Source organism: Symphalangus syndactylus, chromosome 7 (genome assembly GCF_028878055.3).
Source record: "Symphalangus syndactylus isolate Jambi chromosome 7, NHGRI_mSymSyn1-v2.1_pri, whole genome shotgun sequence".
In the NCBI taxonomy this organism is placed as follows: Eukaryota; Metazoa; Chordata; class Mammalia; order Primates; family Hylobatidae; genus Symphalangus; species Symphalangus syndactylus.
In genome coordinates, this window is record NC_072429.2 from 24,755,313 (window position 1) to 25,043,670 (window position 288,358).

The window sequence follows — 288,358 nt, forward strand, 5'->3', positions numbered from 1 at the left end:
CCTCTCCCTCATGGATCTATTCCCTTGGGAGTCTCCCAGAGCAACAAACTTGGTACATCTGAAACTTAGATTCTTATAAAATCTTTCCCAAAAAACTTCATTTCCACCTTCTCTGTGGACAAATTCTTCCTGTGTCCACATGAAATCCTGGGCATATCTCTCACAGTTTTTCTGGCCATGTCAGCTATTAATGAATGGGTATTTAGGAGGCATTAAGAAATGCAATTCAATTTACCACAAAACTCGAAATGCTTCCCAATTGAAAACATGTCTTGCTGCAATGGAAGGGTTTACTCCAGGAGAAGAAAGCTGAGCAGAGGAGGGAGAATTAACACTTCTGCTTTGTCTTGGTATATCTTCCTCCATTCCATCCCTGAGAAGTACACACACCCCACACAGGCAAGCACGCACGTGCACGCTCTGAAGCTGCTTTTTAACAAGAAAGCAGAAAAGATTTCACTTAATAAATACATTATAATCTGGTGTCAGGACCTTGGATATACAATTACTGTCTCTTTTATAAAACACTTTTGAGAGTTCATTGGCTATCTCCACCAAGAACCATTAAAAGATTTCTGTTGCAGAGAGTGTATCTGGGTGGTGACGATGATCTCTCTCAGTTTGAGATGTCAGTCTCTGCCCTGATCAGAAGTCCTTTACAGTGACCCACAGCCAACTTCCTTTCCTGGAAATCACATCTAACTCAGAAAACACGTAACTATGTTGCCAATCTCTGAAAGCGCAGGATATTTCGCATGCACTCTGTGTCTTCCTCTCTTACCAGAAAGCTCTAGTCCTAGTCTCTTGCCTTCAGACTGTTCCAATTCTCAATCATGCACATATCATAAGTCCTGCAAACCTTCCAAGGAACAGATTACTCTTTTGAACTCCAAACACAGCTTAAAATGAGAAGAAGCAGTCCCCTTCCTGGCTTCCTTCCCATAGTTGTAGTTTTCTAAACAGATCTAACTGCATACTGAAAATTCCCCAGTGAAGTTCTCTCTGCTTGTTGTTTAATATTTGTTAATGAATTTACCATTTTCATTTTCATGCCCTGCGGTTAGGTGATCGATATGGATATGGTTCTCAACTGTATCAAACCTAATCACCTTTTTTGTTAACTAATTTTTTAAATTAATCTATGGACTATCTTATAATACAATTCAAAACCACCCCAACCTAGCCAATAATTTAAAAATACTTTCCTAAGAGTAATATAATGTAAAATAAAAGTAAAGTAATATATAATACAAATATATTTCCAACTTGTAAACACCAAGGAATGACTATCATGAAAGATATAAAGAAGTCAATATTTTTTAAAAATTATAGGTTTATGCTTTACAGCAGTCTTTTGTTCACTGTAAAATTGACCAGCAAGTACATAGTTCCCACATACCCCTTTTTCTTTCTTTCTCTTTCACAGGTAGCCTCCTCCACCATCAAGGGTCTGCACCTGTGTGATACATTTGTTACAACTGAGGAACCAACATTGACATATCATTATTTATTTATGTATTTATTTAGAGACAGAGTCTCGCTCTGCCACCCAGGCTGGAGGGCAGTGGTGCGATCTCTGCTCACTACAATCTCCACCTCCTGGGTTTGAGCAATTCTCCTGCCTCGGCCTCCCAAGTAGCTAGGATTACACGTGCCTGTCACCACACCCGACAAATGTTTGTATTTTTAGAGAGACCAGGTTTCGCCATGTTGGCCAGGCTGGTCTCGAACTCCTGACCTCAAGTGATTTGCCCCCCTCAGCCTTGGAAAGTGTTGGGATTACAGGCGTGAGCCACTGCACCCAGCCGACATATTATTATTACTATTATTATTATTATTATTATTTGAGACTGAGTCTCGCTCCATTGCCTAGGCTGGAGTGTGGTGGCTGAAATCGGCTCACTGCAACCTCTGCCGCAAGGCTAATTTTTATATTTTTAGTAGAGATGGGGTTTCACCGTGTTTTCCAGGTTGGTCTTGAACTTTTGACCTCAGGTGATCTGCCCGCCTCAGCCTCCCAAAGTGCTGGGATTACGAGTGTGAGCCACTGTGCCCAGCCCGTATCATTATTTACCAAAGTCCATAGTTTACATTAGGGTTCGCTCTTTATGTTGTATGTTCTACGGATTTTGACAAATGTATAATGGCATATAGTCAATGTTACAGTATCATAAGAGGTGTTTCACTGTCATAAAAATCCCTTGTGCTCTACTTATTCATTCCTTTCTCCCCCCAAAACTCCCGCAGTCCCTGATCTTTCACTGTCTCCGTAGTTTTGCCTTTTCCAGAAAGTCATATAGTTGGAATCCTACAGATGGGCTTCTTTTTCTTAGTAAAATGTGTTTCCTCCATGCCTTTTTGCTGTATGATAGCTCATTTCTTTTTAGCACTGAATACTATTTCATCATATGGATGTACTGCAGGTTACTTTTCCATTCACATACTGAAGAATATTTTGTTTTTTCCAAGTTTTGGCAATTATGAATAAAGTTAGTTTAAAAATGATGTGCAGGTTTGTGTGGACATAAATTTCAACTCATTTGGGTAAATGCTGAGGAACAGTTTCTGGATGATATACTAACAGTACGTTTTGTTGTATAAGAATCTGTCAAACTCTCTTCCAAAGTTTCTGTGCCAATTTTCATTCCCACCTGCAAAGAATGAATTCTTGCAGCTCCACGTCCTTACCAGCCTTTCTTTGTGTTGTCAGGGTTTTGGATTTGGATTTTCACCATTCTAATAGGAGTGAGAGTATCTTATTGTGTTTTTAGTTTGCACATTCCTAATAGCGTTGAGCATCTTTTCAAATGCTTACTTGGAATTTGTACACCTTCACTGGTGAGGTGTCTATTAAGTTTTTTGTCCATTTTTTTCAGTCTGATTGAAAAGGGAAAAGAGAAACGAAAAGAACAGAAAAGACAAGATTGACAAGAAAAGAACTTAAGACACTATATAAGAATTGTGTGGAAGACAGTGTGGCAATTCCTCAAGGATCTAGAACTAGAAATACCGTTTGACCCAGTCATCCCATTACTGGGTATATACCCAAAGGATTTATAAATCATGCTGCTATAAAGACACATGCACACGTATGTTTATTGTGGCACTATTCACAATAACAAAGACTTGAAACCAACCCAAATGTCCATCAATGATAGACTGGATTAAGAAAATGTGGCACATATACACCATGGAATACTATGCAGCCATAAAAAAGGATGAGTTCATGTCCTTTGCAGTGACATGGATGAGGCTGGAAACCATCATTCTCAGCAAGCTATCTCAAGGACAAAAAAAACAAACACTGCATGTTCTCACTTATAGGTGAGAATTGAACAATGAGAACACTTGGACACAGGAAGGGGAACATCACACACCAGGGCCTGTCCTGGGGTGGGGGGAAGGGGGAGGGATAGTATTAGGAAATATAACTAATGTAAATGACAAGTTAATGGGTGCAGCACACGAATATGGCACATGTATACATAGGTAACAAACCTGCACGTTGTGCACATGTACCCTAGAACTTAAAGTATAATAAAAAAAAGAAAGAAACATAAAACATAAAAAATAAAAAAGTAAGCAAAAACCAACAACAAAATTATATTTAAATAGAATTTTAGCATGTAACTTTAGTGATGCATATCTTTTGTTTTTGGGGGGTCCACAAAAATTAACTGTGTGAGAAAGTATAAAACAATTTTAAGACAAAAAATACTGCTAAAATCTAATAAGATTGAAATGTATTTGTCACTACTAATTTAATAATTTGGTCTAATTTTCTTTTAGGGGATCTATATCATATTTGCAACGATGCAATTAGTTTTCTTTTTCAGTTATTGCACTATTGTGCTGCAATATTGCCAAGTAGATATGGACTTAGAAATGTTATATTGTAAATTGTCTTCAGCATTAAGAATATGCCCCATGAACAAATTTTCTACATCATATCTTCTTTCCATTAAGTTTCCATCTCAATAATTTTTTTTGTTGTTTGTTTGTTTAATAGCTAGCTTTTCATGTAACATAAAAGATTGTAGTTTTTTGCTTTTTTAGAGACAAGGTCTCACTCTGTTGCCCAGGCTGTAGCTGGAGTGCAGTGGTGCGATCATGGTTCACTGCAGCCTTGACATCCCAGGCTCAAACAATCCTCCCTCCTGACCTCCCAAGTAGCTAGGACTACAGGCATGTGCCACCACACTGTGCTAATTTTTAATTTTTTTTCTGGAGAGGAGGTATCCCTATGTTGCCCAGGCTGTTCTCAAACTTCTGGTCTCAAGTAATCCTCTCGTCTTGCCCTCCCAATGTTCTAGGATCACAAACATGAGCCACCATGCCCAGATGAGATTCTAGTATTAATATTAAGAAATATGATTTATATTGTTAAAGCAAAGTAAACATGGCCTGAGAAGGACTCTATACTTCCATATTTGAGTCCTTGTGGATGAACTGTGTAACCTAGTTTAATAGTCAGATAAAATTGAAAACCTGACTTAATAGTGTGCACCTGTAACAATAGTCCAGTGTTGGGCAATCCCAGCAGCCATACCTCAACCACTCATAGTCTTCTGAGCGTTCAGACTGCATTCAAATATGGCAAACACTGAGCTGTAACCAGTCTTGCTGTTTCTGTACCTCATGTTGATTCCTGTACGTCACTTTACCTTTTTTGTCTATAAATATGTTCTGACCACTAGGCACCCCTGGAGTCTCTGTGAATCTGCTGTGATTCTGGGGGCTGCCGGATTCACAAATCATTCATTGCTCTTTAAACTCCTTTGAACTTAATTCGACTGAAGTTTTTCTTTTATCAACATATATAGTAATTTAGTTTTATGGGATGAAGAATGACTCTTCATAAGATTGTATCATTTAGCACACAGCAGCATATGTAGAGGTATTCAAATGGTTGTAATAGCCAGAATCATCCCACACATTTCCAAAATTGCCCCTTTGAAAAATACTCGCTGAGGATTATAATATCAGTTTTCCTCCTTTTTTTTTTTCCAGTATATTCTGCAAAGGAGGTCTGAAACTCTTTCTATGTTATCAGCTTTGGGACCTCAGCCAGTTTCAAGGCAGATGATTGCTCATATAATATTAACTAGCAAATCAAGGCATAAACCTGGAGGCATCTTTGATAACTCTTTCCTTCATCCTTCACACCCAAACACAGTCTTCTCAATTATTGTTTTTAAATTTAACTTTAATCCATACTACTCTCCTTCCCTCTGCAAATCCCCTAATATGGATCCTCGTCATTTTTTCACCCATTATTGTTCAATATCCTTATATATTGACCACATATCCACTGCTGCTCTTAGAATACTTAGTGTGATCTTGTAAAAACACAAATTGTATGAAATCACATACTTTGCTAAACCAATTTAATACATCTCCTCTGCCATAGTAAGATAAAATTAAGGACTCTTAACATGCCCAAGTCCCGAATGAGCTAACCCTACACATCTGTCTATTTTTAGACCTCTTTTGTAATGGCTTTCTCAGACCAATTTTGAAATGGCTTTCTAACCACACTGATACTTTACAGTACAAAAGGCTTTTCTAGCTCTTGGACCTTGGCTCATGCTGTTGTGTCTGCATTATAATGTTTCTCTATTTGCCTGGTTATCTCCTACACACTATGCAGATGTCGTCTTAAACATATTTTCTTCAGTGCGGCCTTCCCTCACCCACAAATTAGGTTATGTCTCCATTAAACATGTTTCATATCATCCTGGATTTATCATCAGTTCAAATATAAATGATTATAATTCCATACTTAATTAAATGTTTACTTAATGCTTGTCTCTCCAATTAAACCATACGTTCTGCAAAGATGGTCTAGTACTGTTTCATTGGTGGCCTAATAGTTAAATGACTGCGTGACTCACGTCCAAACCTCACTGCTTGTGTTTTCTCCAGTTTCTTGATTTTCTGCTCTTCTTTGCACATTAAATAAGTTTCAAGTTGATTGCGTTTAAAAGATAATGGCAAAATATTGTACTATTTATGTGTAGTTATATATAATAATCTTAAAACATGGAACATTTTAAACCAAGGAACATTATATATCATAGGGTTATTATAAGTTTTGTAACAAAATAGTAGAAACTATTTTAATATTCAATTTCTAATAGAAAAACTTTTCAAACCCAGTTCTCCAAAAAGCTAGGCAAACCAGTCTGCTTTCAAGTCAGGTTATCATTCATTCATTCATTTATTCATTCATTTAACAATTACTGTTAATTGTCATTAAGGTGTCAGACACTGCCAGGTGCTGGAGAATGCAGAGGTGAGTAAGTCATGATATTTGCCTTCAAGTCCCTTATAATTACATGAGAAAAGCAGTGTGGTGACAAATTTTTTAGGGTACTGCATTTTATAAAAATGATTTAAGAAGATGAAATATTTATTGGCATTCTAAGAGATTATTCATGGCAGATTGTGGGGATTAGATATTAAATAGAATTGCAACTAAAACTTTTTTAAAAATTTCTGGAGTCCATTAATATAATTCCTATAGAATTTGATAGTTTATCAACTTTCTTACTTTCTGCTCATTTTCCTTAATCAGTATCAAATGGATTACTCAGTGAGAAAGTTATCAAATGTAATTCCAGACCTGAACGTGACCTTAGGAAAATGCCTGACCAAAGTTTCTCTGTGAATAAAAAATATATAAATTTGGCCCAGAGAGGATAAATGACTGATTGAAAATTACCCAGATGACTAATAACAGAATTAAGATAGGAAATGCAAATTCACTACCAGGCCTCATTTTGTCTTCACATCCATGTAAACAACTTCAATTTATAGTTTAAGACAAAGGTAAATATTATGGTCATAAAGTATTTGTGATTCAATTCTTCTTACTAAATACTCTGAAATACATAAAATTGTTTGTTTATTTAATTCAGTCTTTAAAGGATGATATGCTTTTAGTAAAGTCATGATATTTAATTATTCAATGTAACAATATTCCATTTATCATTTTACAGTATTGGGGATGAAGAACAAAGGATTGCTTATTAGTGCAATGCATAGGGTGGGGCTTTCAGTTTGGGAGTTTTGCTTGGCTAAGAATTAAGTTTAATGATGGAATTGGTTTGAACCATTGAGCTGTTGGCATTCTTTTACTCATCTCTTCAGAAAGATAGTCTTCATTTTATTTCCTTTCTTGGAATGTTGATTGCATTTCTTGGAATCTTACTCAGGTGACAACCATTTTATTTTAGCCACATTTTAAACAGTACTTTATATACCTGAAGTGTGTGAAAATATAAGTGGTGATTATAAGTTTAATTTTCATTTGAGAAAAATATGCTTGTTTCAACTAGGCTGGCATAAAGCATTTAGTATGAGCAAAAAAAAAAAAAAAAAAAAACTAAAAAAAAAGAAAGAAAAACAAAACGTTCCCTTTTAACACAAAAATTCATTTTTCCAAATATTTTTCATTTTCATTAGACCATATTAGCCTTGTCATCTCCAGTTGCCTTAGGGAGAACTCATTTAGTCATTTAGCATTTTATTTTAGAATTTTGGCTTCAGACTTTAAATGAATAAAAAATTGCTGGAGAATTCAAACTCCAATGTGATATGTAGCTAATTGAATAGACTTTTTAAATAATAATTAACTCATGAGTACATAATTAAATTCAGGGACACATTTGACTTATTTTATGAAATATTCTTGAGTAAAATGCCATTTTTCTAGGGTATTTTTAGGAAGCTAAAAGCTTAAGTTGTGTTAAGATATAGATTAAGTAGCAAGGAAATAAAGATCTCTTTTTAAAGAAGGAGGTAGATAGTGTTAAAAACAGAGGGAAATATATGTGTCATTAAGACAATATTAAAATATTTAATGATGTAAAATATGTTGGTGATATATTGCTAAATAAGTAAGCAGGATTTAGAAGATATACCTTATATGATTTTAAATTACAGATTATAGATAAATGGACTGATGCAGACATAAAGAATAGATGGATGGATGGGTGGATGGATAGATGGATGGATGGTAGACAGACTGATACTTAGAATAAATTGTAGCTACTAGAATTACACTGATTGTTTGAATATTGACAAAATTTACTAGTTCTAGGTTAATTAATTGTGTATTGCAATTACATAAAGTCTCTCTGAGCCTTATTTTTCCCATTTGTAAAATGTAGGTAATACCAATAACTAGTTCATGGGCTATTACGAATAAAATAAGGTAATTCTAGTCAAGTGCTTAGCATACTGGCAGGTACATAACTAGCCATATCATAGCAGTAAGTGTTCACTTGTGTGTTATTATTACCATCTATATGTATACATGTATAGACATTTTATTTAATATTATTTATATATACATTTTTATATTACATTTTAATTGAGCCTCATTGTAAACATAAAATTTTAAATTTTAAATTTGATTGTTGTTTCAATAGACATTTATTAATCCCCAACTATGTGTAGGTTTGTGAGACAGATACAGACATCTGCATGTATTGTGATACTTGTAAAGTTACAGAGGAAGGCAAGTTTAATTACAGTGGGTGAAAAGTGCAAACCAGAGAAGGTGAGTACAAATTCAAGAGCTAGACAGTGAAAGATCAAAGAGAGAAGTTAGAGTCCAGGAGATTTTTCCCTTAATCTCTGCCATTGATTCCAAGAGGAAGCAGAGAATGAAGTGAATTGTTTACTGCCTTATTTATCTTCATTTCCCACATGCTGCTCACAATGTGAGCATTCTACCTAGTTTAATGTCAGCATATATATTTAAATTTCATGGGCAATTTTGTTAGTTTTAAAGTTATTTTAACCATTCTTAAAATTTAACTTACATGCAAAATTGAAACCCTATTATCCCCACAATTAAATAAAATGAATTGTAAAATGTATACTTTTTTCTCGAATACAGCGATACACAATTGTTTAAGGAATCCTAGTGACGGATAATTCAATTCAATCTTTTTTATTTTACTAAGAAACAACTTGAATTCTGAAAATGCTAAATGATTTGCCAAAGACTACACAATAAAAGCGTGATAGAAGCAAACAACAGCCTTCTGATTTTTCTCAATACCATGCTTTGGGTACCTCTTCTTTGAAGCCATGCCTACTTTCTTCTCATAATTTTAAATTTTCCCTCTTCTGGGACTATACTGCCTCATGGCAGATCTCATTCAGATCCCTTTGTCTGTCTATCTCTCTCATATTAACCTATACATGGAAGTGAAAAATAAGTATCTCTGAACTCTACAGAAAATTATATTTTATGCATATTTAAATACCTCAGTCTGTAAATCTTCAAGCAGTAATATCAAAGATAACTTTAAAATGTTAGTAATATTAAAAAATAATGTGCCAGTCATGGTGGTTCACACCTATAATCCCAGGACTTTGAGAGGCCAAGGTGGGTGGATCACTTGAGGTTAGGAGTTCGAGACCAGCCTGACCAACATGGTGAAACCCTGTCTCTACTAAATATACAAAATTAGCTGGGTTTGGTGGCACATGCCTGTAATTCCAGCTACTTGGGAGCCTGAGGCAGAAGAATCACTTGAACCCAGGGGGTGGAGGTTGCAGTGAGCTGAGATCGTGCCATTACACTCCAGCCTGGGCAACAAGAACGAAACTTTGCCTCAAAATAATAATAATAATAATAATAATGTTTCTGTGACTAGAGAGTGGTGTGTGTGTACATCTGTGTACACATGTGCATGTGTCTGTGAAACCTGAATACCCTGTTAAAATTATTTTTTAAGAAATACTACTGCATCGATATAGTTTCTCATCTTACTAAGGAAACTTTAAGCTCCTTAAAAATAGGGATTGTACCTTATAGTTTTTAACAATTTTTCATTGTGATAAGAATAGAATTCTCCTTCCTGTATTCAATATATTTTATCTGAGGTGGCCACATTGCCAGTTATGAGCAAACAGTTCAATATGATACCTTGTTTGTGACCTCAACTATTTGCAAGCAATTGTTGCCTTTTACTTAAGAGTATTAAGCCAAAAAAACACTAAAAATAGCCGGGCGCGGTGGCTCAGGCTTGTAATCCCAGCACTTTGGGAGGCTGAGGCGGGCGGATCACGAGGTCAGGAGATCGAGACCACGGTGAAACCCCGTCTCTACTAAAAATACAAAAAAAAAAAAAATTAGCCGGGCGTGGTGGTGGGAGCCTGTAGTCCCAGCTACTCCGAGAGGCTGAGGCAGGAGCATGACGTGAACCTGGGAGGCGGAGCTTGCAGTGAGCCGAGATCGCGCCACTGCGCTCCAGTCTGGGTGAAAGAGCGAGACTCCAACTCAAAAAGAAAAAAAAAAGCAAGAATCAGAATGACTCTATATTATACTTACACATTTTTCGGAAAAAAATAATATTATGTAATATTATGAAAACGGTTGCTCCTAGTGTTGCTGGACAAAATGATGGCAGAAAAACATGAGCTCAGCGATTCAGTTTCCCAGCGTGAGTGCTACATAACTAACCTGAAAGATTCTCTGAGTGTTCTAGAGGAGATCCTCATCTTCTACAGCCACAAGTCTGAGATGACTGAAAATTACATGCAGCATCTCATACTGTGGCTGGCACAGTTACAACCCTTAAGAATCTACTAACCCTCCAGCCCTATGTCCTAATTATTTCACAGAGATGTGGGTCACCTTTTCCTTCTGCAAGATATCACACTTGTCCCTTATATTGATAATATATGCTGATTGGACCTAGAGTGCAAGAAGTAGCAACTATTCTGGACTTATTAGTAAGACATCTGCATGTAAAGAGTAGAAAATAAATCAGACAAAAATTCAGGGGCCTTCTACCTCAGCAAAATTTCTTGGGGTCCAATGATATAGGGCATGCTGAGATACAAAAAAAAAAAAAAGGAACAATGCCTAGGGACCTATTTGAATTTTTGAACATATTCTACATTTGGGTGTGTTACTCTGGTCAATTTACTAAGTAATCCAAAAAGGCGCTAGTTTTGAGTGGGACCCAGAACAAGAAAAAGCTCTGCTAGAGGTTCAGGCTGCTGTGAAAGACGTGTTACTGCTTCGACCTTATGATCTAGCAAATCCAGTAATGTTTGAAGTGTCAATGGCGATAGGGAGGCTGTTTTTTAGCAGGCCATTTGAGGCAAATTGCTGTGCATGCCCTTGGGGTTTTGGAAACAGGAAACTAATTTGGTTTCACAGGTTCATAGATGAAGAGGATCTTTGTCTCTGGAAGAATGACATGAATTATACTTGGAGTCTCACCTATATCTGATTTAGATAGTATTTACAAGAGACTTTAGACTTTAGAGTTGAGCTGAAATGAGTTAAGACTTTTGGGGTTGTTGAGATGAAATGAGGGTATTTTGCATGTGAGAAGGAGAGGGCTTGTAAGGGCCAGTGGTAAAATGTGATAAACCAAATGCAAGTGTCCTCTCAAAATTCATATGTTAAAGTTTGAATCCCCAGTGTGATGGTATTAGGAGGTGGAACGCTTTTCTTAATTTTTTTATATAAAGTTTTGATTATATTATACATATTGTTTTGTAGTTTTTTTATTTTTTTTTGCCTTGAAAGCACTATCTCTTCATGACAAAATATAAATTTATCTTGTTCTAGGTAAGTGCAGAATAATATCCCAAGGAATGGATGTATCATAATTTATTTAACTCCTCTTCCCCTAGGTTGTTTTCCATTTTTCACTATAGCAAACCTCTACAACACGGATATTTGAGTGTTGTCATACAAATATGCAAAGAAAAAAAATTGCAAGTAGTTGTTATTTGCAATCTTTCCAAAGATATTTTTTTCTATAATCAGAGATAAGGAATAAAGAAATTAAAATACATTTAAAAAGAGGTAACAAGAGGTTAATAATAGTGCAGTAATTCTCAAATAATTTTTCTAAGTTATAAAGTTACAAAAGCATTTAAACTTTTATTTAAAAAGAATCATTTTTTTCCTGTAGCTGCCAATTTGTTATAAATCCTCTAAGGTGAAAGGAATAAAAGTTTAAAAATAGCCATTTTGTATGTTATTTATTATTTATCCTTTACAAAGGAAAGAAAAGTGAAGGAAAAACATGCAATAGGAAATTAGCTGGAGGACACATGTAGTCAATTCTCCAACTTCTGAGATGTTGCTCTTCCTGAATTTTATTTTCTTCCTCTTTCTTTCTCATGTCTCACTTCACAATATCATGTTCTTTAAAACATTAATTTTGTTTGCCACTCTAGACAAAAATAGAAATTTGAATATGCACATGAGAACTGGAACATTTTCTTAGTCTTGTACTACTAGTTGAGGTTCTTTTAGTTACAAGCTACAATAACTAGCATGTACAGCAGTTTTATACTATTAATAATTGAGCCTCTTTGAGTTACAAACTCTTGTTATCTTACTTAAAACAGAATATTAGAAGATCTTTTCTTTTTTAAGATTTGGGGTCTCTTTCTGTTGCTCAGGCTGGTGTACAATAGTGTGATAGTAGCTCACTACAACCTCAAACTTCTGGGTTCAAGTGATCCTCCCACCTCAGCCTCCTGAATAGCTGGCACTACAGGTACGCACCACCACACCTGGCCAATACATTTATTTATTTATTTATTTTTTTGTAGAGATGGGGGTTTTGTTATTTTCCCTAGGCTGTTATTGAACTCTTGCCTTAAGCAATCCTCCCACCTCAGCCTGCCAAAGTGCTGGGGTTACAAGCGTGAGTCACCATGCTCAGCAGAAGACTCTTAATACATCTTAGATATAAAGACGTGAATAACTAACAGCTAGAAAGAAAGGAAAACAGATCAGTTCTGGAAACCTCATAATGCTTGCTAGATCCCACTTTAATGTGATACTTTCTATGGCTCTGTGTCACTGTGTTTCTATTCTAAAAATCGAATTTCTGAAATGTGAAATACATAAGACAATATGTCTAAGATATATGTCCTCGTGAAATCAAGGCATTTGACCAAATGACTGGGTCGTAAGATACAGAAATAGTCACAGGCATAGACTTTTAATATCACCTGCCTCAGAGAAGGAATTGGAGAATGCTTTGTGCCAATCACTTGGTTAGCTGTGGTTAGCTGATTCATATGCACTATTTCATTTAAGCATCACAACTCAATGAAGTAGGGAGTAGTGTTATACTTAATTTAATAGTGAATAGAAAACTGAGGTTTAGAGAGATTATATTGCCAAGACAGTAGTAGAGGTCAGCCGAGAAACTAAATCTTCATGATGTCAGACTATGTCCCTCACCACTACTCCGTATTGTTAGAAGAAATTATTTCAGATCCTTTGCCACACACGCTATTACTCCTTTCCCTCTCCCTCTTCTGCCCTTTAAGTTGTTTCTAGGGCTAGATCCTGAAGAAAAAACACTAGCCAAAAAACTGCCTGCATTTCTAATTCAATCCATTCACACCATCTATGCATTAATAAACAAAAGTTGTAAGATTAAGTAAAATCATCAAGGTGTGGATTTTTTTGTTTTGTTTTTGTTTTTGTTTGTTTGTTGTTTGTTTGTTTGTTTTTTGAGACAGAGTCTTGCTCTGTCACCCAGGCTGGAGTGCAGTGGCATGATCTCTGTTCATTGAAACCTCCACCTCCCGGAATCAAGGAATTCTCTGCCTCAGCCTCCTGAGTAGCTGGGACTACAGGTGCCTGCCACCACGCCCACCTAATTTTTTTGTATTTTTAGTAGAGATGGGGTTTCACCATCTTGGCCAGGCTTGCCTTGAATTCCTGACCTCGTGATCCACCTGCTTCAGCTTCCCAAAGTGCTGGAGTTACAGACGTGAGCCACTGTGCCTGGCCTTATCAAGGTATTTTTTTACTGCTAAGTATATTTAGTACTTTAGATGCTTTGCTAGAAATTCTAGAAATACTCTTTAGAAAGATACTTATGTGCAAAAGCGTTCAGTTTGATACTTAAGGGGTACCACATATTTTAATAGGGTATTATAATTTAACTCTCCAATCCATATAACTGGAAGACTGGTACACTTAAGATCTTTTACGTTTTGAGTAATTTTTTTTATAAAATTGTATATTTCATTATTCTTTGACTTTGTGTCCTTTTGGATAGGTCTATATTTGTATAACTACCTTCTCAGAATGCTTATCTTTATATAAAGATTAACAAGTGGCAAATATCATTGCTGCTTTACGTTGTTAGAGAATAGAAATAAGTACTAGAAAGATACATTTCAGAAGTGAAAACAAAAGGAAGTTGGTCCAGTTCTGATAAGAGGCTTATCCCTATGAGGGCCTTCCTTTGTGTTTGGTATAATATTCACAAATCTTTTAAAATCTAACTAGTTGTTTCTTATCTTTATTTTATGCATCAAAGGTGAGAAAAAATGGAGACTTAAATATAATACATATTTTAATTTCCCAGAACTATGGGGAATATCTTGGAGAAAATTAATTGAGTGAAATATTCTACTTGCTTCATGTGCCTGCATTTAGACAGAGGTCTTCATAGGTCTCTCTCTCTCTCCTTTTCCTTTATTAAATACAGTTATTGAAAGTAGGGTGATAAAAAATCTATACTAAATATCTATCAGAATGTGAGAAACAATACCACTCACTGGTAGGAGACTAGGGAGATTCGAGTGAACTGGATGTAGTTGAATGGGTGGGCAGGAGTGGAAAACAATTATATATAATTCCCTGCTTTAGAAAAACCTGGCTATGCCAGTGTTATTTCTGCGAAATGTGTCTTCATACATTTTATAATATTTACTTTTTACTGATTACAAAAGGAACCCATGATCCAGGTGGAATATTTGGGAAATATAAGGAAAATGAAATTTAAAAATTTTATTATATGCAAACCTTTGATTGTCACTCTACTCATTCCCATAGGATAATTTATTGTTACCAAATTATTGAGTCAAAGGACAAAAGCATTTTTATAATTCTCCATTTTTAAGCTGTATTGTCAAATTGCAACAATTTGGCAACTAGGTCTTAGAAAAGGCCTCTCCCAGGAGATTGGCGTGAACCTGGGAAGCAGAGCTTGCAGTGATCCGAGATCGCGCCACTGCACTCCAGTCTGGCGAGAGTGCGAGACTCCGTCTCAAAAAAAAAAAAAGAAAAGAAAAATAAAAGACCTCTCCGCAGTAGTATCTCCACTATTGCATTTGCTTGCAATGCAAGGTTCACTGTCCTTTCTTACCTTTCCTTACTTAATTTTGTTTCAATTAATTCATTTCATCACACTATTGAATATTTACTATGCATTAGGCAACAATCCCTAGGTATCCCGAAGACTGAGCAATGAATAAAGCAAGGTGGTCATTTTCTTCTTTGGGCTAATTTTCTAATTTGGGAGATAGATATTAAACAGAAAAACACACAGTAGTAAATAAATATGAACTAATGAATAATTGTAAGAACTGTAAATAAACTAAGTTGTAATGAAAACTAGTAACGTGGTAGAAGACATGTTGACATTGAGGTTGGGCTCAGGGAAGGCCTTATTAAATCCTGAACAAATCCTGCTTTCTAATCCTTTATATATCTTGATAAATAATTGCCTAATGCAACTTCCCTCAAATTTATCATAATACTTTTATGTCAAAAGAGATGAAGATCAAAAAATGAATAGCTTAGATTTTACTTGCCCGGTCACAGGAAAATATTTTTGTAACTTATGGTTTCTTAAGCAGGACACAAATCCGAAATCCATAAAGGAAAGTGATGAGATAGAAATGTTTTTCACGAAAAAAAGATGTAAAAGAAACCAAAGTCTAACTACAGACTATGAATTTTTTGTAAAATATTTGACACAAAAAGACTTAAAATATTATTCTTCAAAGAGCCCCTATTAATTGACAAGTTTTTCTTTTTAATATAATGATAAAGGGATACAAAAAGACTTTTAACTGAGAAGAATTGATACAGGTCAATAAATATATGAAAAAAGGCTTAACTAACTAGTAACCAAGGATACGCGTATTAAAACATCATACCATTATATCCATCATATAGTTATATATCCTCTCCTCAAGACCAAAAATATCTGTTGCAGACATTGTTTGCCTAACCACAACCAACTACATCACTGTTTTAAAAAACAACCAATTTTGTTCAGTTTTTTTCTCCTCTTAGTATACCCATACACTTTAGAATATGATGGCCATAGATCCGAATCTGGGTTAAATCCTCATGAGTCATTTGCTTTCCCAGTAATTGGTTTAAGCATGGATTTTTGACATAATTCAGGGAAATGAGAGAGGAGAAATCTGCTAAAAAAATTCTGCAGAAGATTTGCAGACTCTTAAAAAATAGGTCAAGAGGCCCATTTCTGTCTCTGAATGGTGTCAGGTCTAGCATGGACACCAGGAAGAGCTGCACCTGTCATCTTGAAATCACCTTGGAGAGCTCTATGAGAATAGAATAACAGGAAGAAAAATAGGCCACAGCACAGCCCTCTTCATCCTCTGAACTTTGTTACATGACAAAGTGAATTTTCTCATTTAAATAAACTTAAATTGACATTTTCTTTTATTTGAAACCCAAAGTAACCTGATACAATACCTCAAACACTGGATGGTAATGTAAATTATTGCAACATTTTTGGATAATTATCAGCAAATAAATGTAAGTAAATTAAAGTGTTCATCTCTTTTGACCCAGCTACTAATACTAGGAATCTTAGGAATCTATCCAAATTACATAGCGCCTATAAATAGATAGATGAATATATCTATGTCATATATTTGATATATATATATATTGCATATCTATGGGCTAATTTCACACAACACATGCACACATCAGTCTTATTTGTAAAAGCAAAAAGAAAAAAAAACAGAAATAAAACACTGGAAATAATTATATAAATACCCATGTATGGAAGTATATCTAAATAAACTTGAGGCACTGTGGAATACCATAAAATTTTATGGAGCACTATAATATGTTTAAAGTAGATAAGACAGATCTATAATATATAATTTGGAAAGACTTATTTTAATGTCAATGCAAATTTATTTATTTATTCATAGTATGATTCCATTTTACCAAAGAATTATGTATTAGAAGAGTTCTAAAATCATATTCTTAGACATAAAGGAAAAATGATGATGGTATTTTGAACAGTGCTTAATATAAAAGCGACCTTAAAGATCATAGTTCCTGCCCTTTTATTTTATTAAGGCGAGTATGTGACTTGGCCAGTTCTCACAGATAGAAAAGAATCCAGCATTCTGAATTTTACATCTATATATTGACAAGTTGCTCTGCACGGTGAGATATGTGAGATAAAATGGGAGTGACACACAATTGTCTTTTCAGTTAGTACAGATTAGAATAATATAATTTCAGAGTTTCAGAAAAGTCCTCCTCTACATTATGTGAGGCTTCTCATTTATTTAGGGGCAATAACCTTAGCACTTAAGACACTGAGGTTGCAGCAATGTTCAAAATACTCAAAATTTGAAAGTAACCTGGTCCATCAGCAGATGAATGAATAAAGAAAATGTAGTGCTTATACACAATAGAGTACCATTCAGCCATAAAAAAGAATAAAATCCAGTCACCTGCAACAATATGAATGGAACTGGAGGGCTTATGCTAAGTGAAATAAACCAGGCACAGAAAGACAAACATCACATATTTTCACTTATTTGTGGGATCTAAAATTCAAAACAATTCAACTCATGAAGATAGAAAGTAACAGGATGGTTACTAGGGAGGGTAGTAGGAGGTGGGGGAGAGGTAGGTATAGTTAATGGGTACAAGAAGTAGCTAGAAAGAATGAATAAGACCTACTATTTAATCACACAACATGGTAACTATAATCAATAATAACTTAATTGTGCATTTAAAAATAACTTAAAGAGTGTGATTGGATTGTTTGTAACTCAAAGGATAAATGCTTGAGGGGATGGATACCTCATTCTTCATGACGTGCTTATTTCACTGTGAATGCCCATATCAAAATTTCATGTATCCCATAAATATATATATCTGCTATGTACCCATACAAATTAAAAAAAAAGGTAGCGGGTCTTGTAGTAAGAAATATTTGAATTAGAATTCTGGATTTGCCATTTTTGGTTTGTAAATCCTGGATAGTTTACTTAACCTGTCTTAGATTTGGCTTCCTGTACTATACAATGGGAATAATAGCTTAGAACTGTTTTAAAGGCCTAAAAAACATAAACATATGAAAATATTGGAATGTATTGTCGTCCATTTTTATTTTGGCAAAATCTACCCAATCTTTTTAAGAAACGCACTTTGTAACCAAAGACTTGCTTCCAGTGTTCACTCTGCAGAGCAGTTTCTGAACAAGCTAAGGAATGGAGACATATCAGTCCCCTATATTTTTATACTTTTCTCATCTTGACACCTGATTATCTGGTGCTCATCTGTACAGACAATTCAAGCAGAAACTGCAATAGACATTATCAAATATCCATACCAACTGAGGTTAACAGGTGCCTGACATTACCACCAAACTTCATTTACACAAGACTTTAGAGCACATATTTGGTCTGATGGTGGATAAGTGGCAAGGAGCCATTTTGAGTGTTAGTTTTCCAGTTCTACAAAGCTATCGTCTTTCCCAATTGATATTCCAGGAATTATTGAACCACACATTCCAATTATTGAACCAAATAAACCAAAAATATTTGCTTGTTTTACATATTGTGTATTTATTTAATCTATTAAGCACCTGCATGCCGTTTAATTTCATTCATGCACTGGTAACAGGCAGAATTCTACAGACCACTACTGTAGACCAGCAGTGCTATGCCATCTACCTGTGTGCAGGCAAGTAGGGCAGAAGCAATGGACTCCAGCTCAGCCACTCCATACTACCATATTTGACCCAAAGATGAATGATTGATTTAGAAATTAATCAAGGTCTTAAGTGTGGTTGGTATTGAGACTATTCATGAGAAATAAGCTTGATGTGTTTGCTGTTGTCATCCTCCTTGATGTTGCTGAAAGCAAGTTGTGACTGGAAGAAATATCAGCACATTACAGAATCCAATAGTGTTAGATCTTGATCAGCTCCTGATATACATCTAATCCAACTCTCTCACTTTATGAATGTCATAGTATTCCTTGTGCCTTTATACAGGTAATCTAAATTTTTTGTGTTTTGACATTTATCATCCTTATGTGGGAAAAAATTATAATCCCATAAGTATACGTACAACTTAGACAAAGTTTTGGAGGAAAGTGGTATGTGTGAATTAGCGTTGAAACTTCTGAAATCCTGTAGGGAATCATAACAACATTATATGTTATTTTTCTCTCATTTTCACACTTAAGGAAAACTTAGTTCCATATGGAGTGTTAGATTCTTTTTATTAAATTCCATTCAGAACATTCACCTGACTTTTCTCACCTTTTGGTCTTGTTCTTTTATGGAGACTAAGAATCTAAAAACAACCAAGTAGGATGTGGGTCACATGATATTTGTAGAGAAACTTGAGTGAGACCTTCTTCTATAATTAAGGTGAAAATTATTTGGCCTGATTAAAGAGAAGTTGAATCTAGCTAGAATGCCATTTTTTTTAACCATTAGATGCCAGATTAATTTTGGGTGATTTAGAACAGGGGAAAAAAGCTACAAGTAAATATTAAAGGCAAAGGCTGTCTTTAATAGTATCCTCAGAGATCATGGGGAAAATTATATTTTATAAAATACTTTTTAAAATATTTTATATGCTACATATATTGAAAGTTTTATATATTTTATAGACTATATATATTTATATATTCAAAGTTTAAATATATATATTGAAACTTTTGCTTCAGCTTACTTCTGCTTACTTCTGTCTAAGTCTGTTTTGTCCTGCTATAACAGAATACTTGACACTGGGTAATTCATAATAAACACAAATTTGTTGGTTTATACTTCAGGAGTCTGGGAAGTTCAAGATCAAGACATTTGCACCTGGCTAAGACTTTCATGATGTGCCATCACATGATGAAGGGCTGAAGGGCAAAAGCCCAGGAGGGTGTTGAACTTGTTTTTTTATAATGACATTAATCTATTTCATGAGAGTTCTGCCCTCATGACCTAAACACCTCCTTTTAGGCCTCACTTTCCAACACTATTACATTAGGGATTCAGTTTCCAACACATGCTTATCTGTGGGACACATTAAAACAATAGCAGCTTCTGTGCCCATTCTGCTACTCCATGATATATGCTAATATTCTATTAATACATCCTGGATTTTCTAATTACTATACCTTTTTGGAGAAAGGTACAGAATAGAATAGAATAACTAGTAGCAGCATTTCCCAAAGTCCATTCCACAAAATCACTAGTCCTATGAGGTAGATGTTCGAGGGAGGGGAATAACCATCATAATCAAATGAATTTGAAAAACAATGTGTATAATGTTCCCTATTTAATGAAGAATCAAAATATGGTTTATTGTTTTACATCCTCTAAATCAGTAGTAAAGGAACCTATTACCCGTGGTTGACAAGGTATTTCCAAAATTTGTTTGCCCCTGAAAACATTTTGCAGAATTTGTGTTAGGTGAAATCAATCAGTTAATGAACTAAGCTTGGTTAAATCTCTAGCCTAGGCTAGACACGGCGTGTTGAAGAAGTAGTGAGGTGGACCTTGGTCATATGACATGTAATACAGAAAGGAGAAACATGAGGGTTTTTTACTTTAATGTTTTCTACTTCCCACAGCTCTATTTTGGGGGCCTGATGGCTTGACTCTTCTTGTGATTGATAATTTACAATGCAATGGTAGTGATATATTATCAAGTAATATGGTTATAATTTATCAAACACATTTCACAGCTTCTGAAGGAAAAAGTGATAGCTCAAATGGATAAAAGTATTGAGCCAATTTCAATGTTATTTCAAGTCCTTGGATGGTACCAGTATGCAGGTCACAGGTGTACATGCATACACACACACACACACACACAGAGAGATGTGCATCTACTAACAGTGAAACACAGTCTTAGATTTGGCTGGGGATCTAGCTATGTGAGAATCAAAATGGCAGCAATTCTGCTTCTGAACAGGTATTTAAATGCAGTATATGCCAGAAATAAAATCCAGAGTTAGCCAAATTTTTCTTCATGTCAACTACCGTATAGGTGATAAATAGGTCATCATAGTAGCTAATGCCAGGAGTCCAAAATTATTCTCTTTTTTATTACTTCTAAAATTTTGTTTGGGGTTTAATTTTTTGATTTATTTTCTTTCTTTTTTATTTCTTCTTCAATGCTTAAGGAGCAATAATATGTTTTAATTTAATTATTATAAATACCTATTTAAAACACAAGTATTACACAATCACCCATCATTTTTCATTAAATATTGAGTAGATACAAAAGGAAATTTATAAAATATGTGTAAAGGATTAAGAATAAAGATATTGTGATCTTTTGTGGGCACAACACTCAGTTTAATTAAAAAATTGTTGGCTTAAAATTCTTTGTGTGCCCAATCCCTTTCCCATCTTTTTCTCTCCACCTTCAGGGTACTCATCATATTGAGTTATTTATTGTTCCTTTGCTTCTATTTACTTGTATATATTTGTATCTCTAAAAGTTTCCTGTTTTATTTGAAATATGCATCAATAGAATTAAGCTGTATATTCTTCAAGTTTTCTTTTCGCTTGATTTACATCTTGCAGCTCATCCATGTCATTTCATGTAGCTATTATTCAGTTGTTTTCTCTGCTGTAGAATAGTCTGTGGAATTAATATATCAAACATTACTTACCTCTTCTAATGTTGGTGGTCATGCACTATTTATTTAATTACAAGCTGTTCTTTTATATATAATTTTAAATATCTTAGGTTCTCTAGAGGGACAGAACAAATAGAATATATATATATATATATATATATATATATATATATATATATATATATATACATACATACATACATATATATACATGTATATAAAGGGGAGTTTATTTAGTATTAACTCATACTATCACAAGGTCCCACAATAGGCTGTCTGCAAGATGAGGAGCAAGGAAAGCCAGTTCAAGTTTCAAAGCCAAAGAACATGGAGTCTGATGTTTGAGGGCAGGAAGCATTCAGCATGGGAGAAAGATGCAGGCTAGGACAGTCTAGCCTTGTCATGCTTTTCTGCCTGCCTTATAGTCTAGCCATGCTAGCAGCTGATTAGATGGTGTCCACCCAGATTAAGGGTGGATCTTCCTTTCCCAGACCACTGACTCAAATGTTAATCTCTTTTAGCAAGACCCTCACAGGCACACCTAGGATCAATACTTTGCATCCTTCAATCAAATAAAGTTGACATTCAGTATTAACCATCACAAGTCCACCCCTTGTGAATTTGAACCCATACGCATCTCCTGAGATCATACATAATCTTCAAATAAAGACAACAATAAGGTCATAATTACGCCTAACATCATACAACTATCCTTTGTACAACCAGAAATGAACCAATCCCCAACCCAAATACTATCACATAAAGTTAACAATACTTAAATGCTGATATGAAGTCAATAAATCTTACATCACACGATAAAGGAGAAAGGAAATAAAATAAACATATTTTCTTAGTACAAGTGTATACATGCACAAACACGTATTTAAAAAAACAATGAGGAAATACTCATCACAATTACAGTCCTCATTTCTGCAGCTGGTCACGTGGTCATAGCTTGTATTGATGACTACCTTCTTCTACTACCCATTCTGTATTCCCTTTGCCTTCAGCAAGCACCTCATCAGATTGTGTTTTGTTTTCTTTTGTTTTTTATTCCTGGTGGAGTGACCCAAGCCTTTATTCCTGAAGGATCTGGACCATTTGTAGTCCTGCCTGGATTGAGCTGTTGTAGTTTCCCATTGACCTTAATCTCAGGGCATGGTAATAATAAAAGACAACCTAATAGATCTCCTATATTCCATGTATATTCTTCCTTACCTCTGTTGTGTACTAGTAGACTGATTTCATCTTAATAGTCAAGGTCAATCACTCCAGCCAACACTGTAACTTCTTCTTAGCCTGTTAACTTAAAGGTAGGAGGAGCCCAAAGTGTCCAGGTGACAATCTTAACTTCCTGTTTAATGGGATCATTGTGGTGTCTCCTGGTGGCAGCATTCCTCCCTCTGAAGCTAAGACCTCTAGGCAATCAGCACGTAATGTTATGGGAACATATCTCTTCTAGAAGATTTGAGGATATATATTCATATGCTTAAGAATGAAATTGCTGGGCCGTAAGCTGTGTGCAAATTCAACACTATCAGGTCATACTAAATTATTTTTTGAAGTCATTTTACCAATGTACTCTTTCAACCAGAAATATATTTCAGTAACTCCACACCATTCCTGACATTTGATATTACCTACTTAGGAATTTTTAAAAGACATAGTAAGATTACCTCACTAGAGTCTCAAATAATTATTTAAGTATATAATATTTATAATTTCTGATTTATGATTAAGTACATAATCCTACCTACCATCATTTAGAAAATATTTACATTTGTCCATTTACATTCCTCACAAATGATTCAAACATAAATAGTTGTGAGTGCAAGGGAGCTAGTTTCCTATAATATATGTATAACCTTTGTTAAATTAATCAATGCATTTATCACATATAATTGATAGCCATTCAGTTATCAATCACTAAATATTACTTGACAATCAAAAGACATAAAATGATGAGTGAAAATGCAAGATCAACCAGTATGTATAGTTCGCACAGAAAAATCACAATCCATGAATATTTCTATTTGCTGTTAAAACCTCTGCATTCAAATATATTGAAAATTATAATTAAAAAGAAAATACTTATCAAGTTTCAGCCAAAGATATGTTTTTAAATGAATTCATGATTCAACTGTGGCTTGTATACTTCGTGAATTATTACATGTTAACGGCCTCCCTCCCTTCCTTCCTTCCTTGCTTCCTTCCTCCCATTTTTCTTTCCTTACTTTGGTTAGGATTGCTTTTGCTTTTTTGGTTCCATAAATATTTTAGTTTTTTTTTTCTAATTCTGTGAAAATGACATTGGTATTTTGATAGAGATTGCATTGAATCTATAGATTAACTTGGACAGTATGTTCATTTTAACAATATTAATTCTTCCAATTCATGAACATGGAATGTCTTTCCATTTATTTACATCCTCTTCAATTTCTTACAACAGTGTTTCGTAGTTTTCCTTGTAGAGATCTTTTATCTCCTTGGTTAAATTTATTCCTAGGTATTTTTTTAATAACTATTGTAAATAGGTTTGTCTTCTTTGTTTCTCTTCAGCTATTTCATTATTGATGTATGAAATGCAACTGATGTTTGTGTGTTGATTTTATGTTCTGCAACTTTGCTGAATTTGTTCATCAGTCCTAAAAGTTTTTTTGTGAAGTCATTTGTTTATTCCCAGATATTAGAAAAAAACTGCAGTTATGTTTGCACCAACCTAATATAAGATTATGCCATTTGAGAAGATGGACGATTTGACTTCTGCTTCTCCAATTTGACTGGTTTTATTTCTTTTTATTGCCTAATTGCTCTTACTAGACTCTCTGTACTATGTTGAATAGGAGTGGCGAAAGTGGGCATCCTGTATTGTTCCAGTTTTTAGATGAAAGGTTTTCAACCTTCCCCTATTCAGTATGGTGTTTGTCATATATGGCCTTTATTACTTTGAGGTATGATTCTTCTATGCTGAGTTTCTTGAGAGTTTTTGTCATAAAGGGATTTTTATTCCTGTCAAATGCTTTCTCTGCATCTATTGATGGTCATGTGTTTTTTCCTTTGTTCTGTTAATGTGATGCATCACGTTTATTGATTTGCAAATATTGAGCCATCCTTGCAACCCTAAGATAAATGTCACTTTATCATGGTGTATTATCTTTTCTTAACCTGTTGTTGGATTTGGTATGCTAGTATTTGTTGAGGATTTTCACTTCAGTGTTCATCAGGGATATCAGCCTGTAGTTTTCTTTTCGTTGTGTCCTTCTCTCATCTTGGTATTAGAGTCATGCCATCCTCATAGAATGAGTTATAGAGAATTCCCTCCACTTCTGTTTTTTGGAATAGTTTGAGAAAGTTTGATGTTGGTTCTTTTTTATATCTTTAGGAGAATTCAGCAGTGAATTCATCCGGTCCTGGGTTTTTCTTTGTTGGCAGACTTTATTACTGCTTCAATCTTGATACTTGTTATTGGTCTGCTCAGGTTTTCTATTTCTTGCTGATGCAATCTTGGTAGGTTGTATGTTTCCAGGAAAACTTAATTATTAGAACATTCTCAGGAGGAAAAGCATCACTATTCAACAACATTTCAAAGAGACAGCAAGTAAGGAAAACAGGAAACATTTATTCTTTAAACAACCTTCCCTAATGGAGCTTACAAAGAAAGTCCTAGAGAAAGAGGACTGAACATCTGTGGAACAAAAATTTAGAAAGACATATTGATTGTTCAGACAAGATAACAATAAAAAGTTAACAAAATAAGAGTTTTGATAACAGACTCTTGCCTTCAACAAGAGTCTATCGAGTAGGACATCAGTTGTATCATGCCTCTTTTACAGATTCTGAGCTTTCTTTTGGAAATTAGCCCATTGAAAAACCATGCACACACGCCATAGGGCACTCAGATTTTGCCTAGGACCTAGGCTCCAGTGCAGTGAAATTGTTTGCAATAAATCTCCAGTAACACCTTGTCAAAGCCAACACAAACTAATTAAAGGAAGAAGAAAGAGCAGATGGCTGTATTCTCGCCTTTAGAGATTATATAGCTTCAATTAATAGGAGGCAAAATAAAAAAAAAATGTGCTGTACCTTTTTGGTAACAAGAATATAAATATTATTTTAATCATAGTTTGGCCATAGTGAAACAATATATAATTACAATTTACAATGCTATTTCAGAATTTTAATAGCTGTTGGCTATCTTGTCCTCTAAAAGAAGAATATTATTAAAGTCTTTCTCCTTGGTGATACATTTTCCCCAGTGAAAGTTAAGTTTCTAACTGCCTCTATATACAGAGGTTTTATTTCAGGCTTTCAGATGCTATCAGGAAATATTACAAACAAAAATTTAATTCAGAGATTGTCTTAGTAAAGTGAACAAGCAATAAATATTGCGGTGTATTATGAAAGTGATAAGAATTTTGCAGCCGGGCGCGGTGGCTCACGCCTGTAATCCCAGCACTTTGGGAGGCCCAGGCGGGGGGATCGTGAGGTCAGGAGATCAAGACCATCGTGGCTAACGGAGTGAAACCCCATCTCTACTAAAAATACAAAAAATTAGCCGGGCGTGGTGGAGGGCGCCTGTAGTCCCAGCTACTCGGGAAGCTGAGGCAGGAGAATGGCGTGAACATGGGAGGCGGAACTTGGAGTGAGCCGAGATTGCGCCACTGCATTCCAGCCTGGGCGACAGAGCGAGACTCCGTCTCAAAAAAAAAAAAAAGAAAGTGATAAGAATTTTGTGATTAAAAAAAATTTAGCCTGAATTCCTTTTTGTTATATTTCAAGGTAAACATGAGGGAAGTATTTGGTTCATACGAGTAGTGACGGTTATTCAATTTGGGAAACTAAAAAAAGATAGTGCCCAAATGACTATTGGATATTATCACTACGTTTCCCTTATTCGCTTAGTTGGTTAATACTTTTTCTAACATTAGAAAAGAAAGAAACTCACTACTATCTCATGAATTGATATGCCTCGTTTACTAAAGCAGATTATTCTTCGCTCTCTTATTAGAGCCATCTGCAACAAGACTAACAATGGCAAAAGAGGCCCTTTGAATTGTTAAGTGACAAGCAATGGGAAAAATAATCACCTTTTCCTCAAAGTTATACTATTACAGAAGCTCATTCTTTTCAAAAAAATGTTCTTACTTTGAAGCAGTAAGTGTGATTAAAAAGAAGAATGTTAGCAACAGAAGGAGACATTTCCATCTAAGGAGCTCTGTGACTTTTCATCTAAAGTAATTTTAAAGAAATGGAGAGAAAAAATTGAATTTGAATTAATCAAAATTAAGACGACAGATGTGAAATCTTGTCTTCAAAATGCTAATGGAGAGTTGTGCATTTATAAACTCCAATGTTTCTTCTGCAAAAATGGTTTCACATTACCACTCTAGCTAAATTTGACCCATTTCTATCACATTTTATAATTTTCATAGAACTTAGCACTAACAGAAATTATCTTATTTATTTTTCTTACTATGCTTCAGTCTTCCTAACTAGAATATAATTTTCATGATACAGGGATTATTTTCTGTCTTGTTTTAAATTTCTAATGCCCAGGGGATCTTCATTAAATAAACATTTGTTAAATGAATTAACAAATGAGTGAATAAAATAATCAACAGAAGTGCTCTCAGCCTTTCTGAGCTTATAGTTTAATTGACTAAAACCCAAAAGAACTAATTTTTCATAACTGTCATGTTAGCTCAGAGGCAAAATGTCAAAGGCATTGAGAGCCACGGCTTTTAACGGCGAGACCTAGGGTGACACTGCTTTGACACTGACTAGTTTGCAGAATTGCGAGTCACTTGACCATCTTGGGCCCCTAGTTATTTGTACATAATGGACATAATAATTTATAATGTAGTGGGAAAGCTAAAAATATAACTTATGTGTAGTGTTTGACACTGTTTTAAGTGTTCAGTAAGTGTTAGTTAGTTCTTAGGATTTTTAGAAATAATTCTTGGGGTTCTTGCTGTACAAAGTGAGTCTATCTGTCCATAGGTCATCAGTTGCAATAAATGTCAAATAGAGCTTTCCTTAACGCCCTTTAATTTTTAATTCCACATGTTAAAATTTATATTTAGAAGATGGGCAAGGTTGCTTGTGCTTGTAGTCTCAGCTACTCAGGAGGCTGAGGCAGGAGGATCATTAGAGGCTTGAGGCCAGGAGTTTGAGACAAGCCTGGGTAACACAGTGAGACCATCTCTCTAAAAAATATATTAAAATATTTTAAAAGTTCATATTTAGAGTGAGAACATTAGCTATATGATAAGTAAGGAGTTAACACCATACTTAAAGAGATTTTAGGTACTTTCTGTGGGCAATTTAACCCCACTATATTTTGGAATTATTTCAAATCTTTCTTCTACATGCATATATACCTTGAGTAGTTACAGCAAAGAATGTGTCTTTGTAACAATTTAGAATTCTTTACTTCATGTTGGATTTAGCTAACTTGAGGTAAATATAAATCAAGGACATTTCTATGCAATGGCTTTGTGATTTTACAAATGCAATGCTGGTCAATACAAACGACTTGGTGTTATTTTTAGTATTTGCAAACCTCACTTCAGGTGGAGTGAAGGATGTGAGCTGAATTATGCTTAGAGTTTGAATACCTACACTACTTGAGACATACGTATTGCCTCTAAATAAGTTTTCTGGAGTTTTTTCCCCAACTTTTCCTAGCTACTTAGGAAAAAGTATCACTTATTTTCATTTCTTTGGATTTGAAAAATGTCTTCCTTGAAGAATTTAATTAATATTCAAGAAATTTGAGCCTCAGGTTAAAAACTTTATTAGGTAACTTTTCTTATTAAGTAATATTATTATTTAAGCTCTAGAACACAACTTTCCCTGAAGGCATTTTGTAATGTATTCCCTTTCACTGTTTTTATTTTTAATTTTTGTGGGTACATAGTAGGTATATATGTTTATGAGATACATGAAACGTTTTAATAGACATGCAAAGTGAAATAAGCACATCATGGAGGATGGGGTATCCATCTTCTCAAGCATTTATCCTTTGAGTTACAAACAATCCAATTACACTCTTTAAGTTATCTTAAAAAGCACAATTAAATCATTATTAATCACAGTTATCCTGTTGTGTGATCAAATAGTAAGTCTTATTAATTCTTTCTAGTTATTTTTTGTTCCCATTAACTATACCTACCTCACCGCCACTTTCCACTACCATTCTCAGCCTCTGGTAATTAGCCTTCTATTGTCTTTGTCCATGAGTTCAATTGTTTTGATTTTTAAATCCCACAGATAAGTGAGAACATGCAACGTCTGTCTTTCTGTGCCTGGCTAACTTCACTTAACATAATGATCTCCAGTTCCATCCATGTTGTTGCAAATTACTAAATCTCATCCCTTTTTATGGCTGAACTCCTTTGTGTACTTCACTGTGTACATGTACCAGATTTTCTTTATCAGTTCATATGTTGATGGACACGTAGCGTGCTTCCAAATCTTAGCTATTGTAAACAGTGCTGCAACAAACACAGGAGTGCAGATATCTCTTCGATATACTGATTTCCTTTATTTTGGGTAGATATCCAGCAATGGGATTGCTGATTCATATGATAGTTCAGATTTTAGTTTATTGAGGAACCTCCTGACTGTTCTTCATAGTGGTTGTACTAATTTGCATTTCTACCAAATGTAGAAAAGGGTTCCCTTTTCTCCATATCCTCGCAAATATTTGTCATGGCTTGTCTTTTGTATATAAGTCATTTTACCTGCATGATATGATATATCTCATTGCAGTTTTCGTTTGCATTTCCCTGATGATCAGTGATGCTGAGTACCTTTTCATATGGCTGTTTGCTATTTGTATGTCTTCCTTTTGAGACATGTCTATTCAAATCTTTTGCCCCCGTTTTGATAGAGTATTAGGTTTTTTTTTTTTTTTTTTTTTTTTTCCTGTAGGGTGGTTAGAGCTCGTTATATTCTCGTTATTAATCCCTTGTCAGATGGGTAGTTTGCAAATACTTTCTCCCATTCTGTGGGTTTTCCCTTCGCTTTGTTTATTGTATCCTTTGTTGTGTAGAAGCTTTTTAACTTCATGTGATCTCATTTGTCCCCATTTTTGCTTCAGTTGTCTGTATTTGCGGGGTATTGCTGTAGAATTCTTGCCCAGACAACTGTCCTGTAGATTTTCCTCAATATTTTCTTTTCATAGTTTCATAGTTTAAGGTCTTAAATTTAAGTCTTTAATCCATTTTGATTTGATTTTTGTATATGGTGATACATAAAAGTCTAGTTTAATTCTTCTGCCTATGAATCTCAAGTTTCCCCAGCACAATTTATTAAAGAGACTGTCTCTTCCCCAGTGTATTTTTTGGTAGCTTTGTCAAAAATGAGTTCACTGTGGATGTGGGTATTAGTTTCTGAGTTCTCTATTCTGTTCCATTCATCTATGTGTTTGTTTTTTTTTTTCTTTTTTTTTTGAGACAGAGTCTCACTGTCGCCCAGGCTGGAGTTCAGTGGCGTGATCTCGGCTCACTGCAGGCTCCGCGCCCCGGGGTTCATGCCATTCTCCTGCCTCAGCCTCCCCAGTAGCTGGCACTACAGGCACCCGCCACCTCGCCCGGCTAATTTTTTGTATTTTTAGTAGAGATGGGGTTTCACTGTGTTAGCCAGGATGGTCTCGATCTCCTGACCTCGTGATCTGCCCGCCTTGGCCTCCCAAAGTGCTGGGATTACAGGCATGAGCCACCGTGCCCGGCCCTATGTGTTTGTTTTTTATGTCACTACCATGCTGTTTTGATTACTATAGCTCTGTAATATAACTTGAGGAAAAGTAATGTTATGTTTCCAGTATGTTTTTGCTTTTTGCTTAGAATAACTTCGGCCATTCTGGGTCTTTTGTGATTCCATATAAATTTTGGTATTTGTTTCTTTTTCTCTGAAGAATATGATAGGTATTTTGATAGGGATTGCATCAAATCTGTAGATTGCTTTGGGTAGTGTGAACATGTTAACAATATTGATTCTGAAAATCCATGAACATGAAATATATTTCCATTTTTTGGTGTTTTCTTCAATTTCTTTCATCAGTGTTTTATATGGTTAAGTTAACTCCTAGGTATTTAATTTTATGTGTGGCTATCATAAATGGGATTACTTTTTAAACTTCTTTTTCACATTGTTCATTGTTGGAATATAGTGATGCTACTGACTCTTGCAAGTTGATTTTGTATCCTGCAACTTTACTAAATGAATCAGTTCTAAGAGTTTCCTTGTGGAGTCTTTAGGTTTTTCCAAATATAAGATCATTTCTTTTGCAAACAAGATAGTTTGACTTCTTCCTTTCCAATTTGGATGGCCTTTATTTATTTCTCTTGTCTGATTGCTCTAGTTAGGGCTTCCAGTACTATGTTGAATAACAATGGTGACACTGGGCATCCTTGTCGTGTTCCAGATCTTAGAGGAAAGGCTTTCAGATTTTTCTCATTCAGTATGATACTAGCTGAATGGTCTGTCATATATGGTTTTTATTAAGTTGAGGTATGTTCTTCCATCCCAGTTTTTTGAGGGCTTTTATCATGAAGGGATGTTGAATTCATGAAGGGATGTTGAATATGATGAAGGATGTTTATCATGAAGTAATGTTGATGTCCTGGAATCAGGGACCCCAAGAGCCTGCTTGGTGTTCTACCCACTATAGGTCTCCTGATACCTAAGGTGCAAGACAAAGTCCCCTTTACTTTACCCTCTGCTTTTCTTAAAAAGAAGGAGTTTTGCACCATAACTACTACAGCTGAGAATGTGCTGAGTCTCACCTGAAGCCAGCAAATCTCAAAGGCTCTTTCAAGGACCTTGATGTAATACCTAGGTATTGTTGCTGATTATTCAGGGCCCAAGAGCTCTCCAGTTAGCAACTGATGAATCCTTCCAGGACTGGGTCCTTCCCTTCAAGGCAGAGAGTTCCCTTCTGGCCGAGAGTGTGTCTAAAAATGTCATCTGCTAGCTAGGGTCTGGAATGGGAGACTCATGACTCTGATCATTGCCCTATCCTACTATTGCTGAGCTGGTATCCAAGATGCAAGATTAAGTCCTCTCCACATTTGCCTCTCCTCTCCTCTCCTGTCCTCTCCTCTCCTCTCCAAGTAGAAGGAAAGGGATTGTTTTGGAGCCATGTGAGCTGTGCAGCCTGGGTTTAGGGAGGGGCAATGCCAGCACTTTCTCAGTTGCCCCAACTGGTGTCTCAGTATGTTGCATGTCACCCAGGTCCACTGTCTCTGGGCGTACTTCAGCCCTAGGACTCATCTAGGTTTTGCCGTCCTTGTGGTCTAGAATGCCTTTCAAATTAACTTGAAAACACAGAACACAGTAGCCCTAGGTGGCAAGGTTTGTTGGCACTCAAGTTTGAATCTCTATAATCAGCTATTCCCCTATGGCTAGGGCTGGTTTAAATGCTCCCTCTGTGGGCAGGCATCACCTCAGCTTGGTCTAGTTTTTCTTTCAGCTCTAACAGGACAGCACTGAGTTCAATCCCTCAAAATTGCTGTATTTTCCATCTCTCAGCACGCAGAGAAGCTCTCTGACCACACAAGTGATGCTGGGGGTCGGGGAGTTATGGTGTTGAGATTCAAGACGGTTTTTTCTACCTTCTCAGTGCCTCTTTCAGTGATATGAAGTTAAAACCTAATAGTATGAGTACTCACTTGATTTTTGCTTTTTATGAAAGTCGTGTGGGTGTGTGTGTGTAAATACTTGTTAAATTTGTGTTTTTCTAGGGGTGGAGGTAGGTGATCAGTGGAGAGTTCTATTCCTCCATTTTGCTCTGCCTCACTCTCTAATGTATTCTTAATGCAGACATTCTTTTATAAAAAAAGATGAGAAGATTCTAACAGCCTCTATCAGTTATATATGTTAATGGAAATGGGAAATAGTTAAGAGAATTTCAAACTTCAAGCAAGCTTCATATTATTCACATATTGCTCTGAGATATTTATGTTTAGCTCTGATCAGAGTATGTGTAAGATTGATGCTAATTAAATGAGAAAGGATTCAAAACAAATAAAAGAGCTCTAAGAAAAAGGACATGGTACTTGCTTATATCTTCATCTTTTGAGGCAGGGGGACAGAACTGTACAACTTCTCTGGTTGATCAATACAATGTATGAAAAAGAGCTCACCCCACCCTCCCATTGTTTTATTTTGCCTTCATCCTTACCTTCTACCCTCTCTAAACTTTATGCCTTACATCTATCTTCCTTTGAAGTAATCAGAGAACATGTAGAATTACAGCAAGAGTCATATTTATCTTTTCTTATAATTTAACTACAAACTTTATGTGAAAATAATAAGACCACACAACTGGTTCTATAAAAGATGGCATAAGATGACATCAGACCAAATCACTGTAAAACACATACACACACACACATACACTGAAAAAAACTATAAAATCTGGGCAGAATATTTCCAAGCAATCAGGTGTTTCTTTTCTATTTTCTGGATAATATGAAAAATTATTGAAATAAGGGAGGTACAAGAGTTGAACTTCACTTTTACTGTGGCTTTTGTCCTGAGAACCCATGAAAACAGGGATCAGCAAACTACATTCCCTACTAAAATATTGGTCAATCCCTGCTCTAAAATGTGGTGTAGGGAAATAGGTTGTTAAGCAGAGAACGGTGGTCTCTGCAGGCGGGGAATGTAGATTTAGTACTGAGAACTGGCCAGACAGTTGGGATTTGGGAAACCTGGTCCTAGAGAGAAGGAAGCACAGAAGAGGCTCCAAAAATCTTTGTAAACAACCCTTGTTAATGTCTTTACCAACTCCTACACATCTACAAGGGAAAACTTCAGGAGGTCTGGAAGGCAGAACCACTGGGAAGCTGGAGATCCAGGCAAATAATTCAGAGCTTATACAGTATTGGGGAGATAGAGCTTAAGTTGTTTTTTCTATTTATATGCCTCCATTTTGGATGCGAGAGCTTAAGTTCTGTGCCCAACTAAAGAGACATTGATAGACACTCTGGGGTTCGGCTGAAACTCCAATGAAGGCATAATCTAGGATTAGGATCATGTCATATTTTTAAGAAAAAAAGATATTCAACAAAGCCTAAAACCAAAGTTTGATACAAAGTGATTCACTTATAATCGTATTGCCTGACCAATCACTGTCCGACAGATCCCTTTTGGAGCCATGTGAGCTGTGCAGCCTGGGTTTAGGGATGGGTGATGCCACCGCTTCCTTGGCTGCCCCAGCTGGTGTCTCAGTATGTCGCATGTCCCCCAGGTCCACTGTCTCTGGGCGTACTTCAGAATGCTCCTTAAATAAAGGTTATATAATATATACCCACCACATATCTTCCATGATATCCAATGCAATCAAAAAAACACGAAAGAAAGAAAAAGCAGCAGGGAATAAAGAGGAAAAAAAGACAGTAAAATTATAACCAAAGATATTCAAAACACTGGGTATTGTAGACAAAGGCATCAGCATAACTATAATCCTATGTTAGAGACAACTGAGAATCCATTTAAAAAGTCATATGGACATTTTTGGGATGGAAAAATACAATACCTGAACTTAAGAACTTGGGTGTTTTAAGAGGAGAGTGGAGAGAGAAGAAAAAACTACTTGAAAGGTAAAAGACAAATTAATGGAAGAGATCTAGAGTAGACAGAAAAGAACAAAAAATAGTTTCTAAGAAATGTGAGGTATGGTCAAATATATGATATACATTTATTTTTGAGTTCCTAAAATAAAGAAGGTTAGCACTGAGCATAAATAACATTTGAAAAAATATTGTTCAGTAATTTTCCTAATATGATGAAAACCCACAGATTCAAAAAATTTAGCAAGCCCTGTGCAGAATAAATAAATACAAAGAAACCATACCTAAGCATATGATAGTCAAAAAGCTGACATCTTAAATGTAGCCAGATTAAAAAATTTTTAAAACATTTAAAAGGAAGTAATAATAGACAAATGATAAACCTTTTAAAAAATCTAAAAAAATTCAGATAATCTTGAATGAGATAAAAGAAAAAAATGCTGCCAACTCAGAATTATATGCAGATAAAATATTCTTCAGTAATTAAAATTTTTTGAAAGGAATTTTGTTTTTTATTAAAAAGCTCATATTTTTCAATAGTTTCTTGCCAGCAAGATGAAATTATTTATATTAGTTAAAGGGAAAATTATCACAAATGAAAGCACAAAACGCTAAGAAAAAAACACACGAAAAGACTAGAAAGTTAAGTAGAGTGATAAATATAATTGAATATTAGCTATTTATTAAAAGAAAAATAATAATATCCTATGAAGTTTATAATATATTAAAATTATATTTAGCACAAAGATTAGGAAGTGGTAAATGAAGTTATGATGTTGTAAGTTTCTTACATTCTCTGGGAAGCAGCAAATAAACGAATTTAATCAATAGTGTGAATAAACCTAGGACACATAATTTAATCTATAGAGTAACAATTAAAAGAATAAAATGAGTAACAAAATAAAATGTGATTAAAGAGCTAATAAAGAAATAAAATGAAACAAAATACTTAATCTCAAAGAATGTGACAAAAACGAAAGAAATGAAAACATACATGGAAAAAAGAAAAAAAGAAAAAATAGTAGACTTGATTGCAGCTTGAATAGTTGTCATATTATATGTACCTGGTAGAGAATTTCCAGTTTCAGTTCCAATATATAGAGTTGAAAGTTGTCACTGCTATCCTGAGAACAAGAAAAATCAAGAGAAACATTTAGCAATAATTTTCTTATGGCTATCACAGAACTAAGTTCACAGAGCAGACTGCCACCTCAAATCAGAGAAGAACAGCTGAGGTATGCTCTCCTGGAGTCATAAATTTGTAATCACCTAAGTAGCAATTTTGATAAATTTCTGAAGGTTGAGTGTGAACAAGCTATACGGTGTGAAACTCCCATTGCAGTCTTAAGGGACGTCCTACATTAAGGTGAGTTCTATCATCAGGATTCCCACCAAGTTCTCATAGTGAAAAGCCAGAGATCCCCTCATATCTCTAGCAGGGAAGGTGACAAATAAACACTGTAAAATATATCTAGGTAGCCTAACTCATTACTCACGTTCAACGTCGTACTGGAAGTACTAACTAATGCGAGCTTAAAGAGGAACCAAGTTGGAAAAGTTACACCATTAGATTTCTGGACTTTACATAAACCTACAGTAATTAAGGCAGTATAAGATTAGGGTAAGGTAGCACAATTAGACCAATGGAATTAAGTAGAAATCCCGGAAATATACCTACATATATGCATGCTTGATATTTCACAAATGAGACATTATTAAATGTAAAGGGAAAATAACTGGATATCCAATAAATGTTGCTGGGGTAAATGAACAAAATGGGAAAAATTAACTGATGCCTATCTTATACCGTATACAAAAATAATCCAATATGAATTGAAAATATATATGTGAAAGCTAAAATCATAAATCTTCTAGGCAAAAACGTTAGAGAATATCATCCCTACTTTGCAAATACAAATATTTTTATTACACATAACATTAAAAATAATAACTGTACTAAAGAAGAGAGAAAAATGACAAAGCACTTGTAGCCAGAGATAAAAACACAAAAAAACCCCAAAACACATTGCTTACAAAGAACAAACAACTCATTTTAAAAAAATTGCCAAAGCCACAAATGGGTTATCATATCAAGTTCATCAGCTGAACAACAAATAAAAAATGAGCAGCATTAATCACCAGAGATACGAATCATTAACAGAAAGCCATACAACTATGCATCAACAGAGTAACTAATATTGAAAAGATTGACAATACCAAGGGTTACCAATGTGGTGTCAATTACATCACTAGTACATTCATACCGTCACTTTGGAAAACAATTGGAAAATTTCTAAGAAAGCTAAAATATGTATACTCTATACTGTATGACTTCGTTAATATGGATTTTATACAGGGCAAACTAAGCTGTTGTGTTAGTGGCCAGAATAGTGATTACATTTAAAAAGGGGATAATGTTTCGAAGAGGAATAATAGATCCTTTTTGGTCTTGAAAGATGTTCAAAATCTTAATCAAAATAGTAGTTACAGGTACTAATCATACGTAAAAGTTTATAAAGCTATACATCTAAGGTATACACACATTATATGTTATTTCTTAATTTAAAAACAATAAGAAAAACAGATAGTAGCAATTGTAATATAGGTAAGCTGTGTAGGTGATGATAAAAATTGAAATGTGAATTAATGTATATAAATATCAATGTATATAAGTCAGCTGCTAATGATTCTTTCTATACCTAGGTCTCTGCTTTTATCTCTCATAATTAACTTTTCACTATAGATACACAGAAGAAAAATAAGGTGAAATGATAAGCATATAGTCACATAAGTAAATTTCTAATTTTGTTCCTTTTATTTTTAGGTGACACGTAATAATTGTACACATTTACGGGATACAGTGATGTGTTGATAGATGCATACAGTGTATAATGATGAAATCAGGGTAAGTAGCATATCCATCACCTCAAATATTTATCAATCCTTTGTGTTGTGAACATTCAATAGCCTCTCTTCTAACTTTTGAACATATACATTATTGTTCACTATATTCACCATGCAGTTCTGTAGAGCACTAGAAATTATTCCTTCCATCTAGCTATAATTTTGTTCCTATTAACCAACCTTTGTGTCTACTCATCATTTTTATGCTTCCCAGCCTATAGTAACCACAATTCTAATCTCCACTTCTATAAGCTCAAGTTTTTTTTAGTTCTCACATATGAATTACTATTTGCAGTATTTTTCTTTTTGTGCTTGACTTCTTTCCTTTAACACAATGTGCTTCAGGGTTATCCATGTTGCCATGAATGACAACATTTTATTTTTATTATGACTCAATAGTATTCAATTGTGTATGTATACCACATTTTTTATCTATTCATCTGTTGATGAACTTTTAGGTTTATTTCATATATTAACTATTGTGAATAGTGTTGCAATAAACACGGGGTTGCAGATATTGCATCAATAAACTGATTTTCTTTCCTTTGAAAAAATACCTAGCAGTGGGATTGCTGCATCGTTTGCTAGTCTGAGTTTTTCAAGAAATCTCCATAGTGTTTTCCATACTGGTTGTACTAACTTACATTCCCACCAACAGTCTGTAAGAGTTCCCTTTTCTCTACATCCTTGCCAGCATTTGTTATTTTTGTCTTCTTGATAATAGCCAGTCTAACTGGAGTGATATAAGATTTCCTGGTTTTGATTTGCATTTATCTGATGATTAATTATGGTGATGATTATTTCATAAATGTGTTGGCCATTTCCATATCTTTGAGAAATTCTGTGCAAATTCTTTGCTCACTTTTAAATCAGATTATTCATTTTTTTCCTGTTAAGTTGTTGGAATTTCTCGCACATTTTGGATATTAGTCTCTTGTCGAATGTACCGCCTGCAAACATTTTCTCTTATTCTGTGGGCTGTCTCTTTACTCTGTTGATTGCTTCCTTTGCTATGCAGAAGCGTCTTAGCTTAATATAGTCCCATTTGTTTGTTTTTGCTTTTGTTGCCTGTACTTCTGAAATCATAGCCATAAAATCTTTGCCTAGACCTATGTCTTGAAGAGTTTTTTTTTAGTTTCCTTCTTGTAGTTTCATAGTTTTAAGTTTGACATTTAAGTCTTTAATTCATGTTGACTTTTGTATATGATGAGAGGTAGGTTCAGTTTTATTCTTCAGCATATGGTTATTCAGTTTTCTCAGCACCATTTATTAAAGAAGCTGCTCTTTCCTTAATGTAGGTTCTCGGCAGCTTTGTCAAAAATAATAGGCTGTAAATATGTGGATTTATTTCTGGACTTTTTATTCTGTTCCACGTATCTATGTGTCTACTTTTATAGTAATACCACTCTTTTCTGGTTACTATTGCCTTGTAATAAGTTTTGAAGTCAGGAGTGTGATGCCTCCAGCTTTGTTCTTTTTGCTCAGTATTGCTTTGACTATTTGGGGTCTTATGTGGTTCCATACAAATTTTAGGGTTATTTTTTCTAATTCTGGGAAGACCATCATTGATATTTTAATAAGTATTTCAAGGAATTGGTAGATTACTTTGGGTAGACTAGTCATTTTCATGGTATTAATTCTTCCAGTCCATTAACATGAGATGTTTTTTCATTATTTTTGTGTGTCTTCTTCAATTTCTTTCATCAGTATTTTACACTTTTCCTTTTAAAGATGTTTCAACTCCTTGTTTGAATATTTTATTTTATTTGTCTGTAACTACTGTAAATGGAGTTGCTTTCTTGATATCTTTTTCAGTTGGTTTTTTATCTGCACATTGAAATGCTGCTGATTTTTTTAATTTTGATTTAATATCATGCAAATTTACTGTATTAGTCTATTCTCAAGCTGCTAATAAAGACATACCCAAGACTGGGTAATTTATAAAGGAAAGATGTTTAATTGACTCACTGTTCAGCATGACTGGGGAAGCTTCGGGAAACTTACAATCATGGCAGAAGGGGAAGCAAACACATCTTTCTTCACATGACAACAGCAAGGGGAAATGTTGATGAAAAGGGAGAAAGCCTGTTATAAAACCATCAGCTCTTTTGAGAACTCACTCACTATCATGAGAACAGCATGAGGGTAATTGCTCCATAATTGCCTTCCACTGGGTCCATCCCACAACACGTGGGGATTATGAGAACTACAATTCAAGATGAGATTTGAGTGGGGACACAGCCAAACCATGTCATTTACTGAAATGGTTTTATCAGTTCCGAGGGTTTGTTGATGGAGTCTTTAGGTTTCTCTATGTATAAGATCATGTCCCTGCGAAGAGAAACAACATTAATGTAGTTTTTCCAATTTGGATGCCCTTTTTTTCTTTATCTTCCCTTATTGCTCTGGATAGAACTTTCAGTACTGTATTGAATAAGAGTGTTGAAAGCGAGCATTCTTGTCTTGTTCCAATTTAGTATGATGTTAGCCATACATTTGTCTTATATGGCCTTTATTATAATGAAGTATGTTCTTTCATTACCTAATTGGCTGAAAATTTTCTTCATGAAGGGATGTTGAATAATAATTTCCGCTATTTACTGCTATGATCATATGGGTTTTGTTCTTCATTTTGTTAATGTTATGTATCACATTTATTGATTTGCTTATGTTGAACCATCCTTACATCCCTGTGGTTAATCCCACTTGATCATGGTGTATTATCTTTTTGATGTGTTTTTGAATTTGGTAAACTTCTTTTTGGGATCTAGTATCAGAATGTCAGAATTCAAATAAAAGTTCTGCTTGATTTTGGATGAGTGATTTTCTAAGCTGCAGTTTTTCCTATACCTGTTAAATAGCAATAACAGAGGATAGCCTTCCCAAAAATTACTGAAACATTTGTTTAGCTTAGACCTGTAACATGTTTGACAAATAGTAAAGTTCCAGGCAGATTAACTGTAATTATAATTTGCTAAAAAGAGAGCACAATTATCATACTTTTGATTTGGATAGTAATTTGTTAAATGAATCGTTGCTTTTATTTTTTTCTCTGAACAAAGCAACAAATTGAGTAGAAAACTTGATGTCTCAAGTAATTTTCCATTTGATTTGGCTTATCACAAATGCAGAAAAGGGACAATTTTTTCCTACCCTTACATCCATCTTTATTCAAAGGATTCTTATATTTCTATTTTATGAATGTTGGTGTATTTATTTATTTATTTATTTGAGACAAAGTCTTACTCTTTCTCCCAGGCTGGAGTACAGTGAGTGGTGCAATCTAAGCTCACTGCAACCTCTGTTTCCCCAGTTCAAGTAATTCTCTTGTTTCAGCTCCCCCAGTAGCTGGGATTGAAGACATGTGCCACACCTGGCTAATTTTTGTATTTGTATTAGACACAGGGTTTCACCATGTTGGCCAGGCCAGTCTTGAACTCCTGACCTCAGGTGATCTGCCAGCCTTGGCCCCCCAAAGTGCTGGGATTATAGGCATGAGCCAATGTTCCTGGCCAGTATATTCATTATTAATGAATGTTTTGCTAAGTTATGCTTTGTCTTATTCCCTTATTTTGGTAAAAATAAGTGGTAAGCAGATTTGATCAAAATATCAATATAACATGTCCTGTTTTGTAGCAATTTTACTTTTAGTTAATTATTATGTGGAAATTAATAAACAGAGATGTAAGCTAATATTTATATATGATAATCATTGCAGAAAATTTTATAATAACATAAATTGGAAAACTATAACTTAACTATGTAAAAGTATAAGACTGTTTAAGTCATTTCCCTGTAACTTAATATTATGCAACTGTTAGAAATCAGAATGTATGAGAATATTTACCACTCAATAAGATGATTTACGATGTTTAATTAAGAGGGATAAAAAGCAGGCTGGAAAACAGAATTTGCAATATGAATAGATAGATAGATAGATAACTTGTATATATACACATACATCTGAAAGTGAAAACATCAAAATGTGAATGGTGGCTTATGAATGATTTATGAAAATTAAATTTCAGTATTTTTTCTGTGTTTCTTAAGTTTTCTACAATGAGCAAGTATTACTCTTTAAAATTTGAAAGACACATAAAATCCAAAAGATGCCGTTAAAAACAAACAAAAACAATGAAGTTATGTTTTCCTTAGCAATCACTTGACTTGATCGGTTTTCAGAAGAAGACTTTAGGACACAAGAAATGACACCAAAAAAATCACACTTACCCATACCTATTAAGACATACAATTGCTGTTTAGCTTTGGACAAAATAAAAGACCTGAAAAAATTTTAATACAGATCCTTTCTTTCCTGAAGATTGAAATCCTCAAACCCATTGAATGCTGAGGTATTGATGTCAAGGTATAGTCACCCTAGGTTAGTTTAGACCCATTATTAATCGATAACTACCAAAATTAGAATCTTTCCTTTGGAGATGACACAGTGACAGCCTGACATGATTTGGCTGTGCTCCCACCCAAATCTTACCTTGAACTGTAGCTCCCATAATTCCCATGTGTCATGAGAGGGACCCAGAGGGAGGTAATTGAATCATGGGGCAGGTCTTTCTGTGTTGTTCACATGGTAGTGAATAAGTCTCATGAGATCTGGTGGTTTTATAAAGGGGAGTTCCCCTGCACACATTCTTTCTTGCCTTCTGCCATGTAAGACATGCCTTTGCCTCCCCTTTGCCTTCCACCAAGATTTTGAGGCCTCCCCACCCACGAGGAACTGTGAGTTCATTAAACCTCTTTTAGTTATAAATTACCCAGTTTTGGGGTATGTCTTTCTAGTAGTGTGAGAACAGACTAATACACAGCTTAAGTAAATTTTCCTCCTTCTTGAGAATATTCTGGGCACAAGGTACCATCTGGTAAGCGTGTATACACACGTCAATGTAGAAGATTTCATCATGTCCTTTTGAGAACAATTAAGTGGCTGCAAAATCAAAAGTTCAAGTTTTAAACAATGTCTTTCACATGTCTAATGACTTTACACCAAATGCTCTTAATGCTTTCTGGAATTAGCATTAGTCCAACAGGAAGATATTATAATCCTAAATTTCTATGCACTTAACACTGGAGCTCCCAAACTTATAAAACATATACAAATAATTATAAACATATAAAAATTATTATAAAATTACTACTAGACCTAAGTAATGAGATAGCTACACTCTAATAGTCGGAAACTTTAATACCCCACTGACAACACTAGGCAGATCATCAAGACAGAACGTCAACAAAGAAACAATGGACTTAAACTATACCCTAGAACAAATGAACTTAACAGATATTTACAGAACATTCTTTCCAACAAGTGCAGAATGTACATTCTTCTCATCAGCCCCATAGAACATTCTGCAAGGTATACTACATTATGGGCCACAAAACAAGTCTCAATCAATTTAAGAAAACTGAAATCAGATCGAGTATCTTCTCAGACCACAGTGGAACAAAACTGGAAATCAACTCCAGAAGAAACCCTCAAAACTGTACAAATACATGAAAATTAAATAATCTGCTCTTGAATGATTTTTGGGTTAACCATGAAATCAAGATGGGAATTTAAAGTTTTTGAAATGAATGATAATAGTGACACAACCTATTAAAATCTCTGGGATACAGCAAAAGGAGTGCTAAGAGGAAAGTTCATAGCATTAAATGCCTACATCAAGAAGTCTGAAAGAGCACAAATAGACACATAAACAGAATTTAAAACAAAAATCATATGATCATCTCAATAGATGCAGAAAAAGCATTTGATAAAATCAAGCATCCTTTTATGATAAAAACCCTCAACTAAACAGGCATAGAAAGGACATACCTCAATGTAATAAAAGTCATGGCCAAGTGCGGTGGCTCACGTAGTTGTAATCCCAGCACTTTGGTAGGCCGAGGCGAGTGGATCACGAGGTCAGGAGTTCAAGACCAGCCTGGCCAAGATGGTGAAACCCCGTCTCTATTAAAAATACAAAAATTAGCCAGGCATGGTAGTGGGTGCCTGTAATCCCAGCTACTCGGGAGGCTGAGGCAGAGAATTGCTTGAACCCTGGAGGCGGAGGCTGCAGTGAGTTGAGATCACACACTGTACTCCAGCCTGGGCAACAGAGTGAGAATCTGTCTCAAAATAATAATAATAATAAAACAGAAAATAAAAGTCAAACCCACAGCCAACATCCTACTGAATGGGGAAAAGTTGAAAGCATTCCCTGTGAGAGCTGGTATGAGACAAGAAATGCTCACTTTTACCACTTTGATTCAACATAGTACTGGAAGTCCTGGCCAGAGTAATCAGACAAGATAAGGAAATAAAGTGCATCCAAATTGGAAAAGAAGTCAAATTGTCGCTGTTCACAGATCACATCAGTGCTATACACCCACAATGACCAAGCTGATAATCAAATCAAGAACTCAATCCCTTTTATAACAGCTGTGAAAAGAAAAAAGTACTTAGAAATATAACTAACCAAGGTGGTAAAAAATCTCTACAAGGAAAATGACAAAACACTACTGTTCGATATTATAGACAACACAGACAAATGGAAACACATCCCATGCTCATGGATGGGTAGAATCGATATTGTGAGAATGACCATACTGCCCAAAGCAATCCTCAGATTCAATGAAATTCCCATCAAAATACCATCATTATTCTTCACAAAACTATAAGAAACAATCCTAAAATTCATATGGAACCAAAAAAGAACTTGCATTGCCAAAGCAATACTAAGCAAAAAGAACAAATCTGGAGGCATCACATTACCCAACTTCAAATTATGCTACAAGGCTGTAAGTTACCCAAACAGCATAGTACTGGAAAAAAAATAGGCATGTAGACTATTGGAGCAGAATAGAGAATCCAGAAATAAAGCCAAGTACTTATAGCCAACTGATCTTTGACGAAGCATACAAAAAGATAAAGTGGGGAAAGGACATACTATTCAATAAATGGTGCTGGGATACTTGGGAAGCCCCGTGTAGAAAAATGAAACTGGATCCTCATTTCTCACCTTATACAAAAATCAACTCAAGTTGGATAAAATACTTAAATCTAAGACCTGCAATCCTAAAAATTCTAGAAGATAACATCGGAAAATCTCTTCTAGACGTTGGCTTAGGGAAATAATTCATGACTAAGACCTCAAAAGCAAATGCAACAAAAACAAAAGTAAATAAATGGGACCAAATTAAACTAAAGAGCTTCCACACAAAGAAATAAATCATCAGAAAAGTAAACAGACAACCCACAAAGTGGGAGAAAATATTTGTAAACTATGCATCCAGCAGAGGAATAATATCAAGAATCTACAAGGAACTAACTCCAACAATGCAGCAAGAAAAAAACAAAGAATCCCATCAAAACATGGGCTAAGGACATGAATAAACATTTCTTTTTTTTTTTTTTTTTTTTTGAGACGGAGTCTCGCTCTGTCGCCCAGGCTGGAGTGCGGTGGTGCAATCTCGGCTCACTGCAAGCTCCGCCTCCCGGGTTCACGCCATTCTCCTGCCTCAGCCTCTCCGAGTAGCTGGGACTACAGGCGCCCGCCACCATGCCCGGCTAATTTTTTGTATTTTTAGTAGAGACGGGGTTTCACCGTGGTCTCGATCTCCTGACCTCGTGATCTGCCCGCCTCGGCCTCCCAAATTGCTGGGATTACAAGCGTGAGCCACCGCGCCTGGCCTCATGAATAAACATTTCTTAAAAGAAGATATACAAACAGCCAACAAACATACAAAAAATGCTCAGCATCACTAATTATCAGGGAAATGCAAGTTAAAACCACAGGGAGATACCACCTTACTCCTGCAAGAATGGCCATAATTAAAAAGTAATGATAAATGTTGGCACCGATGTGGTGAAAGGCAAACACTTTTATACTGATGTTGGGAATGTAAACTAGTACAGCCACTATGGAAAACAGAATGGAGATTTGAAGAACTACCATTCGATCTGGCAATCTCACTACTGGGTTATCTACCCAAAGAAAAAGAAATCATTTATGAAAAAGACACATACACACGCATGTTTATAACAGCACGATGTGCAATTGCAAAAAAATATGGAACTAACCTAAATGCCCTTCAACCAACAAGTAGATAAAGAAAATGTAGTATATATACACCATGGAATACTAATTAGCCATAAAAAAGAACAAAATAGTGTCTTCTGCAGCAACTTGGTTGGAGTTGGAGGCCATTATTCTAAGTGAAGTAACTTAGAAATGGAAAATGCAAATATTGTATGTTCTCACTTATAAGTGGGAGCCAAACTCTGAGGACACAAAGGCATAAAAATGATATAATGGAGGCCAAGGAGGGTGGATCAATTGAGCCCAGGAGTTTGAGACCAGCCTGGCCAAAATAGCAAAACCTTGTCTTTACTAAAAATACAAAATATTAGCAGGGTGTGGTGGCTCACACCTGTAATCTCACCTAGTCAGGAGGCTGAAGCACGAGAATCACTTGAACCTGGGAGGTGGAGGTTGCAGTGGGCCGAGATCATGTTACTACACTCCAGCCTGAGAGACGAGCAAGATTCTGTCTGTTAATAATAATAATAATAATAATAATAATAATAATAATAATGAAATTTGCCAACTCAGATGGTAAGGGTTGGGAATGAGTGAGGGATGAAAGACTACATATTGGGTACAGTGTACACTGCTTAAGTGACTGATGCTCCAAAATCTCAGAAATCACCACTAAAGAATTTATCCCTGTAACCAAAAACCTCTGTACCCCCAAAAGTATTGAAATTAAAATAAAATTTTAAAAAGACAATAGGCTATAGAATATATTTTACAACATTCTGATCAACTATCATGGTGAATTTGAGTGAAAGTTATCCACATCTTAGTTAAATATTAAATGGAGTTTCTTTATATGGGTAGCTGCACAAACTTCCCAAAAATGTTTAATTGACACTTTGTATAGCAAGGTGATAAAGAGTGACATATGAGTTTTAAAATTATTTATGTTCCATAGAAAAGTAAGAAAAATGTTTACTTTTATATGGAGATAATTTAGATAGTATTTGGCTACATCTATTTTTTCAACTTGTTCTCCAAGGTACTCGTAAAAATCACTTGCTGTTATACTTTTGCTTTTTGAAGCAGGACAGCTTGGATTGCTGTTCAGGATGTCCTTATTAAGTATATAGAGGAGAAAAGATAAAAGAAGAAATTTACAGCCTGCTTGATACCTGTCTTTCGAATATCTTTAGAGTTACGCTACCCGGAATATCTTGCAAATTTTCATAGAGAACTCTTTGGATAGAGTATGAAATATTGGCCTGAGCTGAAATGAGCTCATTTGTTTTAAGAAAAGATATATAAACCACAAGGAATTTAAAAGAATATTATCTCATGCCAAATCAAGTTTTAGTTTTCTTTCTTCCTACTATTATTGTTAATGTTTTATGTAAATATCTGTGTTTACCTGGAAAACATATAGTAGTATTAGAAAAGAAACAAGTAAAACATTGCATAACATGTTTTTTTAAATTTTAAAGTTACGAAAATATAGAAAAGGTTTATAATTCCTGATAGTTTGATGGCATTTGCTTATCTTGAGATATGAGATTGTTTTGTTTTTTGTCAATGCAGTTTTGAAAAGAAAAGCAATTGGTAAGAAACCCCTAAGGTGCCCCTCAATGTTTGCTGCCTCTTGTTACATATTCCCCTTTTTCTCAGGATGGGCTGGATTTAGGAATGCTCTTATGCAATAGCATATGATAAAAGTGATGGATTTTTACATCAAAGATTGGGCTACCAAGTACACTTGCAGCTTACACAAGTTTCATATTTGCTGGCTCACCTCCTTGGCATGGGCTGCAATCAGCCTGCAGCTGCCTCTTCTAATCATTCCCCCTTCACCATTTTCCTTCAGCTATTCCAACAACTGGGAAAAATGCATGTTTAACTCCATGATGCAGGGTGTTGGTTTGTCTTGCAGGACATCCATATCTGCTGAAGTTAAAGGAGGTGAAAGGCAGAAAGATTGAAACATCTTAGTGCATCCTCATTGGGTCCACCTTCTATTTATGGGTTTCAGCTTATCCTCATTGTTTCTGATCTTACATCAATCTTTCCTTCCTGATTTCCTACCCTGCAATTTAAAGCTCTACTGCAAGACACAAATACAGCATCCTTACAGAAACTGTTTGTTTAATCAACTCATATGATTGCATAACATCAAATCCATATAATCACACACACACATACGCACACACACAAAGTAAACAACTTAAAATAATAGATAATAAGCAAGTTATGGAAATCCTAGGAAGGCCAGGGGGGTGGACTAACATTAAACAAACATATATGTTTAATATGTCTAATGTTCATGTTTTATGAGTGGACTCTGGCTAATATAAATGAAAAAAATAAATAATAAATGAAAAATAATCAAAAATAAAATTCATAAACTGCAAAAGAGAAAAACACTTGAGAAAAATAGAAGCCCAAATAGTTAATGACAAGAATTAAAACAAGACACACTACAGAAATTGCAGGTTTTAAAAATATAAAATAACAGGACACAATTTAGGCACGTAAATTTGGAATTTAAAGAATATAGACAAAATATTTTAAAGTATATGTTAGCAAATATTATTCAGAATAAATATAATAGAAAAAAATGAATAAGATCTACTATTTGATAGCAGAGCAGGGTAACTATAGTCAGTAATAATTTAATTGTACATTTTAAAATACTAGAAGAGCATAATTAGATTGTTTTAACACAAAGAATAAATGCTCAATGGGATGGATGCTCCATTTTCCATGATGTGGTTATTACACATTGCATGCCCGTATCAAAACATCTCATGTACCTTATAAACATATGTACCTACAATGTACCCACAAAAATAAAATAAAAAAGTAAAAAAAAGAAGAAATAGGTAAACCTAAATTATCACATAACCATCAATAAAATTGAGTAAGTAGTGAAACATCTTCCCACAAAGTAAACTCCTGGCTCAAGTGGCTTCACTCCTAGCTTCTACCGAGTGTTAAAAAAAAAAAAAAAAAAAAAATTTCAGTAAAACAAAAATGCTTCTAGATAATATAAAAAGAAGAAAAAAAACCTTAGCTTATTTTATAAAGCTAGCATATTTGTGATTCAAACCTCCAAACTGAACAGCATGAAAAAGAAAAAAATATATATACACACACATATATATGTACACATAAGAATACAGATAACTATATATATATATATATACTATGTATGTGTATATATATGTATATATATTTCTTTCTTTTTCATGCTGCCCTATTTTGAATTTTTGTACCAAGCATATTCTAGCTTCATACATATATTCATTCCAAGTTCCTTTATGAATGTAGCTGTATCCTAACAAAATAGTAGCAAACTAAAACTACTTTAAAATGGATAACAAGGAAGTTACAGGCATCACAGAAGGCAAGGGATGTTGTTTAACACTACAAAAATTAATTCATGTAATCTGCCAAATTTAGAGATTAAAATACAAAAATCCCCTGATGTAACAGATTCAGAACAACAATTTGACAAAATTCAGCATATTTTGTGATTATTTTTTAATAAAGTTGTAAATGAGGAAAGTCCTGATACAATCTATTTACAAAATTTTCATCAAATTGTTGCATCCAGGGAGAATGTAATTGCTATAGGCCAGAGCTCTTGCTGTATCAGGAAGATATAGCCAAATATTATACAAATACAATGTTTTTAAAGGCACTAGATGGCAGATGCAATGAACTAAAGATGGGGATGTAATGAGAGCAAGTAAAACAAATAAATACTAATTTTTAAAAAGTAAAAATAAAACAATGTAGGTTATAATAAAAATTAGAAATATAATCAGTCTTAAGTCACTTACATAACAATTTCAGATAACTTACAGATAACAGGAAATAATGTTAAGATTTATGTGAATTCTTAGAATTTTACAGATAAAAACTCAAATTTGTGGTTTTGCAATACTCTGACTTACATTTTCTCTTCCAAAATTACTTTCAAAGAATAACACAAACTAAGAACCATACTGTAATAGCACTTAATTATATACTAGAAAAAATAAATATAAAATTAACATTCAGAAGAGGTAGTTTCTAATTGTTATCAGCCTAACTGTGCCTTTTCTAAGTAGCCTAAGGTTACTTGGTATTAGCAAGTGTATTAGTCTGTTCAGGCTGCCATAACCAAATACCACAGCCTGGGTAGCTTAGGCAACAGAATTTTCTTTTCACAGTTGTGGAGGCTGGAAGTCACAGATCAAGATCTGGACACTGATTTTTGTTGAGAGCTCTCTTCCTGGCTTGCAGATGGCCAATCTCTTCTCATATGATAAGAGAGCTCTCTGGTCTCTTGTTTCTTTTTTTTTTTTTTTTTTTTTTGAGAAGAAGTCTCGCTCTGTCACCCAGGCTGGAGTGCAGTAGTGTGATTTCGGTTCACTGCAACCTCCACCTCTCAGGTTCAAGAGATTCTCCTGCCTCAGCCTCCTGAGTAGCTGGGATTACAGGTGCATGCCACCAAGCCCGGCTAATTTTTTTCTGTTTTTAATACAGACGGAGTTTCACCATGTTGGTCAGGCTGGTCTCAAACTCCTGACCTCGTGATCCACCGGCCTCAACCTTCCAAAGTGCTGAGTGCTGAGATTACAGGCATGAGCCACCACGCCCAGCCTGGTGTCTCTTTTTATAGGGACACTAATTCTATCAGATCAAGGTCCTACCTTTATTACCTTATTTAACCTAAATTAATTCTTAGAGACCCTATCTACAAACACAGCCACACTGGAGGTCAAGTCTTCAACCTATGAATTCTATAAGAGACACAACATTCAGTGCATAACAGCAAGATATATATTTTTTCTTTAAGAAAATTAGTACACAAATAAAAGATGAAAACAGTCCTTAAACCAAAGCATTGGTCTATACTTTTGAACAACTAGATGCATGTCTGTCTTGAGGAAAGATGAGTGATATTCTTCCTTTGGTTAGAATTATGCCTGTCTTGTGCTTTTAGTACATATATCTCCATAAATATATTAGGGAGATAGTCCATGGGGATTTAAAATACTATAAAAAAGAAACTGTAATTGGATTTCATTATGGAGTCATAGTTCAAACAATGGGATTGCAGTGCAGTAGAACCTGCCAGTCTCAGATGAGAGGCTTTGGCAAACTGTTCTTCCCATGCACAAATGCAGTGCACCTGTGAGGTTCTTAATCTTCCAGAAAATTGAAGCTGTCCACCTTCAAGTAGAGATTTAAAACCTATAACAGTAATCAGTGGAAATAAAGTGGGCATTGCAATTCATAAGGTGTGGGAGTCACATAAACCTTTTGTCCACTCTGTCATATGGAGTCCTAAAATTTCTGTCTCTCTGTGATTAAAATGAATGATCAATGTATGATCTAATTTAGAGCAAGGAGACCTCCTCATTATTAAATTATCTCAATAATAAAAGTGAATTCCGAATGTTTTCCTGGGATTTAGTGTTAATCTTTTATTTTTAAAATTTCCATGCTTCTTTTTACTGTTCAAGATGAATGAAGAGGAAGATTATAAATTTCGTGTAATACTAAAATGGTTTTATTTCATATCTTGTGGTTTTTTTTTCTGTGGGAGAAAGAGGGGGAGTAGATTGTGACTTTATGATGAAATGAGCAGTCGACCCCCTTAAAAAATCATTTTTCCCCTCCAAACTTTCAACTACTTTGGAATTTCCAATTCCGTTTTTAAAATGTGAAAAATGCTTTAGGTAATTTCGTTCGAGTCAACAAAACTCTGGCATTTTCTTTCTTTCTTTCTTTTTTTTTTTTTTTTTGAGATGGAGTTTCACTCTTGTGGTCCAGGATGGAGTGCAATGGTGCAATGGTGTCATCTCTGCTCACTGCATCCCCTGCCTCCCAGGTTCAAGAGATTCTCCTGCCTCAGCCTCCCAAGTAGCTGGGATTACAGGCACCCGCCACCACGCCCAGCTAATTTTTGTATTTTTAGTAGAGACGAGGTTTCACCAAGTTTGCCAGGCAGGTCTCGAACTCCTGGCCTCAAGAGATCCACCCACCTCGGCCTCCCAAAGTGCTGGGATTACAGGCGTGAGCCACTGTGCCGGGCCAACACTGGCATTTTCAAATGATGTTTAGAAGCCTTGATAGCTTGTGACTTTAAAAATGAACCATCCGTTTTAGTCTTGTTTTTTCAGAGCTGCAGTTAAACATGCCATATGTTGACTAATCTGCAAATAATACATCTGTGATCTTTTGTGGAATTTCCCTCCCCCAGACTTCTATTCCAAGCTCCACATGAGTTAAGAAGTATCTTGTGAGTTATAGTTCCTGTGCTTTCCTTCTATGGGCAGAAGATTTTGAAGACCTCTCTGTAGCCACATGTGATTCACATTTTGCATACAGGAATTAGGTTCAGCAACAGGCAAAAAAATAACCTTTGTTAAGTATCTACAATCTATTAAATTGCTTTCTTCGGAATAATAAGTAAATGTAATACACAATTTTACCTTCAAGAAATGTGTAATGTAAGGGAAGAGACTGTGTACACTCAGACACCACACACAAACACAAGTTGTCATAAATAATAGTTGCATGGGAGATAAGTCAGGGTTACAAGAGTGAAGAGAAGCAAAAAGTCAAGAGTGGTGGCTCATGCCTATAGTCTGTACTTTGGGAGTCCAAGGCAGCAGGATCGCTTGAGGCCAAGATTTAGAGTCCAGCTAGGGTAACATAGTGAGACTCCATCTCTACAGAAATAAATAAATAAATAAATATTACCCCGCTGTGGTAGTGTGGAGCTGTATTCCCAGCTACTCAGAAGGGAGAGGTAGGAGGATCACTTGAGCCCAGAAGTTCAAGGCTGCAGTGAACTATGATCATGCCACTGCACTCCCGCCTGGGTGACAGAGTAAGATCCTGTCTCAGAGAAAGAGAGAGAGAGATTGAGAAGAGAGAAGTGCGAGATCACACTTTTTCAGCTCTTTTTTTCTCCTTCTGGCACATTTTTCATTTTCAAGACCCCACGTCCTCCATATACGCTTTCCTGGCCCACCCATTTCCCTCCTCCCCTTACACAGATGGAGAACTTCCTTTCTGGTGTTCTCTCAGCACTCAGCACAGATTGCTAGTGCTTTTATGTGCTGAGCCTTTCCCTTCAACCTGGACCGAAAGAGGATGGCAATCTCGCTGAAGCTGTTTCTTTTTCTTCACAACATATAGGAAAGTGTTGCCCCTTTTTGGAGGTAAGCCCTTTGGTTCTTAAAAATTCTGTAAGAAAGAATGAGGGGAAAAGGACAAGAAGTTATTAAACCAAATTGAGGAAGGGATATGTATCTCTCTCCATGCTTGAAAATTAAAAGGAGATATTAGAAAATTTGTTAGACAGTTAATGATTTGGACCATCTGTAGTGGTCTCTGTAACATAGAAAAGAATAGAATCTCCTTTTAATTAATTTTCGGTTATAAATCATGCTGCAAAATAACAACCATCCTTAGAGACTAAATCTTATGAGTCATGGCTTCATAATAATGTGACTCAGGTTTCACAGACGTACAATACTGAAATATTATATTTTTTCCAATACTTTGAAATAATCTATTTAAATTTGTAGCGAGGGAATATTTTGATATCCTAACTACCGGGGATTTATTTCCCTGTTAACTACTACCACTTACTTTACATTGCTATTCACATTGAAATAGATCAGAGAGATAAATCATATGCACAGAACAGAAGTAAAAATAAAAACAAACTTCTTTAACTTTTTGGAGAGAATTTAAGCCTGAAAGCATAAGGTTTTGGCTTGTACAAGCTTGTTAACTCATGGCTAAGCCCCAAAAGGAGAAGCTTATATTAGAAAGAATACATTTGAAAGAAAATAAAAACAGATAAATCTGACTCCACTACTATAGACTAGAAACAGTTCCCAAAAGATTAGAAAGTTTTGTGAGACCCTGGGGAAAACAAACAAACAAACAACAAAAAAAAACATACACACAACACACACACACACACACACACACACACACATATAGACTGTCCACGACCATGATCAGCAATGATTGATTGCCTCAAAGAGTGAGTGGGAGCTATGGCACAATCACAGACATAACAGTGAGTGCTACCTTTGTGGAGGTTATAGTCCATCTCTGGCTGACATTAACAGGTTCAGCAGGAAGGATGTGCCATCTGCCAAGGACATCACTCAACCCTGTTCAAATTATTGCTTGCAAATAAAATCCCTCTTTTTGCCCATAATCCAGGACATTAAAACATTAAACAGGTGCAATTTTGTCTGCTCCTCTTGGAAACATTTGACCACTTCTGGAGACAATTTTGGTTGTCAGACCTTGGAGGGAGGGATGGTGTTGATATCTAGTGTGTAAACGCCAGCATTGCTGCTAAATATCCTACAATCCACCATACAACTCTCCTACAACAAATAATTAGCCAATTTTCTGGCCTAAAATGTCAGTAGTGTTGAGGTTAAAAATTCTGACCTAAAGCATGGCCCATAGTGAAGCAACTTTTGTTATGCTACTCTATATTAAGACCACAATACACTAACATAAGTCTTACAAAAAAGATAAATAAGACATTTTAGTAGTCTTTATCTAGAAATTAAAGTGGAAAGAAGAGTATGCTCTGCAAATGAGAGATAAAATTCCCAGAAAAAATTTTCTGTTAATTATTTTTAATAAAAACATTTTTGTTTCTTTTTCTTTTTATATATGTATTTTTTAAGAGGGAGGATCTCACTCTGTCGTCCAGCCTGGAGTGTAGTGGTACAATCTTGGCTCACTGCCGCCTTGAATACCTGGGTTCAATAAATAAATACCTATGAGGAGATACTTATACCTCTGTGTAATAAAATTAAACTACGTTTTGCTGAATAACAAATTACTCCAAAACTTAATGACTGAAAACAACCAAGATTTATATTCTCACATTTTCTGTGGTCAGAAATTTGGAAGTGGTTTGCCTGGATTTCTGTGACTCAAGGTCTCTAATGAGGTTTCACACAAGCTGTTAGCGAGAGCTGCAGGCATATCAAGACTTAAGTGAGTCCAAAGGATCCACTAAGGTCACACACGTGATTATTAGGCTTCAGTTTTTTTACTGGCTGCTGAACTGACAGCTTCAGATCTCAGCCATGAAGTATGGGCTTCTCCACAGGGCTGCTCAGGATATAGCAGCTGGTTTCTTCATGGCAACGGAGCCAAGGAGAATGAGGGAGGGAGGGAAAGAGAGAAAGAGCGAGAGAGAAAGAGCAAGCAAGTGAAAGATGGAAATGATGGTCTTTTATAACCTAATATCAGAAGTTGATCTTACTTAGGTGATTGTTGCTGTAGTTGTTGCTTGTTGTATATTCCTAAACCTAACAAAAGCTCATTTCTTAGATTTTGGCTTCTCTACATATACAAATGCAGATATAAATTAGAACAGAATAGAAACAATAATTTCAGTCTGTACTCAAGGGGAGGAATACACAAGAGAACGAAGGCCAGGAGATAGAGATCAGTGTGGGAACTGCACACCCTATTATATTGAATAAGACACTGAGATTCAATAGATGCAGTAAATTCATACTTCTGTGAAAGGTGGATTTGACATTGGAAGCTAGGAGTCCCAGGACTGAATAATTAGCTCTTTCTTCTTACAAATAACTTATGTAAATCGTTTGTGTGCTGATTTATGTGATCATAAATTGTATTGCTTTAAATTATTAACAACATTATGAAGATTTATTTTTTACCTCCCTGCATTAGTTAGGTTTAGGCTTCTCTGCATATACAACAAGCAATAACTAGAGCAATGATCACCTAAACAAGGTCAACATTTTTTTCCATCTCTGGAAAAAGAGAAGTCTGGAGGTAGATAAGCCAAAGCAGATAAGAAGGCTCCATGCTGTGATTCAGGGCCCCAGGCTCCTATTATTCTGCTCCATCACTCTCTTTAGTGCTTCCATTTTCAAGTTCACTTCATAATCCAAAATGTTTGTGGGAATTCTAAAATATCATTACTTGACAAGGAAAGATGGAAGATAGAAGAAAAAGGTCCCTTTTTTTCCAGCCCATTTTAGCTCCAAATGATCCAACTTTCTCAAGATTGTATATACTATTTCCCTTTACATCTCATTGGCCATAACTAAGTCACATGGCCATATCTAACTGTAAAGCAAATGGGAAAACACGATTATTTATTCTGTGCAGCAACATGTTCAAATATTTTTAAAAATTCCAACACTAAGATGGAAGAGAGTAGATAGCAAAGTAAGAAAATGGCTGTTTTTTCTTTTCTGTGTTATAAAAGAAATGCTTTCCCACTAAAAACTGTAAACAGTAGAGAAAAGTAGAAAAATGATATAAAATGATACCTATACTCCCATTTTCCCCAAGATAAGCATTTTTTCTTTCCTTTTGTAAAAATTTCTATTTTCGATTTTTGTGGGTTCATAGGAGGTGTATGTATTTATGGAGTAAATGAGATATTTTGATACAGTTATACAATGTGTAATAATTATATCAGGGTGAATGTGGCATTCATCACCTCAAGCATTTATATTTTGTGTTACTAACCATCCAATTATACTCTTTCAGTTATTTTGAAATTCACAATTAAATTATTATTGACTGTTGTGCTTTCAAATACTAGATTGTATTAATTCTATATAACTACTTTTTGTACCCGTTAACCATCCCCACTTTCCCTGTAAACCTCCAACTACCTTTCCCAGCGTCTGGTAACCATTGTCCTCAGATCCTCATGAGTTCAATTGTTTTAATTTTTAGTTCCCGCAAATCAGTAAGAACATGTGAAGTTTGTCTTTCTGTGCCTGGCTTATTTAAGTTAACATAATGGCCAGAATTTCCATCCATGTTTTTGTAAATAACAGTATCTCAAATATTTTATGGATAAATAGTGCACCATTGTGTATATGTGCCACATTTTCTTTGTCCATTCATTTGTTGATGGACACTTAGGTTGCTTCCAAATCTTAGCTATTGTGTACAGAGCTGCAATGAATATGGGAGTGCAGATATCTCTTCGATATACTGATTTCCTTTTTTGGGGATATATACCCAGCAGTGGGATTGCTGGATCGTAGGGTAGCTCTTTTTAGTTTTTCGAGGAAGCTCAAAAGTGTTCTGCCTAGTAGTTTTACTAATTTACATTTTCATCAACAGTGTATAAGGGTTCCCTTTGCTCCATATCCTTACCAGCATGTATTATTGCCTGTCTTTTGGATACAAGCCATTTTAACTGTAGTGAGATCATATCACATTGTAATTTTGATTTGCATTTCTCAGATTGTTGTATCAATGATGTCGAGCACTTTCTCATACCTGTTTGCCATTTATATGTCCTATTTTGAGAAATGTCTATTCAGATATTGGAGAAAGGACAATCTCTTCAATAAATGGTGCTGGGAAAATGATATCCACACGCAGAAGAATGAAACTGGATACCTATGTCTTGCCATATACAAAATAAACTCGAAATGGATTAAAGACTTAAATCTAAGACCTCAGGCTGAAACTACAAAAAGGAAACATTTGGGAAATTCCCCAGGACATTGCTCTGGGAAAAGATTTCTTGAGTAATACCCCACAAGCACAGGCAACCAAAGCAAAAATAGATAGAATAACATCAAATTGAAAAGCTCTGCTCAGCAAAAGAAACAATCAACAAAGTGAAGAGACAACCCACAGAATGGGAGAAAATATATGCAAACTATTCATCTGACAAGGGATTGATAGCCAGAACACATAAAGAGCTCAAACAACTCTAGAGGAAAAAATTTAACTTGTGAGTTAAAGACAGGTAAAATATCTGAATAGGCATTTCTCAAAAGAAAACATACAAATGGCAAACAGGTATAGGAAAAGGTGCTCAACATCACTGATGATCAGATAAATGAAAATCAAAACTACAATAAGAGATCATCTCACTGCAGTTAAAAGAACTTTTATCCAAAACATGGGCAATAGCAAATGTTGGCAAGGATGTTTAGAAAAGGGAATCCTCTTTATTATTATTATTATACTTTAAGTTTTAGGGTACATTCACTGTTAGTGGGAATGTAAATTAGTACAATGACTGTGGAAAACAGTTTAGAAGCTCCTCATTAAACGATAAATAGAGCTACCATATAAGTCAGCAATCCCACTGCTAGGTATACACCCACAGGAAAGGAAATCAGTATATTGAAGAGGTATCTGCACTCCCATGTTTATTGCAGCACTATTCTGAAGTTAAGCACTTTGTAACTTCACTATGTATTTTCTTCCATCACTTTCCTCAATACAAAGCTTGAGGGTTATTTCTTTTTATATTTAACATGAGGGGATGCTCTGGATTTACAAAAAAAAAAAAAAAATGAGAATAAAATAAAAAAGTGTGGACCAAAGACAGGAAAGCTAGACTCATTTTGAGGATTTATATGAGAACAAAGACAGCCAATTATGTCCTAGAATAAAGGAACTTGAAAGTAAATAGGATTGTTTATTGCAGTCAGCAGGGTGTTTTAGGACTTCATAACAATATATACATTATGATATATCCCAGGAATTTCATTTAGATTATTAGAATATTCTACAAAAAGAGAAGACTAAAATAAAGTTTGATGACAGACTAATGTTGACTATCCAGTCATGAGATAACAACATCTTAGAGAATGGTGGGTAAAGTGAAATGGAAGGAAAGGATGCAACAAGGTAACTTTGCAAAAGTTGGAAATGATGGGATGTGTGTAAGCTGGATAAATAATTGACTATAAGATTTGTTTTCCTTATTTGAGGGTATGAATAAAATCAAATGATAAGTAGTAAAGTAGGGATGAGAGAGTAAGCTATAAATAATATTTAAGGAGATTTGAGGTTCATATAGATGAGAGTCAGGATCCCCACTAGAGATGGGTATGCACTGGAGCCATGTTTGTTTGCTTGAGTGGTTTTGTTTTGGTTTTTGCTCTGAGCTTCAACTTTATTGTTGCTTCAGTACTCTTTGTCTAGGAAAGGACTAGTTCCATGATGAAGACCACTTGAAAAGTGACTGCAGCAATTTTGATAGTAAGAGAATTGGTGTCAGTTGCTGGTAGGATCCAGGGTGAGAAACTGAGTTAGCAGGTATATTATTTCAACTATGCAGAATACTGGCTTCGTGGTTTGTAATGTTCTTCAGATTCCTAACATTTCCCAAGAGTTATGTGAATGAATTTTTCTTCTCTTGCCAAATGCCAAATGGTCAGTGCCTTATGTGGAATTAAAAATAATTGAGTAAATTACACTCAGATTGTTTGGCCCATCTCTTAACTCAGAAGTTGTTCCAGGTGGTGATGTTGGTTTCTTTTTTCCCCCTCCAACAATGGATAGATAAACAAATGCTAAACTTTTTTTTTAATATGTTGAAACTTATTATTGTTATTATTATTATACTTTAAGTTTTAGGGTACATGTGCACAACATGCAGGTTTGTCACATATGTATACATGTGCCATGTTGGTGTGCTGCACCCATTAACTCGTCATTTAACATTAGGTATATCTCCTAATGCTATCCCTTCCCCCTCCCCCCACCCCACAACAGTCTCCGGTGTGTGATGTTCCCCTTCCTGTGTCCATGTGTTCTCATTGTTCAAGTCCCACCTATGAGTGAGAACATGCGGTGTTTGGTTTTTTGTCCTTGGGATAGTTGGCTGAGAATGATGGTTTCCAGTTTCATCCATGTCCCTACAAAGGACATGAACTCATCATTTTTTATGACTGCATAGTATTCCATGGTGTGTATGTGCCACATTTTCTTAATCCAGTCTATCATTGTTGGACATTTGGGTTGGTTCCAAGTCTTCGCTATTGTGAATAGTGCCACAATAAACATACGTGTGCATGTGTCTTTATAGCAGCATGATTTATAGTCCTTTGGGTATATACTCAGTAATGGGATGGCTGGGTCAAATGGTATTTCTAGTTCTAGATCCCTGAGGAATCGCCACACTGACTTCCACAATGGTTGAACTAGTTTACAGTCCCACCAACAGTGTAAAAGTGTTCCTATTTCTCCACATCCTCTCCAGCACCTGTTGTTTCCTGACTTTTTAATGATGGCCATTCTAACTGGTGTGAGATGGTATCTCGTTGTGGTTTTGATTTGCATTTCTCTGATGGCCAGTGATGATGAGCATTTTTTCATGTTTTTTTTGGCTCCATAAATGTCTTCTTTTGAGAAGTGTCTGCTCATATCCTTCGCCCACTTTTTGATGGGGTTGTTTTTTTCTTGTTAATTTATTTGAGTTCATTGTAGATTCTGGATATTAGCCTTTTTTCAGATGAGTAGGTTGCAAAAATTTTCTCCCATTCTGTCAGTTGGCTATTCACTCTGATGGTGGTTTCTTTTGCTGTGCAGAAGGTCTTTAGTTTAATTAGATCCCATTTGTCAATTTTGGCTTTTGTTGCCATTGCTTTTGGTGTTTTAGATATGAAGTTCTTGCCCATGCCTATGTCCTGAATGGTATTGCCTAGGTTTTCTTCTAGTGTTTTTATGATTTTAGGTCTAACATGTAAGTCTTTAATCCATCTTGAATTAATTTTTGTATAAGGTGTAAGGAAGGGATCCAGTTTCAGCTTTCTACACATGGCTAGCTCTCAAAATGTTGCCCAGGCATGTGGCATGTGCAGTGGCCCAATCTCAGCTCACTTCGACCTGCACTTCTGGGGTTCAATCCATTCTCCTGCCTCAACCCCACGAGCTGGAATTACAGGCATGCACCACCACCCCCAGCTGATATTTGTATTTTTAGTAGAGACTGGGTTTCGCCGTGTTGCCCATGCTAATCTTGAACTCCTGACCTCAGGTGATCTGCCCACCTCACTCTCCCAAAATGTTGAGATTACAGGTATGAGCAATCATGCCCAACCACAAATGCTGAAGTTTTGCCTGTCCTTGTTAAAACTCCAGAACTCAAATTCATCCTGCAATTGGAATTTGCAAGTTTTCCAAAAAGTCACTAAACGGCTGCCATAGATCTGGTCTTCTCCAATACTACAGGGGGTGAGGGACCACAGTATGATTATTTCACTATTAGAGGTGTAACTCTTTTAAAGTTGTATATTCTAGAAGTCTGAAAAAAACTTAGTTTGAGTCCCAATTCTCAAATAGAAAATTATATTGCTGTCTAACACTTGGAGCTTTGGGAAGAATTAAAGAACAACATGTATGAATAACCCACATATCTTTTACATCTGGAGGGAGATATACATACAGATATTCATTGCAAGATTATTTACAATAGAAAAAAATATGGTAAAATTCTAAATTTCAATAGAAAGGCAAAGGGTAATTATGTTTGATTAATGCTCTTGAATAGTTTGGAGCAGTTACAAAGATGAGGAAGATTTATACAGAAAAAATGCTAAGATATTGTTGAGATAAGGAAGTCTCAGAAAATGTATTCTACCAACATTTGTTTGAAAAACAGAGTATTGTATTTTAACATCCCCTGTTTGCAAAAGAGGAAACTATCTGCATAGGGAGGTTAAGTAAATTTCCAAGGGTCACACAGATACTTGAATTCAAACTTAGATCTATCTGATAACTACAGACTATACTTCACTAAAAAGAATCAGATTTATTAGAAATGCAAAGAATATTAGACATTGTTTAGTTCAATGGCTTGTTCCCTGTACATCTAAGGGCCTGAGAAGGAGTTCCTTTGGTTTTTGCCCTTTCCCTCACAACCTCTTTCTACTTTAAACAGAGAAGTTGCAAATTTTTATTGCTTTTTATTTAAGAGTTTGATGAAAAAAATGTTCCAAGTGTTCTATTGCTAACTGAAATCCAGTACTTCAAATTAAAAATAAGGGCCTTGAAGCCCAGAGAGAGTGAAACAAATTTCCCAGAGTTATAAAACGAAGAACTAGAAATCAGAACTTTGTCCTCCAAAGCCAGGGTGACTTCTAGGGTACACTGCTGACTCTATACATTCTTAGATCTTAGCCTAGGTGCCTCTGTGAACAATAAGAAGAAAATTACTACTAGAAAAAAACAAAGACATGCAGGGAATTATCTTAGGGAGGCATCGGGGACCAAACAAGGGGAAGCTGGGCCTAAACAGGGAAAACTGAAATGCTAGATGGTTAAGAAAGGGTGAGGAGACTTTCTTCAAAACATTTTTGGTTTCAACATCCATTTTCAGAGGTTCTGCTATTCTCTTGGAGCAGGAATAAATTTTCAAAGGGGACTAATTGCACTCTCTTAGGGGGAAAAAAGTAAGTGCGTCATAGTTTAACTGAATATAGATAAATTAGTTTCTGTCCACGGTTTATTTGTTTTCTTTTAGTAGTGGAGACTCACGGAAAATGAGCAGCCAAAGAGCAGAGGAAACTGGCTCTTAGATCCCAAACTGATGGGTCCTTGGAATGTAAACACTGGTCTCATGTCCCCTATTACAATTTCAGGACATATCTGTTTTCTTTCATTGATGCCTCATTATTAGTTCCTGTGGCCTTTGCTGGCCACCAATAAGTTACAAATTCAGAAATACTTTATTACAGTGTTGTATGAAAATACTGGACTAGAAAACAGGACACCTGCTTTAAATCTGGGGGAAAATCTCTTTTAACCCCACAGCATCTCCATTTTGTCATTTGTAATGAGTTCACAAAAAAAGAATATTTATTGATTCGTATTTAGGAGATAGGACTACTTTCTCTCTTGAGACACTTCTTTCCAGGTGAAAGGAGGTCAGGTAATGTACCTATTGGCTTCTCTCCACCTCTTGACATAGTGAGCCTCTAGGACAGCAGAGTGATCTCATCTGATACCAGAAGAATAAACTGGTCAGTCTCAGTATAGCTCCTTCTTTTTTCATTGTAAGTCATGAATTCTCATTTGATCCTCCGGCAGTATATTTTTCTGCATCAGGCCTGACCCAGCTGATATTGACTGAGACAGGGAGAGTCAGCCTAATTATCTTGTTAATTGGTTGACCTATTTGTTTCTCAAACTATACTACAGCCAGTGATGAGATAATACTTTGACCTTCATCTGCCCCTCCTTTTTTCTCTTTTTTTTCTCCCTCTCTGTTTCTTGAACACTTACGGAGAAGATGTAAAGATGTGGACCTTTGCACCACCAATGTGTCAGTCACTCTTCTATATTTGGGGATGCTATTGTGCCATTGACAGAAAAGAACTTTTCAAATAGGGCTTTCCATCTTGTGGAAGAGACAAACAAGAAAAGCAATAAATCTATAAGATGATTGTTTTAAGATAATATTAGGGACAGAATCTTTGACTGGACTTCAGATTGAATAGTAATGGGCATTTGAGCTGGTGTCTGAATAGGGAGAAATAGTCCTGTGAAATTTTGAGAAAAGTACATTTCAGGCAGTAAAAGGAGCAAGTGAAAAATAATTTGGCATGTTCCAGGAACAAAAAGAGAAAGGCTAATATGACTCTGACAAAAGTGATGTGTGGGAGAAAATGTAGGGAAATTGAAACCAAGTTGTAGGCAAAATCCTCCTACTCAAATGAAAGAAATGAAAAATAAATTATTTGAGAAAATATTACAGGCATGCTCCTGTCTTTTAGGTGATCAAAGAAAGGGAGGGAGGTAGAGAGATAGAAAGATGGACCGATAGACAGGCATTCAGATCTTTTTCCTTAAAGTACTTTTGGAATGTTTAGAAGAACAATGAATTTTATTACTGAAAGAATGATATCTATTCTTTTTGGTTTTGTTTTACCTATGTTTTATGCTCAACATCAATTCTCCTTTCCACATTTTAATATTTTCATATGATCAGGCACAAATATAAGCAGCATGTCTCTATCTGTTTGTCACCTCACTGTGTAATATACACACACATTCATAGAGAGAGAGAAAGAGTGAGAGAGAGAGAGACTAAAAGAGAGAGAGAGAACCTGAGTATCTCTGGGGATTTGAAAGAGATAGACAACTGATAGCTAGAAGTCACAACAATGTCTGGGTTGTTCTAGGTACATCTCTGTCTTCAATCAGGGATTTAAACAAGCCCTCCTGACCTTAATATTTTTATGAAGTAAAAACCAGGGAAATCCCTGTGATATGGTTTGGCTGTGGCCCTACCCAAATCTGATCTTGAATTCCCATGTGTTGTGACAGGGACCCAGTAAGAGATAATTGAATCATTGGGGCAGATCTTTCCCATGCTATTCTCATGAGAGTGGGTGAGTCTCACAAATCTGATGGTTATTGTAAGGGGGAGTTTTCCTTGCACAAGGTCTCTTTGCCTGCCACCAACCATGTAAGCTGTGACTCGCTCCTCCTTGCCTTCCGCCATGATTGTGAGGCTTCCCCAGCCATATGGAACCGTAAGACCAATTAAACCTCTTTGTTTTGTAAATTGCCCAGTCTTGGGTATGTCTTTATCAGCAGCGTGAAAATGGACTAATACAGTAAATTGGTACCAGTAGAGTGGGGTGCTGCTGAAAAGATAAGCAAAAATGTGGAAGCAACTTTGGAACTAGCTAACAGGCAGGGGTTGGAACAGTTTGGAGGATTCAGAAAGACAGGATGATATGGGAAAGTTTGGAACCTCCTAGATACTTATTGAATGGCTTTGCCCAAAATGCTAATAGTGATATGCAAAATAAAGTCTAGGCTGAGGTGGTCTCAGATGGAAATGAGGAAGTTTTTGGGAACTGGAGCAAAGGTGACTCTTGTTATATTTTAGCAAAGAGACTGGTGACATTTTCCCCCTGCCCTAGAGATTTTTGGAACTTTGAACTTGAGTGAGATGATTTAGGATATCTAGTGGAAGAATTTTCTAAGCAGCAAAGCATTCAAGAGGTGACTTGGATGCTGTTAAAGGCACTCAGTTTTGTAAGGGAATCAGAACATAAACGTTCAGAAAATTTGCAGCCTGACAATGTGATAGAAAAGAAAATTCCATTTTCTGAGGAGAAGGTCAAGCTGGTTGCAGAAATTTGTACAAGTAATGAGAAGCAGAATGTTAATCTCCAAAACAACAGGGAAAATATCCCCAGGGCATGTCAGAGGTCTTCAAAGCAGGCCTCCCATCACAAGCCTGGAGGCCTAGGAGAAAATGGTTTCTTGGACCTGGCCCAGGGTCCCCATGCTGTGTGCAGTCTAGGAACTTGGTGCCCTGCATCCCAGCCACTCCAGTCATGACTAAAAGGGGCCAAGGTACAGCTTGGGCTATTGCTTCAGAGGATGGAAGCCCCAAAGTTCAGCAGCTTCCATGTGGTGTTGAGCCTGTGAGTTCACAGAAGTCAAGAAATGGGGTTTGGTAACCTCCACCTAGATTTCACCTGATAAAGACATACCCGAGACTGGGCAATACGGAAATGCATGGATGCCCAGGCAGAAGTTTGCTGCAGGGGCAGGGTCTTCTGGAGAACCTCTGTGAGGGCAGTGTGGAAGGGAAATGTGGGGTGGGAGCCCCAACACAGAGTCCCTACTGGGGCACTGACTAGTGCAGCTGTGAGAAGAGGGCCACAGTCCTCTCTAGACACCAGAATGGTAGATTCACTGATAGCTTGCACTCTGCTCCTGGAAAAGCCACAGACCTCAATGCCAGCTATGAAAGCAGCCAGGAGGGGGGCTATAACCTGCAAAGCCACAGGGAGCTGCCCACAACCATGGGAGCCTACCTGTTGCATCACTGTGATGTGGATATGAGACATGGAGTCAAAGGAGGTCATTTTGGATCTTTAAGATTTGATTGTCCCACTGAATTTCAGACTTGTGTAGGGCCTGTAGCCCCTTTGTTTTGTACAATGGCTCCCATTTGGAATGGCTGTATTTACTCAATGCCTGTACCTCCATTGTATCTAGGAAGTAACTAACTTGTTTTTGATTTTACAGGCTCATAGGCAGAAGGGACTTGCCTTGTCTCAGATGAGACTTTGGACTTGTGGACTTTAGAATTAATGCTGAAATGAGTTAAGACTTTGGGGGACTTTTGGGAAGGCATGATTCATTTTTAAATGTGAGTACATGAGATTTGAGAGGGCCAGGGCAGAATGATATGGTTTGGCTGTGTCCCCACTTTAATCTCATCTTGAATTCCCACATCTTGTGGCAGAGATCCGGTGGGAGGTAATTGAATCATATGGGCAGGTCTTTCCCATGTTGTTCTCATAATACAGAGTAAGTCTCATGACATCTGATGGTTACTATAAGGGGGGAATTTCCTGTACAAGCTCTCTTTTCCTGCTGCCAGCCACGTAAGATGTGACTTGCTCCTCCTTGCCTTCCACTATGATTGTGAGGCCTCCTCATCCTTGTGGAACCATAAGTCCAATTAAACCTCTTTTTTTTCTTGTAAATTGCCCAGTCTCAGCTATGTCTTTATCAGCAGTGTGAAAATAGACAAATACACCCTACTGTTCCTTTCTCTTAACTATCCAAAGGACTTAAATACTTTTGATTCTATGTCTGAAACTTTTTAATTCAAATTATTGCCCTATTTTATCTCCATATTAACTAGATGGAATCTTTCTGATCATCTTCCTAATTTTTTCTATACTCTCTGCCTCTTCTTCCACTTTACCCCACAATTTTTGGAGATATAATAACAATGCAGCAAAGAAAGTGGAGGACAAAGAAAAACGATCAAGAACAAGATTAATGTATGCAACTCATTTAGCCAATAAACAGTACAATGCTCCTGTGAATTTATTCATTCTCAGAACAGTGGGTTGAGAAAGGTGGAGTAAACATACTTAATTCTGCAGTGTTGACATTGAGTGGGAGCCAGAGTCTTGAGCTATTGCAAATAGCAGGCTATATATGGATGGCATGCGAAATGTTTTTTTGTGGCCCACAGAGTTGCATTTTGTTTTTTAATAAATTAGATTTTGAGTTATAAACACGAGGATATTTCACACAACCATCAGACAGTCAGCCTCTTTTTAAAAAATGAGAAGATCAGGCATACATGGCCTGAATTTTTGCATGATAACAACTATTTGGCAGTGAGTAGAAGCTGTCCCCTTTGGAGAAGATATGCAGACTCATGACTTTGTTCATCACTACCCTGCTCACTCCATGAATTTATATTATCTTTCTTGCTCTTATAGGACATGGACTTCATGGCTCATGACTTAAGAGAATGCTGAATGATTTCATTAAAATGGTAAGGTCATTATATTAGGTAGACATGGCTTTGTATACTTTTTCCTCATTCTATTTGCCCTATAGCCATTCACAAACCCCAGATACGCTCCAGTTTCCTCATCTGCAATATGAAGATTATAATATTGACCTAAGTAGTTTAAAGTATTGAAAGCTCACTGGAAAGCAATTTAGAGTTTAGTTACTAAGTAGCTGTTGCTGAAGAAGATTTGACTGAAATTATTGGAATAGTACTAGGGTTTCTACGATAAGAATTGGTAATTTGAAGTCAAACCTGCCTTCATCAGTATAATGGGCATCTGTTTTGGAAGATTCCAGGCATCTATATAATCTTTTTTTGATAAGATAGTGGGAGAAACCTTTCCTTCATAAAAATTCACTTGGTTTATTTGTGGTGGTGCTGAATTCACCTCTAGAATTAGGAGTATCAGAGTTGACCAATTTAAGGCATTGTAACCCTCTCTCATTTCCCTCCCTCATACACACAGTGTGCTTACTTCAGGCATGGTCATGTAGGTACACAAACCTGAACTAATGATGCAGACAACGTACTCATGGGATTTTTGTTGAGATGGTTAAAAAATCATTTGTCTCTGATTCCTGTTTGTCCTTGAGGTAGTGAGGATGTAACTTTGGACTGCCAAGAGCCACCTCATAGAGAAAGCCTGAAAGAAAGTGCATCTAACACAAGTCAGGGAAAGCCAGCTGAATGATGGATGGGTATAAAGAAAAGAGGGAGAAACCCACCATATTGTTCGAACACGGATTAAGCTGTTTCTGAATTTAGTGCTTACCCTGCACATTCCAGTATCAATCCTTCTCTCCCACTCCCCACTTTGCTTGATGAATATATTTAAAATTTGTTTCTGCAAATTGTAGATTGCAGATTAATCCTTATCTATGCTGATGTCTTTCTATCTGTCTATCTATCTATCTATCTATCTATCTATCATCTATCTATCATCTATCTGTCTATGCATTTATCTGTCCATCTATCTGCAGGGTCCAAATTTAGTCATTTCAACATTATTGTCTATTAAACTGGGTCATTTGAAGAACCCACATTTTATCTATTTCTGAATATGTTTTGTTTCCCCAAAATAAGATGTAGGAATTTCCTTGTAATTTTATTATTCATCTGAACTATTGGAGAAAGGAATAATTCATAGGTATTAAATAGTCTAGGTCATTCTAAGAACTTTCAATGCCTTTAATTCAGAGAATAACACAAAATGACACAAGTCTTTGAAGACATCTCAGTCTTCACCACCTCAACCTCAGTAAACTTCATCACAAATCAGCCCATTTTCTGAATACTTGAGAAAATTTCAATATGAGCTCTGTATTAGATGATATGGAATTATTACTAATATGTTAGATTTGGTAACAGAATGTAGAGTAGAAAATGATTTTTATTATTAGGTAATGCACACTGAAGCATTTAAAGAAGAAGTGCCATGATGTTTGCCAATTATTTTCAAGTTTGTTTGTTTAAAGTACATATATATGCACAGATATTAGCACAAAAATTTTGTTTTCGAAAATGCCTCCTCCACCATGATAAATGCTTATGTTCAGTTCTTCAGTTCTAGAAGGGCGTGGAAGAGACCTGATGATGTACCATTATCTCCTTGTCCACAGTGATTATTTCAGGATTGGCATGAGGCTTGAGATCAATGAGATACATTTTGACTTTTACTTGCTATATTTTGAGTCTGTGAGTCAAGGGAGGGCAATAATTTTGCCAGTTTACAATGAGGACCTCCATGAAAACGAAGTTAGCAAAAAAGAAAATGGAATGGAGAAATAGAAAGAAACTGATAACTGATGAAATTGTTTGACTCCCAGGAACCAGCCAGGTCTAAAATTTGCCCGGAATCTTTAATTTGTATAAGCTAATACTTTCACGTTTCTGTTTCATCTAATTTGAGTTGATGTCACTTGCAGTTGGAGAAATTCTTGCCAATACACTACCACATCAACACTTTTGCTATGATATTTAACCTTTGAGTTGATAGTCCATTATGTTGTGTATGAATGACCTATAGGAATTAGTCTTCTTTAATTCAGCCAAAATAAAAATTATTTAAGAACATAGACCATCCATTCCTTATACTCCTAAAATGTTACCCACTGGCTCTTTATATATTATCCAGTAGATACTATATAGATGACAGTTGCTAATCAATAGTTGTATATTAACAGGAAATAATTGTGGATGGTTGCATGTTGTTGAATTGTATTTGATGAATGAACTAGTGACACAAGAGGAGAAAGCTGTCCTCCACCCCCAACACACACGTATACCTGCTATCTGTACCAGTAGTATTCAGAAGTCCAATTTGTTTATCTTTGTGGTAATCACTAACATTCATAACAACTGCCTGCGTGTAATAATAATACCAGTAATAGCTAACAAATGTTAATGAACACTTTCTATACACCAGGTACTGTGCTGGGTACTTTATGTGCATCATCTCATAACTACCTATGAGATAGTCAAATAACTACCCTTTAATCAAATAACTACCCTATGATGTATATAATGTATTATTGTCCTCGTTTTGCAGATGAGAAATCCTGAGGCTAATTGTAATTAAAGGATTTTCCCAGTAATTTAGAGTGGTGATATTGGGACTCAAACCCAGGTCAAACTCTATATTCCAAAGACTGTGTTTTGAAACAAGTCCATGAATAATTTTACAATAAACGTAAAGTCAACCACCAAAGATTTCATACTTTATCAAATAAGATATGCATTTAAGTCAGACTATTCCATTGTTCTTCCAACTTTGACAATATATCTAATATTTTATGCCTAATCTAGTAACAAGGAAATACTAAAATTTAATTTTTATTTATGTAGATTTGTTTCTTTAAAAGTCTGAAAACTAAATCTCTCTGGTTTTGGATTCTGTTTTTGTAAGAATTAGAAAGACAGTGTTTTATGAAACAGTGTCTTGGTTAAATTATCCAGAGTAACTGATCTTAATTTCTTCAGAGGTCCACATTAGCTCTAAGTCTTTTACAGTTTATGAAATTATCTAACATGAGAGTCCTTTATTTTTGAAATAAATTAGAAATATCCATGAGGGTGATAGAATGCTCATCTAGAAAGGACAAAATAAAACAGCGCTGATTTTTTTATAAAGGAAAAGGAAGTATTAACAATCCCAGAAAAACAGACGTATTTATTGACCTAAGAGATGACTTATGTTCACCAAATGCATTGAATGCTATTTCTTATGTGATATTTACATTACGGCTCTATGATTGACTTTTTAAACATAAAACAAATATTTTGTTTCATTTATTAACCACTAAGTATACATTCTTTTTATGGGAATTCTAGTTCATTTTCAACTATTAGGCAGTGTGTATCAGCTTTCTGACCTTAAGGAATGAATATATATAACGATTACACTGAAATGAAAAGTATTTTGAAATACCTAAAAGAAAAAAAAGTAAAAATAAATAGAGTTTTAAACCCAGGAAAGTTTACTCTGAAATATTTTAAGAGTTAAATCTTATTTTCCATTTTTTAAAGAACAGTTGGTTCCTGAAACAGAGAAATAAAAAGATGCCATAAAACCCCTATGAATATTAAAAGGTCAAACTCGATTGTATGAAGTTATTTTTAGCCATGGTTTGAAATATCTTTAGCAATCAAGAAGACAGGAGATTTATGCTTCTACTTTTATCTCAGATGATACAAAACCAAAAACTGGCATTAAGTTTTTGTTATTAATTACAGTGTAATGTGCGGCCGGGCGCGGTGGCTCACGCTTGTAATCCCAGCACTTTGGGAGGCTGAGGCGGGCGGATCACAAGGTCAGGAGATCGAGACCACGGTGAAACCCCGTCTCTACTAAAAAATACAAAAAATTAGCCAGGCACGGTGGCGGGCGCCTGTAGTCCCAGCTACTCGGAGGCTGAGGCAGGAGAATGGCATGAACCCGGGAGGCGGAGCTTGCAGTGAGCCGAGATTGCGCCACTGCACTCCAGCCCGGGCGACAGAGCGAGACTCTGTCTCAAAAAAAAAAAAAAAAAAAAAAAAAAAATTACAGTGTAATGTGTATTTATAAGGTTCTTCTCTAAGAATTATCCATAATGAAAATAATTTCCAGAGCCCAATAAAAAAGTAGAAAGTGAAAAATTATAGAATAAATGGTTCTATAATCTGTTTAGCTTGTTATCATAAATTGACTTTCTTGTTTTAATACCAAAGCAGAGAATTTCTCTGCAAAGTTTAGGCAGATTATGGATTCTTTAACTATGTAATTAAATCAATTTCATAGTCTGAAGTTTGAATGACAAAGCTAGACTCTAGTACAATGTAAAGCGGCCAACATTTTTGTAAGGACAAAGGCCATAGAAAGTCTGATTAAAGGAGGCTTTTAAATATTGATTTTAAAACTTTATGGGGCATGAAGCAAATGCCAAAAGAAAATGAGTCCTGTGAGCGTAAGCCTTGGACGAAAGGATTATGACTTACATGTCATCTGTATTTATGATTTGGGTAGGTGTTTATGAACATAATAGAACAATATTATTTCTTTACAGGAATATGGATTACAAAGAGAGCCATGTTCTTTCAAAAGGCCTTGTGAATATCTTCTTGAGATGACTATGCCCCAGATTCATTATCTCCGTTGTAAATATAAGAAAACCTTATTCAAAGCAGGACCAAAAAAAGAGAAGGAGGCTGTCAGAGATCCATGCTGAGAATATGTATGAGAGAAGGTGTAGAAATTGTTCAGAGGCAGACAAGAAAAATCAGTGACCAACCAGTGGATCACGTGAATCCTGCAGGATTTAAATTATGAAATTTTTAGGTGCACATTTCTTTTATTTAAGATGGATATTTGAAATCTAATATTTGAAACAAAGAGTGATAAAGAAATAGATGCAAAGCACTTGCTTTATAGAATTATTTAATAGTTAATTTTCTTAATATCACAACATAGACTGCAATTAACACATAAACATGTATACAATTTTCAAAACCAAGTCTACTTTACTAGCTAATCAAAATTGCTAGTACGGAGTAATTCACATGCAAAATGCACTGTTTGAAGCATGCAACATGCATTAAGTAATATAATCATTATCCTCTCAAGTGGTCACTATTATTTCCCCAGTTTATAGGTTTAGACACTGTGAGATTAACTGTACCAAACATTCAGTTCATAAGTGGCAGGAATGAGTTTTCAACTCAGGCATGTTCCAGAGCCTGTGTTGTTTTCTTTTCTTTTCTTTTTTTTTTTTTTTTTTTTTTTTTTTTTTGAGACAGTGTCTCACTCTGTCACCCAGGATGGAGTGCAGTGGCGCAATCTTGGCTCACTGCAAGCTCCACTTCCTGGGTTCATGCCATTCTTCTGCCTCCGCCTCCTGAGTAGCTGGGACTACAGGCACCCACCACCATGGCCAGCTAATTTTTTTGTATTTTTTTTTTAAATTAAACTTTTTACTTTGACATAATAATAGATTCACAAATAATACAGATACAGAAAAATCCTGTGTACCCTTTACCCAATTTCCTCCAATGGTAACATAATATAATGTCACAACAAGCATATTGACACTGATACAGTCAAGATACAGAGCAGTTCTGTCACTAACAGGCTCTCGTTTCCCGTTACATGTTCACCCCTGACCCTCTACCTTGCGTCATTCCTTACCCCTGGCAACCACTAATCTCCATCTTTACAATTGTGTTATTTGAAGAAAGTTACATAAATGAAATCATACAGTATGTAACCTTTTAGACTGGCTGTTTCATTCTCTATAAATTCTTGGGAATTCATCTGAGCTGTTGCTTGTATCAATAGTTTGTTCTTTTTAATTGCTGAGTAGTATTTCATGGCAATCATTAAAAAATCAGGGAACAACAGATGCTGGAGAGGATGTGGAGAAAGGGGAATGCTTTTACACTGTTGGTGGGACTGTAAATTAGTTCAACTATTGTGGAAGACAGTGTGGTGATTCCTCAAGGATCTAGAACCAGAAATACCATTTGACCCAGCAATCCCATTAATGGGTATATACCCAAAGGATTATAAATCATTCTACTACAAAGACACATGAACACCTATGTTTATTGCAGCAGTATTCACAATAGTAAAGGCTTGGAACCAACCCAAATGCCCATCAATGATAGACTGGATAAACAAAATGTGGCACATATACACCATGGAATACTATGCAGGCATAAAAAAGAATGAGTTCCTGTCCTTTGCAGGGACATGGATGAAGCCGGAAACCATCATTCTCAGCAAACTAACACAAGAATAGAAAACCAAACACTGCATGTTCTCACTCATAAATAGGAGTTGAACAATGAGAACACATGGGCATGGGGAGGGGAACATCACACACTGAGGGCTGTCAGGGGGTGGGGGGCTAGGGGAAGGATAGCATTAGGAAAAATACCTAGTGTAGATGACAGATTGAAGGGTGCAGCAAATCACCATGGCACATGTACACCTATGCAACAAACCTGCACGTTCTGCACATGTATCCTAGAACTTAAAGTATAATTTTTTTAAAAAAGTAAAGCGCTTTTCCTAGCGCTTCTGGATACTACTTCAAGTTGGGAGCAATTTTGCAACCCTAATCTGACATTACACTTGTCTTGCCTATTCTCTCACTTCACTTCAGTTGACCTTAAGGTCACTGTGGCATAATTAAAGCTTATAAAATCTTTTTCAAAAGAAGGATTCTAAACAGCAAATTTAAGATAACTTTAAGCCAGGTTTGAATGTTAGGTAATAGTATTGCGTACTTACGATACAGATCTCCTCATTCTTAGTCCAGGGAAGATTTTATTATCTCCTATGTACTTCTAATTTTACTGAAACAAAAGTAAATAAGCATTATTAAAACTTTGTCAAGAAGACAGAAAGAGCAATGTCTTCAGTAAAAATTATGTATTTAGCTAACCAAAAGCTTATACTCACCATGCTTTGAATCCTTACTCTGATGTATAATTTAATTTCTGCTGTCAATGGCTTTTTGTTAATGCAATGAGCATTTAATTTATCAACACCTAACAATTCATATATTAACAGGGGTTTAGTTCATTTCTATTCTAATATGTAACAGTTGGGTAGCCTGGAAAAATAATGGTGCCCTACACCTTAAAAGGTCAAACTTGATGGTAAGAAGTAATTTTTGTCAAAGAAAACAAAACAAAACAAAATGAGAGAAAAATTATGTATCTTAAAATGATATAAATTAATATTTAAAATAAAAAAGTAACATATAATGAACCTAATGGAAAAAAAGTATTGTGAGTAGTTTCAACAAGTGAAATCATGATTCCATTGACTATCAAATGTTCAAGCAGTTTCATTAAAATGACCTATCAGAGCAGAATTAAAAGACTTAAATTTGTAGAGTTATATAATATAGATAAGTATTATATGTATACATAACTTATTATACATATAATAAATGATATTATAAACAATATTTAGGATTTGGGGCCATTCAAATTAGGGGCTTTCCAATATCTACATCAATAAAATTGAATATTTTACTGATATTTTAAAGTTTCTAAAGAGATGCACTCATTCACCATAAAGTGTTAAAATGACACATGGAAGTCACTGAAATAGTTAAGTGTATCTGACATTTTCATCACCATTGAAATAATATGTTGCTCCTTTATTATTGAAGAAACTTTAAAAGATGTGAATACCATGGATTTTTCCAGTCATTTTCTCAAATTTTCTTCCTCCATGTTAAGCTTATCTCAGTTTTATTTAAGTTAGATAGACATCTTTTCTTTTTTAAGAAATTGATATTTAATATAATTGAATAAAAATAATTTGCCTTAATCATAAAAGTTTAGATTTTTATAACAAGTACATCTAGAAAATTCCATCCAGATGAAGACAAAGATTATTTCTAGCATGACGAGAGCCTTCCTTATCCCCTATCAAAATCAATACACCTCAACCACTGCCCCAAAAAGGCAGCACAATTCTGAATGTTTAAATTAAATATTAATATCACTGGATTAAAATTTTACATTAATGGTATCATATAAATCTTTTATATCTAGCTATTAATAGTCAATTTTTATCAATTTCCAAAAAGAAAATCTATTTGCCTAATGATTATGATTTTATATGAATGTGGTGTATCTCTCTACTTATTTTGATTTCTTTAAATTTTAAGAATAAAATTCAATATTTTAGATTAAATTTATTTCTACAGATTTACTGTTTTGATATTACTACAACTAAAACATTTTAATATTTGTTAATACATACAAATATACACTATTATCCAGGTAACTATTTGATACTGACTTAGTTCTAAAAGTTTTTCATTAGATTCCTATAGAACTTTTTCCAGCCCCAATATGATATGTGAATAAATGACAATTTTATTTCTACTTTTCAAATCCTCTACGCAGGTAATTTTTCTTATGTTATTGCTTTGCCTAGGGTTTCATCATGTTGAATTCAGTAGAGACTGAGTACTGAACTCAGTAAAAATGTTCTCAACAATGTGTCAATGTATATGATGGCTACAATAGGCATTTTATAAATATTCCTTATTAGATAATTTTTGTTTCCTATATTTCTAGTTTTCTGAGTTGTGAGATACTATTTTGTCTATATGGCTAGATTCAATTAGCAAATATTTAGTTTTGCACTCTTAGGTCTGTATTTATAAGACAGATTAACATGTAATTATCTTTTCTTATAACGTCCCGGCCTCATAAAACGAGATAACATATATACTTACTGTTTCCATTGTGTGAAAACATTTTTTAAAGATGGTTTTTGGCCAAGAGCGGTGGCTCACGCTTGTAATCCCAGCACTTTGGGAGGCCGAGGCGGGTGGATCATGAGGTCAGGAGATCGAGACCATGGTGAAACCCTGTCTCTACTAAAAATACAAAAAACTTAGCCAGGTGTGGTGGCGGGCGCCTGTAGTCCCAGCTACTAGGAGAGGCTGAGGTAGGAGAATGACGTGAACCCGGGAGGCGGAGCTTGCAGTGAGCCGAGATTGCGCCACTGCACTCCAGCCTGGGTGACAGAGTGAGACTCCGTCTCAAAAAAAAAAAAAAAAAAAAAAAAGATGGTTTTGTTTTTCTCTAAAACATTTAGAACAATTCACCAATGAAACCATTTGTGCCTGGAGGTGCCTTTCTAAATGCTTTTGATTAAAAATTTACTTTTGTTAACACTTATGGAATTGACAGAATTTTTTTTCTTCCAAGTTTGGTAAATTTTCTTTTTCAAGAAAGGTATGCATTTTAGTTATTAATCAGGTTTTGGGGCTTTACGTTGTTCATCATATGCTTTTATTATTTTTCTATTATGTGTAAGATTTATAGTGACATCACTCTTTTCATTCCTAATACTGGCATTTGTGTTTTCTCTCTTTTTTCTTGATGAGTGTTTCGAAATATGCAAATATTTAATATCTTCAAAGTAATTAAGACTGTTTGATTTTCTATAATGTATTTGTGTTATTTCATTGATATTTTTGCTTTTATTCATATGTACACGGCTTATAAATTTCTTTATGGTTTCCTGAAATAGATATTTAAATAATTGATCTTCAGACTTTTAAATTTTTTTCTAATTTGACAGATATAAGGCTATACATTTTCATTAAATATTGCTTTGATTCTATTCCAAGCATTTTAATATATAGTATTTACATTATGATTTAGCTTAAAATATTTTCTAATTTCCCATGTGACTTCTTTAATGCTTGGCTTACATAATTTGGTATTGCCTATTTCCCAAACATTTAATGGAATTTTTTAGTTATCTTTCTGTTGCATATTTTTACCTACATTTCTCTACGGATAGAGAATATACTCTGCACAATTACTAATCATAATTATTTTGAGAATTTGAGAATTCTTTATTGTCTAGCATATGGTATATTTTATCAAGTATTTTATAGACACTAAAATTGTATTTATTCTGCATTGGGCAGGTACAGCACTCTATATTTGTCATATAGATCAAGTTTTCAAATCACGTTGTGTAGATAATCTATTCTTGCTGCTTTTTAATGCCTCCTTGATTTTTATTTGCTTGTTTTTTAGTTGCTGAGAGAAATGAGTTGACATCTCCAATTGTGATTGTGTATTGATCTATCTTTCATTTTAGTTCTAATGAACTTTACTTCATATATTTTGAAACTGCATTGTCAGGTGCTTTGAAAGTACATTGTCAGGTGCATAAACATTTGGCATTTTTGCATTTCTCTGTTGAATTTAGTCCCATTTTAGTAAGAAAAAGTCCTTATGCTTTTAATACTAACTTGTCTTAAATTCTATTTTTAATAATATTGTAATAGTTGAGCAACTTTCCAGTTTGCATACGTTGAGAATGTTGTCACACCATCCTCTCTCCTCTGCCTTCCATCCTTTCAGAGTGCCACCATGGTAGTCCCTTTGAAGGTTATATGTCCTTTACTTTCCTTCTATCTACTTAAAATGTATCTTTCCTTTTAGATCTCAAAAATGTTAACGTAATATGACCCAGGTGCTTTTTCGTTATTCTTTCTTATATTGTTTTGTTTTTTCACATAGGGTTATTTAGAGATAAATTATGTGGGCTATATCTCACCAGTTTTAGAAAATATTTAGCCAGTAGCTCTTCAAATTGTCTGGACTAATGCTCTCTCTTCTCACTTTATGGGATTCCTACATAAATCACGGAATTTTATGCAGCCGTAAAAAAGAACAAGGTCATGTCCTTTACAGGGACATGTATGGAGCTGGAGACCATAATCCTTAGCAACTAACGCAGGAACAGAAAACCAAATGCCACATATTCTCACTTAGAAGAGGGAGCTAAATGATGAGAACACAGGATATATAGAGGGGAACAAAACACACTGGGAGTTTTCTGAGGGTAAAGGGTGGGAGGAGGAAGAGGATCAGGAAAAATAATAATGGGTACTAGGCTTAATACCTGGGTGATGAAATAATCTGTACAACAAACCCTGATGCCACAATTTTACCTATGTAACAAACCTGCACTTGTACACCTAAACTTAAAATAAAAAGGATTAAAGGCATATGGAATCCATAATTATTTCAAAGTTTAAAAAGTACATGATATATTTTCACCACTTTACAAAACACATTTCATTTATTTTTTGTATTTTCCATTTTTATATTTTTCTCTCAGCCTCAATCTGGATACTTTCTATATGCTTAACTTCCAGACAGTTTGTTCTTTTTCTACCATGTCCAAATAACTATTTAATTTCATGATAACTATTCTTTAAGAATTTTCTTCTAACTATTTTATAATAGTGGGTGTTTACCTAGATATTTAACAGTTTTGGCTTCCAAAGCTTTCATCCTCATAAAATGAAAGTAAAAAATATTTTATTTTAAGCTATCAGTTCTAAAAACCTAGTTATTAAGAAAACTGAATTAATATAAGTAGATTTGTGACCATTTCATTATCAACAGAATACATTTCCTTTAAATTCTAGCTGGAATTTTACATAATTCTAGTGTATACATGGATAAAAGGTAAGCTTCTCTTACTGATGAATGTAAGCTCCGGCGGGTAGGGATATCTCTTTTGCTTTTTACAGCTGTATTTTCAGCACCAGGAACAGAGACTGGCACAGACTATGTCTCCTTTATTGAATGAATTAAATAAATTAGCGAATCAAGGTGGATGTGAAGAAGCAACTCATTTTTTTGTATCCTCTCACAACATTAAATCTCACAATATATTAATTTCTAGGAGCCACTAATCTTATAAAATAGCAACATTTAAAAAATAGTGTAATATATGAGTGGTCTTAATTATAAAGTAATATCAATAACAATGTTTTCAAGATACATTTTATGATAAAAAATATTACTGAAAATTAAAATGTCATTTCATAATGATAAAAAGAATCAATTCATCTAAAAGACATAAGGTTGAATATATATACATACTAGAACAGATGAAAATATATGATTTGAAAACTGAAAAAACTAAAGGAGAATATAGAAAAATAGGGAATCATAGCTAGAAATTTTAATACCATTTCTTAGTATTTGATAAAATAAACATACAAAAATCCAAAAGAATTGAAGATTTGAAAACCAGCATCAATGACTTTTTCTAATCCACATTTTAGAACATGACATCCAACAGCTGCTTGATAGGTGTTCTATTCAAAAGCATGGGGTAATACTTATGAATGTCGGCTATATAGTAGGCAATAAAAATGTCTTAATATATTTCAAAGGGTTAAAATATAGTATATTCTCTGGCCAAAATAATATTAAATTAGAAATCAATAACAGTTAGATATCTTTAAAAGTCTCCATATATTTAAACATCATGTTTCTGAATAACCTATGGTTATGTGAAGAAATCACAAAGACCATTGATAATTGTTATTTATTTATTGTTGCTCCAGATATTACAGAGCCCTAGTATTGAACTGCTATCAGTGTGGAACTCTGTGTGTATGTTCCTTTCATGTCTTTTACTATTAAATAAATACAGCCACCTCCTCAGGTACGTAATAAAAAAAAATACAGAAAGAATGATGTGAAAAAAAAAAAGCATTGCACAGTTATTTTTTTTTAAAGAACCAGGGTGTCACATGAATAGGATGAAGCCCAAATGAGGGAAGTTGCTGTATGACTATCACATATCCTGGCAGAAAGGGGTCATGACTACTCAGTTCCAGCCAAAATACATTTACCTTTTAGGAAACTTTATTTTGTTATTATTATTATTATTATTATTATTATTATTTTGAGACAGTGTCTTGCTCTGTTGCCCAGGCAGTGGGGCAATCTTTGGCTCACTGCAACTCCTCCACCTCCCAGGTTCAAGCGATTCTCCTGCCTCAGCCTCCCGAGTAGCTGGGACTACAGGTGTCCACCACCATGCCCAGCTAATTTTTGTATTTTTAGTAGAGACGGGGTTTCATCATGCTAGCCGGGCTGGTCTCGAACTCCTGATCTCAGGCAATCCGCCTGCTTCCCAAAGTGCTGGGATTACAGGCATGAACCACCACGCACGGCCCTTTTAGGAAACTTTGATAGAAACTTTCCAATTGCACTGCTAAGAATACTGTGGAGAGTAAACCATACACATAGGGTGGCTTTGCAGACTGTGATTTGTAATAAGAGCACTTCATCATCATTCATCTACATAAAAATTTTCACAAAATGCATTGATATTAAATTAATGCATTGATAGTAAATAAATGCATTGATATTAAATACTTTTTTTTTACTTTAATCTGTATTATTGGAAGCTTACAAGAGTGCCTTATGGGCTAAAGATATTTTTAACTGAGGTTAATACGTAATTATTTTCAAGATGATTAGTTTTTTTTTCCTTCAATTAAATCAGTGGATTTCACTTCTGTCCCACCTGCTTCATTAACCTGGCCATTGTTTTCTGGTAGTCCAAGGTTATTTAAACTACCACCTTTTTATAAGCTCCTTCCTGACTTCACTGATAGTATTGGTGGTTACTTCTCGTAGTTTAATAAATGCTTTTCTCTAATATACTTCATTTCACTAAATACTAAATACAAGTCTCTGTTAAAAACATTAGCTGAATTTTCACTTAATCCTCCCAATAACCCACATGATAGGTAGTGTTATAGTATTAGCACTCTTATCTTCCCAAGAAGAAAAAGTGAATCACATTGAGATTAAATTACCTCTGAATTTCCAATGAACAATAAGTACCACAGGGAGGATTTCAAACCAGACGGACTGAGTTCAGAGCTGATGTTCTTGTTCACCCTACACATACCATCTACTCATCTATAGTTAGAAAAAATATACAAATAGTTACACTAATTATAAAACACAAAAATAAAAAGTATATACTTCCTCCTATCACACACACCCATCCAAACTATCTCCAAATTCTCCCTGTGTTTAACATCCAATCTTCTAAACCTCTAACCTTAATAGTGTAGGTCAAAATACCATCAAGTCTCACCAAGAGAACCTCTGGCAATATTCCCCTGAATGATACCCTTGCTTTCAATCTTGCTCACAGATAATCCACACAGCAGCAGAAAAGGATCTTCTAAAATGTAAATTATATCATGTCATCCCAAGTTGAAGAATTTCAGTGAGCTTTCCACTGCATGTAGTGTAAGATCTGACCTGGTTTTCCCTTCCAACCTCATTCTATGCCACTTTAACCCACATTGACTATTGTCTTGGAATACCAGCCTCCTTTCTTTTCCTCAGAGTTTCCAAGATCCCCCCATCCCTTAACTTACTGCTGGTTTTTTCTGCCTGAAACATTCTCACATTCAAACTGATGTACTCCTCTAACTCACAATCATATCCAAACCCACACATGATTTTCTTTCTCAGCTTTCAGATCTCAAATCAAATGTCTCTTCTAAGAAGCCTTTATTGTTTTTCCCTATCACACTACTCTTCTCCTTTCCTCTCTATAATTTTCTTATTTTACAATTATAAATTTACTTGTTTCTGTCTGCCTTCTACATTGATCCACACTTTTATGAAAACAAGTATCCACGTAGTAACATATTGGTAAATGTTTGTAAGTCCTGATAAATGTTTTACAATTGGCCTCAAAAATTTTTGATTTGTGGTGTGTATTAGTCCCATGTTGCATTGCTATAAAAACATACATGAGACTGGGTAATTTATAAATAAAAGAGATTTGATTGGTTCAGGGTCCTGTAAGCTGTACAGGAAGCATGAGGCTGACATCTGTGTGGCTTCTGGGGAGGCCTTTGGAAACTTAGAATCATGACGGAAAGCCATGATGGAGAAGCCAGCATGTCTTAACCGGCAGGAGTTGGAGCAAGAGAGAGATGGGGGAGGTGCCACACGCTTTTAAACAACCAGATCTCATGATAACTCACTCACTAGAACAGCACCAAGGAGACCAAGGGGATGGTGTTAAATCATTCATGAAAGCCCACCCCCAAGATCCAATCACCTCTCACCAGGCTCCATATCCAACACTGGGAATAACAACTGGACATGAGATTCGGGCAGGGACACAGATCCAAACCATATCATGGTGCTTGCCAATTTACATGCTATTAATACTGTCATCTTGGCTAAAACGAAGCTACTAACATGATGTCAGCTGCCTCGCAAAATGTTTGAAAGGGTAGTAATCAATTCTCACAAGCACATATTAGCTAGCTTACCACTTGGCCCATGTCTATTCCATTCACCACGGTGGTAGCAATACTTAGCATGATAAAGTATATTACCTTATACTTAATGGTGAAAGACTGAATGCTTCTGCCCTCAGATTAACGTTTAGGGATGCCCACTTTCACCACTGCTATTCAACATAGTACTAGAAGTTCTAGTCCATGTATTCAGATCATAAAAACGAAAGAAAACAGTCCCTAATTCCCAATGGTCTGCATACAATAACCAAAAAAATCTAAAAACAGCAACAGAAAACCCTCTTAAAATTAAAAACTCAGTTCAGCAAGGTGGCAGGATACACGATTACTATAGAAAAATCATGTACTAGCAATGAAAATGAGGACATATAGATTATAACTATAATACCATTTAAAATTACTCAAAAATGAAATAATTAGGTGTACATCTAACAAACATGTAGAGGATTACATGTTGAAGACTACAAAATGCTGATCAAAAGAACCACAGAAGATATAAAACCGCAGAAGATATAAATAAAAGATAATCCATGCTCATTGTTTCAAAGATTCAACATAGCTAAGAAGCAAAATCTCCTTACATTGATATATAGATTTATCACAGTTCCTTCCAACATCTCAGGGAAATTTGTGTAGATATAGAAAAGATTCTGCTAAAATTTATTTGAAATAAAAAATGACATCACTGAAACATTTCTAAGATAAAAGAAAATCAAATGAATCAGTCTATCCCATTTCCAGACTTATTATATAGCTGGAGTAATCAAGACTATACAATACTGTCAGAGATGAACACATTGAACCAAACAACAAAGTAGAGAACCCAGAAGTATTTTCACACACATACAACCAACTGAATGTTTTACAAAGTTGCAAAAGCAATTCAGTGAAACAATATGTTTTCAACAAATTGCGCCTGGCTAATTGTATATCCATAGGCAAGAAAAAAAAAAAAAAAATGAGGGCCGGGCGCGGTGGCTCACGCCTGTAATCCCAGCTCTTTGGGAGGCTGAGGTGGGTGGATCACCTGAGGTCAGAAGTCTGAGACCAGCCTGGCCAACATGGCGAAACCCCGTCTCTACTAAAATTACAAAAATTAGCCGGGCCTGATGGTGCACACCTGTAATCCCAGCTACTCAGGAGCCTGAGGCAGCAGAATTGCTTGAACCCACTAGGCGGATGTTGCAATGAGCCGAGATCACTCCACTGTACTCCAGCCTGGGTGACAAGAGTGCGACTCCATCTCAAATAAATAAATGAATAATAAAAATGAAAATCAAAAACTATAAAAGTTTAAAAGATTGTGCTGCAGAAAAACTTTGGGACATAGGGCTTAATTAGGCTTAACTTAGGGACATAGGGCGTAATGATGACACTGAAAACATTATTTCTAAAAGAAGAAATCAATAAGTTGGAAGTATCAAAATTAAAACCTTTTGCTGTGCAAAAAAAATTCTTATCACTGGATAAAAGGATAAATTACAGACTGAAAGAAGATATTTGCAAACCAGATGTCTGGCAAAGGACTAGAAACCAAAGTATATAAAATACTCTTAAGACTCAATAATTAAAAAAAAAATCCCATTACAAAATGAGCAAAAGACATGAAAAGGCATTTCACTGAAGAGGATATAGAGACGTCAAAAATGCACATAAGATGTTCAACATCACTAGCTATTAGGATAATGCAAATTAAAAATACAAAGTGGTATTACTGAAAGATACGGACAGCAAAAAATAAAGCATAATGAAAATACCAAATGCTGGATAGGTTACAAAGAAAATAGATACGACATACATTGCTGTGGGAATGTAAAATGGTACGGTCACTCTAGGAAATAATTTGGGAGTTTCTTATAAAAACAAACATACTTACCATAAAACCCAAGAACAGCACTCTTGGGCATTTAACCTAGAAAAATAAAAACTAGGATAAATGCCCTAGAAGATACAAAGCAGATTAAAAAAATTACATAAACTCAAAATTCTGTAGAAACCTATCAAAGCAGCTTTATTTGTAATGGTAAAAACCTGAAAATAACCAAAATGCCTCTCAATGGGCAAATGTTTAGACAAACTTTGATGAATCCATACTTTGAAAACTGTTGAGCAAGAAAAAAGAACAAACTTGATTCAAACAAGTTGATAGATCTCAAGGGCATCATGCTGATGAAAAAAAAAAAGACACTCTCAAAAGGTCAAGTACTCTATAATTTCATTACATAACATTCTCAGAATAACAATATAGAGGGAAGCTGATTAGCAATTGCCATAGTTCAGGGATGGGGTAGGGGGAGGGCTTGAGTGTGTACAAAATGGTAGTACCAGAGACATCTTTGTGGTGATGAAATAGCTTTGTGTCTGGATTGTAGTGATGGCTACACAAATTGCAAATGATAAAATAATAACTGTATATACAAATTATACAAATGTTAACTTCCTTATTTTTATATGACATAAGATGTATCCATCCGGTGAAACTGGGTGAAAGGTATGTAAGAATTTTCTGTGCTTTATTTCAATTATTTATGAATCTATAGTTATTTAAATAAAATGTTCAAAAATAATTTGAGTACATATAGTAGATGAAAAATGCTGAAACATTTAAAATGCAAGTTGAAAATATTTGGGGGTACAGGGTCATGGTGTTATGACTAATATGATTTTCATAACTAAGAAATACTATGGTGTCTTTTAGCAAACACTTTCTACCAAAAGCAACCTAGAGTTGCTTAAATTTATCGTATATTTCAATCAAACATTCCCTGAGAATTTGAAACATGGGATTCTTTGTACTTGACATTCATTGATAAATCTTTACAGTTACTAACTTAAGACATAATTAATTTCTTCTAACAATATTTAGTGTTCCTAAAAAAAAGCAATCTAGAGTTGCTTTTTACAAAATCATGGTGGTCGTGTTATATTTACATGTATTGAGTAGAAGTGTTGGAATTTGAATGCTATTTTCTTTGCAAGTATACTTCAATTTAGTAAGTTCAAAAGGCCTACATTGTTTCTCCTACATGTTTGATTTTTTAATGAAACCTAGAGGCTCATGTCTATTGAAATTTCGAGTCAATGATACAGTAATCCCTCCTTATCCATGGTTTCATCTTCCACAGTTTCAGATTCCTACAGTCATCTGTGATCCAAAAAATAAGTGAGTATGGTTAGTAAGTTCTTTTGAGAGAGAGAAAAAAAGACCACATTCACATAACTTTGATCACATTATGTTGTTATAATTGTTCTATTTTATTGTTATTGTTGTTAATCTCTTGCTGTGCCTAATATATAAACTAAATTTTATCATAGGTATGTATGTATAAGACAAAAAAAAAAATAGTATGACATTACCTGTCCTTTCAGGCACCCACTGGGGGCCTTGGACGGTATCCTCCATAAATGAGAGGACTACTGTACTTAAAGATCTTCAGTAACATAAACTTGTTAAATTTGAAATTAACACCACAAGATGCATTTTAAGTTATTATGTTGTAGTTAATAGGTCACATGAAATTTTGGTGAAAAAAAAAGGTGAGAGAAGAAGACAAATTAGGTTATTATCAGACGAGGAAAACAAAACCTAATTAAAGTTAAAATCTATTGTACCAGAAAGTAGTTTAATTAATACTAACTTATCTACTGGGTTGTTTTTAGCTCCAAGTAAATTTCCAACGATATGGAACAAATTTTTTAATGCACCGTTTTTCTAGCAAAGTAACTCTTCCATGTGTGCTTACATTTATCATATACTTTGATCAAACCTTCTCTGGGAATTTGAAACATGAGATTCTTTGTACTTGATATTCATTGACGAATCTTTACACTTTACTAATTTAGGACATCATTAGTTTTTTCAAACAATATTTAGTGTGCCTACCAGGCACTGGGGCCAAAATCAGTAAATAAGAAAGTTGTGGCTCCTGCACTCAAGGATCTTACAGCCTAATGGGGAAAGAGAGAGGGGTAAAAAGACAGTTGCAATGTAGGGTGGCAAGAACGTGGATGGGAAAATATAGACTACCACAGGATCGCATAGAAAGTCATATAAAATTTCGCAGCAGAGGAAGAAAGGAAATGATACTCAGGCTAATATAAAAAGATAAGTAAAGTTTTCCATCTGGAAGCAATTGCAGAAAGTGTTTCAGGCTGATAGAACACACATGATAGTCCAGAGTAAAAACACTATCAATGGCAATTTGTTGTAGTTGTTCTAAAGAAAGTAAAGGGTAATTCACTAAGTTCCCAATTTCAGAACTGCCTTCATCAGCTATACAGTGAAGTGCAGTATCTTTAATAGGCAGTGTTCATTTTAGTAGAGGATATTAGGTATGTTGTTCAATTTTTTGATTTTTTTCTTTTGTTTTGTGGCAACTTTAATTTCTTTTTTTCTTTTTAATAGAGATGGGGTTGTGCCATGTTGCCCATGCTGGTCTGGAACTCCTGGACTCAAGCAGTCCACCCGCCTCAGCCTCCGAAACCCTGTGATTACAGATGTTAGCCACTGCGCCCAGCCCTAGGGAACTTTAATTTCTACTATCTGTTTTATTCACTCCCTTTGCCTCCTAGTTTCCAAGGTATGCCTGGTCCTCCTTTAGAAGCAGTCCTCTCTCAAGACTGTCACTTCTTGTACTGAACAATTTCAAATCTCTTTCTGTCAATTTCCCTGCAGCCAGTGTTCTGATCCCCCAGGTTTTGGACCAATTATTATGTCTTCACTCATGTGAGACTTTTTTTACTTAACTTTCTGAATTTTAGGAACATCATAAATTACTTAGAAATAAGTAAGTTATGGCAAATTCTTAGAACAGTTTCACTACATGATGAGTTTAAAATATGGTATTAATTATTGCATTATATGAAAATCAGAACTAAATTTTAAAACGTATTTGCATACAATTATTGTAAGTTGTCCCCTGCTTAGCTTGCTTCTTAGATTTCTCCTGCTTCTTTTTAAGCTGTGATTTTCCAACACCATCTCTAAGTGCTCTTGAAAAGTAGACTTAGTACTTTGTTCAGCTGAATGTGCTTGAAGAAGCCCTCTTTGCATGTTTCAACAGAACCAAAGAAGTGTGTAGACTCTGACATAAACACTTTGCAGTTACATGGAGAAAGAAATGACAGAAAATGTGTGTGTTCTGGGTTTTAAAATCAGTATGTTTTGCAGCACTGTGAAAATGAGTAGCTTCTAACGCTTGCCAAGTTAAACCCAGCTAGGCCAAATATTGTTAGAGCTCCTCCTAATGGAGGCAACTGATGCAGGAGGGACATGTTTGCCAGCATATTCTCCTTCTCTGAGTAATAAATAGTAGAAACTTACTCTACCTATTTGCAGTTAGTGCAGTGGTTCAGAGCAAGATAAACATTTCTTTTGTAACATTAGAGAAAACAGTTCCAGTTCTCATGATGAGGAAAATTGCCCTGTTATTTCTCTGGATGTAGAAACACAAATGCTTTTTGTTGAAAGAGAGCTGACACAATTGAATGCCATGTTAAGATAATCATGGACATTTTTCTCAACTGTCTAAATCATCCCATAGCAATTGATGCATAAGCTATTCATTTGCACTGTCATAAAAGAAAAAAAATGCCTGTATTCAAAAAGCATTCAAATCTCATTTACGCCATGCACGACTGTCCTGTTAAATTCAATATGGGCTTATAATAAAATTTTTGGGTTTCCTGTCCTACTTCATCTCTAATGTAGCACATGTGTCTCTACCTGTCTCTATAAGAGGGGCAAACATAATCTTAAATTGATGAGCAATTTCCTTTCCAGACAAATCACAGAGACATAATTTACAGTGAATGAAATGGCATATCTAAATCTCCATTTTTGTAGATAATGATTATGTAGCCCTCTAATTCATTCAGATGCTTTTGAGTTTCTCCTTTTGAAAAGAAGAGCCATCTTGAAATATTTTCTAAAATAAATTCCTTTAAGGAAATGAAAAGAAGGGTTAATTACAATTCTCTAAAATATTCTTAAATGGCTATTCCTGTCAGATGAGTGCAAAAGGACATTTTAAAAAGGTGACACTTATAGATGATGACAACAGGAGTATTTTACCCAGCATATCATATTAACTGCTGTTTTCTTTTATATGCATAAGGAGAAAATGTTGGCTTCAGTGTAGAAGCCAAAAGAACATTGTAATTTAGGAGCAAGGACTTTATCTAGAAAGTTCTATTGAGCAGTTTGTAATGCTAATGCATGCATTTAGTCATACTTCACCTTGGAAATGACTTATCTAATAGCTTCTAATTGAGAATAAGGTTTTCTTCTAAAGGGAAAAACAACTACCCATACAAAAAGGAGACACTCAATTCATTTCCCCATTAGCCAAGAATTATATAATTAACTGGTAATAACTCCTGATTCTGGACACAAGGAAGGTCAAACTACTGATACCAAGTTTTTAAGCGTCTATTTGTTAACCTGAAAGAGGGATAATTTTATTAAAAAGTCAACGGATTTAACTGTATATAATCTTTTTTAAAGAAGAATAAATATAATTTAAAGTTTAACTGATATCAACCAATAAATACTTTGATTATTGCTAGTTGAATTAAGTATAATTGGATATTACGTAAAGTGATCATTTGAATTTTAGATTTATAAAATAGTGGAAATATAATTGTTACTTCAGGGCAGGGGCTATTTTTTTTATTATTCTGTGTATTGCTAGTGTCCAACATACACCTGACACATAATAAATGTTACATAAAGATTTTTTTGTTTGAGTGGGAGGATATATAGATGAGCAGATTCAAGTTAGATGTGCTCAATTTCTTTTTAATTTTTTCTTTTCTTTTCTTTTTTTTTTTTTTTTTTTTTTTTTGAGTGGGAGTCTCAATCTCTCGCCCCAGCTGGAGTGCAGTGGCACGATCTTGGCTCACTGCAACCTCTGCCTCCTGGGTTCCAGCGATTCTCCTGCCTCAGCCTCCCGAGTAGCTGGATCTACAGGCACGTGCCACCAGGCCTGGCTAATTTTTGTATTTTTTAGTAGAGATGGGGTTTCACCATACTGGACAGGCTGGTCTCGCACTCCTGATCTGTAAGAAAGGCTATCACTATATTCTTTCCTCGTTATTAAAAACATGTTAACTGTTAGTGTACTTCTTGAATTATTTTTATTTCTTCCCAGCAAACTGGGAATGCATCTTTTGCCCATTGTGTATGGCATTCACATCCACTGTCAGGCACTTGGTAAGCCAACATTGACAATATTTCATAAAATTTAATTACATTTGAAATGTACTAGGCTTGATAGTTCTTAGAGTTTTAAGCAATACATAACATAATTCATCTAGCTTCTGTGATACTTGATAAACCCCAGGCTTTACCTGCCTTCTAAATTAAACTGTAGGAAAAAAAAATAGAGAGGCAATCAATCCATAAATCTGTGGATATTGATATAATGTGTGAAAGACAGGTTTATGAGGTTATAGGGTGGCTTAGAAAATAAATTATACCTAATAATGTTGATATAAAATTTAGTGAAGTTTAAGATTTTATTTGCATGGTAAGTAATTTACTTTATTTTTTCTCATCAAATTTCAGCTGACTTTTTTTGTTGCATTGAATTCGTTAAGGAGTCTTAAAATAAGGGAGAAAAGAAAAAGTGACAACAAATCAGTTGAGAACATCTTATTGCTGAAATCAGCAAATGGTTCATTTGTCTGACACGTCATCTTGTTCTAACTGGAGACTCTGGTTTCTTCTTGAAAAGTAAGCCACATCTTTGAAAGCTATAAGCAACAGAGACAGGGCATCACTTAAAATTCCCCTTTAGCTAAAACTAATATCTGAATATCTTAAATCTAAACAATGAAACACAGAAAGAAAAAATAACAAAACACATAAATTAATGATTTAATTTTAAAACTTAATATTCAAATTGATCTGTAGCCAGTCAAATGATCAGTTTGTTCTTTTAATGTATTCAGGAGTGATTTTATATTAAAAAAATGGTTTCTTTGATCATACATCTGTGAAAGTGTACATAACCACAATGAATGATTGCAGAGCCTGCTGTTCTTCAGGAAGCAGTGTAAAATAATATTGTAATAAATACTCTTACTGGGCATTATTAATCGTTCTAGGCATTCTTCTAAAGTATCTTAAAAAGTAACTTATTTATGCATAAAACAACCCTACACATCAAGTGTTTTACTATTGATTTTTTTGTAGATGAAGAAATTGATTCATAGGAGGGCTGAGGAATTTTACAGCCTGGCACAGTTAATAAGTAGTCGAGTTGAGATGTGAACACTGCCAGTCTGGCTTCAGAATGTTCAGAGCTACTTTCTCATAGTTTTAGAACACAGAAGTTGAGTTATCGTGGGCTTTTAACTGAACCTATTAATCCTGGGCTTTTAACTGAGTTTCTAAATTTTAGAACTTTCTGTACTTCATAATGTTGGGCTTTTAATTGAGTTCTTAAATCTTAGAATGCAGATACTATGTATTTCTTATGGCCTAATGTGATGTTTGAGAGCTGAGATTCTACAACATGACTGGGTTTCAACCCAGGTTCTACCATTTACCAGCTGTATCATTTGAAGGAGTTAGTAGCAACTTTCTATCTTTGGGCCTTGGTTTTGCCATAAAAACACACATACTTTATAGATATTCTGAAAATTAAGTGAGTTTCTGTCTCTCTCTCACAAGATAGACTGCTGTTTTACAAGTTCTTAACTATAATAAAAGTGTAAGAATGAAATTAATTTAAATGAAAAATGGCTGTACTGCCATGTAGAAACTAAATACAAAGTACGCATTGTTATCTTCAGCAAATTCAGTCATGTCTCTATTCTCACATCTCATCAATCCTATTCCGGGATTCTGTGCTTTATAATAAACTAGGTTACTGTAAAATTCCAATGTATTTCTCAGTCCTTGGTCTCACTACCTGTTACCAATATCTGAACAATATTTTCTTCTCTGCATCTTTTCCTTCCTTCCTGATTGCTGTTGTCATCATAATCATAGTCATTATTGTCATCATAACTTAGCTTTTAACTTGGCCCTCACTTTATCTGGGAACCCTTCTCTCAATCCTTTAATCAAAATGGTAGTCCTTACTCTCTGCTTATAGCACCCTATTTGACACTGACATAGACTTAACATTATTCTGTATTGCAATTGATTTTCAGTTTGCCTGTCTGTTACTTCTCCCCAGCTAAGCATATCTTATCAAAATCTCCATCCCTCTAGCACCTATCACAATTCCTGACACAGCAGTTTTTCAGAATGTGTTTTGAGCAAATGGAATGTTCCTTTTTCAGTTGACTGACAACAAAGTCTAGATCAGTAATTGCCAAAAAATGGTTTGGAAATATTTTCTTGAGTCAATGAAAAATAAATAAACAAATGTGATTAGTTTTCATAAAGGTAAATTTGTGTATGTTTTCATGTTCTGAGATTGTTTTTCTATTTTTTAATAAAAAATATTTCTTTCATTAAATGAAAGCAATCATAATTGAGTTGATTTATTTTTATTCTCTTAAAAAATACAAAGCTGGCAACTGATTGTTATTGCAATCTCTATTGTTTTTAAATTTAATTAGTTTATGAGATCCAAAATTCTGGCATAAAGTAAACAAGGAATAGAAATTTGAACATAAGTAGATGATGCAAAAAAGGAGGATGGTAAAGAGGCCTGGAACAGGATATGTGGTAGTATTATTTTCTTATAATTTTGCTTAGAATTAGTGAAAACGTTATCATGACAAAATAATGGATGTTAAGCTATTTATTGTCATCTAAATGTTAATTACAATAACACATTGATTATTATTAATTACAATAATCTATTTATTTATTGCACCTATCCCCAAACAGATTTCATAGATTAGAAGCCATAGTGCTTCTGTATATCAGGAAGTTATTTGACAGAGTGCCCAGAAATGTTATTGAACCAGGCATAGAAATATTTCCTAGTAGAGATGGATGCAATCACAGTCTACAAGTGTTGGATATATGTTAATGTTAACTTTGGAATATGATGGCTTTTTATTTGGCTCTGGCACATCAAAAAACTTATTAATGACTCAGATGAAGACACTGATAGCTTGTCTATCTAATTTCAAGGTGACGAATATTGTAAATAAATGAAGATGGAATACAATATCAAATGCAAAAAAAGTTTGAGAGGTTGAGATAATTTTCCATTTTAAGAAGATAAAATATCAGGTAATAATACAAAGTTTTATGCTGGCTTGCCAAAAGGAAATAACAGGAACAATAAGTTAATTATATATTTAAGTAAAGATAGGAGAGATATAGGAATTTTAGTTCAACATGAGCTAACTGTAGAAAATGCCTAAAAAATTGTTGTGATCTCCTTTTGAATTAACAAATGAAAGGATAGAGTCAGCACAAAGGAGAATAATGCTTTGCTTCTTAGTAGTATATACCACATTCCAAGATGGTTTGACGAGAACAATGCACATGTAAATGAGTTACTTCATATGAAAGGAGAGAAGATTCAGATTTTTGTCTATATTTCAAATACTTATTCGATCTGACCATTTCATTCGAGGGAGTGTGTCCCTGTGTGTGTGTATATTGCCCAAACTTAGAGTTTCTAGATAGATATCTATGAAGGAAAAGTGTTTGTATTTCTTTGTAAAAATGTTTCAGATTATGTAATGTCAAAGTACAGACTGTAGGAAACAAAGGAAAGTAGTAATATAAAGTCATTTTTTTCCTGCAGTTAGAGATCAGAAGAAACAATATTTTATTTCCTCCCAAGGGACTGTTGAAAAATACAATTACTGTTCAAACTTATTTAAACATTGGGAGCTGCAAAATATATGTCTATTGTAATAAGCTTGCATTTGATTTTTGCATATAAGTAATGTCATAAGTGAAGGTGTGGACCATACTCAGAATACAAGAATTCAGACTTGAATACCTTTTATACATTTCTGCCTTTAAAATACATTTTGTTCGTGATAAGTAAATAAAGCAAATAATAGGGAGGTGAGAAAATGTCTTTATAATGCATGTTTGCATTTTGTTAATGTAGATCAGAAATTAGTCTGGAGAGTGAAGTGGGGTGGCGTTGGAGTCTGAAATTCACTTGCCATTCTAGATGCTGTCCTTACCCCAAATATTGCTCTTACACCTTGTTCCCATTTATTGTATCAGGCTCATGGGAAGAAACAGGTATACTGGTAAATTTGGAGTTACTGGGAAAGAGGTATCCTCTTAACTTGAATAACTGGATTTTTCTTTTTTTGTTTTCTTTTACTACTTCTCTTTTATAATGAATGCCAAACTACAATAGTCTAGCCTAAGGGTAATATATCATCATGATGAATGCTACTCACTTCTCTCAGACAATGTAGTCTAGTAAAATGAGGGCTCCATTATGAGCCGTAGTTCATTTCTGATTTTAACACAGACTGGCTGAGTGACCTTGAATAAATTGGGTCATGTCAGCATATTGAAGCTTTTTGGCTGCGTCTTTGTCTGTCTCATGTATAATGCATGTATTACATATGGTAACTTTTCAATATGAATATTCAAAATTATCAATAAGACAGCTCCAATTCTGCACTTTAACTAGCATCGCTAATTTCCCACCTTCATCTCAAGAGCTAGTTTCTTTTTTTTTTGAGACGGAGTCTCGCTCTGTCGCCCAGGCCGGAGTGCAGTGGCTCAATCTCGGCTCACTGCAAGCTCCGCCTCCCGGGTTCACGCCATTCTCCTGCCTCAGCCTCTCCGAGTAGCTGGGACTACAGGCGCCCACCACCACGCCCGGCTAATTTTTTTTTGTATTTTTAGTAGAGACGTGATTTCACCGTGGTCTCGATCTCCTGACCTCGTGATCCACCCGCCTCGGCCTCCCAAAGTGCTAGGATTACAAGCGTGAGCCACTGCGCCCGGCCAAGAGCTAGTTTCTTTAGCAAGATTATAGAAATGTTTTTCTTTCTGTCTGCATATTATTTATCTTTTCTGTTGTTTCAGTAGAAGTTTTTTGAGACGTTCATCTTAGGAAGTTCTTCTAAATATCATTTTCAGAAATAACTTTTGCTGTTTAGATAGTATAGTTCCCCACAGGGCTTACATACATATGTTTGTTTTTAGCCAGATATTCTCTCTCTAAAAAGAATACATATTTACTCTGTGTAAAGATAAAAAATTAAAAGTTACAAAAGTACACAAAGTGAAAAAAAGTTTCCTGCCCCCCGCCACCAACCCCTCTTCTTAGAGAAATTCTTTTACCATATATTAATATCCAATGTCTCTACAAATGTGTATGTATACTCCTTTATTAATTTCAATGGTATTTTGCTCTACTGCAGATGTACAACTTGCTTACTATTACTTAATAATATATGTTTAGATTGTTTCACCTCACAATCATGTAGAGATGCTTTATTCTATTAATGGCTATATAATCTGTCATTATAATTATGTGTCATAATTTATTTACTCAATTCCATATTGGTGGACATTCAGATTTTTCCAATATTTTATGATTACAAACTATGGCGCAAATAATATGCTTGTATATATCCTATTTTAAGAAACTTTTCTAGTAGTGGGATTCCTCAATCAATATGTTCTCTGTCCATAGTAATACCCTAAAGCAATATTATATTGTGAAAAATATTGCAAATTGTTTTCTAAAGAGATATATATAAATTCATCTCCTATCAATAGCTTCGAAAGATGCCTATTTCTCTTACCCTCGCTAATAGATATTAAAGATGCAAATTCAAGACATATGATTTTATCAAAAAATCTTACTGAGCAATTGTCTCTTCACTTTACTGTACAAAACAAATTTTGTTTGAAAAATAAATAATACTGATAATATCAAGAACTGTAAAAATAGTTTATAATTTTGTTTCAATTATGTAATATCAAAATTGTGAAGAGAGAATAAAGAAATGAAAATTATATTAGAGTCTTTAGCATTTGAGGTTGAATACATTCCATCAAAAGGAAAATTTAACAGCAATAGTGGTTATTTCAGTATTTTGCAGAGCAAAGTAACCACTCTTCTGATGTTGTAACTCTAAGTGTAGCTGCAAAATAATAAACTGAAATAATTCATTTTTAGATTTTCAAGGCCCTCATTGCATTTAGAGAAAAATATGCTGGGAGAAAAGAGTGTTTTATCTGCATCTAGCTACCTTACAGAATGTCAATAAAAGATACTTCCAGGGTTTTTATGTAGTCAGGTGAGAATCTCTGGCCTTTGAGCAATTGGTAGCACTGCCATTATGCCCTGTTGAAGATTAGAAAAGGGGAAATGTATATTGCCTAGTTCATTTCATCATCAATCATTTATTTAGTTATTTATTTATTCATTCATTAATTTTGTCTACTTGTTTGTTTGCTTCTTTCTCATTTTGCGTCAACATCCAGGACTAATATCACCAAGTATATTTTTGAAATCTCCTCTAAATATATTTTAGAAATATTGAATTAAAAAATTATTATATGTGCATACAAAAATGATTGAGAGACAATTATAAGTTAAATTTAATATGAGACTCTGACCTCTGGAGTAACTTTTGCCACATCATTTAACCCTCAGAATGTCTACCTTCTCTTTTGTAAAAATTGACAGGGAGGAACAAATGAGATAACAAACATAAAGTAATTAACATATTCCTACTACATGGCATCACTAACCCATTTTACAGATGAAATGAAGGCCCAGGGATATAAAACCGAACTCATTGATAGTAGGGCAGATAGTTTACTATTGTTGACGGGGAAATCTAGTTATAAACTGAAAAAAAAAAAAAGAATAGAAATAATAACTGAAAATAATGTGAAAAATAATTTTAACATTGTGTTTATTTCTAAAGCATTTCTGTCTACTTTGTTTTAATTTTTTGGTACTTATTTTGTTGCATAACAGGGACTTAGATTCAGGTCTATTTGACTCTGGATTCCATGCATTTTGTCATTATCCTGTCTGCTATATATCCTGGAAAATAAATATTAAGATTTGGAATATTAGAGGGAAAATTATTGAATAAAACATTCTTCTTCAGAAGTCTAACTAAATAAAAAGTTGTAAAAGTAAAAAATGGTGATTTTCACAGAATGAAACAAAACACCATGAGAAATGTTAGAACTTAAATAGAGCCTTAGAAATAGAATTGGAATTATTTGCAAGGCAATAAGGCACAATATCATGCTTTCAATGAAATAGGTGTACTGCAGATTAGACGTGACATACAAAAGGCACAATGCATGATAATAGCATGCAGTAAATGGCAATATCATTAGTCCTAGAAAATATCATTAGTCCTAGAAAAAACACTGGTGATCGAAAATTTTATAATAATCTCTGGTAGAACCTGCAAAAATGCTGGCTATTTAATTATGCAAGAATTTCCTGTAAAAAGAGAGAAATGAATATCCATGTTTAAAGAATGTTATAAAAATGGTGTCTCTAGATTTTTCACTGGAGTTATTGAATTTCTCTAAAGAAAAGTTTACAATCCACTATCTGAAGTGGCCTGGAAGTAGGGGTTTAGGGTGCTGCTCCATGCTGGATGCCAGCCTGGTGGGAAATGAACAGCAGAAAGAGGCTGAGTGTATCTCCTGTTCAGTACTTTTCCTTCTACGTAATCTGCCTTTGTTGTGGGTGGATTTCCCTGGAAAGGAGTGTTTTATGGCTTCTCTCCCCACTGCTACCTAATGAATAAGTATATCAAAGGGAACTGGGTATGCTCAGCACCACTCCTTCTTCCCATTGTTTGATGAGCCAGCCTGACCAAATGCAACGTGAGGTTCTCTGTGCCATACTTTTCCAGTGGAGAAGTCTACAGAGGAAGCCTAAAGTTTCACATTTCTGACTAACGGAGTTGATAAGTCAATGTGATTCTTAGGAGAATTAGCAAGCCTCTTTATATTTCGAATATAAAGGCACATCTTACCAATGTGTTGTGACTCTTGCACAACACCAGTTTGAACTTAGCAGGTCCACTTATACATGGATATTTTTATCAATAAATATATTAAAAATTTTTAGAGATTTGAAAAAACTTTTATATGAACCCAGTATCCTAGAAACATTGAAAGAATTAAGGAAAAATTAATTATTTACAAATGCATAAAATATATGTTGATACTATCTAATCATTTACTACCATAAAATATATATACATCTATTATAAACAGTTAAAATGTATTAAAACTTACACAAATACAGACCATACATGGCACCATTCACAGTCAAGAGAAATGTAAACAAACATAAGGATGCGGTGTTAAATTATAACTTTGTAATATTTACTGTAGTCTATACTGTAGTATTAATTTCATAGCTACCTACTGTTGTTATGGCAGTGAACATAAGTGTTGCGAGTGTCCACTTAAAATGATGTAGATTGCTAATCATCTCTGTGTGAGCATTTCGCCTCTCCAGTAAATTGCATATAGCAGCATAAAGTGATCTGTAGCGGTGCGTATTTTTCATTGTATTTTGGGCAATACCACAAACCTTGACTAACACCATGGTACCCATGTTGAGTGCCACTAGTGATACTGGGAGTGCTCCCAAGATGCAGAGAAAAGTCATGACATTACAAGAAAAAAGTTGAATTGCTTCATATGTATCTTAGATTGAGATCTGCAGCTGTGATTGCCCACCATTTCAGACAGGATTCATCTTGTAAACAGATGAGGTAAACTTATGGTATCGATCAAGACAGTACAGAACTGTTAATGTATTTTCTTTTCCTGGCAATTTCCTTAATAACATTTCCTTTTACTAGCTTTCTTTATTGTAACATAAATAATATATAAAACATACAAAATATGTTTTAATCGACTGTATGTTATTATTAAGGCCTCCAGACATCAATAGGTTATTAATAGTTAAGTTTTCAGGGAGTCAAAAGTTATACATGTATTTACAACTGTGTGGAAGGTCAGAACCCCAGCCATTATGTTGTTCAAGGATCACCTGTAGTCTGGGTTCATCTATACTCATCATAAAGCTTGCATTTTAATTTCTATCTGTCTATATCTCAGATGGTTCTAAAATCAGACAGGAAAGGCAGTTGGTTTTTATTAGGACTACTCATATCCCCAAAACACTGTTGTTAGAATGTAGCCACACCTCTTCCTTTGTGCCCTAGCCTGTAGCTTACCAAGTTCAGTTTATCTAGAGAATAAAATTGCTATCTTCCATTTGTTTGGAGAGCTGACTTCCAACTGCACATGTGTCAGGATATATTTTATTAAATAGATTTTCATGAATTTCTAATCTTCGTGCTTATTCCTCAAGTCCTACTGTCATAAGTGTATGTATCTCCAATTCATGGAACTTTTGTTCCTTGTGCGTACTTGATTGCTTCTTGTAAAAGTCATAGCATATGAACTCAGCTTTATCTGCTCCCTTACGTTAGTTATTCTCTCTTCTCTATCTTCCAAAATTCTGTTGGCATGGGTAGTCAATAGCTGTCTTCTCTCCCATTCATTTGTCTTTGTGAATATGTGCCTATACTATTTGTTGATTGACATTTTAATAAGAGTGTGGAGAGGTAGTAGTGTGGCTAACCCAGTGCTGAATCTGCCATATTTTCTGGGCAGTCCCAAAGTGTCATCACCAAGTGGTTAGTCAACTAGAAATACTTCTATAAATGAAGATTAATTAATAATAAATAATATCGATCAATTGAAGCATTTTATATTTGCAGAATTGGTGCTCGTATGAATTATTGGTCATTTACTGCTCTAAAATACATTCTTAGAAGGGTGTTGTGATCTATGACACATTAAAAAAAGAATCTAAAGACAAATAAGAGAAGTTTTGTGGAAAGAATGCTGATCCTGGGATAAGAATCTCAGATTGCATCCTGGCCTATTCACTGACTTTTTGTGTAGCTGTGAAATGTTGGACCATAACTGTGTTGTAATTGTAAAATGAATGTAGCGAGGTGGTGAAAATAAATTGTTTCCATGTTTTCAGTTTTAAATTTTTTAGTTTCCCTCCCCATTTAACATTTTAGTAAATGTGCTTAAATAAAACTTTTGAATGCAAGTTACATGTTTATCAATGAAAAATCTAAATAATATAAAGTAATATTTACTTAGCAATTACTAACTTCGTATTAGTTTACTATGCTTGTTACATTGGTTAATTTATTAGTTCTCATACCAAACCCATGGGAGTAAGTAAAAACTTTAAAAATCTCCCATTAGAAGACAGAGAAATTGATGCACAGAAAGGCATAGTAATTTGCTTTAGATCACTCAGCTAGGATACTTGGTACCGAGAAATGCAAACTATAAAACCCATATTCTTAACCACTGTGTTGTACAATTGTGATTGAATGTACTTTGTAACTATTCAGCCAAATACATTAAATCTGTATATTTAACATGGAAGTTATCCACGATGTATTCTTTATAGAATATAAAAGAACTCTTACTATTTTATTCCTTCCAACAACTGGCAAGTTTTAGGAACTAGAAAGACCTGTTTTTTATTTTTGAGTTGAGTATACCGTAAAAATGGAATCTGATTTTATTCTAAACTTTGTGTTATTTTAAGATATTAGGTACATTTTAACAATAAAATTTTCCAAGAGTACTGTATGCTATTGTTAGATCTAAAGCTCAAAAATTATAAACCTCACCAATAATGCTACCATCTAGAAAAAAACAGAAAAAAAAATACTATATATGTGGGTGAAATGGTACTTTGAAGAAAGTAACTTTCGGGTAGCTTAACAAAATTCCATCTGAGTTTACAGTGTAGGAAATGTCAATAGATATATTTTCATTTTAAATCTATTTAGCAACTATTTGTTCTTATTTCTTGCTGCATCCATTCTCATTTCAGTGATAGATTTAAATGCTCTAAAGCTCAACTTCATTAAAGAGTTTACACCAGAAAAATCTCTCCTTTTTTTGGTAAACTAATATTTTATTAGTTCCGACCTACTCTCTTTCTCTCTCTCTCAAAACTACTTTCCATTTTGAATTCCTAGATCATTTAGTATGACAACTCAATTTACCTTTAAGAAAAATGTTGAAATTATATGATTTCGTCCATTGATTTTTGGAAAATGTTTCAGAAGTGATTTATGATATAATGATAAAATGCTTTTTCAAAACATTATAACAAATAATGGAATCTGGGACACAAAAGTAAGAAGGAAAATATATAGAAATTGATGAGAATATAAATAATGAGCATAATCAACATTTAAACTCTTATAAAAGAAGCAACTTATCTCCAGATTCTTGAGTCTAGGCTATTCACCCTTAACCCTGGCTAAAACACCGGGTAATTAAGCAAAACAAAAAAGTCTACAAAAAATAATGAAGGCAAAATTCTTGTAAAATAAATTGATGCTAAATACTATCAAAGAACTAAACATTTTATATTAATGTTTAAGTAATGTAAATTTGGTTTTAATATTCACAGGTGATAAAAATAAGATATGCACATGTATGTAAACTAACTCTGTTCTTGTGAAATATGCTTTAAACCTATGCTGAAATTGCTTTATTCTTTTAGAGGTGGGACAATATATACAAGTAGTACCAGGGTCAGAAGAAAAAAAAGTAAACGGATTAGGACTAGCATAGAAAAACTGCAGTTTATATATTAAACCATTCAAATAAAACAACATGAACACTTGTGATGCAACACATGCTTGACAAAATTTAACATGATCCTATTTAATTCAGATATTGTTCAAAGAAACAAAGCAAAAATAAAATGTTATAAAAAGTGGAATCTCCTGTGTAACCTTCCTTGATTAAACCAGGCATTGTATTAAGCATTTTACAGATACTACATATATTAGCTAACCTAGTGCCCATAAGATTGTTATGAAATAGCTTTTATGATTATCTTCAGTTTGCAAATAAAGAAATTAAGGCAAGCGCTTATATTAAGTAAGTGAATGGGGTTTGAACCCAGCAGGTTGACTGCATGTGACCTTGTGTGTGTAGCTTGTCCAAATCCTACCAACTATTGCCCACAGCTATTGAACCAATTAACTTCCCCATGAGCCAAGTATGTGAGTTTATGATCTCCACATTCATGTGCACAATTGCTATTTTCAGACATTTTAATCTTTGCCAATTTGGTTATGGTACACTACTGTATTTTTCTAAATATGAATAATATACTTTGGATATTTGTCCTCTCCAAATCTCATGTTGAAATCGCTCCAGTGTTGGAGGTGGAGCCCAGTGGGAGGTGTTCGGGTCATGGGGGTGGATCCCTCATGAGTGGCTTGGTGCCCTGCCTGCAGTAATGAGTTCACAGGAGATCTGATTGTTAAAAAGACTGGGACTTCCCTCCTCTCTCTTAGCTCGCTCTCTCACCATATGACTAGTTGACTACTATTCCCTTTCTCCATGACTAAAAGTTTATTGAGGCCTTATCACAAGCAGATCCTTGTGATATATTCGGAAGAACCAAAAGACAAAACAAATCTCATTTCTTATAAATTACTCACTCTCTGGTATTTCTTTATAGCAACGCAAAACAGACTAACACACCGAGTAAAGTGGAGTATCTTTTCATATGCCTAATATCTATGTAATGTTCCTTTAGACTTTTCATTATCACATTTTATTTAGCTATATCATGGTATAATTTACAAATAACAAAATGCCCAAAATGTGAGTATATAGTTTCAATGAACTGTGGGAGATTACTGTCTTGTATAACCTCAATAAAGCCCCTTTTCTGTCAATCCTTGCATTCACGATCCCAGGCAAACACTGATCCGCTTTCTGGTACTACCAACTAGAATCTCAGACAAATGAATCCATAAAGTATGTAGTCTATTCTGCCTGGCTTCTTTCACCCAGGATATTTTTTAGTTTCATTTATAATTATATATGTATATATATATATATATATATACACACACATATATACAGTAAACTTTATCAATAGGTAAACAATAGATTAATGTTACATTGAGGAAATAAAACTTAAAAGGCATAAAGGCATTATCAGACAGCTAGCTTTGAGGTAAGATTCATCTAATTCAAACTCTATCTGTATTATCTCAGACCTGTGAGACCTTACTTAAATAATGTAAACTTTGTATGGCTTTTCTTCTCACCTGAAAATTAAGGATGCTGTTAACATCTTTCAGAACTGCTGTGTGGACTTAGTAAGGCGCTGAATGCAAAGTTCTTATTACAAAAGCAGGCACATAGAAACCAATCCATTAATATTCTTTAACTGTTATTTTTAATATTTATATAATTGAACTTTATACCCTTAATTGGAGTTTGAGAAATGATGATGAAAGTCAATAAGGGTGTTAGCTAAGTCAGAATATTTCCCCTTTTATTAAAAGAAACGCTTTATTATGATGGAAATTATGGCATTTAATTTAAGCCATCAAAACCACTTGCTTTATTTAGATTTCCCTTAAAAAGAGTAATCATTGTCTGTCAAAATTCTAGATTCTTGATTTTTGCAGGGCTTGGAAGTCATCACTCCCCTGTTACAACAAGAAAAAAAATCTAAACACACCGAAAAGGAACAACTATTCTTAGATTCGTCAGAGAATTGGAGTGTCAGTGCAAACTGATGACCTGAAAAATTGAAAAAGAAGCAGAAATAGAGAATCACACCTTGCCAGGAGCAGAAGCCCAATGCTAGAACCAATACAACCATGAACACCAACACCCTAACTAATGAGTTGCTGGAGGCTCACTATGAACTAACTTGAGAGTTAAAAACTATGGAGGGTACAGTCCTAGGTAGTTCCCACACGTTCATGAGTTTTACTATCAGGACCCCCATCAGGTTCTCACTGTGATTATGTGAGAAAAATCTGATCACACTTTTTGTAAGAAGATGGGAAAAGGTAACCATTGTAACATAGGCAAAGAAGAAAAGTCATCGTTTTGAAATACATGCAGAGCATCTGTTCTTTTTATTTATTTATTTTTTTAATAAAGGCTAACTCTCAAAGAACTACATTTAGAGTGCCATATTTAACCTGGAAAAGATCAATTAGTGAACTTTTATCTCTCCTGTTTTATACAAGGAGAAGGGGAAAAAAAAAAAAAAAACTAAGAAACTATTATGAAAGTCACAGCACAAAAACTGTGACTCACCAGTAATAAATAAATAGCACAGATTACAGAATGTTTTCCATTCCTGGTATCTTACCACCACATCAACAGAGCTTCGTATACTGAGTAAGTAACAGTAAATAACAACTTAGAGAGCTGCCAGACACACATTCCATTTAAGGAGTTTCTAGGGGAGCCCAAAGTCAATAGCAGAAACAAAGCAAGGACAGTAGAAGAAGTGGAAGCCCTTGACACCTACAGCTGATGCACACATTGAACTAGGCCTAAATTCCATCCAAATAAATAAATTAAAAAATTTCACAGTAAAGACCTATGGACTTCAAGTTCCTCTTACCCAAAATGTCATGTCCAGCATTCCAAAAAGTTATGCTAAAAGGCAGGAAAAAAACCACCATCTAAATAAACAAAGTAAATATAAAATTAGACTTGCATATGGCAAAAATATTGGAGTAATCAGGTAGAAATTTAAAATGACTATAATTGGCTGGCCATGGAGACTCAAGCCTGTAATCCCAGCACTTTGGGAGGCCAAGGTGGGCAGATCATTTGAGGTCAGGAGTTCGAGACCGGCCTGACCAACATGGGGAAACTCCTTCTCTACTAAAAATACAAAAAAACTGGCTGGGCATAGTGGTGCGTGACTGTAATCCCAGCTACTCAGGAGGCTGAAGCACAAGAATCGCATGAACCCAGGAGAAGGAGGTAGCAGTGAGCCAAGATCACGCCACTGCACCCCAGCCTGGGAGACACAGCAAGACTCTGTCTCAAAAAAATTTAAAAAATAAGATATCTATGATTAATATGCTTAGGTCTGTCATGGAAAAGGTAGACAACATGCAAGAACACATGGGTAATCTAATAAGTGGAAGAAAAACACTAATAAATAATCAAAGCAAATTGAAAAAATAGAAATAATGTATCAAAAATGAAGAATGTTTTTGATCAGCTTACCAGTAGATTGCACATGGACAAGGAAAGAATCAGTAAGCTTGCAGATATGTCAATAGAATCATTGCAAACTGAAATGTAAAAAGGAAAATAACAAGAGCAAAAAACAACAACAACATAATATCCAAGAACTATGGAACAATTATAAAAGATATAACATGTGTAATGGAACTACCAAAAGAAGGAGGAAACAGAAAGAAGTAGTAAAGCAATATGAATGAAAATTTCTCTAAATTGATAGACTCTATGCCACAGATAAAACAAAGTCAGAAAACACCAAGCAGGATAAATACCAAAAAATCCACACCTGAGTAGATCATACTCAAAATGCAGGTAATTAAAAACAGAGAGAAAATGTTGAAAGATTTTAAAGGAAAAAACAAATTTTACCTACAGAACATAAGAAGAAGAATTACATCAGAATTTTTCATAAAACATTCAAGCAAGGCAAAGGGTGGAATAAAATATTTATAGTGCTAAAGGAAACAAACTACCAGCCTGCAATTCCATATCCAACAGTCATTCTTCAGAAGTGAAAGTAAAGTAAGAATTTTCTCAGACAAATAAAAACTGAGAATTTGTTACCAATAGACCTGCTTTGCAAAAAAATGGTAGAGAAATTCTTCAGAGAGAAGGAAAATAATACGTGTCATAAAGTCGGATTTACATAAAAACAAAATCATTAGATAAGGCATAAATAAAAGCAAAATAGAACATTTACTTTCTCTTACTCAACAAATTGAATAAATAACTGTTCAAAATAGTAATGGCACGATATGTGGGGTAATTACAGCTTATGAGTACATAAAATAAATAGTAGTAATGTTATAAGGAAAAAGGTAGAATTGGAGATAGTCTGTTATAAGTTACTTGTATTATCTGTTAAGTAGTATAATGTTATTTGAAAGTGAGCTTAAAATAGTCTTAAATGCATACTTCAAACCTAGGATAGTCAATAAAGGAAAATAAAAAGGAAACACAATTACCTGTTAAGAGAAAAGTAGCCTGGACAATACAGTAAGAATCTATCTATAAATAATTTTTTTCTAAACAAAAAATTAGCTGGGTATGGTGGCCTGTAGTCCCAGCCACTTGAGAGGCTGAGGTGCAAGAATCACTTGGGGCCAAGAGTTCAAGACAAGCCTAGGGAACATAGTGAGACTATATATATATATACACACACACACACATATATATATACATATATATAGATATATATATAATATTAATTTAAAACAAAAATAAAGACAAAAATGAAATGATATAAATGATGTAAGACAAAAATAAAATGATATATAAAGCTCAATTAAATCCAAAGAAGGCAGAAAAAGAGGACAAGATTTAGAAAGTAAGCAAATATTAAGTGCAATCAATTGAAGAGTTACAAATATAGTAGATATTATTCAATTATATATATATCAATAATCACATTAGAAGTGAATGTTCTAAACACACTAATTAAAAGACAGACTGACAGAATGGATAAAAAAAGAGGACCCAATTTTATGTTGTCTATAAGAAATCTATTTTAAATATAAAGATACAAATTAAAAGAACATTTATGGCAAAGGGTATACCATATTAACACAAAAGTAGAGAAAGCTGGAGTAGCTTATTAATTTCAGATACATTGACTGGCCTCTCTATCTGAAATTTACAGAGAGAATTAGAAATAGTTACAAAGAATTGCAAAATATTACAAAGATAATTATCGGGATATAGAGGTGGATTGCATAAAAGAGTTGATTTTCCAAGGTGACATACTAATCATTAATTTGCATTCATCTAAGATGGAGCATCAAAATACATGAAGGAAAAACTGTTATAATTCCAAAGAGAAGTAAATAAATGCATTTTTATAGTTGGAGATTTCACTACCTATTAGTAATTGAAAGATTCAACAGGTAGTAAATGAACAAATACATAGTTTAAATAAATAGTATCATCAAACAATGATATCTAATTGATGTACATAAAATACAGCAACAAACAGAATATATATTATGCTCAAGCTCAAACAAAACTTCATCAAAACAGATCATATTCTCAGCATAAAACTTACCTACAAATTTAAAAGAACAAAAATCATACAAAGTATGCTCTGGGACTGCAATGAAATTAATCTAGAAATCAATAACAAAAAGATAGGAATTTCCAAAATACGTAGAGACTAAATCACAAATTCTAATATCAAATGTGTCACAGACAAAGTCACAAGAGACATTTTTAAAAATTGAACTGAAGGAAAATTTAAAAAATAATATTTGAAAATGTATGGATACAATAAGAACAGCACTTAGGGAAACATTTGTGGCATTGAACGCATATTATGGAAAATTTAAAAAAATCTAAAATCAATGCTTAAGCTTCTACCACAGGAAACTAGAGAAAGAAAGAATGATATAAACATAGATCAAGTGGGAAAATACATTTTTTAAAGTAGCAGAAATCAGTGAAATTTATAACAGAAAAGCAAAAGAGATTTTTTCTTTGAAAACTTTTTTCGAAAAGATTAATAAAATTGATTAAATGCATACAAGGAGAAAAAGACCATCTAAATATAACTATATTATTAAAAAAGGAATCATTAACTCTTATTGTTGCAGAATAGAAACTACTAGGACCTGTTGTTTTTATTGGTGAATTCCACAAACAAGACACAAGTCATATTTCTGCAATTATGTCAAAAAAATAGAAGGAGAGGAAACTTATAACTAACTCTTTCTTCCTAACTCACTTGATGAAGCCAACGTTACCTTAATACAATAGCAAAACCAGGTAAAAACATTCGAGAAACAAAACTACAGACCAATATCCCTCATGAGCCTAGATGCAACAATTCTCAATAAAACATTAACAAACCAAATAAAAATGTATAAAAAGAATTATACTCCACAACTAAGTGAGATTTATTTCATGTATGCAAGGCTGGTTCAACATTCAAAAATCAAGTAATATAATCCATAACATCAGTCACTAAAGAAGAAAACTTATATGATCATATCAATAGATGCAGAAAAAGCACTTGACAAAATACAGCATTTCACAATAAAAATTGTCAGCAACCTAGGAACAGAGAGAAAGTTACTCAACTTCATAAAGAACACCTTCATAAAACCTGCAGCTGGCATCATACCTAAAGGTTAGAAACTGAATGTTTTTCCCTTAAGATCAGGAACAGGACAAGGAAGTCACCTCTGACCACTCCTATTCACATCATATTGGAAATTGTAGCCAATACTAAGACAACATCAACAAAAAAAAGTAAAATAAAATGTTTAAAAGGGGAAAGAAAGATAGACAGATTGGGAAAGTAGAAATAAAACTGTCTTTGTTCACAAATGACATGATGGTTGTCTATGTAGAATATCCCAAAGAATTAACAGAAGAAAACTCTTGGATTTAATAAGTGATTATAGCATGGTTGAAGAATAAAGATTAATATAAGAAAATTGGAAGTCCTATCCAGAGCAATCAGGCAAAAGAAAGAAATAAAAGATATCCAAATGGAAAAATAAGTCAAACTAACTTTCCTCACTGACAGTATGATTCTGTACCTAGAAAACCCTAAAGATTCTGCCAAAGGTTCCTGGAACTGATAAATGACTTCAGTAAAGTTTCAGGACACAAAAGTCAACGTGCAAAAATAAGTAGTATTTCTATACAATAACATTCAAGCTGAGAGCCAAATCAAGAATGCAATCCTATGTACAATAGCAACAAAAAAATAAAATACTTACGAATGCATCTAATAAAGGAGGTGAAAGAGCCCTATAAGGAGAACTACAAAACCCTACTCAAAGATATCAGAGATTACACAAATGAATAAATATTCCATGCTTGTAAATTGGAAGAATCATTATCATTAAAATGGCCATACTGCCCAGAGCAATTTACAGATTCAGGGCTATTCTTATCAGCTGCCAATGTCATTTTTCTCAAAACTAAAAGAAACTATTCTAAAACTCATATGGAACCAAAAAAAAGAGCCAGAATAGCCCAAGCAATTCTAAGGAAAAAGAACGAGCCAGAGGCATCACGTGATCTGACTTCAAACTATATTGTAATACTACAATAACAAAAACAGCATGGTACTAGTACAGAAACATGACACCAACCAATGGAACAGAATAGAGAACCTAGAAATAAAGTCACATACCTATAGCCACTTGATCTTTCACAACATCCACAAAAATAAGCAATGAGGAAAAGACTCCCTAGTTAACAAATTGTGCTGGGATAGCTGACTACCAATATGCAGAAGAATGAAACTAGACCACTATCTTTCACAGACTTCATGCTATAAGAATCCTAGAAGAAAACCCAGGAAACACCATTCTGGAGATCATCTTTGGGAAATATTTTATGACTAAGTCCTCAGAAGAAAACACAAAAAGACAAACGGGACATAATAAATAAAAGAGCTTACACACAGCAAAAGAAACTATCAACAGAATAAACAGACTATCCTACAGAATGGGAGAAAATATTTGCAAACTATGCATCTGACAAAGGACTAATATCCAGAATCTATAAGATACATAACAAGTGAACAGGCAAAAAACAAATAACTTCATTTTAATAAAGGGCAAAAGACACCAGAAAGACACATGCATGCGTTATGTTAATCGCAGCACTATTCACAATGGCAAAGACATGGAGTCAACATAAATGCCCATCAATAGTGGATTGGATAAAGAAAATTTGGCACATATACACCATGGAATACTATGCCACTATAAAAAAAGAATGAGATTGTATCCTTTGCAGCAACATGGGTGGAGCTGGAGGCCATTAGACTTAGTGAACTAATGCAGGAACAGAAAACCAAATACCTTATGTTCTCACTTATAAGTGAGAACTAAACACTGAGTACACATGGAGGCAAAAAAGAGAAAAATAGACACCAGGGCCTACTTGAAGAACGTAGAGGGGAGGGTGAGGATTGTAAAACTACCTATGAGGTACCATGTTTATTACCTGGCAATGAAATAATCTGAAATAATCTGTACACTAAACCCATGAGTCATGAAATTGACCTACATAACAAACCTGCACAGGTACCCCTGAAACTAAAAGTCTTTTTTTTTTTTTCTTTTTGTAACATCAATCAGTACTTTATTCCTTTTTGTGGCCAAATAATATTCCATTGTGTGAATGTGCCATATTATTTTATCCATTTATCAGCTGATGGACATTTGGGTTGTTTCCAACTTTTGGTTATTGTATATAATGCTCCTCTGAACAGTGGTGTACAGATATTTGTTTGAGTCCCTCCTTTGAATTCCTTTGGGTATATTCCCAGAAGTAGAATCACTGGGTTATCTTATAACTATGTGTTTAACTATTTAAGGAACTGCCAGTCTGCTTTCCACAATGTCTGCACCGTTTTACATTGTCACCAAAAATATCTGGGAGTTTCAATTGCTCCACACCCTTGATAACACTTGTTATTGTCTGACATTGTGGTTATAGCTATCCTGATGGGAATGAGGTGGTGTCTCACTGTGGTTTTGATTTTCCTTTCCCTGATGACTAATGACGTTGAGCATCATTTCATGTTCTTGTTAGCCATTTGTGTATCTTCCTTGGGAAAATGTCTATTCAAATTCTTTGTACATTTTAAAATTGTTCTGTTTGTCTTTTTATTATTGAGTTCTAAGAGTTCTTATATATTCTAGATACAGTTTCCTTATCAGATATATGATTTGCAAATATTGATCAGCAAGCATCTTTCAATAAAGGAATTCTAAAATTTCAAAAAAAAGAGCAAAAGACATGAACATACATTTCTCAAAAGAAGATATACAAGTGGCCAAAAAACATGAAAAAAAGCTCCACATGACTAATCATCAGAGAAATGCAAATCAAAACGACAGTGAGATACCATCTCAAACCAGTCAGAATGGCTATTATTAAACAGTTTTTTTAAAAAAAGATGCTGGTGAAGCTGCAGAGAAAAGGGAACACTTATACACTGTTGGTGGGAATGTGAATCCATTCAGCCACAGTAGAAAGCAGTTTGGAGGTTTCTCAAAGAACTTAAAACAGAACAACAATTTGACCTGCCATCCCATTACTGAGTATATATAAAAAATAATATACATTGCTCTACAGAAAAGACATATCCAATTGTATGTTCATCACAGCATTATTCATGATAGCAAAGACATTGAATCAAAATAGGTGCCTATCAATGGTATATTAAATAAAGAAAATGTAGTTCAGATATAGCATGGAATACTACACCACCCTAAAAAAGGATGAAATAATGTCTTTTGCAGCAGCATGGTTGCAGTCGGAAACTATTATTCTAAGCAAATTAATGTGGGAGCAAAAAACCACATGCCACATATTCTCACTTATAAGTGGGAGCTAAACATTGGGCACTCATGGACATAAAGATGACAACAATAGACACTGGAGACTACTAGACAGGAGAGGTAGGGAAAGGGTGATTCAAGGGTTGAAAACTAACTATTGGGTAATATGCTCAGTACCTTGTGATCAGATCAATCATACCCCAAACCTCAGCATCATGCAAATATACCCATGTAATAAATCTGCACGTGTATCCCCTGAATCTAAAATAAAAGCTTAAATTATTAAAGAAAACAACAAACAAAAGGTCAGCTACTTTCCAGCACTGAGCAATTTTCATTAGAAATTAAGACACACTACTATTAAATGAGCTCCACCCAGTGCTTTGGGAGGCCAAGGCAAGAGGATTGCCTGAGGCCAGGATCTTGAGACAAGAATGACAACATAGCAAGACTTCATCTCTAGAAAAAAATTTGAAAATTAGCCAGACATGGTGGCGCATGCCTGTAGTCCTAGCTAACTGGGAGGCTGAGATGGGAGAATCACTTGAGCCCAAGATTTCCAGGTTACAGTGAGCTATAATCATGCCACTGTACTCCAGCCTGGGTGACCAAGCTAGACTTACCTCTGTAATAATAATAATCATAATAATAATAATAAACTCCAAATTCAATATTTATTTGAGAAAATCTACAAAACACCAATGACAGAAATCAAAGAACTAAATAAATGGAGAGGCATTTTATGTTCATTGATAGGAAATCTCAATGCCAGATCTTTCCAAACTCATCTATAAATTCAATGCAGTCCTGACCAAATCACAGCAAGTTAATTTATGAATATAGACGAATTGATTCTGAAATTTTTATAGAAAGGCAAAAGTACCAGAAGAGGTGATACAATACTGAAGAAGAATAAGAAAGTCAGCCCGACACTACCTAACTTCAAGAATCATTATTAACTTACGATTATTATAGTGTGATATTAGATAAGGAGAAAAATAAATCATGCATCGTGGAATAGAGAGCCTAAAAACAGATCCCCACAAATAATAGTCAACTGATCTTTGACAAAGAAGAAGGATATTCAATGGCAAAAAGATGTTATTTTTAATAAATTTCTTTTAAATAGACAACTAAACATCACATGCCTCCGCTCAAAAAAATTGTACTCCCTTCAAAAGAAACATTTAGCATTGGCCTTACTCCTTTCTCAAAAATTAACTCAAAATGAATCTAAGACCTAAATGTGAGATATGAGACTCAAAAACTTCTGAAATATAATATAGGAGAAATTCTAGATGACCTCGGCTTGGTGATGAATTTTAGTTGCAAAACTAGAAGCACCATACATGAAAGAAAAAAAAGATACTTTTGACTTCGTTAAAATTATTATTATTATTTGCTTTGTGAAAGATACTGTTAAGAGATAGAAAAGACAAGCCACAAATTTGGAGAAAATAATATTCTAATAGTGGATACTGTCATAATTCATTTTTCAAAACCCACAGACTGTACAAAACAAAAAGTGAATCTTAATGTAAAATATAAGCTTTAGATAATAACAGCGTATCAATATTTGGTCTATCATTAATTGTTACAAATATACTACACCCACACAAGATGTTAATTATATGGGAAACTCTGAGGAAGGGGGAGGAAATATAAAGGAACTCTGGATCTCAATTTTCAATATGCCTAAAAGTACTCTAAAAATAACATCCATTAATTAATTATTTCAGACAAAAATTTTAAGTTTTTGATATACATCAGCATTTTCAATTATATGTGATAGTAGAATCCTATCTAAACTAGTGACTCGGTCATTCATTAGAGGATTCTATTTTAATTCACTGCAGAACATGTTTTTTCAGTTATTTTCTTATTTTTATTTTATTTTATTTTTGAGACAGGGTCACCCAGGCTGGAGTGCAGTGGGACAATCACAGCTCACTGCAGCTTTGACCTCCTGGGCCCATGCAATCCACCCACCTCAGCCTCCCAAGCAGCTGAGACCACAGGTGCACACCACCATGCCTGCCTAATTTTTTCATTGTTTGTAGAGATGGGCTCTTACTATGTTGCGCAGACTGATCTCAAACTCCTGAGCTCAAGCAGTCCTTCCACCTTGACCTCCCAAAGTGCTGAGATTACAGTTGTGAGCCACTGTGGTGGGCTATTTTTTTGTATATTTGTTGATATGGGTTGTTTCTTTTTTTATCCCCACAAGTATTTAAGATCTCTATATTTACATAATATAAAATGGTGCTTGTAGTAGTGTATACCAGGGATTGAAGGCATCTTAAGGGTCTCAGTAATTTTTTCAGAGCACTCTTAAGCAAAAAATGTGTGTGTTTGTGTGTTTGTGTGTGTGTGCATATACACATATATATGAGTAAAATAAAGGCATACCTTTGAGATATTGGGGTATGCTTCCAGACCACTGCAATGAAGTGAATATTGCAATAAAGTGAGTAATAATTTTTTTGTATCCCAGTGCATATAAAATTATGTTTATGCTATACTGTAGTCTATTAAGTGTGTTATAGCATTATGTCTAAAACAACAATGTACACACCTTAATTAAAAATACTTTATTGCTAAACAATGTTAACAATCATCTGAGCCTACAGAGGCAGGCAGGCCTCCTTGAGCTGTGGTGGACTCCACCCAGTTCGAGCTTCCTGGCTGCTTTGTTTACCTAAGCAAGCCTGGGCAATGGCGGGCGCCCCTCCCCCAGCCTCGCTGCCGCCTTGCAGCTTTATCTCAGACTGCTGTGCTAGCAATCAGCGAGACTCCGTGGGCATAGGACCCTCCGAGCCAGGCGCGGGACACAATCTCCTAGTGTGCCGTTTTCCAGGCCCGTTGGAAAAGCGCGGTATGAGGGTGAGACTGACCCGATTTTCCAGGTGCCGTCTGTTACCCCTTTCTTTGACTAGGAAAGGGAACTCCCTCACCCCTTGCGCTTCCCGAGTGAGGCAATGCCTCGCCCTGCTTCGGCTCGCGCACAGTGCGCTTCACCGACTGTCCTGCACCCACTGTTTGGCACTCCCTAGTGAGATGAAACCCGTACCTCAAACAGAAATGCAGAAATCACCCGTCTTCTGTGTCGCTCAGGCTGGGAGCTGTAGACCGGAGCTGTTCCTTTTCGGCCATCTTGGCTCCACCCCCACAATAGCAGAGAGTTGGAACCAACCCAAATGTCCAACAACGATACATTGGATTAAGAAAATGTGGCACATATACACCATGGAATACTATGCAGCCATAAAAAATGATGAGTTCATGTCCTTTGTAGGGACATGGATGAAACTGGAAAACATCATTCTCAGTAAACTATCGCAAGGACAAAAAAACCAAACACTGCATGTTCTCACTCACAGGTGGGAACTGAACAATGAGAACTCATGGACACAGGAAGGGGAACATCACACTCTGGGGACTGTTGTGGGGTGGGGGGAGGGGGGAGGGACAGCATTAGGAGATATACCTAATGCTAAATGACGAGTTAATGGGCACAGCAAAACAACATGGCACATGGATACATATGTAACAAACCTGCACATTGTGCACATGTACCCTAAAACCTAAAGTATAATAATAAAAAAATTAAAAAATTAAAAAAATAAAAAAAAACAATCATCTGAGCTTTCAATGAGTCGTAATATTTTTGTTGGTGGAAGGTATTACCTCAATGTTGGTGCAAACTGACTGATCAGGGTGGTGGCTACTGAAGGCTGGGTTAGCTGTGGCAAATTCTTTAAATAAGACAGTAGTAAAATTTGCTACATTAATTGACACTTTCACACCCACAAAAAAAAAAATCATTAGCAGGTGATATTGTTTGATAGCATTTTACCCACAATTGAACATCTTTAAAATGGGAGTCTATTCTCTCAAACCCCTGCTGCTGCTTTATCAACTAAGTTTATGTAATTCGATTTTTTTTTTGTTATTTCAGCAACAGCATCTTCAGCAGGAGTAGATACCACCTCAAGAAACCACCTTGTATTTTAATCCACAAGAAGCAACTCCTCATTCATTCAAGAGTTATCATGAGGTTGCAGCAATTCAATTATATCTTCATGGTCCACTTCTACTTCTAGTTTTCTTGCTGTTTTCACCACGTATGTAATGACTTTCTCCACTGAAGCCTTGGACCCCTCTAAGTCATACATTAGGGTTGAAATCAACTTCTTACAGCCTCCTGTTAATATTGCTATTTTGATCTCCTCCTATGAATCAAAAATGTTCTTAATGGCCTCTAGAATGGTGAATCCTTTCCAGAAGGTTTTCGTTTTACCTTTCCCAGATCCATCAGACAACTTACAATCCATGGCAGCTGTAGTCTTGTGAAATGTATTTCTAGAATAATAAAACTTGAAAGTAAAGATCACTGCTTGGTCCATGGGCTGTAGAATGGATGGCATATTAGCAGGCATGTAAACATTAATCTCTTTGTCCATTTCCATCAGAGTTCTTGGGTGATCAGGTGCATTGTCAATGAGCAGTAATTTTTAAAAGGGCCCTTTTGCTTTTCTGAGCAGTAGGTCTCAACAGTGGACTGAACGTACTCAGCATACTGTGCTGTAAACAGATGTGCTTTCATTCAAGCTTTGTCACTGCATTTATACAACACAGGCAGAGTAAATTCAGCATAATTCTTAAGGGCTGTATGACTTTCAGAATGGTAAATAAGCATTGGTTTTAACTTCAAGTTACCAGGTGCACTAGCCCCTAATAAGACTGAGTCACTCTGTCCTTTGAAGGGTTGAAGCCAGGAATTAAAGTCTCTCTAGCTTCCGAAGTCCTCATTGCATCTTCTTCCAACAGAAGGCTCTTGTGTCTATTGAAACTCCATTGTGTATTGTAACCACCTTCATCAATTAATTTACCTAGATCTTTAGATAACTTGTTGGAGCTTTTCCATCAGCACTTGTTGCTTCACCTTGCACTTATATGTTATGGAGATGACTTCTTTCCTTAAACTTCACGAACAAACCTCTGCTAGCATAACATTTTTCTTCCACAACTTCCTCCCTTCTCTCAGCCTTCATAGAATTCAAGAGAGTTACGGTCTTGCTCTGGTTAGGATTTGGCTTAAGGGAATGTAGTGGTTGGTTTGATCTATCCAGACCATTCAAAGTTTCTCCATATCAGCAGCAAAGATGTTTCACTTTCTTATTATTTATGCTTTCACTGGAGTAGCACCTGCATTTCAAGATTTTGTTTTTTTTTTTGTTTTTTTTTTTTTTTTTGCATTTACAACCTGTTTGGTGCATGAGGCCCAGCTTTTGGTCTATCTTAGCTATCGATATGTCTTCTTCACTAAGTGTAATCATTACTAGTTCTTGTATAAAGTGAAAAATGTTCAACTGTCTTTCACTTGAACACTTAGAGGCCATTATAGAATTATAAATTGGCTTAATTTCAGTATATTTGTGTCTCAGGGAATAGGGAGGCCCACGGAGAAAAAGAAAGAGACCAATTAGTGGAGCAATCAGAACACATACAACATTTATCAATTAAGTTTGTTGCTTTATGTGGGTGTGGTTAGTGGTGTTTCAAAACAATTAAAATAGTAACATCGAAGGTCATAGATCATTACGACAGATATAATAATAATGAAAAAGTCTAAAATATTCTGAGAATTACCCTAACGTGACACAGAGATATGATGGAGTTCATGTTGTTGGATAAAATGGCCCCGAAAGACTTGCTTGATATAGGGTTGCCACAAACCTCCAATTTGTATAAAACACAGTATCTGCAGAGCGCAATAAAGCAAAGTGCAAGAAAACAAGGTGTATCATACATTCATATATTCATATACATGAATAAGACATATATGTGTATTTCATTTATTATGTAGATTCTCTCAAATAACTTAAATATTTATGTACCAACACCAGGTGAACTTGGGCACCGAACAAGTTCTCAAATTTTGTAATCAGATTGGACATTCCTACTCTCATTTTCTGTTACACACAGATTTTACATACTACCAACTTTTATTACAATAACTACTGAAAACCAAGCTTTGCAAAGAAATGACATCATTGAAGGGATGTAGCAATCTAATATTGAAACTATATTCTTCATCGGGCTGATAGTTTGCACACTCACAGTTGTGCAAAACTGTATATCTGTGTCTACCTAAAAATTGTATAATATCCCACAGCACCCACGTAAATTTTCTGTGTGTTTCAGTGCACTGTTTGGGGACAGCAGGAGTAGACTCGTCATATATTAAATAATATGAAATATTATGGAAATTATGCATACCAAAAATTACATATTATGCTATTGTTCAGTTCAAAGGATAAAAGTGAAATGAATTCCTGTGTGCTCACTACACAGCATAGTAATGGGAAATTACCGGTACTTTGAAGCCCTCTATATGGCTCTCTCTGAATATATTCTTCTTTCTCTTTCCCATAAAAGAAACTTGTCAAGTATGCTGCTGGGACAAACACCACAAACACAGGCAGTGATGGTTTAAATTAGACATGTAGAAGCAGAGGACTAGGCAGGGCATGGTGGCTCACTCCTATAATCCCAGCACTTTGGGAGGCAGAGGCAGATGGATCACCTGAGGACAGGAGTTTGAGATCAACCTCATCAACATGGAGAAACCACATCTCTAATAAAAATACAAAATTAGCTGGGCGTGGTGGTGCATGCCTGTAATTCCAACTACTCCAGAGGCTGAGGCAGGAGAATCGCTTGAACCCGGGAGGCAGAGGTTGCAATAAGCTGAGATCGTGCCATTGCACTCCAGCATGGGCAACAAGAGCGAAACTTCACCTCAAAAAAAAAAAAAAAAAAAAGGAAAGGACTACTAGGATGCACAAGAGTCTCCACACTTTCACAATCACAGAATAAGAGTCTCCAGACTTTCACAATCCCAGGGAAATGTAACTGAATGCATAGGTTTTGCTGGCAGAAAGGATTTTTCCTCTAGATGTGGAACCCTCTTTGGGCAGGTACACGTGCGACAATATGATCAGCTTGTTGCTAAATATTTGCATCTGTTCCCATAGTTAGTCAATGCATGTGGTCATTCCTTAAACAATACATATCTGGGTAGTCCAGGAGCCTGTACACCCATCTAGTCTTTTAACAATGAATCCGGCATTTATATAAATGTAGGAACAGCATCTTCTGTGGCCAGCACATTACTGTCAGTTCAGCCCATTTTGCTGAGTGGTCAATACAGCAGGCTGTCAGTCAGTATGATGATGGCAGCAGCACCTCACTGGATTTTTCTATCTTAAAGTCAGACAATTCCATGCCTTATTTTCAAGGCCATTAAAACAAGAGACGCATTATATAGCACCTGCAGAAGCTTTAAATCCCACATATAAGAATGATTATTTATTTTTACCATTTTAGTGTGTGGTAATGCTTTAACTGCAGGCCGTTGGCAGGCTTTAAGAATTTAGGTAGCTTGCAGAAATGTACTTGAACCCATCAATGTGGGAAACACTTCCAGGGATCAGAGTGAATGAGGTCAAACCAACCTCAACTAGTAGACATGCTGGTGTTGGAGAAAAATAAACTAAAATATTTGCACTGATTAGGAGTCTGAATAATTACTAGCAATCACACTCCAGTCGTAGATGTCAAAACCTGAATGTATTGGCCATCAGCGACCATGCTCTATTAGAACCCAAGTTATAGTCCACTAGGGAGATACTCAGAAGACAAATGAAGGTTTGTGTTCACTTACCTCTCCAGTGAACTGACTTCCAAGCCTTTCCTGATTATTCAGTTACACATGTAAAACAATTTCATATTTTTAGGTGACCTGTAAAAATGATATATTTCTGACAAAGAAGTATTTAAATGAATACTTTCTCCTTAAAATCATGTTCAAATGAATGAATGAGTGACCTATATATGCTACAGTTTGAATGGAAATATTTTGTATCACAGAAATATCAAGAATATGAGAAATATAACAAACTTGCTGAAAAAGCCCATGAATACTAGTAATCCTATTTCTTTTTTCTTTTTTTTAATAAAAAAAGAAAGAGCAATGCCTTCAATGATGGTACTTTATCTCAGCAATGCAATATTGCACTTGTTTAAATGTTGCTACTAATTAGTACATATCCTAATCTACCTGCCTAAATACTAGTGTAATACTAGTGAAAAATGGTTACTGTATTTACCTGCCTAAATATTAGTGGTATACTAGTGGAAAATGGTTACTGTATTAGTCAGGGTTCTCCTAAAGGGACAGAACTACTAGGAGATATATATATATATATATATATCCTATTATATATAGAATATATATATTTATATATAAATTATATATATTACCATATATAGTATCATATTTATATAGTAGCATTTATATATATAGTAGCATATATATATATATATATATAGTAGTCCAGGAGCCTGTACACCCATCTGGTCTTTTAACAATGAATCCAACATTTATATAAATGTAGGAACAGCGTCACATATATCTCATATAAATATATGGGAGTTTATTAAGTATTAATTCATGAGGTCCCACAATAGGCTGTCTGCAAGCTGAGGAACAAGGAGAGCCAGTATGAGTCCTAAAACTGAAGAACTTGGAGTCCAATGTTCGAGGGCAGGAAGCATCCTGCATGGGAGAAAGATGTAGGCTGGGAGGCTAGGCCTGTCTTTCTCCTTTTTCAGGTTTTTCTGCCTGCTTTATATTTCCTGGTAGTTGATTAGATTGTGCCCACCAGATTAAGGGTGGATCTGCCTTCCCCAGCCCACTGACTCGAATGTTAATCTCTTTTGGCAACACCCACACAGACACACCCAGGATTAATACTTTGTATCCCTCAACTCAATCAACTTGACACTCAGTATTAACCATCACAGTTATATATGAGAATATTTTTTTCACTTTCATTAAGCATAGCATATTTTGATTTTTTTAGCTAGAATATTTCTGAAGTAGTTGTATAAGGTATACACAATTATTTACTATATTATATATACAAAAATTGACTTTTTATTATTAACTCATATATTTTTGAATATAGTATATTATAATATTAAATTTAGTTCTCTTGTTGCACATTGCATCTTCAGATAGGTTCATCTTGCATAATTACAATTTGTCCCTCTTGACCCACACCTTCCCATTTTCTCCTCCTCACACTGATAACTACTTTTCTACTCTCTCTACTTCTATGTATTTATCATTTTTTAGATTCCATATATAAATAAAGTCATGCAGTATTTTCCTTTCTGTGTTTGGTTTATTTCACTTTGCATAATGTCTTCCAGGTTCATCTATACTGTCACAAACGGAAGAATCCTCTTATCTTTTAAGTCTGAATAATATTCCTTTGCACCACAATTTATTTTTTATTGTATGTATCTAGCATGCATGTGACTATATATATATATATATATATACACACACCCATTTATACATATGTGTGTATATTATATGTAATATATAGGTTATATAATGTAATATATAAGTTTCAGGACCCTCACCATTTATTAACTCCATGTATACACAAGGCATGTGAGTTCATATTAAAATCTATTCAAGTGATGTAATTGGAGAACGGTGATTTTTTTTTTTTTTTTTTTTGCCTAAATAATTGCAAATGTACTTTGGAGCATAGGACATGATTACATACACTGTTCTTAAAATCATCACTGGAAAACTTGTTTTCAGTCAATTGTGAATCATTTCTTTTTTAATGTTTTATTCCTCCAAATTCAAATTTTGGATCTTATATTCCCAGGGTTCAAAAAGACAAGGGGATAGGAGAGGAAGAGAAAAAAAAGGAGAAGATTGATCAATGATATTCTTTCAAACGAACAGTTCATTTGAATTGCAACACTGTGCCGACTATGCCCTTAAAATCACATTTCTTTACTCAAGAGTATGCTTCAATTGTGAAAATAGATCATTTTATTTTCTCTGTTGAGGTCAGCTTGTTACAGATGAAACAGCCCGTTGCTGTGTTTATGCTGAAATGGGTTTTTGAGCTGTGCAGGTGCATAGGTGGTAATACACTGCATGATTACATTTAATTTATATTTCAATTCTAACTCTCCTGAGCCCTGACTCTACTTTCTCATTTTCTTCTTTCGTGACAGTGGTGCATAGGGTGATGACTATAGATTTTCATCTGTAACTCCCAAAACCCTACTCAGGTTGATATGGTAAAGCAACCTTTTTTTCTACAATGTTTTTCTTTTGGTTTTGTTTTACACATTTTGGTGATATTTTTTTTTCCTTGCTGATCTTATTTTGTTCCAGAAACAAGGAATTATCTAAAATTTGGGTTGCCATTACACAAGCTTAACAACTAAAATGATTTAATTCACACGAATTAGATTATATCAAATCTTATTAACATCCATATCTCCAATTAATTACTGTGAAATTCCACGTGCTAAGAAAATTGTTTTATTTTCTCAAAATGGGTGAAAAATACTGCATTTGTCACAGTTGTAGAAGAGAAAAAAGCTGAAATCTGAGCTTTGTAAAGGCTATCATCATTAACAAATGTAAAATTTTGGAAGATTTATTAGAGTTACGCATACATGTCCACCTACCAAGGTTTTCTATCTTCTTGCATTTTAAGCAACATGTGAATGTTTGAAACTATTTTTTCTAAATGTTCAATTTAATTATCACATAAAGATTCTTCTTCAAATGAAACAATTGCATTTTCCCTAAAAATGCAAGCATCCTTACTTATAATTAGGCAATACAACTATGAAGATTGAGGGATTAAAGCAATTATTATGAATTATGTAAAGAAAATGAAGAGCAATTTGAAAAAATTCAGGTGTTGTAATGCATAGAATGTCTATAAATGCCAAAATTTACTAAGCACCTTCTAAGACATAGGGTTCTGTGTTTATGTCATATGAATAGATATTTGCTGAGTTATTGCTTTGTTCCTGAAAATATGCTAGCTGCTCTAATACATATGGCTTCTCCTTGCCTTTTTCCTTCTACAGGTTAATATCTCTTGAACCAGTTTTCTTCTCGCTGTTCCTCCTACTACTATCTTGTTCAGATCTCCATCCATAATCTCTCACTTTTATAACTTTAGGCCTTCAGGATGATCTACCTGTAATCCATACCTCATTGTGTCTATCTTTAGTGCAGACCTGCTCATGTCATTCTCCTGTATGAATTGCCCAATGTCACTCTATTGTCTTCAGTTTAGCATCCACATTTCTCATGATAATGTGGTATGCATGTCTTGAGTCTGTTGCTCTTTGTCCTTTGCAGCTCCTTTTGCCTACATAGTGCACCTATGCATATTTGTTTCAGAAGAAATTACCTTTCCCATTTCATAGTGTTCTCTTAGGACTGTCAACAACAGTGTTGCTCTAGAGAATGAGGACATGAACCAAACGAGATCAATTGATCTTTTCCAAGAATTGAATACATAGTAGAGTGCCAAAAAGGACCAAAGTTGGTCAGAACTGAGTCAATGCAATGCGATGGCTGTGCCCTAATGAAGATGTCATGAATCTCTGCTACTGAGATCTCTGGGAACTGCTTTGTTTCTACATTTCTAGTGATCTGACTACACAGCTTCTATTTCAATTATGTGGTTTAGCCAGTGTATTAGTCTGTTCCCATGCTGCTAATAAAGACATACCCAAGACTGGGTAATTTATAAAGAAAGGAAGTTTAATTCACTCACAGTTTCACATGGCTGGGGAGGCCTCATAATCATGGCAGGGGTTGAAGGGGAAGCAAGACAAGTCTTACATGGTGGCAGGCAAGAGGACATGTGCAGGGGAACTCCCCTTTATAAAACCATCAGATCACATGAGACTGATTCACAATCGCGAGAACAGCGTGGGAGAGACCCACCCCATGACTCAATTACCTCCCACTGGGTCCCTCCCACAACATGTAGGAATTATGGGAGCTACAATTCAAGATGAGATATGGATGGAGACACTGCCAAACCATATCAGTCCACCCCTGGACCTTCTCAAATCTCATGTTCTCACATTTAAAACCAATTATGCCTTCCCAACGGTCCCCCAAAGTCTTAACTCATTTCAACATTAACTCAAGAGTCCACAGTCCGAAGTCTCATCTGAGACAAGGCAAGTCCCTTCCACCTATGAGCCTGTAATATCAGAAGGAAGTTAGTTATTTCCTAGATACAATTGGTGTACTGGTATTGGGTAAATATACCCATTCCGAATGGGAGAAAATGGACAAAACAAAGGGGTACAGGCCCCATGCAAGTCTGAAAACCAGCAGGGCAATCAAATCTTAAAGCTCCAAAATGATCTCATTTGACTCCTTATCTCACATCCAGGTCATGCTGACGCAAGAGGCGGGTTCCCATAGTCTTGGGCAGCTCCACCCACGTGGCTTTGCAGGATACAGCCTCCCTTCTGGCTCCTTTCACAGGCTGGTATTGAGTGTCTGCGGCTTTTCCAGCTGCGTGGTGCAAGCTGTCAGTGGATCAACCATTCTAGGGTCTGGAGGATGGTGGCCCTCTCTCACAGCTCCACTAGGGGGTGCCCCAGTAGGGACTCTGTGTGGGGACTCCAACTCGACATTTCCCTTCCACACTGCCCTAGCAGAGGTTTGCCATGACGACCCCGCCCCTGCAGCAAACGTCTACCTGGACATCCAGGCATTTCAGTACCTCCTCTGAAATGCAGGTGGAGGTTCCCAAACTTCAATTCTTGACCTCTGTGCACCTGCAGGCTCAACACCATGTAGAAGCTGCCAAGGACTGGGTTTTGCACCCTCTAGAGCCATGGCCTGAGCTGTACTTTGGTCCCTTTTAGCCACTGCTAGAGCAGCTATGATGCAGAGCACCAAGTCACTAGACTGCACACAGCAAGCGGGGCCTGGGCCCAGCCCACAGTCCAACCATATCAGCCAGTTTAAATTATTTTTATTTCTAAAAAGTTATCCATAGTTGAATTTGTTTGTTTCCAAGAACATTTATTAATAGATCCCTTTATTGTTCTTCAACTTTATCTCTTACTATTTTTCACTTTGTACCTGAGACTTACAGAATTCTTCCTTCTTCACTAATTTATCATCCTTTCATTTGGCTCTAGACATTTGTTCCTCATGGCCCCTTATCATGGAACCCCATTGCTTTTATCTGTATTTCTCTAATTACTACACATCCTCTAGAACTCAACTTCATGTTTTCCAGGAAGACTTTCTTCATGCCTCAGACACTCCTACTCTGTGTTCCTATAACCCATTAATTACATTTTATAGTTTTTGCCTATCTACTGTGAAAAAGGAACTTCAGCTGTAGAATCTGTGTCTGTCATCTTCATATTTTATTTATAGTGCCTAGATCACTGCCTCATCTATAAAAACAAATTAGCTAATATTTGTTGAATAACAAATGAATAAATGTAAGAAAAACTCATTTAACTCTATAAGACATTATATAATCATGCTCCAAATTGAATATAATCAAGGCCCAGGAAGCCCGTTCTCTGGTTACTAAACAAAATGAGAGGTATTAGTGTTAGGTTAGATAACTGGAAAGGCTGAAAGAAGTACATAGCGCTTGATTTTGTTGATGGCAGGCAGAATTCAAGGAGTTGTAAAAAAAAAAATAAGGAGCGTATTTTGGCCCCAGCATAGCAAACTTTGTATTCAAAATGGTTCTTGTGAAATCTAGAGGTTTTTTTTTTTTCTTGCTAGCATTTCATCACTATGCAGATGTTTGGACAAATAAGTTTTACTTCATCTGTCATTTCTGATTTCACTGAGCTAATCAGGCCTCATCCAGTCTTCTAGTAGCTTTTTGAATTAAATTATTTCAGAAATTTCCCAAGAAGATATAGAAAAGGCCAGCTTGACTGATAAATCTATAGAAAGCTAACATAAAATTATAGAAACATAAAATTTTTAGCATGCCTCAAACATATCTATTCACTTTACGGATGTGGAAGTCAATGGCTGAAAAGGGTAAAAGAGCTTCTCCAAGATTGCCACCAATCAATCAACACTAAAATTTACATTTTTTTTCCTATTTTGTTTGCAAGAGCTTTCAGCTTACATAATCCAATTCAAACTTTCCTTTTAAATCAAACACTGAATTAATAAATTTTTGATTATTTATGATGACTTGACTAATTTACTTTAGTCCTCTTTTTAAATTTGTAAAGTATGGTTGATAATTGGATAACATAGTAACTATATACCTGACCCATAGTGAGGAACTAATAAGTGTTATCTCATATTTCCATTGTGACGTCTTAGTTCAAGCATAACGTTTAAGTGACTCAACCTTCAAATTACTTGAAAGAATTTTGTGTCAGTTTTGAAGGCTTGGCAAAACCAGCTATGTTTACAGGAGTAGGGCCACATGTTATAAAGGGCCACCCCTTTCATTGTGACTTCTCTAACAAAGGCTTTTCCATTAATAAAATAATCGGTGGTAAATGGGGTTAGCAAATATAGAATCTGGGTTATAGGCCAGGCACTGAGTTAATTGTTTTGTTAACATTACCTTACTTAATCACCATTGTAATTCCATGGGGAAAATGTCCCCATTTTATGGATAAGGAAGATGAGATTTGCACCAGTTAACTTACCTGAAGCTATGAAGGTAACAACCATGTTTAAAAATGCAAAGCCTCCCTGTCTCCAAAGCCAATGCTTTTAATCATCATAACAGACTCTATGAACTCACTCGCCTTCCTTCTTTTTTTCTTGTGATTTTCATGCAGAAAGGACAAGCTCCACTGACACTACTTGAATCAGTATTGAACGAATGTCAGGTCCTTGGGAAACTCTCCAACCCTATCTCCTGTCCTGTCCGGGTGTGCTCCAGGTGCACCATTTGGCTAAGTCAATTTGAACTATTTGGGAGACCTTTGTACCTACGATTCCTTCTGCTTGGAAGATGCTTTCTGTTTTGTCAGCTCTTACTTCCGTGTTGTGGAAAACTGGTCTGACCTCCTAGTTGTGAATCAGGTATTGCTCCTCAGCACCGCAAACACTTTGGCCTCAGGTGTTACTCCACTGCATCAGGGTGAGATCTTTTGTATTTACCTTCAACACATTATATATGATGTGGTATTAAAACTACTGGTTAACTTCTCTCTTTCTTCACAGATGATGAGTCCAGGAACTCAATGTTATTCATCCTTCTAGTACTTGTGTCAAGCATAGCAAATATCACCAAATAGATTATTCAAAAATATCAAATGATTGAATAATTAATGATATAATTATTGAATAATTCTATGTGCAAGATATTTTATTTTTTCCATGCATTACCTCATTCAATTTACCCAATCTGTCTAGAAACTAAATAATAATATTCCTACTCTAAAAAGTAGGAAAATGAGGCATAGACAGTATATAGGATTTAACCTTGTTCACACCGAGAGTTAATGTCAGTGGACATTTCAAATTTGTCTCTTTAAAGTAGAGTTCATACTCCTAAGCACTGCACTTTAGTAGATGTTTTTGTGAATGGGAATAATGCATACATTAAGACATGTGATTTTAGAACATGGTCTTAGCTTCCACAGCTGCTCTCCTGTTGGAAACAAAATGGCTTAAATAGACCATTTCCTCATTGTTCTCACAATGTGCCCCAGTAGATTCTAAACTGTCACCTTTGACTTTTTGTTCTGCATCCCAGGATACTCACTACTTCTGGACTTTATATTCAAACTTTACCTTTCCATTTGGGGTAGACGGAGGAGTATTTTTTCTTGATTTTCAAGCTCATGAGGGTGCATTCACCTCTGAACTCACCAGTGCATCTTGTCCCTTCCATTCACTCCATTTCTTGTGGATTTAGTAAAATTTTTATTGCTAATAAGAGTACAGTCCTTGGAGTGAATCAAAGCTAGGTTTGTAAGTAACTCAACACATTAACTTTGCCTCTAACACGATGTTGATTTTATGTTTGACACATGTCTCTCTGGTGAACCACTTGACCAGTGAGTCTTGAGAGCCAGTGACGGGTGTGAGAAGGGGCAGATAGGACCTGAAACTGTGGGTACCAGGCAAGGAAAATGAAGGCCTGGTTGCCAGTGAAGAGAATAAGGGGAATAAGGAAAGATAAACCTTCAATTTAATGGAGGCACTAAGAATTAGAAATCAACCTCAAATGGGAATTCGGAGTTTGCAAAAGACATTGGGGTGACTAAAGTGTACCCCTAAGGCAGACATTCAGAGGGAGCCGAGTTTTAGTCCAGGGACCTGACCTAGTTCATGCAGGGGACAGTCATCTGAAGTACAATAAGAGGTTAAAATCATACATTCTATTTGAAGTGCCTTTGGAAATCTTTAGACTTGTGGCTATTTCTGCCGTTTTCTGTGTCTGATAAACAGGTTCTTCTTGTGTTGTTGTTTTGTTTTGCTTTTCCTTAGGTTTATAATTTCTTTGTATTCTCATAGATGAACAGAGGATATTTGACCCCTCCTTAAAATCAGGTCTCCTTTGCCCCCAAGGATTTTGTATTGAGTGAAGAAGAGCCAAAAGGAACAGTTGGGAAGGGAATATTCACTATTTTTTCTGCATTATTCTAAGGTGCCCGAACTCCATGCCACCTGGATCATTTAGCAGTCCTGATTAAAGAGCACAGGGCCTGGCAGTCTGTGGAAGTTTGCTCCCTGGTGCTGCCTGGACTGCCTTGGGCTGCTAGCAGCCTTATGATCCCCAGACAATCTGTCATTTCTGCTGTGTCCCAATAACCTTTGGCAACAACAAAAGCAAACAGGTACCTAAAGGCTGAGGGATTCCAAGTTAGAGAAATTGTACTTTATTTTAAAAAATTGTGTCATCCGTACCATAAGAAGTTATTGAGAAGTTTCATTTAGAATCATGATCACCTCTGGGCTTGTAATTTTTCTGAATCAAAGAATGTGTGGTTGCTGTTTTTGCTATGTTTTTACTCTGTCTTCACCACGTTCTGAGTGTAGAAGGGAACATTTAAATATTTGAGGAGATAACTACATAAGTACGTGTAAGTATATGCTTCTTTCTCTCTCTCTCTCGCTGTATGCATTAGAGAGAGAGAGAGAGACAAATACACACACACACACATACATACATACTTACATAAATGTGCAGTTATTTCCTCAAGTATAAGAAAGATAAAGAGTCAGATATCCAGATACATGAAGAAGGCACTAGGTAAGAAATCCTAACTGTTTAGTTTCCACTGAGATCTGCCTAATGTTATAGACTCAGGGCCTCCAAATGCCTGCAAGGTTCAGAAAGATTATATCAATAAATGAAGCCAGACCTGGCTGCTGGGTTTTGGGGCCCAACAAGGGTGTTGGGGCCCGTCAGGGGTGTTGGGAAAGAAACAAGAAGAGCAGAGACATTCATGCCCAATCTGGAAGGGGAAGTAGCCACTATTTTCTTGCAGAATGTAGGTCTAATGTTGCCAGCTTTTCTTTTGATTCCAAAGAAGCCCACAAACGGGAGTGTATACAATTTCTCCCGAGTTAGAAATAGTAATTCTATTTTGTTTTTAACAAAAACACACCAGAAGGCTGAAGCTTGCCGATGGGTCTTATTATAGCCTGTGCCTTCATGGCCAAATTGTTCAAGTGACTCTAACTCTTTTCCATCTCTCTTCTACAGTAAGAATCTCTAAAATTTTAAAACTAATTATTTTTAATATGCCTTCAGTTATTACTTTAGTATACAGATAGATTAAAACAAGCATAATATTAAAAGATATGAGTGTTTCTACATTTTCTCTCAATTCAAGGGTCAATATATTTAGAAAATATATTTTAGAGTGATAATTACTCTCTGTGATGGAAGAATAATATTTTTTATTCATTGTCTCTTTAAAGTGTATATAATAGAGTGTTTATGTATTCATCAACTGTGAATCTGGGTTTTCTCTAATTCCAAAACCTATTTACTGATGTTTAATTATCTTCTTCATCTGTTATAAACAAAATTTTCCCTTTTTGGGGGGTTCAGCTAAAGCTCCTTGGTAGAAAAAATTGGTATACCAACTTCCGAAATTCCCCTTACAAAGCTCATTTCATTTTTATGCAATCTCTCTTTTAGGGTATTGGAACTTATAGTTTTCAGCCTATCTTGGGGAGTGGGAGAATCCTGATACTATTTATTTAAACTTAAAAAAATATGGTTGTCTAATTTTCCAAGCCCAACATCAGCTTTATCTATTTCTCGTTCAATTGGCCCTTTCTAATGTTCTGGTTGTAGTTTTTCTTTATATATCCATTGCAAGTTTACAACAAATTCCAAATTTATACTTGCAATTTTCTACATTACCATTTCCCCCCAGGCATTAGTCAATCAATAGGAAATGAATAAAACTCACATGTGAATACATACCCGAAGAGAAGGTATACTGTTTTGGTTCCTGGAAATGAGATTTCACTTGGTTGACTCACTAAGCTCCTTGTTGGGTTTTCCAGCTTCTCCTACCACTTAGAGAAATAGGTTTTATTTTCCTTCTAAAAACTACCTGAGATGTACAAATATTTTTGTGCCTACAAAGCAATTCTTATCTATTTTAAAATCAACTCTCTCTCTCTGGCTCTCTTTTGAAACAGTTATGATGTTACAGTTATTGGCAGAGTTGAAAAAACATGAATTTTTAATTCATGTTAAAAAAGCAGTAGAGCATCCTGGCCACCAGCATTTGATTAACTATAAGGGCTTCTAATAAAACTTAGCATTAAATCCAGTCTAAAACACCCTCCAGGATATCCCCTGCATATCTATCCAGAATCTCCTGCAATTCTCTATCTCAGCCACAACACCTCAGCTATGTGTACTTTATTTCTCTTCTAGAATTTTAACAAATGTATTCCAGCCACAGGTCCTTTGCTCTTACTTTTCTCTCTGGCTCATGTCTATTTTCAGTTGCTGGCTTTCATATCTTAGAACTTGTGTTGATTTCCCACCGAGATCATCCTTGACCATCAGAGGAGTTATTTATAAATAGGTTTATATTATTCGTTGTAGTTATCTTAATAATTTAATTACATTTCTATCATTTGTCTAAACCACTGGAATGTAAAGTCTATGAGATCAGGAACCTGTATTGTCTTGTTCACTTTGACATTTCCAGTGCTTAAGACAGTGTCTGGCCCTTACGAAAAATATTCTCTTTCTCTCTCTCTCTCTCTCTCTCATATAAGAAACATGACGACTGATAAAATAATTCTACCTGAGTTTCTTTTATAAAAAAATTCCTAACAAGCATAAATAATTCTAAATTCATGAAGTTGTAAGAGTTAGTGAGGTCATGCATGTGAAGGACTTACCAGAGTGTCTGGCAGTGCATTAGGTAAGTAAGTAATAGCTGCTGTAGTTATTTTCAACATGCTGCCAAAGATATGAATGAAAGACCTCCAGAAAATTTCTGGTCAATGTCTTTAAATCCTGGCCGGGCGCGGTGGCTTACGCCTGCAATCCCAGCACTTTGGGAGGCGGAGGCAGGCGGATCAGGAGGTCAGGAGATCGAGACCATCCTGGCTAAAACGGTGAAACCCCGTCTCTACTAAAAATACAAAACATTAGGTGGGCGTGGTGGCTGGCACCTGTCGTCCCAGCTACTCGGAAGGCTGAGGCAGGAGAATGGCGTGAACCCGGGAGGCGGAGCTTGCAGTGAGCCGAGATCACGCCATGGCACTCCAGCCTGGGCGACAGAGGGAGACTCCGTCTCAAAAAAAAAAAAAAAAAAAAAAAAAAAAACTATAGGAACATGTAGCAAATTCTAAGGAAGAAAACAGAGTTTCTCATTCTTAGATTTTGGAGATAGTATTCAGCATTTTTCTTTTTCATCTTTTTTTTTTAAGTCTTTTTAGAATTTTATTTTAGATTCAGCTAGGTACATGTGCTTGTCTGTTGCATGGGATTTACGTGTGTAATTGTGGGAGTCGGGCTTCCAGTATATCCATCACTCAAATACTAGATATTGTACCCAGCGGGTAATTTTTCAAATCTTACCCCCTTTCCACCCTTCTCCCTCTGGAGTCCCCATAGTCTATTTTTTGTATTGGGCATGTCTCTAATGCAACATATAATCAAAGTAACTGGTATCTGTTACTGTTGTATCACTAGTTCTCAAATATTTTAGTTTCATGACCCTTTTGTAGTATAATAAATTATTGAGGACCCCAAGGAGTTTTGTACTTTTTTTGTACCTATCATTATTTGCTGTTTTAAAAATTGAAAGATAATTTTGGGAGGCCGAGGTGGGCAGATCACCTGAAGTTAGGAGTTCGAGATTAGCCTGGCCAACATGGTGAAACCCCATCGCTACTAAAAATACAAAAAGTAGCCAGGCTTGGTGGCACGTGCCTGTAATCCCAGCTACTTGGGAGACTGAGGCAGGAGAATCAGGCAGCGGAGGTTGCAGTGAGCTAAGATATCACAACACTGCACTCCATCCAGCCTGGGCAACAGAGTGAGACTCCGCCACCCCCCCACCCCCCCCACACACAAATTAAAAGGTAAATATGCATGTTATTTAAATATAAAATAATTAAATTGATTACAAAAATAAATAATATTTTAATGAAAATTATTTTTACAAAAAAAAGAAGAGTGATATTGATTTATATTTTTGCAAACTTCCTTAATGTCCAGCTTAATAGAAGACAGCTAGATTCTTATATATAATTCTTGTTCATTCTGCTGCAATACATTGTTTTGGTTTGAATATATGAATAAAAGCTGGTCTCAAATATGTAGTTGAAAGTGGAGAAATATTTAAATATTCTTTTAAGATAATCATGAATATTATCTGATATTACACAAAAATTTGACCAATGATTGTTTCTTAAAGGGTAGTGTTAATATAGAAGCTGAAATTCTATTTATAAAATTTTCTTACTGTGTTACAATAAAATCCAATAGTCCATCTAGTACATGAATGGATATTTTACCCATGCACATTTAAAAAAAATTATTCACTAGTCATTTAGAAAATGTTGTTTCAATCACTGAGTTATATAAATCTTTACTTGAAAGCTCAAATCCTATTACTGGCAAAAAATACTATTCATTGTTTTCTTCAAAGTGATAAAATGACTTCATTCATTTTGAGAAAATGTCTGGCCAATACCCAAATCTGATAGTGCCAATAGTTTTTTAAGTACAGATGGTATTCCGTGAAACAAGGCTCCAGGTAAGAATTCATGCAATTATTTAAGAACTTCTCCTTAAAATAACATAATCATTCAGCTTTCAGCAAAAGTGTTTTATCAATACTTTCCATTTCATCACACAGAATACCAAGGAGTTGTGGACTTAATGGTTGAGATATAATAAAATCAATAGTTTTACTTCTTTATTGCGTATACTGTTAAGTAAAACCGACTTTTTTTGTTTTTGTTTTCCTGTGATGGCTGGGTGGTAAACAACATAATGACTACTGTAATTTTGGGTTTGAGTGTCTTGATCTATTCTAAAGTTCAAGACGTTTTACCCACAATGCTATTGTCCCATCAGTGCAAATGTCAATTGAGTGAACCAAAACAAAAGGTCTTAGTATCATTAGAAAAAAATAGACTTGACGGTATGGATCCCCTATAAAGATCACAAGGATACAAGAGGTCTACGTGGCACATTACATTATTGCCAAACATTTGAACACATATCCAGACAGATAGCTTAATCCTCAGTTCACTTTTACTCATTCAAACGAAGCTTGATTTCCCATTGGAATACATAAAATTATAATATGAAAGAAACAACAATAATCATATCTGAATTCAGCTTACCTTCCAAATAAAATGTCACTTAATTAATTCAGTTGGGCCATATTGAAGAAAGTGAACAAACAGTTCTTCAACACTATCTACCATATTAACTACCTAAAATTTTGAGGTAATAAAGTATCTTGATTCTGGAAAGCTGGATGTGAATGTTTAATATTTTATGGGTAAACCTACATTTATGGCTATACTAAGAGGTAGTCATGCCACCCATCTCTGTAAAAGGGAACATTATCTTTTACATAATTCACATGAGAAACAGTGTTCTTGAAACAATTTTTAATCATGTTATGAAACTTCATAAAAATTTCTTGTCTCAATTTCTCAACTTACAATCACGATAGTGAAACAAGATCCTTCAGGTAAAGGTAAATGTGAGTCAAGGTTGACTCACTGAATTCGTACAAGTTAAAAAAGAAATCTAGGTCACTTGCTCATTGCAAAAATGAATGTAAGTTTCAAATATAAGTTCTAGTTTATGTCAAAATAAATATTCACCTATATATAAAAAACATTTAAAAATGTTTGCGGTGCATATTAATTGGAGAAAATAATTTTCCAAAAAAAAAGCGTGCTTGAATTGTGAGAGTCTGAACTATTTAGACAATAAACTGTCTCCTGAATATTGCTATGCAAATAGCAATGCTAGGTGGCATCCTCTCTATTGTCTGATTGGAGTGGAAAAACCTGCTTCTTTATGATTTTTTTTGCAGGAGTCATTTACATTTAATACTTATTATCTCTGTATTTTCAGCTGTAAACACACCCTGTCTTAATCAAACAAAAGCAAATAATCTTCAATGAGTAACTCTAATTTAATGTAAAATCGTGAGGGAGACTCGAAGTCTAGAGGATGAGAGACACCTGGAATAGGTTAGGCATAAGAAAATGCAGTTAAAAGCATTCATTTGTTAGGCAAGGTTGCCTTTCTGCATGATTGCCCCAATAATCTGCTTCTGGACATCTTTTAGAAAGCTTTTGGCTTTAACAAGAAACTTCTACATCAAAATGGCTTAAATAATAAGGACATATGTTATCTTATCCAACAAGAAACTCAGGAGTAGCAGAGCCATGCATTTGGTTAATCCAGCAGATCATCTATGTCATTAAGGTCTTAAGGTTCTTTCCATCACCCCTTCCTACATCTGCATTGTCAGTTTTCTCCTGAGGTTAGTTTCTTATCAGGGTCCCAAGATAGCTGCTGCAATTCTAGGAAACACGGTCTTACACAACCATATCCAGGGAGGAAAGAGCCTGCCTTTTTCTCTGTGCCTCTTCAAGGGAATAAGAAATCTTTTCCATAGCCCAATAGGAAACTTCGCCTTCACCTTGTGTTCAAAGTTACGTCACAAGCTCATACCTAATGACTCACTGGCAAAGATAACGGGAGAAGAAAATAAGGTAGGTATTAGTTACATGAGACTTAACTGTTTGCACAGTCTGTTTCAAATTATTACCAGAAACCATTCCTTTACCCAAAAGAAAAAAAAAGGCATTTGTTCTGTTTTAGCTGCATTAAAGTATAATTGATATACAAAAATTGTACACATTTGGCCGGGCCTGGTGGCTCAGGCCTGTAATCCTAGCACTTTAGGAGGCCAAGGCAGGCAGATCATTTGAGGTCAGGAGTTCGAGACCAGCCTGGCCAACATGGCGAAAGCTCGTCTCTACTAAAAATATGAAAATTAGCTGGATGTGGTGGCATGTGCCTGCAATCCCAGCTACTTGGGAGGTGGGGGCAGGATAATCCCTTGAACCTGGGAGGCAGAGGTTGCAGTGAGCCAAGATCATGCCATTGCACTCCAGCCTGGGGGACAAGAGCAAAACTCCACCTCAAAAAGAAAAAAAAATTTGTACACATTTATCATACACATCTTGATGAATTAGTTCATGTGCGTATACCAGTGATAGCATCACCACACCAAGATACTAAATATATTCATCACCTCCAAAATATTTCCATGCTTTGTTTTTGTAAGAACATTTCACATGAGATCTATCCTTTTAAGACCTATTACAGTGTACAATATTGTGTTGTTATCTATAGGCACTGTGTTGTACAGTAGGTCTCTAGAATGAACGCATTGCAAAACAGAAGCTTTTTACCCACTGAGGAGCAGTTCTCCATTTCCATCAACCTTCACCCCAAGTCTCGGGCAACCATCATTCTATTCTTTGCTTCTGTGAGTTTGACTGTGTTCAGTAACACACATAAGTGGAATAAGGAAGAGAAATTTATTTCTTTTAATTTAGTCTGTCCATCCTACCACCTGCTCTAGTAAATTGACCTCACATGAGGAAAATAGCCTAATCGTGTCTATGGATGAGTATAATATTTATATTCTAACAAGTGTAGTTTAAGTGTGTTTTGGTTAAATGTTAAGGTTATTGTTAGAATTGCAACTTTTACTTTTGCCAGAGTGTATAAAAGAATTATAAATGTCTGTATGACTTGAAAAGCCTGTGTGGTTTAAATAAATAATCTCATAATAGCCTGGTGGGCATTTGAGGACTAGGGCTTTCGAGTAGAAAGTCTTCTAAAAGCTTTCAATGGGTAGAGGTAGGAATTGAGTAATATCTGAATGCCACCTGTTAGAATATATTACTTATTGAGACCACATATGTTTTAAGCCAACAAAATAACAGTTCGTGATCATTAAATCTAAGTTGGGTTACTCTTTGTGTGGGAAGTATAATTATATGAAATTTATTGATGTTCATACAATAGAATGACAATCTCAAGCTTCTTCTTCTCCCTAATCCAACACCTACCCACAAAAAACCCACCTTCACTTGTCTTGGTACCATTGATAGTAATGCATTATTTAGATATAAGCATGTGAATAAGGAATCTTGGAAATACCATTGGCTAGAGAATTGAGATCACATTTCAGATGTCACCTTTGCCGTAGATTGTGCAAATTGGGTAATTCACTTCTCTGTGATGTAGTGACCTCATCTATGATGTGAAGTTGCTTCCCTGGATGTACTTTTCAAGTTCCATAACCTGAATTTTCATTCAGAAAATAAGTGATTCTGATTCCTACTATTTAAATGTTTACAAATGATCCATTTGGGTTCATTTTAAACCTTCATCTTTTTTCCTTTCAAGTAAACAGTACTTTTGTATTTTGGTATTTTGATTCAACACCATTTATGACCTAGTATTTTAGTAGATGTGGGCTTTTTGGATGAAGATTAAATTATGAAGATGAGTAGGATGATGACAGTGCTAGTTTGGTCTAAAGATTATATTTTACCCCCGTGAGACACAGTTTTATAAAGAAAATAGTGCTTTTATTTGTGCTGCATCCTTGTTAAGTGTTTAAACTCATAATAAATAATACTTGCTTATGTTTTCAAACTTGTGAGAATTAATTACTTGGTTCCAAATGTGGAAGAGCTGTTGAATACCATTAAATAGATTATTAAACCATTGTGTAGTACAGTGAGAAAATCTTAGAAATATACCATGTTTTATAGTCACAGACTTTAGTACTTCAAGACTCAGAGCCTCTTGTTTAATAAATGAGATAATTGGTAAATTTCTTAAATTCAAAGTTGTCTTATTTTTATTTATTTATTCATTTATTTTGAGATGGAGTCTCACTGTGTTGCCCAGGCTGGAGTGCAGTGGCAGGATCTTGGCTCACTGCAACCTCCTCCACCCAGGTTCAAGCAATTCTCATGCCTCAGCCTCCCAAGTAGCTGGGATTACAGGCGCCTGCCACCACACCTGGCTAATTTTTGTATTTTAGTAGAGGCGGGGTTTCACCTGTTGGCAAGGCTGGTCTCGAACTCCTGACCTCAGGTGATCCACCCACCTCCACCTCCCAAAGTGCTAGAATTGCAGGCATGAGCCACAACACCAGACCCAAAGTTTTAACTCTTAATTGCTTATTATAGGAAACTTCCTTGATACAGACATTTAACATAAATATCTGTTGCTATTTAGGTCACTGCCACATTAGAGGAAGCTTAATGACAGATCTATTTCAAAAACTGTTGCTTAGAACACCTCTTCTTCTAGGGCTAGGAAAATCCATATATGTTCCTATATTTGTTTCTTAGGACTGTTGTATCAAATTATCACAACTTCCTGGCTTAAAACAACAGAAATTTATTTTCTCAATTTTCCGGGGGCCAACGGTCAAAAGTTAAGGTGTTGGTCAAAAGTTAAGCCTCCCTCAGTTAAGCCTCCCTCCAAAGGCTCCATGGGGAGGGTCTTTGCTTGTCTCTTCCATCTTCTAGTGGCATCAGGAATCTCCTGTGGCTGCATCACTCCGCCTTTCAGGGCCTTCTTCTCTGTGTGTGTTGTCTCCGGCCTGTGTTATCTCTCTCATCCTTCTTATAATGACTTTTAAGGGTTTGGCATTTAATTTAGGGCCTGATAATTCAGGATAATCTCATCTCAAAATCCTTAATTATATCTGCAAACATCGTTTTTCCAAATAAGGTCACATTCACAGGTTACAAGGTTAGAACATGGACATATATTTTGAAGGGCTACCATTCAACCCACTATAGTTCTGCTCATGTGTGTCCCAGGCCTATTATGCGACCTGTGTTTTCTTAAAGGGAGAGGTATTCTGAGAGAGAGAGGACAAATTATAATCATGTTTGCATTCCTAGTGTCTAGAGCATTTCCTGACACGTAAGCAATTCATAACATGTATCTACTCAATGAATTAATTTCCTGTAGTACCCATGGCCTGAAAGTTACATCTTGGGTTAAATCTCTGTCTGTCTCTCTCTTTCTCTCCCTCTCCCTCCCACCTCCGGTTCTCTCTCTGTCTGTAAAGTGTAATAGTTAAGGGTTAAGACAACACAGTAAAAAGTTTAATGTAAAGGAACCAATTCATATTTTTATTTGTTGTTAGAATTCGAGAAATGTGTATTATAATCCTGAATCTACCTTTAGCTGGGGGCTTATCCATGTGGCTCCTTATTTTGTTTATAAAATAAAAGAATTAATCTAGATAACCTTTTCAATCCACTTAAACTCATAAAAAATAACCTAGTTTCAATTCTAAGTTTCTAAGCCTGGTTTGGCACTTTTTATTTACATAACAACCGGCAAGTTTATAACCTTTTTAAGTCTCAGTTTTCTCATCCATAAAATGGAGATTGTCATCCCTACTTCATAGGGATGTAAGAATTAAGTTATATATATATAAAATATGTAGCGTAATTCCTGACACTAAGAAAGCAACACATTATTGTGAGCTTCTGATAATGATTGTTATCACTGTCATACAATAGCTTATTTTCTGATAGAAAGTTATGTTTAGGATACATGGAGTTCAGAGATATAATTGTACATCAATATTTAACTTTTTTCTGGTCACTGGCTAAAATTTGTTAAGGAGATAAAGTCCCCTTTTTTGGGCCACATATCAAAACTTTATTTAAATTAATTTTGAAATATTTAATTGACAAAATATTGTATAGATTTAAGATATGCAATGTGATGATTTAATATACTTTGTGTAATGATGCATATCAAATTAATTACCACATCACTACCTATGCTGTTTGTTAGATCCCCTGAACTTGTTCATCTTATGTTTAAAGATTGTACCCTTTGACCAACATCTCCCCATTTTCCTCACCCCCATGTTACCTTTATATAGTGCCTTCTTCAAGAAAATAGTTTTTGAATCAAAGTACGTTCCTGATTCTTTAATAAGTATTACCTAAGGTTTGATAAAAGAAAAACTTCAGCTGAATTAAATTTAAAGGTGTTTAATTGAGGAATGAACGATTCGTGAATCGGGCAGCCCCCAGAATCACAGCAGATTCAGATTCTCCAGCAGAGCCACATGGTGGAAGAAGATTTATAGACAAAGGGAAATGAAGTAGAGAAATCGGCAGTGAGGTACAGAAACAGGTAGATTGGTTACAGGTTGGCATTTGCCTTATTTGAACACAGTTTGAACACCTAACAGTGTATGAATGGTTGAAGTATGGCCATTGGGATTGCCCAAAACTCAGCTATTGTTACAGATACCTATTCCTAAATTAGGTTTTCAATTTTGTCTATTAAGCTAGGTTATAGTTCATCCACAAGGACTCAAATATAGAAGAACGGAATCCTTCGCAGGCCATATTTAGCTTGCTTTAACAGTTTGAATTGGAAAACAGTTCTGATATATTATGTTTCATTATTTCTATTTTTTGCAGGGGCCATAAAGAGAATTGACGAGGACAACTGGCCTCCCAATATGTGGATTCAGTTTCCGTGTCAATTTACCAACTCCCACTGGTAGTCTGAAGAGATATGGCTACTGGAGAACAGAAAATCACCAGTATTAATAAAAGCAATTTTAAGTGTTTACCTTTTAGTATTTGAATAGCTTTGTTAAAGAGATGTACTCAAGAATACTATGAAGAGACTCTTATTGTACTCCTTACCGGAAGATAATTGTGATGCCAGAAATTCAAATTTATATTCAACAATATGGTTTTTCAACCATCAATATTATAAACATCTAGGCAGTGTTTATTGTTTGCGCATTTGCCGTCCTCTAAAATGAGATTATTCTAAGCATACATTATCCTTCATCATTCAAGATTATAAGCATTTATAATAATCATAATATTCACCGACATTTCCCTGCTCTCAAATCACTAGAGCTAATAGGCAAAGTAGATACAGCTACAAACAGCGGGAGAAAATATTTCTGGCTGACCTACAAATAGCCGTGCAATAATGTAGAGAGGAAAGTATAGTCTCACTTATAGTGTCTGAAATTGAGTTTCCCTCTTTAAAGGACAAAGTAATTTTCAAAAATATTTGAGTATTATTCTGTGTAAAAAATCTCTATTTTAACTGGCTTATTGAATTGTATTTCTTTATTGTGTTTGTATTCACTTTTCCATTTGTGGGTGGAATTTATTATAATCACCAGTTTTATACTGAATGAAACAAAAATCTCGTAGATTTATTTTAATAAAACTTTAAAATCCTTGTCATTGATAATAAAATAAAATGTATATGCTTTCTCTAATAAGGCCATACTTTATTGTTTAAAACCTATTTTTCCTCTTTCTCAAGCACATGGATTGTTAATTTAAATTCTAAAATAAAACCAATTAATCCATAAACATGGACTGTGGGTAATGTTGATATTGCATGTAAATTTCTCAGTGTGTGTTTCATGGACTCAACAGCATCAGCATTAGCTGGGGACTTACAAGGTGGCATGTGCCTGTAGTCCCAGCTACTCAGGAGGCTGAGGCAGGAGAATCACTTGAACCTAGGAGGTGGAGGTTGGAGTGACAGAGATCGTGCCACTGCACTCCAGCTTGGGCGACAGAGCGAGACTCTGTCTTAAAAAAATAAATAAAATAAAATTTGCAAATTTATGGGAACGACCCCACCCCAGGCCTATTGAAACAAAAAGTCTATAGACATGGTTTAGCAATCTGTCTTTCAACAAGCCCTTTTGGGCAACTCTAATGCATGCTAAAGTTTGAGAACCACTGGTCTGTGGCTTTCCAGGATACCCAGGTGCTGTACTGTCTTATTCCCTACAGGGAACACCTTTGTTCAAGTGTGGAAGTATGCACGCAGTGTGTAAGGAGGTGGGTTGAATCTTCCTACAAATGTTTTAAATAAGTCACCTGCCTCACATATGTGGACTAGATTATTTAGATATTTGGATCCATACAGACCCTTAACCCTACTTCCGATTTACAGATAAGAAATCCCTACTCTATTTTATTATGTGTTGTGTTTGGCCCATTGGTAATTATTTTTCTCTCCTTAGACTCAATTTTAACTATTTATTGCAATCTAAAAATGGGGGCCTTATCTTAATAGTTATTTTAATTTTGCAAGATATACTATAGGACAGGAAGTATGCCTGATTCTTTTACATAAATTCGATATCAGTGATGCCTCAAAACAGTTCTTCACATTAACTATCATTATTTTTGTAGTTTTAATGCATTAAAACTTACTCAGTATAAAAGCCACCTACTTAAAATGTACAACTCAAAAATTTTCAGTAAATTAATAAAGTTGTGAAGCCATGACCACAGTGCAATTTTAACACATTTCCATTGTGCCAAAAAGTTCCCTCATGCTCAATTCCAACCAGTTCCCACTGCCACCCCCAGTATCAGACACGACAATCTGCTGTCTCTACATTTCAGGACATTTAGTGTAAATACATTTATACAATATATGGTCTTTGTATCTGGCTTCTTTCACTTATTATGTTTTTGAAGTTTATCCATGTAGCTTGTATCAAGCTTTCGTTCCTTCTTTTTTGTTGAATAACATTTTATTTATCCATTAATTAATATACGGACATTTGGGATATTTTCAGTTTTAGGTTCTTATGAATAATGTATCTATGAATATTTACATACAATTCTGTAAGAATACATAATTTTTAATTTTTTTGAATAATAGAGCTGTTGAGATACATGGTAAGTTTATGTCTAACTTCATAAGAAACGGCCAAACCATTTTCCAAGGTGACTGTACATTCTCGCCAGCAATGTATATATGTTTCAATTTCTCCACATTGTCTTCAACACTTTTTATAGTCTATCATTTGATTATAGCCATTCTATGGATATAAAGTTATCATGGTGGCTTTAATTTGCATTTTCCTAATGACTAATGGTAATGAACATTTCATAGGTTCATTAGTCATTTGCTTATACCTACTTAAATATTTAGTCTATTTTTACTCGGGAGGCTGAAGCGGGAGAATGGCATGAACCCAGGAGGCGGAGCTTGCAGTGACCGGAGATCACACCACTGCCCTCCAGCCTGGGCGACAGAGCCAGACTCCATCTCAAAAACAAAAAGCAAATGAATATTTAGCCTATTTTTAGAATGGATTGCTGTTTATCTCATTATATAGTTCTATAAGTTATTTATGCAGTTTGGATAAATGTTCATTATCAGATATAATTTTTACAAATATTTTCTATCAGATTGTGTTATTTTTAATTTTCCAATGTGGTCTTTAGAGGCACCAGAGTTTCTAATTTTGATAAAGTGTAATTTAACCATAACCATTCTTTTACAGATTTTGATTTTAGTGTGTCCAAAAACTGTTGGCTAACCCCAAATCATGAAGATTTCTCCTCATGTTTTCTTCTGGAAAGTTTATAGTTTGGGTGCTTATATTTGGATCTATGATTTATTTTGACTTATTTTTGTATATGCTGCCAGGTGACAGTCTATTTGTTTTCTGTGTGTCTAATTCTTTTGTAATCTTCTAGTATTGTTTTATTGTTTCTTGTGGGTTAAATAGAATTTTCCTAGTGTACTATTTTTAATTCCTTTGATGTTTTCTTGTTTCATTGTTTTGATTTGTTTTGTGTTTAATATTTTAAGTTATATCCTTTTTAAAATTTATTTTTAATAGAAATAAAATTGTATATACTTATCATGTACAGTATGTTGTTTTTTGAAATATGTATATATTGTGGATATGTATACAATGGCTAAATTGAGCTAATTAACATTGATGTTACCTCACATATCAATTTTTGTGGTAAGAATATTTAAAACTCCTCTCGGCATTTTTTCAAGAATACAATACACTGTTATTAACTATTGTCATCACATTGTACAATAAATCTCTTGAATTTATTTTTTCTAACTGAAATTTTATATTCACTTGGCCAACATCTCCCCAACCACATCCACCTCCCCAGCCCCTGGTAACCATCATTCACCCTCTACCTCGATGAGTTCAGCTTTTGTAGGTTTCACATACAAGTGAGATCATGTGGTATTTGTCTATCTGTGCCTGGCTTATTTCATGTAACACAATGTTCTCCAGGATCATTGATGTTTTCATAAATGAAAAAATTTTCTTTTAAGAAAAAGTAAAATACTATTCTAACATTGTATTCATGTCACATTTTCTTTACAAATTCACTTTTTTGTGTACACCTAGGTTGGTTAACATTATCTTTTAATAAAGGCTCTATTTCTTATCATCAACTGCCATCTCCATCACCAAAGTGTCTGGTAAGTGTCTAATCATCCTTCAAATCCTAGCTTGAAGCCTGGTAAGGAAGACTTTATTAAGCACTATCACAACAGTTGTAGGGACCACTGCCATGGGGTCTTGCAGTGGGAGTGAGAGGCTGGGCTCACCACTAAACATAGCATGGGTCAATGGGGGTTAGCAGCCAAGAAGTTCGATGGGGTCAAAGGATGGAAATTGCTAAAAGGAAGTATTGGGGGAAAGGGGAAGTCTTGCTAAGCCAGCTGGACTGGATTCAGGCTGGGGTGATCAGACCTGGGAGATGGTGGAGGTTTAGAAACCTGATAAGATAGGTCAAGGGTTGGAGTTCTTTACACTTACTTAGCAGTGTTCTTCGTTAATAAACTGATTTAGCAGTGTTCTTTGTTAAACCTAGTTCTTACAGGGAAGTGCACTGATGGGCCTAGAAGAAGGCTCACTAACCTGATGACAATTTAGTCAAGCAAAGAATCTTTGTCAGCCCTCATCCTTGTTCAAGGAAAGAAGATACATTCTTGTTTCCTTTGAAAAATATAAGTCTATGTTCTTGTTGGGTTGTCTTTTGTTTATAAAGTACCAGTTAAGTCATCTGTTGGAACTTGGTAGTAGAGGATACTTTGATGGAAAGAAAAGAAATTTAAATTTAAAAATTGAAAAAAAATAAATTTTTTTTGCTGAAGGAAACAGGACATCTCAGTGATAAATATCCCAAAGTATCACTGAGAATAAGTCTGATTTTGTGGGAAAATTAAGCAAGGTGTTCCAGTTTTTAAAACCTGGATCTGAAATCTATGTTGAAAATTTTGTTTCTGGATCTAGTTTGAGGCACTAAGAAGGATAACATGAATTGTGCCAAAATTGAAGCAAGAACAAACAACAAATTTATGGTGAAGCTTGTGTGGAAAAATGGTGAAATCACTGATACATTACAGAAATTTTATGGGGACAATGTCCCAAAGAAATCAGTAGCAATTTACAAATGGATAAATATTTATTATTATTATTATACTTTAAGTTCTAGGGTACGTGTGCACAAGGTGCAGGTTTGTTACATAGGCATACATGTGCCATTTTGGTTTTCTGCACCCATCAATTCATCATTTACATTAGGTATTTCTCCTAATGCTATCCCTCCTCCAGCCCCCCACCCCCCAACAGGCCCCAGTGTGTGATGTTCCCCACGCTGTGCCCAAGTGTTCTCATTGTTTAGTTCCCACCTATGAGTGAGTGTTTGGTTTTCTGTCCTTTTGATAGTTTGCTGAGAATGATGGTTTCCAGCTTCATCCATGTCCCTGCAAAGGACATGAACTCATCCTATTTTATGGTTGCATATAATTCCATGGTGTATATGTGCCACATTTTCTTAATCCAGTCTATCATTGATGGACATTTCGGTTGGTTCCAAGTCTTTGCTATTGTGAATAGTGCCGTAGAAAACATACGTGTGCATGTGTCTTTATAGTAGCATGATCCTTTGGGTATATATCCAGTAATGGAATCCCTGGGTCAAATGGTATTTATGGTTCTAGATCCTTGAGGAATCACCACACTGTCTTCCCCAATGGTTGAATTAATTTACACTCCCACCAACAGTATAAAAGCATTCCTATTTCCCCACATCCTCTTCAGCATCTTTTGTTTCCTGATGTTTTAATGATTGCCGTTCTAACAAGCATGAGATGGTATTTCATTGTGATTTTGATTTGCATTTCTCTGATGACCCGTGATGATGAGCATTTTTTCATGTGTCTGTTGGCTGCACAAATGCAGAAATAAAGATGTTCTTTGAAACCAGTGAGAACAAATACACAACGTACCAGAATCTGTGGAACATATTTAAAGCAGTGTGTAGAGGGAAATTTATAGCACTAAATGCCCACAAGAGAAAGGAGGAAAGATCTAAAATCGACACTCTAACATCACAATTAAAAGCACTAGAGAAGCAAGAGCAAACACATTCAAAAGCTAGCAGAAGGCAAGAAATAACTAAGATCAGAGCAGAACTGAAGGAGATAGAGACACACAAAAAAACCCCTTCAAAAAAATCAATGAATCCAGGAGCTGGTTTTTTGAAAAGATCAACAAAATTGATAGACCACTAGCGAGACTAAAAAAGAAGAAAAGAGAGAAGAATCAAATAGAAGCAATAAAAAATTTTAAAGGGAATATCACCACCATTCCCACAGAAATACAAACTACCTTCAGGGAATACTATAAACACCTCTACGCAAATAAACTAGAAAACCTAGAAGAAATGGATACATTCCTGTACACATAAACCCTCCCAAGACTAAACCAGGAAGAAGCCGAATCTGTGAATAGACCAATAACAGGCTCTGAAATTGAGGCAATAATTAATATCCTACCAACCAAAAAAAGTCCAGGACCAGATGTATTCAGAGCTGAATTTGACCAGAGGTACAAAGAGGAGTTGGTACCATTTCTTATGAAACTATTCAATCAATAGAAAAAGAGGGAATCCTCCCTAACTCACTTTATGAGACCAGCATCATCCTGATACCAAAGCCTGGCAGAGACACAACAGAAAAAGAAAATTTTAGACCAATATCCTTGATGAACATCGATGCAGAAATCCTCAATAAAATAGTGGCAAACCAAATCCAGCAGCACATCAAAAAGCTTATCCACCATGATCAAGTCAGGTTCATCCCTGGAATGCAAGACTGGTTCAATATACACAAATCAATAAACGTAATCCATCACATAAACAGAACCAAAGACAAAAGCCACATGATTATCTCAATAGATGCAGAAAAGGCCTTCGACAAAATTCAACAGCCTTCATGCTAAAAACTCTCAATAAACTAGGTATCGATGGAATGTATCTCAAAATAACAAGAGCTATTTATGACATACCCACAGCCAATATCATACTGAATGGGCAAAACTGGAAGTATTCCCATTGAAAACCAGCACAAGACAAGAATGCTTTCTCTCACTACTCCTGTTCAACATAGTGTTGGAAGTTCTGGCCAGGACAATCAGGCAAGAGAAAGAAATAAAGGGTATTCAATTAGGAAAACAGCAAGTCAAATTGTCTCTGTTTGCAGATGACATGATTGTATATTTAGACAACCCCATCGTCTCAGCCCAAAATCTCCTTAAGCTTATAAGCAACTTCAGCAGTCTCAGGATAAAAAATCAATGTGCAAAAATCACAAGCATTGCGATACACCAATAACAGAAAGAGAACCCAATCATGAGTGAACTCCCATTCACAATTGCTACAAAGAGAATAAAACACCTAGGAATCCAACTTACAAGGGATGTGAAGGACCTCTTCAAGGAGAACTACAAACCACTGCTCAACAAAATAAAAGAGGACACAAACAAATGAAAGAATATTCCATGCTCATAGATAGGAAGAATCAATATCATGAAAATGGCCATACTGCCCGAGGTAATTTGTAGATTGAATGCCATCCCCATCAAGCTACCAATGACTTTCTTCACAGAATTGGAAAAAACTACTTTAAAGTTCATATGGAACCAAAAAATAGCCCACATAGCCAAGACAATCCTAAGCAAAAAGAACAAAGTGGGAGGCATTATGCTACCTGACTTCAAACTATAGTATAAGGCTACAGTAACCGAAACAGTATGGTATTGGTACCAAAACAGATATATAGACCAATGGAACAGAACAGAGGCCTCAGAAATAACACCACACATCTACAACCATCTGATCTTTGACAAACATGACAAAAACAAGCAATGGGGAAAGGATTCCCTATTTAATAAATGGTGCTGGGAAAATTGGCTAGCCATCTGTAGAAAACTGAAACTGGATCCCTTCCTTACACCTTATACAAAAATTAACTCAACATGGATTAAAGATTTAACATAAGACCTAAAACCATAAAACTAAAAGAAAACCTAGGCAATACCATTCAGGACATAGGCATGGGGAAAGACTTCATGACTAAAACACCAAAAGCAATGACAACAAAAGCCAAAATAGACCAATGGGATCTAATTAAACTAAAGAGCTTCTGCACAGCAGAAGAAGCTACCATCAGCATGAACAGTAAACCAACAGAATGGGAGAAAATTTTTACAATCTACCGATCTGACAAAGGGCTAATATCCAGAATCTACAAAGAACTTAAATAAATTTACAAGAAAAAAACAAACAAGCCCATCAAAAAGTGGGCAAAGATATGGACAGACACTTCACAAATGGATAACTATTTTTAAGAAGGGCCAAGATAATGTTGAAGATGAGGCCCACAGCAGCAAACCATCTACATCAATTTGCAAATATAAAATTTTTAATCTTGTTCATGCTCTAATTGAAGACAACTTAACAGCAGAACAAACAGCCAACACCATAGACATTTCAACGGGTTCAGCTTACACGATTTTACTGAAAATCAAAGTTGAGCAAAGTTTCCACTTAATAGGTGCCAAAACTATTATGTGCAGATCAGTTGCAGACAAGAGCAAACCTTTCAGCGGAAATTTAAATAAATGTGACCAAGATCCTGAAGCATTTCTTCTAAGAAGTGTAACAGAAGATGGAATGGGCTCTATCAGCACAATCCTGAAAACAATGCTACCAAGATATCAAAGTGGTCCAATCAAAGCAAAAGGAGACTGGTCAAAGGCAAAGGTCATGACAACAGTTTTTTTGTGATGCTCAAAACAATGTGCTTGTTGACTTCCTGGAAGGCCAAGGAATGATAACATCTGCTTATATGGGAGTATTTTGAAAAAGTTAGCCAAAGCTTTTGCAGAAAAATGCCCAATTAACCTTCACCAGAGAGTCCTTCTCTACCCCAACAATGCTGCTTGGGCATCTCATCAAACTAGGGCAATTTTGCAAGAGTTTTGATTGGAAATCATTACAGTCCTGATTTGTCTCTTTCTGGCATTTTTTGTTTTCTGATCTTAACAATTTTTAAAAGACACTCATTTTCTTCACTTAATGTAAAAAATGCTTCATTTACATGGTTATATTCCCAAGACCCTCAGTTAAATATTTAGGAATGGACTGAATGGCTGGTATCATTGCTTACAGAAGTGTCTTGAATTGATGGAGCTTGTATTGAAAAAATAAAGTTTATATTCCTAAATCGAAACAAAAGCTAGCTTGGCTAACACTTTCATTTAAAGACTTCCCTCATACCACTCTCCAGGTAAGTCTCCTATACTTGCACATTTTTCAGTAATTATATGTAATATAGGAAGTATTCTAATTTTAGATTCATTCTGAATCTCTAAGAACTTATGAGCTTTCCAAGATTATATTGTCATCTTCATCTCTGCAAGCTCAGTATCTATCCCAGTAGCTAAAGGGATCTTAGAAGTTTCAAATATTTGGTTTGTAGTTTAACGGCTAACAACTCACAAAACTGGCATTAGATCAGAAGTCCACTCATTCATAGTCCAGGTCCAGGATGGTTTCAATTACTCTTATACTTCAAGTTTCAACTTGAACATCATTAGTTTCTACAAATCCAATTTGCTAGCCTTATGAAAAGTGGCAAGGCACTTCTTTTACATACGGGTTAGCATCCTCTACTTTATCATAATACTTAAGTTATTATCTTTGTCTGATTGTTTACCTTCCCCAAGATAACCATTATTTTTGTAAGGAAAATGGCCATATTTACTTCTACATCCCCATCATCAAGTACAGTATTTAGTACAGGGAAAAGACTCAGCCAATGTTAGTAGAATTTAGTTTAATTAAATTAAATCAACATTTGAAGTTAAACTATTTTGCTGGATTGTGGGTATAAAATAGTCAAGTTAGATGTTTATTATTGTTGGTCATAAGAGCTGGATAGATTTCAGAAAACTCCAACAGAAGGTTATAACTAAATGGTACAACGAATTTCAAACAGATGGTCAGCAATAATGCCAAGCCCTTTCTTATTGTGATTTCTTTGATAATTATGTGGTGAGCCTTGACATGAATTTGGTTTGATAGACAAAATAGTCATCATTCACTGCATTCTTTTTTATGAGAACCCAGAAATCAACAAATGTGATGGTTCAGCTAGTTTACATTGACAGTTTTATTTGAATAAATCATTTAGTTGGAGGATTTTTTTTTTTTTTTTGAGATGGAGTCTCGCTCTGTCGCCAAGGCTGGAGTGCAATGGCATGATCTCGGCTCACTGCAAGTTCCGCCTCCCGAGTTCAGGCCATTCCCCTGCCTCAGCCTCCCCAGTAGCTGGGACTACAGGCGCCCGCCACCACGCCCAGCTAATTTTTTGTATTTTTAGTAGAGACTGGGTTTCACCATGTTAGCCAGGATGGTCTGGATCTCCTGACCTCGTGATCCGCCCGCCTCGGCCTCCCAAAGTGCTGGGATTACAGGCATGAGCCACCGCACCCAGCTATTGGAGGATTTTTAATTGTGAGTTTTTATAAAGTTGTGAGTCATTACTAGGAAATATGTAGGTTTTATTTGCTGAAGATACAATTTACGTTGTTCTGGCAAGACCATCATCTAAAGCAGAAATTTTGTCTTATGTGGTCTGGTGTGTAGAATCCAATTATGGTTTTATGTCTATCATTGAAATGATTTTTCTATTGTCTTGCATGTGATTATAAATATGTTTTACCTTGATGTGACTGATTACAGAAACCTTAAGGAATTTAAGTTAAAATGAAAAGTATTAACAATGTAACAACTTTGGCTACATACTGAGAGTCACCAGGATAGCTTAAAAAACTAGTGCTCAGATGCAATCTCAAAACAATTAAATCAGAGTCTCAGGATTGAAGGGAAGATGAGTTTCCTATACTATCAATACATATGAGCAAATTCCATTATCATTTCAGCATTTTCACTCTCTTATATTTATCTTTCATAAATTTCAAAGTGCTACTAGTAATACCAGAAACCTGGTGTTTAATTCATTTTTATATTATAAATAATTTTTTTAAAATCATAGTATAGGATCATACTATTGATATTTTTTAGTATCTTTCTAGTGGCCTAGATTCCTGCTAGCACTTGGTACTTTTAGGTGCTTCTAATGTAAAAATGCATCAAAACAGAGCAATGAAAAGTCCTTTCAAAACATGAAAAGAGAGTCAAGTATTCCATTTTATTATTGAATAATGTTAGCTTTATTATCGTAATAGAATACAGTATGACATAAAATTAAGAGCTTTTGCTAAACTCTGTGAAGCAACACATGCATCTGCCATAAACAACCTTGATTCATGTTAGATTTTATTGCCACTTCACTGCACTAAAGTGCAATAAACATTCAGTGTCATCTTTTAAAAAAGTTTCCTGGGAGTAAACAGGAACTGTCCCCTATAAGAGTGTATCTTTATTTTCAAGGAAGACTTAACTAGTACTACATGGTTTAGCAAAGCACTGTAGAAAAGCTACATATAATAATTTGTTTTTGATAAACTTTGCAATCATTTATACAGTAGAATACTATCCACATATACTAACAAACTGAGAAATGATAGAAATGCAGTCATTGCGTAGCAGGAAGCAGACTAATAAGAAATATTCACATCTAAGGAGCAAAATACAGACCAAAAGTTAGCCATGAGAAGTCTGGAAGGTAAAATGCTCTCAATAAACACATTAGTATAACGCCGAAAAATAACAAGATAAACAGCAACACAGAAGTTAGAGCCATAATTTATTTTATTTTCTATACATAATATCTACACATGATATTGGTGGATGAAATGCCTTTGATTCAGCCTTCATTGGCCTAGCTTGTGAAATTTAGGCAGGACCAGATCAAACAATGAAGCACATTTAAAAAGAAAAGTGTGTTTAGGAAAACACAATGTATTTTCCTATGTCATTGGATAGCAGCTTTTTGAGAAAAACATTGTTCAAGACTTGGGTTTGGATCCCAACTGTCTTATTTGGCAATAATGCTAACAGGTTTATGCTGTAGTATTCTAAGTGTGTTTAGACCGTGACTTGTGGATTCTGAACACTAAATTTAAATATCTGTTAAACTCTATCAGACAAAAGGAGACTTCAAAAATACCTTCTGCATAAATATTTATCTCTAAAACATCTGGGCAGTAATGAAACAGACTAGAATTTTTATAAGGAAGTATTAATGGACCTCTTTTATTTAAAGCCCTTACATAGTATACCTACAAATATATTGCTACAGTATAAATGAAATGTAATAATATTACTCAATAAAAGCTATTTTCTGTACATTCTTTTATGTATTTTATATTTAATGCTACATATGGTACAACACTTATTGAAATAGTTGGTATTAGCAAATATAGCAATAATATACAGTTCATTTTCTAGCTCCAACTAATGCTTCCCATTTTCTTTCTATATTATAATAGCCTAAAATAGGGAACTGTGTGGAATGACTTGAACAGATAGCAACTGATCACTGTATACTGGACAACAGTTTGGAAATTATAAGTTTTGTCTACGTAAGTGGACTTCATACCCATATGTTTTAAGTTCCATGTGGTTCCTACTTGCTGTTCTGTTCTTAAATGCAGGTTCTAAATGTATTTCCATAGCATTTAACAACATTCTAACAGCTAAGTGCAGTGATTCTTACACAATATTTTAAGAACACAATTTTAAAAAAGTAAAAAATGTACAATCTCATGCTGTATATTTACATATATCGTTTATATATTCTATTTTTGTTTGCTAGTCATAAATTTCAATCTAAAGCTTTTAATGTAGTTATATAAAAGAATACATTCAACAATTCCAGAGCTTGCAAAATATTTTTGCCCCTCTAAAAACATCTTCATAATGAGAATTAAGTGAGTATTGGGCTCATGTGCTTTCTGAAAATAGGGTGAAAAAGGGAATATTTTTAAATTATTTTAGTTTAGTTTCTAAGGAGTATACGTGTCTGTTAAAATTATTCTTCCTTGAGTCTAGCCGTAAAAGCTCAGATGAAAGTGAAGTAAACTATTTAAAGCATTTATCTTCATTGGACTAAATGTGCTCTACAATGAGCAACTGCACCTTTGCCTATGAAAGTTCCATGAATTTTAAAATAGCATTTTATGACAAAATAATGCATTAGGCATTTTTTTTCGAAGAGAAAGAATGGGGATCTTCAGCTTTGGAAACAAAATGTTAAAGCTATACATCAGTTTAAAAAGCAAAACAAAAACATAAGCACATCATAGTTTGTGTAATAAAGACATAGATTTTTTAAATTTTTTCTTCATGAAACATTTATAATTTATCCTTTGAAACACCTTCACATAAAAATATTTTTGACATATACAGTATCTTTTTTAGAATATTTGGAAATATATATCTACAAATGGCCTAGGGGTTTTAGTTAAGTGTTATTTTTTTTTCTACTTTTTCTTGTGTCTTTGAACCGTCTTCCCCCTCTTTTCTCTCTCATTCTGTCTCCTTCTGACATGACTTTGCTCTTTCACTTGCTCTGTCAGAATCCTGTCTCCAAGCTGAATAGTCTGCTCTGCTCCAGGCTGCCAGACAGGGGTCTCTTGTTCTTAAATGAATTATGAAAATAAGGAAACTTTCAAATTCTTTAAGACAGAGGCAATAAAGCAGATGGGAATTACTGCGTTGAGAACATAAATAAATTCCCAGTGCAGAGGACTGAACAACAGAATGTGAGTAAAAGATCTATTGATGTGGTGTGGGGGCTTTTAGCTGAGGCTCTCTGTTTAAATATGTAGCCCAGTAGACTAAGTTAAAGATTCCAAATAGCAGCGGGAAGGCTATTCTTGACAGTCGGTCAATTTTGCTGACACTGTTAAAGGTTTTCTTGGGTTCTGGTGGTTTTGTTTCGGGCTTGACCTCTTTAGGTTCTATGGTTGCACTTTTAGCAATGGTGGCTAAGCCTGGGTCGCCCCTGGCCAGATTAGGGGTGTAGCTGGTTGCTGTTGGAGCGTAAGTGTTGTTTTTCTTAATAAGAGGATCCTTTACTTTCTTTGGCTGTAGAAAGAAAGAGCAATGCATTTTGTTTAGTAAACAGTGAGAAGCAAAATTATAAGTTGCTGAGCAAGGTGGCCCTTATTTTGCAACCTAAATCTGTGCCTTATTTAAGAATTTAAAAACACCATTTATGCCTGTCTTATTATAATAAATTAAAAATGCAGGCAGTATTTAATAGCCTTTTGCCATCAAGAAGTGCAACACCTTAGATTTTATTAAATATGGTAGATGCTACCACTACAGAGGATTTTCTTATCTAATGCATTTGTGTAACTATGGGATAAACACAGTTAAACCAATTTATTTACTATAGAACTTCTAAGCCCCTTTAATATGCTGTGACCAGGAAATACAGTATGCATCAATATTCAAGTGGGCATCAACAAAGAACTAAATTTTCAGGGAATATCTTAAGAAACTAATATTCTATAGAATAAAGTTTCAGAAAAGCTGCTCTTAAGTTACTCCTTCTAGATTATTGCTAAACATCTTAAAATCTCTTTGTCTCTGTCTTTGCTCTTCATCACAGCATCCCAAAGCTTACTTGCATTTTGTCATGCTTGTTCTTCAAACCCCACAAATAGAGCTATCCTCCCAAGCTGTGACATAAAATCCATACTGTCTAATAGGTTCTAATTGAGGGAAGCAGCAGTATTCTTAACTTGAACATTTTCTACCATGAGACATTTCTTGGTAATTTCTGTGTGTTATGATCCCTAAAGCGTATGTCTATTTTGGAAAGAGAAAATGTGCCTGCCCTTGACTTTGCAGAGAACTAGGGATGGTTCATGTGGCAAACTTAATTTAATTGAGGCATTATGGTTATACATTTATGACCAAATGATTAGGCTCAGAAAACAACCAAAAGAATATAACTTTCAAGTTACAAAATTATAATGCACTTGGTAAATAAAGGATTTGACTAAGTTTATTTGCTCCTAATATCAGGTTCATTAAAACTGTTCTCAAATCAATAGAAACCAAAGGAAAGCCTATTTGACTAGAAATGTTTGCCTTCCTGTCTCTCCTTTATCTCCTTCACTTTGTACATCTATTCACCTAAATGACCTCTCTCTTTATCAATAACAAAATTATCATGGCACTTAATTGTTCACAACATAAGAAAAAAAGAATCCTTATTATTCTGCATACTCCATCCAATACCACAGGCCCAAACATCTCATTTCATAGGTTTAAAGAGACATAATATTGATGTACTACAGTGACTATTAAAGCATTTACCTTTTCTGGAACCACACTTTTGCCATCCCATGCATAACCTCTCTTAGTGAAATAGTTTACTGTGGCAAACTCAATCAGAGCTGAGAACACAAAGGCATAGCACACTGCAATAAACCAATCCATAGCTGTTGCATAAGCCACCTTAGGGAGGGAGTTTCTGGCACTGATGCTCAACGTTGTCATGGTGAGCACAGTTGTTACTCCTGTAAAGAAAAAAAAAATATATACGTGATGCCAGTTCATACTATGAAATTTCATCATGATAGGGCAGCCTACTTTAACAAAAGGAAATCAACAGTATCATGACAGAACGTGGTTTCTAGATCATCTTATTTTGGTTTAGAATTGATGAGTCTTAATTTAACCCCAGTGTAGTCTGTGATTCATGGAATGGCAGCATTGCGGAGGATATCTTGTAGGAATAAATTGCTCTGCTATTGAGGTGCTCTTAAGAAGATAGTAAACTCCTTTAAATTGGCACTTTGAACACGGGTGTCCTGGGTAAAACAAGAAATAATATTCCTCACGGTACCTAGTTCTTGATATAGAAATCACAGATCTTCACTTGCCTGTGATCCACAAGTAACTTCTGGATACTCAGCTCTGTTTAATATTCTATGTACCCCAAATATATAAACAAGGAAGTGAATGACTTTTTGATAATTTATAGATAATTGAACAATTTGGGGATAATTGTCACCTTATTGACTCATGGTTTTACACTATCTTTCCTGATTCAAAAATAGCCACACTTTTAAAGAAATTCCTAAATCTGACATAGATAGATAGAAACATGTGTGTCTCATATACATATAGACACACACTCACATATATATATACACACACATATATATAATACATTTTATGAAACTTGCTAGAGAATACACAGCAAGAAGTAGCAGTACCAACATTTGAACACCAGTTTTTCTGATTCAAACGTTACAATCTTTTTTCTTTCTGAGAAGGCTGCCTCATCTTTCCTACTCTGCAAATCCATCCCTAGGGATTAAAATGCCCTCTATTCAAAAGAAGTTTTCAAGTTAGCCCATTTTAGTTTACTTACACAATTATATAAGTTAGTATGAGAAAGATGATACCCTCTAATGTTCATTTACCAAATACTATCAACCTACTATTTGTAATGCACTATACTCAGTACAAAAGTATAATGCTGTCAGGTTCCCTTTAAACCATATGAAAATATTAAAAAAAAACAGTTCACAGTTACCCATTCAGGGAGGATCAGGCTACATATTGTAGAAATAATTCTGACCTCTTCCAGTGACTAGTCTCAACCCTACCACTTATTAGCTGTATGACCTCTGCTAAGTGATTTAACCTGTAGGAACTCTGTGCCCATATCTGTAAAAGGGATGAGTTGTCTTTCATTCTCTCCACTGTCTATATCATTGTTGAAATTCTAGGAGAAGGACATTTTTGCTCACTCACTCAAAAGACTATCATGAGGATTAAATGCAATGACATGTAAATTCAGGCTCCTGAATTTACATGTCAGTATTAACTTGAGCAAATATTAGGGTAATTAAAAGTCCAGGGCAACCGAGTTTCAAATCCCTGTTCTATAACTGCTGAATGACCTTGAGAAAATTGCCTTAAAATCCTGAGCTTCTGGGGTTTATAAAATTTTTTTCTTGTAAGTTGATTTAATAAGTTTAACTCAGAAGGCTATTATGAATATTAAGTAAGGTAATGCAATGAAGTGTTTAGCTCTTAGCTTGATAATAAGGGCAAAACTAATGACTATTATAATTGACAACCTTAGTCCTTTTTGATAAATCCCTACTACAATAAATTCAATTTTTTTAAAAAATCTTGTTTTATGTAGTCAGCTGTCAGAAGTAATGTGGTAATGGGTATTTTTAAACCAAATGTGTCCATAAATTAAGAGCAGTTAAGAAGATTAACATGAAGATACAATTTGTGCCATAGGAAAATACAATTCCTGTTATAGGAAAAGAGAAAAGAACACAGATTTGTTGAACGGCTTTTAAGTTACAAGTACTGAACCTGACAATGTACATATTTTATTTTATTTGTCTCACCTTTTAAAAAACAGCATTACTTTCCTTTCCTTGTACTTTCATTTAACAGACAACTGAAGCTCCATAAAAGGAAGTAAATTTGCCAATGCCATACAGTTGGTAGGTGGTGAGACTGAATCTCAAACTTGGATGTATTTGGCAGCAAAATTAAGTGACCACATTGCCTCCAAATGAGAGACAGCATGGAAAACCAAGAATATGGTCTTCTAAGGCATAAGATAGACTGCAACATTGTTTCATTCTGGACGTCTTTTAATAAATGGTTATAAAGTACAACTTTTGTTTGGTTAGTTCTTTTGTTTTTTTCTTTTTGAATCTACATGATCCTCTTACGCATCTCACAGAGCTCAGAAAAAAAATGTGCTGAGTTCAAACTAAAAAGCATAGAAACGTGTACAAAATAAATGTTAAAAGGTTAAAAGTCTAGAAAATTGTATTTGTGATTCTAGTGAACTTAAAATATTAGAAACATAAAACCTGAAACACAAAAATACTTGTCACAACTAAGTTTACAGACATATAGTTATGTTCACCAAAGGCCATGAGTCTGTTGAGATATAAGATTGCTGACAAAGTTAAGAGCAATATTTTTTGACATACACCATATGAAATGCTGTAAATAATTTTCAAATCAGAAGAGTAGAATTTATTGGTGTGAGAAGGGGAAAATCACCTTTTAAAAGAACCTTTTGCAATATAATGTTGTACTCATACTACAAAAATAAAATAAAACATAAATATGTCCAGTGTTTATTTATTTTATTATTGTTATTTTTTTTTTTGAGACGGAGTCTCGCTCTGTTGCCCCAGGCTGGAGTGCAGTGGCGTGATCTCGGCTCACTGCTAGCTGCGCCTCCAGGGTTCACGCCATTCTCCTGCCTCAGCCTCCCAAGTAGCTGGGACTACAGGCGCCCGCCACCACGCTGGGCTATTTTTTTGTATTTTTAGTAGAGACGGGGTTTCACCGTGTTGGCCAGGATGGTCTTGATTTCCTGACCTCGTGATCCACCTGCCTCTGCCTCCCAAAGTGCTGAGATTACAGGCATGGGCCCTGTGCCCGGCCTGTCCTGTGTGGGTTTTTTTTTTTTTTTAATTTCCTAGTGAGAAAAAGGCATATTCATACAGATATAAGCATCTTAACAAGACTTAGTCTTTAGTGAATTCATTGCTAGTTAATATCGACACGTGGTAATGGGAAAGAATGAGCATGCAATGAACTGCTCTTTTGCTCTGCAGCTGCAATTATTCTGAATATTAATTTAGCTATATGCCTAGGCTATTGTCAGAGCAATGATTTGGTGTTTGCCAATCTGGAAGCATATTGCCAAGTTCAGAAGAAAATACACATTTCTGGTACTTGTAGCAGAGTCTTGCTTTTTTCTGAGACAATGATTTTTCATACACTACATATTATTGAAAGATGATACCATAGGAATCTCTTCAGGTGAATAATTCTCAGTTTAGACTATAAGCTTCTCAAGGCTTTTATCCTTTAGCACAGCTCTTAAAAACAGCAGGTGCCTAGTTGATATTTGTGGAATGAACCTTGATAATTGCACCTTTCACCAATAAATATGTAGTTCTGATTTCCAAATGAAGTCAACCACAATACTCCCATTTCAATTATTTTCATTGCAGCAGGATAGCTCAGAGATCATGATACATCATTGTCATTAGGCGGACAGACTCCAGAGCTAAATGCTAGGGTCTTAGTCCTGGCTCCATCTAATAGCTTCTAACTATGGGCAGATTACTTAATCTGTTGTTCCTTAGATTTCACTTTTAAAAATGGAAATAATAACAGTAGATAGAATTTGTTTTATAGTTAAATAATATAGGCTAATTGTACAGAACAGCACCCAGTATAAAAGCATTTGATAATTACTCAATTTTAAGCTTCAGAATGCAATTTTCATAAGGAGAGTGGCAATTTGTGTTCAGTCCACTACTGCATTCTGAGTCTAGAAGATATTATATTAGAATCTTTCATTTTCATCAGCCTGAAAAATACAGTTGAAATAGTATACTGGGATATAGGTAGGAAATATCTTTTTATATCAAATGCACACTCTAAAATAATACATGAGGAAATAAGTTTTCCTATTAGTAAAAGGTTTCTTACCCTTTAAACAATACTCAATTAGATTTCTTAACTTGAAGCATGTAGGTCATTAAAAATATTGTAATAGAAAAAATGAATGCATGTAACTCTACAGAAGTGCACACATCAGGTAAAGTGACTTATTCTTGTAGTGATATGATGGTCATTAATTGGCTCTCCCTACTTAAAGAAATCCTGCTTTTTATAAATGTAAATAAGTAGTTCTGCTGATATTTTCTAAGCTTCTCGAACAACTCAGTGATTCATGTTACATATTCTAAATATATTATTTAAATATTAAGTTTTTATTTATGAGTTTTTAATATTATACATTTTATGCCTGCTTCACTTCATTTTTATCTCAAAATATCAAATCAAATGTTCATTAATACCATCTATTCATAAATACTAAAATAGCTTGCTAGTTAAATAGTTTAAAAAAAACATACCATAATGAGAGTGGCAATTCCTTGAAACTTTCTGTTGTATGAACTTAATATTTGAGTGTATAATTTTTTTTATTTCTCTTTGCAGTGTCACAGATATGATATAACTTGTCTTCCATACCCTTCCTTGCGTATGTATCTTGATTGGGACTTACCAAAGACAGTTCTTGCTGGTACAGACTCTCTGTTGAGCCAGAAGGAGACTTGTGAGAGAATCACTGTCATTATGCATGGCAGGTATGTTTGAATAACAAAGTAGCCAATCTTTCTCTTCAAGTGGAAATGAGTGGTCATAACAACATATTCTCCTGAGAAGTAAAACAGACAAGAAAGATGAGCAATTTGACCTTGGGAAAAGGTAATCTCTGAGATTTACTATGAGTACCAAAGGTCTGGGAGTTAGACACATCCTTTCTCCATGTGATATCCAGTTCTTGGAGGAAAAAGTTTTTATCCAGAAAATAAAAGAGACATACTTAACACACAGTAAAATGACTCTGAGGATGAGACTGAGGTGCCAGAGTCCTTAAAGATATTCTTACCTCTTAATTCAAATACATCACACATTGGAGGAACAAATCTGAGTTTATATTTAAGGACTGGCTTTCCAATCCTTAAATTGACTGAGAAGGCAACATGCTAAACCCTGTGACATAGACCAATGGGTCAGAAACAGATCAGATCTCCAGTGTGTCCATTACAGAGCAGATCCACAATACCTACTGAAGCAGCTTTGGTGTGTACATCAGGACAGATTAATTTTAGCTCCAGCACTGCATTAAATATCTCTTTGACATCAGATGAGTAATTTAGCATGGCCTGATCTACAAAATAAGGAGAGTGGGCTAGAATCTTTTGTTTCTCAAAATTTATTTTCCAGGATCACCTGGGAAACTTTAGAAGAACGCAGTTCTTCACATCCCAACTAGATTTACAAACCGTTCTTTGGAAAGTCAGGAAAATATGTATTTATAACCAGCTTTTGAGTTTGTCCCAATTCCTAGATTGATCTGGGAAACAGTGGTCTAGTTAGGCGCTCTCCAGGGTCCTTAAATACTCCAAATTCTGACTTCAGTTAGAGGTATAAAGCAGTAGACACAAAAACCAAATTGCAGGAGAGTCTTATTGTTTCTCTTTTTGCTTTATACTTTCTCAGTTAAAAATCTTAGCATTGTTTAGCCTTATTCACTCAAAATATAGGGTTAATATAGGCTCTAGTCACATCCTAACTCCAATTTTTCCTAAATTTTGATGTAGAGTGATCTTTCACATGTGCGATTCTGCCACTCTTTTTTTTTTTTAACTTAAAATATCTTAATGGAGACCAATTAGCAGCATTAGGCTTTCTCAACCTCAGCACTATTGACATTTTTGAACAGATAATCATTTATTGAAGGTGGCTGTCCTATATATTGCAGAATGTTTAGCAGCATTCCTGGACTCTACTTACTAGAGGCCAGTAGCAAACAGCTGCCCCTCCCTTGTGTGACAATACAAACTGACTCAAGTTCTACAAAGTAACAAGCAAACTTCCTAATCTGTGTTTAAGATTATGCATAGCATAGCTCTAATATGCACTGAATTCTCTTGTCTCTTCAAACATTTAAACTTCTCAATATATTGGCCTACAAAACTATACCTATCTTCTGCAGCTGAATATTTTACTCATCTATAGGTTGGTTCCAGCCCAAGTACCAGGTCCTCAGTGGAATAGAAATTATTTTCCTATAGAAGAAAATGTATTAATATTTGGAAGCAAATGAATTTGACTTCAAAACCCAGATCTGCTATTTTCTTGCTGTGTAGCTTTTGGTAACTCCCTTAAACTCTCTTATCCTTAGTTTTCTTGTCTACAAAATAGTCAGAAGCACAATATGGGGATAATAAAGAATAATGGCTTTAATTAAGATGATACTATGTAACCATGTTATAATGTTAAAATAAATTTTAGTTTGTTTCTCCATTTTCTTCACACTTCTCCTCAATCAGAATTGGTAGAAGTGTTGGTAGAGTAACACATCCTGCTTTCTGTAGCAGGAAATTATCTATGCACTTATGCCTGCTTTCATTATTAACTGTTATTGATAATAGCACCTGCCCTTTACTGAACACTTACTGTGTTCAACTTTATAGCTCTTGTTTATATTTATAATATCTCATACTTTGTATTTTAGTTATTGAACTACATACATATATCCCTCCCACCAAACTGAAAGTTAATTATAGAGAAGAATAGTTATTTGGTTATGTAGCATGACCGGCCATATCCTCAGTATTTAATACCTTCATATAGTGAAAATGGATGCACTGAGGCTTATGGTCACTCAATCAAAACAAAATTCATAAGCATCTTTCTTTTAAAGGACAAATGGAATGTTACCAGATTAATTTCTTATTATTTTCTGTGTGTTTCTCTAGTGATATCTTTAAGGTCATTTGAAAAGAAGGAAGTGATCCAAATTTGAAAAAAATGTAGAAAAACAATTTTCCCAAAACACTACTAAAATATAGTCTTATGTGGACATATCCATGCTACACTTCACCATCTCAGGGGCTTGCATTATTATTCGTAACAATTCATTCAATTGCAGCCTGCAAAATGTCACCAGCGCAAAGAAAAAAATTCATCTTTATATAATGCCAGAAAAATGAGTGTCTGTATACATTCCATTTTTTGTTGTTCTCAACATGACCTTTTTGCAAAGATCCTGAAAAGAATATAATTTTTGGAGATCTGAAGAGCTATTATTTGACATTATATTTGTTTTATAAACAACTTTTTCCCTAACAGATTTTCCCAGCAGAAGAAATTCCAACGTTTTGAAACCTTTTCCTAAATTAAATACAATTTTAAGTGTTGGCACAAAACTTTCAAATAAGGAAGAAATGGGCAGCAACATCAGAATCATGTTGTAATAGCTTTAAAATGAAAGAAAAACACAACAAAAACAAAAAACCCAGTCACCTAAATTGGATTGAAATAATATGTCTAGACATCAAGTGCTTATGCACAAAGCATGTCAAATTATTTTCCTCTCCTTCAACAGTCTGGGAGAATAATAATTCAAATATTCTTGCAGTTTATTTAACCCTGAAGGAAGCTTGCAAATTAGATGTGACAATATTTCTGATATATTGCAATACAAAATTAAGGAGAGTGGAAGAAAAGAAACTAATATAATTTTTCAAAACAGCATTAAAGATTTGTTTAGAGCTGGATTTCAATCTTTGCTTTCTCAAATATTAGTTACTTGGAGGTAAATACCTTGCATAGGTTCATTTGACTACAGTTTCCCGATTTGTCCAATTAATATAATAGTATTTAATTTAACTGTCTCCTAGGAGGATGTGAGGATAAAATTACATAATCTGAGTGAAAGTGCTTTTTAAAAACTCTATTTCTATGGACATTTACGGTGTGAAGATTAAAAACACAGACATGTATTCTCTCTCTAACTCAGAGAATCAACCACTTGGTCATTCAACAAAATTGTATTGAACATTGATTCCTGGTGAAGCTGTCATTTTCCTTCCAAGTACTCTAAACTTGGTGTTTCCTATGGATACTAATATTGCAAAAGGAATTTTCTATCAAAAATGTTATTGAGAAAGTGGTGGTTATGTTTTTTAATTGCTTCAGAGATTCTAAATAGAGATAAGGGGACACTGATTATAGTTCTGGATCATTTAGCCTCTCAGGGACCATGTCCTCATTTGAAATATAAATGGTTTGACCAAATGACCACAGAAGTCTTTTTTTTTTTTCCCCAGAACTTACATTCTATAGTTGTAATTATTTATCTGGAGACCATGTGCTAGCCTTCATAAACGGAAGCCCCTAGGCTCTTTGGATGAATGATGATCACCAATGTTACTCCATAGTCAAAGAATACAGTTGCTTTTCTTATTATCTTGACCCTTCAGGGTCATCATTATATCAAGTCATGCAGAGACAACTCTGTGTCCAAAAAAGAGAATCCTACAACGTTTCTTAGTCATCTCTTTTAAGGATTAACAATAATCATTCAGAAGAAACTTTCTTTTTCACCAAACTTATCAAATTTTCTTATAATCAAATTTATTTAGGTAAATATGGAGAACTTGCAGTCATCATTATGTGTTTTTAAAACATTGCATGGCATTATATTATTAATGTTTTCTGGACACTGATATTGTTATGCTTCATGATCAATTTCATTATTTTATTTTTCTTTATAAGTTATGTTTCATGTCCTTAAGTCACTGTAGTAATTTTTGCATGGGTTCTCCTTGAAGAATTACTTAGAAAGCATAATGTGGTGAGGGTGGGAAGAGACAAGGGGTTATGCCACCCTTGACACATCAAGTAGAAATGACCCCTCTTCCTCCTTTATGCCATCATGTAGTTCCCTTACACTAGCTTTACTATTAGTATTATTTTTATTATTATTATTTTGAGACAGGGTCTCACTCTGTCACCCAGGTGGGAGTGCAGTGGTATAGTCTCGGCTCAGTGAAGCTTCTACCTCCCTGGGTTCAGGTGATCCTCCCACCTTAGCCTCCCAAGTGGCTGGGACTACAAGCATGCAACACCATGGCCAGCTAATTTTTTTATTTTTTGTAGAGATGGGGTTTCTCCACGTTTCCCAGGCTGGTTTGGAGCACCTGGGCTCAAGTGATCTGATCTGCTTGTCTCAGCCTCCCAAAGTGCTGAGATTACAGGCATGAGTCACTGCACCCAGGCCTACTCTTATTATTAATAGTAATATCGGACACTTACTGCATACATTTTACAAACCAGATACTCTTCTAGGCCGTTTACATGCATTTTCTTATTTCCATCTCACAATAGCTCATGAAAAAGTTATATACAAAAAAAAACCCCAAAATTAAAACACTTGTCAAAAGTCATACAGTAAATAAGTTGCAAAACCAGCATTGAAATCTTTGTAGTATAACTTCAGGGTTCATACTCTTAGCAACTATGCTTCCACATCTTATGTATTTCTGATGCCTGTTATTGGAGTGACATGTAGTTGAGAGTACACACCCTGCAGGTCGACAAGCCAGGTTCAAATCCCAGTTCTGCCACTTCCCAGCTGTGTAACCTTGGAAGAATGTTTAAACTTCTCTGGGCCCCCATATATCCTATCTATAAAATGGGGATAATAATATTATCTGAATTCAAGGATTTTTGTGAGTATTGGATGTGAAGAATAGAACAGTGCCCATGCATGTTAGCTATTTATCTCATTCAATTAAGAGCTTCTGAAGGGCAGGGATTTTGTGCCTTTCATCTCTCTTCTTCAAGCCCAGTCACAGTGTCAGACACAGTAAATGAACAAGCGATTTAAGGATTACGTGGATAAATGAATGAATAATAAAAACATATTGCATCTGAAAACTAACTGGATCATCTTTCCCGTTTGCCTATTTCTCTGCCATATACTCTGTCCAGTAGTATTTTTCTGCCAGGTGAGTAAGTGCATTTAAAACTAAGGCTCTAACTAAATATTCTTTTCGTAAATTTAATGGTAGAATCCAAGGAAGGAATTGTACCTCTAATGTATTTGTACTGAACTAGAAATTCAAATATTGTGCTAGGATTTCCATCTTTTTCCCTTTTATGTTAATGAAGTGATTTAGAAAATATTTTGACTCAAAGAGGTCAGTAGGATTGTGTATTTATGTTTTCCCATGTGTTGGTGGCAGGTAAGTAGGACAGCACTTTCTAAACTACCAAGGGGATTGAATGATTCTCTCTCCAGGGAGAATTTTAAAGTAGAAGGAGATGCCTTTTATCTAGTCATTCCCAATGTGCGTGTTCTCTCTCACCATCATTCTCTAGTCTTCTGGCAGAAACACGGAGGTAATGGTACTGAAGGTCATTTATTTTAATGTTTTCAGGGCTCCACAAAGAGATGTAAAATACAGCGTTGCAGACCTTACACAAAGGTCTCTGTTTCTTTCTACTGAAATCTATCAAGGTGATTCTTGGTGAGCTAAAGTGGCCCCAGAGGAAGTGTAATTCAGTGTGTTACTGTGGAGTTGAAACATACATCAAACTGAGCTTCCATTTGAGAATTTGCTCATTATTCTCCTTACCCCCCAATATTCACTATGTGGTGACAGGAAAAAGCTTTTATTTTATGTAGGTGAACTTACTGCTCTAGCACAGAACGATTACTTCTAGTGGAACCAGCCCATGAGGTCTACCCTCATAGGTGTCAATGGGTTGGGCCACTGTCTCTCATTCTATTGAATGACTGCATATTTTTTCTGAGTATCCAGAATGTAGACAGGTTGAATCCTTTGAAAGCCAAAGGTGAGAAAGACCTCCATTATTTTGACTAAGCCTCTAATTTTGAACACATGGGATCTCAGGCATAAGAGGGTTATAGTAACATGACTAAGGTTGTTAAAGCTAAAATTAGAGTAGGAATATTCCCTCCTCTAAGCAACCTTTGAGACTTCATACATATTTGCACTATGGCCTGCATACTACTGCATTTCATTTGTTTCCCAACATTCTCCAACTTCCTTTCTAACAAAAATAGATGGAGAGTTCCTTGAGGAAAAGTTATGTGTGCATTATTTGGTCTGCCTGGAGCCTAGAGAGTGATTATTTATCCCCCAATATATTCAGACAAACAAAATGAAAAATCAGTTCCTGCAACAATCCTTCGTAGATCATCTTAGTTCTGGATTTACTTTTTATTCATTAATTCAAAATATTTGTTCAATGCCTCCTATGTCTCAACTACTACAGAAAATAATAGGGATAGAGAAGACAGATGTGGTCTCTTTCATCACACAAAAAAATGTCAATCACAGCACTTAAACTACTTGTTTTGATAATTATAGTTTATGTGTTCAATTTCTCTTAGACTTCAAGTTCCATGACAGTAAGATCTCAGCTTGTCTATCATTTAATCTGTAGTGACTGCCATTATATCCAGCTTATAATGACATTCGAGTTTTAAAAAGTAAACACAGCTTATTTTCATATCTTTTCCAACATAATATGTTGTAAGAAGGAAAAATCTTGAGCATCTTTCATGTTTTGGGATATTTCAGGACTATAGCAACAGCTCTTACTTACCATTTCAGTACCTACTATATAACATTCTGCAATATTTTATATTATTCCATCTTTAATACAAAATACAGGACTATCATTACTTAGGCAATACTAGAGTTTCCAAGTGAACAAATGACTTGCCCAAAGTCACAAGGCTTCTAAGCGACAGGATCAGAACTTGAGTTCACATCTTCCTCACTACAAAGCCTATGACCTTTCCACTATGCCACTTGGATTTGAAATAAGAAAAAAAGAGAAACGGTCTCCATTTTAAAAAAAAATAAAACAGATAAACATTTAAGCTTCTGGGCTAGCAATGGGGGCTCTTAAGCAAGCAAGAGACAGATCCTGTTAGTCAGAACTTATCTAATAATCATAGTAAGACTGGTTGACTTATTATTGGAATGTGTTATGCTTGTGAGGGTCCCAATATAAAGCATGAAATCAGAAGAAGTTTTTTTTAGCACCACTCCTCTTATTTATTACTAAATCATGTTTCCTTAGAAATGAAAAATAAGAGTGAATAAAGTCAACTTAAATTTTGAAAGACATAATTTTGAAAAAATAATTCTTGACCCTTGTTAAAGCTTTCAGTAAATAATGGGCTTTGTGGGGCATGTATTTTTCTAATTGTTTGAGTCCAGCTTTTATTTATAATTATCTGGTCTGATGATGACATTTCAGATAGTACAAAATGGATACTTGAATAACAAAACTTTTATCTTATTGTTTGAAACAACTTTAAAGATGTGGGTCCAGCTTTTCCATAGTGTCAGGTCTAGTTCTGAGTATAGAATTAGTAAAGCAGTTACCACACTAAAAAGGATGGCATGCTACCTACTTTTAATTCCCACACGGAATGATCAATAATGTGGTTATGACTCTGTTGGCTTTAGCTGTGGAAGATGCTTGGTTAGAGATGCAAACGAACTTGTAGAAGGAATTGGTTTTTTGATGTCTTACGTGTAATAATCACTGCTACAAATTTAGCAAAATTAATTAACTAATAGTAATATGTGGAGCCTAGACTATATAAATAGTTATTTATGAAAAGCTTTTGATGTGTCATTAATTGCGGTAAGTACTCTTTATGAATTTAATGTATTTCTTCCAACCACTCTGCAAGGGGACTACAAACAACTGACAAGGTCGAGGAGTAAGGATTTAACCCAGATGTTCATCTCTAAGAGTTCACATAGCTACCTGCTGTGCTACAGTAATCACATATAATCAGTTTCTCAATTTGCAAACAAACAAACAGAAACAGAGGCCAAGAGGCATTAAATGACATGTCCAAGGTCACAGGTCTATCGAGTTTACACTAGTTTCCAGCTCAACTGATGCCCAATTTAGTGTGATGTTCTCTCTCCTAGACTTGTGTTACTGAATGATTCATTGAGTTCTCGCAAAATATTTTTCTGCTTCTTCCTCCATATCTGAAGTAACAAAATCGTACTTACCTGTACTTGACTGGACAATTCCAGAGTCTACTGTTTGTCCAAGAAGGTCATACTGGTTTAAACGTGATCCATCTTCTGCTACAACCACTGAGCGTGCTGGCTCTCTGGTCCATTCATAAACAACTTCTGCTCTTGTATAAGCATCTAAAAGGAAACAGTAGAAAATGATCCATATATTTTACCACTTCAATTCTCTTATTTAGTTGGTACCTTTTATCAGCTTTGTATTTTCTATATCATGGTTCCAGAGGGCAGGCTAGGAAAGATGAGCTCACATCCCTTAATTTACAAAAACTAAAACACATTTTCTGATTTTTTTTTTAAGTCATTTATTCACTCTTCCAACAAATGGTTATAAGGAGCTACAAAGGACAAAATACTTTTCTGGGGATACAGTAGTGAACATAAGAACAAAAGTTCTTTATCTTATGGAATATGCATTGTATCAGTGGGGACAAAAACATATAAGCAAATACATAGTAATTTCAAGTAGAGATAAGTGTGATAGAGTCATACACGACCGAGTAAAAGGATAGAAAACGAAGGGATGGAGACTTATCCTAAGTAAGGTAAGGGGCTCAGACAGAGTTGTCTCTGAGGAGGTAACATTTATACAAATACATGGCAGATACATGTGAAAATCTTGGGGAAAGAGTTTGTCCAACAGACAAATTAACAAGTGTCTTCTTCTTCTCCTTCTCCTCCTCCTCCTCCTACCCCTCCCCCTCCCCTGTCCCTCCTTCTCCTTCTCCTTCTTCTTCTTCTTTTTTTTTTTTTTTTTTTTTGATGCAGTTTCACTCTTGTCACCCAGGCTGGAGTGCAGTGGCACCATCTCAACTCACTGCAATTTCCGCCCCCCAGGTTCAAGCAATCTTCCTGTCTCAGCCTCCCAAGTGTTTTCTTCTATTGCAGGTAAAAGCTTGACTAGTTTGAGGAAGGCCAGTTTGACTAGAGTGAAGCATATGAGAGATGAAATGAGGTTAGAGGCAGTAGCTTTGGTCTAAATTATTGTTAAGCCAGGAAAAGGTCATGATAAATGTGAAGGTCATGATAAATGTAAAAATCACTGGAAATTTTGCTGCCTGTCCATTAGCAAGTCTGAGTTTACTCTCCTCTTTTCTATTGATTATCCTTCTTATAGATATTTTCCGTGATGATGAGTTACATTCTATCACTCTTCTCAATCATTTTTATTTGCCATGTCACTTTGAACTTGGCCATCTCCTAATGAGAGGTTAGGTCATAATTCTGATGGATAATTTACACAGTTTGGAGGGAGAGATTGTATAGAGTGAGAAAGAAAGAGAAGGAAAAGGAATTCCATACATTTTCTGATTTCTAGTCCTATAACACTACTTCATATAGGTTGGTGCTCTCTTCTATTTAGATGCTGAATGAGGTTAAACACTTAAGAAAATATCACATTAGAAAAAGCAAGCTGTTTCCAGTGTTTTTGAGGGGGAGGCATCATAGTAAATGTTGGCCTATGACAAGAGCTTGACGCATTGGCCAACAGTCAACTTCTCCATTAGGCACAGGGCCCGAGGCCCTCAATACTTTTAGGAGGCCACAAAAATATTTTAATTTCTTTTGAAATCCGAAGATAAAGTGAATATAATATAATCTGGATTATATTCATCTTTGTAGCAACCCGATCATGAAATAATTTTAATTTTCTTCTTGGAGGAATGGCCTCCAAAGGCAAAAGTGCCTAGGGCTCATAAAAGTCATAATGCATCTCTGTTTGACCCAATCCCCACTTAAATAACCAGGCTTTTGTGTTCTGTCCAATACATATTTTCCCCAGATAAAATATAATGAGGTGTAAAACTATGGTTGCTTTTTTACATGAAAATAAGGCTGTCTGAAAAAAGATGTGAGCCATGCCTCTCAGTCCCTAAAACAAAGCTTCTAACATGATTACTTTTCACTGAGGTGAGTGATGCAGAAAAACGTAACCAGTGTTCCCTCATTTTACAAGGGTAGCCTGCCAGTTCCAATATCACTTCTGCATCAATTTATAATCAGATGGTTTTTAAAAACAAAATTTTCCATAAGTTTAAGAGAATAAACTAAAACTTAATTTAGTGGTTCATGGGACATGTAAAAGTACGAAATGGATACTTTTGAATTTATCTTTGTTTTTCCTTTTTAATTGTGGTTATCCTCATGGTCTTAAAAATGGAAGCATTTCAGCATTGTGTATAGTAGGAGTACTGAGTCTATTAGGAGGGCTGTAAAATGTGATTTACAAATCTCTTAGAAGAAGGCAGAGCACACTAGCTTGAGAAGGACCCTATCGCTTACAATTTGTAGATAACCACATTCAGTATTTTTTTATATGATAAATTAGTGTTTTTTAATGGAAGCGTCTTACCTAAGAAGACATAATGAGTTTATGGTAACATGGAATGATTGAATGTTCAATTTGCAAATGCCTCAAAAGTCATAGAGTTTAATTGCATTTTACAGATGGTAAACTGAGGGAAAAAAATAAAATGACTTGTTTTAAGCAGACATTACTAATAACTGGGAAAACCAAGATAAAGACTTAGGATGCCATTCATTTGACTTGACTGTGTTTTGTAAGTATTTTTCTAGGCAAAACTGTATATTAGATAGATTTGCATAAGCCAAGCAAAGATATTTGGTGGTCGTGCAATTAGTGATGAAACCAAGTCTAGATCTTGTGTCATTTCACAACAAACTAAAACTCTTGCTTTTATATTGCACTGCTGTTAGCAACAGTGTCTGCACCCTATCTTTTTATCCTTTGTCATGTGTCGTTATGGAGCTACTAATATAGTTGTAGAGGGGGAAAAATGTGTTACCATTGACTTTTCATTTTATATTATTTTGGTGTCTCATTTCGTGCAATTTCATAGAAGCACCATTGCCTATGAAAATGTGTAGGCCATCTACTACAAACATGACATCATTGTGAAGGTGCAGATGACTCATTATCCATGTCTCTCCACGAGAATCTTCCAAAATGAAGGGTAGATTCACATGATGAAAGTTGGTATTTTAAGATGGAGAATACAGATATACTTAAGGCCTTAGCAAAGATGATATATCCTATTGTTTCCTTAAATTTTAGTTACCAGAAAATAGTTCCTATGAAAATGTACTTGACCAGAGACACCAGCATAAGAAAAGTGAGGTTAAAAAGAGTCTTCAGCTACTTAGCCAAAAATTTTAAGTTACAATTTCGAATAAATTATAATGCCCCCCAAAAAGTTTTAAAAATAAGACCATGAGGTTGCCAGGCATGGTGGCTTATTTCTGTAGTCACAGGAGTTTTTAAGGCCGACATGGGCAGATCTATAGAGCCCAGGGGTTTGAGACCAGTGTGGGCAAAATGGCAAAATTCTGTCTCTACAAAAATGTATTTAAAAATTAGCCAGGTGTGATGGCATGTGCCTGTAGTCCCAGCTACTCAGGAGGCTGAGGTACGAGGACCACTTGAACCCAAGAGGTTGAGCCAGTAGTGAGCCATGACTGTGCCACTGCACTCCAGCCTGGGCAAAAGAGAGAGACCCTGTCTCAAAAACATCAATTAATAAAATAAAAAAGACAAGAAGGTTTTGGTTGGTGTTATGAAAGAACTCTGTGGGGGTAAAACACTGGGAACGTATATTACTTAGTATCAGGAGAGCCGCTAATTGACACTATCATTTCGCTTTTATGAGTCTCTGTGTTTCCATTTGTATGAGCCACATGAACAAAATGATTCCTAAAGTTGTACATTGTTCAGAATTCATTCAAATTTGGACTCATTCCTCTCAGTGTGTTTACAATGCATTGTTTTTGATAATTAGTCAAAAAACAATCATATATTAAGGCCTTACTAGATTCAGCTTTTCCCTAGGTCTTTATGTCAGAATCTGTAACCCAAATCTCTTCTTTTGGAAACAAAGCCTTATTTGGTATATTTCTCAACAGCAGTGAAACGATCACAGTTGTATCACACACATTGTCCTCAGGTTAGCTGACTTTATAAAGAGAGCTTTATCCATAACCAGTAGAAAGTTTAAGTTAGCCTTAACAATCAAACTGCAGAAACAAACTGCTTCTCAACTTTAGATTTTATCACCATATGGATGAGGTTGCTTCAGAATATTCATAAACATTTATGACAGACTGTTCCAGTAAATTATTGAAAACTCCTCTTCCCTATTCTTTTCTCTGATATTTCGGCAAGACGTTTACTTCAAAAAAACGAGTCAAAATATTTTTAGCCCACTCTTGCCTCAGTTTCTTCACCTTTGAAATATGCTAAGTAGGCCAAGTCAGAGAAATGACTGGACAACAAATGGACTGCCCCTGCCTCTTCTTGTGCCAATGCCAGGCAGTGGTAATTAGCCATGGTCTTCTTTTCCGCTAAGCATGACCATCAAAGCCTGCACTTCAATGTCTAGTCTGCTCTGTTTCACTCCCCACAAGTCTTATACTCTCTTTTCTGAAGCTTAAACAGTGAAGGGGCATTTAAAGCCTGAGTCTTGTAACCTTTATCCATTCAATAAATATTTACTGAGAACCTACAGTGTATTTGCCTTTGTGCTAGGAAAAGCTGAACAAAGTATGTCCTTCTCTCACGACGTTACAGTCTCCAGGCAATAAAAAAGTTAAACAATAAATAAAATGAATCATCATTGCTGTGATAAATGGTATAAAATAAATGTGCATTGTGATCAACAAGACTGCTGAGACTGTAAGCAAATTTCGATAAGGTCATCAGGGAAGGCCCTGGGAGATGACATTTATGCTGACATGTGGAGAGATAGAAGTCAGCCATGCTAAGAACCAAGGGAAGAGTAATCCAGGCAAAGAAAAGAGCATATGGCTCTGAGGTGGAAAACAGCTTACTTATTTTTCTTTAGCTTCAATTTTCTTACATGAGACACTGTTTTCTACTCACTATACATTTACCTCTTCTTAAAATACCTCACTATTCTTCAGGTTGACAATGTGTCCAGTTGAAAATATTTACTTCCAGCCTTCTTTGCAAATATCATTGGCAATGTGAGACATTTGATTAATGAGATGTAAGTAGATTTCTATTAGGATTTTAGGGAAAGCTTTTATCTTTTTTATATACGCACTACTCCTTTCATTTTTACCAACTATTACCTTCTATCATGAACAGAATTGCATTGGCTGGAGTTACAGCAGCCATCTTGTGATGAGAAAGAATATCTAAAGACATCTTAAGACAGTGGCCTTGTTAGGATGCTGAACCAATCAGAAATGTATCAGCACTCATTTTCACACATCTTGTATAAAATGATAAACTCTCATTTTTTCAGCTATTCTCACTGCTGAAAGCATTCCTGACTAATTTTTAAAAATATGCAGTTCATTTTCCAAATTAGGATTTTTTAAGGTAATAGGGGGAATTATTAGTATTTATACCAGGCTGGGCACTGTGGCTTATGCCTGTAATCCCCAAAATTAGGGAGGGCAAGGTGGAAGGTTTACTTGAGACCAGGAGTGTGAGACAGACTGGGCAACATAGCTAGATCCTGTCTATACCACAACTATACAAAAAAGTTACTAATCAGCCAGGCGTGGTGGCACATGTCTGTAGTCCTGGGTACACAAAAGCCTAAAGCAGAAGGATTGCCTGAGCCCAGGGGGACAAGCCTGCAGTGAGCCAGGATTGTGCCACTGCACTCCAGCCATGGTAACAGAGCAAGACCTTGTCTCTTAAAAAAATTATACCAGTATATTAGGTATAAACCGATACTGTCCCACGCAAACTATGGCGTATGAACTTCCTAACTGTAAGATTAGGTTGTCATTTAGATGAACTTATAAATGTACAAATACTTAATATACTATCTGACATGCAAGTAACATATAGCACATATGATCATTATTACAAATGGATCTGTTATTCAGGAGAAAACATAATCATTCATATTAAAGAATGTATATTAAATTGGGAAAAAAGCAGGGAGAAGGGAGTTATCACCGAATGGCTGTTTAACCTAGAGTTTTTGAAGCAGTTTATCTTCGACTTTCAGTACAAAATGGGATTTATAAATAAAATTCTCTCTCCAGGACTGATGCTGCTAGGAGCCCGAAGGCCTTTTGCTATTTTCTTTACTTTCTGTCTTCCTACACTACCACTGTTATTTTTCTATGAATCATATCTTCACCAAAATAGTCATTTAGACTGCCTGTCTAGTGAGAACAGAAAATCAGTTAGGTAGTCCAGGAGTTGACTCAGTCCTTGTACATAACTCCCCTGCAGGAAACCAAGAATACATTATTCCCACTCACTCCATGCATGTAAACCAGTCGAAAGCAGAAGGGTAAAGAAAAGACCAGAGAACCTGACTCTCACAGTCATTTTTCTCTTGGCTGCTCCAAGGTGTTTCTGAATATTTTCAAACAGCTGAAACCCAGGAAGTTATTATGAAGGGCATTTATCCAGGATACTTTCAAGAGCACTAATATATATATATATGAATGCCATGAGATGCACAGACATATCACCTAATTTTCTAAGCCTGTGATTAGGGTATTTGTGTTTTCGCAACATCAGTTTGGTGTAGGCTTCATTATTAAGAAACACTTACTGTCCTTTGCCATCTACCAACACTTTAATCTGGTAAACAAATTTAATTATTTTTAAGATCAAACAAGTGTCAGTAAAGATATAAAACAGACACAATGATCTCTATTAATTGAGAGGAAAATATTATCCATGAAGTAGAAGCATCCACACTTCACTTCTTTTTCTATAAATACAACTTCAACATAAATAGAATTATTTCAATAACTAGTTTAATCCATGCTTTCTAGTTCAGTAGATAAAGAACAACCTCTGTCTTGAAGCAACATTAAAAAGTGAAGTCACAGAGCACTACTTATGGAAGGTCCATGCAGTATATTGCTGTTTAAATTTTCTTGATTCTCTTATCTATGTGTTTTTATCACAGATATAGCTAGAGATCTCTTACTTAATGACTTACAATCAGGAAAAATCCATATAAATTTACTCACAACTTCCGAATTTTAGTGGGCAAGCATGGGCATCCATAGGGAAGTCCTCCAAATGCATCGGACATTCAGCTCTCACTGTCAGCCTTAAGGGAAACATAGAATACAAACAAGAGCCATATAGATTAGATACTTCTTGATAAGTACAAGTGGAATGTTATTAACTGTAGCAAATAGATTAACAAAGCAGGCATAAATTGCAGGGTTATGCTGAGCTGTTAATAATCAAATGATCTAAAAATACATATTTACAATAACGAGTGGATTCTATCCTTTTGTTTGTTTGCTTTAAGAAAAAAGGCAACCCCTGATATTGTACAATGGGCAAGCCTTGTTAATATTTTCCATTAGCTAACAACAGTTAACTAATCCACTCATCTACAGCAAATTGTTTGAGAATAACACTAGATGTAAGCAAATAAACACTTGCGTAAATACTACTTTATCCTTGCTTGAGAGGAAGACATGGATAGCACGGAAGAGAAGAGAATTTCTCCTGTTCTAAGTGCATCTCTCTCTGCTTCCTTCTCTAAAATAGCACCAAATGCATAAAAGAAAGTAGGAAAAGCTGAAGGGGGATGTTTCCTCAGGCTTTGTGAGATTAAGATTAATACGTCTCCATATATGATCTCACTACTTGCAAACCATTTGGTTTTATTTACAAACCCACCATCTAATCGAAGCTAGGACTCTGCTGTGCTTCTCTCTAGTCCCTGGGATGTTCTGTGGATGTGAAATCTATTCTTGTTTTGTTTTGTTTTTCTTTTGGATTGCTAAGAAAGAAGTTCACTGAAATATATTTGCTTTCAGTTTGTAGAATTATAAGGAAATTTATATTCATGTCCTTCATATGATTTTTAGCAAGTATATTTACCCACATTATAAAGTAGCTCAAGAAATGTAGTAAATATACAAAGTATAAATTAATGATTAAATTGCATCCTTAAATTAAATTATTAAAGACAGTAAAAACACATTAGCAAAGGAAAATTTTAGGAGATGAAAGATACAGATGAAGAATACTGCATACATCAGAAACTATTAATCAATAAACTACTTAGGATATGCAAGTCTCTCCTCAGAAAATTGCCATCGAATTGGAATGAATACCAGATTTAGGCTCAAAGCCAAGTATAGGGTGTTTCATCAGGGGAGAATACTTCAAATTTCAAATACCAATAGGTCCTGCTTAGATAATCTAGAAAGTTCTCAAGACATGTGTCCATTGGTCCTCTATTTCTATCTTTTAGATTTTTTTTAAGTCCGAATACATTTTCATTAGTTGGCTCAACATCTAAAGTGTCTCTTGAAGCATTTTTTCTTTTCTTTTCTTTTGGATGTTTGTGTTTGAAAAACTAGGCATTCTGGCAGCTTTCTCCAAAGGCAAAATATTACTGTACTTGCATACAATCCATAAATTGAGGATTTTGCCTTTATTACCTTTTTGTACCAAAGAAACAATTGAAAAATCTGAATTACTAAGTGTTGATCAAATGTAAAAAAACTCGTATCTAACAAGTCATCTGGGAATAAATTACTGCTGCTCTCAAGAATGAGTTCCAGACAATTCTTAATTTATCCTAAACGAGGAATACTTTTAAACATCTCTTTTTTTCTATATAAAATTCAAAACTTTATTTGATTCATGTTTCCTTCATTCAATCATAAGGTATTGAACACTTAATAGATGCTAGGCTTTACAGCAATCTTAAAGAGGGGGAAATGTTTATAAAACAGAAATGTATACGTAGTCTTTAGTTTGAGCAAAATTAATAGTATCTATATTCTCTTCTAGCTATCAACGCCATTGTGAATTCAAATACTTCTTAAAATACCTATGTCTACATGGATCTGTGTTTTATGAATTTTGTAACTTTCCATATTTTCTGTTTTTTATTACTTCATTTTTAGTAGGAATGTTTTCAGATGTAAATCATCAGATGGCTTCTGGAAATTTAGATCTTACTGGAATGCAGGAATATATGAGTTTTATAGTAGAGAGAGGAAGTTCCTTATATTGAATCCACCTAGCTACAGAAAATTATTTAAGAATAAAACTAGATGTAAACAAATAAACATTTGCATAAATAATACTTCATCCTCGATTGAGGGAATTAGAAAAGGTTGGAGAGATTTTTAAGGTTGTTAAGGTTGAAAAACAAGGAAGCAGATATTCCACCATGGCTCAGCAGCCTGACGATTGCCTACAAGTGGAAGGGAATGAAGTACAGCAACATTCACAAATGGCAGTGCAGCCATCCTTACCTCATGGTGTACAGCAAGGTGCCATCCTCTGTGATCCGCAGGAGTTTGTTGGGCATGGTCATGTTGTGGGCCACTGACTTCTTTCCGTTGTGGAAAAATGTGTCCGGAGTCCAGATTTTACTTGCCATTAGGTTATTTAACCGGAGGACTGTCATGGGTCCTTTAAATTTTAACCTTTCATCCTTCCAGCTTTGACGGAAAAATACATCTATTGTATATTCCTAGGTAATTTTGGAAAATGACGAAGAGTTCACTGTGCTGTATTTTGCAATGCAAATATCTAACACAGACAGTGCATAATTTTTGCAACTTTGGAAGTATAATGTTAGCTAGGTGATGTTTTTAGAAGTAAACGTGTGATAGCATGTACATGTTGATGTCAGGAGAATCACTGGTTGATGTAATGATTTTTTAAAAAAAATATCTAAAATGCCTGACATTTTTTTGGTCAGAAAAATTTTTCCAATTATCTGCTCAGATATATAAAAGGAAAGTAACACCCCACCTCCACCCTATCACAGCAGCACTAGAAGAAATAGAATATATCACAATTTTAAAACAAACTCATGTTAGAGGGTATTATGCACAGAAAAAAAATGTTTAAATTAGACAATTCCAGCCATAAAGATAAAGCATAGTGTTTTGGGGGCCCTCTCATTGTCTCTGAAAACCTCGTGCCCACACCCAAGTAAATTGTGATTCCAATATGGGTGTAAAAATTTCATCTTTTTTTGGCTAAATAAACATTTTTTTCACAGATAATGTATATAGACTTTCAATTATCCTACACATTAAAGAAGATAATGAAAACAAAGAAACTGCTTCTACTGGTAATTTGAATCCTTTTCAAAAAGAAAAAGAACAAAAATAAGAATGCAGAGTGTGTCAGTGTGTGTGAGTATGTGTTTGTGATTGTACATGTGTATAAGCCACATGAGAAGTGTTTGAAGCTCATCATCATTCACAGCTAGGGAATCTATTTATTTGAATAAACACAGCATTCCTTATGGCAATACCCAGAGACAAACATCTGCTAATCTGAAAACAAGCAATGTGACTTACCAGCTCCTAAAATGGAAAAGGGTAACATCCATCTTTCTTGCAGTACTTGCCACACTGGCACTAAATTTGGAGCTCAATGGTTTGAAATAGAGATTACCACATTCTCCATTAATCTTAGTATACTCCAAACCAGAAAGAGAACTAACTTGAAAACATCACACTACATTTTCCTAATCCTTTAAGCCCTGTTACTTCACAAAGCAGTTGTGTTTTTTAAATCTTATACATATTGTCATTAGGACCTACAAAATAAAATGTTTGTGTTTAGGAGTTTTGTGTACGAACTTAACTACATGTCTCCTTCCAAGGGCTTAAGCAATACTGGGTGAAGGTTGAATGAAGGTGTGTTCTCTGGCACATGTTTCACATTACTGAGCCCTTACTGATCAAGTAACTAACAAATATTATTAAATGTATTATAATGCACCAGATATAGTACTAATTGCTTACTGAGATACAAACAAGGAAGTGTAATCTGGTGCCAGACTGTCTTTGTAGACAAGACAAGTTAACCTTGTTTCTTGGTTAGGATTTTGTGTCTGGAAGTGTCAGATGAAAGGCACTGTGATAAATACATGAAGGGAATTTACTCACCAACAAACATCTCCTAAGCACCTAGTAAATTCAGCAAAGGAGAGACTGTTTAGGCTTGGGCACTGTAAGAAAAACTCATGAAGGTGTACGATGGGCATTTTCCATGGGAAGGGAGACTGTGGATGATATCAGCAAGTGATACAATGTGCCAATGCCTGTCAGGAAAACTGGGTGGATGGATCTACCTCAGGATGTGCAGGTTTTCCTCTCTGGATGACAGACAAGTTTGTGAGGTAGGGATATAATATATGATGAAATTTTCTGTTACTCAGGACTTAGCCATATAAGCTCTAGTTTCTATCCAACTGAATGACTTTAGATTGTTCAACTACTGTTGGAAGGAATGAATGGCCACCTGCAAATCAAAGTTCCAAGGATGCCGAAAGTGACCACGTCCCCATGAATCTAGCCTTTGGTTCATTTATTTGCTTGCTCCAAAGAGGTTTTATGAAAATAAAATAAATGTTAAATATAAACTAAACTTAAATTAGATGTATTACCAAATCTTTGACAAGATGTATCCCAAAGGCAATAATTTCAAAAAATTGTCAAAACTTGCCAAAATCCTGATGTTCACATGTTTATTATGTTTGCCACCAGCTTCATTTGTGCTAATGACAGACAATAGAATCCCCAAATTCATTTAGGACATTCTTCCTTCAAATACCATACCAGTCAGACACACACACATACACAGACACACACATACACACACACACAGAGCAACACTCGCTGGGTAATCTTCATTTCCATTTTCTGCACTGTTAGAAGTTGAAATACAAAATGAAATAAAAGCAGTTGATGAAAATTAGTTTCTGCCTAACCAACAGTGTAAATATTTGGTCTCCCATTTCTGAGAACTCTCCCTGTGTGATTGTTGTGGTAGCAGCAGGTAGTTCCCAGAAGCTAGTTCTATAAGATGACCTTGCCCCCATGGGCACAGTTCATTAGACCAAGAGTGGGCTTCTGGTTGAAGATTGGCCAGAGCCCCCTCTTTTTCTTTTTTCTCTTCTTTTCTTTTCTTTCTTTCTTTCTTTCTTTCTTTCTTTCTTTCTTTCTTTCTTTCTTTCTTTCTTTCTTTCCTTTCTTTCTTTCTCTTTCTCTCTCTCTCTCTCTGTCTCTTTCTTTCTTTCTTTTCTTTCTTTCTTTTTCTTTTTTTTTTTTTTCTGAAGGATTTTCACTCTTTGTTGCCCAGGCTGGACTGCAATAATGTGGTCATAGCTCACTGCAACCTCCGCCTCCTGAGTCAAGCTATTCTCCTGCCTCAGCCTCCCGAGTAGTTGGGATTTACAGGCATGAGCCACCAGGCCTGGCTAATTTTGTATTTTTAGTAGAGAGGGGGTTTTGCCATGTTGGTCAGGCTGGTCTTGAACTCCTGACCTCAGGTGATCCACCCGCCTCGGCCTCCCAAAGTGCTGGGATTATAGGCGTGAGCCACTGTGCCCGGTCAAAGCCCCTTCTTAAGGAAGCTAGAAAAAGGGAGGCAAGTAGCAGAACTATAGCATAATGACTATGGATGTAAGTTCTGAACCTACCTGCTGAGTGGCCTTAGGTAATTATTTTACTCTTGCTAAGGCCCCAGTTTCTTAATCTATAAAGTGGGATAATTCATTCTGCAATTGTGAGAAGTGAGTTGATACTTGTGAGAACATCTTTTAAGAGTGCCTAGAACATAGGAACCTCTTAGTAAAAGTTAGAAATTATTATCTGCCTCTCATTTTATTATTTTATCAACACAAATTTATATTAGGTTTTTATGTAGCTGGTCATGAAAATGTGTTTCTCTTTAGAAGGATCGTAGGAAAGGAAATCGAAGGAAAGGAAGAAGGTGGTCGAAACCAAGTTAAGTAAAAACAAAATGCAAAAGAGGGGACTCCGTGGAAGAGAGGCTGGACAAAGGTAAAGCTACCCTAAATAATTTGCTCAAGTTTCCAGGCTCCAGCTCCCACCACTTAAGTGAAAAGTCTGAGTTGCTCTGTTCCATAGTGTAGGTCCCTGGAGAATGTGAGTCTTAGTCTGAAGATCTGGGACAAAACATCCGCTATGTTCCTAAATAAATATTGTATTGAAGTGTTCCTGCCTGTGCCATTTATTACCATCTGTGTGTGCTTTGACTTAATACATTTTAAGCACTATGGAAAACAAGGCTCTGTGATTGTACTGCCTGGATATTTCTGTCAGAACCTAGTGCCCTGGGAATGTTCTGTTTGACTGCCAATTAATGGCTTTTAAAATAAAGTTGGAGAGTTGTCCTAATTTTGTTTGCTATTCCAGATGAAGTCAGATGCCTTGGGAGCTATGGAGTCTCTAGGGCTGAATAACCTGGGTTCAAGTTGCTACATTTAGCTAGCAGGTCACTTTCCTTCTCCAGGAAATATAGACAAGAATAATACTTAGCTAAAAGGTTTGCACGAAGATAAGATGAAATATCTAGAAAGCATTTAGCATGGTGCCTAATGTGTTGTAAGCATTCAATAGCATTAAATCTTGTTATGTTATTAATATAGATTAATCTATTAGTTCTCACTTTAAAAACTACAAAATTTTCCCATTTTGAAAAATAGCTTTGTCTTTCTGCCTTCTAATTTTGATTACTTCTAAATCATGCTGCTTCTTCTTGTACAAAATTCTCCTGTAATGTAATTTAAATGATTATTCTTCTAAAGCAAGGTGGTCAGGTACAATTTCTACCAGCTACTAGCAAACCAGTGGCAGACCTATGGCTAATTTGATTCTTTGACGAGCAATTGAAACATTGTCTTGTTCAGAGGTTTTAGGCAATAGGGAATATTGTTGGTTGGACACACTGTTCCTTATTCCTGATATTTGACCAAATGTAATATATAAAATGTATATTATAATCACAGGTTTGAAGGTGTATCAAAAAGCCTATTCTAAGATTTTAAAACTCCAGCATTGGTTTATGAAATCACAACTAATCTAAAGCAATAACTCAAAGGCATGCCATCTATTTTTTAAGAAAAGAGAAAAGCTTTTGATCGCCTGTGGCTTCATTTGGGCATTGTCCTTCAACAACTCCTATTGGACATTGACTCTGTGATGCACCATGCCAGGTGCCAGAGACTGAGATAGAATGGCCATTAAGCAAATTTTATATTATTCTAAGTACTAAGATGAGTATGGCCATCAGTGTGTGATGTTTTGAATGTTGCATGCCCTCTCTTGATGTTTCCATCAATGGGAAAAAGGAAACTTCTGCATGCTCCCAATTCCCTCACACTCTTCTACTGGGGAAAAATGAAGGAAGGAAGGGGATTTAATCTGATAGGTTAATTTGGAAAAAGATATCAATTTTACCTATTTCAGTCCTTTTGTCTTTTCCATTTGGCTGCTGGCTGCCTGTAAGAGTGAAAAATTCTCCTGTGCTCTTCCATGCTGGAGGTTTTATATGCATAATGTACACCCCAGCAAAGGAAACTCAACACTGCCTATGACTGGGTGGGTTAATCTGGTTGATTCTGGTGCCTACTCTCTGCAAATCTAGTTGTCTACAGATATAAGTCACATTCTGTAATATCATCATTATTAGTAATGTATATGACATTTTAATTTCCCATGCCTTCTACTCTATTGTCTTATATCTCAAAGTTTCAGAACACAGATAGGAAAGAGGGTATAACTTATTAGGTCCCACAAGACCTCAATTTTTTTTTAATATTATAGGCTCCTAAACCTATCACCAAGAAAATAGTAATTTAACATTTACTCTAAGATAACAATGAACTAATACTGTGAAAGATGTGAAACACATGTGCCTTTACATGTTTGGCAACAATTTAAGAAAATAAGATATTTATTTATAAATAAGAGAAATAAGTTTACAAAGCAGTGCTATATATGTGGCCAAAAGCTAAAAGGTATTTTATAGTCAATACATGTGATTAGAATACAAAAACAGAAAGTCAATTTGCTACTGGACTAATAAAAATGATTTCATCAAGCATTTGGGTCTTGATTTGGGCCTCTGCGGAAGTATTTCATTTAGATGGGTAAAGACAAGAAAAAATTTCCATGAATTCTACATGGCACAATAAGGATCTCAGTGGTAAAAATAATAATAGCTATCATTTATTGAGCACTACTGATAGACACTTTATTTGCACATCTCATTTAAAACTTATAAAAATGTTGCAGGAATAGGCAACTATAATAATATATACATTTGAAAGACTTTGAGCCTTAGAAGCTTAAGCAGTTTTTTCAAGGTCATGCTGCTGCTGATGGTGAGATTTGAATTCAACCAGCTTGAATCCCAGAGCCAGCCCTGCTAGCCCCCACACTGCACTGCCTCACAGAAAGCAGGACTAAAACAAACAGTTAATATTGGGAACAAGTGACAGAGAGTAGCAAAATCATTTATGGGAATTCAGGCAGAACAGTTTATATTTGACCTTAAACATGACTGGGACCTAATAAACGTTCTTAATTATGAAAGTACCATGAAAGAATAGTGTGGGAAGACTGAGTTCCAACATGAGAGAATCACAATGGGTCCTCAGAGAGTTGTCAGTTTAGTAAAATACATTGTATCACATGTTATTTCAATAAAGTGGTCTACAGACTGACCATAATTACAAAATAAATTGTAAGATGCATAAATTCACAAGTATGATTGACTTTCATATTATATTTCTTGCATATTAGTAATGGCTAAAATTTGTTAGGTGGCATTATTAATCCCACCTTATACATGAAGAAACTGATCCAGAGAGATATTAAGTAACTTCCCTAAGGACATGCCCTTCTATGTGAAGTAGCTGTCATTATAAACCAGGCAATCTGGTTCAGAAATCTGCATTCTTAGTTACCACTCTGTTACCTCTTATATACTCCAAGTATTTTTCTTTGTCCAGTTGGCATATTTCAAAGCTTGTCTTAAAATCTAAAATATCTAATTATCCTCTGGGCCAGAATTTCCCATCGTTCACTTCACAGAATATTAGTTCTACAGAATGTAAACAGGAGTCAAATGACAAAAAAGGTCTTGGGCAAATACAATTGCAAAAACACCAGATTAAATATAGTTTTGTTTGTTTGTTTGTTTATTTTACCACAGAACTTGTCAGGGCTTTTACTCTGCCATTCATATTTTCTGTAAGTTTTATTCTGACCCTCTGTGAGCTATTTTGAAATCAAAATACTTTTACAGTAAGCTGGTGCTAACATGAGGCATTTCAAAAATAGTATTCAATTAATGTATCTTTGAAATATTCATAATGGTATGTTTCCATGACCACCTTTATGATGTTTTGCTTATATAGAACCTTGGCTGTTATAAGTTCAAGAATATTATATAATTTCTGTAGAGCTCTATAACTCCCATCAGACAGAAGAGAAATTCATGCTAATTTATTTGGACTGGAAAAAAAGAGCAGGTATAGATTCATTGTATTTCCACTCTTGATAATAATTTAATGAATGCTTTTTGCAATGAAGCAGAATGTTTCCTAGTGGTGTATTTTAAGTATTTTTGTCTAATTCTGGCCAACTTTTACATTCATTTCCTTTTAGTTTTTAGTAGCCAAAAATAATTTAGAAATCATAATGTTTACGGCCATTCTATAACAGTTCTGGTTACCTGAAAACAGCATCCTTGAATCAACATGGCCTGCTAACTAAAATGAAACGCAACTCATACTGTATGGCTTGCAGGGTATTAACCAAGGCAAACCAATCCTTTTAGATATTTTTTTTAAAAAAGATGACTGCAGTAGTTGAAAATCATGAAAATAGGTCTGATCTGGAATGCAAATGAGTATTTTTCTATTGTATAAATATTATATTACGTATTACATATTACACACAGAAAGACAGAAAAGTATAGCCAAGACTTTTCAGGTTGCTCCCTAAAAACTTAGTTTATATTTTTCTTTGAAAAGGTAAATTTTAAAAATTCTCCAAGAAAACCAAAGATAAAGTGTCCACTTACCATATCATGGTCTGAAACGGGTCCGAAACTGGTGACGAAGATATCAGTCTTCACTTCGGTTACACGCTCTGGTGAAGCAGGAAATTGAGCGAGTGAGTATCTATCAACCGTCCTTGTTAGATCTCACCACCACATACTCACACCCAAATGGGAAATTGATTGGCTTTGATTAGCTATTTCTAAAATTGGTCCACTGTGTAGTCCTGATAATTTACTGCTCACACATAAAATTTCACTGTTAATATTTTCTATGGAGAATGAAGCCTAAATATGCCACTTTGGGAGGCAGACTTTATGGAAAACTCAGCTGCTACCTAATGAATTCTTCAAGAGTGGACATACTTGCCTAAATGATACTAAACTGCTTCACATTGTAATGAAAATACATTAGCATGTTGGTATAGCTTAAGCTTAAGTATTTTTACATGGCTAGACACATCCTCCAGGTATTTAGGCTCCTCTTGGGAAATATATAGTGTACTTTAGCAAGCGTTATTAACTCTTTAAGGACTCAAGAGTATGTTTTATAAATGTTTGCTTTCTTGCACTAAATCATAACTGAATTATCCAATTATTCCCTGGGGAAAATATGACATCATATATAAGTCTCTTCAATTTTCAGGATGAGAAAAACATATTATGGCACAGAAAAAGTTCATTTAATATATTCTGTTTCACATTCCATGTGATTTTATTATATTGTTCTCTGATGGCACATATATCAACCAATAAAGCATATTAATTATAGTGCTATGACAACTCAACACAGACATTTCCAGAGAAATATTGCCATTCTCCAAGAAATGGAAAAACAATGCTTTCAGAAAGGGAACAATTTGTTGAGGGGTGAAAATGAAAAATATGACTTTATAATTTTCATCTTTAGCTCTGAAAAATGCAGTCTAGTATCTTTAACAGTTAATTTACTTTTTTAAAAAATTTATTTTTATTTTATTTTATTTACTTTTTAAATTTTTTTAATTTATATTTTTCCCGAGGAATAATTTGGATAATTCAGTTATGATTTAGTGCAAGAAAACAAACATTTATAAAACGTACTCTTGAGACCTTAAAGAGTTAACAAGTCTTGCTAAAGTACAGTATAAATTTCCCAAGAGTATCATAAACACCTGGAGGATCTTTCTAGCCATATACAAATATTCATATGCCAGGGTATTTGTATCTCTGGCATATAACATAAAAAAGGTGATTCGCCTTTTATAAATTCCTTTGAATTTATAAAATGATGACTTCCTTTAGAAATCAAGAGCTGGCCCTTTTCCCTTAGCAATTTACTTGTGGAGAGTTAAGACTGTCAGTATAAATGTATCCCTAGAAGGTCATGTTATACCCTACACATAATGTGTAAGTCAGCTAAAAAAATAATTTTGAATCAGAGATGTTCCCTTCAATAACAATACAATATTTTTTGCACAAAAAATTGACTTCAAACTGCTTAAATGAGCCCCTTGATGTAGGAATTATCTGCAGTTTACCCTTTTAAAAGTTCAAAATGAGAACATAGCTTATGACAATGAAAATAAACCCCTCCTCATATGTTCCCCTCTAATATATCTCCTTTGCCACATACCCAAGAAATTCTTTCATTTGATTTGCCATCAGCTTTTGGCAAGTGTCCAGTGGCGGGGCAGCGAGGGGGGAAGTTTATGTGGCTGGAAAACTCTGCTAATTATATAACACTGTTGAAAACATTAATATCCTAATGTCTCTGAGAAATCATGTCTTAAATAAATATGGTCAACCTTGTTTACCCATGTTTCCGCAAATCATTTGGGACTGCTACTCTAAGATATTTCAAAAGCTGTAGGGTACGCTTGAGGCGTATATAACAATATAATACGTTGTGTTGTTAGAAAAAAAAAAACTTCAAAATATAAGTTTAAAAAACTCAGAAAGATATGAAAATAAGTAAAATTTCCTTTCTTGGAATGCCACCATCCACGTAAATCCACTCATATGGTTTGGATATTTGTCCCCATCCAAATCTCATGCGGACTTTTAATCCCCAATTTTGGAGCTGGGTCCTGGTGGGAAGTGTTTGGATTTTGGGGGTGGATCCCCATGAATGGCTTGGGCCATCTCCTTGGTGATAATTGAGCTCTCTATCTCCAAGTTCACATGAGATCTGGTCATTTAAAAGTGTGTGGCTGTCTCTCCCACTTCTGCTTTTGCCATGTATATATTGCTCCCCTTTCACCTTCCACCATGATTGGAACTTCCTGAGGCCCTCATCAAAAGCCAAGCAGATGCCAGTGTCATGCTTGTACAGCCTGCAGAATACCGAGCCAATAAATCCTGTTTTCTTTATAAATTACCCCAGTCTTAGTTATTTCTCTATAGCAATTCAAGAATGGTCTAACACATCCACTTTCTATTCAAATATAAACTTAATCATTTTCCTCAAACCACATCCTCACTTATACATATATACACTGTATATGTGTGTGTGTATATATATATATATATATATATATATATATATATATACAAATACTATATTACATTCCCTAACTCTCAGAAAACAGTTAATCTGTTTTTCCTGGGAATTTTCTACAATATTGATATCTTGCTGATAAGTTTTGAAATAACATATGTTTTGAAGCGATAATTCAAAAAGATGAGATTAGTACTGGAGGCAAAAATGAGAAAAGCAGAGTAGTAAAATAAGTAGTAAGCACAATAGATTAAGCATCTAAACACTCAGATTTAAAGTCTGATTTTTCTCGAGAACAAGCTATGTGATTTTAGGTACAATCCTTTAATCTCTCTGAGTCTCTATTCTTACATTTTGAATGAAGAAATAATACCTGTTCAAATGACTACATAGCATTGGAGTGATGTTCAAATAACACTGTGGTGCCAAAACACTTTGAGAGGCATCTATTGAGTACATTAATTTAGTCAATAAATGTTTATTAAACATTTTCTATGTGCCACTTAGGCACTCTTCTAGGTAACAGTAATACAATGATGAGTAAAACTGTAAATGCTTCTGTTCCTCTGTAGCAAACCACATACTTATTTTAGGAAAAACATATTTTAGGTCGATTAGGGGATGGATAGAGATGTAAGTACCTACAGAGTTATGCAAAAACACACATATACACATTCTGCTAATTAAATTCAGATTATAAGTGCTCTAAAAAATGTCATTTGAAGAGATAAAACTTGAAATGAGACTTTAAAGATGGGAAAAATTTAGTAAGATCGAGGGAAATACATTAAGGAGAGGAAAAAAATTAAAAAAAAGAAGGAGGCAAAGGATCTGAGGTGAAAATAAATGTGTTAAATGTGTTATGTTTAAGAAACAGAAAGTGCAGTATATCTGGATCCTGGTGATGCTGAAGATCATGGCACAAGATGACAACCTAGAGGTAGGTGGGACCATATCTGAAGAGCCCTGTGCATTTCAGCTAGCAGTTGACCTTTATTTTGATGCAGTAGGAAGCCTTTGGGTAATTAAATGAAATGATGTAACTTGCAGTCTAAGAAGATAGCTGATGTTGTGTGAATAGTGAATTGCAAGAGCGACTGTAATAAAAAAAATGGGTGAGGGAATGAATACGAAAGAATTGTTGGTGGAATTTTGTTAGTAACGCTATCACAACCATTTATTTAATATGGTATTGTCCATATTTTCCCTGGAAATGCTGTCTGCTGAGGAACTCAGAGTAATATTTAACTAGACCCAGTTCCATGGGTTCATAACTGATGAAGGAGGTCTATTGCCTTATTTAAGCTGCTTTGTGTCTATTGATTCACAGAGGTAGGCACTACATGGAGACTAAATGGACTAACATTAGTCATTACAATAAAATGTATCTCAAAACCCTACTTTAAAATGGTCCTGTTTGGAAACTGAAAATATCCTGGGCTCCTACATAAACATCAATGTATACTCCTGGATAAAGCAATGTTCCAGCTCCCTGCTGACCTGCTTGATTGGAGCAATATTTTTGTCCCCTGTCCTTCATCTCCATTCAGTTAATGCCTTAGAAAAACTGGAAACTATCCCCTAGATGGTATGTAGAGCTACTTAATTTTGGCTGTATTCAGCTACTAAGTCTAGATATGGGGGTAGACGCCCAAGTTTCAAGGCGTTTGACCAGTCCCTGATTCTTCGGTGTTTTGGGATTCCAATAACTCAGATGATAGAAGCATGTCCTAGGAAGAAAGGTCGATATCATTGCAGGAACTATTTATCTTATTTCCACTGATAAATTCCCTCCATATGCTGTAATATGAGCAGTTTCTATTGACAGAGGGCTAACCTTTAAAAAAGAATGTATATTTTTCTGTTGGAGAAATGGATTTCTTTTGGTCAGTAGAAGTCTTTTTTAATTTTTATAATTTTTAATTGTTGTGAGAACATAGTAGGTGTATGCATTTACAGAGTACTGAGATGTTTGGATACAAGCATGCAATGTGTAATCAGTATAAGTCTTGATCAAAATTGTACAAACTGTGATAACTCTCAGGCACCCTATTTCACGTTCACAGGGTAGCATTTTAGTTATACGAGAATAATACTATTAACAATCTTACAGAAATATGCCAATACTTAGGGCCTTGTTTTCTCTTAAGTTTTCCAAAAATGGCATTCTGTGACATATAGCAAATGAGATTCTCATCTCAGGAGCACTACATTATTTTTCAAGTACAGAATTCTGATTCTGCCAGAAAAAAAAAGCAATGATCTATACACAACATTTTGTTAAAATCCCACATTGGATCTGGAATCAACATGGGAAACTGAAACTATATAAAAAGGTCAAGAGTAGCTGCACAAAAAATGGCTGTTTACTAATACTGTGCATCTCATAACTTGGACGTAGTTGCAGTGGTTACTTTTTTGTAAATGTTTTCATTTTTAATTTTTTGTGGATACCTAATAGGTGTATATATCTATGTGGTACATGAGATGTTTTGATACAAGCATGCAATGCATCATAATCACATCATAGGAAACAGAGTACCCATCCCTGCAAGCATTGATTCTTCATGTTAAAAACAATCCAATTATACTCTTTTAGTTATTTTAAAATGTCCAATTACATTGTTACTGATTACAGTCACCCTGTTGTGCTATTAAATACTAGGTCTTAGGCATTTTTCCCACTTTTTTGTACTTTCTTTTGTACCCATTAACCATCCCCACCTCCCTCCCCCCATTACCCTATCCTGCCTGATAACCATCCTTCTACTCTCTGTCTCCATGGGTTTAATTTCTCTGATTTTTAATTTCCACTAATAAGTGAGAACATATGACATGGATGCAACTGGAGGTGATTATGCTGAGTGAAACAAGGCAGGCACAGAAAGACAAACATTGCAGTAGTTTCATTTTATCTCAGGAAAATATTGGCACTGATCAGGTAGATGGTTTATATACCACAGAAAAGATGAAAGTAGCAAGTTTTCTAAACACTCTAGAACATTCCTTTGGGTAGCTCGGTTAAATTCATTAGACAATGTGGCTTCATGAGCTGATGGTATACCTCAGCCAGTAAATGTTAAAAGGTATTCTCTGTTCATTTTAACCATACTTCTTGGGGTTTTGGTAACTACCTTTTCTCTATAATTTGTTGAATTATGAAATGTCTAGGTACAGTATTTCTGTGGAAATGTATTGCATTTTGCCAAAGTCTGAGCATCTGCTCCATACCTTGCATTAAAGGCCACAGAGAAAATGACAGCAAATTCAAAAGGAAGGATTCCAGAGTAGAATTTCAAAACACAATACTAAAGGCTATTCTCTGGTAAACACAACGAAAACAACAACAAGAGATTGGATAAACCTAACCATCTTTTAATTTTATTTGGAAATTGTCAGTAATTTAGATTATTTTATCTAATGCTATCACATTGTAACAGAAATTATTTTGTGCTATTTTTTAAAATTTTGTATTCTTAATATAAATACAAAATAGGTATGTTGACATTAGTTGAACATGAACAAAATGTTTCTCTCTGATCTCAATGTTACAAAGGATATTTAAAAAATAAAAGATCGCCTGGCGCGGTGGCTCACGCTTGTAATCCCAGCACTTTGGGAGGCCGAGGCGGGCGGATCACGAGGTCAGGAGATCGAGACCACGGTGAAACCCCATCTCTACTAAAAATACAAAAAATATCAGCCGGGCGTGGTGGCGGGCGCCTGTAGTCCCAGCTGCTCGGAGAGGCTGAGGCAGGAGAATGGCGTAAACCCGGGAGGCGGAGCTTGCAGTGAGCCAAGATTGCGCCACTGCACTCCAGCCTGGGTGACAGCGAGACTCCATCTCAAAAAATAAATAAAATAAAATAAAATAAAATAAAATAAAATAAAATAAAAGATCACACGAATATCAGACATCTTATCATCCCGAGATAGGTCAAAGTTGAATTTTAAAAGAAACTGTGCTGCTTTCCCTATGCTTGAGTCACCTAAATTTTACAAAGTTGCACAAAAAATAATTTGATCTTTTTAGAGCACTCTTAGTTTTCCATTTTTTCTTACTTTTACATAAAGAAATGGAACCCAAGACCCAAGCCAATTCCCTAAAAAGCCAACAGCATCTTGCCAACTGCAGGGAATTTCCAACCCAGCTGCCTTGCATTAGGAGTTGAGAATTCTTATATCTTAAAGCTGAGATATCTTGCCACAATCAGGATAAAGGTTAGTCTTAAAGGTTTTATATTGCATAAATAATTCAAGATTAGGAAAAAATATGATGGTAAGGGGAAAGTCTACTTTGAGGCATAAATGATTTGTAAAATAATATGTTACTGTTAAAATACATTCAGAGACAGCTCCAGTTACTAATGCTCTTCTAATTGACGCTCTCAAAGAAACTCCATAAATGAAAACAAAACAAAACCCCCAAAACCAAAAGAATCCAAATCTACAACACTTACAGAAAAAAGAAAATGTTAACTAAATATCTGTTAAATGTGTAGCAGGGATAAAGGTAGTCTGTTCTCTACCTACAATCTTACTTCTCATCATCTGCCTCTCCACTCTTCTCTCAGGGTTTGTCGTTTTAGGAATACACAATCATCTCTGTTTCCTTTGCTGTCTTATCTATGTGGTTTGAGGACAAAACTTTTCAGAGGCATTTATCATCCAAGATATTATACACTGATATTAAGTTGAAGACTGATTCAGATATTATAACAATATTTCCAGGAACTACCATTAACAGGGAGAGAGAGGATGAAAAGTTCTTTCTTCTGAAATTCAAAATGTGACTCACTTAAGACCTCATTCCTTCAGCTATATCATGTTTGTGTTCTAGTTAAAGAAGTATCCGCCCTAATTTGTTTTCCAGGAAGTGAAATGAATGTGTTTATAGAATAATATGTCTTTTGTAAGTTAGATGTGTGAAAACGAGCATATGTACAGAAGAAGAAAAATCCCTTAGCTTGGTGGCATCGCCTCTTAGTGATAAACTGTACATCAGTGTGGCTCACCTGGGATTTTGGCTTATTGTAAATAAAGTGTAGCCTGTATATATGGTGGGGCAAAATGGAGGAGAAACATATCAGTGGAAGAGTATTAACTATCCATAAAAGCCTGATTATCTTCCTTCAAAATTCAGACTCATATCTCTGTTTACGGATTATTTTTGTCCCATGCCCAAAGTGCAGGGGAAGCCAATATGAAAGAGACTGAAATTTCACGCAGATGGGTGCAGTACAGCAGGAGCATTATTTACTTTTTTAGGAAGCTGGAGAACATCCAGGCTTCCTTCGTTTATACGGGAAAAGAGGAGAAAACTTGGGAAAATGAATTTCCTGGGAAAATTTTGGTTTCGTCCTGATTTAAAACTGAAAAAGCCATATAAATTGATCAAGGGACACTTGAGTCTCCCCAGGCTCATGAGATTAATTCGTCTCAGTTTTAATTGCCTCTGCGTTGCTCTCCTTCACTTCCTCAGTTCCTCTCCCTCCCCTCTGTTCTCTCTTTATTTTCTATCCTCTTTTGCTTTCCTTTTTTTTTTAACTTTTTTCTTTCACATCTTCCCATTTTTTCTGACTTTTATCCTTTTTTCCTTATTTTATTCTTCTACACTGACCATGCTTTAGGTAAGAGATCTTTCAAAAACATTGCTCAGCTTCTAGTTGCAAGAAAGTAGTAGCTCCCCACACCTTGCCACCAAAGCGATTATGGACAGGAATGAATTCAGTAATTACCGATAATTTTTATTTGTATTTTCTGGATACTGATTATTTTAACTCAAGTCTATTTAAAAGTGTCTTCATTGACATTGCACTTAAATTATGAACATAGCTATCTTATTTTTCTCTTTACAATCCCAAATAAACCATATTAAATTTTTAGAATTCCACATATTCTAATCCTTTGTAACTCTTCTACCTTTAAAAATCCCTTCCTAGAGATCTCTCTTTATTAGTCATCCTTTTATTTGCAGTTCCTCATGATTGCTCTTATCCTTGAAAAGGCAGCCTTTTAAAACAGTTTTACAATATTTGCAAACCGATTCTTATCATCTAGATTAACCAAGTTATATATTTTGTTTTCTAATTATTGAACCCAAGGTACATATAAACTAAGAACAGTGCTATACTTTCTGATGCAGTGTGTTTCTAAAAAACAGGTCATGATGGATTTGCAAATATAGGAGTTTCTTGTATTAGTCTCAAGTCTCAGCTTATCACGTTTTTCTATTTCCTGAGGACATTCAGAAGCAAAAATCCCTGTTTTTTGCATAATGTTGTTACTTTTATATAAAAAAAGACTTTTGCCATAATAAAGAAGACAGTGGGCACCTTTATCTTGCAAGAGGAAATCATCCTAGCTGTGATCATAAAATTAAAGTTTTACTCCCTTATAAGCTAATGATAATCTCACGTATTTCCTTTACATAGTCTTTTCATCTGGAGGCAAATGGCTCCTATAAAAAATAAATAAAAAGGGAGGGTCTGTTTTGCAATTGAGATCTACTGAGATGCATGTCATACTTAAAGTACCAAAAATTCATGGTAGATGAATAAAATTAAGTACTGCAAATCTGCAAAAATAAAAAAAAAAAGCTGCGATAATGTCAACTTAATAGAAGCCAGCAATCATGGTATTATCACATTTCTCTAAGTCTAATGCTGGTTATGTTTTTCAAGATGTCTTAAAATTATACTTAGTATTTTAAAGTATAGTTCTCTAATGACAGATACCTTCTCAAAATGTACTTTAAAATGTTGATGACTCTGTAGATATAAGTAATAAACATGTGCCATTTTATTCCTTAAGGATTACAAAAAATTCCAAAAAAAATATTTTAAAAAAAGTTTAGTCAGTATCAAAGTTTTTTCATAAATCTCAAATCTATCACATTTAAGTGTACTAAATTCCAGTAGGATGTTTAGAAGAAAAATAGAGAAAATATTTGAGCTACTTTTTTGTTTGTTTTAATTTCTATCATACTCTCAAAAGTCATTGTTACCAGGAATCAGAAATATCAGAAAAACCATCTTTAGTAAAGATAAAAGCACATCCACTGTTAATTTTCTCAAGTCCTGGAATTATTATAGCATATTAGGCTCATTTCACTAAAAGGAAGATAGCTTGTCTATACTTAGACAACTACTATTTCTGCTCTTTAAATACATATCTATTTTTGTTATTTTCTGGGATTAACTAGATGATAAAAGTGGATTCTACAAAAATAGCAATGTGGCAGTATGAATTAATGTAGTTATTCCTGTAAGCAAATCTACCAGTATCACCAGTATTGAAAATTAGCTTTTCAATGTACTCTCAGTCTAATCTTTATATCTTCAAGGTCTATGGCTCTCCAGGGTCTAGGAGTGCATATGATGATTAGTAAAATAATTTCTCCTAAAATTTATTTGGTGAATGGGTTAAAGTATACATTTATTAAAGAGTTATTCTATACAATTAAAAGGAAATGAATTGAAAGGAAATGAACAGTCACAGCTTGCTACGTGTACTCTGAACAATAATATAACCACATGGTTAATATTTTAACAGTTTGTGTGTAAAATTATTTAATAAATTGAAGATGATGCACAAATCTGTCAGATAATACTCATATTTACATGTCAAAATATTAAATAGAATTTTCTAAACTAGGATGAAGAGAAATTTTATAAATATATTGTAAAATTATGCTGACTTTTTAGGGAAATGAGATCATAGGGTAGGGAGGAGATTAGGTAAAGAAATCGGATACATTACAACCAGTATTTTCAAAAGTCTTGCTATGTAAAATTTATATCACTAGCCTGGCTATTTCTTCTTTTCATACCTTCCTCATCTAGCTAGTTTTGTAATTTATTGCAAATTTTATAAATAAAAAAATTTTGAAGCCAATTGAGATGTTTAAATGTACACAAGCAGTATTTTAACATGTCATATACAAAATTAGGCTCCCCATTTTGTGACCACTCTATTTTGACTTAAAGAATTTTTTCTAAAAACTTAAATATAAACTTGGTGAAGTCTAAATCTGAGGAAATTTGTATAGTATGTCCTAAAATGAATGTTTGAAATTGATTAGAAAGGACACCTGGTAAGACCTTTGACATATATTTGGGTTGTGTCTTTGACAAGGCAGTTTCCCTTAAACCTCTGAGACACTAATGACATTTGGCAGCTTCAAAATAGACCCATAATACACATCCATGTCATTATATTGTGCAAAATATTTATTTAAAAGTAACTGTAAATCCATGCAACCATTTAGTTGAAAAATCATTGTTTGAATTTGTAAGCTTTTTATTCTTTCCTTATCTGTGCTGTCTAAGTGAAGAAGTGGCTTTCTTAATATTGCCTTTTAATCACTATTTAAATATTGCTATTAAATAGCTACTACAAATGCTTTAGGAAAGGTTCAGTATCAGCTATAGTTGGGAATCATGGATTCTAACCTTGGTTTTCTGTGTGACTTTGAATGAAAATTTATTTCCTTGCTTCACTTGTTTTACTCTGAGATCAATATTTTTATTTGGCTTCATTATTCTTTGTTTAACCAAATAAGATTGTTTGATTATCTTATTCAAGTGTTATTCAAATGTGTGCAATTCCTAGAACTATTTACTCTTATTGTTATACATGTTATGTTATTAAGTGCTGTCTTCTTCCTAAGCAGAAATGTATCAATATAACCGAGTAATTGATATACCAAGAAAAATAAAATTGTATTACAAAAAATTAGGGTATAAGTTCAAATGCACAGTTAAACTACAACACTACCATCTATCTCATTCCCCTATTATCCTAGAGGTGGTGGCAATTTAACACATAATAGTGGATCAATATGTAATATTCCAAAATAAATGTTTGAACCAATAGAATCAAAGATACCCTGTTGGAATTAAATGCAGACATAGCAGTACCAGGTGAGATAGCTGCAGTCCTTGTGCTGGAATATAGATGTTATCCCAGTTTTTACCTATATGAAAAAATCGTTACACAGAAAGTACTGTGCTTATCACATAAACGTAGCATCTGCTTCGTGTCATTATTAGAAGTTTGTGTCTGCCTTTTACTGCATATGGATATGAAACTACAGAGTAACTTGAATTAACATAGAGTGATCTATTAAAAATAGATTCATCATTAAATTACATGTCACCATTTTTATTATTTGACCAGTTAGAGGTAAATTAAGGCTGTAATAATAAAGATTTCATATTATTCTCTAAAACAAAAATACAATAATGCAACCTACCTCCCAATCCTGGTCTCAGGCGATTGTCATAACCATCTAGGAGTCTGTCCAAAATCCTGGTGAAGACAGTGGTATTGTCTTTAAGTTCATCTTGTAATGACGGCTGTCCATAGCTGAAAAAAACATAAAGAGAAGCAATAGCTAAATTATACATTTCTACTAAAACCTCTTTCCAAATAAATCCTTTCTCAGTTTTTCTACTTCGCTTTCTGCTGAATCTTAACTTGAAAATTATTTTTTCACAAGGTAAAAAAGAATGTTATTTTTAAACTCTGGGCATTTAATTATATTTTTAATTTTCATTTTTTAAATGTGAAAGGAAAATTGTAAGAAATGACTTCTGTCTGTTTGCTTTTTGAATTCTCATCATGTATATTACGTTGCAATGCATGTCTTCTCTGAGCAAGCAAGAAAGCTAATGCACATGAAAAAAAAAAAAAACAAACCTAGGAAAGTTCTTTCCAAATTAAAAAGAGTTATCAAAACAACTGAATTTTTTTTTTTTTTTTATTTAACATGTAGCAAAAGCCTAAGTTTTAACCTACCAACATCCTTTCCTTCATTCACTTCATATAGGTCTGTGTTTTGGTGGGATTTTCTTGATGTTCTTTTAAGAGATTTAGATAAAACTTATTTCTTAGGACAATTATATTTTTACTTCAGTGTGCAAATTTACATTCCTCTTAAGATTCATGACCCAGTGATTAAAATTTGTCCTTTCAAACATCTAATTAATTTTTATTATTTCTAGTCTTAGATGTAAAAAGAAACTTTAGAAAGATCAAGTTCAATAATCTTAATTTGTGGTTGACTAAGCTGTAGTATACAGTTTTAGTGTTTTGTTTAAGAAGGCATACCTATTTGTGAGCAAAACTTGACCTAGAACCTAGCTTTCTTCAAATTCTAGTCTGAAACTTTATTTTCCTTCTTCTATATTGGGATAATTATTTATATTTAAAAGTCACTAGTTGAAGATATAGCTTGTATCCCTTACCACTATTAGTCTTTGTGTTTCAACCACATAGTGACCTCAGTTCAAAAATTGTGTATTTCCTACATCAATCACATTGCTATCTATGCTCATTGAATCATATTTTATGTGATGATTAGCATGGCAACTCCAAAATCCTTTGAGAGAAGTGTTTTCTGTCTTAGGATGGACCACATTTACTGATATATTTTAATCATAGTTCTGACCTTGAGTACAAAAGCAAAATGAATATAGGGTGTAAACTAAGAAACTGCCACAAAAATATCACTTTCATATTTTCTACTTAATATGCTTTGGGCTTCATTCTTGTGTGTTGATATTTCTGATAAATATAAGAAAAATAGTAACATTTGAAACTAGAATTCACTTATTTCACAGCAGCAAGATATATGATCAAAATATCTTTCAAAAACAAACACTATTTTGCAGGTAATTAATTTCGTACTGGCAAAATGCAATGGCTATTATTCTGATAAAGTTTTAATTTGATAAAGTTACTAAATCTAAAGGCTATCCATAATATTGGATATATGTAATGTGTCTCTTTGAAACAATTTTTCATTCTCCTAATTTCAACGTTGATGCCATGCAGATTGAGGGTGTACTCTCTTTTGGCAAAATTAAACATCTTGCTGCTTTTTAAATCAAATTTTCAACAAGCTAAGTGTCTTCCAGTATCTCTCATTGGCAGATGACAGCAGTAAGGCAAAAATAGTTTTATGAATGCAATTATTTATAAAAACTCATTGTCACAAAATCAACTGCCATGACTGCATCTTTCAAGGATACTGGAAGGTCATCTTGATAAAAATGGAAAAGAAATGCTAGAACACCCTAAGTTGTGAGGAGGCCCTGATCGAGAACTCTGAGGAAGAAAGCAATATAATAAGAAGAAAGAAAAGATGAAATGGGGTAACATGACAAAATAAACTTAAATTGTTGAAAAAACAATTCTTACAATATAGAGTGTTTATTACCTTTATCTACACCCTCTAAGTTTTTACAGCTTATATAAAATTCAGAAAATGCTTTTCTTCCTGGTTTTATCTTACAAATGTTTTCACCAATTGTTTGCATTGGAATACAGATGCCCGAAGAGACCACTGCTTTTTCCCCAAGACCAGTTCTGCTTTCCCAACTGGAATGGAAATATTTCTTTTACGTGATTTTTTAATGACATTTCATCTTTACTTCTAACTTACTATGTCAAGTTGTAATTGCCAGAGAAAAACCCTACAAATAAGATGCTTATTCATTTTGTATTAAACACTCATCCCAATGTAGTGTTTCCTAAACTGAATATATATTTTGAAGAGAACTGCCAGTTACAGTACCTGATTTTGATTCTGTATGAACCACTATATAATAAAACACTGTGCACTAACTCCATCTACAGGTCATTGCAATAGTAACACTTCATATAATTTTTCAAAAGCAGTAAAGACATTTAACTTCTCACATTAAGGATATCTGATAATAATGCCTGTCTGTCAGTGTTTACCATACACAATAGCAAAAAACAACAACAGACAACTTCTGAATTAAAATAAATCTTCCTAAATTCATATGTCTTTCCAGACTATTCCATCTCCCTATCTTAACTCTTAAGAGTTCACTTGCCATTACATTTTGAATAAACTTATGTTTTTATTATATGTCTGACTTTCTTATGGGCCACAGGAATAGGCTACACAAGAAATACAAAAGCAGATAAAGAAAAATCTGTAATAATTAGTCATGTAAATAGTTTCTATTATATTAATTTCACATGCTTGATTGGATCACTAGAACATATTTTGACTATGGTTAAGCTTTATAAACAGTAATTTTTTTTAACAGGGAAATTTGATTTTACCAAAGTTCTTAAATATTTCTCTCATATAGTCCACTTTTATGAGTTATATAGATAACGATTTCAAAACATGATATGCACATGCATTTATAGAGACACGATTTTCAAATTACAGATATTATTTAAAACTTTCCATTTCTATAAATACAAAATTTACTCTATGATCTTTACAATAGGCTAGAAATTTTCTTCTTGCAAAATCAGGTTACACAGTATGCAACTACTAATTGGGGTAACTTTTTCTATGAATTAGGAAACCGCATATTTTGTTCAGTTCCAGCTGAACAGTGAAAAGTTCAATGTAAGACTTAAATGGTGAATTAATGCATGTCTTAACAATGGCTTGTTAAGTGTATTCTAACTAACCATATAATGATTTTTTTCATACTGCTCCTCTTTGTTCTTAGCTGGAAATTATAGCAGTTAAGTTTTCTGAATTCCCTTAGTCATAAATTCATTTGAGGACAATTTTCTTCCCCCTATAAAATAAATGAAAAGTTACAGAAATTTTCATGCAGATTTTTAAAAAAGTGTCCCCACCTTCTTCCAGTCAATGTGCTCAGAAGGAAGATCCAGGCCCAAAGATAGTCAGACAGACCTGGACTTTTCCTCATCGCGGGCTGGAGCAGCTGAAAAGTAGAATAAGTAGAGATCAATGTCTCTAGCAAGAAACATCAGGTTATAACCACCAGGGCTGACTGAGGCAGTTTAGATGAATGCTTTGAAGTCAGGAAATGACCTCACTGGGATATGACACCTCATTGGAAGCAATGGAAACCTGGACCATCCATTCTCCACTTTCCCTTCCATTTCTCCATTCAGAAATATATCAGTGTCCTTATTCTCCTGTAAAAGAATACAAGTTGAAACGCTTTCAGGTGACAGTATTGCTCAACATAAAAACTGTGAGTTGTTTATCTCTAGGTTTTATATTTAGAATATAGTTTGGGTTATTCTCTTGTTGTTTATCATCTAAAAATTTGGACCTTTATGATTTCAGTTTCCACAGTGAACTGTGCATTAAAATTTTTAAGCTGGTGTCGCTAACAGGAAGAACATATTTAGGGATTGGATGGGATAGGTTAACATGTTGTGATGGCCGAATTCCTCTTTGAATTCTGCAGGTACCTCGATTTCAGTAGCAACTGTATTTATTTCTATTTAAAAACATAGGAAACACACTGTTGAATGCCGGAGTCGTGCTTTTATTCTGTTCCTGTGACTGCTTTGTTAAATATGCTTCCTAATGTTTCTGTGAAGCTAAAGGACACACTTTATAGTCAAGCCATGTGCTGATCTCTCTCACATACAAACCACACACACACAAATGCACACAAACATGCCCACACATATCTTTCAAGCCCTCTCAAATTCTGCCAGGTTGCTGCTAGAAAATGTTTCATCTCAAACAGATGGAAGCTGGAATGCTTTGCTTTGCATGAATAAAGGGATCTTTTTTACCTCTTAGGTAAAGTGCAATCAATCACCATCTGATTGTTGAATTTAGACTTGGTAGTGGAATGTTGGAGAACTGGAAGAGTATAGAAAGCTTAGAGAATTAAAAATGTATATAGTCTATGTGTGGAGTCAGTTTTCGAAATTCAATGCACTACCTGGATAAGGAGAAGCTATGGTAACATTTTAATATGCTGTAATTAATTCCAGTCATAATATAAGGAATGTTAAAAGTATTTAATCTATATTTCTTTGTAGGGTAAGTGATTAATAGACTGCAATCTTTTAAAGCTTCTTTTTCATTAAACCCTCTATAGTTTAATGTGGTATGCCTTTAAATACATCTACAAAACGCTTTCTGCACTCTCGGGAATCATTTAAATCACTAAAACCCATTACAAACAGGCATGTAAGCAATGAAACATAATATGTTTAAAGAGAAATGGTCTAGAGATAAGAACTCTGAGCCTCATTATAGCTTTTCCTTAATTTAGTAATTTAGTGACTGATTTTGAAACAGATCCGTTGACTATGACAAGAAATCTTGGATAAATATTATGTTAAAATGCTACATCTAAATTGCAGAATTTTAATCTACCCTTTTACTAATCTTCATCATTTGTTACAAGGGAAAAACAACTTTTCTTAGCCCTATTAATTTTTGTTGATCTTTTTAAAAAGATTGAATATCTGAATGGGTAAACAAAACACAGCAAAACCCTTTGACAAGGCACCATAGCTTTTTGCCCTCTTCTGACATTTTTAAAAGAGAAAAACAAACCTATCACGGCACTTCAGTTGTTAAGAAAGTTTCTTGCAAATACAAACATAATAGTTTAAACGAAAGGCTAAGCTGCAGTCTTACCACTTTCTACCTTCATCCTCCCCCTCCCCCAGACACACACTCCAAACATTACCATCCCATGCCACCCATATCAAAGACTAAGTTGAGTTTTCGTGTTCAGAATGGGAGAGACCCCTACACCAGAGGGCATTTCACCAGCGTCCACTGGAAAGGGGAAAACAGGCGATTTTGCAGCCAGGACAAGAGCGTGCCTTCCCTAGGATGATGGAACAGTTAGACAGGTTTTCTGTCCCAGCGTCTTAACTTTAGATGATGGCCCCCGACGCCCCTCCCCAACTCACCCCAGCTCCCCCTTGCAAATAAATAAATAAATAAATAAAAGACCAAAACAACATGCCACCACCCACCCTACGGAATACATTCAAATATGCCTAAGAAAGAGGAGAAGAAAAGAAGAAAGACAGCGGGAAAAAAAAATAATGCTCTTACATTGCTGCGGTTTCACCCTGAAAGAAAAACATTTCGTTGTTTCTACCTGCTGTGGGATCAGGCGCCTGTCCTGCTCGCTCCCTTGCTCGCTCGCTCGCTCTCCTTCCTCTCTCCCTCTCTCCCCCCCCCATCTCCCCCCGCCCCCCGGACTATAACATTCCTGTCTCTCCAGCTAGGAAAAGCCACGTTCAAAGCTCTGTCTGTGTGTCGTGGTCCACAGTCGCACTTACCTAGGGCCCCTTCTGGACACAGGATCTCTTAAGACCGGGGAAAAGTCTGGGAGAGAGAATCGTGTAGAGACTGGAGCCAGCGCGAGTCTGCGAGTCCGAGTCCGGGCGCGCCGGAGCAGAGGGGCGTCCTCGCTCTGCCTCTCACTCACTTGGTCTGAGCCATCATGGACTCTGCGTGCTCCTTTGCTGAAGATTTCACACCCAAATTTGCTTCCCGATATCCAATCTGCAGCTATACAACAAAAGATTTCTCTTTACCAAGACAGTAGTAATACGTCCCAGGGCAAACCGGATGTGAAATAGGCGGTGACTTCATGCCAGAGAGATTTTATTTTAGAAAGGAAGGTGGTACCAGCCTCTGGATCTGGAGACCAATCCGCCCATTTTTTATATGCAGCACAATTTAACTTGCACCACTCTGGCCCTAATCCCCTTCTCTCTAGCTGCAGGCTCAAATCCTTCTACAATCTGCTGCAAGCTTCTCTTTTTGGGGGGAGAGGCAATGGGGGAGGGAAGGGTAGAAAGGGTGAGAGACATGCGGACTGCACTTAGAGTCTTTTCACACTTGCAGTTTATGAACAGCCGATTTTAAGGTGAGCCCATTAAAAATACAACTATTTAGTGCAACTATTCTACCTTTGATCAAATTTTAAACCACTGCCTGCATATGAATGAACGCAAGCTCTGAAACACGGAGATGCAGGGTTACACGTGTGGGGAGAGCACTCGTCTCGCCTCTCTCCCTCACACACACACTCCCACACGTATGTCTAAGTCCCCGTGTCTTGCAGAGTCACGAATGGTGACGGATGGTAGGAAAGAGTTCTGGCAGGTAGGAAATTGGCTACTGGGTTTAGAGAGTCTTCCGCACTTTCTCAGGTTGGGAGCGCTTTCCACCCCACCTTCCTCTGTAGCTTAGAGGACAGCAAGAACACCCTCCGGAACCGGGTTTTTACCTTTGGAGGCAACTGTTTATCTATGTTATCATGGAGAAAACGCAGGCGCCGTTACCTCTGAATTGTGCTGGGTTCCTGGACGAAGAATATTTAACTAATAAATCACTCCGATCATTTCTAGGTTTGAGAATCATATCTCCATTTCCAGAATCATTCCTTTGCCTCGAGCTCCATCATTCTCGGATTAGGAAAATGGGAGAGGGAGAGGAGGAATTTTTAGAAGTCAGGACGAAATCCGCGTCTACTTGTCCCCCCCCCTTCTACAGCCTCTTACCCTCCGTGGTAGCTCTCCACCCACAAATAATTATACACTAGGAAAGGCGGGGGGTGTTTCAACATCAGCTTAACCAAATTTCCAAGGAATCAGGGATGACTTGGTTTCCTCCTCGGATTTTGTGAATGGCTGTTTGTAGCAGAGAGGGGATGGGTGCTGTCTTCCTGGGAGCGCTTACTAAGACCTAAATCACTGGGAGCTGTCCCTTCAGCACTTTCGTTCAGTTATGGCAGGAGGTGCTGAAAAGGTGAGGTGCCCCATGCAATGTTTCTGGTGGATAAGGTCTGAGCTTTGCTAAGCTCACTAGTCATTTTCTCCTGGTGAGTTCCTAGCAGAGAAGACGTTTCAGGTGGGGCGGAGCCAGAGCAAGTGAAGAAAAAATCTGAGTAGCCAGTCCATAACCACTTTGGGGTTTCTGATTCTACAAGTGCTTCTTGACCTTGTGCAGCAATGCAATCAGCTTAATGATTAAAACTTAAATAAGGTGATTGCAATAATAAGGAATATAAAATTGAAGACCACATTAGGGGTTGGGCTTGGTTACCTCCTGAGTTTTGTGGTTAAGTGTCAACTGGGAAGTGATTTGAGAGATAAACTTTTGGAAGAGAGATTTGAAGATTATGTTAAGATAGCCCTGTCTCTGGGCAGTAGTTAATTGCCTGTTATGTTCAGATATATTAAATGCCAATGTATTCTTAAAGATATTCGTTGAAGAAACATCACAGCTTCCTTATGTGTCATTACCCAATTTTTATTTACTTATTCATTGATTAATTAATTTATTGAGTGATTTTGAGAATAAAACTGAATTTAATGAGATTTATAATTAATAATGAAATCCTGAGTTAACGATTAGAAAACATTATTCTTTTACTACATCTAGAATGCAATTCCACAGTTTTGTCTTGTTTTAATGAAAGTCAACAGTTATAAAAATCTGAATTTTTAGTGTTCTCCTGGCTAAACTGTTGCAGGTCCTTTTATGATCTTCTACAAATTGAAAACAACTTTATCTCCTTTATCTAATGAAACACAACCAAATCACTCTACTGGTTTTGGTTTTGCGAACAAATTCACTGAAGCTTCATCATGTGAACAATAGTCTCAGAGCAATGCCAATTACATTCTGCTTCAGATTAAAAAATTTTATGTGACTATGAAACAGGATACAATTGCACAGCATTTTCATACATTTAAAGAAATAAATATTAAATAATTTGGGGGCTATAATGTGTATACGGAAATGGAAATACCTATACTATGATTCTCTCTTTAAAATACAATACTCACAAGGTAGATTTTACTAGATGATTCTCTATGAACATCAGCTTGTAATATATATATGCATGTATGTATACATACACACATACATGTAATTTGCTTGAAGACATCTATATTTTTCATAAATTGTGAGTGTTTATAAATATTCATATTTTAATACTCCAAAACATCAATTGATACTCTAATTATGGGTGTGTTTATTGTGTTTCATCTGAGATGTCATTAATATATGCACATACTACCATAACATATAATAAATTAATGACAAGAAAATACTTACTTTATATTGTGTTTTTATATTAAATATTTTATATAATTTTTGATATTCTTGGGTTTTGCTTTAGCCAGAATGAATCACTTCAAACTATATGTGCATATAATGATGTCAGTTTTTTTAAATGATAATAACTATGGTGTTTAATATTCTTAGAGTGTTTACTTGGTGCCAAGTAATGTGAAAAGTAATTTTCATAATAATTCAATTTGATTCTCAAAATGAGTCTCTATGAGAGATGGTCTTAATATTTCTGTTATACAAATCATTCAGTAAATCGTAGACTAGAGAGATCAAAAGACTTGCCTAAGGTCACACAGCTAGTGAATATCCACACTAAAATGCAAATCTAAATGCTCTGACTTCAAAGCCTATTCTCTTAACCACACTTCTATTTTACTTTCTTTCCTTACTGTGAGGCCGTGAGCTCATAGTAAAATCTTTTTCATTCATTTTATATCCGTGCTTGACCATCTTTATATCAGTCACAAAAAACTAATCTCTGAATATTTATTATTATTTATTCATGGCAAGAGTTTTATTTTGATGATCCAGTACATCCAACTGCAACATAGAATCAGGCTTACTTTAGTATTGTAGAGATTTAAGCTACTTTTCTTTTGTCTCATGAGGCCAGTGGCCAGGACCCTCCAAGCAGTTACGAAGTCTTGGCAGAAAGAATTTGAGGTCAAATCTAGAACCAGGGATACTAGGGATGCCTAATAACTCTATCTCCAGTGCTGCAGTCTGGTACATTTTGCTTTTCCTGTCAATTTTAAATGGCAGGAAGCCCTGACCTAATTGATGAAGTGGTGCTGATTCTATTCAACAGAGAAATGCTTTTACTTTCTTTAACTAAATGTGAACCAAATGAGAAAAAAATAGCAAGAGTGTTCTCATTTATTCAGTGTGTCTTTTTATCGTTTACAAAATAATGTAGGGTGAAGGAAAAGATATAAGTAAAAATAATAAAATATCAAATAAACTTCCATTGAAACTCAGAACAAACTGATCTTTTAAAATGTATTTGAATGGCTCAGATATATACAATGAAATTGTGTTTTAACATTATACATTATATATATGAATATTTATATGGAATATTTCATTACACTCATTTAAGTAGTCCCACTTTTCTAATTCCTCTGTATATAATACAGACCACCATGTTTAATTGACTATACTAGCATATCCAGAGGGATGTCTTTTCTTTTATAAATGATATTGAAATAATAGCTCAGTAGGAGTAAAAGAAAATAAATGTGGTTTAAGTAATAGGTTTTTTTTTGTACCTTAATCTAGACATCCTTGTCATCTGGGTTATTTAGACAATTTATATTTCCCAGGCTGGAAGTCTCGTTTGGTTTTTCAGCATACTGAGAAACATGGTAAATATAGCAAAAACAAAATTTATTTATATTTGAGTCATAAGTGTTTGGCATTCTAGTGGAACTTAGAGATTGTTTGCCCCAACCACTTTGACAGATCACAAAGCTTATATAATTTTTCACATGATCTTTACAGAAGTAGAAACCAGGTTAGCATGGCACAGTAAATGATTATGCATGAATATATACTTGAAGTCACAGATGTTTCAGAACTGTAAGGCCATGGGCACATTGCTGAACTTTTCTGAAGTTTTCAAATGAAGTAATGATATCTTATAAGCTGGTGGTGGCATTACATAGGAAAATAAGTGTGAATCAGATAGCCCCTTTGTGTGACACCTAATAGACATCTAATGAATGCCAATTTTCCTCTCTCTTTTTTCTTGACATAAAATTATTATTTTCTCTGCATTTTAGTGCATTATCTACAGCATGTTTAAATAACTAATAATACTGATAGTATTGTCAACATTTTGCATACTGTTGAAATAAAATTATCACTTAGACAGGTAGTGGGAAAAGCTGGCTCCTGTGCCATCTTAATCCTAGGCCTATGTTTTTATTTTTAAGATGTTGAGTCAGGGAAATTCTCACTACATGGGCCTTGGGCATAGAGTATTTTACATACATGTTAAACCAGGAACATTTGAAGAGAATATATACAGAATATAGCCAACCACAGCAAATGCTCGAACCACAGCTAGTACAGTCAACCACAGGCTTCCTAAAAGATACATTTACATTATTTTTCCATAAGATGCAACAAATACTCATCAGGAATAAAAATATGTATGTGAGAATCAGAGTCTATTTAACAGTTATGTAAGTAGGGCACTATCCAATTTTCCTCTTTTGGCAGTTTTCAGTTTATCAGCAACTCAAATGTAACCCAGATTCACCCATTTTCTTTCAAAGACTTTTCTTTTCACAGATGTCTAACCCATCAACCCAAGAAGGTAAATGCAGATTTATTCAGAGTTAGGAAAAATGATAATAAGCTGATGATTAGAAACAATTATTTATTTTAAAAGTTCAAATAATATATAAATTAGTTTTGAAATCCTTGCAGAAGAATTTTTTGAATCTCCAAATAAAATTGGTAACACGATGACTAATGTAAGTCAGGAGGGAGGTAAGAAAATAAATATAATTTATTAAAATGTTTTCACAACTCTCTAGATTAAATACTTTAAAATGCTGTATCCCATATAACTTGATTGAGGAAACATGCAATTAAAAAAAATTTTATAGATAAAATCAGGCATTCAGGATGTTTATGTGTCTCCTTTGGTAAAATTAAAGTGCATAAATATATGCACACACATAGTCTATGTGTAAACTCCTTTTAAACCATAAGAATGTATGTTTACTTATGTTTTTCTTTGTTAAAGTTAACAGAATGAATACATATTCAATCAGTAACAATGATTAAGTGTCTATCTTGCAGAAAGAAACATAGATCTAAGTGAGAGAATCAACTTAGAGAGATTATATATCAAAAATAATGAAAACCATTAGGCATGTTTGTAGCAAGAAACTGCATTCAGCTTATTCACAAACTGCTGGCATGTTAGGATATGTCTAGTTTAAATATCTGAAGAGTTTAATGTGGTCTCATTATCCTGCTGGACAGCTGCATTTGCATATTTGTTTGAAATCATAAAACACACAAAAAAGACATCAACATTAAAGCTGCATTTAAAAAAATCATTCATCATGCCCTGAATGGCCATAGGATTTGTGGAAAGGATATGAAACGGAAGGATTTACTAGAATAAAGATCAAGAATTAAGGCACTAATACACCATCTGTTTAATAGCTCTCAATTCTTGATGTTTATAATAATTGTGTTGTGTGGAATGAAATGAAAACAAATTTGAGGATATAGATGCATTTTATTACGGCTGTACATAAATATCTCCAGACATAACTAGTGGCCTTGTGTTAAATGTAGAAAATGAATGTAATTTTATTTTTACTATAATTTACAATTACACGAAAGCATCTCTCTTAACCTAACCCATTTCCAATTTTGCTTATAATAACATTCACCAAGATTTCTCTGTAGAGAAAATTTCATAGCCTCTCCCTTCTCTCTCTGTATGTATACATATAGAGAGATATAGATATGTAAATATAGATATAGATATCTATTTGTCTATAGCTATACAAACACTCTACTAGTTATCAATATCTATATCTCTATATTAATATTGATATCTATACTTCTAAATTGATACTGATATCTTTACCTCTCTCCTATCTCTCTCTATCTTTTTTGACCTAAATAAACCTTGACAGAGAGAGAGAGAGAGGGAGTCCGCTTGGGTAGGGAGAAATCAACGGTTTTAAAAATGAGTAATATTCACGTTTGAGTGATTATGTATCAATGATAAGCTCATACAAATCTCAGAAATGTGGACTGACCCCTATGAAAACTTGAGATTTGGCCCAGAAAGCATGCTCTGGATGAATAAATAGATGTTCAAGACCAGCCTGGCCAGCATGGTGAAAACCCATCTCTACTAAAAATACAAAAATTAGCCAGGCGTGGTGGCACATGCCTGTATTCCCAGCTACTCAGGAGACTGAAGCAGGAGAATCGCTTGAACCTGGGAGGTGGAGGTTGCAGTGAGCTGAGATCGCATCACTTCACTCCAGCCTGGGTGACATAGCAAGAAAGACTCTGGCTCAAAAAAAAAGAAAAGAAAAAATAAATAAATAAATAAGAATTGAGTGGGTTTTTCTGCTTGTGACTAACCATATTCAATATTGGAATTTCAACATAAAGTTGGCCACCTTTAAATTTTAGTTAAGGGACTAGAAAAAATAACTCCCAAATAACAGACCCTTCATCATAAAAAAAGTTTAGTTATTATTTAGTAGCTATAATATACCTGACACTCTACTAGTTTTTTTTTGTTGTTGTTGTTGCTTGTATCCCACATAATATTTGTAATTGCATTCTTATGAAGGTGCTGTTTACTGATAGGGAACCTATGTTCAGTAAGATTAATAGACTTTCCTAAAGACGCGTGGCTTGTAAGTCAGAATCTGGATTTGAATGTAGAAATAGATTTTGTGGCTTCCAAATTTCCTGGTTATAAGGCAGTGAAGGTAAATCCCTCCACATAGCCTGGGAGTAGAACTGTAATGAGAGACTGTTGATACTATTTCCGATCACAAATATCTGCAGCAATGAAATGTAGTTATTATGAATTATTAAAAATTAAATATTCAGGCCAGGTGTGGTGGCTCACACCTGTAATCCCAGCACTTTGGGGGGCTTAGGTGGGTGGATCACTTTAGGTCAGGAGTTCAAGACCAGCCCGGCCTACATGGCGAAAATCCGCCTCTAGTAAAAATATAAAAATTAACCAAGTGTGGTGGTACATGCCTGTAATCTCAGCTAGTCAGAAGGCTGAGCCAGGAGAATTGCTTGAGCCTGGGAGGTGGAGGTTGCAGTGAGCCAAGATCCTGCCATTGCATTCCAGCCTGGGCCACAAAAGGGAAACTTCACCTCAAAATAAAAGTAAAAAAAAAAAATACTATTTTAGGAAAGCTGCCTAATGTAGTATTAAAAAAAGAAATTTGGAAGCAAAACTGTTCCTTTTTTCTAGGTAGATTATTTACAGATGTTAAGTTGGGCCACTTCTTTGAACTTTAGTATCTTTATTTGTAATAGAGATTTAATAATTTCATTTTACATGGAATATTCATGAAATAACTCCTATAAAGTAGTTAGCAAATTAAAATATTCTCAACAATTGATAGGTATGGTTATTGTTAACACAAGCGTTACAGAGTAACAGTCTATGATAACAAGTAACTTTTTCTAGTATAATTCTTAGCTTTTTGAATAATAAAATTAAGATTTTTGCCTATGGCAACGAATTCATTTGAGGCTTTGTAGTTAAACCACCACACTCAAACTCAGCCAAAATTTATCAAATACCAGACTGACCATTTGGGTTTTTTTTCATCATACAGTTGAGGCCTGAAGCAAGGAAGCATTGGCATTTGCACGGAAAGTGAATTCATTATTTTAGAGAAACTCAACTCAGCAGGTGGTAGGACCAAAGACAAAATGCTTAAGGCCCAAGCTGTTGTTAAACTCAACCTTAGCACCACCACAGGAAGAAAAATATTCTTTCTCCATCCAACTTCTGCTAAAGTATTTTTACTAACAAGACAATAAGGTTGAGAGAAAGGAAGAAAGGAAGAAAAAGAGAAAGAAAGAGAGAAAGAAAGAAAGGAAAGACAGAAAGAAAGGACAGACGAAAGGAAGGAAGGAAGAAAGGAAGGAAGGAGGGAAAGAAAGAAAAAGAAAAAAGAAAGAAATAAAGAAAGAAAGAAAGGAAAGAAAGATAAAGAAAAAGAAAGAAATAAAGAAAGAAAGAAAGGAAAGAAAGGAAGGAAGGAAAGAGAGATTGAAAGAAAGAAAGAGAGAAAGGAAGAAAGAGAAAGAAAGAAAAAGAAAGAAAGAAAGAATGAATGAATGAATGAAGGAAGGAGGGAAGGAAGAAAGGAAAGAAGGAAGGAAGGAAGGAAGGAAAGGAAGGAAGGAAGGAAGAAAGAAAAAGAAAGAAAGAAAGAAAGAAAAAAGGGAAGGAAGGAAGGAAGGGAAGGTTTTAAAATTCAAATGAAATAAAATGGAATGAAAAACAAATGAATAAGAAATTAAAGGAAACTAACCTATTCTTGCCATGTTTTACGTGTTTATTAACAACTGGAGTAGGTATTGCTGAAGCAAAAAGCAATTTACAAAACATCAGAAAGGAATACAGAAAAAGAAGCCACGTAGTTTGGATTCAGCAAATTCTGAAATGAAAAGCAACTTTTACTAGACAAAGAAATAATCAGGGATTGCCATCACAGAGGCTCATTTTTTTTTTTACCATATTTTAGTTTTAATTATTTTTTAGAATATTCTAGCAGGCAAATTCACTCTATTATGAATCAAGTGAATCATATTCATGTTCTTAAATTCAAATTAAACACAAAAACCAACTATGATTGCATTGAAAACAAAACAAGACATTTTGTTTTGTTTCATAATTTCTATAGAGACCAATTTGAGTTAAAAGTTTGTACTTTTTCTAAACTATCAAAGTGAAATAAAGTCAAAACTTAGAAACAGTGACTGAAAATTAAGAACTAGAATGATGTTCTGTTCTTATCCTTCATTATTAGCTCTGTGAACTATGTTAAAATACTATAGTTCCTCTTTGTATGACCTTGGGAGACTTGATACCTCTAGGAAAACTAGTTATTTCACAGATTGAACAGTCCTAAGTCAGTCTGACAGCCATATGTTTAAATTATGATTTCAGTGCCTGGAGAAATTTTTTTCAGGCTCCCGAACAAGTCAGCGAATTCAGTAGAATTGCCCTGTGGCTTTGGAGGAACATGGTTGGAGAAGGTTAGTCAAGGTTCAGAAAGCCTTTGTCAAAGTCTTAAAGAGGGCTCAAATACAAGCCCTGTTTTCAGATAGAAGGGCATCTACTTCCCGTATATATGCTCATGGAAGGCCCCATTAATTCCAAAAACAAACAAACAAACAAACAAACATTACAAGATGGGGCTATTTCTTACGTTTCCTAAAATCAATGTGTAATTTACTTTGAAAAGTATATAAAAACAAAAGAAAATTTAAAAAAAAACAAAAAACAAAAGATGAACTAATATCTCCCTTGATAAGAGCTTGTGAAGTACCAGGAAAATGTAGAGGGAAAAAGAAGAACATTTTAGTATAAGATTTTTATAAACTTTACAGTAACTCCTCTACAACAACAATGCATGAGTACAGGTAGAGAATGTGGTTGTAAAATTTGAAATCATAGTTACAAATTCTGTTCTCATTCTTTCGTTTTGAAAGATAATTTCACTCTAAGGTTGCTCTTCTATTAAAGTATATTAACGCAGACAAAAAAATATAGTTCTCAGAGTTCAGCACGTCAGATGTCAAGGAAAACTAAAAATTTACATAACAGTTTAATAAACATGACTCCTAGAAAACATAAGTAGTTATTTCTTTATCACATTTTTATCTGAAGAAGCCTCAGTAACTGTCGTTTGTACTCATCATTGTTTTTATCTAGTTTCCAAATCGAAATCCAAATTTGAGATTTCCTCATTCAGCGGCACACTATATTAAAAGGACATGCCTGTTCTGGCAAACTTTCTCCTGCCCATTTGAAGAATTCATACCTATACATGTGTACACTAACTTGCAGTTTCCAAAATTTATTGTATATATAATCTTCAAAAATATACTGAATAAACTAATCAGATTATTTTTAGAACTAGTTAAATCAATCCAGAAGTTCTCTGAAGGAGTTAATGTGAGCAAAACCATCAAATCAAGACATAGAGATTTTACCGGATATAACAATATACATGAAGATACAGTAAATAAAACTCAATAATTCTGGCACAGAAAGACTTGCACAGCTATAATCACAGTGAAGAATCCAGGAAAAGACCCATGCATAATCAAGAAATTGTATATGAAAAGGAAGCTTTCCAAAGCAGTGTAATTTATTATTTAATACATGGAACAGGATTATAGACATTATAATAGAATAAAACAAAAACACAAGTAAACAAAAACATTAAAATTAAATTCACACCCCCAACTAGAAATAAAAATGATTTACTGGTGAAAGAAGGAAACTGCAAATATCCTATGCATTAATGAAATCAATTAAAAAAATCAGAAAACGCACACAAAAATCAGAACACAGGACAAAATAATAGGTCAACAAGGAAATTCCACCAGTGGCCAATAAACATGAGAGAAGATATTCAATTGCAATTGTGATCATAGAAATGCAAACTAAAACAACTTGATGTCACAGTTATCAGACTAATGAAAACTTTTTAAAAAATGATACTATTCGGTATTTATTTGAGTTGTTGGTAGTAAAAATGGCAATCTGTTAGTGGCTATCAAATTATCAATATACTCTATACAAATTTTAAATCAGTATCCTAGTTCTAGAAATCCATTCTACAGATATTTGAATGCAAGTGTGGCAGAGTATAAGCATATGGAAGTTTAATGTAGGATTAGTGTGAATGCTTTTAAAATTAGAGCCATATTAAATGTCTGAGAATAGGAAATAGTTGAATAAATTTTGGGATGTTCACATCATGAAATTAAATGAGCATTTAAAACATGAGATATGTCTTTATCCATTGACACAAAAAGATATTTTCACTGTTTAGCTGATTCAATCAGCAAAGATCTAAATAGTATTATTTCTATTTTACAAAATATATATAATATACAAGATAAAGTATAGGTCCGAAGTGCATATGCTATGATATGCATTTCATATACGTAAAACTATTGACAGGAATTATCTCTTTTTATTTTATCCTTTACATATGGTATGATTTTTTGTGAGTACATATATATCTTTTGTAAAAATTTTTCAGGAAATAATAACAAAAGAAAAAGAAAATAATGACATTTAGGTTCCTAGATATAGAAGACATAAATCAATGCCACCCTGAGTTCGCTTAAAATCCCAAAGTCTGAACTCTAGGTTTACAAAGACAGGTTTGTTATAATTATCACCCAAGAAGAGTTGGGTTCTCAAAATTGTTGCAGTTTCATTCACTTCTAGAAGTTGAGAAGGAAGTGGAATCATAGTGCTAGAAGCTCATAATCACTTTCTTTGTCTTCCTAATTATATAGCCATCCAAGAGTAACAGTTCTCTTCAGAAATAAGATAGGTCAGAATCTTAAACATTTTTCAAAATAGCGTGCATAGAGGTCTACTGTAAATTCAACAACAAATGATTGGAAATAGAAACTGTCAGTCAACTAAAGAGATATGTTTGAGTAAGAAAAACTGTCTAATGCACATTATAAATACCAAATCACTTTTGCAATGTTACCTATATGTAGACTTACGTTCTTCTCTTCTTCTTCCTCCTCTTCTTCTTCTTCGTCTTTGTCTTCATCTTCTGCTGCTTCTGCTTCTTTTGTTGTTGTTGTTTCAGGGAGAAATCATTTTGTGTTTCTACATACCCTAGGGAACATATGTTTGAGTATGTAAGTAGCATATTTATGGAAATCAGAGTACTTTGTCTACTTCGCTGTCTCTACACTTTGGAACTCTTCACTAGTTGTGTAATTCTCATAGCCTCGTTGTTAAATGAACCCCTCTTATCCCCTGTGTCAAAGGATGTTTATATTTGGCTCCATAGTTTTGCACAACAGTTATGTAAGTAATCAGCTCCAAAATTCCATCAAGGATGCTCTTTCTCTCATTTGCAAATATTTTGTCTCGCATAGCCTCAGCAAGGAGAGTAACTTTTAAACTGGAGAATAAATTTAAATGTCTCAAGTTCCTTTGTTTTCACCACTACATAATGTACCACATCCATTCAGTGTTTCTGGAGACATAAATGGTTAACTTCATGGTCAAGAAAAAAGTATCTCTTCCTTATATCATTCTAAAAAGAAATACAACAATTTTTCCGTATATGAATATACATTTTGGACATCCATTAATATATTCTATGAGTTGAGAGCATAGGTTTCTGTCTAATGAACAAAAAATCAGGTTAAGTCATCAATAATATTTTTTCAAGATTTTATTGAAGCGCTTCTAAGTTTAGAACTTCAATCATTACATTTTACTATTGAGTCCCGGTGGATAAAGTTAGTAAATCTTGTTTCTCACTCAGCTTAAATATGTTTGCCTTTCAGAAGAGTAGGCAGTGAAGATTAACTTGATAGTCCTGTAGTATGGTACAGTAAAGTGGGCAATTTTTCTACATCTCTTGAGATCAAATGAGGGTAGAGGGTAGAGATAGGTGCTAAATTTCCAGGCTTGGGTGGGCAGAAAGATGGCATAGAGATTTTCATTCAACACAAATACAGTGAAAAAAACATCTGGGTGGAGTTATAACAGGTCAGTTTCAGGCAAACGTGGCTCAGCTAAGTACTGAGCTGAGACAAGCTACTTAAGCATCTAATATCTGATTTTTCACCTGACAATGAGGTATAATAGCCATCTCAAACATTTTCTTATGAGGTCTAAATCATATAACTTAGCTAAAGTACTTAGCACAGTTTCTGGCACATGATAAATATTCGATAAAACGTTTTAGACCTTAATGTGATATGTATAATATATATGTATAATATGATAATGTATATTCTTATTAAATTATAATTAAAAACCTCTCTGAGACTCAGTTTCTAAATTTATGGATTGAAGTTAACACTTTGTATTTATCTTAAGGTTAGAAATCAGTAATTCAAGGAAAGCATCACTGTAGGTACCATTACTGGAGACGCAGTTAGAATGCATGATTACTCCTAGGCTATATGAATCTCTGTGTACGTAAAAATAATATGCTAATGTTGCAGTTTGTGAATTATGTGTAACTCTCTTTCTTTCTCTATTTCTTCTTTCAATACTAATGATTAGGTCTATTATTGCAGAAATTAAGCAAGAACATTTTTCCCTATGTATCAGTTCATACCTTCATTATGGATAAAGTAAAAAGTTTTTACCAAACAATTTCAAATACTTGATAGCTCAAGTACTGATGCTTAGGTATCTAGTGAAATACAACTTCCCTTCTTGAGTCCTGACTCTTAACTATAAATTGTGACTGCATTCCAAACTAAGAGAAGCACATTTCTAGCTCCAGAGTATCGAAGCCATGCTGACTAGGAGCATTTTGATTATTACAAACACCAAAAATAATTATTCACATGAGAGGATTTTTATGACTGCAATCGTGCTTTAATTTCTCCTGTTGGGTTTCATATTTTTAAATGCTTCAAAGATTAACCAGTCTTCCATTCTCATTGGGAAGTATTACTTGATTATCTCCTGTCTGCTTTACTTAGGGTATCGGCCTGAAAAACAGTGTCAGCACTTAAACTACTTATGAGGCTGTGATCACTAAGATGGGGTAGGGCTTGGGAATACGTTTTTGGAGATGGAGAATCTGGGTTTTCTTATTTAGTAATACAAGACTGTTAGTTCCATGAAGGCCAGGAGTATTCAGAGAAAACAATGGTTTTTAAAAGTCATACATAAGATTGAATCTTGAAGTGCAAAACAGATTTCTGAACTGAAGTGTAAGAACTAGAGGGACTTACTGGGAGACAACTCACTGTGTGTATCTTGCATTTCTGTACATTCTCTGAACACAGACTTTGATTGCCTTTATTCCAGATTATCTTTTCAAGTATTTCTCTGTAATAAACAGCCTTGGAAGATAGAGGTACTGTCTCTCTTCTGAAGAAAGAGCAGATTTGCTCATAGCCATGGAAGATAGAGATAGTGTTCCTCTCTGCAAGGGGCAGGTACACTTACTTTTCATAGTAAAAGAGGTGGGTTTCCTAAATTGAGAATGTATCCACTGTAATTCACCCAATTTCATCTGTAGATGTCACTTGGCCCTCTTCACATTGCCCTGTGGGAATTGGGGTAAAGGGCACTGATGCAAACATGATGTCATGCTGTTTGCTGTCCCATGAATAATAAAGCCTTTTGTCTCTGACCCAGAAGTCTTACATCTTCTTCCAGCAGTTATGAAACTGCAGGAAGAGAAAGTGTTAGCTTGCAAGTAGGGTAAAGCATTAGATATTGCATAGCTTTTGACACAATGCAGAGAGATAAAGTGATAAGAAGATAAAATAAATCAATAAGGGAAAACTGAAAAATAGCCTGAGATTTCCTTTCTTCCTGTTTAATAAAGACACACTTAGTGTTAACTCATTTATTCATATAGTGAGCACCCTCTATGTGACAGATATTATTCTACTTACCAGGAATACAATTCTGACTATGACTGACAATTTCCTTCTTCTCTTGGTACTGAGCAGAAACAGGAACAAATATGTGAATGTGTGTGTGTGTGTGTGTTTGTATAAATTCCAGATGGTTATATACACTATGAAGCTAAATAAGAAGGATAGTGAAATAAGCTAACACTTCTTTAATTATAATAGTCATGGAAAGTCTTTATGAAGTGATAACATTTGGCATAAGGCTTTCAATGCAGTATTTTTGGGAAAGGACATGTCAGATGACGAGGAAAAGGAGAGGGAGTGAAAAGGAGTGAGAGGGAGGGGAAAAGAAGAAAGAGGGGAAGAGGAAAGGAAAGAGAGCAAAAGACAAAACAGCAATAGAAGAGACCCTAGGATTTAATACATTTGATTTTCTTTTCCAGAAAGAGAAAGAAAAGCAGTATGGCTGGGACATAATGGGTGAGAAAAAAATGGATACTTAATGAATTTAGCCCTTTGTGCTGGCACAAAATCATACTGGAAATTATGGACCACAGTAAGGTAATCAAATGGGGTAGCTGCTTTCTCTTTAACTTTATGAATTCTTTCACTTTCCTCATTATTTTTAAAAGTCTTAAAGTTTATTGATGACATGAGTATTCTGAAAGTAAGGAATACATTTGTACTGGAAAATGCAGGTGTATGGATTTCTAGAACAGAATGAGAAAAAAATACCTTTACTTAGAAACTTCAGAAATAGACCTAACTATTATTACAACCAATTACACTGTTTTTATTACTACTAAAACACAGACACTTCCGATACTACTAAAGTAAAATAAAGGGAAAAAGAGAAGGAGAAGGCAGAAGACAAGACAAAAAAACAAACAAAAAAACCCAACAAATTATTGAGAGACTCATTTTCCAAGAACTAAGCTCAACGCTTTACACATTTTTTCTAAACTTCAAAAGTGCTCCATAAAATGCTGCGGTGCTCCTTTCAAAGACAGAAATGCATGCTCACAGAAGTGAAGTCCTTTGAGATTTCCCAGCTAGCCAATGCCTGGGCTAGGAGTTGAACCTTGGAACTACCCAGCTCCTGAGCCAGGATATTTGTGCAATATGCAGCCCGTATTGTAACGAAGCATCTTTATGCTGCAGATGTTCTTTCACTTATGAAGCAGACGGCTTTGTCATTAGTTGATAGAGAGTTGTAGTATTTCAAAGATTGTTACGTTCAGTCATGGGACAAAATGATTGGTGGTTTTTATCTGCATTGTTTGAAAAGTGTCGCTCTACACATTGGCTGAAATACAGCGCATAACATTTCTTTTTTCTTCTTTTCTTTTAGTGAGTGTCATCAGACAACAGATGTATCATGTCTACACAATACGATGGGTAGAAGTGCCTAAATCAATCACGTAGCATGAGGATATAGCTGATCCATGCTTTATTCCAGATGCTTCTAGACTTTGGTCTTTTGGAAGGAAAAGGATGAGTGTCTGGAAAATATCTCTAAAGAAAAAAGGATTATTATTATTATCCCAAAGGAAATGTTTCATACATGCACAAAATTAAAGGGAACACATAAAATTATCTGAAAGCATAGGCTTTGATCTAATAGAATATCAAATATACAGTGATCTGAAATTTACTTCGTGGGTAATTGGAAACCAATTTGTTGTTGATCTGTCAACCAACATGTTGACATGTTGTTACAGTGGGAAAATATACCTAAAAGAGATTGACTAAACCAGTGTTTTCATAACTGTGTTACAAAGAATGCATGTTTCTAGAGATAGTAGCATTTTATGAAAATAAGTTCTCATAGTTTGAAAAACCTCTAGCAAAATTTATTTATTTATTATAAGAATTGATATTCTTTCTTAGTAACAGAACCCCATTTAGTTAGGTGGGGAAGGATTATAATCTTATACTATGTGCCTGTATTTCTCAGCCTTTACTTCACCGGGGAAGCCAGTGAAATGTAGGTCTAATTTTGGACTGTACTATGAGAAAAGTCCTGTAAAGGGTTCTAAATGAACTTGGAGGAGCATCCATTTTGACACGTCCCTGTTTTATTTTTCTGCTTGGAAATTGTGTGTAATGATGGAACTCCAACAGCCCAGTTTTGTGACATTGGGTTGTTTTCAAGATAAAATCCACAAATTAGCATAACAAAACTTATTAATGAAACTTCATTTTACTTTATGATACTACCATATGAGCCCTGGTGTACTGACATCTTCATTAGATGTTTGGTAGGAAAACAAAACGGTAATGGTTTAAACCGTTGTAGCCAGGTCTCTGCTGCTTAACAGAAATTGGACATAATTCCTGATACATTTGCATATTCCACATTTTTCTTAAAGGTTTTGCAGGTACATTTGATGATTAAAAATCCTGAAAAGTGTTGTCATAAATAATACCTACATAAATAAAATAACTATTAAGAAGTTGCCATGTGCTAGAGATTGCCCTAGATACTGAGGATGTGGGAAGATGAAGAGTTATTGATTCTATGGCATGGACGGCTTTTCAGAAGATGCTCAATTAAGTTTTGAGGGGTGAATAGAAGTTTCTTAGAGGGAAAAATGGAAATATAATACAGATTGAAAGTGTAATAAAGGAAAAGAGATATAAATATCATGTTTCCCAAGAACTTCAGCATGCTTGATACAGCTGGAGAACAGAAGTGAATTTGTCTCGTGGGTGGATATGTTGTCCTGGGACAGAGTTACATACGTAGAGCGGTAGACAAAGGCCAAATTGTGAAATGCTTTTTATAGCAATCTAAGGAACACAAGCACTGTACGCTAGGCAACATGGTATTATTAAGCAGATGTAGGCAAAGATAAACAGGATTGTATTTGTGTTCTTGAATGACCTTCCGGCATCAATATGGAGGATGGATAAGGGAGGTTGTTTGTGGGATTCAATAGACAAATATAAGAAAGCCCAAACTACTACAGCAGTAACTTCTCTGACTTATTAATGAAAAGCCACTGGTGTTTATTCATGCAACAATGCTCATTCCATGAACATAACCAACATCAAAGGAAATTTAGAACATTCACTGTTACACCAAAAGAAAGCCCATATTTGAGGGAATAATTTCCATGAATTAAAATTTTTAAAATATTCTCCCATTTTCCAATTTTATTTAAGAACAATCCTTTTATAAGTGCACAAAGATGCAGACACCTCTTTGATTTAATCAGATCTTCCCACTAACAGCAGCTTCCATGCTGAAGACAGTTTTTGTTTCTCCACCACTTTGCAGACCTCTCAGTACCTCAGGATAAGGGCATAGTCTGTTCTTTTTTTTTTTTTTTTTTTTGCGATGAAATCTCACTCTGTCACCCAGGCTGGAGTGCAGTGGCATGATCTTGGCTCGTTGCAACATCTGCCTCCCAGGTTGAAGCGATTCTCTTGCCTCAGCCTCCTGAGTAGCTGGGACTATAGGCTTGTGCCACCACGCCTGGCTCATTTTTGTATTTTTAGTAGAGACAGAGTTTCACCATGTAGGCCAGGATGGACTCGATCTCGTGACCTCATGATCCAACTGCCTCAGCATCCCAAAGTGCTGGGATTACAGGTGTGAGCCACCATACCCGGCCAAGAGCATAGTCTATTCTACGTAGTCAAGGAAGTTTGCATTTTCCCAGGGCTCCTCTTTCCTAGCATTTAGAAGCTGGTTAGAGACAGCACACAGTGACATTTATCACTATGCCCACTTGGGCATTGTGACTGAAGCCAAGATCACTTTCATCAAAGTAGTACCGTTTACACTAAAGTGCCAGTGGTTATGCATCAGTGAAAATCTGTATAGCCCTGATTTCAAAGGAAGTAATCATTTTTTGGGAAACAATAACAGCCTTAGGATCCTTTAGCATGTCTAATTTTTTTTAATAGTCCATATCCCTCTTCATTAGCTCCTGGCCCAACTTCCTACCACACTAAATTCCGAGGAGATTGTGAGCTTTTGAACAATCCCTCATCTTCACTGTGGAATGTTTACTTTGCAATTTTTTAAGAAGGGCTGTAAAATACTTCTGAGTGTGGTTCCAAGCTAAGGAATTAGATTTTATCAGGGTCTTCCTGTTGGGATGGTTGGAGGTAAACTGTCTTTTTCATTGTAATGGTGGTTGTTGCTATCATTTATATCCTAGCCACAATTCTCATTACCTCTATTCTGCCAAGTAAATTTCTGAGAGAAATCAGTCAGCGTAGAAGGAATTAGTATTCAGGTGCACCCATGTGGTTTTGACCACCATCTATATTTTTTTATAAAGACTCTTGTCTCTGAAATTATTTCTCTAGGAATATTGTTTTCTTTCAAGCCCATAAAATGCACCATTTCATGCTAAATAGTATATCCAAGAACCACCACTCACAAGAATTTTTGGCAGAAAGTATCATCATCCTCATCTGACCATGGTGGACACTGAGTAAACAGACCGGAGGGAAAAATTGAGTGATGGTTTTGCTTGCCTAGTGAGCTTAATAAATACATATTTTAATTAGAAAATAACAAATGCATATTTTAGAAATATATTACTCTAAAATAGGCTGTTTATAGAAAATATATATATTTTTTCTTATTTTTATTTGTACTTCAACTTGTTTCGAAAGAGAATTTGTAGTGGCTAGTGGTGCATATTACTACTATCATTATTCTATTAAAAGTTTTGCTTGTCTCTTAGAGAGCAAATTCAACAGAAAAGAACACTACCGAATATAAATTTAATTTTACTCCAATTAAATTCAACTTGTTATTTTCAAAACAGCAATAGGATCAGTAAGGAGAAAAGCAGAAATAGATAGCTTGTTTTTTAGGAAATCATGGAACTGAATCATTAAAACATTACAAAACAAAACTTTCTGAGAATTAGAGGCATTCTCTCATATCTAGGAAACATACTGACTACTGGTTTATAAAAGTAATGCAAATCATAAAAATCCCACAGAATCTGAAATAAATCAGTGTATGGAATGATGATTCTTAGAGAGCATTTAATGTAATGCCTGTGCTTCACAGATGAGGAAACAAAAATACCAGAGAAGTTAAGTAACTTTTTCAGTGTCACACAGTAATAGAGGCTAAGTAGGGCTTTCTGAACCCTACTTCAAAATTTACTAGGTGATATACTCTAAGGCAACTTATTCTAGGAGAAAGATCTGTTTTAGGATTCCATTTTTCTCCCTTCTGCAAAGTCAGTAGGTGACCATGTGAATCAGGACACATTTACTTTCTGATTTTTTTTTTTTGTAGAAAGCAAAATTATGATTTTAAAAAAAATTTGTTTAGTTATTTTTTATTATTTCAATAGGTTTTGGGGGGAACAAGTGGTGTTTGGTTACGTGAATAAGTTCTTTAGTGGTGATTTCTGAGATTTTGGTGCACTCATCACTCAAGCAGTATACACGATACTCAATGTGTAGTCTTTTATCTCTGACCATGATTTTGGAAAGAGTTCTAACAAAACAACAGCAAAAGAAACATTTGAACCAGTGTCCAAGATCAAAGACTAAAAAGTCCTCTGTTAGTGACTAAATGTAACATAATGCAAACCAGAATTTTAAAACCAGATAGAACAATTTAGGTAGTTACTTCTCTTAAGGAAGAGAGACATGAGAACACATTCTTTTTTTCAAGTAGTAAAAAAGGCCTTTATCGTATTCTGCTAAGGCTTTACTGGTTAAAAGATTGACGAATCTTCTTTAGGTTTCTAGAAATACTTAGTAACCCAGTTTCGTAAGATCCCATTATATCACAGCAGGGTATGTGTTTCAGAACTCTTGGATATAAAAGTTTAGCTTAGAGAAAAAGAAGAGCCAAACTACTGGAGGGAAAGTATTGACTTTTAAGAAAAAGAAGTTTCACCTTTAGTGATTAAATTAATCAAATGGATATTTTTCACTTTGCTTCCATAAAACACATTTTTAGAGACCATTCAAACATAAGTTGCTCTCAGAATCATACTAATTGGCTCTCTGGTAATTCAAGAAATGGCTTTCTGATGAAGAAGATAATGATAAGCTCACAAGCGAACATAAGAAGGAGCAGTCCTACTCATATTTTTTAAAGATATAAATAAGAAGAAGCACTTTAGAACAGAAGCTTGAGAAAGGTTCCTTAAAGAGATAGTAATGCTAATATATATTGTCACTTGTCTTCAGGGTAAAAATGAGGGAAACATCTAGAATTGAACCCCTGTAAATTGCCTAAGAATCTTAACTATCAGACCCTAGGATGAAGCTGCATGCCCCACCTAGCTCCCTAGTTATGGTTTGCCCAAAATATAAGGTTTCTGTAATTGCTCATATTCTATTAATCTGTGTGGAAAAGAAAGGCCATTTTTCTACTGCTGTGCTGCAAAAGAAATTTTTAAAATTTATAGAGCATAGAAGTAGCAACATTTCTGGAATCCATGAGCCTGAAAGTCTCAGTTGGTTGCCTCATCTGTCTACTTTTTTTTTGCCATAGGACCTCAATTTATTTGGATATTGACCCTCAAATGGCTCAGAAAGGAAAATGGAGGCTGACAATCATGATTGGTCTCATACCCTTTGGTAACCAAGGATTAGGAATGAATGTATGGCCCAATACTGAAGACAGACATGCAGGAAAATCTATCTATGTGGCTTTACCCACTAGAAACATGCAATAGTAGGAACACCCTTCTTTTTCACTTACAATGGGCATATGCCAATATGGTACCAAGAAACTGATGAACACATCTTGCAAACATAAGTAACAACTGTCAATATCCTAAGGAGAAAAGAGAACAAAAGTACTGAGCATCTGGGTCCATGACAATATTGCTGATTTGCTATATGAACTCTAAAATCAAGCTGAAGCTTGTGTTCAATTTTCTGTAGGTATCTTGAATATCTTTAAATCTTGCAGGCAAAGGCACTTACTGCTTTTGATTCTGATCATTTTTTTCAAGGATGTTTGTATAGCAAAAGAGTTTGAAAGATACAGATAGTGTCTCATTCTGGAACCAACGGCTACTTTGTTTACTGTTTTCAGTGTGGTAAAGAAAATGTTTACGTACTAAAAAAAAAAAAAAAAAAAAAAAACAACTTTAGGCAAGATTACCGTCCATTGAAGAAGACTTGTTTTCTAAGCTTCAAGTTTCTCTCCTATAATGCAACCAACCTCATGTAAGGGCACTGTCTAAACCAGTGTTCAGTTAAAATCAACGCAAAAGCTGATCTAGCAGAGACAAATCTTAGCGTCTTCACCATTATTGGCACTGGCTTTCCTGTTGTATGAGGTAATAAATTTCCTTAGATCCTGTTTGAACGGCATGTTCTATTATTTATGGATAAAAACATTTTATCTGAATATCATCACAATACTATATATTTTTTGAAGAAAAGAGAAGATAATCTCTAGATATATGTTTCATGTTAGAGTCAGCAGCATTATGTAGTGAAATTGTGAGAGCTGGACATTTCTGAGACTTTAGGAAACTATTTGATACATTTGCCTCAATGTTCTCTTGTTGAATGGGGGCAGTAAATCTGCCCTAAGCAAGGACTATATCTTGCATAAATACATATGGTCACTTGGTATTTTATTTTTTAAAAAATCATAAAATTTTATATGAATACTCTCAAAAAAGCAGCTTACAAGTGCTTATATAACTAACATCTACATCACAACATTTTAACTCTAACACCAGGTATTACAATTGACAGATTTCTTGAATACTACAATAAACACTTTTTAAATTTAATTAGTATTCTGAGGCTAGAATGGCAAAGAGATAAAATCTTAAGCACAGCTGTAGAATTATTTCTTTAGATGCCTCAAATAATGTGACCCAAAAATAAAAAAGAAAGAGCTAGAATTTTTCCTTCTTCTTTTCTTCTTTATTTTTTTAGTTGTTATTCTAAGAAGGCACAGTACGGACTATGTTTAATGAATCTTTTGTGAAGTAATCATCAATGAACAAAAATACTGTTAAAACATATTTACCAGTTTTTCTTTATCTTTACCATGTAGAGGAGAACACATGGAAACTAGAATGTGAGGTGGTGACAGAGAGGAAGATGGGAGAGCTACATGAGGTGTGGGCTGGCAGGATTGATGGTGACCAGGGATGCAGGGCATTTAGGGAGGGTTAGAGATCCATACAGATAAGCTGACCAGAAGATTGGTGACCAACAATGGGAGTGCTGGGAGGAGATTGGCAAAGACAGAAAGGAGGCCTTCACAGCTAGAGTTTGGTTATACTGAGCAAGTAAGAAACTGCATTTAGAATAAAATCAAACATTTCATAGCAAAAGAAGTTATTAATAGACAAAGAAAATATAATAATGAAAACAAGCATGAGGTATTGGATTGAAATTGGAGGTTTCAACTATGGGCTCATGATTTTATAATATACATACTCAACAAATATTTATAGTTGCATATACATTCATTTACATTCATATCCAAGCTCTGTCCATTGAAAGGGCCTAGAAGCAATGACACCCATATAACAATGAGCATGGCAAGGGCCATAATCTTAGCTTCTAAATGCTGTCCTCACTAAAAGGAGCCAGAGCTTCTGGGAGAAATGACTGATTCCAGGACAAGGGCAGGAAAAGCATGAATGCAACATTCTATTGCACCTGACATTAAGGCAATGTTCAATGAATGTTGGGTACGTGTCAAAAGTATATAGAAGCTAGTTTGAATGGGATGATTTTTGGCATTAAAATAACTAATGGCAAAAATGTATTGCAACCCTAATGAATAAGACAGAAGCTCATGATTTTATACTGTCATCATAAATGAGTTAATTATTAGAATCATTATATATTATATTAGTCTATTATATATAAAAATAAATTTAGAGATACAATTTTTATTTACAATGGAATGCCAAATAATTTTAAAGGAATAATGGGAATAAGAAAATTACTACTTGGCAGCCATCAGAGATAATGGTTGGTTAAAGCAGGTACTGCCAGTGGATACGAAAGCCATTTAGTGGTGGTTCACTGAGAAATAAACTTATGGCATGATTGTGAAATACTGCCCTACAATATACTAATAATTCAAATAGAAAAATGGTGATTGTAAGGTGTAAGAACTTAGTAGACCCTGTGTCTCCAAGAGGTTAAAATTAAAATCACCAGGGGAAGGATTGATCTATATCATGTGTCTCCTGAGGCGATGCACCAAGAAACGTGCCACCCCATTTCCATGGAACTCACTCCTGCCAAAAATGCATGACCTTAGTCAGGACATGAAGGAGCATTAGATGGATCCACGTTGAGGGTCATCCTTCAGAATGTAGAGCGTGTCCCCTTTAAACATGTCAATGACATGTAAGATAGAAAGACACTGAGGAACTGATTCAGGATGAAAGAATCTGTTGCAACAATTAATTAATGTAACTTGCTTTTCTGGATAGAACCAAAGCCAACAAGACAAAGCTCTCATTATTAAAGCAGTTGACAAAATTTGAATGGGAATTTAGGTTCAAATGGTAATACTGTACCAATTTTTATTTTCTGATCTGTAGAGTTATAGTATAGTTATTCAAGAAAGTGTTATTTGTGGAACATACATACTGTACTGTTTGGGGTGAGGGAACGATGTGACTACATCTTATTCATGAAAAGTTCATAAAAAATGAAATATATGGCTATATATTTTCAGAGAAAAAAACAGATTGGAAAATGCAACAAACGTGGTAACCATTGAAAATAATACTACCATTTTCATTTAAATTTAAGTTGCATACTCAATGCATCATTCATCAGTCCAATGAATGCCGAGATTCTCCCTGGCTTGCTCCACTGTTTCAGATGCAGTGTTTACTGAGGAGAACAAGTCAGACAAGGACACTTCCCACAAATATCTGTTCTCTGGTGGAATTCACATAACTATGCTGAAGTCTGTGATCCTTTTCCTGAAGTAATTAATTCATTAGAACACTATTTTCATGTATGTTATTTGCAGACATTCCAGTGGCCTTGTGAAAGAAAGCAAAGGATTCTGAGAAAGAAATGATAATGTTCCACAAAGAAAAATATATTCACTACGGCTTCTTCTTTATTGCATGCATATTCTATTTCCTCACTTCTGTGGTCCTGAGTCCAGGAAGTATTGCATATTATCAGAATTATGAATAGAGACTTTAAAAAACCTATTCCTGTACCTTCAGAAGTGTGATCTCATTTGCCAGAACTGACAGCAGTCTTACAGTTACTGCTTTCTCACATAATAAATAGTGCATTGTTTTGTTCCATCTCACAGTTTCTTAAATTTCAAAGTTCAGTAGCATATTGAATAAATGAATAAAGACCAAAACCCTTATAACCTGTGGTGGTGGCACCCAATGGAAACATCATTTTTGAAGTGCTTAAATCAAAACAATAAAGAGGGTGGTATCCACAACACACTAACACATTCTTTACGAGTCTTATTTTTTTAAATAATAAAGCTTTTTAGTTGACTTCATTTTATTTTTTACATTATAATATATATGCCAGATATGTAGATTTCCAAAACCACAAAAACAAGTATTAGAACTTCTAAGAATATTTTCAGTTCCACTGAGGATTTATATTTTCTTTTGTTTTGTGAAGTTGCAATACTTTTTGGTAACTAGGAATTGACAAAGGGCTAGTTCTACTTTTTGTGCATAATCTTGGTTCTACTTTTTATGCATAATCTGCTTTATTTCTGCACGCATGTTCATTATTTTGAATATCTATATATATGAAAGGTATAATTTAACCTGGAATATATTTGTTGAATGGCTAAACAATCTTGAGTCCAATGATACTACACCCATTAAACATAAAACAAATGAAATGCAGCCCCTCAACAGAAAACTAATTCTAGTAATAAATAAATAATAATTCAATAAATAATAAATTGATATATCCATGCACAGAAGTATAGAACATTTTTTAAGTGTATCTGCCTCCCATTAAGGAAGTACCAGGGATGACTTTCTGAGGAAGACGACAATAACTGAGGTTTTAAGATTGAAAAGAAGCTTGTCAGACCAAAAATTTTAAAAATGAAAATTCTCAAAAGATACTAAACATGGGAAAAATAGTAGAATGTGATAAATATATTCACTACTGCCTCAGTACAGTGTGTGTGTGTGCATGCGTGTGTGTGTGTGCACGAGAGAGAGAGAGAGAGAGAGAGAAAGAGAGATGAGTAGGGATTGCTGATAAAGTTGAGAATGGAGAAGGCTATGGGGATCGGATCATGAGGAACTTCAAGTGTTTGAATTTCATCCTAGAAAACAACAGAAAATGGAGAGCTGGTGCGGAGTTTTGGATGGAAGAATGATATGGTCATAAAAAAGAAAATGAAAGAAAATGACTGTTAGCAACTGGATAGTATAGAGAATAAAATGCTTTTGGATAATAGGAAATTTATAGGTTGTTGTTATACACTGACTATTTTGCACACAAAATTATATTTGGTTTATAGTTGCTATCAATAGGGTGGGATCCCATTTTATGTGAGATCATTTTTGCTACTTCAGAGGGCAGGCAGCTGAACAGTGATGGAGGGAGTCAATACCTTCTACTGTTCATAGGTTTGGGATGCTATCATCTGGATAGAAACTTCACTGTCACTATGTTTCTGGACCTGTGCAAAATAATCTCTTCCCCCATTTGACACATTCCTCAAAGGCAGCATATAGGGTGTGAAGGTGTATGTGTGTGAATGTATTTATTGTACTTATATTTTTTCCATTCCTAGTCCATTCTCTGCATAGCAGCCAAAGTGACTTTGCAAAAACTCAAATCAGATTATATTGTTCTACTTACAATCTCCAGTAAACCTCTATTGCATGTAGAATAAAATTTGAATTTATTTGCAAGACCTACAGGGCTATGTACAATCTATATATTGCCTACTTCTCCAATCTCATTTCAAACCCTCCCCTTGTCACTCACTAATTTCCAAACATGTTGGTCTTTTGTCAGTTTCTAGAAAAACCTGCACTCCCCACTGACATACGGGCCTTTAAACTTACTGATTCTTCTATAACAAAATATCCTTCCCATTAGCAGGGTAGCTCTTTATATACATCACACAATAGACTTACTGTCACTAAATTCAGAAAAGCATCCCATATGGTTTAACCTAATACCACATTGTGCTGCTGTCCATGACCACAGTGATACTAACTGTTGAAGCAAGGTGGAAACAGTTGGCACAATGGGATGCCCACAGGGTTTGGACTCAAATTTGTAGTGCAAATTCCAGTGGTACAACACACAAGCTGTGAATGCTTGGATAAATTTCTTAAATCTCTTAGCCTCATTCATTCTATTTTACATTCTCAGATGAATTCATTCATTCAGGCACTATCCTAGACACTGGGGATTAAACGGTGAACGAGACAGACAATTCCCATGCATGTACGACTCTTCTATTAATGTTGAGGGATGCAGATTATCGATGTACACTACAATTTCAGGGAATGATGAGTGATATGACTAGGATGAAGCTTCTTTTCCATAGTTTGATCAAGAGAGATCTTTCTTAGAAAATGGGACATTAACAAAGTGAAAAATAGTATTTTTCACTTTATGCTATGGTGCAAGCTGAAATTAGTGACAGAGAGAACATCAAAAAGTATCAGCCTAGGAATAATAGTGCCATGATCAAAGATTAACATTTGTAGCCACTGGACCTATTTTACATGGTTGCTGTTCTGGGAAGCAAGTGAGGTGTAAGGTGTGGTGCAGCATAGTGCAAGAAGCCTAATCAGTACTTGACAAATGTTTCCTTCCCTACTGTTCCCATCTCCTATCCTACTCTAGGACATTAATGAGAACTGGGAAACACATACAATCACAATGATGGTGACCAGTATTGTTACTTTTTGCCATCTCATATTCTCTCACATTCTGTCTCTGTGCATATAAATGTGGCAAGTTATATGTCTCACCAAAATATAATGCGCTAGGAAAAAGTTATTTCTTTACGAATTCTTGATCACATTTCTCAATATCATTATTGTAGGTATTTATAACAATTAGAATTTCCCAGTAATTAATGTAAAGCAAAACAGTACAGAGGGGATTTAATTTAGTTCAATCTTAGTGAGAGCCTCTGATTCATCATTTGATTTGATAGCTGGGTTACCTTTGTTTAAATCACCTCATCTGTTGAGACTTGGTTTCCTCACTTGTAAGACAGAAAAAGAATTTAAATCATAAAGTTAACATTTACAGTATGCTTACAATCTCCCAGTTACTGTGTTAAGCATATTGCATGTGCTAATACATCTATTCCTCGCAGCTACCCTCTGGTACATTGGCACTATTATTGTTCTCATTGTACAGATGTGGACCCTAATGTGCAGAAACTTAAGTCAATTGCCCAAGGTCGCATTGCTGGTAAGTGTCAGAACCCATAATATATGAGTAAAAATTAAATGTTTGTTGTTGTAAGCTGTTGATATTTTGGAGTTGTTTGTTACCAAGACATATCTTAGTTTATTTTTTAATGGAGCTTTTAATATAATTATGCATCATTACCTTAAAGAGGAAGCTACAATACAAACATTTCCCCAGTGTATTTTATTTAACATATTTAACGTAACAATTGCTATGTATAGGCAGTATTTTATAAACTTTACAAGCAGTAACTTTAATTCTTCTGTCATTACTATCAGGTAAGTACTATTAATGTTTCTACATGATAGCTAAGGAAATGGAGGCACAGTGGATAAGCAACTTGTCCAAGGTCACATAGTTATTATGTGGCAGAACAAAGATTTTAAACTAGAGAACTTGAGTATGTACTCTTGACCCCCATGTTATAATGCCTTCCCTGTACTTGGTAACATATTCCATAAGCTATGGACCAATTACTTTTGGGATTCATGTGGCAATCTCTGAATGTTAGAAATATGGATCTCTTCAGCCGAGGAGGATCTCAGACAAAGTCACAGTCTCTGGAACATTATCATGAGTTGTATAGATACCATTTAGACTCTCTATTTATTCTTTCATTGAGTGAGGAGGATAGAGTATGTCCCTTATTCTTCAAAATGAATCTTGACTATGACCTCCAGTCTGTCCAATGTATTGGGTGTTGTGTAGTCAAAACATTTAGACGACTAAAATTTTGAATGAAAGCTATTGATATTTTGTTGGAATACAAGTGCAGTTTTAACTCTTGTTTCTGAAATTATTCCATTAACATTCAATAAATTTGTATGACATTAAGATACAGAAATCAAATTTACTTTTCCTAAGCTTTCTTACTTTGAAAGTTTAGCATTATTGGTTTGTTTTTAGAACGTAATCCATTGGCAAATTTTGTGTATTAACAGTTTTACTATGACACACTGTGAATAGGAAAACTTTACATTTTTGTGATTTTGACCAAATAATTCAAAACTTTATGCAATTTATGAAAGGTAAAGGAAAGGACTATATATTACTGTACTTTAGCAAGACAAGACATGTATTTTAAAAATAGTCTTAATTCTGATTTTTCTCCCACAGGGTCGTTCTATAGTTTTCATATACTTGATGGGAAATTGAGTTAGTATCATAGGATTGATGATAAAAAAAAGAAGCACTATTGGGATTCCATCCCATATTGCTTTCTACACCAAAACAGGTATATAAGAAAGGGAAACATGTTTGCCCTCCATGAAACACCTTTCAACATCATTTCACATGGCTTTTCCTTAATGGGTATTTGTCAAATATCTCTGGAGAAAGAAGACTAAGTGTGACTCTGAAAGTGTGAACATATTTTTAAAAGTTTTAAACCACAAGGAACAATAGTTTCTCCAAAAATGATAATTACTGACTTTGCAGAAAAGCCAATGACAGTGGTATGGAACACTCTTAGACTCAGGGTTACTTATAGATTCAACCGTATCAGTTCTTTACTGAGAATCATACGAGCTTGCTCATCCCACTCTACCACCCCACTGCAAATATACTTGCTGCCCTTTCTGGTATTATGATAAATAATTTCAACAGATACCTAAGTGCTATTTCTATACTTAGGTGTGAAACCAACATCTTTAGATTGGGTTTGATTCTAGACCTAAGGGCATGAGTGCCATCTGCTGAACTATTGCTTATGCTTCCTATATCTCTCCTAGATTAAAATTTAGGAACTTCGAAACCTGGAATAAGATCATAGGGTACTTTAGTATTCCATAAAACTCAAAGGTATGATTAATCACTGACTTCTTTTCAGTTGTACCCTTAAGCTATTAAATGTCTTAATAGTTGTTTTATTAAATTTTGAATTTTGTAGGGTATTTTTTACACAGTATTCTCAGACCATTTCTAAATAACTCTAAATTATATATAAGTAAACAATATGCCAAGGAATCTTGTAAGAAATTACATGTCTTAATTTTGTTGTTGTTTTGCCTGTTTTTAAGTCATGGTTGCTTTTTCAAATGATAGATACAACATATACTTAAAACCTAAAATAGTGAAAAGTTTACAATCCTAAAATATGGGAGGAAAATGTAATGATAATCTCACTTTTCAACTATGTCCGACATTAATATTTTCTGACTGTCTTTAATTTTGTTGTCAATAGAAAAATAAATAACTATCCACACAAAAAATATCTTTTCCTTTTCATAAATGCTTTAAAATAATGAGCCTTTTTGGAAATACAGAGCTGGTTTAGTAAACAAGGTGTTAATCTGGCTCTAAAGTTAACTCAATATCTCATAAACTAGATGAAATTATATTTGGGATTTGTAGCAATTTGACAATATGTTTTATTTAATATTTTTATAGTGTCTCTGAATTTTGAGCACACTGTTAGAACTGCAGTCTTTCAAAACTGTTAGTTACTATCATTTGAATGACAGATTCATAATTTTTCAAGTATATGAATTTATTTGATTAAAAAGTGTTTCCATTTAATTTTTCTTTCAAATGGTATTTTCAATTCAGTTTCATAGATAAAGTCCAACTGCATGCCAAGGCAGATACAAATTATTAGGTATAAAACATTGTCTTCTTTTCTGTGAGCCGGTAATATTGTAGATGAGGCAAGATATATGTAGACAAAGCAGTAAAATAATATGAAATTGCTTAGACTCAGTGAAAAAATAAATAAGCAAAACACAAACCTGGTTGCTCCCTTTATCTGCAGCATTGTCTGCTGTGTATTGCTGAGATTAGGAATGAAAATTTTCTTGAATGGAGTCAGTGATAATCTCAAAAGAAGAGCCATTATTCACATAATTTGTAATTCTATGGCTCCGTACGTCACACTTGATTCCCACATAGAAAAAAATTAGGAAAAGAAAATATAATCTTGCAATACAGATGTTGGTTACTATTAAGGATCTGAAGCTGGATTTAAGATAAGCTGATGAGGCTGGGCGCAGTGGCTCGGGCCTGTAATCCCAGCACTTTGGGAGGCCGAGGTGGGCAGATCACTAGGTCAGGAGATTGAGACCATCCTGGCTAGCTAACACAGTGAAAACCTGTCTCTACTAAAAATACACACACAAAAAATAGCTGGGCATGATGGCACACGCCTGTAGTCCCAGATACTTGGGAGGCTGAGGCAGGAGAATTGCTTGAACTCGGGAGGCGGAGGTTGCAGTGAGCCTAGATTGCACCACTGCACTCCAGCCTGGGCAACAGAGGGAGACTCTGGCTCAAAAAAACAAAAAGACAAGCAGATGAAAATGAAGGAAGGATGCTGGTACATTACAGTTAAGAACCCACTTACATGTACACCACTGCATATTCTGGGCTTACTGCCAGTGTAGGTGCTCAAAAATGTCTGCTTAACGAATTAATGAGTGAGGTTTGTAATTTATTTGAACACTCAAAAAAATGGATATACAACATTCATGTATATTATTTGTATTGGGCTGATGAAATCTTACCCTAAAATGTCTGTGCCTAGAGAATATGAGTCTTCTCAATGCCTGCAGACATAGCTAAAGGTCAACCCAAGAGTCAATGACTATTTATCTGAAGGTCTCAGAACTGGGATTTTTTTTTAAGTGAAAAGATGACTTAAATGCTGTTTCATATTATGGATTTTTTTTTCCAGTTTTAAGTAAATAGTTTTAAACGAAATAATTTTTCCCAAGAAAGCCACCACGCGGGGAGGAAACGGGTGGGATGAATTCAGAAACTGAACCAAATTGAGGCCTCTTAATATAGGTGCTAATATTTCCTGAGGAAAACTTTTCCAGCTCTAATTCTTTTTGTCACAGCAGACTTAAAGGATTTTTTTAAATTTAAAATTTATTATTACAATCTCTAAATAACTCAAATAATCCCCTTTGTTATTGCTACCACATGCTATTTCTGCTATGGTTAAATTATTTTTTAAGCATGAGAAGAAAAAAATACAAAATTATAATGTTAAGTTCTTATAGTTAAGAAAAACTGCATAAAAATTTCTTTTTAATAATTTTCCCCGAAGTGGATTTTTAAATATTATTTTATCTAAAAGTTTTTCATACTACATACACTTCACCTTGCAATTTCCTTATGTTTGACCAAGATCATGTTAGTAGTCAAGAGCATCTTTTAAAAAAGATGACTTTTGTTGAAAAAAAGGAAAGCTAAATTCTTAATTGAAAATAATATCTAATAGTAAATAGTTGCTAATAAATGATGTCAGAATTCTGTACTGCATTTAACTATTCTTATAACTTAGGGAATGGCACTTCCTCCCTCTGAACTTCAGTTTCCTGATCAGCAATTTTACTGAACTAGAAATGATCTATAAAATATTTTCTATCTTTTACATCCAATAGCCCTAACAGTTTACTTAAACCAAATAACCTTCCTGACTTTAAATCGCATTACATCAATTTTAGTTCTTGCCACCCTTTCCCACCCTCCAAACTTTAAGTCAGAATGAATTACTCCCACAGCACACTGATAACACCTCTCTAATAGCACTTATGGTCTCCTGCCTTATTTAGCAAGCTGTTTGCATCGCAGCAGATACTTATGACCACAGAGACTGTGTACTGTAGGCACAGTTTCATGAATTACCATGGAGAGAGCAAATTTCTGAAAGATCCCTGTGGGAAGCTGGCTAAGTACAGTCACACACAGCCTGGATTTTCATATGGTTTTCTACCATAGAGTGTAAGTTGCTGGAGGATAAAAAGACACTTCTATTTATCTTGAAGAGAACACAAAGGCTAGCACAATGTTTTCTGCATAGTGGGCTTTCACTCAATGTGTCCATACGTAAATGATGAATAATAAATGCGTGATAAGTGAAATGCATAATCTTTTATTTGGCAATTAATTCCTACTAAGATTTAAAGTGGCTAACAAACTTATGCATCAGGTTTGATTGCTGAAATAGATCATGTGTTTTTGAAAACAAGTTTTCATAAAACAAGATTTATGAATTTGTGTCCTCTTCCAGTAAATGCATACAGTTAAACACAGATGGGAGGGAGGGTGAGAAAGGAAAGAAAAAAGAAAAGAAAAGAAAAGAGAGAAGAGAAAGAAAGAAAGAAAGAAAGAAAGAAAGAAAGAAAGAAAGAAAGAAAGAAAGAAGAAAAAAAGAAAGAAAGAAAAAGAGTCATGAAATCTGAAACAGCAATGCTGTTGTTTTTCTCAGAATGTCATTTTTTGTTGTTTGATTTTCTCTTTCTTGTTTTAGATGTTTTTGGTGAAAGACTGACTGAAATTGGGTAATACTCTATTGTAATTTCCTTTGTATTCTTTTAAAGTGTAAAAAAAAATCCTTTGTTACTGGGAAAATATTTTGAAAGGAAGAATATCCTTTAAGCTAAAACACATCCTGCAAAAATGAAATTTTGAGACTTATGGAGCTGATGCTCAAATCGATGATAAATTATTCAGTTTAAAATTAATGCAGCCAACTTAATTTTAAAATAATTGCCTAAATCTGGAAATAGAATATTATAAGTATTCAGACAGGTATTCTGGGTTGTTGCTGCTATTAGAGTCCTTGATCATGGTAGTTTTCTAAAATAAATCTAAGCTGTATATAGCTGTATTTATCTACTGATAAAAAAAAATCTTGCACTAATAGCGTTCACTCAACAAATGTGTATATTTTCCTACTATGTGTAAGGCAGTGCTCTAGGTGCTAGTTAGTACCAGTGAAACAGCAGCCCCAAATCTCTTCTCTCATGGAGCTTTCATCCCAGTGGAAGGAAATCACACAAATGATATAAAAATTATATTCCACATTGTAAAGTGTTAAGTGCTAGAAAGAAAAATAAAGCCAGATGGGGGCATAGAAAGTGCAGATAATAAGGTGAGGTTTTAAATAAAGTGATCACATCTAAGTCCTTCCTGCGAAGATGACATCTGAGCAACATCTTGAGGTAAATGAGGAAGAAATTCCTGTGTGGGGCTCGGCGCAGTGGCTCATGCCTGTAGTTCCAGCACTTTGGGAGGCAGAGGCGGGCAGATAACTTGAAGTCTGGAGTTCAAGATCAACCTGGCCAACATGTCGAAACACTGTCTGTACCAAAAATACAAAAATTAGCCAGGCATGGTGGCGTGCGCCTATAATCCCAGCTACTTGGGAGGCTGAGGCACGAGAATTGCTTGAACCAGAGAGACAGAGGTTGCAGTGAGCCAAGATCGCCAGTGTACTGTATCAGCCTGAGTGACAGAGCAAGACTGTCAAAAAAAAAAAAAAAAAAAGAAAGAAAGAAAGTTCCATTGAGGTTTGAGGGGTGTTCCAGGTGGAAGGAACATCATGGGCAACGTTCTAATACACATTGAGGAATGAGAGACTCAGATTCTCTCAAATAAGGAATAAAAAAAATTTCTCAAGATTCTCACACATTGCATAAATATGAATGAGGTATATGTCCTTCTGTCTCCAAATGTTGTATTGGAATGCCACAGGAACAGAGAACATTTACTTTCTAATTACACCCATCAATTAAGCAACAAAGCTGGAACTAAGCCCACAGAAACTAGATTAGAGAAAATGCCTTGTAAATTTGAATAGGGCTTGTAATCCCAGCACTTTGGGAGGCCGAGGCGGGCGGATCACGAGGTCAGGAGATCAAGACCACGGTGAAACCCCGTCTCTACTAAAAATACAAAAAATTAGCCAGGCGTGGTGGCGCACGCCTGTAGTCCCAGCTACTCGGAGAGGCTGAGGCAGGAGAATGGCGTGAACCCGGGAGGCGGAGCTTGCAGTGAGCCGAGATTGCGCCACTGCACTCCAGCCTGGGCGACAGAGTGAGACTCCGTCTCAAAAAAAAAAAAAAAAAAAAAAAAAAAAAAAAATTTGAATAGGACCAACAAGTTTTTGATTTTAAAACTCCCTCCATTCATATGCATAAAATAAAATCTCACAGTATTTGACCTACATAGAAACCAACCACAGACATCAAATTTGATTCCATATGTTTTTCTTGACACTGTTCCAAATGTAGTATCTCTGCTTGAAAAATAAAGTAGACTGTAGTGATGTTATCCCTATAATACAAGCAAACAAAAAATCCATTAAGTCTGAGTTGTCAAGATAACTTAGCCAAGTCCTTGCCTTGGCAGTTGTTATGCTCTCTGTAAAACGAACAAACCTAGGTTTTTGTTCACTCCTGTCTCTTCTCATTATAACATCTGATAAAGAATGAACTATATATGTCTAATCTGAGTTAGTAAATATCCCTAAAGAGGCTCCAGGTTCCCAGATCACCCTGTTCTGTTAAGACAAAATTTAGAGCCTCCTTACAAGCTCTCAGGGAAACCCCCTTTCTTGGTAATTTTGGACTGCATCCCCCTCTCACTTTTTCCTTAGTCCCTTCAGACTCTGATTCTTCAGGTAAGTATTGAAATCTACCCCTTGAAAAGTCACTCACAATGAAATGATGAAGAAGTGCTTCAAATAGTGTCTCTTATAAGGATTTATATTTTTTAAAGAGGTCAAAACTCAAAGTAGGAATTAAAATTTCTTGGATATTAGGGAACAGTTTCAGGAGAAGTTTGCAGGGTAGAGGCTTTGTTCTAGCCAGCTATGAGGCAAGCTAGCTTCACCACCTGACTATCATATTTTCTACCCTAGACTCTTAACAAAAGCCAACTCTCTGGACAAAAGCAACACAAATTCACATATTTACAGTTAGACAAAGGAACAAGTTCAAGAAGTCTATTGTACGGCATGGTGACTATAGTTAATACCAATATATTGTATTACTGAAAAATGCTAGGAGAATAGATGTGAAGTGTTCTCACCACAAAAGTGATTAACTGCGTGAGATAATATGTATGCTAATTAGCTAGATTTCATCATTCCACACTGTATATATACTTCAAAACATCATGTTTTTCATGTAACTACATACAATTTTATATGTCAATTTCAAAAATAAACGAATTTGAGGGGAAAAAAGCAACACAATTTATTTCCCAATCCCATGCTGTTTTTTATGCCTTTTATCACAGACACCTAAAGAAAGAATGAGGATATCAGAATCTCCTAGGAAAGACATGGATAAATATATTTGGACCAATCATGATATAATATTATAAAAATATTTAAAATTAAACTTTACAATAACTTAACAAGAGAAAATGTCCAAGATACAAGGATAAGTGAAGAACCGTGACGTAATGTGGTGTGTCTTTGTAAATACTTATGTATCTGGATATGAACAAATACATGGGAATGTACCAACAGATACCAACAGGTGCATAAGGGAAATAAAACAAAATGTTATCTCCAGCAGTGGAATTATTGGTAACTTTTTGGGGTAATTCTTTATACTCTTCATTTTCCAAAATTATGTAGTTAAAAATTTTAATTTTCCAATTAAAGACAAAGATCTTTTGAAATAACATGTTGTGTTATCCACATCATTGCTTTGCTTTTGCCCTCAACAGAGAACAAAATGTGTGGGTTAAGTAGGAGCATCTCTTAAATGCATAAATCCCTCAAAGGGGAACAGGAAAATTTTACTATTACATAGTTTCTTTCCAGCCTCTATGACATCAATCAGAGAGATACACAAGGAGTTGAGGTCAAGAGGCATGTGCTACTGTGCGTAGACTGATCGCCAAGGGCATAATTCAAAGGACACTCAGCCTGGTGAACATGGCACACAGATGTCCTGTTTTCTTAGACTGTTTGCAACATTTAAATGCACTTGGCAGTCTAAGCACATAGTTTCTTTCTGAAGGAGCTTTTCTGCTGAAGGTTATGTCGTGCTTTCCACTAAAACATAAATCCGTTGGCTGTTTGTTAAGCCTCCTGTACAATGAAATCAAAGCAATTGTCAATGGATATGGTTCACTGGAAAACGTAAACTGGCTTCCCCACCCCAAGAGAAACAGATTAAGCAATGCCAGAGGCATTGCACGTGCTCTCTACAGACAACATCTCACTTTGTAGAGAAAAATTTTACTGCAATGCTTCCCATTGCACCTGCCAACTCCCTCTCTTATCCTGAAAACATAAATTCCCATTACGCATAGAAGAATGAGTAATGTCTCTAAAGTGCCCAGAATATGTTTGTAATAATTGATATTTCACCCTCCGGTGCCAGGGCCGCATGGATGGAGTGCTTTACGTTGAAGGCTCAGGAACGTGCTTTTGTCCCTTTGGTATTCTGCCCAGACGAAGCATGCCCACAATCAGCACAGTCTAATGCAACCCAAACACTTAAGAGGAGGCACCCTGCAAAACACGGGAGTGCCAGAGGCTTGCATAATGTATCCAAGATATCAAAATTTTCTTTAGAGAGATGAAAATATAATACAGCAAACACCTATTTGGGGGAGAACAAAACCCTCAGTTTTTCTAAGGAAGTCAAGTATGTATTTACAGGGGTTGCCTGGCATGGAATTTAGACTCTAAAGCTTATCACACCTCTAAACTTCCTTTGTTTAAATCAATTATTAACATTTATTATCATAAACTGCTTCTGCTTTTTACCCAAGCTATCTCCATGACTGTATTTTAAAACAGAAATAGGTTTGATTACTCATTTTTTAAATAAAATACTTCCATATAGCCTTTCCATTATCTTTGGCAAAACAATTGTAAAATAGACATATTTTCATTTAGGTATTTTTACCACGATTAATCATATCGCCTTCGTGACAAAAGAGAATGAAGGAGAGATATGAAAGTAAAAATGAAAGAACGACTCTTAAAAAATATGAAGGCTGGTATGTTAAAAAATCAAGTGTTGGCCGGGCGCAGTGGCTCACACCTATAATCCCAACACTTTGGGAGGCTGAGGTGGGTGAATCATGAGGTCAGGAGATCGGGAGCATCCTGGCTAACACGGTGAAACCCCGTCTCTACTGAAAATACAAAAAATAGCCGGGCATTGTGGCGGGCACCTGTAGTCCCTGCTGAGGCAGGAGAATCGCTTGAACCCGGGAGGCGGAGATTGCAGTGAGTCGAGATCGTGCCATTGCACTACAGCCTGGGCGACACAGCAAGACTCCGTTTCAAAAAAAAGAAAGAAAAATAAAAAATCAAGCGTCTTTCAAAATACTGGGAGTTTATTAGGGATTAATACTTTTATAATCACATGACTGTCTTCTATTATTTTATGAATCTAATTTTATTATTGTGAATAATTTTATTTAGTGATTTAACCTTTTCTTGGATATTCTTGACTTCAAAAAATAAAGTATATGCATTTAAGAACATAAATTAATGTCTACTTTTGGGTAACTATAAAAATGCACAGTTTGTGACCAATTAGTTATTGTGCATTATTGTTTAATTAATTATTTGAAAAATGGCTAACATTTTTCTACTACCTATGCTTTCTTATCTTACCTATTACTTCTTATCCTCACGCCTTCACACTAGAATAGTTTTGCCCAATCCAGGAAAGAATAATCGATGGAAGCCATACTCTAATATAGCATCAATTGAAAATCAAAGTGCCTATATTTCATCCTTTATAGGTATCTCCATTTGTCATGCTTGGAAAGTGAGAAAGCATTCAACTGGCAAAGGAAGTGAACAAAAACAAGATCAAGAATAAACATGACTTAATTAAAATCATAATGAGATATCATCTTACCCCAGTCAGAATGTCTCTTATTAAAAAAAAAAAATTAAAACAAAGACAGATGCCGGCGAGGATGCAGAGAATGGAGAAATCTTACACACCGTTGGTTGGAATGTAAAATAGTACAACATTTATGGAAAACAGCATGAAGATTTCTCAAAGAACTAAAAGAACTACCCTTTGATCCAACAATCTACTAATGGGTATGTACTGAAAGGAAAATAAATCATTGTATCAAAAATATACCTTTACGCATATGTGTATTTCAGACTATTCACAACAGAAAAGTAATGCAATTAACTTAAGTTTCCATAAACAAGAGATTGGATAAAGAAAATGTGGGCCGGGCCCGGTGGCTCACGTCTGTAATCCCAGCACTTTGGGAGGCCGAGGTGGGCGGATTACGAGGTCAGGAGATGGATACCATCCTGGCTAACACGGTGAAACCCCGTCTCTACTAAAAATCCAAAAAATTAGCCGGGCGATGTGGCGGGCGCCTGTAGTCCCAGCTACGTGGGAGACTGAGGCAGGAGAATGGCGTGAACCCCGGGGGGCGGAGCCTGCTGTGAGCCGAGATCACGCCACTGCACTCCAGCCTGGGTGAAAGAGCGAGACTCCTTCTCAAAAAAAAAAAAAAAAAAAAAAAAAAAAAAAAAAAAAAAGTGATATATATATATATATATATATATATATATACACACACACAATGAAATACTGTTCAGCCATAAAACAATAAAATCATATCTTCTACAGCAACATGAATGGAACTGGAAGTCATTATCTTAAGTGAAACAAATCATAAAGAGAAATACTGCAAGTTCTTACATAGGTGGGAACTAAATATTGTGTACACATGAACATAGAAAGTGGAATGTCAGGCAATGGATACTTGAAAGGATGAGGGGGTGGGAGAGAGGTGGATGATGAGAAATTACGTTATTCATACAATGTATGTTATTTGAGTGTTGAATACCCTAAAAGTTGTGACATTATCACTATGTATCTAGGCATTCAACAAAATTACACCTGTCCTTCATAAATTTACACAATATTTTTAAAAATAAAAAAATACATATGACTTGTTATGTGTTTATTATGGTTCTTTCTCTCATAGTGAAACATATTTTATTTCTACCACCAAGAGTCTTTCCAGCTTTCTAACTGCAAGAACTTGCTTCCTCACAAGTGTTTTCAAATAGTGCCATGTAGAAGTAAAACTATTTGGGAATGGGGTGATTTATCTGAAACATAGTTGAAACCACTTTCTTGAGTTCTACTTTCAAGATCAATCCCTACTCAGGTTCTAGTATTAATGCTGTCTTTGGTGAATGTTAGTATAGTATATCACACATGTCCCTCAACACCAAGATGTCTCTGCTGCCAGCTCTCATCTCACCTAATACTCATCCCATTCTCAATGAGTCTTCCCAGGTTGCTTGTCTATGCCTGAGTACATACTCAATTAATTTACCGATCAAGACATGTATGCCATGCTATGCAATCTAACTCTTTAATTTCTAGCCTCTGAGAGAGGGCATTGCCCAGTATACAATGCTAAACTGGGAAGCACAACAACTAGAAAAATAGAGACGTGTTATCAGAGATAGGATGGGCATTAATTTGTAATCATGGAAGATGATTTGAAACACTATGGCTTATATTTTATACCAAAAAAGTGTCCCCTATGAGAGGCTGAATATTGCAATGGGAGAATTTGAGGACAAGTGTCATATGATATTAGGACTGGTTTTATCTACCATGAATTTCAAGAATTAGATGCTTAATTATTAATATTTTCAAAACCACTATGAGATACCATCTCACACTAGTCAAAATGGCAATGATTAAAAAGTCAAAGAACAGCAGATGCTCGTGAGGCTGTGGAGAAAAGGGACACACTGTGGGTAGGAATGTAAATTAGTTCAGCCACTGTGGAAAGCAATTTGGAGATTTTTCAAAGAACTAAGAACAGAGCTACCATCCCACCCAGCAATCCCACTACTGGGTATCTACTCAAAGCAAAGTAGATTATTATATTAAAGAGATACGTGCATTCATTTGTTCATTGCCATGCTATTCACAATGGCAAACATATGGAATCAACCTAGGGGCCCATCGGTGGTGGACTGGATAAAGAAAATGTGATACATATACTCCACAGAATACTATGCATCCATAAAGAGAGAATGAAATAATTTCCTTTGCAGCAACATGGATGGAGCTGGAGGCCATAATCCTAAGACAATTAACAGAGGAACAGAAAAACAAATACTGCATGTTCTCACTCACAGTAGCACAGCATTGAGCATGCACAGACATAAACATGAGAACAATAGACACTGTGGTCTATTAGAGGCAGGAAGGGAGAGGGACAAGGGTAAAAAAACAACCTATTGGGTGCTATGCTCACTACCTGAGTGCAGTATACCCAGGTAAAAAAACAAAACAAACAAACCTGTATCCCCTTTATCTAAAATAGAAGTTGATAATAAAAAGATTTGGGGAAGGATATAAAATATCTTGACAAATAATTACCTTTTTGCATTTGGCACCATTGACCTATATGAAATAGCAGTGCTATTGACACTAGGCCAGCAGTGCAAACCACTATAGGAACTTCCATCCCATAGAGTTCAACCAGAAGTCTGGTTTTTACTTGTCTGTATTTTATAAAATTTGATGCATAAAGCTAGTACTACGTGAAAAATGACTCCTTCTATAAGCAATTTAAAATTTTAATAGCATTTATTTTGAATTACTCTAACTACCATAACTGATGATAGCTTTGGGCTTTTACCTTCATTTATTTACTCTTTCATTCATTTTCTTTATTCACTGTACAAATATTGGTTAAGCACTTACAAGTGTCAGATTTTTGCTAGTCACTGGTTACATAAAAACGACAAAGTAAGTGAAGTTTCTACTCTCAGAATCCTACCAGTCTAGGGGCAGAAACAGACATTAATCAAATAATCATAGAAAATATATGGTTGAAAATTTTTCTGAGTCGTATGAATACTAATAATTAACATTTACTGAGGACTTGTTCTGTGCCAGAAATGGTATAAATACTTGAACAGTATTAACTGATTTAACCCTTACCATCACCCTATGAAAATATTCTATAGTATTATACAGTCTTATAAGTAAAGTCATTGAGGCTAGGGGAGATTGAATAATGTGGTCTAAGAATGAGAAGTACCAAGTGGCAGAATTGACATTGACTATAGGAAGTTGAACTTTACAGCCTATCTAATAGTACCATGTCATCTTTCCTTGCATGTTAAAACAAAGCATGCTATGACACTGCATTAGTCAGCTTTCACTACAGAATGCTGAATTAACAAACATACTCAATATTTTAGTGGCTTATAATAATAAAGGCTTATTTATTTATTGCTCATGTTAATGTCCTGTGCAGGTCCAGCTGCAATTCTGCTCCATGTCTTTTTCTTGCTGGATCCAGGCTAAAAGAGCATCTCCTACCTTAGCTATCCCACCCTTAAAGGTTTATGTATATGACATCATCGCTTCCGCTAGCATTTGATTGTACAAAGCAAGGCTCAAGGTAAAACTGGGCAACAATGGAGTAGGAAATACATTCCACCTATAGGAAAATACACCACAAGAGGTGTCCTACCTGAATGATCCCAAAAATCAGGTCATATTTTAAGCAAATAAAACAGTATGCTTCAGAATAGACATACGAAAGGGGTCTCTGACCTGGCCTGGGAGTCAACGAAAGCCTGAGGTAGCACTGTCTCAGTAGAGTTTTCAGGGATGATATTTAGTCAACTAAAAACTGTGGTCCACAGAAAACATACCATGTAGTAGAAACAGCAGGTACAAACGTCATGTGATACAAGTGAGCCTGGTCTTGGAGAATTGAAAGGAATCACCTGAAATAAAGACAGAGAAAGGGAGACTGTCCTGAGACAAATCTACAGAAGTCAGCAGGGGCAAGATTATTCAGACTCCTGTAGGCCTCTTTAAGAATTTGAATATTTTTCCTAATGGGGAGCCACTAAACTATTTTAAGCAAAAGGAGTATGATAATCACGCCTTGGTAATTTTGGCTGTTTTACAAAAAAAAAAAAAAAAAAAAAAAAAAAAATCATTCTAAGTAAGATTCTCTAACTTAGATATCTCACCAACCTCCCAGATCCTCTTAACAGTATTGTTTTAATGATTTTGGAAGAGAAAATTTAGTTATATTTTCTATTGAGTTACCCCTAGCAGACTTCACTATCAGAACCCAAATACAGTGATTCAGAGCAGAGGCAGTAACTTCCTCACTCTCTCTCACAAGGAACACTTTCTACCCTATTCTCTTTAGCTAAGGCTCAGGTTTCCCCAGTCACAGCAATCCTGTACTCCCCTCTCACCTTCCTGATGGGATTAAAAGAGAGCCAACAGCGACATGGCAAGTCTGTGCTGATACCCTTTTCCCTAAATAGTAAGGAATGGAGCTCAGCAAGGTAAGAAATTGTTGTAAAGAGTTGCAGCGATTTGGGATTGGGAATATGTGCAAATTACTCTTAAGTGGAGAGTTCCATTTGGAAAAGGTGCAGCATCCACTTCAGATATTTTCAGCAGAAATAAATGCCACCACCTTTTTGTCATAGCTAACGTCATTACACTCTGATGTAAACTCAGGTCTTCCTTTGGCATCCTATGAAGAATTGTGCCAACTCCAAAAAGGTGGACACCATATCCTAGCTAGGATTTCTGCCACTGATAATGTAGAGCAGTCTTCTCAATCATTGCCTTTAACTTCCAGATGTTGGTCAATTAAGAGAAAACAAACAAACAAAAGAAAAAGCACCCACCATATGTTTCACTAGTCCAATACCTGGAAAAGCTATTAGTTTATACTTACATCTGCTGTGGAAAGCTGTATTTGTTAGGGTAATGCCGTTTCTGTAAGTGCTAAGCATCCAAATTCCAAATTCCACTCCATACTAAGTGATCACAAGTGGTCCAGTGTGGCAGATCACCATCCAAATGGTCATTCGGAAACCATCATCATTTCAGCTTTTGTGTCTATTATTCTCTGGAGTCCTCTCAGTCAACTACTAGAGGAGGAAAAGACATGGAAGAATTCACAATGGAAGGATTTTATGGAGCAGGTATGGAAGGGGTGCATATAGCTTTGGCTCACAATCCACGTCCAATGAGCTACAACCCAGCCATATGATCAAACCAAAATAATAGAACCACTGGGAAATACAGTAAAACAGTGAGTACAGGAAATATAAGAAACTGACTTGGAGAACAACAGCTAACCAGTGTTTACTATTTCATTGTCTCTATTAAATCTTAAAATTGAGAGATAAAATAGTAAATTTTATGTTGCATACACATTGTCAAAATAAAAAGAAATGTTGATGGAATAGGATCTTTAGATACAACACATTTCCGGATCATTAAAATCTACTAAAAAGGATCCTCTGGGTTGTCCCAGCTCTTATTGTTGAAAACGAAACTCAATTAGTCCATTTTCCTGACTTACTCAGTACAACATGGTTTGTAATTTCTGGCATCCAGATTGATAGCTCAGTGGCTGATTAAAACTTTCGCTCATCAAAGAAAGAAATAATCATTATCTAGTATTGAAATGGTGAAGATGTAAAATATTTAATTCTGAGAATTTATAATAGATTATATGCTGATACTTGGACAAAACCTGCAATTGAGTAACATAAGTAAAGATGATTGCCAATATTTTAAAAATCGGAATTAGTTCTTTAATTATAATTGAATATTAAGCAACCATTTACTTGAGAATATTACAAATTTTAGGTAGTTAGATTCAGTTAATCAAAATTTCAACTTTCCCACTTTCTTACCACAATATTGACAATCAACCTTACGTTGGATCTTCTTCTCTGAACTATGATCCCAAATACTTTTCCTTGAGAATCACTTAAAGTTATACTAATTGTTAGTGGTTCATGGTTTTTCCCCAGCATCTATGTATGTATGAATGTATGTATAAATCTATATATGAATGTATGTATGTATGTATGTATGTATGTATCTATCTATCTATCTATCTATCTATCTATCTATCTATCTATCTATCAATCAAGACAGGGTCTCACTCTTGTTGCCCAGGTTGCAGTGCTAAGGCCCAATCTTGGCTCACTGCAGCCTTGACTTCCTGGGTTCAGGCGATCCTCCCACTTCAGCCTCCTGAGTACATGGGACTACAGGCATGCACCACCACGCCAGACTAATTTTTGTGTTTTTTGTAGAGACGGAGTTTCGCCATGTTGCCCAAGTGCATTCAAACTCCTGGGCTCAAGCAATCTACCCACCGTGGCCTTCCAAAGTATTGGGAGTACAGGTATGCGCCACCATGCCCAGTGCATTTATTTTTCCTACAACTTTTTACTAAGTACCTATTATGTTCAGGCACTATATCAGACAATGGGAAAACAGAGATAAACAAATGAGCAAACCCTTGACATTGTGAAGTTTATATTCTATAGGAGCAAATAATATTACACAAGAAAAAAACACACAGTTAATTAACAAATGCATAAGATTTGTTACAAAGAGCACAGCCTGGAGTAACGTTTAGAATTAGGGAAACAGCCATGGTCTATGTGGTCAGTAGCAGTTAATTGTAAAAAGGAAAGTGGATTGAACGAAGCATTTTAGGCATGGCTGCTACAAAGACTCTAGTAAGGAAAATGAGAACAATTGAAAAACATGATAAGGAAGAGAGAAAAGAGACATAGAAAAATCCTGGGGAAGTAGATATGGCCAAATTAAGCATGGGCTTAAAAAACTAAAGGATTTTAGACTTGTTCCTGAAAACAGTGTGGAGCAGGACATAAGTTATAATTTGGAAAAAATGACATCGGTTGTTCTTTATCTAATACACATAAGGGTATCAGCCAAGAAGCTGTTCCTTTACAAAACTAAATGCTAAAATTTCACTAGCAAAGACGGAAAGGAGAAAAGGAAGGGGGCAGTAAATTTATGATTATAGAAAAGAATATAGGAAGCAGATATAGAAAAGCAGAGGAAACATGTGAATGATTACAATGTAAAGGTCTCTATGCCTGCTTCACCTCTCCTCTGTTTAACTCTTGATTGTTATCTTTTCTCCAGTGCTAATTTGCTTTTAGAAACCAGCTATTTGGCTTTTACCTTTTCATTTCTTCTCCTGTTCCCTGTTACAATACACAAATGAATAGATCCAGTTTTCCATGGATCTAAGGTCTCCAATCTAGGGCTCCCAAAAGTCACTTACTCAATCCACTTTATTATGTCCAGCATGTACCAGAAATTGTGCTACGTCATGGAGATAAGTAATGAAAAAATAGACAGGATTTCTTCACTCATAGATTTTATATTCTAATAGGTCTCCAAGAGGCATGCTGTACTAGGATAATTTTTATCCAACGGAGTGTTATGCTTTTCTACATTTTATTCTTGGCCACACTCATGGCATTTGAAATACACAAAGTATACACGGATAAGATTCACCAAATGGGGCCGGCCACGGTGGCTCACGCCTGTAATCTCAGCACTTTGGGAAGCTGAGGAGGGCAGATCACAAGGTCAGGAGTTCAAGACCAGCCTGGCCAACATGGTGAAACCCCATCTCTAATAAAAATACAAAAATTAGCTGGGCATGGCAGCATGCACCTGTAGTCCCAGCTACTCGGGAGGCTGAGGTAGGAGAATTGCTTGAACCTGGGAGGTGGAGGTTGCAGTGAGCCGAGATAATACCAGTGTACCCCAGCCTGGGCAATAGAGCAAGACTCTGTCTCAAAAAAAAAAAAAAAAAAAAAAAGAAAAGAAAAGAAAAAAGAAAGAAAAAAGATTCACCAAATGCTTTGGGCATGTTGACTATGGTGGTACGTTGCAGGGGTTTGTATGCTTGAACTGGTCAGAAAGAAAATTCATTTTGTCAACCAGAAATACCACATAAAACTACTAAATCTTAACTCTATGGAATTTTGAAAACATGTAACTGCCATTTTGAATAAAAATTCACTCTCACTTTGTCATCTTGGGTTAAAGCATTGAGTTGCCAGACTCATCTATTTCTCATCACTGTTTAACTTATTTCCTTTATCTTCAAACTGTTCACCCTCAGAAGCAGTCTCAATCTATATTTTCAGTCCACAGTGAAGTTTCTTACATCTATTGTAGTCTTCATCTCATCATCAAATCCTTGAGACAGTAGTCTATATTTCCACTATCTAAATATCACTATTCTCTAGTTCATCTAGTACAATCTGACTTATTCCTCCTCAAAAAAGCTAATGTAAATGGTTCAGGTCAGCAATGGTCCATAATTACAAAGTCTATTGGGCAATTTTAGTTCTGATATTTTATTTTTAATTCTCCAAATGAAAAAAAATTGTCAATGCTGAGTATGTTTTAAGCTGTCATAGTGGGGCATTGGAAAATTTTTTAATTAGCAATAATTGCACTTTGTATAAACTTCATTGGCTGTGACACTGCCCCGTGCAAAGCTTAGCTCTCATTTGACTTGCTCTCTCTGCTGTGTTTGACAAAATTGATCACTTCCTATTTTTGAGCTTCTGAAACGCTAGTTCTCTTCCTTAGTGACACTGCACTGATATTTTAGAAACATTGATTCTGTCCCTTTAATAATTCCTTTGTCCTGTATAATTTTGAAGACATTTATTCTTGTCAGTGTTCCATTTCATGTCTTATATTCTTTCATTTTATACCCTATCCAGTTGATATTTTTGAATATGATTTATATTCTATGTATTTGGTTTTGAGTTTCAAATTTCTTATCTACTTTATTTTATTTTTTATTTAAACATATGTACATATTTTGGGGGTACATGTGATAATTTAATATATTCGTAGAACTCATAAGTATCAATTCAGTGTAGTTTAGATATCTATTACCTTAAATATGCCTTTATGCTAGAAACACTCAAATTATTCTCTTCTACCTATTTCAAAATATGTGATAGATTATTGTAAACTATAGCCATCCTACTGATCTGTCAAACATTAGGTGATTTTCTTCTCACATTGACTCTGAAATTTTTTTCAACAGTTTCAACTTCCCAAGAGTTCCAAATTTATACACACACCATATCTTTTGATCACTGAAAACTTAATAAAGTTCAAACTGCCCCCAGATGGCTCGGTATTATGTTCAGAGATTCACCATCTACTAATAAACCCATTGAAAAAGACTCAGCTCTCCATTCTCTAGCATCCACATCTAATTGGTCGATAAGCATCATTGATTTTATCTCCTGAATATCGCCAAGTCTCTTCACTGCTTTCCAGGGACTCAGCATTATCAGCACCTCTTCATCTTTCCCTAGATAGTTCCAACAACCTCTAATTTGCCTCTGCCTTCAGTGTCTTGTTCTTTCTCTCACAATAAATTCCAAGCTATTTGACATAGAGACACTTTACTATCCGGCCAAATCTCTCTCTTCTTTCTCTTCTCCAGCCACAGGCTTACTCAGCTACTGTTTGCTTTGTAATAAGAGTTTCTGTATTAATACTTAGAGTAATGTCATTTTCTCTAGGAAGACGCTCTTGCTTGTCTCTCGTGGCAGTTACTCACTTCTTCCTTTCAACACGCATAGCTCTGTGTGTATTCTTCTTTTATGTCACTTTTTGCAATGCAATGGTTTTTTCCTATTTCCTACCTTGTAATTTGGAGGTGTGGAAAAACATTTTATTCGTGTTTGCATCCCCACTACCTTAGCACTGCCTAGGGTTAGCGTGCATATCTAATATTTGAGATAGAAAAATATAAACTAATTAATTAATTAATTAAAATTATTAGGGTTGTATTGACGGTCTGGGGTCTAACATTCCATGATACAAATTTTAAGACAATTTTGATTATGTAGTTAACCTACATAAGTTACAAATTATAAAAGTAAATTTGAAAGCAACTTCAAAATAATAAATACATTCTCAATGAAGTCTAGACTTCGGTATTCCAAGCGCTATCAATGCCTTCTTTTACTATTTAGAAATTCCTTCTTTGTACTTTATAGAAATAGTGTAGTTACTAGATAAGGTCGTTAGCCTCATGCTAGGGATAATTACTGAAGATGAAATAATAGCATCTTTCACTTTTGCCAAAAGTAAATGCAAACTTTTATAAAAGCAATTTGACAATATATTTTGATGGTCTTTAAAAAGTTCATGACAGTTTATTCAAAAATTTGTTTCTAGGAATCTATCCTAAGAATCTAATGAGAATGCATAGAAATATTAAGGTAAGATGATATTTACTACTTTGTTATTGTGTCTACAAGTCTGATGGTAGGAGATTTGCAGGTAAGTATATAAAGATGGGATGCATTCATAAGAGAGACCATTATACAGTCATTTAAACTGATGTTTTCTGAGGGAGTAATATAAATAAGCAACCAGAAAAAGAGAGATCTATAAAAATAAGCAAAGTGTGAACCTACATCTCTTTTTAAAAATTTTATATGCTATTGGAATTATATAAATAAAATCAGACTGGAAGAAAATATACAAGCACATATAATGAAATAGAGAGATAAACATATACTGATTTTATAATTTGAAAAAATAGCCAATAAGGAAATGTTTGCACTGTATCTATTTTGTGCCTGTTCACTTTCTCGTGAACTCTTCAGAAAGGCTGTCAGTTTACAACCCTGCTGAAAGGTTAGTATGTTACATGACTCTGAGCCATACATTGCCCTAGATGTAGCCTACAGAGGGTGGCTGGCTACTTACTGCTTGAACAGAAAATAGAAGCTTAGTAAAAAAGATATTTTAGTTTGCCTTTTAAAAATAGGACATTGAAGATGTTGATCAGTGAAACTTTGGAACAAAGTACAATTACTGTATTTTAAAAAGAGGCAGCTGGGTGCAGTGGCTCATGCCTGTAATCCCAGAACTTTGGGAGGCCAAAGCAGGTGGATCGCTTGAGCTCAGGAGTTCAAGACCAACTTCAGCAACACGGCGAAACCCTGTCTCCACTAAAAATACAAACAGTAGCTGGGCTTGGTGGCGCATGCCTGTAATCCCAACTACTTGGGAGGCTGAGGCAGGAGAATTGCTTGAACCTGGGAGGCAGAGGCTACAGTGAGCCAACATCACGACACTGCACTCCAGCCTGGGTGACAGAGTGAGGCCCTGTCTCAAATAAATTGATAAAGAAAGAGGCAAAAGAACACAAGGAGGGAGAAGGAATCTCTAGCCATGATATATTCAGAGCATGAAGAAGCCAAATTAGTAATTTGTCAGTGTGAGAGAGGATGACTGGGCATGAGTAGTAGGGCTAGAGAGAGAACTGGCTCTGTTTCTATGATTCCCAGACGAATAGTGGTCTCTGTAACTCAATCCCCTTGAAATACACCTCCCATTATAGCAAATTCTCTCATTCTATTTATTTGAGATTGAGTGTTTCACTATTCCTTGCAACCAAATAACCCTAAGTAAAATAAGTAATAGTTCATATAGGTAGGATACAGGAGTATTGATCATTTAAACATTTAGTGAGTCCTTATTTCTATTAATTTTAACTGTTATTAATTTTTAACTGTTATTAATTTCACTTGTTGTATAGGACTTTTGCCCTTCCTTATAGAGCACTTAGGATTTGATCTTGAAATACAACTATTTTTATTCTGTCACCCCCAGGAAAAGACAAGTTCAATACCATTCTTCACTGCTCTTGACTTCATTCCTTTATTTAATCAGTCAATAAATATTCACTGAGGGACTACTATTTTCCAGGGCCAAACACGGTGCTAGGCTCTGGGGATACAATAATCGACAAGACACTCATTGTCCTGGATCACATGAGACTTACAGTCCATCGAAGGGAAGTAAATTCCAGGCATTGACATTAGATAAGGGATAAATTAAATGTTGTTCACTTAGTTGGGAAAGTTAGATATTTAATTAGTTCAAAGTTGATTTCATAATATTTTATCTAAAATGAATTCCTAGGAACAAATTCTGTCTCCATTAGATCTTTTTCTCCTTTTTCAGAGGCAAGGTCTCACTTTGCTGCTCAGGTTGGGCTGGCCTCAAGGGATGCTCCTACCTCAGCCTCCCAAATAGCTAGGACTGGAGGTGTGCGCTGCTATGGCTGGCTTCAACTGGATTTTTATGCCTTTTGAATAAAGCATTTCAGCACACTCATTTTCCTTTTTTTCACTGCTAATGAATTTTTATTTTTCTGTACATGAGAACCAGAGAAATACGGTGTCTGAAACTTTGTCAACAACTGTTTACAGCATGCATTTTAAGCTCACAGGACCAGGCACACATTGCTGTTCCTTACAGTAGTTTCATATAAATGTTTATAAGATGTAGATAACCTAGGATTGTATTTTACATTTGGTTTTAGTATGGCAATGAGTGTCATTTTAAAAATTTTTACTTGAGCATCTTCCAAATTTTGAGAAGTTTTTAACTCAAGCATCCTTCAAATTTAAGAGAAAGGCTTGATAAATATAAAAAGTGATTCACATCTCTAGGAGATTGGTTAGACACTGTGGTATATTTGAACTATAGCCTACTATAAAGCAATTAAAAATAATAAGGTAGAGTTTTATACAATGGCACAGAAGGTGTTCAGGATATGTTATCATGTTTATATATAGAGAGAGACGCATGAAAAGAGAAAGAACTATTTATTTGTATGTGTGTAGTGAACGTGATAAATTGTCTACTTATCAACCATACCTTTCTTTCTCCTTCTTGATCATCCAAATTGTCTTGAGGAATTAACATTTCTTCATGTATCACATGCCTCCATAGAAAGTAGTCTCATCCAAAATTCTCTAAACCCATCTTCATTGACAGTGATTGGTTCAGGAAAGTGCCCCAATATAGGCCTATGTGTTATAAAAAGAGGTTTCTTGGGGACCTTCTAGGAAAGTTCTTTCCCTTCTGGGATAGTTTATTAAAGCAACCCTCTCTTTCTCAGGATGTTGCTGTATGGGACTGTAAGAGAGAACTGCTGAAACCATCCCGCTAATAGCTCAATTCGCGGGGGAGGCAGAGCTTAACAGAAAATCATGAGGAGACGTAGTCCAAGGCACTGAATTAGTTTATCCTCGAAGCCTACTTTTATCTAAACTTTTAGATAAAATGAGCTGATGAATTATCTTAGTGCACAAGTTGGCTTCTTTAATATATTTAGCTTGTTGCAGCCAGTCTTTCTGAGGATTTGTATGTGGATATATATGTATGGCCACATCAATTCATTAAAGGAAGATTGGAAGAATACACCCGAATTAAGAAAGAAAACATGGAAAAAGTGGGATTGGGATAAAATAAGAGAGTTCTTTACTTTTTATTCAATATAATTCCTTCTGAACACTTAGTAGAGATGTATTGCTTTGTGTTTAAATGTAAAAAAATGGAAGTATTAGAAAAAAGTTTTTTTCAATAGTATACCCTTTCGCTATTTCCTTAGAAAACTACATTGTCATATCTTAATTTCTAGCAAAATCACTGGTGAACCCACCAGAGACTTCATTGATAAATATATTTTTTTTAATTATACTTTAGGTTTTAGGGTACATGTGCACAATGTGCAGGTTTGTTACATATGTATCCATGTGCCATGTTGTTTTGCTGCACCCATTAACTCATCATTTAGCATTAAGCATATCTCCTAATGCTGTCCCTCCCCCCTCCTCCCACCCCACAACAGTCCCCAGAGTGTGATGTTCCCCTTCCTGTGTCCATGAGTTCTCATTGTTCAATTCCCACCTATGAGTGAGAACATGTGGTGTTTGGTTTTTTGTCCTTGTGATAGTTTACTGAGAATGATGTTTTCCAGTTTCATCCATGTCCCTACAAAGGACATGAACTCATCATTTTTTACGGCTGCATAGTATTCCATGATGTATATGTGCCACATTTTCTTAATCCAGTCTATTGTTGTTGGACATTTGGGTTGGTTCCAACTCTTTACTACTGTGAATAGTGCTGCAATAAACATACGTGTGCATGTGTCTTTATAGCAGCATGATTTATAGTCCTTTGGGTATATACCCAGTAATGGGATGGCTGGGTCAAATGGTATTTCTAGTTCTAGATCCCTGAGGAATCGCCACACTGACTTCCACAATGGTTGAACTAGTTTACAGTCCCACCAACAGTGTACAAGTGTTCCTATTTCTCCACATCCTCTCCAGCACCTGTTGTTTCCTGACTTTTTAATGATGGCCATTCTAACTGGTGTAAGATGGTATCTCACTGTGGTTTTGATTTGCATTTCTCTGATGGCCAGTGATGATGAGCATTTTTTCATGTGTTTTTTGGCTGCATAAATGTCTTCTTTTGAGAAGTGTCTGTTCATGTTCCTCGCCCACTTTTTGATGGGGTTGTTTGTTTTTTTCTTGTAAATTTGTTTGAGCTCATTGTAGATTCTGGATATTAGCCCTTTGTCAGATAAGCAGGTTGCAAAAATTTTCTCCCATTCTGTAGGTTGCCCGTTCACTCTGATGGTAGTTTCTTTTGCTGTGCAGAAGCTCTTTAGTTTAATTAGATCCCATTTGGCAATTTTGGCTTTTGTTGCCATTGCTTTTGGTGTTTTAGACATGAAGTCCTTGCCCATGCCTATGTCCTGAATGGTATTGCCTAGGTTTTCTTGTAGGATTTTAATGGTTTTAGGTCTAACATTTAAGTCTTTAATCCATCTTGAATTAATTTTTGTATAAGGTGTAAGGAAGGGAGCCATTTTCAGCTTTCTACATATGGCTAGCCAGTTTTCCGAGCACCATTTATTAAATAGGGAATCCTTTCCCCATTTCTTGTTTTTGTCAGGTTTGTCAAAGATCAGATAGTTGTAGATATGCAGCATTATTTCTGAGGGCTCTGTTCTGTTCCATTGATCTATGTCTCTGTTGTGGTACCAGTACCATGCTGTTTTGGTTACTGTAGCCTTGTAGTATAGTTTGAAGTCAGGTAGCGTGATGCCTCCAGCTTTGTTCTTTTGGCTTAGGATTGACTTGGTGATGTGGGCTCTTTTTTGGTTCCATATGAACTTTAAAGTAGTTTTTTCCAATTCTGTGAAGAAAGTCAATGGTAGCTTGATGGGGATGGCATTGAATCTATAAATTACCTTGGGCAGTATGGACATTTTCACGATATTGATTCTTCCAACCCATGAGCATGGAATGTTCTTCCATTTGTTTGTATCCTCTTTTATTTCACTGAGCAGTGGTTTGTAGTTCTCCTTGAAGAGGTCCTTCACATCCCTTGTAAGTTGGATTCCTAGGTATTTTATTCTCTTTGAAGCAATTGTGAATGGGAGTTCACTCATGATTTGGCTCTCTGTTTGTCTGTGATTGGTGTACAAGAATGCTTGTGATTTTTGTACATTGATTTTGTATCCTGAGACTTTGCTGAAGTTGCTAATCAGCTTAAGGAGATTTTGGGTGAGACGATGGGGTTTTCTAGATATACAATCATGTCATCTGCAAACAGGGACAATTTGACTTCCTCTTTTCCTAATTGCATACCCTTTATTTCCTTCTCCTGCCTGATTGCCCTGGCCAGAACTTCCAGCACTATGTTGAATAGGAGTGGTGAAAGAGGGCATCCCTGTCTTGTGCCAGTTTTCAAAGGGAATGCTTCCAGTTTTTGCCCATTCTGTATGATATTGGCTGTGGGCTTGTCATAGATCTTATTATTTTGAGATACGTCCCATCAATACCTAATTTATTGAGAATTTTTAGCATGAAGGGTTGTTGAATTTTGTCAAAGGCCTTAAGAAGTTTCAAAACTTATCAGCATAGTGTATTGGAAAAGAAACACCAGTTGTCAGAAGACTTGCCTCAGTTAAAGTATAGAGCAATTCTGGACCTCATTCCCATCATTGGTAGAGATACAAGAATGAATCCAAACATTTATTCTACTGAAACCCCAGCCTTCTCTGGATTTTGCAACTCTAACTTATATCCACAGATAAAAGACTTTATGTTGAATACTAGTTAAAAGCAAAGAAAAAGACTAGATGAATTGCTAATGTTTATGAACTGCTATATTTTGTGGCAGCTGAAAAATGACTAGTTAAAGCACCTTTATCTAATCACCTTTGCTTCACTAATTCCTTTCTTCTCAGGTTAATGTCTCACAATTGCCATTAAAATAGACTGTTCAAAAGGAACTGAATGGTTTGGGCATTAATTTATTTTTCTATTGTTTTGTATTTTCATCTCTATAATGATATTTTCTTTCATGAGCTCAAAAGTATGTTCACTTTATTCCTAAATCTTAATCCATGTTTTTCCTATTTTATTCCAAGGTCTTGAATAAAATAAAGAGTCATGGAATTGACAAATTTAGCTCTGTGGTAATCAATAAACAGTTACATTCTTATCATGTTTTTACTCAGGATAAGTTCAGTTAAAAATATTAATAAACAAATCAACATATTCCAATTATATTTTATCCTCATAAGTCATTTTGTCATACACAAATAAATGCACTTGCAGTTGGTTAATTATCAAATAATTTCAGACTATAATGTAATTAACTTCTTTCTTGGCCATTTATTCTTAATTTATATACAAATTATTGTTGCTATTTCTTACAAGATAGTATTTTATAATCTTCAAATATCTATTTGGTATACCTTTTCTTAGAAATTAAAAATTATCTAAAACATGTTCCAGAGAAATATAGTCTCCAATGTACAGATGATGAACTGAGAGTCTTAAGATGTTAATTATTTTTCCTAATTAATTACCTAATTATATGGCCGGTCAGCCCCAGATTCTATAATAAAATGAGATTCACTCAGTACTCTGGTTTATTTTCCCTCACTTTGGCCTTATAATTCCTAAAGGACTATTCAATTTATTTTCTGGAAGGACAAATATGAAGTTAAAATATGTCCAGACATTTCCAAGTATTATTAAAATGTGCTCCAGGTGAGAAAATATAACTCTTCCAGTTTCCAATATTTCTGAATCCACAATTACCACCTGTCTCTCATGTCAGTGGTATTGCCAAGGCAGTAAGATGATAGGAACAGAATATAATATCTGGATTCCACCAAAGTTTCCAGATAATACATACTTGTCCCGTGCAATGGTGAGAGAGATTGATAGAAAGATACCATAGATACAGGGAAATGATCAGATGTTCTTTCATGTGGGTGAGATAACAACCTGGCTCACACAAAGCACACATAGATCATGGGAACGCTGCATCTCTGTCTGCAGGGAAAACTGCCCAGATCCTCAAGTGTGCAATATGGTTCCCACTTGCCAAAGATACGACGAGATGCATGTAAAGCTTCTGTCTTCTTCAAGAAGCTTGGTCTTGTCATTATCATGTTGATTGGCATCGGATAAAGGAGGATTATACTCTCCTGGATCTTCACAGTGTCTTTTTAGACACTTACAGAAATGCTCATTGGGGCAAATTATGGAGAACCACTAGTATAACTATGATTCATGAATTTCCGGGTGAATCATGAATTTCTAAAGCATTGCATCCTCAGTAGGCTGAGGTCTTCCCTCTGCATATTAAACAGATTTATATCTCTTGGCTGTCACTACTACTAGGAGCATATAACAATGCAGTTAGGACTTTCAAAGTAGGTATGAAATTTAAGGACTGTACTGTGTATTACTCTATTTCCTAAGTCAGTAAAAATAGCCATCTGTCTTTTTACTAAGTCAGTAAAAATAGCCACCTGACAGGCAACTAAGGAAATAGTTTGTGCTAGTCTGTCTCTTAAATAGAAGTTTCACTTAACCAGCTTCCAATTTGCAGTGTTGGGCAAGGTATCTGTGCCTATGACTACATAAATCTATGTTCACCTATAAAGACTCCTCAAAATACAGATTCTCAATCTCTGTTTTCTCTCTTGGTTTTGATGGGTGTCAGTAGGAGTAGACTTTTAAACACCATGTTCTATGTGGAGGAAATTCCTAAATAGTAATGCTATGTGCAATGCTAATTCTTTTGAAAGGTTAAAAAAAACCTCAATGTGCCTTATATAACATGATCTATTTATACTCTGTCACTAAGGAGAGTCAGCTGCATTTATGTTCAGAGCGAACAGAACAATTCATTTGCACCTTATCATCCAATTGATGACTACCGATTTACCTAACTGACTGACAGAACAGGGTTAGGCAATGATAATTTGTCCAATGCATTAAAATGTTTAGAACTGAAACTCTCAAAAATATTTAACATAATAAATCATTGAGCATAGAAGTTTTAGCCCCAGAATGTCTGAGTCTTCCTCAAATATCAATTACAATATAAAGTTCCACCACAGGATATTACACAGTTACTAAGAAACTATTGCAGTCTCAATCCCAAATTAGATGCTTTCAAACCCTCTTCATTATTTCTAGCACCTGGTAGTGACTAGCAACACCCATGTGAGTTTTTTAACCAATAAGATGTTCTTTAACAACAAAGCACATTTTTTAATTGAGAGCATAATATAAAACTTGGGGTGGTGCTGGGGGTTGAGGGATAGATTCTGGATTACATAGATTCTGAAAACAAAATATGACTTCAAAAGACTATTAAATATGGTTCCATTCTTTATGTGTTGAAACCACAAAAATATATCAAATGCTACTATGTTTATAGTCCCCTCTTCTCTTGACTTCTATTTAATCACTGTATCTGTATTTACTACTTTTTTGTGTTTAGCATATAATTTCTTCTGTTTTAATGTTCCTCATAATAGACAGCTTATTGTATGCTGCACTGTGTAATGCAGTTTACATGCTGCATTTCAAAAAATCTTCACAATCACTTTATGCAGTAGACTATCATTGTACTCACTCAAGATGAGAAAACTGAGGTTTGGAAAGTTAAGTAACTTTCTAAGTCATTGACAGAATTAAAAATAAATTATGTTAGAATTAGACTTTATTTCAATGCTTCCCAATTTCCCTTTTCTGAATTCAAGTAGATACAAGGAAGCCGCTACTACTTATGTGGAAAACACGGTTCTCCCCCACCTAGCTGCGGTGGAAATCCTCGGAGGCTGAAGGGCATTTTGAGGAGGTTTTCCTCCTTAGTCAAATATTTATTACACAAAAGAACGCTCTTTGAAGACTTGCTATTAAATCCTTTGAGTCCCTTTTTGTGTTGCTTCATATCTCACTAATGGGCTTCAGTTTAATTCTGTTTTATTTATTCTTTGCTTATTTTATTACAGTAAAAAGGTGATGTTTATAACCTCACAAATTACATCCCTTTATATTCGTGATGCGTAGGAGTTTTTCTTTTCTGTTTTTTTTTTTTTTTTTGTAAGTCTTACAAAGCAAGGTGTAATGAAAAACGGCCTGCCATTCAAGAAATGAACACAAAGAGAAAGGTGCTCTGAAGAATGCAAACATAAATAAATGCAAAATAAATCAGTGAAATGCATCTATACCCATATGTTTTTAACATATTAAATTATATATAATTTTATATTCTTTAAATCTGTAACTTAGAGATGACAAATGGTTTCAAATTTACTATATTTTTCCAGTATGGAATGATGCTCAGGTTTATGCTTTTCTTAGTTTCCCTTGGTATTTTTTCTCTAAACATAATAATATTTTTATGTTCTCGTAATACATAGTTTGATCTCCGCTAGTCAAACTAAGAAGTAAAATTAATTAGATAATAATTAAACACTGTCAAATAAGTTAAGCCAGACTTAACTTAAATATGACCCACAGATTATGTCAGATTAAAATAATAGATTTGCTAAAATAAATATAATAATCACATTTTTAAGCAGTCTGAAAAATTACAGGCTTGTAAAGCTGCCAAGACAAAAATTTGGCTCTAGATCTTCTCATCATTCCATAGCTCATGCAGTTGTAAGCCATTCTTTATAGTATAAACATTATTTTAACTGCAATGAGCCCAATACAGAAATTATATGGAAAGGGGTGTGAAGAGTCAGGATATAAAGTATTTGCATAGATTTGCATCACTTACACATTCAAAAAAGTTTTACTCACCAGCCAAATTTAGTTTAACAGACTATTGCTTTTGGATTCAGCTTCCAGTTTCTAACTGCAACATTTGCTTAGGAGACCCCTGTATCATTCACCCTTATAAGTACTTTTGTTTCTTTTTCTGCATGCATGTCACAAGCAAATGCCCTAATTTTGGGGAAAATATTTGCTTAGGGTCTATTTTCTTCCCCTAAACTAGTAAGTTCCACAAGGGCAACATCATTGTCAATTTTTCCCCTATATTCCCCAGTGCCCTGTTCAGCACAGAGCACATGGTAGGTGTTCAATAAATATTTTTAAATGAACAAATGAATACATGAGACATGTCATCAGCTTTCTCAGAAGAAGCAAAAAGAAGATCATCCTACTACTTAATTTAAGTCCTTTTATTTCAATGAGTTTCTGGTTCCTTGATGAGTCTGGCTTATTCTCATGACTGGAAATAACACAGCTCAGAGTAGTCTGAACTAAGCAAGAGAATTAGAGCTACTGACTCACTGTAGATGATTTTGGTTCAGAAAAGATTTGAAATGGTTTAGATCATGGTTAGGTCTGGCAAATTATTATTGGATTAGCATTTTTAATTGTTCTGTAAAAATGTCTTGAACTGTGATATGGTTTGGGATTCAGTAAAAGAGGAGCATTCAAGTAGTTCAGTTTTTAACTAACAGTCTTCAGATCATGTTTCCTAATGATAAACTACATTTCAGCATGCTTCTTTGAGCAAACTTATATGCGTATATATAAGAAAAAAATATATATATATCTTATGTTTTAAATATTAATATTTATTTAAATGCACTATTCTGGGGCTTAAAGTCTATTTTTTTGGATTACAGTGTTGTCAAAATAATGTAGGAGGCAGAATTGGGAGAACTCTTTGTATACACCAAGTTATTTCTGCCTAGTACCCTCATATGTTACATGAAGAAAAGGATGGTTGACTCAATAAGGTGTAACTTCTTTTATGCTTTAAAATTCTGGGGAAAGTAATCTGTGTGGCCTATATTCATATTTGTGAAAATACAGATTTCATTAAAGTATGCCAAGCAATGATACTTATATATTTGAGATTATAAACCCGTATCAACTTCCAGATATAAACAATTTATTCCATCTAGCTAAATTCCTTATTTTTCTAAGCAGTTTTGTTATCCAAATTAATTTCTGACTTATAGATTCAGAGAAATATCTCTATATGAATTTCTAATGTCTAATTTTACTTAAAATCCTTGAGCCAAAACTTCGAATTGCCTCACTGGGAAATTTCCATTCCTTTCCCAACTCTCAGCTCCATCTAAATGGAGAACTATTTGTGCATCTCTTCCTTTAAAAGTGGGCAAAGATGATGGACTGTGATTGAGTAATGTGTTCAACTAATTAATACACATGTTTTAGTCCCTCATTCCATTTGTTTTACTGTTTTAATTCAAAATCATCTTCTTGAAGTTCTGCGGAGTGGACAATTTCCTAGCTTCTTTTTTTTTTCTTCTTACCAGTAAATGTCTTTTCTAATTCAAAAAATGCAAATTTATAAGTATTCTTGCTTGCTTTTTAGCATTCTGCCATTTTGCAAAACTGTGCCTGAACTTAGCCATAAATATATGGTTTAGCATATACGAATCTCAGAAACCTCATCACCAGCCCAGGTCACAACCAGCCCACTGTGATCTCACTGCTTCCGAACTCACAGCATAACACTCACTCAGTAATTAATCATTCCTGCTTGTGACATTTCCTATAATGTATATTTAACATTTTATAGTTTTATAATTTGCCAGTGTATCCATGCTCTAGCCACCTCAATTAAATTGAAAGTTTTTTGAGTCAGATTTCACGTCAGTCCTGCAGAATGAAACGTAAACAAAGAAAATGTGTGTTGATTCATTATTTAATTGATTGTATCCATGTAGATTGAAATAAGTCAAACAGTATGTATAATCAAAGGTTAAAAATATCTTCCCCAGATCAAGTTTTCTTGAGTATGTTAGTGTTTAAGAATTAATTGTGAGAGTTCCCAACAAAGCATCCACAGATTTCTTTGCCTTTGTCTACAAAATCAAGAACAAGAATAAAGTATAAAATGACATGCGATGGACAGTGTCCTTTACTCCTTTAACCGACTTGCTACACTTCCAGTCCCAATATTTCTACGTATAAGAAAATGCATTTCCTAAAATATTGTCCAGTGAACTTAATAGTGTAAATTCAATAATGGGACGAAGGGTCAAATAGATTTGAGAAAAGCTAGTATAAACAACATTAAATAGGTTTCTTTTCTGTAAGAATCCACTGAGCTTTTCATATCTTTGTGTCTATTGTGACTTCCAAAGGGATGGGACAAAAAATATGGTATACTGCTTATCCCAAGTCTGTGTAATCCTGTTTTTTGTTTGTTTGTTTGTTTCATCTTCTAAAATCTGTATTCCATGGTGTTACTGTTGAAAACTCTGAAGTAGAAATTCCAGGCACATCTGATATAACGTATAATGTTTGGAAATGGATTATCAGTTGCAATGGACCATTTCTTATTCTGAGGGCAAAAGTCCAATATTAACTTGAGTTTGATTGTTCACTTGTTTAGTACTTGGTTTAACAGCATAGGACAGATTCTTCGATTTTCCTGTTTCTTATATCGCCATTTCCTCATGTTGTATTAGTAATGTTTATGTACTATACTACCATAAGATTGTTTTTCTAAAATTAATTTCATTTACCATCTGGCTTTTAGGAATCTTTATTGTCTTGTTTTCTTCCACTGCATAGTGATATCCTCTGCAGATTGCATAAGCATGTCCACTTGTTTTGGATAGTAGTAGTCTTAAAGACAGCAGATGTATATCAAAATTCTACCCAATAATCATTAGCTAAGTGATGTAATTTGCCACTTTTCTTTCTAAATTTGTTTTCTCCTCCATACAAAGTTGTATGCAGATTTTAAAAGTATATAAAAGTTATTAGTAAATCACAAAATACTTTGCATATGCATAGTATTATTTTATGTAATCTTAGTAATTAATTTCTTCTATATTTCATATTTTATTTAATGAGAAACTGTTGGTAGCAGTTAAGTCTGGCGAGTAAAACTGAAGGTGCTAAAAACAAAAGAAAACTTATACATTATACTTCTATGTATCCTTATAAATTTTATTATTTCACTCTAAAAATATTTTTCCAAAAATGTATTTTTAAAAATATTATCTCAAAACTAATTCCATCATGGTATCAATTTATTTCAAGTAACACAAGCCTAAAGCCATACATTTAAAAAACATGGAACTTGGAAGAGCAGAACTAAATATTGATCAAAATGTTGAAGCCTCTTCAGTTGTTTACAACTCGATACTAAAAAGGATGAGCTAGTCCCATATCAAAAAGTAATGTACAAATGATCTGCCAAGGCATCTTCCTCATCCTTGTACATCCTTCACGGGGGAAGGCAGTGTCCTCTCTATTATTTATTTTATGCATTTGACAAAAACATTTATCATGCCTTTTGTTTGTATTATGAGAGCATCATTTTTTAAAGGAAGCTCTCTTATATTTCACATTCAGATGCTAATCATTGATGCCCTTCTTTGCCTTTGAATACAGATCAAATGAAACATCCATTAGCAAATTATTTTCATTAGACTCTAGGGAAAACCTGAATAACACTTTCAGAGACTCATGGATCTTCCAGAAGAAATAGTTACAAAAGTAGCACTGATCATGGAACAGTAAATTAGTCAAAATTTAATTTTCTACTGAATATTTTTATGACAAGTGATGTGTTCTTTTGTTTACTAAGAGACAGATTGTATTTCTCATAATAGTAATAAACTTTTCCTACATGTTTGTTTTCATCACTTTAGAGAACTATAGAAATAAATTCTTCCTTATTGCTCATGTCAAAAAAATGGCTTATGTTTTGTCCAGGTTAAAAAGAAGAAAATTGATAAGAAGATTTTTCCAAATGTATGAGCATTTTTATGTATCAAAGTGCAATAGTGGTTAAAATATATGTAGCTCTGGATGAACGTTTGTGCATGTTCCTTTTAAGCACTACAATTGGGAATCTCAGGATGACCAGGATGCTTGAACTTCCTCTATTTTATTTTATTTTATTTATTTATTTATTTATTTATTTATTTAGAGACAGAGTCTCGCTCTGTTGCCCAGGCTGGATTGCAGTGGCACAATCTTGGCTCACTGCAACCTCCTCCTCCTGAGTTCAAGCAATTCTCCTGCCTCAGCTTTCCAAGTAGCTGGGATTACCTGCTCTTGCCACCACGCCCCGCTAATTTGTCTTTTTTTTTTTTTGTATTTTTAGTAGAGATGAGGTTTCACCACGTTGGCCAGGCTCATCTCGAACTCCTGACCTCAAATGATCTGCCCAGCTTTGTCTCCCAAAATGCCAGGATTACACACGTGAGCCACCGCGCCCGGCCATCCTCTATTTTAATAATAGTTTGTTTCTTTAGCTGCCTTTGGCCTTTAACTTCCTCCAGCTTTTTCATTTCCATGAGTTTCAGAAGACATTTGGCATAAAAGTGATGAGAGCTTTATTAGATTTTATGATTTTTTTTAATATACATAAGGTAAAACTCCTACAAGAATTTCTCAAAATTGGGGTTTAATTACGAGATACCAAAGGAGCAGTTATCATCTTAGGGCTTCTTAAATCTGACCTTAAGAAGAGATCTATACAGTTCTTACCTTTACCTTGCCTTATAGAGCTTGTATGAGGAAGAGGTATAGAGTTTTTAACCACTTAAAGACAGTCATTCCAAAGTTCTCCTCACCTTGGTTCAAGCTTACTACTGGACAACTGCAGTACTTTAACACATATCTCTAAGTCTTGATTTTCCTATTCTGTGTCCTCCCTTCTTCTTCCTTTGCTCCATCACACATCCCTTCTGTAACCAACACATATGCTTCTTTGAGTAAACTCAAAATAAAATTCTAAGTCCCCAACCTACTGATGGACCCTCCTATTGGTGAAGGGTATTCCAAAGTTAACCTGAAAAACTAGTTCAGGCCATAATGGGATGTTGGGGTTGGACCTGCCTCATTATACCATCCTCCCATTGGAATTCAGGCACAGCTGACCAGCATTAACATTACACAGAGGCTTAAGGCTGATAGAACAGACTCTTTCAGTCTGATAAGAAACATTTACAATCTAGTCTCTTTGCAGCCTGCTACCTGGAGGTTCTCTCTGCATAAGAACCTTGGTCTTCACAACCCCTTATTTTAACCTAGATGTTCCCTTCTATTAATTGTAGGTCTTTAGATAAACTCTTTCAACTAACTGCCCATCAGAAAATGTTTGAATCTGCCTGTGACCTGGAAGCTATACCCCCTCCTGTTGTCTCGACCACATTTCTGACCTGACTACCTTGGGTACATATTCTCAGCATCTTCTAAAATTGTGTCACAGGCCATTGGTCGCTCATATTTGGCACAGAATAAATCTCTTGAAATATTTTACAGAGTTTCACTCTTTTCATCAATATTTGCTTGTGTTACCAGTACCCACACCCCACCCCCCAGTTCTTCCAATTCCTGCCCTAATGCAGGATAAAGCTAAGAGTTAAAACATTTGATGCCCCTCTAGAGTTTGGCCTTCTTGATCTATTAGAATTCCTTCTTATTCCTGGTCTACTCAAGGGCTGCCAAACACACCCCACCTTTTTCTGATTTCATCACTTTGCTCTCCTTTGCCCATGATCCAGCCCCTTCAATCTCTACCTTCACACATATACCTTTAATTCCTGACAATTTCCACTCTTTTGTTCTCTGTGAAGGAATACCCTAATAGACCCTTACTTCTTCACTTCCATTACCACAGACTTTACTCATAATCCCTGTGATTTCTTCATCATATTTATTCACGTTTGTTTTTTAAAGTTATTAATAAGTAATGTTTATTTCCACAAAGTCAGAGAATATATCAATCTTATTCACTTCTATATGATCAGCACCCAAAAGTTGACACATAGTGACAATAAGTAAATGTGTATTGAATGAAGAAATATCTCCAATTGGAAATGATATATGCCTTCTCTAAATCATACTGGATCACTCATATGCATTCATTATATATTGCCTGACAGAGTAGTTTTATCATTCATAAATTTAATAAATATATTCTGAACTTCTTGCTTTTGCTAAGGACTCTGAAAGTATTAATCGTCAATCAACATGGCTCTAACCTTACAATTTTTTTTTTGCAGTCTAGTGGAGAATAAAGGTCTTGTAAATATTTCTTTCTTTTTTTTACTATACTTTAAGTTTTAGGGTACATGTGCACAATGTGCAGGTTTGTTACATATGTATACATGTGCCATGTTGGTGTGCTGCACCCATTAACTCGTCATTTAGCATTAGGTATATCTCCTAATGCTATCCCTTCCCCCTCCCCCCACCCCACAACAGGCGCCAGTGTGTGATGTTCCCGTTCCTGTGTCCATGTGTTCTCATTGTTCAATTCTCACCTATGTGTGAGAACATGCGGTGTTTGGTTTTTTGTCCTTGGTTCCCGTTCCTGTGTCCATGTGTTCTCATTGTTCAATTCTCACCTATGTGTGAGAACATGCGGTGTTTGGTTTTTTGTCCTTGGGATAGTTTGCTGAGAATGATGGTTTCCAGCTTCATTCATGTCCCTACAAAGGACATGAATTCATCATTTTTTATGGCTGCATAGTATTCCATGGTGTATAGGTGCCACATTTTCTTAATCCAGTCTATCGTTGTTGGACATTTGGGTTGGTTTCAAGTCTTTGCTATTGTGAATAGTGCCGCAATAAACATACGTGTGCATGTGTCTTTATAGCAGCATGTTTTATAATCCTTTGGGTATATACCCAGCAATGAGATGGCTGGGTCGAATGGTATTTCTAGTTCTAGATACAGAATAAAAAATGACAAAACTACAAAAGTGGTACAAATAAAGCATTATCAGAACTAAGGAGATTTGAAAAGATAATGCTACAGTTTATATAAGTTTAAATGATAAATGAAAGAACCTATTCAGAGACAAAGACCTAATTTGTATACATGCCACCATTCCAATTAAATTGGAAAGTAGAGAATTTGTTTAACCCACCCTTATATCCCTTATACAGTTGTATCTGTCCCAATGCCTAGGATGCAACATTTTACATACCAAACATCCATAATTATCAAATAAGCATAAAATACAGATGCATTTATTCTGATTTATGACTTCCACAAGTGATTATTAGCATCTCACATATGCTGGGTCTTAAAAATGTAATGGAAGACAAGAACTCTGCTCTCAAAAATTTTCTTGTATGTTTTCATGGGAAGACTAAGAGTTAAGTAACAATTGTAACAAAATTTTTCTTTCAATATCCTCTATACAGATGAGCTAATTTTGAGGTTGGAAGAGAGACACTAAAATCAATTGTATCATATTTTGAAAGATTTATTTATTGACATACAAAGTGGTTTTATCATGTCTCTGGACATAGAAAATATGCAAATGTCTCAAAAATAAGTTATTTTACAAATGTAAAATAGTATATATCAATGAATATTAAAGCAAAATGATAATCTTTATATTAAAAGCTAATATAAGCAGAATATGTCTGCTTTGTCATTGCAGATTTATTTGCATTAGTCAATATTTTATCTGTCTCCAACATTTTGACTCACATGTAATTCTATGATCTGATAGTGGAAGAAAAGATTAAAATATATGATTTAACTCTCCCAAAACAAACAAAAAATAAGATCCTTCTAAACTTCATAGCAGTAATTATAGACATTTTTTTAAATAAAAATAATCTCATTTTAACCTGAAAACATTTCCTTGAACAGGAGGAATTCTCTAAAATTTCAGTTCAGAAGATATTTACAAATATCCCAAACTTGATTACAAAACACATTACAATTTTAGGTAACTATCACAGAACTTTCTCAGAGTTCTTCTTTACAATTATAACCAGAAGACGAGGTCCATAACGTAAAACAGATGAAAACGCATCAAACAGATATAAGTAGAGACCTAATAATTCTGTTAGGTAACATGATGCATTTTATTTTCAATTTTTATTTTGGAGACAGAGTCTTGCTCTGTCACCCAGGCTGTAGTGCAGTGGCATGAACACAGCTTACTGCAGCCTGGATCTCCTGGGCCCAAGCAATGCTCCTACCTCAACCTCCTGAGCAGCTGGCAGCACTGGCATGAGCCACCATGCCCAGCTAATTTTTATATATTTTTGTAGAGTCAGGGATCTCACTATGTTGCCCAGGCTGGTCTGGAATTCCTGTCCTCAAGCAATTGTCCCACCTTAAACTTCCAAAGTGCTAAGATTATGAGCATAAGCCACTGCACCAACCATTTTGTGTTTTACTGTACAAACACCACTTTTAAAAAATCAATTTTAAACATAATATTGTAAGATTTTCAGCTCTTTGTATAAATTCTTACTTTTATAAACTAGAAGCAGAGAGTCTAATCTTAGAATCTGATTGATTTTATCCTAAAGTATAACAGCAATAAGCTTTTTGTTTGTGACTCGCTATCAATTTAATCTCATTTTTTTTTAAGTGAAAGGAGAAAATTTGCAGGAGATAATGCTGAAGAGGTAATTAGGGGCTAGATTATACAGGACATTATAAACTATGGCAAAAATAAAACATACACTTTTTATTTGGATTAATGGACTCTGAATGCATTTAAGTGAGGTTTACATGATCAAAAGTGTTTACAAAGATCAAATCTATCAACATCGTGGGGAATGGATTTAGGAAGCACAAGGCTAAATCAGGAAGACCAACTTGAACAATTTTGAAGGAAGCCCAGACAGTATGGTTTGTAGAGACAGAATGGACAGAATTTAAGGAACAGAATCCACAAACTTGGTCATGGAATTGTAAAAGGGTACAGAGAACTAAAGCAGTAAGTCAAGGATGACTCTGATGCTTGGGCAACTGACTACATGGATTGAGGTGTCATCTGTGGTTAGGCAATTAGAAGAAGAAAATTAGCAATGCCTCCACAATCATCTTAAAACATTTATGAATTGAGAATATTGTCTATTACACAACACCCCTCAAATTACCATTCTTCATATTATGATATATAACTCCTTTGTATCATATATGGTGTATAAAAAATAACCTTTAAAATAATAAAATGAAAGAGAAAATTTGTGTACTGAAACTACATTTGAGCTTATAATGAAATTATTTCTTTTTTTTGGCCCATAAGGACTTTTCAAGGTCTGTCAAGTTCACAGTTGCCTTGACGTTAACAAATGTATGATCAGTCTCCATTTTTTCTGTCTCAATGTGTATAGATTCAATATAGATTCATCAAATTCTTGGTTCTTTTCTCTGAAGTCTCCAAACTACTTTTAATCAAATTCAGTGAATTTAACACTTACAGTATTGAATGTTTCAGCTTCAGAAATTCCATTCAGTTCTACTTTATAACTTCTACTCATCTCTTCATTCTGTTCAACTTATCCTTCATTTCCATGTATATATATTGCTATATATATACACACACATATATATGTATATGTGTGCATATGTGTGTGTGTGTATATATATATATATATATATATCCTTTATATGTAGCAATAGCTAGCTCATATTTCCCCTGCTTCTTGACATAAAAATTTTATAAGAGATGCTAGACAATTTGAATATTATATTGTTGAGAGCTGTATTTTATTCTGATTTTTTTATATATCCCTACACTTTATTCTTGCTGACACTTAAGTTATTTGTGGGACATCTGGATCCTTTTGAAACTTGGTTTATGTTTTGTTGTGGTAGATCTCTTACAGCCTCTAGTCTAGGGATAGTTTAGTCCTGGTCAAAAGGCATGATAATCTGTGGTCTTTCCTTAAGGGCCAGAGTGTTTAACAAAGCCTTCATTCTGTAGCTGTTTCAAACTTGAATTATTCCATCTCTGAGTGGACTATGAGATTGTTTTTATTGACAGCTCCCATCTTTTTTTCCCCATACTGGAGAGTTTCGCTCAAGGACCCTTGAGTAGATTTGTGATTTTTCTCTGCATAGCTCCATCTTCTCTGTTCCTCTGATCACTAGTATCAGCTGGCTCAGGCTTATCAAACTCCAATTTCTATCTACTAAATTTGATAATTCGCTGTTTTTTGTTTAGTTTCCCTATTCATCTACTGTGGTCCAGAGAGTGCTTCCAGAAAGCAAAGGTAATTATAAGGCTTGCTTCATTTTTTTTTCCTATCTTTTCAGGCCCCACAGTCTTATGCAGCATGTTGATCAACGTCTGCAAGCGCTTGATTCTTACATTTTATCTACTTTTTCATTTTCCATTATGGGACATCATGTCTAGCTCTATTTATTTCATCATAGCTAGAAATGCCACACCTGAATTTAAATTACACCTAGAGTCCTGATATGGTTCGTCTGTGTCCCAGACAAAGCTCATCCTGAATTCCCACATGTTGTGGGAGGGACCCAGTGGGAGGTAATTGAATCCTGGGGGCAGGTCTTTCCCGTGCTGTTCTCATGGTAGTGAATAAGTTTCACAAGATATGATGGCTTCATAAGGCAGAATTTCCCTGCATAAGCTCTCTGTTTTTGCCTGCTGCCATCCACGTAAGCTGTGACTTGCTCCTCCTTGCCTTCCACCATGATTGTGAGGCTTCCTCAGCCACGTGGAACTGTTAGTCCAATAAACTTTTTCCTGTATAAATTACCCAGTCTCAGGTATGTCTTTATCAATAGCATGAAAATGGACTAATACAAATCCCAATTGCTTGTTTGATCTGGGAATATGATGTGATTCTCTGATTATTATTTTGTTCACTAATAAATATGAATCTGGCAGACGCTATCACGCGTTCACCAAAAAACGTTTCACTTGTCTCCTATAATTGCAGTAAGAAAGGGCCACACGACTCTCTTCTGGCAAAATAGATTATGGATAGAAGTTATGGTGACCACTTTGAGGTTTATCTCATAAAATACTGCTCCAAAGTCCTCTACCCATTTTCTGTGCCTGTCCATTGAATAAATGCAGAATAATCTAAAGACATGCAAAATAGGCACACAAAATGGAAGACTGGTGAAGAACACTCATGGTGTATGAGTACAATAAACTACGTAATTCTCTGAAATCTTAGGGTTTCAGCACATGGTCTACTTGAAGGAATAATAATTATAATAATATCTACACATCATATAATTTTCATGACAATGCAATTAAAATTAGAAAACATATTAAAATAAACACACTAAATGCCTATTAAAGACACCTCTTGTCGTTACTATTATTCTTATTGATCCTACTATAGATCTTACAATTTTTAGTAAAATCACAATATGTATTTCAAATTAAGATTAGCAGGCCAGATAGTATTTCATAGAGTAAATGCAAAAAAATGCACTGAATTATATATTCATCCATACATGTGCAAATATATGTAGATTTTAAGATTTTATCACATTTTTATACTGATTTTGAATGGCAAATTTATTAAATAAATGGAAATGTATTAAAAATAGGAGCTTGTAAGGCTAGCATAGATGGGTTCTTCAAAACCATCATACTCTTTGCTATGCCTAATCAAAGATATGTTCTGCCATCAGAGCCTGGGGCCTGAATGGCCTCTCAGACTTAATGTGTATACTCCGTTTGACCAGAACAATCCATCTAGAATTACAAGTTGAGAATTCCATGCTGTTGAAATTATCGAAAGTAATAGTGAATCGACTATGATGATTTGTGAGCAGAGAGAAATAATTATTTCTTCTCATATCTCCAGGCTTTCTTCTTGAGGTGTATTTTCTGTTATTAGGAATTTAGTAGACCTTAAATGTCACTTGAATTCCTCATCTCAGCACTGCACTTGCATGGTTAAGCCTCTATAAGAATTAGCAATGATCTAAGGTTGCTCTTAATAAGAGCTGTGTTTAAGTCAAATCAGGGTGAAGTGGGTGTTTATGAAAGTGGCAGTTACTTTAACATTCAGATTAAACAGGTTGCGTGGTCTCTTATGCAAGGTGTAGGGTGCCATTGCATATTGCGGTATGTTTCCAGGTCCTATCTGATTCATTACAGTTCCCCCAACAAATGAACATCTTGAACTTACTGAGAAAGCATAGCCAACAAAATCATTTATTATTTGTAATATGCTAAAAATCATGTATTTATGAGCCAAATTATCGAAGTAATTAGTTGATAGTGATGTCTCCCAGATTGGCATTTTATTTATTAGTGGTTTCATACTTTTAGTTTAGGCAAAATTTTTTAAAAAATTGTTGCACAGTATTTGTTTATATCCTAGAAAAATCTGTTCATGCCAACAAGCTCAGATAACAAGTTTTTACTCTTCATACCTTAGAGAAAAGATGAACATTTTTCTATTGACTAGAGAAACACTTTCTAACTTTGGTGACCCCTGGTAAATACCTGGAAAACTGACATGTCTCTTAGGAGTCACCGAAATGGAAACATGTCAAGAGCAGGTCACAGGCATGAACACTTCAGGTTAATCATGTAATTATTTCATAGGGTGCTTGGAATATACATGTAAAAATAAAGATGCACTGAAGACAATGTGTGTCTTTAAATTTATGTAGAACAATGAAATGTATATATCATATCTATTATATATAAATTTGTGTGTATATATAAAACAGTAAAACAATAAATAATATAAATAGTATAAGAATATTTTAAGGGATCTTATTTGAAGGGCTTAACCAAATTATCTAGTCCAAAAATGATCTGCAGTTCTCCTGATTGTTTCTCCACCTCTCTTTTTCTTTTTCTAAAAATCTCTGGAACCAGAGCAAATCATTGTCTAGCAGCTAGGAGGACTTCTTCACCACAAAACTATGGCTCTCTTCCCTCGGGTTTAAGGATCCTTCAACTTGGTAAGTCTTCACTGTCTAACAAACATTTAACAACTTCCTACCGTGTGCAGGCCCTCTCTAGGGCCCTCACAATATAGTGAGACTTTCTCTCTACTAAAAAAAAAAATTAGCCAGGCACAGTGACACATACCTATAGTCCCAGCTACACAGGGGATTGAGGTGGGAAGACTGCTTGAGTCAGGGAGTTTTGGGTTGCAGTGAGCTGTGATCACCCCACTGCACTCCAGCCTGGGTAACAGAGTAAGACCTTGTCTCAATAAAAAATAAAATGAAATAAAATATTTTTTTTGAAAAAACATGCAGCGCTCCTGCTCTCCTGGAAGGTGCAGGCCAATGAAGAGATGTTAGCTTAATGAAATCACAAATATGTAAACTAGCACATATGATAACTGCTATAAGGGGGCGTGTATGTGGTCATGTGAGAATGTAGAATAGGCAAATTTGCCTGTATAAAGACAGTTAGAAAACACTTTCTTCAGAAATGAATGATTCATTTAAAATGTACATAGGTAATTTGGTAAAGAATAAAACAAAAGTTTTCTAAACACAGCAAACATACAATTTATTTATCGAGCTGGAATTTATTTTATCGAGCTGGAAATTAATTTCCTTCATATGGAATGAAATGTTTCTTATTAAAACTCAGGACCTCTACTTGTCTTATTTTTGTAAACCTAAAAGGGGAAAGAAAAATGAAAACGAAGCCTCAATTCTGCTAGAAAGTATGCATATTTTTTGATAAGTCAATATTGTTTGCTTTAAAGATGAAGTTAAATTTTGAGGGGTATGTTCCCCTGGACATAATTAATGTATTTCCTTTTTTACATCTATTTGATTTGAACTTCTCTATTTTGATGACAACAGTAATAATATCATAGTTCACAAAGTTAGCAAACAAAATAAAAATTGTCAAAAGTTTTGTTGCTTGACATTGATACTCATGCATTAATGAACAACAAGATTCTACAGGACTTATTGAGGGAATTTGAACTGGAGTATTTCATTTGCTTACTAGATCATCTTTAGCAAGTTTAAAGTCATTAATATTCTGAGATGTAGTAAAGGAAGAGAAATCACAAATCAACTTTCAAGTCACCTAAGAATAATTAACCTTCAGATAAGTTTAACACTACTCTAATGTGCTTGTTTTTAACTGCAGAGAAATCAGCTGCGTTTGCTACTAAGAAGCACCTCCTACAACACAGGAAAATCCATTATTAGTTGGCATCAATGCTCCATTGTTAAATGGCAGATAGGTGAGGTAGCCACCTGCTTAGGTAGCAACTTGAGGTGACTGATTGGATGACCTTGCATCATACAACAAAATTTATTTTATTTTTATGGCTCAAGTTATTTACTAAACAATCCGAGTAACTGATGAATTTCTTATTGTCAAACTATTTTGCAATCTGGGCATTTTTCTTCTCAAAAAAGTGAAGCTGATGACTGAATTTCATTCAAATTCCCTAAGATCTATTGCTATGAATCCATAGCTCTTCCATATTATATATATATATATATATATATATATATATATATATATATATTTACCATACATAATATATGGCAATGTATTTGCATATATATATATATATATATATATATATATGCCAAAACTTTAATACTTTAATTGGTGACTTTTAAGTCAGTGGAAAAGAAAGATTTCAGGATTGCTGGCAGTATCCTTTATATCCATATATCCATTGATACCCACAGGTTACGATGACAGAAGAGTTTCTTGTCTACGAGTAGCAAACCAAATTTGTTGCCAAGATCACAGATGGCATACACTTTTCTTGCAGTCAAAACTTTGCTTGGCAAAGAAACTCTTCATCACTTCAAAAGCCTCAATTGCCTTTGCAATTTTCCAAAGGAGTTCATAAAAATGGAATTTTTAATGCTGTTAGCATGCATATTATAGAGGAAAACAAAAGTTTGTTGCACTAAGGGAAGTCAGTAGATATTTTTTGTTGTTGAATGATGAAAGAAAATGGTATCATTGTAATTCCCCATGCCCGGCATCAGTCTCAAAATGTCAGCAGACACGTAATGGATGTCATCAGTTATTGGAGGTGTGCTTCAATTTTCTTCCTCTGCTCAAAGCCACAAACTAAATTAATTCATACACCTAAGTCTACTAAGGTCCCACCTGTCATGGGTCCCACCGTGACAAGGCAATAAACCGTGAAGTGTAATTCAAGTCAAAGCTTTTCGATTGGAAAAAACCCAGGTGCTAGTACATTACCAGCAAATTCCAGACTGAGACTCTATCTCTCCAAAAATGATTCACAATATCTAATGTATTTCTCAGGATAGGAAAAGGCAAAGTGCTTCTTCAGGTTTTATTACCTCAGACTTCCACTTTCAGGAAACTAGCTATAGAATAAGCTCCATTTCTTATGTGTTCATTTACATTAAGAAATCAAACTAGAGGCTGGGCATGGTGGCTCATGCCTGTAATCTCAGCACTTTGAAAAGCCAAAGCAGGCTGTCATATTTTTCAGTTTAATTTTGCAGAGAAACTAATCTTGTAATCTTAAAGTTAAAATGAGCCTCCGAAGGTAAATTAATATAATCAAGGGTATTTCTCAGTGCAGTGGTTGCTTCCTTATTGTATTTCCAACAGTGTTTTTTCTGGACTCTGATATTTTAGTGTTAATTGGCTAAACACATTTATGATGAGCATTATTATCAAACTCATTATTGTCATTGTCAGTAATGTGCCAAGGACTGTACTAATTGCCATGTCAAACTCCATTTATATCTGCTTTTTTATGTGTACATGTCTATTCACTGAGTGGGGAAGAGAGAAAGAGGAAGAGCCCACAGTTACTGTTATCTTTACTTAAAAGTAAGGAAACTAAGGCTGTATCTACTCAAAAAACCTTAAGGCCTCTTACCCTAAAGTAGTTATTTATGTTCCCAAAAACATGTATATTGTGATTTATATTTTCCAATTGACATCATAATTTCAGATATAATAAATCATTGTTTCTAAATAATTTTATATCCTTTATAGCATCTAACATTTCAAATTCAATTTCCTGTGGACACCAGACCCCTTTTTATATATGCGTAAATTTTTTGTGGCTAAATTAGGAAAGTCTGTATTAAAAAATTCCACATAATTCAATTCACTAGAAAATCCACTTACTTTTTTAAAAAACAAACCAAGTTCTTAAAAACTGCATATCAGTATAGAAAAAAATATTTAATTTTTTAAATAAACCTGGTTATAAAATCTGTTAGTAAATTGAATTTTCTTATCACATGAATCACAGCTACTATCTATTGTTTATCAGCATCCATTTTCTAATCACTGTGTGTGTGTGCATATATATAGCATAACAGCTTTATTTTACATTCTCAACTATTCTATGAGGTAAATAGTCTTATTTCCATTTTACATATGAGAGAATGGAGGTTACAGAGATTATGTAATTTGACCAAGACTACAAAAGTGGGTATTTTACAGAGATAAATAAGTGAGTATTTGAAGCTGGATATGACTAATTCAAAATCAGAGATCTTAAACCGTTCCTTTGATCCATTAGAAATATATCTATTAATTTATGCTTATATTTCTAGCACAAAAAGTATAGCTGGCCGGGTGTGGTGGCTCAGGCCTGTAATCCTAACACTTTGGGAGGCCAAGGTGGGAGGATCACTTGAGGTCAAGAGTTCGAGATCAGCCTGCCCAACATGGCAGAACCCCATCTCTACTAAAAATACAAAAAATTAGCTGGGTTTGGTGGTGGGCGCCTGTAATCCCAGCTACTTGGGAGGCTCAGGTAGGAGAATCACCTGAACTTGGGAGGCGGAGGTTGCAGCGAGCCGAGATTGCACCACTGCACTCCAATCTGGGCGACAAGAGTGAAACTCCGCCAAAAAACAAAACAAAAACAAAAACAAAAACAAAAAAGATAGCCTAGGGATGCTATAGTTAACACTATCTTTAAAAATTAAGAATTTGCCAGTGTTTCGTTTTCAATAAACTTAAAATTAAAGACCATTGGCTGGTATTGCCTGAGCTCTAGAAGATGTTTGGGTATTGCCAAAATAGGAATCGTTTCTTTTGGTTGTCTCTTTGCTTTACATTCTATCAGGTCCATTCATCCACTTACTCTACAGGAAACTTTCTAAAATCTATTATGTTCTTTCCTAGACCCAAAAGATTAAATGATGAACATGACAAACAGGTTTGTGCCCTCATGGAATTTGCCACCTGGATATAAAACTAAACTAATTACAAACATATTACAATAGTATTTTCTCACATGGTGTTTTCGTTTCTTCAAATATGAATGTTCAGAGACAATTCAATAATTCATGACTCCTATACATTTTACTATAATTAATCAGAAATTTACTAACTGGGTCTCTTGAATTAGAACTCACTTATTAACTAAAATCTCTTTTAAAAGTATATTCAGGCATCCTCCTAATAGTACATAGTATGCACTTGGAAAATTTGCATCTTTACCCTGCCTAAAAGAGTTATGTTGTAAATGAGGCTCTCTCAAGATCAACCTAAATAAAAGGCACATGATTTAAGAGTCCATTATTAATCAACTTTACTTGAAATCACATTTTAAAAAAGAAAAGCTATTTACAATTATAGGCATCATGTGCTTATTAGTCTATCATTTTCAAATTAAAAAAAAACAATTTTTTTTCTACTAGTTAATTATAATTTATACCAGGCAGAGTGCAGGTTTCTGTCCGCAAGGCTACCCTCAAAATACTCAACTGTATTTACCAGAATACTCTGAATGCAGCTTTCCTTTTGTGTTTCTCAGATCTTAGTATGAACTATTTGGCAAACAAATGGATTACATCTAGGCTACTATTTAAATTGCTAAAAATCTGGAACAACTCATGGGATTTGCAAAGAAATCTAACTTAGCACAATACTGTATCTTAGGCATTAAGAGAGAGGCTCTAGGGACTGGAGACACGGAAAACATGGTGATGCCGGTCAAGGGGTACAAACTTGCATTTATAAGATGAATAAATTCTGAAGACCTAATGTATTGCATGGTGACTCTACTTAATAAAAGTTTTTAATATACTTGAAGTTTACCAAGTGAATAGATTTTAAGTATTTTCATCACAAAAAAAGGTAACTATGTGAGTTGATACATTAATTAGCTTGATTGTGGCAATCATTTTGCAGTGTATACCTGTATAAAGACATCACGTTGTATACTTTGAATATATAAAATTTTATTTATGAATTGTAACTCAATAAAGCTAAGAAAGAGGAAGCTGCCCTGGCTTAAAAAAAATAGGAGGTAAATTTAAAATACTTCTTTAAGGTTCATTTCTCTTTTCTATTATTTTTAGTTATTAAAACCCATCATTTTGGGTGATCAATAACATGAAAATAAAAATAACTTTACAATGGTTATAGTAAACCAGAGTATTCAACAATGAGCCCGGCATAAATGTATGGTTTGTAGTCAAGCTCAGGCTTAGGCCGCCTGACTTAAAGCTCTTTTCTTTTTGATTCATCGGTTAAGTCCAAATTTAGATTTTCAAAATTTTTGACATCCTTTGTTTGAGTAGCTATGAAATACTATGAAAAATCTAATTAAATAGTAAAGTGTGTTTTATTTCTTTTTACTATTATTATTTTTTATATATATTTTTATTATACTTTAAGTTCTACGGTACATGTGCACAACGTACAGGTTTGTTACATATGTATACATGTGCCATGTTGGTGTGCTGCACCCATTAACTCGTTATTTACATTAGGTATATCTCCTAATGCTATCCCTCCCCCCTCCCCCCACCCCACAACAGGCCCCACAAAGACAAAAAACCAACCACCTCATGGTCTCACTCATAGGTGGGAACTGAACAACGAGAACACTTGGTCACAGGAAGGGAAGTGTGTTTTATTTCTGTCATTTTTGCTTTAGAAGATAAATGCATGGCTTCTAATGTCTCAAAATTAGGAGCTAGAGAAGGGACCAAAAAAAAAATCAAGTTTAAAGAACTTCTCTTCCTTTTACTATACTCATGACTGACATTGCAAGCAAGCCTTATAAAATATGTCAGTATAGCACAGGAGGCCATTACCAATCCATCTGTGTTGGCACGAAAACTGAAATCTCTTTGAAAATTCCTGTATAAATGGATTATTGTTCTAAGACATCCTAGATGCTTTTGTCCCTCTTAACAGAGCAAACATTAAGGAGATAATTTCATGAGAAAGGCAAAATTTATATTGGTCTTGAATCTTCCAAGTTTTCTTCACCAAAACTCAGAGTCAGAGTCCCAGGGTTTGAGATGGTATCAACAATCTTCGATTCCCATCACCACGAAGTATGGTGTCCTTCTTTGATTTGTATGTGCCTGTTTCAAACCACAAAAATGTGTTGGACTTTTCTATACAAAAACTTTTTACCTGGGGAGAGAGACTTCTTCTCCCTGGAGCATTGATTTCTTTAACGTGAATGCATTCAGATCCTTTGGTGTTCTTGATAGAGTATTCATTCTAGAGTTTTCACTATTTCAGATTCTCTAACCTGAACACATTTGAATTTGCCACTGTTAATTTTTAGTTATGGAGCCCAAAATATCTTGTATATTACTTTCTCAGGAACCATGCAGCAGTCTCTCAATCAGAAAAAAAAAGGAAAGAAAAAAAGCGAAACCATTATTTTAAAACTTACTTATCTCAGAGAATACTTGTCTTAGGTAAAAGTACATTTTCACTTACTTTTTTCTTCAATAAGAGGAAAACTTCATTTTTTTTCTTTTACTATTCCCTACAAAGCCTCATCTAACTATGCTTCCTGTCTACTCCTCCGAATTCATCTCTTCCTTATTAGTAAAGTAGTTTGTTTATTCATTTCATTTGTATCTCTTCACCACTAAAACTCCCTGACAGAGGGTCTTTTTTCTTCTCTTTCTCTTATTTCCTTTTCCCATCCTTAGAGCTGTCTTTTTACAATGCATAGTCTCTTCACTATCCAGGATTCCCTGACCTTCCTGACCTTGGTCAATATGTGCAGGTTAAGTTTCCCCTCCATTTCTCTAGGAAACTCCCATTAATTCCACGGGTACAGGTTTTTTTTGTTTTGTTTTGATTTGATTTTTTAAAAATGGCCTTTCCAATCACTCTTCAGCCACCCTTTCTTGAAGGGTAAGCTTCTCTTCTTGCAATCTTTGTGACCAAGCTCAGGGCTTGTTATCAGAGAAACTGGTTGAAGTCACCTGTGATTATTCTAAAATGTCTACAGAAGTTTAATATTAAAGTAGTCTACATCGTGCAGGCAAGGCAGAGCACCTTTATATTTCATACACACCCATATATATGAAATAACCTATTGTTTTTTTTCATTAGTAAACCTAAGTGTTCTCCAAACAGTATATTGAGACACACAAGTTGACACTGTAGCAACTTAATTGATCATAAGCAATTTTAAACAAAATAGAATAGAAATGAAAAAACATGACTGCAGCAGACATAGCAAAGGGAAATATGCATATGTATATGTAAGTGTATACTGGGTTGTGACATAAAATACATTTTAATAGTGTATCACACTGAAAAATATTTTAAAGCCACTAGTTTAGCCAGTTACTCTGGAACACCTCTACTAATTTTGCATGTCTCTTTTACTTCTAAGATTTTATAGTTCTGATAGGGACCCAGATTCTCTCTGTAGCTCCAAAGTTAGACAACTTGGGATCTAAAAGAGTAAGATGCTGAGATGCAAACATCTCAAGATGCTCTCTTTCTCGAATATTCTAAGGTATATGTAACTCAGAAAAAAACATAATCCACAATTACGCCTTCCTGCTATTTCCTGTGGTGAACTACTTTCTGGAAGATTCTTATAAATCTGGGTTAAATATATCCCTCTAAGATAAACTTGAAAGCACCATGCTTACTTCTGTACAAATTGACTCCATGATAACGAAAAATTTGTCCAAATTCCCAAAAACTTGTTGTGCCTTTGTCTCTTTTAGCTCACGCTGAGATCCACCAGAGACCACTACTCTAAGGGGGAGGGAATTATGAACACAACAGTTTCTCACTTAAGAGTGGAAATATTCCTTTGGGTATATACCCAGTAATGGGACGGCTGGGTCAAATGGTATTTCTAGTTCTAGATCCCTGAGGAATTGCCACACCGACTTCCACAATGGTTGAACTAGTTTACAGTCCCACCAACAGTGTAAAAGTGTTCCTATTTCTCCACATCCTCTCCAGTACCTGTTGTTTCCTGACTTTTTAGTGATCACCATTCTAACTGGTGTGAGATGGTATCTCATTGTGGTTTTGATTTGCATTTCTCTGATGGCCAGTGATGATGAGCATTTTTTCATGTGTCTTTTTGGCTGCATAAATGTCTTCTTTTGAGAAGTGTCTGTTCATATCCTTTGCCCACTTTTTGATGGGGTTGTTTGTTTTTTCTTGTAAATTTGTTGGAGTTCATTGTACATTCTGGATATTAGCCCTTTGTCAGATGGGTAGATTGCAAAAATTTTCTCCCATTCTGTAGGTTGCCTGTTCACTCTGATGGTAGTTTCTTTTGCTGTGCAAAAGCTCTTTAGTTTAATTAGATGCCATTTGTCAATTTTGGCTTTTGTTGCCATTGCTTTTGGTGTTTTAGACATGAAGTCCTTGCCCATGTCTATGTCCTGAATGGTATTGCCTAGGTTATCTTCTAGGGTTTTTATGGCTTTAGGTCTAACATTTAAGTCTTTAATCCATCTTGAATTAATTTTTGTATAAGGTGTAAGGAAGGGATCCAGTTTCAGCTTTCTACATATGGCTAGCCAGTTTTCCCAACACCATTTATTAAATAGGGAATTCTTTCCCCATTTCTTGTTTTTGTCAGGTTTGTCAAAGATCAGATGGTTGTAGATATGCGGCATTATTTCTGAGGGCTCTGTTCTGTTCCATTGGTCTATATCTCTGTTTTGGTACCAGTACCATGCTGTTTTGGTTACTGTAGCCTTGTAGTATAGTATGAAGTCAGGTAGCGTGATGGCTCCAGCTTTGTTCTTTTGGCTTAGGATCGACTTGGTAATGCGGGCTCTTTTTTGGTTCCATATGAACTTTAAAGTAGTTTTTTCCAATTCTGTGAAGAAAGTCAATGGTAGCTTGATGGGGATGGCATTGAATCTATAAATTACCTTGGGCAGTGTGGCCATTTTCATGATATTGATTCTTCCTATCCATGAGCATGGAATGTTCTTCCATTTGTTTGTATCCTCTTTTATTTCATTGAGCAGTGGTTTGTAGTTCTCCTTGAAGAGGTCCTTCACATCCCTTGTAAGTTGGATCCCTAGGTATTTTATTCTCTTTGAAGCAATTGTGAATGGGAGTTCACTCATGATTTGGCTCTCTGTTTGTCTGTTATTGGTGTATAAGAATGCTTGTGATTTTTGCACATTGATTTTGTACCCTGAGACTTTGCTGAAGTTGCCTATCAGCTTAAGGAGATTCTGGGCTGAGACAATGGGGTTTTCTAGATATACAATCATGTCATCTGCAAACAGGGACAATTTGACTTCCTCTTTTCCTAATTGAATACCCTTTATTTCCTTCTCCTGCCTGATTGCCCTGGCCAGAACTTCCAACACTATGTTGAATAGGAGTGGTGAGAGAGGGCATCCCTGTCTTGTGCCAGATTTCAAAGGGAATGCTTCCAGTTTTTGCCCATTCAGTATGATATTGGCTGTGGGTTTGTCATAGATAGCTCTTATTATTTTGAGATACGTCCCATGTTGCTATAAAGACACATGCACGTGTATGTTTATTGTGGCATTATTCACAATAGCAAAGACTTGGAACCAACCCAAGTGTCCAACAATGATAGATTGGATTAAGAAAATGTGGCAGAAATACACCATGGAATACTATGCAGCCATAACAAATGATGAGTTCATGTCCTTTGTAGGGACATGGATGAAGCTGGAAACCATCATTCTCAGCAAACTATCACAAGGACAAAAAACCAAACACCACATGTTCTCACTCATAGGTGGGAATTGAACAATGAGAACACATGGACACAGGAAGGGGAACGTCACACACTGGGGCCTGTTGTGGGGTCGGGGGAGAGGGGAGGGATAGCATTAGGAGATATACCTAATGTTAAATGACGAGTTAATAGGTGCAGCACGCCAACATGGCACATGTATACACATGTAACAAACCTGCACGTTGTGCACATGTACCCTAAAACTTAAAGTACAATAAAAAAAAAGAGTGGAAATATTCAATTCATTTGGAAGCAAAAACCCCTTACTATGGTTATGTTATTCACATGCCTATTGAATTTGCCTTTTTCTTAAATTTAATTTTGTGTAGAATCCATGTAAATATATTACATATAATACATTACGAAGTGTGTAATATATGTGTAAATATATTATAAAGTCCTTTGTAATGTAATGGCTTAAAGAAATAGCATCCCATCACCCCAAGCAACAAAAGTGTAGCTCTGTTCTTACCCTACCACTCAATATAATTCATGCAGCATCACACTTCAGTGTGTAACAGTTTAACACAACACTCAACACTAGAGTAGAGTTTCTTCAGAAAGTCGCAAGTGAGGGACAAAGGGCAGAACCACGATGCATTTCTTACCAAAAGCTTAAGTACTTGCTTTTTGAATTAAAATAGACTATCGTGCTTGTCCACTCATGTCAGGATAGATGATTAATTTTTCTATATAGTGTGGATTTAATGTAAAATGGCCCATGGAGTCTGAAATCTTTGATATTTGTTATTCATTTCTTTTGCAAAATCTCATGTCCTGGAGAGACACATTCCATTTAGAAATTTGGATTCTGCAGTTAAATTCTCTACTTTTCAGAGTATCACACATCTTATTTTTAGTAAGTGAGGCTAATCTATATGATTATCTCCTCCCTCCCTTTCTTCATTTTTTCTTCCCTCCTCCCCATTCCCAACCTTGGAATTTCTGCCACTTACCAGTGTGTTAAGATGCCTCTCACACTTGCAGAGCTGTTATGAGCTGCGGAAATGAAAGAAATAGCAGGTGTAGACTAGGAGGATGCAGTGTGAAGATTCTGTAGAGAAGATGGGGCTTACAGGAAACTCAGAAATGAGACTGGTAAACTCCAGCTCAGACTTTTCTTTACATAAAAAGTAAGTCAGTATGGGGAAAAGTCCAGTGCAGAAAAATCTCATGAAATACACATTTTCATACCACCAGCTCTCATTTGCTTAAAGGCTAAAATCCGTCTCCCTGCAAGTGTATACTATTTCTGAGAGGTCCAGGGTTGATACTTACTTGTCCTCTGGAGCAGGTCATTCACTAAGATAACCTGGTTCTACTCCCAAACTGTTGCTGCTGTTGCAAAGTCCCACATGAAGATCTGCAGCATTTAGTGACCATCCCACTATCCACCTTCATAAACTCAGTGGAAAATCCCCCCTTTTCCACTTTCCTACTTCAACCCAAGCATGGAGAAAGCCCTTTGTTTCCATCCACTACATTGAGGAAGAGTCCAGGCTCTTCTTTCTTATAATAATTAACTTAAAGCTTGAGATAATGTCAAGGAAGCTTAACACATAGATGAAGTTGCAGCTTCTCCCCAGGATCTCTGCCTGGGCTGTTTCTCTACATTGCTCTATGCTGTCTCCACATCCCCAGGAGAAGCTCAACCCCCACTCCTGCCATGGGAAATACTCTAGGAATCTCCATGTTTTGGAGCATAATTTGGCTCATATCCATAGAGAGGAGGAAGTTTTATCTCACTACAACATGAAGCTTTCCTCCTGAGTTTTCATTTTTCTGCCACATGACTGACGTGTTCTCAAGATATCTGACAATGAAAAAACTTCATTTTTCTAAGAAAAAGCTCAATCCTATACATAGTCATTCACACAATTTTCTGGCATTACTGCTTCCACTGGAATTCTGACTTAATCCAGCTTAAATAAAAGTATCTGTGGGATGTCAAATATAGTATTTAGGTGGACCCAAACAAGCTAATGCCAACTGCTTTTCAATGTCACTTTATCAAGCTTGGAAACATTGGTGAATCGAGATGCCCTGCAGTTTATCCAGCTGGAATTCACTAACATGGAATTTATGGGTTTTATAGAGTAGCTAGCTTGGTCTTATTCTGTTCTCAAACCATGAGAAGTATTTTTCATTTATTCTTTAAATAAAAATGTATAGAAATATTAGAAATGTGTTGCAAGAGATATGTAGTCTAATAAATATATATACATATATATATATATATATTTTCTCAGCCCTTGTTTAAACAACTCATATCCCCATTATGTAACACTTTAGTCATTCAGGCAGAATTTTAAGGAATAGCCACTTGACAACATTTTTAAGTGAGGCTGAATCTTACTTACTTAGAAATGTCAGACTTTTAATATTAAATTATTTTAAATTGAAATAATGGCCAGGCAATACGTTTAAAATGAATTAATCCTGGATTCTCATTTTGATTTGTCTCAACCCAGTAAATCAATTAAATAACTTATGACTTACAACAAAGTTGTAGATTCTCATCAAGTGTAAATTACCTTTGCTGTGGAGAATCAAAGAAATAGCAAGGATTAATGGAACCCTCCCCCAAGGAAATCCAGCAGTCACAATTTAGCCAATAAACTTATATAAACTGCCAAGAATTAGCCAGAGTGATTGATTAAATATTGATTTAAATATTGATATTTTTTGTACTCTAATAAAAAAGTATAGAAAATGCTTAAGAACATTTAGAAGAAAAGTAAAAAGACTGACTATACATGCACGTACACGCACACATACATACACACAATACACACATTTTAGTGGGAGAGAGTCCTTGTTCTTTAGCTATTGAATACAAATTAATACAAACTCTCAACATAAATATTTGGCAATAGTAGTATACTGTTAGCATGTTTCAGAATTTTCAACCAAGAAATATATGTCCAAAATATTCTTAAGGAAATCATTGCAATTATGTGCAAAGACTTAGCAACAAAAAGAATTATAGCATCTAGAATTTCCATTAGAGCAGAACATATATCTCCAATGCCTTACACTCAGTGGACAGTAAAGACATTTAATGTATATGTAAATGGATAAATAAGTGAATACTCTCAAAGAAAAAAGAAGTCTCTAGACTTAGTTGTATTATATATGGAAGAAATATTAATGAATAAAAAAGCCAAAGTAAAAAAAATCACGGAAAAAATATAACATTTTCAAACACAAATATTGCAACATATGTCAAGATTTCTAAAAAGAGAAAACAGAGACAATAGGCTAAAGCCAATATTCAAAGAGATAATGGTTCTGAAGATCTAGAATGGATGAAAACTAGAAGGAAAAGTTAATGAAAACAAATCCATATGTGCACAAAATTTAAATATTTAAAAATGAAACTGTCGTAAGAGATGATATGATTTTCTACAAAGTCTAACAGAGTTTACAGACAAAAACACAAAACAAATAAGAGATCCAAGTAAAATCACTGTATGCAAGATCCATATACAAAAAGAAATTTGCTTCCTATAAAAGTAATGAAGAAATTAAATAATTAAGTTTTTAAATGTATTCTTTCAGATAGCACAAATATGTAAGATACCCATACAGGATGCATCTTACCAGGTGTGCACAAGATTCTTTAAGAAAATTATATAACTTTATTGATATGAATAAAAGTAGATATAAGCAAATTAGGAAATGTGTTCATGGAAGGAAGGATCCTAAATCTTAAATTTGTTAACTCTTCATCAATTAATCCCTAAATGTATTTCGAATATAATCTCTAAGGTTTTGTCAAAAAAATTAGACATGGCCAGGTGCAGTGGCTCACACTGGTATCCCAGCACTTTGGGAGGCTGAGGCAGGTGGATCACTTGAGGTCAGGAGTTTGAGACCAGCCTGGAGAAATCCAATCTCTACTAAAATTACAAAACTTAGCAAGGCATGATGGTGGGCACCTGTAATTCCAGGAACTTGGGAGGCTGAGGCAGGATAATTGGATTGCTTGAACCTAGAGGGTGGAGGTTGCAGTGCACTGAGATTGTGCCACTGCACTCCAGCCTGGGCAACAGAGCAAGGCTCCGTCTCACAAACAAACAAAACACAAAACAAAATTAGACATGCTAAAAACCAAGATTACTTTGAAGAAGAAAACAACAGGGAATTGTCCTAATATACTAATTTTTATCATAAAATATTATTTTTTCTTAAACAATGTACTATTAGTGCAATGACAAGAAGATAGACCAGTAGGATCTAGGACAGACAGACACACACACACACAAACACACATTTAGTTACTTGGCTTAGGAGTACATTAAAGACATGTAGATAAAACATAAAGCATGCAAAAAATTATGCAGAAAAATTACAAACCATAAAGAACAAAAAGATAAAACTAGATTTGTATCTTCCACCAAATACAATGACCATTTATGGATGGATTAATAACATCACTGTGCTTTAAAGTTTATGTAAATATTACTTTTGAGAAACACAAAATGAAATCTTTATGCTCTCAGTATAGGAAACAATCTGTAAACAAGAAATTAAAATCATAAACCATAAAATAAAATGTCTGTATGTCAAAACAAATTGAAAATTCAATCCACATACACAGACTGATATTTGCAAAGCATTAAACTGAAAAGAATTTGGACCCAGAATTAAGAATAACTACAAATCAAAAAGATAATTCAATAGAAAAATAGATAAATTATATGAAACGTACAATTGAACTTAAACGGCAAATGAATATGAAATTATGTCAAACCACATTAGTAATATAAAAAAAGACAATTTAAAGAAAAATTTTACCCATCAGTTTGACAAATTAATGTGCTTAAAACCTTAAATTTGGATAGAATGTTGGGGGGAAATTTTATCTTATACCTTACTAATAAATTTGTCTTGTATATTATTGGTAAATTGATACAACCTCTTTCAAAAGACATTTGGTAATAACAATTTGAAATAAATTTACCCCCGATAGAGCAATTTTACTTTAAGGGTGTCTATTGTAGAAAAACACTAAAGAACTTGCAAGATTAGACAGTTACACAGATGTTCATTTACACAGTGCTTGATATATTGAAAGAGTGGAAGTACATTAAGTATAACTCAGTAGGAAACTGAAAAAAATCAAAATATGGTTTATTAATTCAATGAAATATTACACAGAAGCTTAAACTATATCTGCATGAGCACATGTCATAAAATGTTATTTATTCAATGCTTTAAAATGCACAAAGTAGTAATGACTATGGTTTGTGGATTCACATATATGTAGAAAAACTACCAAAATAAATGTCTGGAGGTGATAGTCTCCAACTCCAGTAATGTTACATGAAGGCAGTAAGAGGAAAATTACGGGAGCCAAAAATTCTAGCTTGATCTCAAATAAAAAATTATCTGTTACACGTTTTTACATTCTTTTATATAAGATTGATGTTTTACAACTAATTTTTAGTTAAAATTTAATTTTAAAAACTAAACAGTGAAAGGTAAAGGGATTAAAGCACTGGAGTATTTAATCGCTTTATAATATCAGAGCTACGAATTATAGATAGGACTAAAAAATCACAGAACCTCCTTCCAAGGGAGAGGGTCTTCTTTGCAGCATGCCTGCAAACATGATTTACCTCATAGAGACACAGATCAACTCTTTGGAGGAATAAGCCATAAAGGAAAGCTTTTCTACAACTAGCTGAATATGGTTGCAGGATTGCAATCGTGTTTACTGAGTATTTTGATCAGTATTACCTATAGACAAGCTTACTTTTATCTTAGCTTTAATACTATTTTACAGTTAATACTGGTCCACAGGCAACAGTAGCACACGTGAGAAGAGAGAAGATATTATTAACTATCAATTCCGCCCACTCCTCTCAATCACAATGTTTTAATACCAATATGTTTCTTTAGGTGTGTATTGCATGCAACAAACTACCTCAAAGTGTATTGACTTAAAACAACCACAATTTCATTATTCTCATGATTCCTGGGTTGAAACTTCAGATAGGGCTTATCAGAGACTGCTTAGTGTATTCCACGTATTGACTATGAGGACAAGATAGCTTTTTCATTCATACCTCTAGAACCTCAGCAAGAATCACTCAAACAACCAGGAGCCAGCTGGAGAGACTTCACTGAGGTCATACGTCTGAGGCCTTGATTCTTCCCATCTACTGGGTTTCCTGGTCCACTTCCATGTGTCCTCAGGGACTCTGCTCTTCCCATGCCTTGCATGTCATCCCCCAGCAGTGTAGCCAGAATTCTTACATAGTAGCTCAGGGCTG

General features: G+C 35.0%; 1 protein-coding gene and 5 long non-coding RNA genes across 10 annotated transcripts; 4 read left to right on the forward strand and 2 right to left on the reverse strand.

The window, feature by feature from the left end:
* Positions 1-21,344: 21,344 nt before the first annotated feature.
* On the reverse strand, positions 21,345-47,054 carry LOC134737196 (uncharacterized). Its single transcript, XR_010121840.1, has 3 exons — positions 46,993-47,054; positions 35,331-35,390; positions 21,345-21,687 (listed from the first exon to the last, which is right to left on the reverse strand). It is a non-coding gene; the product is annotated as an uncharacterized lncRNA (long non-coding RNA).
* Positions 47,055-52,273: 5,219 nt separating this feature from the next.
* Positions 52,274-139,854, forward strand: LOC134737193 (uncharacterized). The gene is made up of 4 exons (XR_010121837.1): positions 52,274-52,420; positions 113,782-113,947; positions 124,539-124,843; positions 137,731-139,854. It is a non-coding gene; the product is annotated as an uncharacterized lncRNA (long non-coding RNA).
* Positions 139,855-148,631: 8,777 nt separating this feature from the next.
* On the reverse strand, positions 148,632-201,392 carry GABRA1 (gamma-aminobutyric acid type A receptor subunit alpha1). 5 transcript variants are annotated; one of them, XM_055285366.2, is made up of 11 exons: positions 201,275-201,392; positions 200,264-200,495; positions 197,825-197,913; positions 194,442-194,554; positions 182,731-182,798; positions 175,125-175,345; positions 172,863-172,945; positions 165,849-165,992; positions 157,484-157,636; positions 152,719-152,921; positions 148,632-151,476 (listed from the first exon to the last, which is right to left on the reverse strand). In XM_055285366.2, exons 3-11 carry the CDS (start codon positions 197,896-197,898, stop codon positions 151,165-151,167), a joined length of 1,371 nt encoding a protein of 456 aa, XP_055141341.1. In that variant the 5' UTR covers positions 197,899-197,913; positions 200,264-200,495; positions 201,275-201,392; the 3' UTR covers positions 148,632-151,164. The 5 variants fall into 5 exon arrangements, with proteins under 5 accessions (XP_055141341.1, XP_055141340.1, XP_055141342.1 ...); XM_055285365.2 differs by lacking the exon at positions 201,275-201,392 and having other exon boundaries at positions 200,264-200,686; XM_055285367.2 differs by lacking the exons at positions 200,264-200,495; positions 201,275-201,392 and adding an exon at positions 200,080-200,150.
* Positions 181,354-240,105, forward strand: LOC134737194 (uncharacterized). Its single transcript, XR_010121838.1, has 4 exons — positions 181,354-182,822; positions 186,057-186,125; positions 228,543-228,596; positions 239,103-240,105. It is a non-coding gene; the product is annotated as an uncharacterized lncRNA (long non-coding RNA).
* LOC134737195 (uncharacterized) lies at positions 198,140-216,825 on the forward strand. The gene is made up of 3 exons (XR_010121839.1): positions 198,140-198,189; positions 215,648-215,765; positions 216,556-216,825. It is a non-coding gene; the product is annotated as an uncharacterized lncRNA (long non-coding RNA).
* Positions 240,106-271,962: 31,857 nt separating the features above from the next.
* LOC134737154 (uncharacterized) lies at positions 271,963-273,408 on the forward strand. The gene is made up of 2 exons (XR_010121799.1): positions 271,963-272,067; positions 273,227-273,408. It is a non-coding gene; the product is annotated as an uncharacterized lncRNA (long non-coding RNA).
* Positions 273,409-288,358: the final 14,950 nt, after the last annotated feature.

Bases quoted from the DNA above. Each gene is read 5' to 3' on its own strand.
- GABRA1 (XM_063643124.1), bottom strand. The intron at 194,555-197,824 runs GTGGGGACACTT...TGTTTTTTTCAG, and splicing joins AGCACATTGACTGGAAGAAG to CTATGGACAGCCGTCATTAC. The intron at 175,346-182,730 runs GTAAGTGGACAC...AAAATTACCTAG, and splicing joins CCGTTTCAGACCATGATATG to GAATATACAATAGATGTATT.